The sequence below is a fragment of the Phyllostomus hastatus genome, unplaced genomic scaffold (genome assembly GCF_019186645.2).
Source record: "Phyllostomus hastatus isolate PE091 unplaced genomic scaffold, TTU_PhHast_1.1 phas_contig_1, whole genome shotgun sequence".
NCBI lineage: Eukaryota > Metazoa > Chordata > Mammalia > Chiroptera > Phyllostomidae > Phyllostomus > Phyllostomus hastatus.
This window is the reverse complement of record NW_025333498.1, coordinates 3,766,638-4,046,592: the sequence shown is the minus strand read 5'-3', so window position 1 is coordinate 4,046,592 and position 279,955 is coordinate 3,766,638. Positions and strand designations below refer to the sequence as shown.

General features: G+C 40.9%; 1 protein-coding gene across 5 annotated transcripts; it reads left to right on the top strand.

The window, feature by feature from the left end:
• Positions 1-87,449: 87,449 nt before the first annotated feature.
• On the top strand, positions 87,450-252,912 carry MYO1B (myosin IB). 5 transcript variants are annotated; one of them, XM_045859359.1, is made up of 32 exons: positions 87,450-88,038; positions 89,210-89,326; positions 118,246-118,389; positions 137,240-137,355; positions 165,367-165,461; positions 176,354-176,458; positions 180,353-180,399; positions 186,187-186,250; positions 196,968-197,066; positions 198,258-198,361; positions 199,664-199,811; positions 200,080-200,198; positions 206,195-206,281; positions 206,885-206,950; positions 216,153-216,257; positions 218,268-218,330; positions 221,709-221,909; positions 223,280-223,506; positions 226,000-226,200; positions 227,861-227,954; positions 228,824-228,973; positions 232,579-232,647; positions 234,308-234,394; positions 234,672-234,758; positions 236,511-236,597; positions 239,714-239,788; positions 241,241-241,375; positions 243,140-243,246; positions 245,797-245,929; positions 246,256-246,408; positions 247,838-247,965; positions 252,202-252,912. In XM_045859359.1, exons 3-32 carry the CDS (start codon positions 118,255-118,257, stop codon positions 252,323-252,325), a joined length of 3,411 nt encoding a protein of 1,136 aa, XP_045715315.1. In that variant the 5' UTR covers positions 87,450-88,038; positions 89,210-89,326; positions 118,246-118,254; the 3' UTR covers positions 252,326-252,912. The 5 variants fall into 5 exon arrangements, with proteins under 5 accessions (XP_045715315.1, XP_045715149.1, XP_045715401.1 ...); XM_045859193.1 differs by lacking the exon at positions 89,210-89,326; XM_045859277.1 differs by lacking the exons at positions 87,450-88,038; positions 89,210-89,326 and adding an exon at positions 105,011-105,100.
• The last annotated feature ends 27,043 nt before the right edge of the window (positions 252,913-279,955 follow it).

Below are 279,955 nucleotides of genomic sequence, written 5' to 3'. Positions count from 1 at the left end.
AGAGACTGAGGTCCAGGGAGGTGACCAGAGTTTCTCAATGAGTTGGCTGCTGAGCCTGGATAAGAGTCCAGGTGTTTCAACTTCCTCCTTAGTGGTCTTTCATTTCATCTCTTCAGAACTAGACTGTTAAACCCCTGACACACAGCAAGAGCTCTATAAATGTTCACAGAAATAAAGACAAAAATAAAGGAAGATGGACTGAAAGAGACAGACAGAATAACTCAGTCTGCTTCCACACCTGCCCAGAGCAATGCTATATGAAGGAAGGACTGCTTCATGACTGGCTCAACCTGACACCATGCCTCTGGATCCTCCTCCTCTGCCAGGTGACATAATTATCAGGTGCTTCAATATTCCACCCCTCTCCCCTGGGTAAAATAAGTTAATCGACCCCAAAGGCACACTCTGGTCAGATAGACTTGGTCCTGGTGGCTTGCACACTGGGCGTTTTCCAGGAGCTCAGGCTGCTATGTCCCCATGCGAAGAAAGTGCCTAATTCAGACCATTCCATTACCTATGGGAAAAAGTCTGGTTTTCTTCGGGGAAGCATTCACTGTCTATAGAAAAAAAAACAACAAATTCTTGGCACTCCAGGTTCTGTGCAATTTGGTCCCTAGCTACCCAGGAAACTTCTGTCCCCTACAGGAGCCCCTGATCCAATGCAGACCAGCCTTCTCTGCTTCCTAGATTATTAACCTCTCATATTTCAGTATTGGTGTTTCCTCCATCTGCAGTTTCCTCCTCTAACTTGTCTACTTGTTGAAACCATATGTTTCTCAGGGAAGATGACTCCCCCTCCCCCAGCAGCAACTCTACCCTGCTCTGAGTTTTCATCACACTTCCCATCCAAACTAGCACTGTTCAAAAAGAAATGAAATACACGCCACATGTGTTTAGGTGTTCTAGTCACCACATTGAACAAGGGAAAGGTGAAATTAATTGTAGTGCTATAAATAACTCAATACATACAGAATATTAACATTTCAGCATATAATCAATCTACATAATTATTGTGATACTTTCTCTCCTTATTTCATACTAAACCTCTGACGTCTGGTGCACATTTGGCACTTTCAGGACACCTCAGTTGGGACCACAGCCCCATGGGGCTAGTGGCTACCCTATTGGACAGCGCAATCCGGCCCACTCATTTAGCACTTTTCACTTCCTGCCTTATTGTTAGTCATGCTGGTTTTGCACGTCTTTGTCACCATTGTAGTCCATTGTTGAGTGTCTGCTATACAAAGCAGAGGGTTTGTTCCCTTTTTCCTTGTAAGAGCCTCACCTTGGGACTCCCCCAGCAGTTCTTGAATTGTTTGATCTCATGGCACCTTTATACTTTTAAGAATTTTTGACAGCCCTGAAGTTTTTTTTTGTATGTTACTATTCTGTATTGAATTTTTATTTACTGTATTAAAAATTAAATCTTAGGGAAAATTAAAATACTTTTTTATTTAAAATAACAATCATAAAACCATCATGTGTTAAAATAAACAATTTTTATGAAAAACAAGTATATTTTCTATCACACAGAAAATTTGTGATTTACATTTTTGAAAATCTCTTTAATGTCTGGCTTGTAAGCAGGCAGCTGGATTCTTACATCTGCTTCTGCCTTCGACCTGTTACAAAATACTGCTTTGGTTGAAGTATTTGAAGAAAATCTGGACTCACACAGATATGTAATTGGAAAAGGGAGGAGCTCCATGGCCTTTTTGGACACTGTGGAGATCCTTCTTAGATTCCACACCAAAAGTCAACACGTAGTAGTTTCTGAAGGGTTATTTGCACCGTGGGTTGTGAAGGCATGTCAGCAAACTACGTATACAGACAGCACTGGCACCAAATCCATTGTCATTTCTTGTGTTTTGAATGGAACTTTCACCCACACATGAATATCACACTTTGGTCAGGTTTTTTAAAGGCCAACACACATTATCACACACTATCAGAAAATCACATTAGTTCACAGCACCAGCAATCTCATTAGAAAAGTAGTTTAAGTATTGGGAAGCTGTTAAGCTCATAGTGAAGAAACAAGTTCTCCAAATTCTAATTTTTGCAAGTTCTAATTTTATTCTTGGAAACAGGTATTGCCAATTGTTTTCCTTGAAAAGAGAGTCTCACTTTGTTAATTTTCAGAAAAATGTCTTCCACATACCCAAATCTGAATAACCATAGTTTGTTTATATCCCACATGAAATTGCTAGATGATGCAAAGATCTAATGTAAAGAATGAGATCCGGGGAAATGCTCAATAAGAGCTGTTATAAATATAATAATAATAAGCAAATTGTGAGGAACTTTGAAGGTTCCTAGGTTAATCTTCCCTCTTTCTTCATTAGATAGAAGGAGTTTCAAATGGGGATGAAGAGAGGTCAGGTGACGTAGACAGGTTCATACCTGCAAATCACAGGCAGAGAGGATGCAAAGTCAGTTCTTCTGACTGTGCTTTTCCAAAAAGCAGCTAAAGCAGAGCTGCTGATTTTGGAGGCAGTGAGAGAGGAAGAGGGGGAAATCACTTTCCCTGCTGTTGGTTGTGAACTAGCTCTACCTTCTCCCAATTCTTCTACAAAGAATGTAAGTATTTGTTGGTTTTCATTTTTGTGATAGCACCTTACCTCTCTTATCCAAGCTTCCTCTCTTAAGTGTCCAGAGGAAGTTGGGAGAGTTGGAGCTGGATGCTGGATAGACAGAATGTGTACATACAGAAAGATAGACCGAATTCCGTGGTAGCATATGCTAATACCAAATGAGTGGTTCAGAAAGGCTTATTGGGGCAAGACAGTCTGGGGTGGGTTTTACCAGCTCATCCATGTGCAGATCCTCAAGCTCCATCAAAACAGGGACAATGTCCTGTACGAAGGGTTGGTTTAGTAATTTCTGTCCTATTAACTTTTCTGAAATCTAGTTCCCAATGACAGTGCTCCCTCTACTGCCACCTCAGAAGTATTACAACTTACAAATCAGCATTCTTCCTTACAATGGCACTTTTTAGCTCTAACTCCACGCCACAGAGGGTGCCTTGAACTTCACATACATTGTTTTACCTAATCCTCACAACACACCATAAGATTAAGTATCATTATTACCTCTAGTTTCCATACAACAACAATAGGCTTAATGAGGCCAGAAGATCTGGTCAATGTTAATCAGACATTAAGGAGCAGATCCCATATTCAAATTCAGGACTGTCTGACTCCAGAAACAATGCTTGAAACCATTCAGCTTTACTAAAAAAATCTTATCTGCTCATACAAGAAAAGCAATAGCCCTGGCTGGTGTGGCTCAGTGGATTGAGTGCTGGCCTGCTAACCACAGGGCTGTTGGTTTGATTCCCAGTCAGGGCACATGACTGGGTTGCAGACCAGGGCCCCAGTACGGGGTGCTCAACAGGCAACCACACATTGATGTTTCTCTCCCTCTCTCCTCCTTTCCCCTCTCTCTAAAAATAAATAAATAAAATATTTTTAAAAATTAAAAATAAAAAAGCAATAAATTGCTCAGTGAGCTATGGAAGAAGTTTAAGAATATAAATTTGAATTCCAAAATAGAGAGGCTAACCAATATAGTCTATTGGTTGGTTAGAGATGACTCATATAATGCCCTGATTCTCCAGCCTTCCCTTGGAGCATGAGGACAATTAGCCATGCACTTAAAAGTCCTCAGTATATCATGATGCCAACATGGGTTCCAAAACATTTAACAAAGTATGTGGTTCTATAGCATCTTGTTGTACTTTACATAAGGTGATTGTTTTTGCTGAGTCACAAATTAGAAAATAAGATTTGACAGCAGGCTAGGATATTTGAATTGCAGCCTCCCCACCCAAAAATTCTAGTTGCTTGGTCAGTTAGATAGCTCTTAACCACCCTATTCTATTTTAGGTATTTTTCATGTTGTTCCTACTCTCTGAACTGAATAAAGGGTTAGAATTATATACTATTTTTCTTTGTTCTTCAGTATTCAACTCAGTGTCTGGCATAGAGCAGGCATTCAACAAATGTTGACTGACCTAATTAGGTAGCTCAGTTGGTTAGAGCATCGTCCCAATACGCCAAAGTTGTGGGTTTGATCCCTGGTCAGGACACGTACAAGAAGCAACCAATGAATGCATAAATAAGTAGAACAACAAATCAATCTGTTTCACTCTCTTTCCCCCTTTCTCTGTCTAAAAAATTGGAGAAATTTTTAAAAATTAGAAAAAAAGAAATGTTTACTGAAAGATGGAGTAGCTGATAGAGAGCTTTGTCACCATAGTCTATCCTGGGAATGGCTCTTTCTGGTGACTTGCCCTGCCCAAGCCCTTCATTCCCACCAAGCTCGTCACTAGGTTTGGTAATTATAATAACACCTCACATTTATATGTTCATATATAATTTAATAAACTTAATTTTATTTTTTAATTTATAATTTATTTTTTTTAAATTTTAATCATTGTTCAAATACAGTTTTCTCCTTTTTACTCCCAATCCAGTCCCCCCCCACTTCCCTCCCATTACCACCCTCCCCTTAGTTTATGACCATGTGACCTTTAAGTTTGTTCCTGTGAACCCTTCCCACTGTCCCCTTAAATTCCCTCTACTCTCTTCTGTGGGCACTGTCAGCCTGGCCTCTATTTCAGTGTCTTTGGTTATATTTTGCTTGTTTCTTTGTTTTGTTATTTAGGTTCCTGTTAAAGGTGAGATCATATGGTATTTGTCTTTCACTGCCTGGCTTGTTTTGCTTAGCATAATGTTTTCCAGCTCCATCCACGCTATTGCAAAGGGTAGGAGCTCCTTCTTTCTTTCTGCTGCAGAGAATTCCATTGTGTAAATGTACCATAGTTTTTTGATCCATTTATTTACTGATGGGTATCTTGGTTGCTTCCAGCACCTAGCTATTGTAAATTGTGCTGCTATGAACATTGGGATGCATAGGTTCTTTTGAATTGGTGTTTTAGTATTCTTAGGATAGAGTCCCAACAGTGGAATTGCAGGGTCAAAAGGCAGATCCATTTTTAGTTTTCTGAGGAAGTTCCATACTGCTTTCCACAGTGGTTGTACCAGTCTGCAGTCCCACCAGCAGTGCACTAGGGATCCCTTTTCGCCACAACCTCTCCATCACTTGTTGTTTGTTGCTTTGTTTATGATGGCCATTCTGTCTGGTGTGAAGTGGTATCTCATTGTGGTTTTAATCTGCATCTCTCTGATAGCTAGTGATATTGAACATCATTTCATGTGTCTTTGGATTTTCTGTATGTCCTCCTTGGAGAAGTGTCTGTTCAAGTCCTTTGCCCATTTTTAAATTGGGTTACTTGTCTTCTTAGAGTGGAGTTGTGTAAGTTCTTTATATATTTTGGAGATTAAACCCTTGTCTGAGGTATCATTGGCAAATATGTTTTCCCATACAATTGGTTCTCTTTTAATTTTGATACTGTTTTCTTTAGCTGTGCAGAAGCTTTTAATTTTGATGAGGTCCCATTTGTTTATTCTTTCCTTTATGTCCCTTGCTTTAGGGGACATGTCAGTAAAAAAGTTTCTTTGTGAAATATCTGAGATTTTCCTACCTATGTTCTCCTCTAGGACTTCAATGGTGTCACGTTTTATATTTAAGTCTTTTATCCACCTTGAATTTTTTTTTGTATATGGTGTAAGGTGGTGCTCAAGTTTCATTTTTTTGCACGTGGCTGTCCAGTTCTCCCAACACCATTTGTTGAAGAGGCTATTTTTACTCCATTTTATGTTGCTGCCTCCTTTGTCAAATATTAATTGACCATAGAGACTTGGGCTTATTTCTGGGCTCTCTGTTCTGTTCCATTGGTCTATGTGCCTGTTTTTATGCCAGTACCAGGCTGTTTTGATTACAGTGGCCTTGTAGTACAGTTTAGTGTTGGGTTTTGTGATCCCTCCTACTTTACTCTTCTTTCTCAAAATTGCAGCAGCTATTCGGGGTCGTTTATAATTCCATATAAATTGTTGAAGTGTTTGTTCTATGTCTATGGAATATGCCATTGGTACTTTAATAGGAATTGCATTGAATGTGTAAATTGCTTTGGGTAGTATGGACATTTTGATGATATTAATTCTTCCAATCCATGAACACGGTATATGTTTCCATTTGTTTGTGTCTTCCTTGATTTCTTTCCTGAGTGTTATATAGTTTTCTGAATACAGGTCTTTTACCTCTTTGGTTAGGTTTATTCCTAGATATTTTATTTTTCTTTTTGCTATTTCAAATGGAATTTTTTCCTTGATCTCTGCTTCTGCTGTTTCATTGTTGGTGTACAGAAATGCCTTTGATTTCTGGATATTGACTTTGTAGCCTGCTGTTTTGCCAAATTAATTTATTAGGTCAAGCAGTTTTTTGGTAGAGTCTATAGGATTTTCTATGTATAGTATCATGTCATCTGCAAACAGGGACAGTTTTGTTTCCTCCTTTCTGATTTGGATGCCTTTTATTTCTTTTTCTTGTCTGATTGCTGTGGCTAAAACTTCCAGTACTATATTGAATAGAAGTGGTGAAAGTGGACAGCCTTGTCTTGTTCCTGATCTTAGTGGAAAAGATTTTAATTTTTGGCCATTGAGTATGATGTTGGCTGTAGGTCTCTCATATATGGCCTTTATTATGTTGAGGAATGCTCCCTCTATTCCCACTTTGCCGAGTGTTTTTATCATGAATGGGTGCTGTACCTTGTCAAATGCTTTTTTCTGCATCAAGTGATATAATCATGTGGTTTTTGTCTTTGCTTTTGTTTATGTGATGTATTACATTTACTGACTTGCGAATATTGAACCATCCTTGCATCCCTGGAATGAATCCCACTTGGTCATGGTGTATGATCTTTTTAATGTATTGTTGGATGCGGTTTGCCAGTATTTTGTTGAGGATTTTAGCATCAATGTTCATCAGTGATATTGGCCTGAAGTTTTCTTTCTTTGTTGTGTCTTTATCTGGTTTTGGAATTAGGATGATGTTGGCCTCATAAAAAGAGTTTGGGAGACTCCCATCTTTTTGGATTTTTTGGAAGTCTGTGAAGGATAGGGGTTAGCTCTTCCTTAAATGCTTTGTAGAATTCTCCTGTGAAACCATCTGGTCCAGGGCTTTTGTGTGTTGGGAGTTTTTTGATTACTGCTTCAATTTCTTTTGTTGTTATTGGTCTGTTCAGGCTTTCTGCTTCTTTTTCATTGAGTCTTGGAAGATTATATTTTTCTAGAAATTTGTCCATTTCACCTAGGTTTTCAAATTTCTTGGCATACAGTTCTTTGTAGTAATTTCTTACAATCCTTTGTATTTCTGTGGTATCTGCTCTAATCTCTCCTCTTTCATTTCTGATTGTGTTTATTTGGGTCTTCTCTCTTTTTTTCTTGATGAGTCTGCTTAAAGGCTTGTCAATTTTGTTTATCTTTTCAAAGAACCAGCTCTTGGATTCATTGATCCTTAGAATTGTGCTTTTAGTCTCTATGCCATTTAATTCTGCTCTGATCTTGGTTATTTCCTTCCTTCTGCTTGCTCTGGGCTGCCTTTGTTGTTGTTCCTCGAGTTCTTGTAGACATAGGGTTAGGTTGTTTGTTTGGAATGTTTCTAACTCTTTTAGGTGGGCCTGTATCGCTATGAACTTCCCTCTCAGGACTGCCTTGGCTGTGTCCCATATGTTTTGGGATGTTGCGAGTTCGTTTTCATTTGTTTCCAGAAATCTTTTGATTTCTTCCCTAATATCATTCTTGACCCATTCATTGTTTAATAGCATGCTATTTAATCTCCATGAATTTGAGTGCTTTTGGTTTTTTTCCTTGGGGTTGGTTTCTAGCTTCAGTCCCTTGTGGTCTGAGAAAATGCTTGGTATGATTTCAATTTTCTTGAAATTCTTGAGGCTTGTTTTGTCCTATCATGCGGTCTATCTTTGAGAATGTTCCGTGTACATTTGAAAAGAATGTATATTTAGCTTCTTTTGGATGGAGGGCTCTGTATATATCAGTAAAGTCCATTTCCTCAAGGGTATTGTTCAATGCCACAATATCTTTGTTGATATTTTGTTTAGAAGATCTGTCCATTTTTGATAGTGGGGTGTTAAAATCTCCCACAATAATTGTGTTGCTGTCCATATCTTTCTTGAAGTCCTCTAAGATTTTCTTTATGTATTTGGGTGCTCCTATGTTGGGTGCATATATTTTTACAATATTTATGTCTTCTTGATGGATTCTTCCCTTGAGTATTATGAAGTGACCTTCTGGGTCTCTCTTTATGGACCTTTTTTGGAAGTCTATTTTGTCTGATATGAGTATTGCTACCCCGGGCTTTTTTTTTCCCTGTCCATTTGCTTGGAAGATTTGTTTCCAGCCCTTCACTTTCAGCCTGTGTAGGTCTTTTATCCTGAGGTGGGTCTCTTGTAGACAGCAGACATGTGGGTCATTTTTTCTTATCCATTCAGCTATTCTGTGTCTTTTGATTGGAGCATTTAATCCATTTACGTTTAAGGTTATTATTGATAGGTACTTATTCATTTTATTTTATGTACGTGTGTTCCTCTCTCCCTCTCTCCCTCTCTCCCTCTCTCTCTCTCTCTCTCTCTCTCTCTCTCTCTCTCTCTCTCTCTCTCTCTCTCTTTTCCTTCCCTTCCTTAAAGCAGTCCCTTTACGATCTCTTGCAGAGCTGGTTTGGTTGAGGTGTATTCTTTTAGACTTCTTTTGCCTGGGAAGTTTCTTATTTGGCCTTCTATCTTGATCGAGAGCCTTGCTGGATATAGTAGCCTTGGTTGCAGACCTCTGGTTCTCATTACCTGGAGTATTTCTTGCCATTCTCTTCTGGCTTGAAGTGTTTCCATTGAGAAGTCAGCTGTTAGCCTTATTGGGGCTCCCTTGTATGTTACTTCCTTTTTCTCCCTTGCTGCCTTTAAGATTCTCTCTTTGTCTTGAAATTTTGCCATTTTAATTATGATGTGTCTTGAGGTGGGCCTCTTTGGGTTCCTCTTGATTGAGACTCTCTGTGTTTCCTGGATTTGTGTGACTTTTTCTCTCATCAAATTAGGGAAGTTCTCCTTCATTACTTGTTCAACTAGGTTTTCGATCCCTTGCTCTTCTTCTTCTCCTTCTGGTATCCTTATTATACTGATATTATTATGTTTCATATTGTCTTGCATTTCTCTTAATCCCTCTTCATTCTTTCTGAGCCTCTTTTCCTTTTCTTGCTCTTTCTGGATGTTGTTTTCTACTTTGTCTTCCAGCTCTCTAATCCGATCTTCTGCTTCATCGATCCTGCTTTTCATTCCTTCTACTGTGTTCTTCAGTTCAGAAATTGTATTCTTCATTTCCTCTTGACCTTTGTTGAGAGTTTCTGTTTCCTTTTTCATGTTTATATAGTTTGCAGTGAGATTGATGTAGTTTTCCTCTAATTTCTGAAAGCTCAATGTGAGTTCATTGAACTTCCTGGTAATCATTGTTTTGAACTCACTATCTGATAGTTGAGTTGCCTCTATTTCATTTAGCATTTTTCCTGAGGCTTCCTTGTTTCCCTTCAATTGGGGGTTGTTTCTTTGTTTTCTCATTGTTCGTGGGTTTCTTCCTTTTTCTTCTTGTTTGTTAATTTGATCTGTTCTGATTCCCTGTAATTATGGTGTGAACTTCTGTGGTAGAATATTTGTGAGATTCAGTGGTGCAATCTCCTTTGTGTATCCTGGTGTTCACAGCTTCCCCTACTCTTTTTTGTGATCAGTTGGAGGAATAAGGCAAAATGGTTTAAGACAGCAAGACAGTATACTATGATATTTACATTAGCAGCCAGTAGAGAAGAGATGGGTTATCCTTCGGCTCCTTATAGTGTTAACTGTGATCCTCCACCCCACTATCCATGTTTTAGAAAGGATGGAAAGAAGGTAAGACTCTTTTTGGGGATGAGAGGATTGTTAGTTGGATCTAGAAAGCTGTGAGGCTGTGGGAGGTCAGATTCTAAGGTAGGGTTGGATTAAAGATTAGTATATAAGAGTAGTGTGTAAAAGAATAGAGACAACCCCAACAATAGTATAGTTCAGAAAATTGCAAAGTGGGCTGAGATCAGGTAGGGGTATTGAGAAGTATTTACAATTGTATAGACTAGATCTTACTAACAGTAATAGTAAAGTGACAATCTTGTAGCAGAATCGATGAGGTCTAGATAACAAGAATAAAGAGTATAGAACCTTGAGAGGTGTATTAATGGAACACAGATGAAGGATAGTAACTTATCAACACCTTGTGACTGAGATACCAGGGGGAACCTATCAAATGACAATATAACCAGCCAAGCAAAGAAGATTATACAGAAAGAAAAAAGAATACCAAAATATTATTAAAATAAAAAAATGTTGGAAAAGTGAGAAAAAGATAATACAAATTTACAGTAACTTGCAAGATTAAAAAAAAAGGAAAGAAAAGCAGAAGATGTAGTGCAGGAGAGATCAATTTGGAGTGGAAAGAATAATATTAGGATGAATGGAAGAGAAACATAAGGGATTGCAAGATAAAAATAATAAGAATTGAAAAATAAAATGTCACATAAAACACAAGATAAAATCAATCAACTAACAACAGCCACAAAAACCAAACCAAACCAAACCAAACAAAAAAAAAAAAAAAGAAAAAGAAAACAAAACAAAACAAAAAAACCTCTTGTTGGTTTCTAACTGGTCAGACCGGTTTTTCTGATCTTGCTGGCTTCAGCTGGCTGAGGGACCTTTGAAATGCTTCTCTCTCTCCCAGCCAAATCTCAGCAAGTCTGTCAGCTACCCTGGGCACTCCTGAGCACACTGGCTCTCTGGATCTCACTTCCACGTTATTCCGGACTCTGGGGTCCTGCAGGGTTCCAGCCCTATGATCTCAAGAGGCACCCACGACGTTTTGGGATTCACTGCGCCCTCCCTGGGAATCATAAAAGGGTGTGCCCCTCCCCCAAACTTTTGAAATTCGGGGTCTAGGATCGCCCTAAGCGCCTCGCCACGCCCCTTCTGGGTTCACAGCGAGCGCGAGTCAGTCTTCCTGATGGTGCGCGAGCTGAGCCCTTTCCAGCTCTGTGTTCCCCGCGGAACCACACTCCGACCGGTGTTGGCGCCTTTCCCAGCTTCCCAGGTCAGGCTGGCTGGAAATTTCTGAGCCACTACTGTGTGAATGCACCAAGCACCATGTCCCTCCTGGGATCACGGCGCTCGATTCAGGCCTCCCTATGGGGCGAGAGCCGAGCGCGTTCCGGCTCTGTGCTCTCCACCGATCTGCACTTCCTCCAGGCTAGGGGTGCGGGCGCTCTTCCAGGCTGCCCCTGGTCCTGTTGGTAGAGGCCCTCACTTCTCCCAGGTCTCTGGGCAGGTGTTCATAGTCCCTGGGAGATTTTTTCCCAGTCCAACTGGCCAATCTGTTCCTTCTAGCAACACGTTCTCCCCTGGAGTTGCTCACCCCCCGTATTCGGGGGAGGGAGCAGCGACTCCCCTCTCCCGGGACCCCTGAGGCATACCCGGGAGCACCGGGCCTGGAGACTGCACACCCCTAGTCCCTGCGCTGATCCCTGGGCCCCTTTTGTCCTGAAGCAGTCTCCTTACTGTCTGGTTTTTCCGTGATTGCAATAATTTTTGATGTCCTGCTTTCAAAAGTGATTCAGTAACCTAGTCCACTTGCTCTGTTTCTCCACTGATCTGAGAGTTTCCCTCCTCTTCACAGAAGCCGAGAAAAATGCTGCCTAGAGTAAAGCCACCATCTTCCGTCCCTTATATAATTTAATTTTTAATATACATTGATATAATGATTTATGTGCATAAATATATCTTTTAATGTCTATCTTTTCTTGTTTTCTCTTTCAAATATTTTAGGGAGAGAATTCTTTGCTGGGAAAAAGGCATTGGTTAAGCTACTGGGGTTGGTAAGAGAAAGTGAAAAAAAAAGACAGCTAAAGGGCTCCATTAAAAAAAAAAGCTGGAAGAGTGGAGTAGAAGGAGGAAGGAAGGAGATACAAAAGGAGTTGAAGGGGAGGAGAGAATGGGACAAAGAGAGGTAAACAGCACACAAAATTTGCCCCCAAACAGGTGTCAGTGAAAAATTTCTAGTAGAGAGGTCTAATAAGTCATGTCTAATGATCTATATCAAGTTGGGTTTTGTTTGTGTGCTTGTTTGTTTGACTCTGTTGCATACCTCCTCCATCTTCCCAGACTTCATGAATGACCAATATGGTGTTTCTTGTAGTTTCTTGAAGAAAATGTAAAAAAGGAGTAGTAAGAGGCAGTATGGTTTATCTTTCCATTTGTCTACACCTTCTTTGATTTCTTTCATTTGTGTTTTGTACATAAATCCTACACATTTTTGTTAGTTTTATGCCAAATTACCTCTCTTTTGGTGCAATTATACCTGGCACTTTTAAATTTTGATTTCTAGTTGTTCATTAAAATTAACTTTTATGTATTGACATTGTATTTTGTGACCTTGCTAAACTCCCCTATTAGTTCTCTTATTTTTTTTGTAGATTCTTTGTGATATCTGCATATGCAGCCATATAATCTGAATAAAGACTTTATTGCTTCCTTTCCAGTCTGCATGCCTTTTATTTCTTTTTCTTGCCTTATTACACTAATTAGGACTTCCAGTGCAATGTTTAATGGGAGGAAAGATAGAGGATATTCTTTCCTTGCTCCTGACCTCAGAAGGAAGGTATTCAATCTCTTATCATTAAGTGTAATATTAGTTGTAAGGCTTTCATACATACCCTTTACTAGGTTAAGGAAGTTCACTTCTATTGCTAGTAAGTTATTTTTAGAATTTTAATCATAAATAAGTGTGTACTTTTGTTAAATATATGTATTTTTTGCATCTATTGATATGACCTTATGTTTTTCTTATTTATTCTGTTAATATGATTAATTACATTGATTTTCATTTGTTAAACTAGTCTTGCACTCCTGGAATAAACCCCACTTGGTTGTGATGTATATTCTTTGGCATGTATTGTTAGAATTAACTTGCTTTTCTTTTAAAGGGATTTTCAGTATCTATTTTCCTGAGAAGTGTTGGTCTGTAGCTTCCTTTTCTTGTAATGTCTGTGTTTGATTTTATTATTAGATTACTATTGGTCTCTGGATGGGTTGAAAAGTATTTCCTCTTCTTCAATTTTCTAAGACAGATTTCACAGCATTGATATTATTTCTTCCTTAAATGTTTGAAAGAATTTACTAATGAAGCTATCTCTGCCAGGTGTTTTCTTAGTGGGAAATTTTTAAACTACAAATTCAATTTATTTTTTATATATAAGGCTATTTTGGTTACCTATTTTCTCTTGAGTTAGCTTTGACAGTTTGTATCATTCAAAGAATTTATCCATTTCATCTAAGTTGTTGTATTTATAGGCATAAAGTTGTTCATAAGATTCCATTTTTATTGTTTTAATATCGGCAGAATCTAAAGTAATGTCACCTCTTTCAGTTACAATACTGATATTTTTTGTCTTATCTCCTTGTTCCAGGACAACCTGACTAGTTTATCAATTTCCAAGTATTCTCAAAGAACATGCTTTTGGTTTCACTGATTAATATTTTATGCTCTGAAGTTTATTTTGTCTTGTATTTATATAGCCACTTCAACTTTCTTTGGTTCATGTTCTCATGGTATATCATTTTCCTAATATTTTACTTTTAACTTATCTATTTATATCTGAAGTAGATTTTTTGTAGGTAGCATACTAATTAGGTCTTGCTTTTTTGTTCAATTTGACCATTTCTGTTTTCATCATGTATTACAAGCTTTATCCACTCTGGCTGTTGGGAATATGAACTATGCCTAGCCCTGTGTGAGTTCCATAAATTGTTCCATTTGCTCTTTTTTAACGTTCACCTTCTCCACCATCCCCCAACCCCTGAAACCAGTCTGGTGACTACCCAACTAACTTTGGGTAGTTCGCTTCACACACATGCACTCATCAATACTCAGCTGAAGAATCAAGGGGCATCCTCTGCAGTTCCTTTTCTGGTGCTCTGCTCTTTGAATTCCAGCCAACCTGGCCCCCACAAACTCTCCTCTGCCTCCTCATCATCAGGGAGACTGTTTGGCTCTGAGGTTCTTCTTTCTGTGCCGCTGCCTGGAAACCTTCTCCAGATCAGCTGCGACAATCATGAAGATCGTCTCATCTCTCCACATCTCTCAAGGACCATTGTCTTGCACTGCCTGTCCTCCAATGTCTGAAAACCATTGTTTCCTATATTTTTCTGGTTTTTAAAAAAAAGTTGTTTAAAGTAAGAGGGTAAATCCACCCCTGAAAGAGTTGCCGGATTTAGCAAATTAAAACAAGACTCTCAGTTAAATCTGAATGACGACCAACAATGAACACTTTTTTAGCATATGTATGACTCACTTATAGTGTAAGTATGTCTGAAATTCAAATTTAATGGGGCTTCTTGGATTTTACCTGGCAACCTTAATCCCTCTTAATCTATCATGTCCAAAACACAAGTCCTCAGAGACTCTTTCAGGTGTTAGAGCTGTGTAGTTGTTTCATTCAATTCAATATGAAACATTTGCTGAGCCCCTACCTTGTGCTCATCACAATGAAAATAATTTAGGGAAGAATCTCCTCAAGGAGATATCAAATTGGCAGCGAAAACAAGATAAGCATATGAATCTTGTAAATGCTCAGTTGAAATACAATGCTAAACCTGAATGCCACAGGAATTCAGAAGCATTAAATACCAAATGAGCTGCAGTAGTCAGAAAACATGGGAGACACGGTGAACAACAGCAACAAAGTGAAGGGCAAAAGAACTGCAGTCTGGTAATTGGAAGGACAATGAGCTCAACCTGCCTAAAGAAGGCAAGGCAGTGATGCAGGACTAAGATTGGCATCTGTCTAAACAGCAAGAAAAATTACCTGAACCATGGATGCTATAAGAGAGTCATTATAAACAAGGTCTATTGGTAACCAAGCCTCTGAGATAGTGGTTCAGTTTGTTCACTGCACAAAGGTGACTGGTTGGGACAAGGGACTGAGGACTGAAATCTGAACTGCTCTAATCCCCAGGATAGGTATCTCGGTGCAGGGCTGCATCCAGTCAAAGGAAGAGACACTTTTTTCTAATTCTAAGTATTTATGAGACATCTAAGTTTCTGGGTGGGAACATCAGTATCTTCCTTCTGGGTAGGCACAGGACAATGACTTCTGCTCCTCTGACTCAGGTTCTTCAACGTGAGCATCACTATGGGGAAGGTGGGTGGAGAGGTTCAGAGGTGCGTCATGCCTGAGCCAGGAGGCTTCCTTTACTACTGTGGAAAAAAAGAATGTAAAGGGACAGGATGAAATTTGATTTTATGGTTGGAGGAAGCAGAGATAGTGAGTGAGATGGAGCTGATAGGGTTTCAGATGAGCATTTTGATAGAATCATTCCAAAGCTCAGCTCAAGCACCCAGTGGTCTGCACATTAGCAGAAACTCATTTAGAAAAGACTAAATGATCCTAAATCCAGTGCTGTGAACTCAAAGGCCCTCATGGGGCAGGCGGGCTTGTAGGGAATCTTTCTTACAGGCATCCGAAATTTTTCAGGAGAAAATTTTTTTCAGGAGAGGCTGCATATCTGAATTTTTTAAAATTTTATTTTAATCATTGCTCAAGTACAGTTTTCTGTCCTTTACTCCCATTCCAACCCACCCACCCATCCCTCCCCACCTCCCCCCATTCCCTCCCCTCCCCAGTTTTTGTCCATGTGTCCTTTTTATTTGTTCCTGTAAACCCTTCCTATTCTCCCTTCAAATTCCCTCCCCTCTCCCCTCTGGTCACTGTCAGCCTGTCCTTTATTTCAGTGTCTTTGACTATATTTTGCTTGTTTCTTTGTTTTGTTGTTTAGGTTCCTGTTAAAGGTGAGATCATATGGTATTTATCTTTCACTGTCTGGCTTATTTTGCTTAGCATAATGCTTTCCAGCTCCATCCATGCTGCCACAAAGGGTAGGAGCTCCTTCTTTCTTTCTGCTGCAGAGAATTCCATTGTGTAAATGTACCATAGTTTTTTGACCCATTCATTTACTGATGGGCACCTAGGTTGCTTCCAGCCCTTGACTATTGTAAATTGTGCTGCTATGAACATCAGGGTGCATAGGTTCTTTTAGTTTGGTGCTTCAGGGTTCATAGGATATATAGTCCCAGCAGTGGAATTGCTGGGTCAAAAGGCAGATCCATTTTTAGTTTTCTGATGAAGTTCCATACTGTTTTCCATAGTGGTTGTACCAGTCTGCAGTCCCACCAACAGTGAATTTTTAAGAAAAAAATCTGAATTTCGAATGTTGGCATGATTCAAAGAATTTCACCACATATATAACCCATAAAACACAGTGTAAACTGATACTGTTCTAACCAAATAATAGACATATATAGGTGTGAAAGCTGCTAGTGTGCCCTCTCTATTCTAAAGCATTATTTCCCAGCCCTAATTATTCTGTACACTGTCTACATTATGTATGGGGGGGGGGTTCCCAGAAAAAGGAAAAAAGGAGGACAAAGGCAAATATTTCCCTATATAACAATATGGGTGAATGTAAGTATTTTGGAAGACATGAACTTAAACGGTTGCTTTCTTTCTTCTATTTATCAGTTTGGCCTTTGAAAAAGTGAAGCAACCAGATGTAGACTTAACTAATTGGAGCAATAGTTTCATATTTAGTTTTATTGCTAAAATTTCAGGCTAGGATCCCTCTCTGGAGGTGGTTATGACAAATCTTTACAGAAAAAGGCTCTAGCAGATCTTCAGCCCCTTGGAATTTCTTGGCACAAGAATAATAAATAAATAAAAATACCTCCCCCCAAATAATCACCTGCAATAAATACCTGATTTGTAAAAAAAACCTGTCAATAAAGTGTAGCATTCTTTTTTCCCCACATGTAGACATTACTAAGGGCTGTACAGCCAAAAACTAAACTGGGTGCTTCCATAGGACATGCATACATGTCTATAGCTCCAGTGGGTGTGAAAACGGTGGGCTAAATCTTAGTAAGGAAGAGTTGCTATTTTCTTTCTCTTAAGAATTGTTTCACTGCACAAATGTTTGGCTTCAGCCTCCATTGATCTTTCTATGTGAACTACCAAGTTCTCTCTTAATTTGATGCTATATTAGATAAATAGAGGAAAAGTCTAATACACAATTAAGAAAACAGTTTGTAATGGAAAAGTGCTATTTTAAGGACAGTCAGTCCCATTACACAAGTCTTTCAATGTTGGTAGGATTGTAAAGGTTTGCTTTTCCTTGGCCAGTTTTCAGGCTAGAACATTGAATAACCACCAGGGGGCACTATTCTCACAGGGAAATCAACTCACAGACTGTCTAAAATTGGAGGCCTCTGAGTTATCTGTAAAAGAGTTCCTTTCACATTTAAATGAGCTTTGTACTGTTCTCGAGGCTTTTGTCACCTGAGATTGTCTAATGGCCTTGCCTCTGAGACAGCACAGGGTAGACGGAATTAGTAAACTAGACCCACCAACTAGATCAACGGCTGTGGGAAGTATATTGGATAATAATACTTTATACAGTGTGGGTGGAGAGGTGCTGGCTAGGGGGTGGAAGGATTGAGCAAAAATGGGAAAAAAAAGAGAAAGAAGTCATGGACATAGGAAAAAAACAAAACAATACTTTCTACAGGATGAGTGTGAGGGAAAAGAGAATGTGGGGTAAAGAGCGTGAACAATGCTTAGGTCAAAGAATTGTGGTACTTATTCTTGGCTTGGCTTAACCTGAATACCTGAGAGGTGACATTGTCAGATTCATACCTAAGAGAGATCTGAGCCAGGAATTTGGCCAATTTAGATAAAATTTTTGTTTTAACTTTATTTATTTAAGGTTAGTTACACAAAGTGGTAATGCCAAGAGACCAGGATCTCTTGCTTCTTCATAACATTCACCAATCACCCCCTAGAACACGTATGAACTGAGTAAAGATGATAAAGTTGCTATACAAAGGCACTTTTAACACAAGCCCCCTGGCTGTCTCTTCCAAATAAGTTGCCACTCGTAAATCCTTTCTTAATGGAAGTTCTAGAGTCACTACTGCTTGTTGGGTGGTTGGTTGGTTTTTCCAGAGAACTTTCTCTAATCTAATTCACTTCTCGTAAGGAGAGAAGACCTCTGCATTCACTTTCTCAGTGCTACAAGAAGTAGAAAAATCCATAAGGAAATTACAAAGACAGAAGTCATCATTATCAAATGTTGCTATAATATAAAAGCTTAATTAATAAAAGTCACATTCATTCTCAAAAATAACTAAGATCTGTGGTAATGGACCAAGAATTTAAAATTCTCTTTTAGATGGCGTTCAGTCTACAGATTCTCTCAGGGTGGAGAAACTTGTCGTGTTTGACTGTATCAGAGGCAGCCAGTTAATCAGACATGACAGAATTGTATAGTGGTAACTTGTACTGTAAGTGTTTTGTCCTTTTGTCCACATTCTGCAGTACTGCCCCATTGTAAACAAGATGCCTGGCTTCACTGGGATATCCTCTGAAAATATTTAAACTAAAACAGAAGATGACATCAATGGGGAGAGCTGTACTGCCTGTGTCTGTATTTCTAACTTCCTATGCCATTCCCAGAGAAAGCGCTGGATGTTGCTTCATAATGATGACACTAGATTACATACAGTGGTTGGCAAAGGGAGAAAAAATGATTAGATCATCCAGTCAACTCATCTTTCCAGCAAAGGGCAGAATCCCCAGATAGGGAAGCTAACGCTTCATTCAAGGCAAAGTGCCAAGTAGTGAGAAGTACACTGACTTTGTTGTCTTCTCTAGCAATACTGACAGCACCCAAACTGTTTTAGTTGGCTGCACTTATGCCCTACTTAAGTCTTTAAACAGGAGCTTCCAACACAGTGCTGCTCTCTTCTTTGGAGATAACCAGTAGAGCAACTGCTCTCTGGTGGAAGGTAATTAACTCTTGTAAATGATGCCTGCGCAAAACTCAAGGTCAGGTTACCACAGAGAACACCTTGACGAGACAAGGCTGACACAGGGAACCCGTCTCCTGTCTGGAGAGCCTTGACCTTTGCTGTACACTGTATTGTGTAAACTCTGGCTCAGAAAAGGCCATTGTTTCTGGCTTACTCACCTGATTGAATTCATTCAACAGCACAGCTGAAATGCTTGGTTTCTCACCCCTGGGCTTTGGTCTTTATATTAACTGGAGAGTCTACCTTGTTTCTGGGTATATTTTCTTCTCAAGTTCAAATATAGGACTAATTCAAATTCTCACAGGAGATTTTATAATGCTTGGGGATGAGAGACTAGAACTCTCCAGACTGGCTGCCTGAATCTCACTCTACTTCAGGCTTTGCTGTGAAGAACACAGAAGTCTCAATCCAGGAACACTTTATTCCCCAGAGTGCCCTTGGACTCAGGGTGGGAGTCAGGATGGCTGACCACAGCAGTCAATCTGAGTCTCTGTTTTGGTGATTGAGAGGGTAAGCACATGTAGGCCTGGAGCTCTCGGTGGCTTCTTCCTTGTTCAAGGAGGATATTGAACAAAGCTGACACGTGTCCCTGAAGCCAGTCATAGCTGAAGCCTTGTACTCCTGAACTTCCAGTTAGCCAAGAAAATAAATTCCCTTTTTTCTTAAGCAATTTAGAGCTGAATTTCTATCAGAAGCAGCAGGTATATCCTGATGGATGGAGTATCAAAATAGTACCACACTACGGACCAAAAATAAGGACAGAGATCCCCAGAATGAGAACAAGAGACTGACAGTAGACTGTTTATAGAGAAGCTGCATTCAAACTCACAAGGATGATGCCTTACTACACAGAGAACTTGCTGAATTGGTTGAAGTTTTGTAGGGTTACATCTGTTATTCTTTAACATTTCATGAAGGATTGAGGAAGTGCCAGCACACTGGGAAAAGAGCTGACATAAAATGGTTATGTAATAAAAGGGAGCAAGGCTTAATTCTGAAAATTAAAGACCTGTAAGCTCAACTTTTATAGCAAAGGAAAAATTGCCACAGTGAAAAATGTGAATGGAACAAGATATTGACTCTACATGAACAACATTTTCCCACAGACCAATCTAAGATTTTAACTGACTGGAGAATGATGGGTAAATTGTGTCTGTGTGAGAGGTGCAACCAAGTGGTGCAAAGCCGAAGCAGTTATGCAAGACTGGGGTCTCCAGGTCCGAGTAAGAGACGGAGAGACCAGAGCTGGAGAGAGATCGAGCACCAGGGGGCTAAAAACCAAGGGAAGTAAGATGGTTGAAGATGCTATGCCATTTTCTGTCCCTTAAAAAATCAAATTTCCAAGCACGAGCCTATGAAGATTGTTCAGTTCCTTTGAGATGCTGTGTCCACCATTCAAAGAGCTGTCACTAGATGACTGCTTTGCACATTGTTATCTATTCACTCTGTATTCATTCACTCACTCACTCACCAAACACTTATTAAATACCTTGTTTGTGCAATGTACCTCACCAGGTAGTAAAAAGAAATGAACCATTGGCTAGGTGTGCCTCCAGTGAGAATAGCTGCATTGGGAAGCATTGTAGTTACGATCTAATTGGTACAGACTTTTCCATTTAAATTTTTTTCAAGGGAATGACAGTTAAGATGTAACTAAGTCCCTGATTTGTTTTTTCCATTACTTGAGGATTTGGAATTAGCTAGGACAAAATTTCAAAGAAGCATTAATGTCTTAAACAGCTCTTTTAATCACTGCTTGGCTCCTTTTGGACTATTTTTAATTTACAGTTTCAAGTTGTCTCTACAGCTTTGTCTGCAGATTCCTGATTACATAAAGTACTTTTTTATTTATTGCTTTATGTAGTTTCAACATACTGCTAACCTGTGCTATTTTTTATCTGTAGCTTTGTTTTTGTTAAGGTCAGAAGCAAAAGAAGGCAAAACATATGGAGAAAAGATTAAGTCTTTTCACTGTTCCCTTCTATTTTTACTTTACTTATAAATCAGTAAACTTGAAAGCATGTTTCTACAGCATTCCCATTTTCTGTGACTTTCCATTATTATATATGTTCTTTTACAAAATAACTCATTAAAAAAAGCCTCACCTAACGATCTCTGACAAGATTCTGTATCTTAAATGAACTCCTACTTTTCACTTATGAACTTAATGTAAAACACCCCATATGAATACAATTTCCTCGTGCTTACAGATAGGTGTCTACAAGATGAGTAAGAGGGTGGTTTATTTATTCACCCATTCAGTAAATTACTGAGTAGCAACACTGAACAATGAGCTGTAGTAAGTTAAAACCAGATGAGATATGTGTGCAAGACACATTCCTGCTGTCACATTTGGTCCCAATTGGCCTTGACTGGTGTGACTCAGTGGGTTGGGCATTGTCCCACAAACCGAAAGGCTGCCGATTGGATTCCCGGTCAGAGCGCATGCCTGAGGTATGGGCCAGGTCCCCAGTTGGGGTGTGTGAGAGGCATCTGCTCCATGATTCTCACACGTCAATGTTTCTCTCCTCTTTCTCCCTCCCTTCTCCTTTCTCTAAAATTAAGTACATAAAATCTTTTTTAAAAATTTGGTCCCAATTGCTGGAAGAGACAACAACTTATAGTATTGAACAAAAATACCACAACAAGGTGATTTGTAATCCATAGTAGGTAATTTAAATAAACTAAACCTGGATGGAAAAGATAAACCCTACAGGGTAGTTAGAACTTTTGATACATCCTAACTAACTGAGAGAAGACATTAGAGGTGATGAGGAAGGTGTGAGTAAAGGCTGAAGAGACAGGAAAACACAATGTGTTCGGGGAAGGTAAAGGGCAAATATTGGCAGGACCAGAAGGTCCACATTGACAAGGAGAAGTGGATAGAGCTGGTGAGGAGTCAGAGTGCGACGTGTTAAATGTCAGGCCCGTGAGTCTGGAATTTCTATGACCCAACTGGCCTCCCCTGACCTCACTCTCAGCTGCTCCAGCTCATCCTTAAAACTGTTGCTAAAGAGATCCTCCTGGAAGACAGAGTTAACATATAATTCTTCTGTCTCAGATTTCTCAGCGGATTTGAGAGAGGCATGGGTCTCTAAGCCCACTCCAGTAGGGACATGTATTCACAAGTGAGTACAAAGACAAAGGTCCTCTCTGGATGAGTTTGGCCTGGTGGAGTCTCCAATGGCCCAGCCTGGCCTTGTAGGTAGCTGGGTAAGAAAGACGTCTGTTTAGCCAAAGTAACAGATCTCCCAGCAACAGGCTGAGAAATCTCCTTGGGGAGAAATTGAATTCCTAGGATACTTAAACAATGGAACTGAATATTACAGCCTCACTGAATTCAAAGCAAGCTTCACATAATTGTGTCAAATTCACATTGTAAATGCATTTAATTTCAATAAAACCACACCAATTATATTAAATTTATGTTGCTAATTTAAATTTTATAGATTACATTTTCACTTAAATTTAATTTAATGAATTTGAGTTGTATATGTTGGAACATAAGGATGGATGTATTTCTAAGGAATTTTTTACCTAGTTTTATGTGTGTGCTTAAATAACATTAGGATGCAAATAATTTTTTTAAAAAACACTGAATTTTACACAATTATTTTACTGTAAAGGAGTTGTGTGCATTACCCAAGTAGGGGAAAGAACATTATTTTGTTTAGTCTTAAAATCATCCCTGCAAGATAGTCATTATCCCCATATTAAAGATGAGTGGACTGAGGGTCAGAGGTTTCAAGTAATTTATGCAAGGTCCAACAATAATCAAGTGGCAGAGTTGAGATTTTAATGCAGTTCTATTTGATGCCAGTTTCTCTGCACACAGAGATTCAAAAGTCATCCTCAGAGACATGAGAGTGGAATTTGTAAATTAGAGTTCTAAGACACAGAAGCAGAGAAGCACAGGGACCTACGCTTATCTGCGATATCTATGTCCGGGCTGCATCACTTCAAAAGGAGACTACAGATGATGTATGGTTTTACTAACGTAAAGAATTACATCTGGTGACTTTTCAAATCTCCTCTCACCCCTTTTAGTCTAGGATATCTTACCAGATTTCTGCTGCTCCCTAAACGCCTCCATTTCAAGAGCCAAGTAGAAACAATGAGGAGTTCTTTCACATTATTGAAGGAAATGTCTTTTAAAGTGACAAGTGCCTATTTCCCCCAAACACCAAAAGCAAACTTCAAATGCTATTCCCACTGCTGCTTTTTTCTGTCCCCCTGTCTTTCAAAAACAAATAACAGCAGCAACAAAAACCAACAAAATATGGCTCTAGTCTGCTTGAAGTCTATGCCAGATCTGTGCTTGGTTTCCCAGGCCAAATTGGGACATGCAGTTAGCTGGGCTGTAAGCCCTTCACAACGCTGAAGAACAATGGAACAGAGAGCTTCAAAATTAAAACCATACGTTTGGTAGGAAACAGCTCCAACTGGTGCTTGATTACTAACTAGGCATTCTGCTTCCAACATGATTTGAACAAACACAGGAAACCCCGCAGGCATGGATGGAGAGATGTTTGCCCTTGCAGGACCAAAAAGGAGCAGCATCCGATATTGTTAGGATCCCTGTGACTCTGGACGGCATCAGAAGCCAGGGCTCTGAGGAGGTTCTCATTGTCACGGCCTTACAGGGAGGCTTTTCTTTTCCAGGAATCCTCTCCAGAGGGAGAGGCCGTGTAGAATTCTCCTGAATATAATGAATGTCAGCGCATTCCCAGCTAGACCACACGTTCCGTTCTTATCGAATGAAACTGACCTCCCTGTTCCAGCACGTTCTTGTTCATCGCCATGATTAATCACAAGTTCACAGCGATGTAGATTATTAAATGAATTGCACAGTCCACTCCAGATTCCAGTATGTACCTGTGGAATCTCCTTACCCTTGTGGAGAGCTCATGTGCTACCTTACAAGAATGAAGATTTTTTTAAAAGGTTGGCTTACTATCAAATATGCATCCTACAAAATGCTCTGCCCAGACTAGCCTCTCTCTTTTTAGTTGGCAGAGATCTGCCCTTACCTACTCGTTTTCTGTTTAATACCAAGTGACTCAAGAAGGAGTCATGACCAAAATGAAAACTGTTAGCACATAACTCAAGATTTGAAAGTATTGTTTCAGCCAATAGAAGCGACCAGGATTTGTGAAATTCCTCAAATTGATGTTCAATAGGCCCCTGATTCATGCTTATCCACTAGAGATTTCTAAGTTAATTGCCTGAAGACATGCTAGGAGTTTCCTCTAGTGAGCAAAAATCTCGTTCTATTTGTCATCACTGTCTAAAGGAACGAAATATGAAAAATACAAGCTGGTCATAAATTGCTCTTTGTGTGTGCATTTCTGCATCAGAATGATTGTGTCAAGACTGATTGAACTCAGATTTCCTCCCCAAACTTTGATGAAGGTGTTAAGTGGTTCAGGTCATGGAGAATGAGTTGATTCACATTTCTATCTTTTTCTTTTTTAAGATTGAGTTTTTCTTACAGGGACATTTTCTTAGGATTCAAAGTAACAAGGGAGTTAATTGTTTCTGTGTGCATCTGGGCAGTCCCACTATCCACAGGGACAAAGGGCTGCTGGAACCCATCTGCTCTTTCTGCAGCTCAGAACTGTCAGTCCCAGAAGCCGCTGGTGAGGTTTCCATGGAGCTTTGGGAAAAATCTGTTTGGAGCCTCCAGAAGATCTATGGATACAAATGTGACCAAGGACCAGACACCACCTTGAGCAGAGTCAGGGTGCAGAATCCAGGAGCAGAGTCTAGGGGTGCAGAATCCTACACAGGGCTGGCCTGCCCATCCAGTATGCCTGGGCCCTCAAATTATTGCTCCTTCATTATCTGCAGTTCTCCCAATTCAGTTAATGAGTCCAGGGCCCTGGAAATTGAGAGATAAATAGAAAAGAGTCCTTCTCCTTGAGGACCTCAGGGTCTATAGGGAAGGCAGGAGCTTTGAAATAAGCTAACACTGTCTGAAGGAGGTGAAAAGGTATCACTGAGATGATTTTTGAGCTAGGTGTTGAAGGCTGAGTAGGAAATTGCCCAAAACAAAAGAGGAGGCTGACTAAAGGTAAGGGCCATACCTGCTGCGGCAGGAGTGTGAGATAGGGAGGAAGGTAGGTGTCACAATGAGGAGGGCAGGTTGCGCCAGATCAGCCCGGCCTGTCCTTTCATAAAACAAAGGATGAGGCGGCAAGAATGGCAGCAGTTTAATGGATAGACTGGAGCAGAAGATTTGAGAGGGAGAGGGGCTAGATGTGAGGTTTTTGCCATAGTCTCAGCAAGTATTGATGAAGGCCAAAACGAAGGACCTGATAGCAGGATTGGAGAAAAAAAGAGCCACATTTCAAAGGCACCCTTTTTTTTTTGAGGCGAAACTAACAAGATTAGATGTTTTTAGTTTGGGGGACTAAGCTGATGGACTAGTTCCAAAGGAGGTCTCTCTCTGCCTGTTTATGTCACTTAGTCTCTCTCTTTCTGTGCTCCATCTTTCTGTACACCTCTGTTTCCCTCCATGACACTATCTGTCCTCGTCTCTCGCTCTCATGTTGTCAGCTTCTCTGTACATATCAGCTTTGCTCTCTCTCTAATGACCAACTTCTTCACGATCCACATGTGCTCTGCTCCCTGGTAACTAGAGATCACATGCCCCTTTGACTTCCCACAGCCCTCCTTCAATCATGTGAGCTTCTGTCACTCTCCATTCCTCTGCCCATGACACAATGTGCTCAATGTTCTCCATTCAGACTTCCAATGGACTCTAATTAGACCAGCTCTTCTTTCTATGCTAGTTCAGAGATTCATTCAGACTGGCTCCTTATTAGAATCTGAGGGACTTTTAAAATATACCAATGCGTGGGCCCACCCGAGACCACTGAATCAGAATCTTTGAGGATGGAAAGCCCAGCATGTGCATGTGTTTTACAGTTCCAGTGGTGGCAAATGGGACTGAAACCACTGCCATATGACAAGTTATAGTTTATAATTTACAGCAAAGACTTTGGGTCAGGTGCTCCTAAGTATTCCAGTGTCCACTGGGGAGAAGGAAGATGAGGTGGGGAAGAGGATCACACTGTGCGGATACTGGCCATCCAGGAACTATGAGTAAAGAGAGGTCCTCTTAGAACCAGCGCCATGAAATGTGTTTGCTGCAATAGCCTTGTGAGGGGTTAATGTTACAGCATACATTGGCAGTGCCTCCTCATGGATTCCATAGTAGAATACAGAAGAGGGGTCTCTTATCTAGAAGGGGGGAGGCAGGCAGTTCCTGGGGAGATGACACCTCAACTGAACTTTGGGGGAACACAGGTAATTGGCAGGGTGAAGAGGAGAAACAGGACCACAGGCAGATTAGAAAATCTAAAACATACCCAGTGATTTGGGGGCAGGATGGAATTATAAGTTCACCCATTGAGCATCATCTGTCACCTGTTGCCCAACTCACAATAATACCTTTAAAAAACTCCTCATTTCTTTAATCTGGAAATGATTTAAACCTCCACCAGAACTTGAAGGGATGTTCAAGCCAGAATAGGGTGAACTGTGAAAGGATGGTGAGAGATTAGAATGGAGAGCTATGCAGAGGCTCGATTTGGAAGGTTGGTGGTCAATTTATTAGAATAGTAGCTACGATGTATTAAACAACTACATGCCAGGAACTTTATACACATTATTCATCTGATTCTGACAGATCCAAGAGGTCATTATACTCATGCTATACATACAGAAATAGACTTAAGTAGCTTTTTGTGACTTGTCACGGTCGCAAAGCTGGAAAATTGCACAGCTAGAATTTGAACATAACCATGCAACTTTCTTGGCCTTTAAATCTACAGTAAGGGAGGGGGAAGAATGGCATATTTAGAAATGAAAGAAAAAGGCACAAATATTTATGTGGTTGATGATATTGCATAGTGGGATCATTTGAGCATTCAAGTGGTTTAAATTATTCTTAATTATAAATGTATAGATAAATGTTATAAATATTTTGAATACTATATTTTTTGTTTTTTCAAACATTTTAACAATAAAAAAGAATATTTTCATTAAACAAAACCTAGTGTAAATGCTCAAAAGGTCAAGTACATGAATGGGAGCCTCTGGGAGGCAGGAGGTTGTTGAGGCATCAGCATCCTCTCATCTCTCAAACATCTGCCCAAAACTCAAGGGTTCTGTGGCTCTACACTATGGCCTCAAATCATTTTTAGGGTCCAGAAAGCAAACAAATGCCATACATGGGTGGCAGAGGTGTATCTTTGACACAGTGGAGTACTGTGGCTGTGCAGGAGGGCTCTGACCTCTTGGCAGACCAACTCCTTTGTTGTCAAGGGTGTTCCTATGACCTAGAGGAGGGCAGAAACAGTCACAGGCCTGGCCAATGCCCATAGCCAGGGCAACTCTCCCTAGAGAGGCCCTGACTTTGGTTCTCGGAGGACACAGACACAAACAGTGAAGTTAAACCTTATCGTGGGTGGGAGATTGTCATCACTGTTCTTGGTGAAGTCCTCGATTAACCACAGAAAATGATAATGTCACCCAGAGACGATGCCCCATTTTCTTGTTTTAGAATTCCTTCCTAGGGAGAGGCAGGAAGCATCATAAAATGATTCACACCTGCTCAAACATAAGTCATTTTATTGCCAGCACAAGCCAACCCTAAATCCTTGTTCTTCTCAAAAGGAAGGAAGGTTTTAGCACAGCACACTATGATTGCCTCCAGACAGGGGACCTTGGCCCTGAGGGGTCTGCCTTGGGCCAGCTGGTAGTGTGTGGGTTTTTTACTTCATGTAGGAAAGATTTCGCAACATGAGTTCAGGTGAATACGAGGGTACCTTTATTAAAGCTGGGGGGCAGGGAAACAAGGGAGGGCTTAGCATAGAAGAAGCAACAAGAGAGGTTAGGCTAGGGTGCCTTAGCTCACTGGGAAGTCAGAGAAAAGGGGGCTTTGGGGACAGGATCAGGGAATTAGCCTGGGACAAGCCACCAGCTACTTGTTGCCTCAGTTTAGGAGACACGTACCTGAGGGGAAAGGAGTGGAGGAAGACAGGAAAGGGAATGGTGTGGGCTGCTCCCCAGAGGGAGAGCACTCCAGCTGGGTCCTTTGTCTTGAGGCTTTCATCTCTTTCTTGTAGGTAGGAATCTTAGGGGAGGTCTCAGGGAAGCGTTTCAGCAGAATATTCATCAGTTTTCTGGGTGTGTCCTCTTAGGGTTGTGATCTTCACTGATTGGTCAGTGGCAGGGCAGGGGGTGGGTCTTCAGTCATTGCAGCTGGTTCTGGCTTCACCCACTTGGTTTTGCTGCTTTTCTGGGCCTGGAGCTGAAATAGAACTGAGGCCTAGATAGTACTCTAGGAGGTGACCTTCTGTGTCTGCCTGGAAATTGCTCTGCCATTGTGTTCAGCTATCTGTCTCAGTTTTTCTACTCCACTTGCCAAGGAATTTTTCTAGCTTCTTGCTATCCTCTTTCATGGTGACTGGTATCCTGATTTACTGGGACTGAAAAATCTCTAAGAAAATGGGATTTTTACTATTAAAACCAAGAAAGTCCCAGGAAAATCAAAAAGAAATATTTACCATACTACAACCAAACACACCACAAAACTTTAGGGTGTTAAATGACCAGCTACTGTTTTGGAGTTCACAGAGAAGAAATCCCCTTTTTCCTCACCTCTTAACAACCAAGTCAAAGCATTTGTGTTGCAAACTCAACAAGTTACACTCATTGCCTCAATGCAAAGAATCAATTGTATAAACCAATTAGATATGCTTGAATATTCACTTGCCACTTATGATGGTTCATTCTATGTGTCCACTTGGCTTAATGACGGTAGCCAGATATGTGGTCAGATATTATTCTAGATGTTTCTGTGAAGATATTTATTAGTTGAAGTTAACATTTATATCAGCGGACTTTGAGGAAAGTAGATTACCCTCCATAACATAAGCCTCATCCATTCAGTAGAAGCCCTGATTGGATAAAGACCATGTCTTCTGATGAAGAAGAACTCTGCCCATAGGCAGCCTTTGGACTCAATTTGCTACTTATTGCTGAGTCTCCAACCTGGTGGCCTACTCTCTCTCTCTCTCTCTCTCTCTCTCTCTCTCTCTCTCACACACACACACACACACACACACACCTATTGGTTCTGTTTTCCCAAAGAACCATAATATACTATTAATACACAATTTAAGTCATCTCTTCCAAAAATGAGTTTTTCAATTACCAGGAATGATAAAAATAAAAAGGTCTTACTAGAAACTAATAAACTGATAAAGTTGTTTGTTTGGACCTTCAAAAGTTTGGAGGGATTTTCCAGCATTGCCTTAGAATTTGGGCAATAACTACTTTTCACTCCATAAATATTTATTGAGTTCTCCTATAGCTGATCACACCCTTGTATATTTTGAATATAAAATCAATTTACCATATGAGCAGAAGCTGTGGGGGTGCTGGGTAGGGAGATCCTTTATAGATACCCAACTTGGGTCATTGAATCTTGACTTGTCACATAGACTGGATTCTTCTGGATTCTTTGGGTTCATTGTCTTTACTTTCTGAATCCCAAGTGCAGCCCTTTCCATGGCCCCCTGAACCTCAGTCCAGTGGCTCTCAGTGTAGAGATTTCAATGGTAAACAAAGTTTTTGTCTTCCTTTCCTTCCCTGCTTTAATTCAGATTTATACAATTGATATACATTTATACTTCTCTTGGAATCTCCCCACCTTGCTTTACTGGGTTCTTCTGAGAGATAAAGTTGGAGTATTCTTGCTTTTACCCTGAGCATTTTTGTAGGTATGGTGGGTATGTGCACACATACAAGAAAATATCTGAGTTTTTATTTAACACAAACATAATGTGCAAAGGTCTTCTCATTTTCTTTATTCCACATCCTGATTCTGAGGTAGCTGATCTAGTTGACATGAGGTCTCTCCTCTCCTCAATGACTCTAAATTTCTTGGAGAGAACTAGATGAGCAAGCTTTAGCTTTGTTTCACATCAAGAGCATTTTAGACTTTTAGCCAATTTTCTTTCTCAGAGCAGCATGCACAGTCTCTTCTTGCTGTTCCTAGAATCCATATTGGAATCAGAGTGGCTCCCAAGTCACTCCACCCTCTGCCTCCTCCCCTGATCTCAGTGCAGCCCTAGTTCTACCTTATAAGGGCTTACTGTATGGACTGGTCTCACAGAAAAACCTTGATTCTCCTCTTGGTGCTGGTAGGCATTGTGATAGAGTCTGAGGGTGGGAATCATGCTGGCAGCATGATAGCTGTCATTCCACAGGCAGCAAAACAAGAGGGGAGGAGAGGTCTGTCACGATGCCTCCCTGGGGCTGCTCAGATCTGATATCCTGACTTTATTATCGGTATGAGAATTAGTTCTTACTAATTGGTGTTTCCCAGAAGGAGAAGCACAAATTCGCTCCTTTGAGGTAATGGTCAGTTGTAATCTCTTATACATCTAAAGGTTAGCAAACCCAGCTAGAGCCCTTGCAGCTGCAGCTGATATTCATCATTTCCTTATCACAAAGTTTAGATTTTCATTACCTTTGACCAACACTTTGGTCTGGTTTGGTTGCTTGCCTAGTGTGGTGATACAGACTTTCATTCATGGGGGGTTTCAGCCCTTAGTTGCTTTTTTATTTTCAAGTAATTTTTTATGCAATTACCCTTTACTTTAAGAGATATTACTGAACACAGAAGAACTAAGAGAAGCCCCAGTAAATCCTCTGGTTCTAGAAAGACTCCTCTCTGTAGCAGAAGTCCTCCTCCCTAAGGCAATCATTATCAATCACGCCAGCCAACAAAGTAACTCCTGTTTTATGGCCTGCTGGCTCACTGGCACACAGTGCCCAAAGAGGCCAGGTGCTGGCTGTAGCTCCAAGTGCAGTGGCAGTCGTGGCAGAACGGTTCCCACTCGGAAGCTAGAACCTATAATCCAGCAGAGACTAAGGTTGTGGGGATGAGAATCTCCAAGTCTGCAGGTAAGTCACATGGAGATACAGTGAAACAGGGTCAGTCCTATGAGGTGTGTCCAGAAGGTATCCAGCCATGTAACATGAAAAATACAGACCCTTACTGAAAAAGATACAAGATAAAAGAAGCATTGTACATAGGACAAGGACAAGGACACCTCAGTCCCCTTCAGTGTAGGTACCTTGGGACTCACACAGTTCTCCCAGTTGCCATCTACTACTCTGTTGCATTTTCCTGTATCTCATTGATGGTCTGAACACTCTTCCCTTTCAAAGGTGATTTTAGTTTTGGGAAAAGGCAGAGGTTGGAGAGCACCAAATCTTAGCTGTAGGGGGGCTGAGTCTTTTGGGTGATTTGATGTTTCACCAAAAAATTCTACATGAGATGTGATACAAGAGCTGGCATGTTGTCGTGAAGAAGTTGCCAATCACCACTTGTCCATAGATACAGCTTTCTGAATCATCCAAATAGTTTTAAAGGAGGAATGTTCAAACTTACTGCCAAATTTGATGCAGATTCATTGCTGTACTCGTTCATTTTGAATGCTATGGACACACAGTACACATGCTCACTCAGTGGCATCTACCTCTCTATTGACTAGTACAGTAAAGTCGTTGTTTACACATGTGTATTCCAGTCCACTCTCCTTGTCTGTCAAGTTACATCAATATCATACAAATCATTCTGGTCATATTAACAGTGGCTGGACTTTTTCCATGCAGACCTCTTATATCATTAGATATATCTTATATCATTGTGTCTTTCTTTTCCCTTTCCTTCCTCCATCCCTCCCTCCCTCCCTTCCTTCCTTCCTTCCTTCCTCCCTCTCTCTCTCTCTCTCTATTACTTTCTCCCTCTCTCTCTCTCTCTCTCTTTCTTTCTTTTTTTCTTTCTCTATCCTTCTTTCCTTCCTTCCTTCTGTCTAATCAATCACACCGTAACAGACAGCACCCCAACCCCATAAAGTATTGTCCTTTTGCTGGCACCTTAGTTGAGACTTCTACAGGCCATTCCACTATTCTATCAAGCTAGTTATTTCTGAGTGATAAAATACATTTTAAAGCTAGTGACCTCTATAGCCATGGGCCTGTTGTTGCACTTCCTTTGCTCTAAAGTCCTTTGCTTTGAGGAACTGTCACATGCATGATGTTGGTAAATCAGACATTCTGCAGATCTTTAGATGGTGGTGGTGTTGGCAGAAGTACTACAGTCAGGAAAGGCAAACTCATCTTCTACAGCATCAATTTAGGTAAGTATGAGTCACTACCCTTTCTAAGGTAGAGAGAATCTGATATAATTGACCTGCCAGCAGCTGGCTGGCAGATCTTTTTAAGATTACGGCCTTTTCAAAGATTCAGCATCAGTCTCTGATCCTGGCAGGCAGGGAATTCAGTAGCAGCTGCATCTAAGCCAGCCTTAGAAGAGGGAGTCTATGTTTTTGGTCTATGCTTAGTTTCCATCCTTGCTACTACAGCTTCATGGGCCCATTGCCCAAGCACTGGGATGTCTCAGTAAGAAGCTGACTGACGTTCATTGTCTATTTGGTTGAGTTGTATGAAATTGTTGTTTCCTGGTGGGCATTACCATGTCATACAAGATCTGTACACACTGTGTAAACTCCCATTAGTCTATGTATATACATTGCTGCTAGACATCCTTGTCCTGTGCCTTTGTGTCTTGTTCCTTCTGAGGACTGACCATTGGATGCTGTTATTTTCCACAGCTCAGCAGTCGGCACATACCCTTCCCTCAGGCCACTTCTCCAACGTGAAGCGGATAACCAAGTGTGTTGCTCTTAACTCTGCCCAATGGGAGAATTTCTTAACCACTCCCTTCAGGGTCAGCTTTCATGAAGCAGAAGTTCATTTCTATTTAGCACCAACATGTTACACCAAAAGTTTCATGAACCAGGCCCAAGTCCTTGCTCCCTTTCTCTGTCTGTTGGCCATAGGGAATCCCCTGTGACTTCATAGGTATGGATTATGTGACAGGAACTGGTTCAACAGAAATAGGAGAACTGAGCTTAGGTCACCTGTCCATGTAGTTTACTCAGGTGTTCTAGATGGACTGCAGTTCAATCCAGAATGTGCCCCACTATTATATAATAGATTGTAGTCGTACCCACCTGACCTCATGACTTGGCAGATACAATAACAGCTCACGACAAGCCGCTGTATTTCACGGTCACTCGGTGTTCCATGATGAGGACTGAATTTTTATTTTTGACCAGTGTCATGTTATTTTTCAAATAGAGAGATGTTCTCTACCACAAAAGATAAGTCTTGGCTCCAGAACCGTAGGGGTCTGGGCTGTGATTTTCCTGAGAGTTTTCTAAGTGGTTCCACAAAGCATTCTTACCTGCAGGTCACTTTTAGAGTCATATGGGTAAGTAGCAGAACAGCTTTTACTGCAGCCAGGGCTTGGTATGCATCCCTTTCTTCCTCTGGGCGACATCTGAAACCGGCCTTTCTATATAAAGATAAAGCTACATAAAGTGAGAGAGCCAGAAGCCAACCTTCAATCTGGCTATCTATCCATCTCACTCCTGGGAAGGTCACGATCCATTACCCATCACCAGGGATCCCTGAGGATCAGAGCGGCCCTGGCCAGGTTGGTCTGGGATGTTACTTTACTTGATTGTCAGCCTACAGGCAATGGGGCAGATCTTGAGAACAACAAGTATCCTCTCACAGAGTTTCAGATAAAAATCACCGCATTGTCTCAGAGCAAGTAGAAGTTTTTCCCCTGGGTGTTTGGGGCAGGGAAGGACTGCTTGTGCTAGCTGGGCAGAGCAGGACAGGGACACTTGAACATTCACGATGATCAGGCTTGTCCACTCAGATGTCCCCATTCCATGTCTCAGGTTACTACCCTTTCTCTAGCAGGGCCCTCACTGGGACACAGGAGCACTTTGAGGCTGTGCATTTGTCTCCTTTGCAGGTTGGCCACCGTATAACATGCAATCCTGGATATGATTTTCTTCCTCCCCTGCCTTGCAGCTGCAGGAGACAAGAGGCTTTTGAAATCTGCCATAGAGGCCCTCTGGTTTTCATAATATGCTTTAAGTGGGCAATTAGCTTCTCTGAGTCTGTTATTCCTTTTGCAAAAACCTTCCCATGCCATCAAAAGCAACCACCCTGTAAACCCTTATAATTACCATTCTCCCTTTACTAATCAAGTACCACAGCAACCTGATATGCCAATACCTTGCCCTTGACCTGTACCACATGCCAATTAAGCCCAGGTGAATGTTTCAGCAACTGTGGCATCGTTGCATGCCAGGGATTACAGAAACCCAGTTTACCACTATAAACAGGGATAAAAAGTTCTGCCATGAAGATCTGCTTTCTAAGCATACAACCACTATCTAAACCTGGGTTCTTCAGAACTTGAGGCAACATTGTATGTGCTAATGCTTTGTTGTAGGGTGGAATTCCAGGCGGAAGAAAGTAAGTCGGGAGCGAATAGTAACAAACACAAAAAGGTGCAGGACCAGCCAGCCAGAGCCACACCGCAAACATTAGTTTTGAGAGGACAGACCGTATACAAATAACTGTCTTAGAACGGCCTGTGCAGGAGAAAGAATAAACAATTTATGTACATGGGGTTTCTTATTTCTTGTCTACCACTGGTCAAAGTTCACCCCATTGTGGCAACTTCCACCCAATATCCGAATTGCATTGACACCCCTCCAGGTAGCCACTGGAGCTTATGAAGGCCCAATCCAGGCAGCATGTGGCAGCAGGGGTCTGTTTTCCTTGGATAGTCATGTCTGTTGAAGCTTCTCTGCCTATGGGCACAACCCCAGCAGCAGCCGGGCCTTAAGGCTGTGTCAGTGGGAGTCCTATGCTAGGACCTTCCTACTTAGGGAAGAAGATTCACCGCCAAAGCCAGGCTTCAGAAAACAGGTGAGGACTGATTGGACCTGCCTGAGTGGCACATAAACCGGGCCTGGTATATTCATTTTCCCTTCAAGGAAATAGAGCTTGATGTTAGGTCCTTTTCTCAAAGGTATAGCAAGTTGGTGCTCTACCTCTCTTAAAGAGAACCTTTCCTCATTTCAGAATTTCATAGACTCAAGACTGGACAGGTCTGTGCAAATCATTTGAGTCAGCCTCCATAGTTTTCAGATGAGAAGCATGAGATTTAGAAAGCTTACGTGGCACTCCCAAGTCAGAGAGTAAATAAAGAAGCAAGACTGACCGCCTGCCGGCAATCCAGGCATCCTTCCACAGTGTCACACTGATAAGGCAGGTGGAAGGGCGGGTTAGTTGGCACTCTGTTTGTGCCTTTATCAAAGTCTTTTGAAGGTGTTAGCTTAGTGAGGTAATGTCTAGAAGCTGTTTTAAGAACACTGAAGGAAAGATGTTTTGTGATTTTGAAGAGTTATTGTTGGTTTTAGAACAAAAATTCTTTAAACAATACTAGCCTGCCTTGTTTGTGAATCAAAGTGAGTGTTATAAAAATCAGCATTTCCAAAGGTAAGATCTCATCTTTGGTCATGAAATAGAGCATGATACTGAGAAGAAAGTGCAATAAACAAAGGTGAGTGTGTCAGATGGATTTATTGGTTCCCTTTAATTCTAAATCAATTGTGGTAAGCAACTCTCAAGGGTTGGTACAGAGGTCTCCTTCCTATGTCCTTATGTTCACACTGAAGTGGAAACAGCAGTGCCTTCCCTTTTTAGCACAGCTCTCTCCCAGGGTTGTAGCTGTAAAAAGGGTCAATATGCACCTAGAGCAGAAACCCTGTCATTCCTTAAAAATCACCTCATTTCTAGCAAATGTTGTTGCTTTGCCCTTGGTGGAAACACTGTGTACAGCAAATGTCATTTTTTTGCCCTTGGTGGACACACTGTGTGCTACAGCACCTGGAGATTCTTGCCCTCCTGACATGTACCCTGACGGTATGAAGACCTGAACTCCACCTTCTGACTGCCTCAATTTCTGGAGCTATAGAAGCTGCCCTAGCATGCACCAATCTTCTTTCATTTTATGTTCCAAATAATATCCTTGGAAACTTCTTGTTTTTATTTCCTGACTGAAAAAAAATTAAAAAATAATTCCTGGTAAAGTCTGTTTTCTATCATGTCTTAAATTAGCCTGGAACCAATTTGTGTGAGTATCTGCCCCAGCTCTGTGGGACGAAACTGATGAGCTAGCTTCGAACTTCCACAAGAGCATGCCAACCGCTGTGCGCCCTGGCACCAGTTTCAGATGCTTTGCCAAGGGCAGAGTTTCACTTCTGATTCCATAGCAAATCAAACCCTGAATGAGAAGACACCTATAGACAGGAGGGAAAATAGCATCTCTTTAAACTGTCTGCTCTTCTCCTTATATCCCTTTACACAATGATATGCATCAGAAAAAATACAGATTAAACTCAGTAAAGTGCGAGAACAAGCACGGGTCATTTTCAGACAAGACTGTCACATCAGCAGGGCAAGCAAAGCATTTAAACTAGTGTTCTCACCGCAGAAAGGATGCTTGCTTCCCCGGGCCTGCCAGGTGCTACTCTAAATGCTAAAAACCTACTTAATTATGTCCAGTCTCTTGGACTGGACATAATAGTGCACTCACTTCTGGGCATGTTGAGTTTCCTAATTTACCCCTTTGAGATTAAGAAATGTTACTGCCCTTTTGTTCTCTATGAGACTAAGAAATATATAATCATGCATTTCTTTTGTTGTTTCCTGAATTATGCAAGGTGTTCTTTCCAGTGAATTCTACTTCGGAGCCTTTCTGAAAGGTCTATTACCTGCTGCCCAGGGAAATCCATTGCAGGCTTGTGCAAGTGGAGCTGAAAAATAAGACTTTACCCATGCAAAGATGCTGAGCGATGGCTACAGAATTGGACTCTCCCTCCAGGAGTGTGTTTTTTGGCTTTTCCTCCCCTTCCTTTTACATTGAGAGAGCTTGATGAACGCACATGCTTCTCAGACCTGAGAGGTGAGGTAAAGCCTGGGGAAATCCAGGAGGGGCAATAATGTACAAGTTTCAGATAAATATTGGAGGACTTTCTGCTGCTCCTTAAATATACATCTTTAGTAGAACAATTTGAGAAGCAGCACAAGTGATATTCCTGTGTGTGCCTCTGAGATTATAATCCATTGTCTTGAAGGGCACACTGAGGGTCTCAACTGCCTAGAGAAACACAGGTGCAGAATAATCACCAACACTGGGAGCAAGAGTGCTCATGCGCACCGTGCTCTAGGCCAGATGAACTACGTCTTCTACCTGAATGCACAGATGCGAAGCTGTAGGATAATGTCATGATGAGGATATTGATACCACTGTTATGATCTCTTCATCTTACTTATATGTACAGGAATTGTATTATTAATAAAGTACAAATTCTCTAAAGAGTAATATTTGAAGAAACAAAAGTTCAGACATTTCTGAAAGCATATGCAAGAGAGCATTATTATAACACTAAAATGGCAAAAACTAAAAATAAATTATGGCATATATCTTAAAAGCATACTATATTCAACTTACTGTTGAATGGAGAGTTAGAAGTAATCTTTATTTTATTTTCTTCATTTTATTTCTATATTTTATCTTATCTCCAATTCAATATTATCTCTATGATAAAATTTTTAATTGCTTTAAAAAATGTTTCTTTGGGTATGATGTGAACACAGCCTCAGGGTAAACATACAAATATCTGGAATGGTCAGAATTACTTTTAAAAAAGACAGGGTTAGTTTCCTGACATGTGTTAGTTCAGTTGCTACTCCATCAACAGGATATAGGCATACATACATATTTTTTAATTGAGATAATTATGGATTCACGTGCAGCCATTGTAAGAAACAAGGCAGAAATCCCTCGTACACTTCACCCAGTTTCCCCCAGTGCTAATGTTTTGCTAACTATAGAATAATGTCAAACCCAGGATACTGACTTCGAGACAATCTATGAATCTTAATCATATTTTCCCAGTGTCCTTGTGCTCATTTATGTGTGCAGGCACATGCACACACTTGCTGATCTGTGCGTGTGTATAAAGTTCCACACTACTTTATCACCCAGTGGTGGTCTGTGACACTACACAGTTGACACTACACAGTTCCAGCACCAAATAAAGGACCCTTATCACTGTATCCACCTCCCTTGTACCACCTCTCCATCTCTCATCTCTGCTGACTTCCAACCTGCTCTCCATTCCTAAAGTTTTGTCATTTAGAAATGTCATATGAATGAAATTAGAGACTATGTAACCTTTTGGGATCAGCTTTTTACACTCGGCACAAATCCCTGGAGATTCATTCAAGCAGTTGCTGCCCTTACAACAGTCTGTTCCTTTCTATAGTGAGTAGTATTTCATGGTTCATATGTGCCAGTTTTAACCATTCACCTGTTGAAGGACAGCTGGGTTGTGTCTCATTGTGGGCTATTACACACAAAGCTGCTGTGAACCTTTGTATGTAGGTTTTTGTGTGACCATATATTTCCATTTTCCTGGGATAAATATTCAAAGAGTGTAATCATATGGTAGTTGTATATTTAGTTTTATAAGAAACTTCCAAACTGTGTTCCAAAGTGACTGTGTCCTTTTATATTCCCAAGAACAATGGATGAATTATTCAGTTTCCCTACATTCTGTCCTGCATGTGGTATTGCCACTTTTTTATTGTAGTCATTCTGATTAAGAGTGTAATGAAATCTCACTGTGGTTTCAACACACACTTCCTTAATAGCCAAGGAGGGTGAACATCTCTTCCTGTGCTTATTTACTATCTGTATATCCTCTTTGGTGAAATGTCTATTAATGTCTTTTTGCCCCTTTTCTAATTAGATTGTTTCTATAACTCAAGTTTTGAGAATTCTTTACACAGTATAGATACTAGTTCTTCACCATATGTGTGATTTGTAAATATTTTCTTTCAATCTGGAGCTTGCTTCTCATCCTCTTCACATGGCCTCTCATAGAACAAAAGTTTTAAATTTTATGAGGTCTAATTTGTTGATTTTTTGCCTTTTAGGGATTGTGGTTTAGGTGCCAGGTCTAAGAATCCTTTACCTAGTCTTAGGTTACAAAGACTTTACATGTTTTTTCCTAAAAGTTTTATTGTTTTATGTTTTACTTTAAGACTATGATGCACTTTGAGTTAATTTCTGTGTGAAGTGTGAAGTTTAGGTCAAGACTCTTTCTTCTTTTCCTTCTTTCCTTCTTTCCTTCCTTCCTTCCTTCCTTCCTTCCTTCCTTCCTTCCTTCCTTCCTTCCTTCCTTCCTTCCTTCCTGTGTATCTGTATGTATGATGTCCAGTTGCTCCACCACTGTTTGTTGACAAGGTTACCCTATTTCCACTGAGTTGCTTTCACACCTTTGCCAAAAACCAGTGAGATATATTTGTGTGGGTCCGTTTCTGGCTGTTGTAGCATTTTTACCCAGCACCTGCTTCACGTGGAGAGATGGAGATGAGAGTGACTGCTTCACCTTGTGTGAAAGAAAAGGGGTCTCTGTGGGATTGTTAGTGTAACAGAACCGAATGGAGAACAAGTGGGTGAGCACAGAACCTGGTGCACAGAGGGAACTCTGCCTGGCAGTTACTGAAGTTTGTGGTAAATCTTCTGCCTCCCTATTGTCACTTTATTATCACTTGAAGACTGTTGATTACTCACAGTTTTCTGCTACAGATGATCAAAGACTAATTTTTAGGATACCTCTGTCCATTCTCAGTGTTTGCCACAGGCTACAATTACCACCTTCAAAGTAGTATTTTCTCCCATTAACCCCCTGCTGTCCATGTATTTGCAAGTGTCCAGACAGGTGGCTGAGTGGGGCGCCTCTCAGGGTTTTTTCATGCCGAGAGGGCACCAGGAATCTAGGGGACTCCGTGACTCATTTTCTAGAAACCTAGCCCTACTCACTTTACTTCAAGCAGGTGCCTCACTGTGTCTTCTCTGAATCAGTATGAATAAAGTGCCTATAATCTGGAATCTTCCCTAACTGTAGTTGCTTTTACCTTTGCTCTCTTTACCTTGTTCTCAAGAATTTTATTTCTTTTAATCAGAATAATCTATAGCTTGGATGGACACACACAACAAGCATTTAGAATTCCCTGGGGAATAGATCACCCCCTCCTCTCTCTCCTCCTCCTTTGTAAGACACTCTGTCCCAATGGGACCCTCTTGCTTCCCTGTTCGTGTATCTCATAACATACCTGGGGAAAGTCTTTCCCTCCCTCTCTCCTTTCATGTCTTCTTCTTCTTCATTAGATTTTAATTAGACTTTTCTGGTCTTTCTCTCAGTAGGGGTAATGAATTATAATTTTTGTAGTTTGAAATATTTATGCAGACTGAAGTACATATTTCCACCATTGGGTCTGTGAGGTGGCTGGTGTGGAGAAGCTGGAGGTGGACCAACGAGAAGTGGAGCATCTTATGTAATTGGTTCACGGCGCATATTTGGCTTTCTCTGGTGGGTCCTAAGTTGGAAGTGGGGACAAAATTATGAAAGCTGTCAGGTATGAATCACATCCTGACCATTTGGAGTTGACTGTTGCAGGGCTACAGTTCAGTTTCATGTACTGATTGCTAGAGATAAGGGTCTAGTTACCTGGACTGGTTACTACAGATAAGAGGTTGGCATTCTTGGCTGGTTGCTGTAGATTGTGGGTTAGGCTTCTCTTTTTATATATAGAGTCTGACCATTGTTCATTTGTATAGTCAGTCTCTCAAGAGTTTCAGCAACTTGCATGAACAGGTAACAAAATTAAGATTCAAACTCATGCCCTGGCTGGCGTAGCTTAGTGGATTGAGCGCGGGCTGTGAACCAAAGTGTCGCAGGTTCAATTCCCAGTCAGGGCACATGCCTGGGTTGCAGACCATGGCCCCCAGCAACCACACATTGATGTTTCTTTCTCTCTCTTTCTCCCTCCCTTCCCTCTCTAAAAATAAAATAAATAAAATCTTAAAAAAAGATTCAAACTCATGGCATAATGAAAGTATGAATTTTACCACCTTGACATGCTCTCTCTGTGGAAGAATCCCCAGGGAACGGGTGGCAGAGGTCACCAAGTTGACAGATACGGTTGCAAAACCTGCTGGTGGACACTGTGGGTTACTTACCAATCCAACCCCCATCCTTCTTCCTAAACAAACTGACTTTATTCAGGTAGTAAGTCCCTTTGTCATGAAGCAGGGTTGCCTCTGGGGAATTAATCTCTTCTCCAACTCCAGAAACCCTGATTTTTCTAAGCCAAATAGTGTGTGGCATCACGGTCACCTTCTTGCCCCCACCCAGTCATGAACATGGACTGAATTTGACGTAGAAAAAAACAGAAGGGGGTGGGTGGATCTCTCTTTCTAGGTGGGTGGTGACCAAGGAACACATATGCACCCTTGCCACTGGTTGTCATCGACCATAAGCACAACCACCCTTAGGTGAAATTGGTGCTGTGGGTCACAGAATGAAAAGGCAAAGAGAACCTGGATTCTTTATAACATCAACGAACCACTGACTCAACCAACCCATTCTGCAGCTACCCTGTTGACTTCTTTTTCACGAAATAATAAGTTTCTTCACTGGTTAAGCCAGCTGCAGCTGGGCGCTCTGACACACAGAGCCGAAAGCATCCTAGTAAACACAGCAGCCTAGCAACAAGTCTGTACCTTCATGCTCTCTCCCAAGTCCAGTAGTAAGACCTTCGGACATTCAGCAGAGCAAAGTGTTTAACAGTCACCACACTGGGTGCAGCATGCCTGCAGCTGGAGCCAGCTCCACCTCTTTTTAGTTTCTGACTTTGGGCAAGCTGCTTAGTTTCTCTATGCTTCACCCTTTGATCAGTAAACTGGAGATAATGATGATGCCTAACTCCTAGGATTGTGATAAGTATTAGAGCCAAAATATGTCAAGTGCTCAGAACAATGATGGAAATTATAAGAGTCATAAAAGTATTCATTACTGGTATTATTATTAAAAAGTTAGCGAATAGTTCCCTAACCTTTCTTTCTTCCAGAATTTAAAAAAAAGAGAAACCTTTCTTTTTATGGTTTAAAACTTTAAATCATTTCCATTACTGCAGCCAGTGAGTCTGGTCCAGCCTTCTCACCTCTGCCTCAAATGCACAGCCAGGTCCCAGCATCCCAGGAGCAACCGCACTTGAAGGAGCCGCTCGGCCTCGTTTCTTTCCTGCCTCAGGATTTGACAGGTGACATTTACCCCCGGCATTGAACAGACTCACTTTTGCTTTCACTCTGCCTCTTCTAATGCTTTTTTTCTTTCAGAAGATCCTAGTAACTGTCTTGTCAACACCTTTCCTTTAACAATTGTCGATGAGCCGCCACTTCCAGACAGTGTGTTCTAAGGGAGCTGACACTCGTCCATCCCTGATTCCGTCACTGCTCTCTCTCCCTTTCATTGGGGAAAAGAGAAACCTTTCCCCAGGTGTTTATTCCGTCCCAGGCACTGTGCTGATTGTTTTCACTATTTTATGAATAATATATTTTTGTTAAGACACACACAAATTGTGTGATTTTTTGAGAGTTTTGTATCAGTCAGAGTAACCTGGGTTGTAGATAAATAATAAATAAGCCCCCAACTTTGGATGTTATAATATTACAAAGGCTTGTCTTTCCCCTCTACCTATATGTCCTCCTCAAGTAAGTGAGTGCTTTATATCAAGAGTTAGCATATTTTTCCTTAAAGGGCCATTTGGTAAACATTTTAAGTTTCTTTTTTTTTAAGATTTTATTTATTTATTTTTAGAGATGGAAGGGAAGGAGAGAGAGAGAGAGAGAGAGAAACATCAATGTGCAGTTGCTGGGGGCCATGGCCTGCAACCCAGGCATGTGCCCTGCCTGGAAATCAAACCTGCGATGCTTTGGTTCGCCGCCTGCGCTCAATCTACTGAGCTACACCAGCCAGGGCACATTTTAAGTCTCCAAGCTACATAGTCTCAGTGCAACAAGTCTGAGACTTGAATGCAAACATGAGTAGACAAATGGGTATGGCTGCATTCCAATAAAACTTTATTTACAAAAATAATCAGTCTGCCCAGGGCCTGTAGTTTGCCGATCCCTGCTGTACTTTATCCTCACTTCAGGACTGGGGCTGGTATAGTCTCCATCATTTTAAATGCCACTTGTCACAGGGGCAGGAGGAACAAGGGTCATGGAGATCCAAGCACCAGCTCTTACATGCTTCACCTGGAAGTGATCCGTATCACCCGTACTCACATGTTATTGACTACGGAAAATCATACAGCTACATCTAAGTTCAACAGACAGCGGTGGGGAAGTGGTCCCCCTGGGGGCCTAGAGGAGGAGAATCAGAAACTCTGACAGCAGCAGTCATGTCTATCACATATTGCATCATTCTTTATTCGTCTCTTTTGGTGGCTGTATTTTGCTGAGTTTTACATTCCTGGTTGAGGAAATGAGTTATAAAGCTGTGGTTTAGTCTGTGTTCTTACAGACTTATTACTCAGCTTCTGTGTAAGCTGGGCCTCTTTTCCTTCTTTTCCTGATATTCTTGTCCAGCCTCTAGGCTTGTTGTTACTCAGCAACCAGAGCACTGAAGAGCCTGAGGGAAAGTGACATATAAAATGCAAATTTGTTCCCCCCAAATGAGGTTCCTGGACCTTGCACCACCACCTAGGAAAGTCCCTTCTGATGACCCATTGTCAGACTTGGGGTTACAGAAATTTGCCTATTATTGATTAGGATCTAATTTCCATAGTCTATTCAAAGTAACCATTCTGTGTTGGACAGCTCTGTGTATTAGGGGAGAGAGAGAGAGAGAGAGAGGGGGAATGGATGAATATTAGAGAATCAATTCGGTCAACTTCTTGAATATCTCATTACCATCTTCTTTCCTTTTATTTCTTCTTTACCTTTTCTTTCCCTTTCTTCTTAATGAATCTTGATGGTTTTGGAGATTCAAAGTTAGGTTGGAGGGAGTCAGAATTAGGGTAATTTTGAGGGGTTAAATTCCCCTTGCCTATGTGCTTAGTCATACCTTCCTCCAAATGTCTTTCTCATCCATTCATTCATTCATTCATTCATCTATCCATCCAGCTTCTAAAGGAGTATGCACTGTTTGCCAGGGCTTCTGCTTTGTGGATAACTGTGAAAAACAGCAACAGAGCTTTTGCCCTTATGGAGCTGAAAACTTTTGTAGAAAAGAGAAGCGATAATTGATAAGAGACCTGAGGAATCCTGGAAGTCAGGGATTGTAAGAGGGCCTGTGGTGGGAGCATCTACCTCCTGGAAAGCAAAGCCTTGGGGGAGGGGGGGCGGGGGGCAGGGGCAGAGTGCCTGTTACTCTGTGTGAATGAAGGCACTATTAAGGGATTTTATCAAATGTCCTTGTTCTTTAACCTTTGCTTCCATTGTTTATGCTACTGCTATCTTTAGTTCTGTTTGTAGAATCTACTTTCAAGCCAGCAAGTTCTCAGTAGATTTTCCATTTGTACTAGGTTTCTCATTCATCTGGGTTTGGCTTAAAGATCAAATTGCCTTTAGGCCTACTCCTGATCTTGCCAGAAAGAGCTGGCTCTTTCTCTACCCATTTGTATAAAGCATTGCTCAGGTGAGAATTTCACATGATTTGAATAGATCAACTAAAACTTTCCAGGAAATTAAAGAAGCAGGAAAGGCATAATTTCTTTCTTTATTTTGTCATTTCCAAGACTTGAGATTTTGTGTTTTTCTTTTGTTTTAATTTTTTATTTTGTAGGAAAATGTATATCTGGTTGAAATGCTCACTAAATGAAATGAATAGAATACTTAAAGTAAAATAAGCCAGTGGGTGAGGGACAAATACCATATGATCTCACCTTTAACTGGAACATAATCAACACAAGAAAAAAGCAAACAAAATATAACCAGAGACATTGAAATTAAGAACAATCTAACAATAGCCAGAGGGGAGAGGGAGGGAAAAGAGGGGAGAAGGATTTTCAGGAACTACTGTAAAGGACACAGGGATAAAACCAAGGGGGAGGGTGGAAGCAAGGGAGGGAGGTGGGTTTGGCTGGGGTGGTGGGGAGTGGGGAGAAAATGCAGACAACTGTAATTAAACTACAATAAAGTAATTTAAAAAAAAGAATACTTAAATGTAAAGGTATTTTAAGAAAATAATTCTTACATAAAATCAGCACAATATTCAAAACAATAGAACTTTAGCCCTGGCTGGTGTAGCTCAGTGGATTGAGTGTGGGCTGTGAACCAAAGTGTCGCAGGTTCGATTCCCAGTCAGGGCACATACCTGGGTTGCAGGCCATGACTCCCAGCAACCGCACATTGATGTTTCTCTCTCTCTCTTTCTCCCTCCCTTCCCTCTCTAAAAATAAATAAATAAAATCTTAAAAAAAAAGAATTTAGAAATAGTCCTTCTAAAAAAAAACAATAGAACTTTACACAGTGATAACTCATTTACTTTCAAACTAGAAAAATGTGTTATTCCATAATACAGAATGTTCAGGAAACTTGCTTCTTTTGCTTGATCTTTTGTGAACAAATTTTATTTTAATAAAAAAAACCCCTGCCCTGGCTGGTGTAGGTCAGTGGATTGAGTGCGGGCTGCGAACCAAAGCATCACAGGTTCGATTCCAGGCAGAGCACATGCCTAGGTTGCAGGCCACGGCCCCCAGCAACCACACACTGATGTCTCTCTCTCTCTCTCTTTCTCCCTCCCTTCCCTCTCTAAAAATAAATAAATAAAATCTTTAAAATTAAAAAAAAACCCTAAGGTATTTGAAATTAAAATATTTCTATGATATATTCTATCACTTAAACCAAACAATTTACTCTTTTCTTGATGGCCCCAAGCATAATTATTAACTCAGATGATTCTAGTTTTCCATAGGATATTGATGCCCTTGAGGCCTACCTAAGAGATCTAGAACAATTTTCCTTAATATGTATGACTATAATGCTATGCTTTAAAAGTTTTACATGGAAACTTATATGGGTTTGATTGGTCTATTGTTTTCTGGTTTCTTGGTGTCTCCTTCATTCTTAGGGGTGTCAGACTTCCCTTCTCCCAGGTATCATGTACCTGCTTCTGTAACCACAAAACTAACACTTTATTACTTTTGATTGATGTTGAGCATATTTGTTAGGATAAACTTGGATGCATATAACGTTTAGAACAAAACTCACAGTGGCCAGAACAAGAGACCGTATCACAGAACAGAAAGAGACTGTGCACCTGGCACTTGCAAAGCCAGACACTGAACACCAAGAATTGCATTTGGGTTAAACCTGGGTCTTCTGCCCCGGTGTCTCTGAGTGACTTAGTCCTCTGGGTAGCTCTCATGGCTGTGCATGCGCTCTTCTGATGAATTGTCCAGGGCGGATTTTAACTGTCCTGATTTAGCTGCTCCTACAAAGATGAACTTTATCGTGAAGCAAATGTAGAAATAGCTTTCAGCTCACTCCTGGACTGATCAGCAGTAATTATGTGGTGATACAGCTTCACTGATTGTTTACAAATGCCCTGCCAGGTGTTACATACTTTGAATAGTTCCCCTAATAAGGATTAGATACATCTTTCTAGTTATATAGCAGAGATGGTGAGGAGCCACGATGATGATGGTGATGATATGATGATGATGATGAATCTTGACCTAATCCACCCCCTCCTGTGGAGGAACTAGAGTTGAAATGGAGAGAAAGGAGAAAGGATGGGTGTCTTAGTCTGTTCAGGCTGACATAACAAAAATGCCATGGATTAGGTGAATTGAACAACAGACATTTGGTTTTTCATAACTCTGGAGGCTAGAAGTCCAAGGTCAAGGTTCAGGTCAATTTGTGTTTCTGGTGACTGCTTTCCTCCTGGCTTGCAGATAGCTAGCTGCCTTCTTGCTTGTCTTCACATGGCATTTACTCAGTCCGTGTGCTGGGGGAATCAGCTGGCAAGTTGTTTGGTGTCTCTCCTTATAAGGGTGCTAATCCCATCAGACCCTTATGACCTAAATTAATGTTAATTACTTCTTTATTCCAAACACAGTCATGCTTGGGGGTTTGGGTTTCAAAACATATGAATTTGGAGGAGACACAAACATTTGTTCACAACAATGGATTTGAGATATAACACCTAGAGTGAGCAATGGGTCTCTCAAGTTTCATTCTTGTTGCCTGGAAGATTTAATCAAACACCCGTGAGTTATTCTCTTCAATTATGTCCATGTGCATGACTCCCCACCTCCTAGCTTAAATCTTCAGCTTCAAAGGTACTTCCATGGGAGGATGGATGATACTAGAAGTCCTAGAAGGAGCTGGAGGAAATACATAAGTGGGGAGTTGGAGGGGTGACCTCCTCAATGTCCTAACTGACCTCCTGATTGTGTATGCCATGTTGTTATGACCACATTTCCAGAGCTAAAACCAGGGCAGACTTTGGATTCAGATAAAAATACTTAACAATTTATGCCCCAGCTGGTGTGGCTCAGTGGATTATGTGCTGGCCAGTGAATCAAAGAGTTGCTGGTTTGATTCCCAGTCTATGGCACATGCCTGGGTTGTGGGCTGGGTCCCTGGTGGGGGGCACGCGAGAGGCAACCACACGTTGATGTTTCTCTCCCTCTCTTTCTCACTCCCTTCCCCACTCTAAGAAATAAATAAACAAACTCTTAAATACTTAATGATTTAAATTTCTCCAGACAATATTCAGCATAGTATATGATTGCTACCTGGTGGGTGCAGGAGACGGCAGCGGAAATAGAGAACTCTGGAAAAATAAGAAATAAGGGAAAAAGAAGTCTGGCTGAGGAGCAAGATCTAACTTTTTAAAATTATTTTTTATTTTCAATTACAGTTTACATACACTACTACAGTAGTTTCAAGTATATAACCCAGTGATTAACACTACATAACTTAATATATGATCATCCCAATAAATCTTGCACCCACCTGACACCATGCATAGTTATTAGACTATTATTGATGATGCTGTACTTTACATCCTCACGACTATTTTGTAACAACCAATTGGTGCCTCTGAATACCTTCACCTTTTTCACCCATCCCAGTGACCCCCTTCCCATCTGGCAAGTGTCAAAATGTTCTCTGTATTCTGTTTCTGTTCTGCTTGTTGGTTTATTTTTTAGATTCAATTGTTGATAGATATATATTTGTTGCCATCTTATTCATATTTTTTATCATTTTCTTAAAGAAGATCCTTCAACATTTCAGGTAATACTGGTTGGTGGTATGAACTTGTTTAGCTTCTTCTTGTCTGGGAAGCTCTTTATCTGTCCTTTGATTCTAAGTGACAGCTTTGCTGGGTAGAGAAACCTTGGTTGTAAGTCTTTGTTTTTCATTACTTTGAATATTTCTTGCCAACCCCTTCTGGCCTGCAAGATCTAACTTCTATCCACTGCTCTGAGAAGGAGCTGAGGTTCACAGGTATACACTCAGGCCCTGCGTGCTTGCTAAAAGACCTCCGTTCTGTGCCTCCCTGGCCCTCAAGACTGCTATCAGTGTTCCCCCAGCTAGATTTCCCACGCCTCTCTCTGTGCGTGTGAATAGAAACTGTGGGAATTTCTGTTCTCCCCATCCCTCCCCTAGGGGGTCACCCAGATCCAGTGCCTGGAAGCTGGAGCAGCAGGTGTGGTCAGGAGAAGCAGTGGGCTGAACTTTGACCTCTGAGGCCTGTGTTATAAAGCTTTCCTGGTCCCTGTTTTCTGGAGAGAGACTGCTGATGTCTCTGCAACTCCAGGAATTGTGTGACCTTCTGTCAGGTCTGCTCTGTAGCATGACCCCAGAGGGTACAGTTCACACCAAGGTTTACATGAATGGTGTTCCAGGTTTGTGCAATGCAGAGGCTGCGAGGAGGCCATGCAGAGTGACCCTTCCCCTACCCAGTGATTCCCTAGTCCCGGGGAGTCTGTGACTGTCCCATCATCTCCAGCAATAGCAGGGATGGAAGCAGGGCTAAAAATCTCAAGGCCAAGATTTATTCATGTACTTGTGCAAAAAGTTTAACTTTTCTGTATCTGTAACCGGAAAAGACACCGACGTTTGGGCTGCCTGTCACTACCAAATCCAATAAGCAATGACAGTGATTGAATCTTTTATGGGCACTTTATTCAGATGGCCAGTGATCCGAGAAGATGGCGGGTTCATACCCTAAGAAACCATCTTCTCTTCTCTTTCCTGGCCAGATCTTTTATAAAGGGGTGGGGGAGGACAAACAAGGTGCAGTGAGGGCTTTGAGATTCAGAAGCTGCAACATTCCTGTCCTGGGCAGTTAGCTGATCCGAAGGGGGAGGGGTGGTTGTCTACTCTCCCCGGAACAAAGGTTCGGATATCCCCAGGAGGTCATCTGTTTTTCCCAGGAGCCAGGATGGGCCTTATCTGTAGTTTCTGAAACAAAAGCTTTAATATACACATTATTTGCTAGACTCATAACATTTTACCGTAAGCTAAAATTTTCCAAGTCTTGAGTCCTCTTGAGTCCCCTATCGTATCTTTCTTTGACCTAGTACATACTTTGGTATTGGAAGTAACCTGTGCTTTCATGGATTTCCAATCATCAGATTTCTTTTAGATTTGCCTTAGAAATGTAATTATTTATTCCAGGTAAATGCTGTTTCCACTGCCTTGAATGTCAAAATCTCTTCTGGGAAAAATGGGTTAAAAATTCTTCTATTTACCAAGCTGACTTGATCTAGCCTGCAGTGAACTCAACATATGCAAAATATTTAAATTAGGGCTGAAAAGTACAAAGTGTCCCTGAAGCTCTCAAACAGCAAAATGATTTTTCCTTAACTATTTAAAATCTAGCAGTGGGTGATGCATGCTAATATTCAAGCATGTTTAGACCAAAGGTACTCAAAATGTGCCTCCTGAAGGAGCATTTCCTAGGACCTTGTAAGAAATGCAATCTCTCCAGTTCTACTCCAGACCTACGACATCAGAAACTCTGAGAGTGGGGCCCAGCAATCTGTGCTTTAACAAAGTCTCCCAGCAGTTCTCATGGTTGCTCACTTTTGAGAAGCTGTGCTCTAGGTCCAGGGAAGTGATTCTCAGTCTCAGTTACATATAAGAACACCCTGGGGAGCTCTGAAAAACCTGATGCCCAGGCCACAGGCCAGACAGATCAGAATCTCTGGAAGGTGAGCTCAGGCAGAAGCTCCCCAGGTGATTACAATGTGTATCTAAGGTTAAGAAGCACTACTTTTAGGAGCAATAATTCTCGATTTTTCTCATATATAAAAATGACCTGGAGTATTTATTAAATATGTAGGTTCATCCCCAGAAATTCTGATTCAGTAGCTCCACAGTGAGACCTCCAAGAGTTTATATTTTTAGTCAATTGTCCAGGTGATGCTGTTGCAGAAGGACCATAGACCAGTCCACGAGGAACATGACAACAGAGCCCCAGATTGCTCAAAGAATCTTGAGGAAGGGCTGTGCTTCTGGGTGGGAGTTAAGAAGCCGTAGCTCTGGAGATTTAAAGTTGTAGGTGAAAGGAATTCAACTGAGGATCGCATGGGAGAGGGTGGGAAATAAACTGCAGAGAGGCGTGAGGCTGTTTCATGATGATGTCTGTCAGTCATTGCTGTTATTACCCTGGGGAGGAAATGAGCTCTCTTAGTGAGCAAAATAATGATCTCAGGAGACTGACCAAATAAACTCTTAAATGACAAAGTCCTAGCACATCCTAACAAAGTGAATCCATGAACCAGGAGCAGGGCAGCAGCTTGAAAATAACAGACTTTGGAGTCAAGCACACAACTGGATTTGAATCTGGATGTCACCACCTACTAGCTATGTGACCTCGGGCAAGTTACTTATCTCTCTGACTCTGTATTCTGAGCTGTCAAGTGAGGATACTGATAGCTTCCTCACCAGGTCATTATGAAGATTAACATGAAAGGCACTTGGCACCCAGTAGCCTCATAACAAAGGGTAGCTATTGTTATTCTGCTAACCATTTATCTCCTCAAGGTCTGTTTTCTAATTTATTGTACCAGAGGCCGATTCAGTAGTTTTGACATCCTGAGAAATTCTTTCAACTCCTCTGCATAGACTCCACAATTCACAAGCAGAGACATGAAAACCTGCGATTGTCTTTAAAACTAAATAAAGGCAACTAAAAATAGGTAATGTGGGGAACAGTTTTCATAATCCTTGTGCTTAAGTCCTCCAAAATATTCTCCTTGAGCCTGGTAAAAAGTTAACTTAGGAGAAAAAAATCTTAAATACTTTCTCAGATGTGTTTTAATTGTATGTTTAGAAAGAGCATACACACGTTTTTCACTGTGGTAACATCAAGGATCGATGCTGCTGAAGAAAATTTTAAGTGATTTATACCGTGTTTCTTTATTGAAGAAAGCTTTTTCTAAATTTCTTCTGATAAGCCTACAAACATAAAAGAGAATATGGTAGATGAAAACATGAAGAATTGGAATTGGGAAAGAATTCAAGCAGTCACCCAGTTTGTGTTTCGAGTTTTAGACAGAAGGGTCTAGCCTGCCACCTTCCTGGTGGCCTGAGGCAGCAAGGCTTCTTCTATCAACCTGAATTCCTCCTTTAGAAGGAAACTGCTGTATTGCTCCTGCCACAGGGTGAACCCAGGTCCTCTGGTGGGTTTGGGATGGAGAGTGGCTGGGATATCACTCCCATTGTAATTACCCCTCATGGACTTGAAGATGCCAGCTGAGTCATCCTCTCTCCTCTTTTTTTTTTTTTTTTCCAGGAAGAAATCCAGTTCCTTAAACCTTGTCCTGTAGGCTCTGTTTCCAGCCTTTAATCATCTCTTCCCTGTGTGCCCTGGCCGCGTTCCTGGCTTCTCTTCTCAGCTGTGGCTCTCAGGACTGGACCTGGTCCACGAGTGAGGGCCTGACCTTGCTGACAGCAATAGGAAAGCCCCTCTGTTTCTACACTCACCAATCAGCCAAGAGAGTAGTTAACGGTCATCCCTGAACACACCCCAGGCATTGTTCTAGAAGGTGTGGAAAACTCTGCTGCCCCAGGGGCCAGGCAGGAACTTAATGGGATGTGAGGGGATGACGTCCGAGGCCTGCAGCCAGGCCCCTGCCTGGGCTCTCGCTCTGAGACCCACTGTTACTCTGTCTTCTGAGAATTTGCACTCATTTTCTTTATTTAATTAATTTGTTATTAAATTGAGATATAACTGACATATAACATTATATTGGTTTTGGGTATACAACATAATGATTTAATATTTGTATACACTATAAAATTATCACCAAAATACCTGTAGGTGACATCCATTACCATACATAGTTACAGAAAAATTTTTTTCTTACTGACGAGAACTTTTAAGATTTATTCTCTTAGCAATTTTCATTATGCAGTACGGTACTGTTAACCGTAGTCACCATGCTGTGCATTACATCCCCATGACTCACCTATTTTATAACTGAACATCTGTACCTTTTTCAGCCATTTTGCCCAGAAAAAAACTATTATTTTTTCTGTTTTTATTTGAGTTCTGCTTTTATTTTTCTTATTTCCTTCCTTCTGCTTACTTTGGTATTAATTTACCTTTCTTTTTCTAGTTTCTTAAGATGGATGCTTGCATCATTGATTTAAGACTTTTTATCTTTTTAATATAACCATTTATACTATACATATATTTCCCTTTAAGCACTTCTTTCACTGCATCCCACAAGTTTTGATGTTATGTCAACATTTTAATTCAGTTCTAATATTTTCTGATTAATCTGTGTTTTTTCCTTTGATGAATAAATTATTTAGAAATATGTTGCTTACTTTCCAAATATTCTGCATTTTCCAAATACTGTTCTGTTAATGAGTACTAATTTCATGTTATTGTTGCTAAAGAACATGTTTTCTATGATTTTATTCACTTTAAAGTTGAAACTTTTAAAAAGTTGTGGCCCGGTATATGATCTTTCTTGGTGAATGTTCCATGCACTCTTAAAAAGAATGTGCATTTTACTGTTTTGGGATGTATTGTTCTGTGGCAGTTGGCTTGGTGATACAGTTCCGGTTCTTTATATTTTTACTTATTTTGTGTCTATTTATTAGTACTCTCAATTGCTGAGAATATGGCATTGAAAAATATATTGATTTGTCTATTTTTGTTTTTTTTTAACATTTTTTCTTGTAAGGGCTGTTACCGGACCCCATACCTTTCACTTTGGGGCTTAGGAATAATCCTAAGTATTTTTTTAAAAGATTTATTTATTTATTTTTAGAGAGGGAAGGGAGGGAGAAAGAGAGAGAGAGAGAAACATCGATGTGCAGTTACTGGGGGCCGTGGCCTGCAAGCTAGGCATGTGCCCTGGCTGGGAATCGAACCTGTGATACTTTGATTCGCAGCCACATTCAATCCATTGAGCTATGCCAGCCAGGGAGGTTTGTCAGTTTTTATACTGTATATTTGAAGGTCTGTTATTCATTTCATACACATTTAGGATTTTTATGTTCATTTAATGAATTAATTCTTTTATTATTAAATTTCCCTCCTTATCACTATAATATTTCTTTTTCTGAAATCAGTTTCATCTGATATTAATATTTCGACTACGTTTTTCTTTTGAGTAGTGTTTAAATGGTATATCTTCTGTCATCTTTTCATTTTTACCGGATCTATATGTTTGGATTTGAAATGTCTCAAAAAGACAACAAACAAATGTTGGACAGGGTGAGGGGGAAAACCCTCATACACTGTGGGTGGGACTGTGAATTGTTGCAGCCACTGTAGATAATGGTATAGAGGTTCCTCAAAAAATTAAAAATAGAACTACTATATGACCCAGGAATTTCACTTCTAGGCATTTATTCAAAGAAAATAATAATGCTAATTTGAAAACATATGAGTTCTGTCCAGAAAAAGTCCACACATGGTTAATATAATGAGAATAGAATGGTTTGCATGACATCCATGTAACCTGGCAGCGAAGGAGAATGGACTGGAATGCACATGTGTGAACAATGACGACTTCACTGTGCTAGTCAGTGGGGGTGGGTAGATGCTGTTAAGTGGGCATGTGCACTGTGTGGTCATCTCATTCAAAATGACTTGAGTAGAGCAACAAATCTGCATCAAAATTTTGCATTAAGCTTGAACATTCCTCTGCCTAAACTATTTGGCTGATTCAGAAGGATTTCAGGGACAATGCAATGAGTGCAGCACAAATAAAAGTGTGGCACAAATGTTTCAAGGATGGTCGAGAATCTGTTGAAAGTGGTCCATGTTCTGGAAGGCCTGCAATAAGCAGAACACCTGAGAATGTTGAATGTGTTCGAGCTGCAATCCACAAAGATGGGTGTCTGACAGTGCGAGAACTAGAAGCTGATCTGGAGACTCCAAAAACTACTGTGTCTGAGATTTTGACACTGGATCTTGGCATGAAATGTTCTATGGCTTCTGCTACTGGAGCAGAAGGAACATTGTGCTGTAGTTGCTAATGACTTGATTCAAACCGCTACCAATGAACGAGATTTCCTCAAGAAGGTCATAACTGGAAATGAATCATGGGTGCCTACTTTGAAGAGGACTGAGACATCACTGTCCTATGTATAACGTTTCTTGTATCTTCTTCAATAAATGTCTCTATTTTCACATTGCATGGCTGGATACTTTCTGGTCAGACCATGTATGCACCCTTATGTTTATTACAGCATTATTTACAATACCCAAGGTGTGGAAGGAACCTAAGTGTCCATCAGCAGGTGAATGGATAAAGATGTGGTATATATATCAGCTATTCCAAACATAGATTGCTGAAACCAAGGGATCATTTAAAAGAAATATCAAGTAAGAGCTTTTTAGAAATCTGCTTTCTGTGGTATCTCTAATACTGGAAATATAAAACTGTTTGTTTAGTTTATTGCTAAAAATAGTCTGTGTTTGACCCTCAGGGTGGGTGCTGGTGGTTCCCTATGGGAACAGGGGGAAAACAAACTCATATACTTTCCTCCTAGAAGGTCTGTGACTTTTAAAGATAAGTAAATAAAATATACTTTTGAGCGGCATTTAAGGCACAGTACTTTATGATCCTACTAAGCAGCTGAACCAATATTCAGATCTTGGTTTTTTAACTCCAAAACAAGTCCTTGCTTCTAGGCCATAATGTCTTAAATTTACTTTTTAAATTCACCACACCCAGACTTTCCCCAAATTTGTTTTTAAACAAAAATCTCCCCATCTTTTTGTAATTTGTCCATACAACATTGCTATTGTTTTCTCAGTAACTTTGTTCAAACCCAACAATTTGAGCAAGACTTGCAAATTGTAGTTAATTTAAGGCTGCCTTTAAGGGGAGACTTTTAACTTTAAAATAAGAAGCTGGATTAGCCAGTTTTATTGAGACTAGAGCAATTAACTTGTAATTTGCGGTTGGCTCAAAGAAGCCACTCCTTGGAAGGGGAGCCTGGGCGCTCCTGAAGTCCTCTTGCTGACCTGCATTAGGCAATTTGAGCAATGTGGAGTGGCTTGGAAGAAGCGTTCTCCAGCCAGGAGGCCACTAGGCTATACCAATTAGAGTTGGAAGGTGGTTTGACTTGCTGGATCAGAAAACAACCATATAGCAGGAGGTTTGTTTTATTTATTTATTTTTTAAAAGAGATCACATGTGAAAATATAGGTGGAATACAGTCATTGTCAGGTTAATTTGTCGTCTTTTGAGAGTCAGTACACCCTGCCAAGTCCCTAGACATTCAATGGAACAATTTCTTAAGTTTAAACCAGACTGTTTGCTCAACAAAGTGTTTTACAGACGAGGAAAGCCAGTTTTGGGGAGACAAAATATCTTGGATAAATTAGCTGTGTTTATTAGTGACACAGTTCAAACAGGTTCCATCGGTTTCTCATGCCTCTACTTGGCTGTGGCCTCTTAGACTATTTCATTAAACTAATGTTAATTTGGTGCCTATTATGTAGCAGTTCTGTACTTAGGCATCTTCTCCTGCTGGGTTGCTTCTTACTAGACTAGGCAGCTTGGGAAAATCTCAAATAGGTTACAAGGAGGTCTCCTGTGTTATTGTGAGGAGGCAATACTACTGTCTCCAAAAAACAGAACAGATTAGGGGAAAGAGGGACAACGTGTGTCCCTGTAAGTGGAGAACTTGAGGGGCGTGGCTCTTGTTCCAACCTCCCCAGAGGAAATTCTAACAAACTTGAGGCAGGAAGCCTGGAGCAGAGAGGGATGTGATGGTTTGGGGGTCTACTGTTCGATGCTAGATGAGGACCTGTGACTGGATCCAAACAGGATTTTGTGGCCACCTTTGTGGGTTGGCATACATTTCTTCTGCATCCCTGTCCCCCCACCATTAATTTTGTTTGACTATGTACTTCTATTCTGGAGTTTCTTTTAATCTGAATAAGAGAATTTTGTTTTATTTTCATTTTTTAAACTCTTGTTGATTGATGTTGGGAAAGGGAAGGATGAGGCAGGAAGCAGGTAGATAAGCTGACAAAAATGACAAAATGCAATTTTAATGTTTCTTTTTCTTTTTTTTTAAAGAATGGGGTAGGGAAAGTCATGAGCATGAGTGAGAGAGAGAGAAAGACAGAGACAGAAAGAATGAGGAAGAGAGAGAGCCAATTTTAATGTTTAAATCAAAAGAACAAAAAGCTGTTTATGGGCTGTCCCATTAGTTGGTACTAAAGAGTAACACAGATGTAGTAAAAATCTTACAACCCAGTACAGAGATTTTTGATATTAGAGAGTGGGGAAAGGAGGAAGGAAGAGAGGGAGAGAAACATTGATATGAGAGAGGAACATGAGATTGGTTGCCTCCTGTATGCACCCCCAACTAGGACCCATACGGTGACCCAGGCATGTGCCCTGATCAGGAATTGAACCAGAAACTTTTTGCTTTGCAGGATGATGCCCAACCAACTGAGCCACACTGGCCAGGGCTCAACCCAATATTTTATTCAAAGGGATCTTTTCAGAAAGTCAGGCGGTATTTAACTCAAAAAGACCACCCTGGTTTATGTAGCTCGTTCATATGACAACTGTTACAACCACGCTGTCTGGACCCAGGAGTCAGAAACACCACGCCAGTTTGAACCTCTCAATGCCCACGGCGTGAAGGAGTGAGTATGCATGCAGAGAGGGAAGAATATCTTATATTTGCAGAGTGCCTTTTTCCTCTTTGAAAGAATTTCACATCTATTAGAACATGAAACTGTGTTGTCTCTAAAACAATACAGTTGTCTTCTTTAGTAACTGTGTTGTTACTAAAATTCACTGTTAATTTTTTGTTTCTAATGATCATTTGGCTACCATTCTATAGACTGTGTTGTTGAAATAAGTTTTAACTAAGAATCTTAAGGTAGGAAAGGACACTTGGTGATCTTTTAATCAGGGACTTGGACTGTGAGATCTCTAGAGTTCTTCCTTAAATGCAAATATACCCTTTGGAAATGTTATGTTACTAGGTAACAGCTTAAAATGTCATCGTTCACATCTTAACACTGATTGGCAGTTACCTGGAAAGAGAGAGAGGGGTTTTAAGTGGTGAAGGAAGTTAGCAAGAAGAGACAAATGCCTCCCGGTGGGGAGGGAGCATTCCCTGGGGCCGAGACAAATCCCACCTGTCCAACATCTTTTCAAACCAGCCCTCCCCATGAACCTGCACTGGGGGCCTCCACGGTTTGCTGGCAGGGTCCCTGCATTCTCCAACAGAGTGTGCACCACATTCCGTTTATCTGCTGTGTCAGCCTACTAAATCTGTCTCTAGGTCCTAAGTGTTTTGGATGTAGGGATCTTTGTCTCTCAGCATTGTTTTCCAGATTTCACAGCCTATAGTAGACTCAGGAAATACAGAATGAATAAAAACTTTAATCCATTATTTTATGCCTGGTTGTAATTGTTAATCTTTTCTCTGATCCCATCCTTGTTTTCAAAAGAAAAGACTCCAGAGCATGCCAGATATTGAAATGTTTATCTCTGTCTTAATCTTCTAGAACATGAAAGTACCCAATTTCCCTGTGAGATAATAAAAGTAATAGATGCATAACACTTATTGAATGTGTATTGTGTGCTGGGTACTGGTCTATCACTTTATGCAGAAAATTTATTTTATTCTCACTACAACCCTCTGAGGTAAATGCTACTATTGTAGCATTTATTTCTTAAAAACAAAGAAACTGGAATTTAAGTCTATTTGCATATAAATTGTGCCTTTCTTATTATAAAAAAGGAAAAAAGTGCCAAATGATAATGACGAAAATGTTTTTTCTGTTTGTTTTTTTTATCAAACTTCAGTGTAGACTCAGTAAAAATAAATACAATAAAAAAGGCAAAAGAATTCATCCCTCAGTAGCCTAGCACAGTGCTTACAGATGTCTTTGTGTAACAATCTATTAACAAGTTCCTAAAATCCACGTGAGTGTGGAGTTCTGTTAAAGATAAATATTAAGGATCCAAGATAGCACAAAATCTATCCACCAGGTGGCGCTAGTGCCTCTAATTGAGGGGTGTGGGTGGGCACGTTTCTGACTGTGCTGTCAACAACCCCACCCTGGTAAAAAGATTCAAATACTGTACTGGCCCTAGGCCCACAGCTTTGCATCCAGGGCTAATTGGGGAGCCGGAGACACCCAACAGTGCACTCTGCCTATTTTGCTGTAAGAGGAGAAAAGTTCTCAGGCACATACTGTGTTGTAGTGGTGAGATGCAGGTCTGTTTCAAATTCAAATTCAAATGCAAGGTTCTTCAAATCCCAACCCTACTAGTTACTACTTGTAGGACTTTGTGCAAGTTACTTAACCTGTGTCCACGATCCTCATCTGTGAAATGGGGACAATCGTACCTATGTCATTCTGCATCACCTGTTGTAACAGTGCTCTGCTCAAAGAGGCCTGAATTAAGTGTTTAATAAAATGGAATTAATAACGTGAACTTGCAGTAGCTGGGAACTGAAATGCAATCAATATTTTACTTGACTCAGAATATACCATCTACATGATGAACTTGAGTGTTAGTTTTAAATCTCCAGGTGCTGCTGCTGTAAAGATGAGCAAGGCAGGCACTGCCCCCATCCTCAGCAAGCTTATAATCTAACAGGGAAGATAAACATTAAACAAGTAATGACAAAAGTAAACCATTACAAATTTTCGAAGTGCCAGGTCTCACAGGAATGTAAAACTGATAATTTAATGTAGTCTGGGAGTGAGGGAAGGCTTCAAAGAGGAAGGGACAGTAAGAGGTAATCAGGTAATTACCAAATTTTGCTGTGTAAAATGCACTCCCGTGTGTAATGCACACCCACGTTTTGGGCTCAGACTTTCAGGAAAAAAATCTTTCGTTTTAATTTTTTAAAAAGATTTTATTTATTTATTTTTAGACAGAGGGTCAGGAAGGGAGACAGAGAGGGAGAGAAACATCACTGTATGGTTGCCTCTGGTGTGCCCCCCACTGGGGACCCATCCTGACCCACAGCCCAGGCATGCGCACCAACCGGGGATGGAATCAGCAATCCCTCGGTTCGCAGGCCAGTGCCCAATCCACCGCGCCACACGAGCCAGAGCTTGTTTTAAATTTTTAATTCAATGTTTTATTTATTTATATTTAGGTACTTGTTTTTGTATGATAAAGGAATTTTAGCATTTATTTTTGAACATATTATAGTACAAGGAATTTTATGTAACAAATAATTACAAAACATAAGAACAGATACAAGGTATTTCAGGTACTACCCATGTATAATGTGAATCCTTATTTTTCCCTCAAAATTTGGGTAAAAAGTGTGCATCATACACTGCAAAATACAGGTAATAAAAAAGAGGGGGAACAAGACAAATACCATATGACTTCACTCATATGTGGAATCTAATGAACAAACTGAACTAACAAGCAAAAGACTCATAGATGGAGAGCAGGATGACAGCTCAGAGAGGGGTGGGTAAGGGGTGGAGGGACTGAGAGGAAAAAGGAAAAAGGACTCATGGACATGGACAACAATGTGGTGATTGAGTGGAAGAGGGGGTATAATGGGACTAAATGGTAATGGAAAGATACAATAAAAATAAATTAATTAATTATAAAAGGAAGGAAGGAAGGAAGGAAGGAAGAAAGGAAGGAAGGAAGGAAGGATTCCAGCAAATGAAATAGCACTTGTACAGGCCCCTAAGTGGGGAGGAGCCTGCTCAATTCAAAAACCTAAGAAAATTCCAGCGTAGCTGAAGGGAAGAGTGGGGCAGAGAGGCTAGAGGCTGGAGAAGCTGCCTGTTGGGCAACAGGAGGTATTAGAGGATTTTATACAGAAAGTGACATGATCACATGTGTATTTTTAAAAAGGTCTTTGTTACCACTGAAATAGAGAAGCTGGACTGAGGAGGTGAGGCTGGTTTGGCAGAGACTAGTATGGAGGCGGCGTTTGTGTTGTTTCAGCCAAATGAAGACGGCAGCCTGAAGCAGTGCGGCTGGAAGTGAGAGACTGGGAGACACTCTGAGGGCGTGCGTTTGCTGGTTGGATGAATGAGAGGGAAGACTCAAGGCTCTGGTTTATCCGGGAGGATTGACGTGATTGCTGTTTCTCAAGGAAGAGAACATTGGGGAAGAGGCAGTTTTGAAGGAAAGTTCATGTGTTTATTTCAGGATAGTTTGAGGCATGTAACAAATAGTCAAGAAAAACTGTTAAGAAAGTTTTTATATGAGTGAAGCTAAAAAAAACATTGTGGTTGTTCTTGTCCTTTTAGATGTTATCAGCATGCAGATGTAAATGGAAACGATGATGAGAACTCTGAAAGAGAAAGTGAAGCGTGAGAAGACAAGATGTCCTGGGAGAGCCCTCTGGGGAGCCTCACTATTTTCCAAACTGGTAGAGATTAGGAATCTATAATCAGTAATGAAAACAGAGAAGGAGCATCAGAGGTAAACCGGAAGGCCCACTTTCCCTCCCCCCAAAATAATTACGAAAGAGGGGTCAATGGCATTGTAAGCTACTGAGAAGTCAGGGAAGCTGAGAACCGACAATGTATTCTTTGGATTTAGGGACAAGGAGGTCACTGGTGACTTTAGTGGGATCAGTTTCTATGGCATGCTGAAGGCTGAAGCCAGATTGCAGGTAGTGAAAAGTTAAATGCAAGGTAAGAAAATGGTGATTATATACCTAAAAACATTTTCTAGAAGTTTGGGAAGGTTAAGTGCAGGGGAGGGCTTTTATAAAAAGGGGGAACACGAGCAAATTTAAATGCTGATACAACAAAGCCGGGGGGGCAAAGCGGGGGGAGAGAGAGAGAGAGGAGGATGTTGAAAATGTAGCAAGAGAAAGATTGCTAAGGAGGCAGCAAGAGGTAGGATCGAGAACACAGGAGGAAGAGCAACTTCCCCAAGAGAAGGACAAGGATGAGACAAAGTCAGGAATGTTAGTAGACTTGGCAGCAGGAAGCTGGTGTATTTTCTATGTGATGCTTGTGATAGTCTCTCAAGTACAGAACGTGTCATCTGCTGGTGATCAGAGTGGGAACAGAGGGAAAATTTGAAGTTGCCCAAGTGCAAACTGCATGTGATGAGGATTCCAGTAAGGTCAGTAATCATGGACTTATAGTGCCACAAACAAGAGAAGGCATGTGATTTCCATGAACCAGAGGTTCTGTGGAGATGGTGAGCCGTTGTATTCATTCATTCACAAGTTTTTTTCATGTGTTGGCTCTGTGCCAGACCTTCTGCCATGTACTGGGTTCTGCTGGGCAGATATCATACAAGAAAGACTGGGACAACCTGGATGGTGTAGCTCAGTGGACTGAGCACAGGCCTGTGAACCGAGGTGTTGCTGGTTTGATTCCCAGCCAGGTAACATGCCTGGGTTGTAGGCTAGGTCCCTAGTAGGGGGCACTCAGGGGCAACCACACATTGATGTTTCTCTCCCTGTCTTTCTCCTTCCCTTCCCCTCCGTCTGAAAAATAAATAAATAAATTCTTTAAAAAAAGAAAAAAGAAAGACTAGGACAAAGTAGTTTTGGACATTAATAAGACAGTGACTTAAATAAAGGGCCACCCAATCTTAGCTTATAGGAGAGAAAAGGCTTTGATCTTTTAGGTTCTAAGCCTGGGCCTGAGAAATAAATAGACAAAAGACAGATAAATGGGAGAAAAGCACACAAGTTTTATTTGCTGTTTTTATTTTCATGTGGCACAGGAGGCTTCATAGAAAAGAAATGAAGACCCAAGAAGCTGGTAGGCCTGAGCACTTATACACCATTTTAGCAATGAACAATAAAGTGTGGAGATGTGACAAAACAAAGGAAAAATGGTTTTGGGCCCGGGGCAGTGTTTTGTGGGGAAAGTGGCTGGGAAAGATGCGGGGGAACTAATGGATTATGAGGTATGTTAGTAGGTCTGTTTGTACAGATTCCTCTCCAGCAATAAGAATGTTCTCCTTTTCCTAGTACAGAGAAGACATCTTTCTTACAGGAACTTCCTGTCCTGGTTTTAGGTAGAAAGAGGGAGGTCAGAGAGCCCTTCTTGTATGTTCTGTTTATTAAGTTGCCTTCTGCTCAAAATAATCAATGTGCCGAAGCCCCATATTTTTGGGTGTCATGCTCTGATCCTCTGCAGCTAGATAGTGAGGAAAGTGAAGGAAAGAGAGAACTGATGAATATGCAGACTGTAGAGTGAGGAAGCCACGGCAGGTCTCAGTGAATGAAATAGTGGGTGACCTGGGAATTTGCCACAGCCGTGGAAGAAGAGGGCTTGTAGCCAGAGACGGAGATTTCTGAGTTACTGTTGTGCAATGTTGATGCAGCTCTAAGAACTGGTGGCTGAGGTAAAGGAGATATGATGTCACAGCAGCCAGAGAGATCTTTTTTAAATGCAAATTTGAACATGTCATACACATAAAAACTTTTGCTTGTTCGTAGGAAAAAGTTTTTTTGATTCTTAATATGAGCTGAAAGGACCTGCTAACTCCTTCCAGTTTCACCTCAGAGTGCCTCTTCCCAGCCACTCTGGTCTTCAGGGCCTTCAAAAATGCTATTTTCTTGACCTAAAATGCTTCCCCCTTGCCCATGCTTCATCGAGTTAACCCCTACTCAACCCTCAATATTCATGTATCAGCTTAATGTCGCTGCCTCAAGAAGAATCTCCTTTGCTCTCAGACTAGCTCCATGAACTTTTCCTTCACAGCAATTATTACAAGTTATCATATAGCTGTGGTATTTAAAAAAATTATTTTTGTGTCTGCTCCACAAATTGTAAGCCCCACAAGAGTAGCAACTATGCATGCTTTGCCTCTAGTTGTATCCTGGCAACCAGCACTGTACTTAGTACATATTAGGGGCTTAATAAATATTTGTTAAATGAGGGAATAAAAAGAAGAGGTTAAGTGGCTTGCCCAAAGTCATTGATTGGATTTTCTAAGAATAACAATGTTCATAGTTATAAAATATGTTCATTAAATTTTATACCTTTGTGACATTTCCACGTGTGTCACCATGGGTAAATGACACCAATACATGACTAATGGCAAAGAATACAAAAACTTAAAGAGACAGTGACACAGAGCAGGAGGTAACACACCATGGACATCTGTTGCCCAGAAATCTTCTCTGGAGTTTTTTCTACAGAATGAGGCTTGTGGCAGGGCAAGATGGTCACCTTTCCATACTGACAGGAGGTTTTACTGTATTTTGGTCTCCCCTTTTCCTATGTATTGTGGAAATTCCAGTTTCCTGTCTACTAGGAGCACGTAGCCTGTGCAAAACAACCCCGCACAGGCCTGTGTGCTGCCCACCAGACTGGGTGAAGAGGAAGTCGGTTTCACAGGAGCATCGCTCAGCAGGCCCCAGTCCTGTCTGCGACCTAGACTCACCCATCCCTTCCCTTACTGTCTTGAGCCTTCATTTAAACAATTGGTAGCAAGATACTTTGACCTATTACCTGAAGATTTTGTTCATGTATCTTCTGGGCACCCTATGGCCCTTCTGCCATTTTGCATCCAGAGCACAGGCCACCCACTGTGTTCAAATGTATAAAACCTACAAGGAACAAGGTATTCTTGGGTGAGGTTGATGGATTTCAGAGAAGACATGATAACACAGGAACAAGATTTTCTGGCCCAAGGAATTGTTTGATGAGTCAAGAGTGATAACACATTTTGCTGAGTGTCAAAGGTGAAACAAAGTACATATACTGTTAGTTTGTTCCTAGGGGGAAAAAAGACATCTCCCCGACATCCCTCTGTTGGATGGGAGACAACAGGAATTCTAGGTACCCCTAGTTGCAGGTAGAGCTTGAGGAAGCTTCAAGATGTCAGCATAGACATGGTGATGGAGTTTGTCTTAATTCATGGGCATAAGGCTGCCTCCCAGAGCACCCCAAGGCCAACTTGGTGTGGCTCTAAGGAGGGATTCCATTTTGCTCACAAAGACCAGAGAATTGCTGGAGGCCCTTGGATGGCCCCTGCCTGGTGACAGAGTGAGGCCTCGCAAAGAGCACTGGAGCCAGGATAGGCACCGGCTTCAGGGACCCATTGCATGGGAACAGGGTACGTCCAAGCAGCCACCTGTGGGGCCCAATCCCTGAAGGCCAGGTGAGAAGATAGATCTCAGTGGGCATCAGCCTGGGCACCTGCTGTTCCATCATTCTTCCTCCCACCATCTTGGCCTCCTCCAACTGACAGCTGATACCATGAATGAGGAGCAGGGTGGTCTTTGAGTTGTCTAGGTTTACCTTTCTGCTCCTTGGAAGAATCTGAAGCTGATATCAATTATAGATATTCACTATGTTCTAAATGTTAAACATGTACCTTTTTTATTGAGAAATAAAACTTACATTTCTCACACACTTGAGTTTGTGAACACAGAAGCTATTCTAGGCACATATTGCTAGTTTTCCTTTCCTGCATTGGTGTCTGGTCTCCACAGCCTGACCGCAAGACAGTGAAGACTGAAGAGTAGCCCCGTCTGCCCTCTTTCCTTTCTACTCTGTACATAACAGTCCCCTTTGTAGACAGAAATCCTAGGGGACAGGATATGCATAGTTGTTTCGTTACCACATTATTCACTAGAGGAGAGGATCAGTTCTAGAGTCTCTCAGCTCTGACTTCACTTGTAAGTTGTAGAGGTTCCCCCAAGCATTCATTTTTGCATCATAAGATAACATACGTTTGTCAAGCACCTACCTCATGCAAAGCCTCCTGTCTGCCCCTCCTGGAGCTGCGGTCCTCGTCCCTAAGGAGCTTGTTATGGGAGATGCAGATGAAATGTAGCTGAGTGGATTGAGTATGCATTGACTTTCAGACACTACCTAGGAGGTTTTGTTGCCTGTTATTAAATACACATATAATCTGGTGCTAAAAGTGACAAATATTTATTTGAGAAAACTTACAAAATTTATAAGTAAACAGACTGATTACACCCATAAACTTGGAGCCCCTAAACTTAGAAGTAGTCAGTGTTAACATTTTGGTATGTATTATTATTAATACATTATTAAAATGTATCATGATCGATTGGAGTTTTTTAAAGAAATCCTGATATACTAGGTGTGTGTGTGTGTGTGTGTGTGTGTGTGTGTGTGATTTTTGTTTTCTTCTTAAAAGGGGATGGTGGAATTGAGAGTTTCAGGAACCAAATATGTTCAGTGACAAATACAGTAATTTGAAATGCATTACTGATTAGAAAAAGTTGAAAACTGGGTTTTTGTTAGCTGGGTGGGGTGTAAAATAAAATGTCTACTCAAATCTAGTCCATGACATATCCATGAGAGTAGCTGTGTTGACTAAGTCAGAGGCCACTGTCTTCTCAGTGCCCTCTCCTGTTCTTCCTGGGCAGGGGCATCTGGCTAGCTCCTGTGTGCTTCCCGGTGCTTTCAGTGTCTGTATTTAATGATGTGCTCATTATTTTAATAAAGTAATATATGCTATTATTTCTACATTCTATTTTAAGGAGGTAGAATAGTATTGTGGTTAAGATCATAGGGTTTAGATTTAACCCACAGCCCAAGTTCAAATTCGACCTTATCATTTGTTGGCTATGTAACCTGGGATGAGCCATTTGTCCTCTCTCAACCTGTGTCCTCATTAGTGAATGGGAATAATCACAGTGACTTCACAGAATTATTGTGAGAGACAAGTAGGACAATATTTGCAATATGTTGACCCACCCCAAAACACAGTCAATAAATAATAGGTATAATTATTTTTATTACAGAACCTGCCATGTTGCTTTGCAATTCCTGGTTTCAGAATGCTCTCCCCTCCAGACTGTGAACGCCTGAACAGAAGAAGGCTTAGAGTCCTGACCTCTGTCATCCAACCTCTTTCCCTCTGAGCAGAGTAGCTCATAAACAGTGACCAGTCTCTCTGTATTTGCTGGAAGACTCATAGCTATGGAAAGTGCCAGATCAAATGACCCACCAGGAATTCTGCATCTCTACTTAGATTTTTAGAACAAATTCAAACTACAAATCATTAATGCATATAATCAATATTTAACAGGGTCATTTCTACTTTTAACAGAAGCTAACATTTAATGAGCAATTATTAAGTGGCAGATTTTGTCCCTGTGCTTTACATTGTATTTAAGACACTTTATGAGGTGGATGTTATATCCTCTTTAACAGAGGAGGAAACTGAGGCTCAGAGAGGGCGCTGTGAACGCTGTGATTCCTGAGGTTTTGTTAGGGCCCTTGGGGCTGAATCCTGTCTCTCCTTTCTTCCATGTCAGTGCCTTGGAGGTGAGGAAAAGGAGCAACCCTATCTTTTTCTTTCTCTTTAGTAAAACATTTTATTTATTTTGCAATCTCTTTTCTCTTCTGGAAAAACAAACAACAGAAATCCTTGCTTTGTTCATAATTTTACCCCTGCAGAGGTCCAGGGCAGGGTTCCTCCCCTGCAGAGCCTCCTCCAGCATGCAAATGAAGTTACAGCACCCCCACGGAGAGTCCCAGGCAGTGATTATTTTTTAAGAGGGCTTTGAAATAGACTTTTCATACATTAAAATAATAATAACCCTAATTCACATCTCATCCCTGTGTGTAAAAACAATTAAATCACCTGTGAAACCATAAAACTGGTGATGAACTAAAAAAGATTGAGAGGGGAAAACATTAAGAATTTTTTTAAAAAGCAGATTTCTCTCAAAGAGAATATTTTATCCCACACGATCCGTGCTGTTGTGTTAATGAAGCTTATCAATAATTTGTTCACGTTGCCTACATGAATGAAAGATGTTTTTAAAATAAGAGAAACCTTGGAATTCTTTTACTTTAAGGAAGCTGATTGGAATCTTTCCAGATTCCACATTTCTTCCTACTGACCAGAGGTCTTCTGACTTGGGAAAATATTTTTATTTTCCTCCCCCTTTTCTAAATGTCCTACAAAGACCTGCATTAGGATGGGAAACATTTTCTGAGTCCCAAAGGAGCCCTCCATGTGCTTCAAAGAGATAGCTGAGCCGAGCGCCCAGAGGAGCCCTTCAAGCCGAGGAGCAAGATGCCTCAGAAAAACTTTTTCAAACATTCTACACATATTTTCTTCATTCGTACTAACATTTACCATATGATAGATCAAATGTGATTCTGGAGAGCATTGTATTATTTTCCCTTCACATGCATCATAAAAGATGCAAAAAAAAAGTCATATTTAAAAGAACAACAGTGTGGTGCCTAGCGTATTTATTCTTAGTAAACTTTTTTAAAAAAACTTGATTCAGAGAGAGAGAGGAAGGGAGAGAGAAACATCAAGTTGTTCCACTCACTCATGCATTCATTGGCTGATTCTTGTGTGTGCCCTGACCAGTGATCGAACTGGGAACCTTGGCGTGTGGGGTGACACTAACCAACTGAGTTACCTGGGCAGGCATGTTTTTATTCTTTAAAATGTTTCTTTAGGTTTACTTCAAAATTAGACACAGAAATAGCAGAAGCCACTATATTAGATCAAGATCAACTGTTATACTTCTCGAACGAATTAAATAAAAGGGAAGAGGGGAAAAGGCCAGGTGTCTGAATAGGAATTTTACCTTATTTTTGCTAACATTTCCACAATAGTAATAATACCCTAAAACATATTAAGTAGAAAAACTAATTCTATCTAATGAAACTATTTTCTGATGTACTAATGAAAATTCACCTGTGAAATATGTAGTGAACTTTTAAACCAATTTAATTTTAAAGGTACTTGGTGCCTGCTTAGCAGAATTTTCTGTAGTGAAACAGACAGTCCTTTCTTGGAAAAAATAATTTGACAAATATTGCAATGTGGAACTTTGTCCTGGAATAAAGGATGGGATTGCTTCTGGACTCAACTCTTGAAGGGAGATAATATTCTGAATAAATGAAATAAGTAATATGTATTAAGAGTGGAGGGGTAATGCTTCACTCAAGTTATTTAGTAGGCATTCATTAAATGCTTGATCAATAAAGGATGAATAAATGTTGGAGAATGCTATTCGTTGTTTAGGGTCATAAAGGTTGTCATTTGGAACATCCCCAAAGCAGTGAATCTCCTTTCATCTCTTCGTCTTCCTTCCTTCATCATCTGTGGATACCAGCCATGTGTCAGGATCTGTCCATGGGGCTGGGAATACATCCATGAACAGCACAGATCCTGCTCTTATGGAGCTGGCATCTTAAAAGATGGAGAGCGAAACAAACAAAATCCCTGCAAACCAGTCGATAACCTCCGGTAGAACAAGGGTTTGTGCCTTTGGTCCTGTCTGCATTGAAGCTAGGCCATGCCTCCTGTGAAAAGCAGCCAAAAGGACCTCTCTTTGGCGCTCCTGTCCCTGCCCCCTCTGCTAGTGAGCTGACTGGCTCAAACCTCATCACCTGAAGCTCTTAACTAAGAAAACAGAAATCAGAAGAGGGCTGCTACACCGGGAAAAAATTTGTCAGGATATTAACCAAATCTCTCGTTTTCTCTTTAAAAATGCTCATTTAGGCATGTTAAGCTTTAGTTTCCTAGGCTGTGTCTGCCATCAGAATAATCAGACTATTTAACGTGAACAGGTGTCTTTGGGAACAATGAATAATACAATTGGTTCTATAGAACAGTGATTATCATATAATTCTCCTGTCTTTCCTCACTGTCCCTCCTCCCCACCCTTTACCACCACCCTCCTTCCTGTTTTGCCTTATGTAATTGAGTGAAAAGCAGGGTCTGGAGCCTACATTTTCACCACATCTAGCTAACATCATCTTCCAGTACCAGACCATTTCCACTTCATCTGTGGCTCTGTAAAAAGAGAGCTATGTTCTGCTAACTTTCTAAGTTAAAATAGTCATAATTTGCTTTTTATGTATGAGATTTTTGTTTTCCTGCCATGCAGAAGGAGGGAGCTTAGGTCTGCTTCCATCTATTGCCTATGATTGCTTGAGGCAAGGCCCTGAAAGTATCTACACATGGTGGAAGTTTCTAACCAAGAGATTGACTTCCAGCATCAAATTTTAACTATCTGGGCTGTTGAATTAGAATTCACACATGATACTTGGATATTATTGCTCAGCTGTTGTTGAATCTCTTCCCAGTGGGCCCATTGTTGTCACGTATGAACCATTGTTAGCTTTGCTGTGAACCCATGTGACTGGATCCTGAAGAACAAGGCATGGAATGGAGCCAGGCCAGAAGCACAGAAGGACTGCTCATCCCCTCGTTACTCCTCTGGGCAGAACCATGCAAAGTTGGATAACAGCTGGGAAGCCAGACAGCTAAGGGGAGTAAGCCCAGGTGGCCCAGTTCCATGCTGTGTGAATGGAAGAAATGCTGTCAGAGAACCTTGAAGTACAACTCCAGGCCCTGTGGAATAGTTGTGGCTGGACAGGGAACACCTAGAAACAAGAGAATTCTCATTCATAAGGGAGTGGCTCTTATGGAAGAAGGATGTTTGGTAATGTGTGGGTTAAAAATCAGAACAGAATGTCAAGTGTTACTTATAATCCAAAGCTCTGCTCCTAAATTAAAGGAAGACCCTCACACATTATCACGTGGAGTGAAGCCTTCTGACCCTCGCTGAAGAGCACTGTCACTGTGTCCCCCAGAATAAAATATCTATATATTCTGAAGAGACAACAAAATTAACCTGAAGTGTACACCAAATGTTGCTGAATGTATTCACGTGTTAATCAAAAACTCCTCTTATTTCTTGAGTTTTGGAGTTATATGGTATATTTGTCATCTATTGTTGTAAAAAAATTATCCCAGCTTAAAACAACAGACTTATCCCACAGAATTTCTGAGGGTCGGGAATCAAGGAGTGGTGGTGTATCTGCATGGTTCTCGCGAGGCTGCAGTTGAAATCTGGGCTGGGAGTACAGTCATCTGTGCTTCACCGAGTGCTTCCAGGACGGCTCACTCACACGGCTGCTGGCAGGAGGCCTCAATTCCTCACCACGCGGGCCTCTCTGAAAGCTGCTCAGATGTCCTCAAGTCGTGGCAGCAGTCTTCTCCCAGAGCAAGGACCCTAGAACAAGGCAGAAGCCACTATGCCTTTTGTTACTGATCATGAAGACATACGCCTTCACTTCTGCCCTATTCTATTCATTAGAAGTAAGCCATTATTAAGTCAAGTGGGGAGTGAAAAGGAGGGTCTACCTTTTGGAGGAAGAACTGCTGAGGAACGTTGAACTCCTACACCCAGTACCCCTCTAGGATGTTAGGAAATGTAGTATACTCAGGACCAGCTACAAGATTTGTGGAATCCAGTACAAAATTAAAAAGCAGAACCACTTGCTTAAGGATGAATAAGAATTTCAAGCCCTGGCTGATGTGACTCAGTGAATTGAGTGTGGCCGGGGAACCAAAGGGTCGCCTGTTTGATTGCCAGTCAGGGCACATGCCTGGGTTGCGGGACCGGTCTCCAGTAGAGGGTGTGCAAGAGGCAACCACACATTGATTTTCTCTTCCTTTCTTCCTCCCTTCCCCTCTGCAAAAATAAAATCTGTAAAAATATATAATAATTTTAAGTCAGTGACAGCAGCACATTAAACCAAGTGTGGGCCTCTCCCAGGTGCCCTGCCCTGTGCCGCTTCCCAGGCTGCACACCACGGCAGGCAGCCGGTCCTGAGTACGGCGGTTAAGAGCATGGCCTTTGAAGTCAGGAGTGTGAATCCTAGCCCACTGCTCAATGATTGTGTAACTCTTGGGAAAATTCACTAAACCTCGGTTTCCATTTCTCTAAAATGGATGATTAATTTACCTGCCATGTAGGGATTTTGTAAGTATTAAATGAAGTACAGTGCCTGGTTCATTGTAGGCACTTGAAAATTTATAGATACAATAACCACCATTTTTAAGGAGCTTTAAAGGTAAAGAGAAAGGAACCACTAAGCTGATAACTCAGACTGATTATTTATTTAGCTGATGATCACAAACTCCCTAAGATAGGAGCAGTATCTCATGCTCTCTGCAGTACCAGCATCTCTCTTACTTAGCATGGACCCATATTTTCATGAGTTTGAAAAATGTAGCCTGTAAGCCTCACCAAGAATGGCTAAGAAGCTATGCTCCAGAAATGGCATGTTTTCAGCATTCGAAAAGGTAGGACCAACGCTATTATTTTAAGAAAATCCATACAAGAAGATCAATGTTTCCCTAGCTCTGTTAATAGTAGGTATTTATCAGCACCTTAGAAATGGTTGCCATGAACTACTTTCTATTAATAACTCAGTTGATGAGACTAAGTATTAAACAGGAGTTTTCCCACAGCAATATTCTCTTTGAGTGGCTCGAAACACAGAAGCAAAAACTAAAACTCTTCCCGGATGAGGTCTTAATGCTGCTGGCAAAATGACTTTGTAAGACACTTTAGAGCTTCAGGCAGCTTTCTGCTTCCTTTCATATGCAACTGAGGGAGGGCCAGCAAGCAGACATTAATCAAATGGGATTTGTGCAAACTCCAACCCACAGCTCAGGTGTGCTGTGCACACCTGGTGTTCCTGCTACCCAGCGTTGGAGGTTCCATTCAACACCCAACAAGTGGCCTTCTTTAAAAACTGTCAACTGTTTCCACACGGAACTTCTTGGAACAGTATAACCAAAGTATACTGTTGTGCCAAGATAGCTTTGCTCATCTGACAAAAATCAAAAGTACCAGCCCATGAAGTGGAGTCCATAGAATCCAGGAATACAGCACTGAGCCTTTCATTGCTGCTGAGTGGTGCCTGAATGAATCTGATGCAGATTCCCAGGGTGCCTCTCTTGTGGATTCTAAAAAGACAGTCTCATCAAGGAGGTGCTGGTTATTTATCTGCATGAGCAGATAAACAGGAAACAGTAAGACAAATAGTGCAAATTGGATTCTTTTCACAAACACATTTACACTGCAAAATAAACAAGCCGGCATGAGTGTGAATAGCTGTTTTTCCCCTACTTAACTACAGGCAGAGCTGTGCTCTTTGCAACAGTCTTCCATTTCTCAAGGAACTTCTTTATTTATTCCCCAATCCAAAATTAGTTCCTTAATTTGAAACAGCCATAAACAAATATTACTAAAGAAATCCCCTGGGCTTTCCTCTCCCACACCCTCTCCCCACACACGCATTTTTTCTGCTGCTTTGTTTGCTCTCCGCTCCTCTTGCCTTTGTGCTCCACACAGGGACCTGCAGTAGTATGGCTTTCTGAAATCCATTCACAAGTCTCTTGAAAGATAGCTGAATTCCATTTTGACAGGAAAGAATTAAACTCACATTAATTTCAATCAAATTATGTATTAAATCTAAACAAACTTCAATGACATCAAAGTACGGGGTTTAGCACTGCTCTGGTTTTTAAGGTTGCTGGCAGCCCTGCAATTCTGTGGGCCTGTGCTGGCGGCCACTGTCCAGGGCGGGTAAATGGAGCCTCTGATCTGAGCAGCTGCTGCAGCAGATTTGCAGAGAGATCCCTCTGCTTCTCTTCTAATCTCTTCTCAACTTCCAATCTTGCCAATCCTTTTTCCTTTCCTACTTTTCTTCCTTTGACCTCCCTTCCCCTCTCCTTATCAACCAGGAAAGCCACATGCTGTGGCTTTCAGACTCATCTCAACACCATCTTCACAAAAAGGAATGTGCTGATCATTTGTCTGATTGCTTGGGCCTTTCCTCTGCTCTGCTCTTTGTCAGAGGGGACTGCATTTCCCAGCTGCCTTGTGGTCTGGCTTCCACATAGGCCGTGCTGATGGGAGGCATTGGCATCGGTGGAAGACTGGGGGGTGAGAGGGGGAGAGAGCCAGGGAGTTTCTCCTCCTCTCTTTCTGTTGAGTGGTTTCTCTGGCCATGGCTGCTTCTCTTTCATGGTTCCAGCTGCTTTCAGTTAGCCCCTTCCTTTGTGGTCTCAGCGTCTGCCAGGAATCCTCTCTGTGTGCTTCTGACTCCTCTCTGATCATCCCATCTTCCGCGCTCTGATGATACCACCGTCCCTCTCCAGCCCTGGGAGTAGGAGGGTAGGGGGCAGCAGGGAAGTTAATGACTTCCGATTGGTGTTCGTCTTTGGGTTACCCCCACCATTTGTACTTAACTCCTTGGTTCTGGTTCTTCCATCACACATATAACAAGTTCCTGTCTTAAGTTCCCTCTGTTTGAAACACCTACAGTGTCTGTTTGTTTGTTTGTTTGTTTTTGTTTTTGTTTTCTTACCTGAGCCCTGACTGAACTTGAGAGTTCAAGGTCATAAGAAGAACAAATGATGGGAGCTCTAGGGCCGGTGACCACGTGGAGGGGCTGGAACCGAGCCTGTGCCCCGGAAGGTGTGGGGCACCACAGCACTCTCTACCTGCCTGGTCCTGTGCATCTCTTCACCTGGCTGTTCCTGATGCATGTTTGCTTATAATACACTGGTAACTTGAAATCAATTTAGGACATCATAACCACCTCTGAACCTCTCAAATCTCAAGCCATATGAAGTCTTTATAAGCCAAATCCAGATGAGAACAAGCCTTCAGAGAACGGCATAGTCACAAGATGGAAGGCGCCTAGGTCTCTAGACCACCACACGGGGTAGCAGCCTACCGAACGATGACACCATCTTTAAACTGGCACATATATGAGAAAGAAACTGCTCAGTGCATTTGTGCCAATACATTTTTAGATGGCTATTTGTTACAACAGTTTATACAACTCTACTAGAGGAGAATGTGAGTTGTAGGTGAGGAGATAATGCTCAAGCAATAGTTTAAATATTGAAAGTTTAATTTACACAAATAATGCTCATATGATATATGTATTTGAATTGATTTTGGGGCTGATGAGGTTATCACATTTACATGCAATGGATTCATCTTTGTGCAGACTCAGTCAGCCATGTAAACATATTTAGACTAATATGTTAGTCGCCCTGCCAATGTTGAAAAAGAGGCACAAAACTCCTAGACACAAGGGGTTAATCATAATTTTGATGGAGGAAGACAGTAATGGTGAAAGGAACAATTAAAAAACAAACACAAAAGAACAGCAACAACAACAAGCCACCAGGGCAGCATCTCAGACCAACAGCTCTCCAGAGTGGAATGCAGTTATGCATGATCTTATTCTGTGCTTCCTTTTGGGTTTTTATGCACATGGTATGCCTTATAAAACTAACAGCTATGTGGATGAAGAAGGAGTTCTATGGAAAGTTCCCTCACAGGGCGATCTGATCATGAATTCCTAACTGGTCAGGTTGTGGTGGATAGTCACACCCCAATTATACAACTTGTTTTGTGAAAGGTTTACCTTTGCCTTAAGCAAGCCCCATCCATACTTTCTGTGAATCTAGGTTAATGCAACTTTGAAATGTTTTCTTTTAGACCCCTTCCTTCTAATGTGTGACCATCCTCTGGAGAGCACCTAAACTTGCTAACTAGCCTGTGACCCAATCCCTGCCTTGCTCTCTCTCCCTTACCTTCATGTCATCTTCCTTTCTTCCCTCCTTAATTCCAAATGCATAAAAGAAGCTGCAAACTGTCACTTCTTGGAAACATTTATCTCAGTCTGTTGGGATGTTGCTTCTAGGTGTGTTCTCTGTTTGGCCCAAACAAATTTTTATAACAATTCTTCACAGGTTTGGATGTTTCTTAAGTTGATAGCTAGCTATCAAAACACCCGATGTCAAAGGTAAGTTTGAGATAAAGACACTCATATATCTATTAGGTAGCAGGTAGGAATGAGTGGCTGCAGGAGAAAAAAAGCAGGACCCCCGTCATTACAATCTAACAAAGAACTTAAAACAGAAGGCTAGAAACAGAAAGGAGATATGTCTCACCCATTGGCCCGGCAGTCCTGAGCCTGGTCCAATGAGATTGCCAGGTGTTCTGAACATCAGAAGCAAAACTATGACAGCGCAGCAGGAGGGGAACCCTTGAACTTCTGTATGTCTTCTCTCCTCTAGTTGGGAAAGAAAACCTTTAAAACTATGTATTGACCCCAACGTCTAGAAAGGGAAGAGGAGGGGAAGCCTAACAGCTGACTAAAATACATACCTCCTGAGCCCCAACAGTTGGTGCACTCAGATTAGCCGAGTGCTCACTTGCGGCCAGGTGCTCAAGTGTATAGAACAAACTTGCTAACAAACTTTATTTCCTCTATACAGGGGACATTCAGACTAGCCAGATACCTGCTTGCAGCTTTGTGCTCAAGTATTTTTCATAAATAAGCTTGCTATCTCGTTTCCACTGTATGTGTTTGTCTCTTGTCTGAATTCTTCCCTTTGAGTAAGACAAGAAGTGAGGAGTCAGCCCCCTGACTCAGGTCTCCCTGGTAACAGAGAGCAAGCTGACAGCTATGGGGGTGGGAGTTAGGGAGTGGAGGTGGAAGAGGTTGTAAAAGGGATACATGGTAATAGAAAAATACAATAAAAATAAACTATTAAAAAAAGGCAAGTTTGGGGTGCACATGAGGGGTGCACTAAGGAAATAGGCGGAGCACTTTTCCTCTATGCACCCGGGGCATGTTGTTGCTTGCATTCTCCTAAACATGGAAAGGATTTTCTGCCCCTACCTCACTAACATGCACTTTACAGGAAAATGTTCTATGAGATTTGTGAGTGACTTTCTCATTCCCATCTGGGTGCACATGTCCCATCTGCTTTGTACCACTGCCTCAGGACTCCAGTCCTGTGGTTTCGATCAGCACTGTGTTAAATAATCTTGAATCTCACCTAACAGCAACACAGTCTCTTGTTAATGAATCTGGGAAATATTTGCTATGTAGCAATGCTTTGAAGCACTTTGTGAGTCAAAGTCATTTTGGGAAAATCCTCAGTGTCTTCTTCCCAGGGAAATATGCATATGTGCCATGATTGTGAGTGAGCATGTGCACTTCTGTATGTGCATTCTTGTGCATGCATGTGCACACACACATGGTCCCTTATCCCCTGGCTTCACCACATGGTCCTTGGTCACATATTATTCTTCCATCCATCGTATCCAGGACTCCTGGGTATTGTCTATGTATGTAACTATAGTTTATAAATTATTTATAAAAATAATTTATTTTCTTCCCATATACCCCATTTTAAATGATGAATTTAACTTCAAAATGCAACATCTGTCAGACACTCTTTGGAAAGATTCTTCCTTATTTTGGACTTATCCTAAAGCAGATAGTAGTCTTACTCTTATTAAAAGATTTCTCTACAGTGATATTAAATGTTTCTGTACATAAAACAGCAATTTCCTCCTGCTGTTTTGAGATATGTCTCTTTCTTATTGGCACCACATGAGATAAAGCTCTGTGGGACCGAGATTTATGGAGTGTTATCATCGAATGTATGTGCATGTTGCTTTCCTGTGGTGAAAGACCCATGACAAAAGACTTCCGTCTGGGGATTGATTTGAGGCCTAGAGTAACTTGTATCCTGTATTAAGTCACAGCAGATGCTGCCTATTCAGTACCTGCCACCCCTTGCGAGGTCCAGGGTGGATGATTTTTGCTCATTCCTTTGGCCTTTGCTATGGTTTGTCATGGGCAGGACTTCTATTCATAACTCTGAGAAGTGCTCAGCTGTGAAATAAGTACTGAAAAGATAAAATGCAATTGATCCTGAGCCATTGTGATCTTTCAACCCCTTATAAGCAAGAAATAAATATGTAAAGTGGTCCAGTAAATCTTTTTGAGTTTAAAGGTTCACTGATTAAAAATATTTATGGGTTGACTTGGGCAGGAAGATTAGTAAAAACATATGTACTGGCTCTGAAGTAGTGGTAGAAACCCGTGTGGAACATTAGTGATAAGCTGAGTGGGGTGAGTCTAGTGTATTTGTCTTTACAGAAATGGAAATTCTTTAGCATTAGGGTATGAGTGCCTCTACCAGGAGTATAGGAAATGTCAGTTCCAAGAGTGATTAAAAATTAAAAGATTGACTTCCTTTTAAACATTTGTTACTAATTGTTGTATTTGAGCTTATTAGATGAGGCTATCACACGAAAATTCTTGAGGCTTGCTGTAATTCTTGAGTGATAAGAGCTATCCAGACCTATGAAAGAAGATACTGAAAATGCTTTGTACCCACTCATTCATCCATTCATTCATTCAACAAGCATTATTGAGTGCCTACTAAAATCAAGCACCTATGTTAAACATAGGAATAAGAAATGAGTAAGACACGATTCTGCCCTCAAGGTTGTCTCAGTGTAGTGAAAGAGTCTGATAAACAGACAATTTGGTCATGGTTTGATACATTCTATGACAGAGAAGCAGAGAACTGAAGAAGTACACTTTTCTTGTTTGGGGGGATCAGGAGACCTCAGAGTTGCGATGCTTTCCAGAATGAGAAGGGATTGGACAGGGGAAAAGGTATCCTGGGCAGCAGAGACAGCAAACACAAAGGTAAAGGTAGAGTCTTAAAAGATCAGGAACTGAAATGACTTGGTGCCAAAGGTCTGGAAGGGGGTGTGGTGGGGGATGAGCTGGAGAGGGAGCATTGATCGCACCTGTGCCACCCCAGCAATGGAGTATCCTGAAGACAAAGGCTTTAGGATGAGAAGTCAAAGGCAATGAGTATGGAGAAAAGAGCATGAATGCTTGAGGCAGCTAGGAAGTAGAATAACAACAGACCTCCCAGGGAGATGGAATTCAGAAAGGGACAGGAAGAGGAGTCTAGAATGATGTTTACTTCTGATCTGGGCAACGGAGTCGGTGGTGGTGCCATTCACCATGATTGGGAATGAAAGACAAGCAATGGGGTTGAGATTGGATGGAGATGAAGATTTCTCTTTTCATCTTGTGTCTGAGGTACCTGTGAGTTTCTGTTCTGAATATATTGAGTCAGAGGTAGATGTTCAGTAGACTTTTGAAGATACAGAAGTTACGTTTAAAAGGTACAAATTTGGGAGTCATCAGTAGTTGAAGCCTTGTGTGTGGGTGAAATTAGAGAGAAGAAAGGGTTGATAACAGAACCTAAGGTAACTGACATTTAGGGGGGAAAGGCAAAGACAAAGGAATGATGAATAACATTGAGAAAAAGCAGAAAGAGCATTACGAGGAAAATAGGAGAGGGCAACAAACAGAAGCCAACAAAGAGTGTTCAAGAAGGCAATGGTAAGATTGCTGAAGACGTTGGCAAGGTCACCTTTAGTGCAGTCACAAGAGCAAAGGGTTGAGGTACGAAAGGGAGGTGACAAAGTAGACAGAAACCATCTACTAAGTTTTCCAAACCTTGGCTGGTGTGAGAGAGTTTTTAAAACCCAGGATCTCTTTTCAATAAAGATAAAAATGCAAACTTATTGCCTCAAAATTCAGATCAGATAGAGCCCCCTTTCCCAGAGGATCATAGCTCAATCTTCTGAGTATTTCCACCCACCAAGCAGACTTTTTTCTAACATTTTTTTACTTACAATTTTTTTTCTAGGAAGATATTTCTAGCAGAGTAAAAGCATCATCCGCTCCTCCTGGCATTGATGGCCTACCACCCACTGAGGTTATTGTACTAATGCAGACTTCACCTGGATACCTCAGCATAGTGGTGGGGGCTGCGGTTATGATCTTTAAATTCACAGGTCAACTTTACAAGCAAGGAATCATGGGTGAACTATTACTGACCAGAAACCAGGTAGAACTATGGTGTCTGCCATAGCAACTTGCTTCAGCAACAGCTAATAGGGAATTTGAAGATTCTGTATGTAAGCTCTCACATGTATATAGCAGGCCAGCAATTTCTGAGGGCTCTAACAGACACATACTCCTGGCCTCCATCTCTATAGCTCTACTTAAAAATCTTGACTTTATTCTCTCTTTTGCATTTAGGCAAGGCTACCACATTGGCCAGAGAATCTTAGATGCATTACCCCGGCAGACCATGTCTCCACAGCAGTAATTCTCCTCTGAGGTGGCCATCACAGCCAAACACCAGGCTGGCGGTGGAGGGACTTCCCCCAGCACTCCTACTCCCTGCATAAGCCTCCCATATATGGCCCACTATCTGTTGGCCCAAGATTTGTGAAATGAAAAGAAGTTCCTCTTCCACTGGAGTGTGCAATCCAGAAATCCAAGCACCTTGCATTCAAAGCTAATGCTCTCTGTGGATCCTTAGCACAAACCCTCACTCAGCAGGAGCTGGTTTTCAGATTTGCTAGTTTCTAACATATTCTGATGGAAAAGATCACCAAGTACTGAAATGTTCTGATGGAAAGGTATTAGAAAAAATGTGCAGGTAATATTTATTCTTTTTTACTAGAGCCAATTCAGAAAAACAACCAAAAATTTTTTATATGCTACATGTTTTGTCTATGATAAAAACAGCTTTATTATGTTTTCCTGATTATAAAAATAACATGTGTTTATTATTATAAAAACTTGAACATTGTTTGTATGAAAAAAGGTAAATATAACTTGACATCCTAAAGTCCATAGGAGGCCACAGTTTAAAAGACAACTAAGTTTCTTTAATGTTTGACATTGTTGACTAGAAAAATGCCAATGAGTGTCTTTTCATCAGTAAATTTTTCAATACTTGAAAGTTGATATTTAAATGTTTGAAATTGAGGAAAATGCAGGCAGCTTTCACATCTTTTACTCAGACTTAAAGTCCTGGATGGCACTGGAGCACCTGAACCCACGTTGCATTTCAGTGATCTAAACATGGTTGGGGCAGCATGGGGAAGGCTGGGTGGGTAGGGGGGTCTGGGGGAGCCTGGGAGCAGTAGCAGGGCCCTCATGGCCTGTGGGACTTGGAGGACATTATAAAGGAAGAGGGAATTATATGAATGGGAAGAAGGTGCCAAAGACCAGAAGCTAGACCCTACCTTCTGCAAAATCCCAGACCCCCGCTGGCATGCCCACCTCCCAGCATAGTGATGGGACCAGCACAGAACTGAGTAGACAGTAAACAGTTCTGATGTAGTTCAAATTTCATTTACTTCACTGGGGTCCCTGGAGTAGTAGTGCCTGATTACAGGCACTAAAATGGAAGGAGTCCCCAAGGCTGAGCCTCTTCTTTAGTCAATAATCTAGAGTAATTAAAGCACCAGTCAAAATCACCCAGTGGGACCAAATGCATTAGGCACAGAAGAGCTCATGTGCCAGGAAATAAAGATTCTTTTCCTTATGTCCAGGCTAACTCTGGATGGTGATAACTGCTTTAGGCTGATAAAAGTTCATAAAGGAACTGCAAAGTTATAAAACATGCTTTCCACTTAAAATTATTTATTTATTTATTTATTGGCTTGAGAGAGAGAGAGAGAGAGAAAGGGAGAGAGAGAGAGAGAGGGAGGAAGAGAAACATTGATTTGCTGCTCCACTTATCTGTGTGCTCATTGGTTCCTTTCTGGATATGCCCCAACTAGGGATCGAATCCCCAGTCTTGGTGTATCAAGATGATACTCTAACCAACTGAGCTTCCAGGCCAGGGCACATGCTTTCCATTTTGATGGAAGTGTGGACTTGTAGAAGCATCCAGGAGCCTGCAGGAACCCTCAGGAAGCAGATAGGAGTTTTGGAATGAATTCAGAAGAATAGAAATTTTTGAAGCAATTTCCAGACCCAATGCTCCTGAGGGGAAAACGTGAGTCCCCTGGGTTCATAGTCATCTCAGATCTAGACCCCAGATTGAGGGAGAATTTGTAAAGCACCCACATACTGGGAGAAAGGCTGGGGCAGGTGAGGTAGGGGCCTGGTGAGAGGACCCCAGAGAGTCTAAGACCTAAGTATCTGCTCCCTTCTCTTAGCATATTGACATGGATGGATTTCAGGAGAAATACCCACATTTTGTCATGTCTGAGGGGAAAGAAGAGTATGCATCTTTCTAACAGAAGTCACACGTGCTTTAGGAGTTGGGTTGCTCTTCGATGTCCTGGCTCATGTGGTCTTCTTATTCCTCTGCATGAGGTGAGTTGTGCCTTGGTGCTGCTCTCCCTGAAGTTTTTCTAGCTTTATGCAGAGTTGAAGTAAATCACCACTGTGAACCCATCAGCAGGGACTTGCTTTGTTCTATCTTGCTGTGAAAAGTCTTTAAAATTACTCCAAGATCCATCTGGAAATCATGACAGAGATTATATGGCAGTTCAATTTACCTAAAATAATAGCAATTTATGAAATCTGTTCATTGGTTCAGAAATACCTATACAGCACCTTGCACGTTCCTAGGCTCCAGGGACACAGCAGTGATCTGGAGAGACAAACATCCCACCCTCCTGGAGCTTCTCATCTTACACAGAAGATGTCAAGATTAAAAATCTGTCGAAACACTGAGCAAAACTGCTACTAAGCCTTGGTTGATATTTCCAACTTAAATTTTGGTTTATTTAGTCAGTAGTTTCTAAACGTAGATTTTATGTTATCTTGGTTATTAATACATTAAAATATTTTATAGGTCTTTTTTAGATTTTATTTATTTATTTTCAGAGAGAGAAGGGAGGGAGAAAGAGAGAGAGAGAAGCATCAATGCGCGGTTGCTGGGTGTCATGGCCTGCAACCCAGGCATGTACCCTGACTGGGAATCAAACCTGTGACACTTTGATTTGCAGCCCGAGCTGAATCCACTGAGCTACGCCAGTCAGGGCTCATTAAAATATTTTTACGTTCAATAATTGATCTTTCTCTACCAGTATTTTCATATGCTAACACCTATGATGGTTGTGTACACCAGGCTCAAAGAAATGAACATTAAGTTTTAGGGATTGAAGCGGAAACAGAATATTACTTCACACGTCTGCTAAATTACTCATCGTTTGGTGTAGACAGGTAGTATGTTTTTCCTTTGCCATATTTGCTTTTCTTTACAGTCCTTTGCTGGTCTCCTCAGCACGAGATGACAAGCTCCCCAGTTATCATTAGAAAAATGGAAACGCTGCTTCACAAAGATTGGAAAATGTCTAGTCATTTTTTAGATTGATTTATTATTTAGCAGCAAGGTTTTGCCATAATGGTACCAACCCGCTACAGCTTGAGAAGAAATAAAAAAAGACACCTGTTTTCCCAGTTGAAATGACAAAATGCTAAATTATAAAATGTCAGGGGGAAAATTTTAGGTAATTTAACTTTCTTTTCAATAGGTCTATTATTTATTTGAGGGATCAGAGTAGTGTTCTGAGCTGTAGACAAATGCACTTTGTGAAAAAAAATTGCACTTGAATTTCACTGCCCAATTTTAGTGTTCAATTATGTGGTTAAATTTTTATAAAGAAGAATTGTTTTTGATTTTCATGTAATCTAGTGCCAATAAAAAGCCCTATTAGCGAGCTCCTCTAACTCCTCTCTGTTTATCTTCAAAAGGTTTGGTGCATTTTCCTGCCTTGGAGAAATTCCATCAGTCTTCAACCCTCTACTATTTTTGTTTTTATTTACCTACAGTTTTAATAAAATTCATTTTATTTTTATTTAGGTATAATTGACATACATTATATTAGTTTTAGGTATACAATGTAATGATTTGATATTTGTTCATAATGCAAAATTATCACCACAATAAGTCTAGTAAATATCCATCATCATATATGGCTATGACATTTTTTATTTTTTCTTGTGATGAAAACTTTCAAGATCCACTCTCCTAGCTATTTCTAGCTATACATTTTTAAATACTTGGAGTAAAGACTGTGATTATGTTGCTGAGTCCAGGAGGTGAAAATGCTATTGAAATTTTTTAAAAAAGATTTTATTTATTTATTTTTAGAGAGGGAAGGGAGGGAGCTAGAGAGAGAGAGAGAAACATCAATGTGCGGTTGCTGGGGGTTATTTATGGCCTGCAATCCAGGCATGTACCCTGGCTGGGAATCGAACCTGGGACACTTTGGTTCCCAGTCCACGCTCAATCCACTGAGCTAAGCCAGCTAGGGAGAAATGTTTTTTATAATACCTAATTTGAATTTCAAATAATACTTTAAGCATTAATCATTTATTTCCAAAGCACTCTAAGTAGCTAAAAGAGATTTTCTTTTGCATGAAACTATTTAAGAGATACAAATTCAGTGCTTACTACATTTGGAGCATGATTCTAAACTAGGAGATATGTACTAAAGAAATAAGACAACACAGATGGTTCTCAGTAGCTGCACATTCTGCATCCTTGGATTCAATCAGCCATGGATTGAAAATATTCGGAAAAAAAGGATTATGTTGTCATCGATGTGTGCTCATAGTTAGGCCTAGGATGGCTGTGTCGGTACTAAACACGTACAGACTTTCTTTTCTTGTCATTGTTCCCTAAATAATACAGTACAACAACTATTTACATAGCATTTATATTGTCTTAGGTACTGTAAGTAATCAGAGATGATTTTAAGTACACAGGAGGATGTGTGTAGGTTATATGCTAGTATTATGCCATTTTATATAAGGAACTTGGGTATCTGAGGATTTTGGTATCTGAGGTGGGTCCTGGAACCAATCCCCCAGGGGACACCAAGGATGACAGTACCTGTTTTTGAAGCCAAAAGAAAGAAAAGAGCTCACAGATTAAATACATGCTTGTAGATGTGAGAGGAAATAGTAAATGCAGCCCTGAGGTAAGAGATTGGGCCTGAAGCTGACTGGCTAGATTCACATCCTAGCTTAAGTTAATACCTTGTGACTTTAGGCAAGTAACTTAACTTTTGTCTGCCTCAGTTTCATCATCCATAAAATGGGATAATATAGCAATAATATCCTATCTCTTGAAGCTATTGTGAGGGTTAAATAGGTTAACATACATGCAGAGCACATAGAATACTTTCTAGAACACAGTAAGCTGATATTCTAATTGTCATGGGCCTGTTGTTTTCAAACTAAATTACTCCTTAATTCTAGAGATCTACCATCTAGTTGGAGAGGCCAACATTTATAAGAGAATGACTAGAAAGATTTAATAAACTGGAGCAAATTAATAGGATACTGCAAGGATGTGGCATCAAGATGTTACCATAGTAACAAAAGCAGAATGCTATTTAAGAAGATGGTCAGGAATAGGTGAGAACTGAGTTTGGTCTCAAAGGATAAGTAAAATGGGTGAAAATTAAATGCTTGTGTAGGTACCCAAGAAGAGAAAAAAAGGCAAAAAACAAAAAGGCTTTCTAGAGCTAGAAGGCCCTTGACACATTCAAGATGATGTACAATAAGGACAAGAGAGCATGAAGCTTCTGGCTAAATTTCCAAAGCTAGTAGCAGACCTGGCCAGTGTGAAAATCTAAAATGAAGACTTCCAGCCACTATTTCACTTGCTACACCAAAGTGAGGCAGGAGCAGGTCATGTGGTCCTTCTCTTGGTCTTTTCCCCAATGTCAGATTATTTTTTTCAGAAGATTTTATTTATTTATTTTTAGGGAGAGAGTAAGGGAGGGAGAAAGAGAGGGAGAGAGACATTAATGTGAGAGGAAAACACTGATCAGCTGCCTCTCTTATGCGTCCTGACCAGGAATTGAACTGGCGACCTTTCACTCCAACCAACTGAGCCACACTGGTCAAGGCAATGTTGAATTCTTTTTAAAAATTTTTTTTAAAGGACCCAAGTAAAACAACTAAGAAAAACAGCACACCCCTACACATTTTTTATTAATATTTTTTATTTATTTATTTTTAGAGAGGAAAGGGAGGGAAGGAGGGATGGAGAGAGAGAGAGAAACATCAATGTGGGGTTGCTGGGGGTTATGGCTTGCAACCCAGGCATGTACCCTGGCTGGGAATCGAACCTGCGACACTTTGGTTCACAGCCCACGCTCAATCCACTGAGGTACACCAACCAGGGCCACCCCTACACATTTAATCCTCTTCATGGGACACACACGAATGTTCCATGTTTTCCTACAAGGGTGGCAGGATTTCCCTTGCTTTAACTGAAACCATAGCATGTTTTCATTGAGGTAAAACACACTTCTTACATTCTTTACTCCTGTATTTTGATAATTTATGTTTTTTGCCCTAAAATCTTTAATAGTCTTCCTGTTTCTTCATATATACTACTTTTTCCAAAGAGACCAAGGGGAAAGTAGAGATGCTTTTGTGTTGGTGGAGTTATTATCTAGTCTTGACAATTCTTAGAAACACTGTAATCTGTCTTATATTTAAAAGTTGTTGGTTGATTGACTTTAGAAAAGAATGGCCAGGAAGGCAAAAGTATTTAAAACCTCATGGTATGTCTTCAGAAGTTTGGATCTTGAGATTTATGACAAGTAGGTTAATGGTACTTTCAAAAGAGAAGCATAGGTTTGCTCTAGAACCATGCTTGGCTTTCTAACAGGTCTTGGCTCATTTTCTGTGTTTACTAGGATGAGTTTAACAGTGTCTAGTATTTTCTTTTCTGAACTTGTTGAAAAACAGGGAGAAATCCTTAGGTGCTTTCCACATTATGCTATGTCCTTCTAGAGGCAGAATTGTTCCAATATAACTAAGTTCCTTATGTCTTTCTTGGGGCAGAAGCTGCAAAAGCCTCCCAAAGAATAGCTCTATCAATAGTCCTACTCAGCACATAGTTGTCCCAAATCTACTTTTTACTAAAACTTGGCCTTCTTCCAAGATCAAAAGGTTACAGAATTCTCCTGCTCTTTCAAGCCATTTGTTTACATTTTGCATTTGTGAACCTGCCATTTGAATTTCTGCAATTTTATAAAGCTGGACTGTACAGCAGAGATCACAGGCTTCCTTATCGCCAAACCGCTATAATCAGTCAGTTGGAACCTAATATCAGATGGGCAAGATGGAGAAGTGAGTCTAACAGGTGTAAGCAGGTAGCAGTTCCATATGTAGTCTACTGGGAATGCTGGGATCTCCAGGGTGTTCATTAGGCTAGGTTATCAAGGTCTGAGGTAGTGGATTTGATTGTGCTAGAGACTGTGGAATCAGACCTGGGTTCAAATCCCAGCTCTGCCATAGTTCCCAGTGTCTATGGCTGTGTAATGACTCTCCTGGAGACAATTTCTCGTTGTTGTTATCTCTCTTGTTTCTGGGCACTGACTAGGCTCAACTAGTTTTTCTCTCTGGGTCTCTCATGCAGTCTGGTCAGTCAGTGACTGGGGTGGAGTCATCTCAAAGGCTAACTCACATGAATGGCAGTTCACCTCGCTGTAAGCTGGGTCCTCAGCTGGCACCAACAGCCAAAACACATACACATGTCCTTCTGTGTGGCTTGCACTTTCTTACAGTATGGCAGCCTGGTTCCCAGGGTGAGTGTCCCAAGAGAAAGCCAGGGAAAAGCTATAGCTCCTTTAACAACCTAGAATCAGAAGTTGTGTAGCATCACTTATGCTTCATTCTGTTCATTAGGATCAAGTCACTAAGTCCAGACCATGTTTAAGAGAAAGGCAATTAAACTCTACACCTCAATGGCAGAAGTGTTAAATAATTGGTGGACATGTTTTTTTTATCACCATAGCCACATTTTAGCTGGAAGACCTCTCCATTCTTGGCTTTCCTGATCTGTAAAATAAGAACTATTTATTCTGGGACAGCAACTTTCCTCCCAGGATTTTGTGAAGATTATAGAAGAAAAAGAAAAAAAAGCACCTGGTACTCAATGTGTCTTAGCTTAGACTATTACCCTGCCTTCTGCAGATCAAAATCAATGCGTGTTGGTGTCATCAATGATAGTATGGTTCCAAGCAAATACAGTATGGGGAATTGCCACCTTTCCAAATTCTAGTGGTGGCATTTGACAAATTCCAGTGCCTGTGGTTCTTCTGCCTGTGGGAACAGAGTTACTATATATGGTTTGAATTCTTTGGTTCACCTCATTTTAGTGACAGTTTCCAGATATAGGTCAGTCCACTTAAACCTGGCCCCATTTATGGCAATTTATTTCATTATAGGATAAAGTAGTTAGAACTATGAGTAATAATTACTGTGCCTACACTGCTTTTAACACCTTAGTCAAGTAATCCTAAACTCATGCAGTGACTAAGTTTGGACAAGCACCCCTCCCTCCTGGGGATGAGGAAACCAGGACCTGGGTCATGGGGCTTGTCCTAAATTCTACAATGAGGCAAGAGGCCGGCTGGAGTGAGGAGCTGGAGGGCCTCATTTGCTGGCCCCTTCACCATTACTACCCCATCAATCATCATTACCCAATGCCAGTTAATACACTGTGTTCAGATATATATGGTACTTGAAATTTCCTTTAACTTATCTTTTATTTTCTGTTAATAGAATTGGCCAATATCTACTTAGCATAATATGAGATTAAGTGGGTTAATAGATAGTAAAAACCGTGTAAGTAAAAGCACACTTTGCAACTCAATACTGTTTTTTCCTCTTTCGGTCAAATTAATATTTTATGATATTCTTGGGTATTCAAACTTTTTTATCCAGAAGCGGAGGAAAAATTGGGATCACTCCCACTGTTTCCTGGCGTTTGCCCCCCAGGCTAGCTTCTAGTTGTTACTCCCTGCCCCGGTGCCCCAGTTACTGTATTACAGTGAAACCGGGGGTAAAAAAGGTAGAAGGACAGTGCCTTCCATGCGGGCAGGGACGGACGCCTTTCCTCTTTCCCATTCCTGTCCCATCTAGACTTGCCCCGGAGTGCAGAAGCTCGCCCGTGTTCACCGGGGGGCGCTGTGCGGCCGACGTGGGAAAGCCGGAGGTGAGTCGGTTGGGAGGCGGTGGCTGCGGGTCCTGCTGGCGCGCAGAGGGGCGAATCCCAGACTGCAAGGTCGCCGCCCCCGCCCCTGGGCCGGCCCCTCAGCGGGCCGGGGAGAGGGGAGTGGCCGGGCGCCACCCGCTCCAGCCAAGCACTCCGCCGCCTCCGAGCACTCTGCAGCTCAGCACGCACCGGAGCTGTAGCCGAAGCGCGTAGAGGCTGTGACCGAGCGCGCGAAGGGCCGGCAGCTGCGGGACAGTGCCTGCCCAGCAGCCTCCGCAAAGCAGCGGCTGCGGGAGCTCCCCTGCCTCGTGGTGAGCCCACGTTCCGGAGCGTCCCCAGGGACAAACGACGAAGAGGCGGAGTGGAGCCCGGAGAGGTAGCGCGAGCTCTTTTCCTCTCTCCTTGGTCTTATCTGCTGAGTCCTTCTGCGGCTCTCGAGGGGCTGTAAAGCTTACGCCCGGTGCCTTTGTGCCTGGGGTGCCCCTGGCTCCGCCACTACCCGCGCGGGTCAGCGGGGTCTGCAGCACTTTTACGCCTGGTCGGGGAAGCGGTGCGGCGAGTACCCACGCACTGTGGAGGTCGCGCAGGGTGGTGGTGATTCCGCAGTTGCCACGGGGTCTGGTGGGAGAGAGAAGGCTTGTAAAATAAGTTCCTCTTATTTGCCCCATTCCCCTCGTACCTGTGGGCAAAATGTACTCCTGGTCCACCCTCGTCCCGTCCATCTCTCTGGCCCACAGCTGTTTCCGGGCCCCCTGGTTCTATGAAAGGGCACGGGGTGGCCTCCTCCGGGAAGGAAAGGGGAGGGAGAACAATGGGGAGTGGGGTTCAGGTGCGGCGTGCCCCGGCGGCGGCGTGGGAGAAGAGGCCCCCGGTTCGATGGGGCTTCCTGCGCGTGCAGCTGCGCTCCTCTCCTTTGTTCCACCGCGGCGGAGGGGGTTGCCCTGGGTCTGGTTTCCTGCCCAGGACGGGATTGATTCACGGTCCCCTGAAGGGAACGCGAGGGGGCGGGGCTGGAATGGAAACCAGATTAGAAACGGCAGTCCTGGAAGGTGCTGGGGCTGGAAAGAGGGTTGGGAAGGGGGTGATGCACTGGAGAGTTAATGACAAACACACAACATTTTGACCAAGGGTCATGTGGGTTTCTGGAGCTTATTTGTGATGCTTTGTTCAGGCTGCGGGTGAGCGTTTCTTGCTGCAACAAGTTGTGTGCTTCCCTGAGTTCTAGGCGCTCCCCCATGTTAGTTTGCTGAAATCAAACCTTCTTACCGTGGTAAATGACTTAAAAAAAAAAGCAAAATTGTGAATCAGGGTGTTTTAGTATATGTGTGTGCCTGTGGGCCTCTGTTTGCAGCTCTTGTATACTGGCTCGAACCGGTAGAAGGCAAATTTTATAGAACCAATTTTGACATGAAATCATTTTCTCCATTGTAATATAGTATAGTATAAAATTTTTCCAGGAATGTTTTGGGGGAAACCACCAGAAAATTAGACATTGCTAAATAAGTAAATCAGATTATGTAACACTGAATTGAAAAACCCTTTTCCAGTCTTTTCCCAGAAAACACACCACACCAGCGTTTGGGTTTTGAGTGGAGGAGCCAGGCTTTTGTGCTCTCCCCCAATGTGGGTCATCTGAAATAAGAAAGAGAACACTTCCTATTTTGGTGAGTGGTAGTTTTTTTAGGGGGAGGTAGAATTAAATGTAATATGTTGGGCATTGGTTAAATGACTCTTTCCTAGATTGGAATCAAGAAACCCAAGAGGATTAGCTGACCTGGGGAGGGAGCCAGTGGGGATTGAATGATGAGTGTCTTTTTGAATGGGGTATTCCAAGCAAAACTGTTTTGGGAGGAGGCTGACATTTCCAAGCATTCATGGTTTGTGCCTATGGGACACTGATGGAAGGATCCTAAAGTCAGACTGAAGGTTAGGATTACTGCAGATAATTTCAGAGACGTTCAGTGATAGTGGTCTGGCTGTAGGCGGGGCTGGGAAATGACTTAGTGCTACCTTTTTGACAAGACTGAGGGTCTACCTGTAAACCACTCCACTGGCCATTCATTTTAGGGTGAACCAAGTTTGAAAGCCTCTTAAGCTTAGAAGGCAAATTAGGAGCTTACTTTAGGGGGAAAAAATGTTTGCTTGCCCACTAAGTGGTAATGGAAAAGAGCTGTACAAGCTGTTGCTGAGGTTTTGTCTTTTTCGTGGGGGATGTGGTCATATTTTCAGGCTGAAAAGCAGTGGGACTTGTCCTCAGCAGCCATTATGATGTGAAGTTGGAGTGGGATGTTGTCCAACCAGCAAGCTGGCAGAAAACATTGTGCCACGGGCAGTGAACAGAGGGAGACTTCTTGGTTATTGTTGTCTAGCCATTTTGGACTTTTCATTATGTTGTGAACTGCTTTGTAAAGTATAGCATAATCAGATTCCTCCCGAATATTCACTGGAATATAACAAATAGCAAAGCAGAATGCTGTTGCTGTCACTGGAGACACGGTTGGGGGATCCTCTTTAATAGTTGGGCTCTGGCTGAAGGCTGGCTGATGGCTGTCCCAGTGTAGGCTGCATCCCCTTCAAGGGATGGGTTGTCCTGCAAAGCAGCTATGAGCTTCTGACATCAGTGGGGAAGGAGTGGGGTTGGTTTGAGAAGGATCCAGATAGGGGATCCATGTGTTTAGCATTTGTCCTCCTTTTGGGTGAGATTCTCCTCTTTTCCTTGTACTATTTTTAATAGCTGGACATTTGGATTTTAATTAAGTGGCCTAATAATAATTGTCACGACCATTCTACCATTTAGTAAGTGTTCACTATGTACAAAAGGTTGTACATCCATTACTCTGAAACCTCCCCGATTACAATTGAAGCCTAGGACGTTTAGTAATGTGGCTCTTACACCCTACTTATGTAGGTAGCTAATAAGTGGTGGAGGAGAGACACTAATTCCCATCTCTGATTCCAAGATCCATTCTTTTTTAAGTATACACTGTATGGTATGATATCTTTTAATTGTATAATTAAAAGATATTTTATATATATTTTATATATTTTAATTATACTAATCAAATAACGAGCATTTGATTAGTCCTTTGCAGGTTTCAAATCACTTTTGCATGTATTATCATAGTTGATTCTTCTAAAAACCACTGTGAGATAGATTTGGAAGGCCAGACTAGTGACATCACAACTCTTCAAACTGTATTGTTAAAAAGCTTTGTGCTGTGTTATGGCCTGTGTGAATAAGCTTTATGTGAATGAAACTTTATGTTAGAGAGTTAGGCTGCCAACATTTAAAAATAAGTTCATTTTTGGAAACATTTAAAAGTGGTGGAGTTGAGTAGATCTTATATAGTATTCAAGCATTTTATATTTATTGATATTATTTAGCCCTTTTTATCTTACAGCCTTTATTAGAACACCACATTTTGCTTCTTCTCTGCATCATTCCAATTTTAGTATATGTGCTGCTGAAGCGAGCACCACATTTTGCTTCTTTACTGAGATGTAATGCCAGTGTCCTTTTAGAAGAGAAATAAGAAGGGGAGGGATGTGATTATGAAGAGGAAATGAGACATCAGAATTGGAAACATACGCTGCAGCAGCAGGCTGTAGATTTTCCCAACACATGCTTTTGGTCCTGGCAGTCACCTTTTGCAGAAGACATTCTTCCTTAGGAAAGTGTCAGGGGTCTTTCTTTATAATATCCTCTGAGATCACCAAATTTCTGAGCTCTGTGGGAACACACATTCCACAGGATTTCTGTGCTCATCTTTTCCCTACAGGGGAAGTGAATGAGCTTAGGCATCAACGGAAGTGGTATCCGTCCTTGGGTAGGTTAAAGGGTGGTGCTGGACAGAGGCACCTGACCTTGACCCAAGAGTGACCATCAAGTACAGGATTATAACGTGTACTTGAGCAAACAGGAGCAAAATGGATTATAACCCATGGCATCATGATTGTTTATGGATTTCTCAGAATGTTGCTGGGTAAAGGGAAAAGCCAATATTGACTTTTTTGTCGCTAAGGTAAGTTCTACCTTTACTTGTTTAGTTATTTCAGGCTAGGACACCATTTGGGATCTTCAAGGATGTGGAGTAGGTATAGTAACTTTTGTCTCATCATACCAGGAAAGTCCCCTCAACTAGATATTTAGAGATGCAGATACAAGGTCTACTGAGTTAGAACTCAGGGAGTTCTAACAGGGAGCACCTCCCAGCTGGGAAGGATGAAGGATGCTCATCAGTATCACACTCTTACAACCTCTTGTAGTTTTCTTTTCAGTCATCAGTACTGTCTTCATTAAAAAACAAGGAAGGAGATTTTTTATGCCTTCAGGATAGAGCGGGATAGAGCGGGGCAGAACGGTGTGCCCGAAGTAGATGCTGGTGAAATGAAGAAAACAACCATGACAGCTGTGGTCACCATGGCCACGCCAACACACGCTGGCTACCAAGACAAAAGCTGAAAACAGACAAAAGCAGGAGGGCGGGAAGAAACTGAACACAATACCCACTCTTTCCCCATCCTTTGTTTCATTTTCTCCCCTCTGATGGTGTGGCAGGGGTCAGGTCTCTGAAGCTGCCTACCACTGAAGGCTGGATTGCTTAGGGTATCAGGGAGCATCATCCTGGTGTATACGCTGCCCCAGAGGAGAGTGGAGGATCCTTTTTTGGACCCTGAGGATGTGTAAGGTACCTTCCGTGGGAGAAGGTCTTGAATAACGTGGCCAGTCCTGTGGCGTATGGCAAGTCTTCCTGCTTGGTGTCCTCCTGCTGCCTCCCCTGCACACCTGTCAGTATCCCGTCCTCATCTCGTGTTCAGCAAGGCTGTTGATTCAACCCTGCTAAGGCTTTCATAGACTTCAGGCGTATTTGCATTGTGGGCAAGAAGTGCCAAGTCCCCAGAGAATGAATCATTCATATTTTATATGACATTTTATATGTTGATTAAGTATGGGGTGCTTGCAAAACTTGCCCACGGCTGGTAAAGATCGAGCCCAAAACTGGGTGCTTCCCAGAACGACACATGGCCTCATGGCACAGTGTCCTTTGAGGCTTTGGGCCACTTTTAAGGGGTTAGTTTTAAGGGGCCTCCCTCCCACCTGGCTAGCTTCCTTTGTCACCCGGGATTCAGGGTTCTTGTGGGTGTTCTTGGCAAGTTCAGAGATGGGTGAGTTGAGTGAATGCTGCTGAGTTCCTCCTTCTTTTTGGGGTCTTGTGCTTGGCTCCCCATCCTGCATCAGTCATTCCCCTTCCCTGAATGAGGGAGACTTGTGAAATGAACTTCAACTGCGAATGCAAAACTGAGAGCCAGTCCTGCTTGGTGATATTCCTTACCCTGTCCTGGTCACACCTTTCTCTGCAGGAATCAGATGGTCAGGTGGGAGATTTCAGGGGGGTTGTTTGCTCTTTGGTTTCCGCCCACCCTCCCCCAGCATAGTACACTGCGGGGCTTCCGATTGGCGCTGATGGAAGGGTCTGATGTGTGTGGATGAAATGGTACGAGAGGCATTGCAGAGCTGGGGCTTAGGGAATAGGGTTTTGTGTGAGGAGAAGAAAAGAGTTGGTATGGATTTATATTCTTAGAAATTGAGATCTAGAGAGAAGTGAAAATTGACATCCCTCTTTTGCTTATTAAATAAACGACAACTCTGAGCTTCTAAAGATACCGGGTGCCTGGCTTTCCTCGATAGCTGGGGGAGGCCACGAGATCAGGTCTCTGTGCCTTCCAGGACTTCCCAAAGAGTCCTGCGTCCACTCGAGATGCTTTGACATTGCATTCATTTTGCTGTGTTAAAATGAAAATGCAACTCAAAATTGTGCATTACACGTTTTTAAACTTGTTTAAAAAAAGAAAAGAATTCAGTATCCTGGAAGAGATTTTGGAGAACTGAATTGAAAGGGCAACGGAACAGATTGTTAATTATTGCCTTTGTAACAGTGTGTATGCTCATCATTTGCCTACTCGTTTTCACTGGTTTCAGGAAAGCGTGTTTCACACTCTTTAACCAAAAAGAAACCTCTCAAAAAAAAAAACCTTAATTGCAGAATTCCTGCTGGCCCTACTTACACTTTTCCAGTGCTCACCTTCCCTCTCCTCCCTCAGTGTTGCTTCCTGTCAAATTCCATATTATTAGACCCTAAAGCCCCACTCAAAATGTTCCCTTCGTGCTTGGCTCCTAGCTGATCACTTTTTTTCCCCTTGGAAGTGCTTCAAGAGTTTATTCATGTTAGAGTCCAGCCTAAATGCTTTTAGGAAAAGCTTAATTTTTATAAACATTGGTCTTATGCCAATTCACATGCTAGTTATTTTGCAGTCCCCTAGCAATCTGGTTAACGCGTAGAGCACAGTTTTGATCTGCCTCTGATGTGGTGAACCATCGAGGAAAAAGTTCTCACTTGCCGAAATCTTCAGGGTGTTGAGAGGCATTCATTAAAATATATGAACTGCCACACTGAGTCGGATTCAGGAATCTGCGTTTTGCAGAAGCAGAATACTAAGTATTCCCTGACATTGGGGGAGGGGGCTAGAGTTTTAGACTTGATAGCTTTATAGCTTTCAGGGAGGTCCCTTAAGCATCCATGACATAACCTCTTAAAAACCTCTCACCCAGATATTTAAATCCATATACTCCAATTCTTGAGTTGTTTATTTTGATCCTATGTTCTATTTATTTTACACCTTCTTTAAAGGTCAAACGTGATTATTCATTGGTGTTTTGATTTTTGCAGTGGTAGAGTGTTGAAGTTGAAAGGGCCTTCAAGGTCACTGCTATAACCCTTTCATTGTATCTGAGACCTGCTCAGGCTGGTAAAGCTAACTTGATCCCACCCAAGTCTTTTAACTTCTTGCTCGGTTTTCTTTCCAGGGGAATAATTCACTGTCTTCCCAAACCCGTCCAAATCCAAGTTTGGTGCCCATTACCTAAGAGTTGGTTCTGTTTTGTCTTCACTGTGCTGGTAGCATTTCTATCATTGGTCATCTCTTTGGATATTGGAAGCATCACCTACTTCTGTACTTTACAATACTGAATAATTTTTTTTTAAATTTATTTATTGTAGAGAGAGGAGAAGGGAGGGAGAAAGAGAGGGAGAGAAACATCGATGTAAGAAAGAAACATTGATTAGTTACCTGTTGTATGTGTTCTGACCTGGAATGGAGCCCACAGCCCAGGCACGTGCCCTGACCGGGAATTGAACTGAAGACCTTTTGGTTTACGGGATGACGCTCCAACCAACTGAGCGACACTGCCCAGAGCACTTTGCTATTTTTCATGACCTGTGCACGTATCCAGTCAGTCGTTGGGTTTGGTTGGTTGTTGCCTTTTATTTTCAGACCCTTAAGCATGTCTCTGGTCAGACCTTTAAAAGACCAGGTTACTAGAATGTGGCATTTCCTAAAGTAGGTTGTTCCATGAAAAGTTAGTAGGTTGGAAAAAACCCCATAGAGCTTGTGGATGTTATGTAAAAAAGGGTTCCTTGGCCAAGTAGGTGTTGTTAAGTAACATTTTAAAGTAAGTTTCTTTGCAGAAGGACTTCTCATGATCTTCATTTGTCACTGTGCACTTTGAGTCTCCAAGGAGGATATAGAGGATGCACACGTCCCAGCTTACGTGACCAGTGGACCACTGTTCTGAGGGATCATTATGTGGAGGACGCTGCTGAGCTACTTCATCTGTCCCATTTCTAGATACAAGACTCTCTGATTTTCTGTGGGACTCGGTACTTTATGCCAGTCTCACGCTGAGTTCACTCTCAAATATGTCTCAGTGTTCTCCTGGCTGTTTCCTTCACCTGGGAACCCCTGTCCCCCTGTCCCACCTGCACACCTTCCACAGCCCACCTTTGTTCCATGGTCTCCGTTTCCCCAGACTCCTGCTCTTCTGCACTTTTAGCACTTCCTGTTTTACAACCTAAAAAAAGAGAAAATATTTGAAACAGTCAAAATATTGAAAGTCACACTGTGCAACCATTATAATTAAATTATTGGGATTTACACAAAATGCTGTTTTCTGTATTTGTGTCTGTTGATGCATACATATCACATTCCTCTCTCCCTTCACACCGGTTCTTGCGTGTGGCTTGTTCTTTTAAAATTTTGCATTATTGGAATTACATTGACACCTTTATGTTGTCATTGCTTCCCATCCACAACCTAGTGTGCCCCTTTATGTTTCATGTCCTTCAGTGGCATTTTATAATTTTATGTGTAAAACTCTTTTACATCTTTTGTTGGATGTGTGCCAAGGTGCTTGATGGCTTTCGTGGTGATCATGAATGGAATTGTTTAACACATTTCTGATTGGTGAGGCTAGCATACAAGAATGGGATTGATTTTGCATTTGTTTCTAGGTGATTCTAGATTGATGAAGTTTACATGTAAACTTGTGCTTGTTATTGGAGCCTGATGTCGGTGGCTTTTCTAACAGAGCACGAACTAACAACCTGTCATGTACATGTCACGATTCACTGTACTTTTAAAATTACACACAGCGCTTTTAGATGTAAGGAGGGAAGGTGACATTTAGTTGTTTAATGCATCCATTTAATCACTGGTCAAATGGTCGGGTGCCTGGTGCCTGCCAGGTGCTGCCTGTCGTAGGCTCCGAGTCTCCGATGGTGACTAGAGCAGGTGTGCTTTCTGCTCTTATGGAGACTGAGGGCAGGGAAATGTTGCAGAAAGGAACACATTTGTGATGTAGTTGTGGACTGTGACAGATGCTGTGAAGGAAAGGACAGGAGGCTGTGAGAATGATAAAGGAGGCTTGAGGGTGGGGGCAAGGAGAGGGCCTGGGGGCACCAGCACCTGCGTCGCTGCCTGAAGGATGGGTTTGCTCTGGAAGAGGAGAATGGAAGAGCTTTCCTGACAGTGAAAAACGGGCTCAGCACCCCTGAGCTGGGGCTTGCTTTTAATGGTAGGTTGATAGAAATTTTAGTAATCAATAACTCAAGTCATTACTTCTTACTAAATCATCATGATAGTGGTATTTAATGCTGTTTAAATGATGATGACATGAAATATTTATTTTTGGTCAGTATGTGCCCCTTCCTGCTCAAGTGAAACTGCCGGAGTTCAGAGAGAGCAGCCGCTATGGTGTCGCTGCAGTGGGACAGTGGCCTGCCCCCCAGGCCCTGCTCTGTCCTCTTGAGTGCTGCCATTGCCCCAGGTACTGGTGGCTGCCAGACACAACAGTATCCCGCACACTGTACTTCTGGGCTGGGGCCTTGCCCCCGAGTCAGGAGAAGCCCTGAGCAGGGCTGCCTTTGGCTCAGCCTTCTCCCCTCTCCCTATGGCACCTTCTGCAGATGGCCAGTGAGGGCTCGAGTGTGAATGGGGAGGACTGGGGTGGGGTGGGTGCAAGGGTCCAGTCTGAGTTACACACACCTTGGTCCATGTAGAATTGCTGCTCCTTGGCTGAGGCTTTGCATCTGAGCTTGGCTCTCTGTTAAGTGGTGATGAGTCCTTGTCTCCATGGGAGGCAGTGTGATGTAGTGGTCATGGATTGGGCTCTGGAGAAAGTATTGGTTTTGAAACTTGGCTATTCTGCTTAGTGGCCCATGTTCTTGGGCATGGAACTTAATCTGTCTCTGCTTCCTGTTTCTTACCTGCAACATACAGGTAACAATAGAGCCTTCTTCTTTGGGTTACAATAGAGATTAAGTGTGTTAACACATGTAAGTGCCTAAAATAATGTCTGGCACAAAACAAGTGCTCAGCGTAGATGTTAGTTACTATTCAGTCTTTCCTGAAAATGGATTCTTGGGTTCCTTTTCCCCAGTGCCATATACTCAGATCTGTTCAAATCCAAGCAGTGCATATAATTTGTGACTTCATATGGGACTCCATTTACTCCTGAAAAATATATAGGAACAAGGATGGCAAAGGAATAAACCAAAGTGTTAACAGCAATGGTGTTAGTATCATAGATTAGGGTGACTTTTACACATTTTATGAAAAAAGGGCCAGGCTGGCCATTGCTTAAACGGCTCACTGAAGTGGGCAGGAGCGGGTGGGGCACCTGGGGTCTGGCTGCTCAAATCGCGTGCACAGGTGGAGTGCTTTCCCGTTTATGCTTGTTGTAGTGGAAATGCAACCGTGTTTCAAAGTCTTCAGCAGAAGTGTCCGGTATGTTAGAAGATGAGCATGTGGCTTCTCGTGAAACTCTTCTTTCTTGCATGTTTCTTTTTGTTTTATTTTAATTGTTCAAGTACAGTTTTCTGCCTTTTACTCCCATCACAGCTCAACCCCCCAGCTCTCCCCACCTACCTCCCGTTTCCACCCCCCCTTGTTTTTGTCCATGTGTCCTTTACCTTTGCATGTTTCTTTTACTGTCATTACTTTCCGGTTTTGTTTCTTTCTGCTCTCCTCGAGTGGGCCTCTGTTGATCTTTTACTTGGTCTCCTTGGGTCTCCAGTTACTCCCCTCTCCCTTGAGGTCCCCTCCTTTCAACACCCCATCTTTCTCCTTTACTTGCTATCCTGAAGAAATGACGCCTGCACTTCTGTATTCAAATTTAAAAATATTTTCTTATTTTTAATTGTAAGAGCAAATGTACCTTCTTACCCTCAAAAATCTAAATTAAGTTGCCTTTTTTTTAGTCACACGTGGAATGAATGGATGAAAGAATGAATGAACTTCCTCACTCAGTAGACTCTGGGGGCCTGTGACCTCCTAAAAGCAGCAGGAATCTGGTAGGGGGCCAAAAGGCTGAGGGAATGCTGAAGTTAAATTTTCCCTCTTAACCTATTTTGCTCAGGCTTGTCTGTGTTGGTATCATTTTGTTATGTGTAAGAATTTTAAATTTTTCCAAACTAGAAGAATAGAATTCTGGAAAATTACCAAAATATATTTTTACAAAGAAAACTTTGCCAAATCTGACACATTTCCTCAAAAGCCCATTGACTTTAATTACTTTTTAAAAAACTTTCCAACTTTCCTTTTATGTACCGCCTCTTGTCTGATTCTGAGCGAAGAAATGGACTTTCCAGCTAAGCTTGTTTCATCTGCAGGAACTCGTTCTTAAGCAGGGGCGTTCTGTAAGGATCTCAGATTAATACTGACACAGATTTCAAGGAAGGTATGACAGAGATCTTGCCTGTGTCAGCAGAAGAGCCATTTACTTGGGAAAATTACTGATGTCAGTGAAATTTCACAGTGGCATATAAAATCTAGTTGAAGGGATTTAAATAAGATGATGCCTTCCTGTGCCTTATTCATCCATTTATAATGTTCTTCATCTCCCACCACAAATGCCTAATTTGAACGTAACATAAACATTTATGAAAGTGCTTTGTCTGCTGGTACTGTTACAGTAGAATCTGGGTTTTTGGAGTGGGTAGAACTAGGATTTGGCATTTACCGTTCAGATGGACTCGTCATAGGAATGATTTGAATTAGAAACAATATGCACCCCACTCCTGAGTAAAGCAGCGGCTGTAGAGGGTCTCCCTATCCCACACTGCTTCATCGGGTTTCATCGCAGACCCGTGTAGGTGTGGGCGTGAGATCTTGTATTACGTTTGTGGCTTTTGCCTGTTTCATTTCACATACATCGATACGTGGAGGAGGAGACATTTGTTGGGTTTAGCTGAGGCATGCCAAGGGTAGAGCATGAGTGTTGAAGAAATAATGGTACACTTGTCAGCTCTTAATCAATCTTGTCAATCTTAATACTCGTCGTTTATTTCCAATTTAAAAAATGAACAGAAAGGCATAGGTAAAATGGTAAAGGGAACGTCATTTTACATCCTCTAGAGGTGACCCAGAAACGATCTCCTGTCCTCTAGGACGGCACAGTTGACAACGCCCCTCCTCCTTGGATGGAGAACATGCCCGTCCCTACCTGGTAGTCAGCGAGCCTGTTACACCTTTGATAGAGGGGCCACTTCTCCTCCTGTGGTTCCTGTTCTAGCTTTCCGCTTGTGTTCTTGCAGCCGCCTGTGCACGGTGGTCTTTTCCTCCTAGAACAGTTAATAACTGTGACTGATGCTGCCAGCCCAGTTCCCCGGCCATGCAGCTGTTACGTGTCCAGTTGGATTTCTTGAAAAAATTCATCAATGTTTAGGATCTCATGCTGGGGGCTGCACATATAGGATTTAGGGGGAGACTTTATTTTGTGGCAGTTTCCTTTAGATGTTGCAACAGGTGTATCATGGAGATGGAGTGACATTTGAAGGGAATTCTGTAGTAAACTTCCCATTTATCTTAGAAGCAACTAATTCAGAAAGTCCAAAATTACTAGAACTGTCTTTTGGATATTTTGTATTAGAGAATCATTTTGAGAACATTACAGAGAGTTTGGAAAATGGAGCCAGAAAAGACACCATTTGAGCTAACTACTCTAAAATGTCAGCTATGGTCATTTCTAAATATTCCTTTCGAAGTGTTTTATTTATATGGTTTAAATGATTGTAATCATAGAGTACCTATTTTTCTATAAATTTTATAGTTGTGTATTGTTCCATTGAGTACCGTAATTTCCTTAAACATCCCTTTATTGTTGGGCGTTTGGGTTGTTTCTGTCTCTTTGCTGTGGTTGTATATAATACCGTGGCGAACATTGTTTTACATACAGCCTTTTCCATATTTTGGATGATTCTCTTACAACAGATGTTGAGAACGAGGTGATTGTGCCAGAGATTGTGTGAATATTTTACGTACTCCTCTTTGATCAGGAGATGTACATTGTGACTGGATGGACAGGTCAGGGAAAGTTTCTGGCCTGCATGGTGTCAGCATGTCGGGAATGGTTGGTGGGCCAGGCCTGGAGTGGGTAGCATGTAGGGCTCCAGGCAGTGAGTGCGGTGCAGCAGATCTTTGAAGTGCAGGGTCTGGAGCAGAGGGTCAGGCCAGCGTCTGAGGTTCCAGTGATGGGGTCACCAGCATCTAGGTATGGTTTAAGTTGCTGTGGATGTTGTTAGAAATGCTTAGAGGGTAGAGTGAGGGTAGAGGAAGGTGGGCGATAGACTTCTGGGGAATGTTATTTTGTGCCCAGAAGAGGACAGAAAAATTACTCAGGAAAATAAGAAGTGATGGGGGTAGGAAGTGGACAGCCAGGAAGTAGCGGCCACTTGGAAGCCAGAGCAGGAGAGAGGCTCGAGGAGGGGGTTGCAGTAGGCCGCCAACGGGTGGTGACATTTTATTTGAGGCTGTTTCAGTGGCATGTGTCGAGCGAGCTGAAGGTTCCTGGGAAGGCTGGCAACTGCCCCGGCTGGTTCTGTCCGAAGCCTTAGCTGTGGAGGAAGAGGTAGAAGTAGGTAGTTGGTAGCAAGGGTTGTAGATGGTGCATGAGTTTGCGAGGGCTGCCGTAACAGAGTACATAGACCGGGTGGCTTTAAACAACAGAAGTTTATTTCTCACACTTCTGGAGGCCGCACGTCCAAGATCAGGGTGTCAGCAGGTTTGTTTTCTCCTGAGGCCTCTCTTCTTGGGTTGCAGGTGGCCACCTTGCTGTGTCCTTATATGGTCACATTGGGTGCGGGCCCACCTAATGATCTCCTTTTAACTTGGTCACCTCTTTAATGGTCCTGTCTTCAAATGCAGCCACATTCTGAGATACTGGGGATTAGGGTTTCAACATATGAACTTTGGAGGGACACAGAATTTGGGGGTCACAATTCAGCCCCTACCGCATGGAGTCTAAACCTGGTCACCCACTTGTTTTTCTCCTTGCTCGTGTTCCCTTATCCTCTACACTGTTGACCTTCTGCTCCTTCTTGTCACACACTTGCCCCTTGGCTTTGGTGACCTGTGCTCCTCAGGGCTCACCCCTCACCTCCTGGTTTCTTGGTGTCCAGGGTCTGCAGGTTTGGGGACTCGGCTGTCTTCTCTTCCTGGAATCGCTTGTTTGTCTTCCGCTCCCTCTCAACTTCACTCATCTCCTGTGGTGCAGTGTTCTTTCCTCAGGTGTAAGTGTGTGTCAGGTGAACTCGGTGGTGAATTTTATTTGATGAGAAGACTGATTTTGTAATGCTGTCCTCAGGATTGCTTATCTCGTAGCTTAAAACACACACACACACACACACACACACACACACACACACACTCCCCCCACAGCGGGAACAATCATTTAGGCCAGGGTTTAGTGAAACTTACATCTGAGTTTACCTTATTTCACAAGCTGCGTAATGGTTTTCTCTTGGGAGTTTAGTTTTGGTTCCTTTCTCTTCAGGAGCCTGCCTTGGTTAAAATAAGGCTGAGTGTTGCATAGGTATTCCAGTCGAGTCTTGGGGCAGAATTATTTTAGTGGGTGCAGTATTATTGCCTTTCTTCTTCAGATATTTTTGTTGTTGTTTGCTTTTTGAATTAAAACTATGTGGAGGTTAAGGTTATTCTATTTGATGCTGAGGAGGGAGTCTTTTCATGCATGGTATTGGTGAAGAGGTCAGAGCTGACTTGTGAGTATATGTTATTTAAACTAGGGTTGGTTGTTTTGGGGTCTGTGGTGTATATGAGTTTACATGGTGTTTCTTTCAATAGTTTGTTGAAATATATCAGTATGATTTCTACATAAAAGTTCATATTTTTGTTGAAGAGGTTATCTGATTTCTAAAAGTACATAAATTACGGATAGAGTTACTATTTGTCTACCTAAAATAGAAGCACCAAGATTTTACTGGGCAACCTTGAGAGGAACATTTTTGTCTGTCAACAGTTTTAAAGTATGTAATTTTAAAATACAAAACTCAAATTTAGTTTTTAATAGTAACTTGTATGTTTATTCTTTCTATCTTTAAGAGGCAGGTCATTGGAATGACATGTGACCTTGTACTCTTGACTGTGTCCGGTTGTGGGTTTGAAGTGTTATTTTTGTGCTTTTTTAAAAATGACTTAAGCACTTCTGACTGTAGATTTGGGGAAGAATAAATATGGTAGTTGGATTTAGTGCTGAAAACCAACCAGGTTTGTAACCTGGTAATATGATAGTACTATTAATTCATACAGTCGTCTAGGCTCACCAGTTTAGGAAACAGTACAAGCTTTTAGTGACCTCCGTACTTGCTGGATTAGTTGTTGTTCCCTTCCTGAGTAAAATATATCAGCTGGTGCCCGTGACACGCTAAATGCTCAGAGCTACCCTGTGACGAGCTGCTGAGTTTGTCTGTGCCCACCGGTGGAGACAGTGGCTCGCCCAGACTCGATTGCATTTATGCCGGACCTGCTTATAGCAGTCGTATGTGTTCTATTTAGTGTAACAATTTTAAATTGGTGTGCAAAAAATAGTTGTTTCTATGAAAATTCACTTGAATGGTTTGGAAACCACCTGGTAAGTTTTTTAAAGATGATAATAGCTGATTAGGGGAGCCTGATTTTGGAGATCCTGAAATAAAAGTATTTCCACTAAGATTGCCAGCCTTTCAGGGTAGGTAGGCTCAGTTATGGTCATGTAAAACCCGAGCATCTTGGTGGCTCGAAGCAATGATCCACAGTCACCCTGTGCTCATTGTAGGTCAGGTGGGGGCTTGGCTGCACGTTGCTTTCGACCTTGTGATGGAACAGCCTCCTCGGGGACAGTGCTGGTCCCTGTGGCGGAGGGAAGAGCTGCTGTGAAGCCTTGGTGGCCCTGTGCCTGAATTCAGTGTGGCAGGGCTGTAGAATCTTGCTGTAGAGGAGTAGTGAGCATTTGTCAAGAGTAACACAGGCTACCCCACATCGTTTCCCAGTTGCCTTCTTTAAAGAAATTGGACCTGGAGGATGCTGCCATGAGGGTGGTTGATAACAGAAAGACCACTGGGCACTACAGTCAGTGGACATGTACTTAGGGCCTTGGCACTACAGCACAAGAGTGGCAAGCAACCGACTTTATAGGGTTTAATTTAAAATAATATGTGTAGGACACTGGCCAGTGTGGCTCAGTTGGTTAGAGTGTTGTCTTGTAGACCAAAAGGTTGTGGGTTCGATTCCTGGTCAGGGCACATATCCAGCCAGGTTGCAGGTTCGATCTCTGGTTGGGGTGTGTATGAGAAGCCAGCCAATAGATGTTTCTCTTGCATTAGTGTTTATCTCTTTCTCTCCCCCTCTCTCCCTTCCTCGCTCTCTAAAAACAAAAGGTGCCCTGCAGTGAGGATATATGTGTAGGTATGTATCATTTTTTATGACTTCCAACTGTATCTGGCTTGTTGAAAAACCAACCAGCTAAACTGTCAATCCTTACACACTTTGATGAGAGAGCCTCTTTAGTTTTCTTAACCCTCCGATCTTTCTTATGTCCTCCATCAAATTAGGTTCTCACTTTTTATGATAGATTCATGTTTTTTCTCTTTTTTCATTTCTATTTGTCCTACCCTAGTTCTTATCCCTGAGCTACTCAATTTGTGGCCCAGCTGGATTCCCTGCTGCTGTCTTGTGTGGTGCTTTCTAGGCATTCAGACAAAGGTGCTCTTCAGGGCGAACACAGTCCCACAGCAGCCTGACTCGAGGCCAGGTGGCATTGCCCCTTGGCTGGCCCACTGGAGTGCAGTGCACAGAGCAGTCCCACTCCCCTCCTGGTCACCCTCTCAGCAGATTCAGACTGTCCCCTGATTGAACCTCCTTTACATTTTTTGGTTGTCTCTATCCTTGAATAAAAGAATTTTATGGTGAGCCCCCATTATTTATAATGCCTGTCTTCAGCTTTATTTTCCATCCGACGATCCATCACCAGTGATCCCCAGTCCCTGCGGCCGCACTGCCATCAGCGGTGACTGCAGGCAGACCTAGCAGATGGGCTGTGGAAGGCTCCCCACCTCTCCCGGCACTCACAGCTGTTAGCTCCTTGGCGGGCACCCTCCGTCTTGCCTCTGCTCACCTCTTCTCCCAACTGTAGGGCCGGCAGGGCCTGGCACCAGCCATCTCCTGCTTAGTCACTATCTTCTGCATATGTTTTGTCTTATTTCTTTAAAGTTCTTTTCTGCTTAACCACATTCTCCTCATTCTCAAAAAGTCAAGAACAAGTTCCACCTGTTTATTTGGCCATCGTTATCTCATTCTCCTGTATCATGATAATAGTTCTGCCTCTAACGATAAACCTCCCTCAGTCTCTCTATTCCTCTGAGGTGAATTACTGCCCTATGTGGGCATTGCTTTCTTAGTTATATTGCTCTTAAGCGTGTTTTTTTTTCTCCTAGGTAGAAAGCTAATGCCTGGGAGTCGGTAGATGAGTCTCTAATTGCTTCTTCCCCCTGCCCGTGTGTACCAGATGCCCAGGTTTGAGCGGCAGCAGGCTGGGCATAGCAGAGGCGTCTGCGTGGTTGATCAGGTCCCACAGTCTGGGTGGAAGCTGAGGCTGGCTTCCTGGCCACAGGATATTGACCTCCTTTCCCCTTCTTATCTGTGTGCAAAATATTTGTTGTACTTAGTGTGTTCTCCCTGTCACAACGAATGTTTGTCTCTCCCTTTCATATGAACTGAATGCTAACGTGCTGGTTAAATCAGTGGAAACAAACAGTGGAGAAGGAAAGTTGGTAAGCAGTTTTACTTTCTGAACTAGGGGGCCTTATAATTATGTCATTTAAAAACTCTCTATGGCTTTTGTATATCTCTCTATCTGCCTTCCTACCTTATCTCTTGAGAAACATGATAAAGGATGGATTGTAAATTTTTATGCCTTTTAATTTGACAATTTGCAATGTAATAATGTAATATGAAAACCGTTTTGTTTTTGATAAAGTACTTATAGAAGGGGATGAACTTTTCTTAATCAAGCATGACAAATAGTTCAATATTGACTATTTTATTTCTTATCAAACTTTTCTTGGAAAAATTTATTGTATGGTTCTATACATGGTCAAACCGATTAACTTTAAAAGTTGACTTTCGTATAGCTTTACAGGTTGTATGCTATATTCAAGGGAGAAAATGTATATATGGATGTGTGAGGCATTTGTATGTATCTTTATATAAATATGAAATATTGCCATATCCTATAGAACTTTTGGAAATTAGCAGAACTGTTATTTAAATTTAGGTAATATTTATAAATTCAAACTTAGTAGACACATTTTTGTGAACATTTTAATTTGTGACTTAAAAGGATTATTTAGTTATGGCATGTCTTATAGGTAACTTGCTGTATAGTATATCTTCATAAATACTGTAAAGAATATAGTTAGAATATATTTAGAGATACGTAAGAGAAGTATAACAGAGCATTTGATTTTAAATTCAGTAATGCTTCCAACATTAGAAAAACTGAACAGTAATTTCCCCAGAAAATGCTTCCAAATTCTGATACTGATTTTAATCAGCTTAGTTGAAATAACCCACTATGGTTAAGCCATTTTGTTCAAGAATTCTTTTTAAATGACAGCGTAGTTTTGCCTTTTCAATTTATATTATCACTCTCTTTTTTTTGAAACATCTTAGCTATTTTTGTTTGATCAGTTCTCAACTAACAAACATTCATGATATCCTGAAGTAAATGTACAAACATCTCTCTCTGATTACACAGGTGTTAGACCTCTGAATTTTTATTGTCTGAAGAACTTTTCTGAAACACAAGCACAGGCGTTATTGAAGACGTATTGTTAAGCAGTGCACATTTTTCTCTTCTATCATGTAGCTTACCTAATTTCAGACCCCCTTCTGCTTTCAGAACTAGGTGAAGTTTTTAAAATAGCCAATGCCATTTGCAGCTGACCACGTGGTTGTAAACACAGGGAACGCGTTCACATGTGCCTCAATGCCTGTAGTCACGATCATTCTGTTGATTCTGTGCTTTTCTGTCAGTGCTGTGTGTGATTACCCTGATTTAATACATTGCTTTTTTTCTTGGTGAGGTCAGAATAAAGAGAGCTGTTTTCCTTTACTTCTGAGTAAATGTGTCATTCAGAAAGATTCTCGTGGACTGGCATTGTTGGATTTTAACAGTTTTCTATAACCAGACCCAGGATGCATGCTTACCCCCAAATGCAGGAACTCAGTCTTTCCAGAGTTGAGCCTTTTTTGTCAATTCAGAAATGATGGAAGCTGGGACAGGATCTTAGAGGATGATGTAGTAGACCTCTTGGGGGAAACTGAGGCTCAGAATTGGCAGTGTGCCCAGGGTCCCACTGCGAGCTAGCTGCAGAGCTGAGCTTGCAACTTGGATCTTCTGGGACTTGTCCTGGAGCTGCTGTGCTAGTCATCCTTCCCTTTGTGGTCTGTTGCAGAACGCAGCAGCTGATGTCTCCCTCAGATGCAACTTGCTTCTTTAGCCCAGACAAGGGGGGTGCATTAAATTCCACACACTTCCCTCCATTGTCACTGAAAAGAGCCTGACCGATTCCTTTTTTAAAAGAAGGTAGTTCTGCTCTGGTGTATCCCAGGCTATCTTATGTGAGCGTCTTAGTCCAGCCAGTTGTCTTCCAAAACCAGTCTGGATGGGCCACCAAAACTGATGGGTACAAGAAGCCCTGTGTGAGAGCTGACTAGGTGCAAGCCACTGGACTCTGAATTACAGGGAGTACCTTGAGTGATGGGATGGTCTGATCAAGTATAAGCCCATCGATGTAAGCAGGGGAAGGGGGCAAGGGCCAGGAGGACTTTGGTGAGGATGTTAGCACGTGGCATGAGATGGGGACCCCCTGACTCATAGGCCTGTTCATTTGGAAGGAAGCTGGGTTTCCCCTGGTGGCTGGATTTGGTTTAATGATCACTGGTCGTATTTGGTGTCTGCACACCGGCCGGGAACAACCAGGGCTGTCAGGTGTGCCAGTTATATTTGAGCAGTTTTACATTCATTTAGGTGTTCCTGGGTCTTGGGTTTGCCAAGCTAAACACTTACGACTTCACGGAATTTTAAAAATCTGCCTTGAGGGAAGAAATTGAGGAGTCTATGGGTTATAATTAGCACATCTCATGTCCCAATTAACAGCTGAGTTTGTGGTTCTGGCTCTAACAGTGGTTTATAGTTTTTGGCTACCTTGTCCCACAGGAACTTACAGGCCTTCTCAGACATTAGCTCATTAATGCTGACATCCAGTGTGATTAGGATAGCATGACCGTGGGTTCCCCCGAAGCCAGGGCTGCTCGCTGTTCATTCTGGACCTTCTAGGATATTGGCTGGTGAGGGGTGCTGAGCTGGTCGGGGGTGGGGGGGTGGAGAAGGGCTGGGGGTGGTTTTCAGACCAAGTCTCGGGAGTGGGTGTCATTCCCTGAAGTCGCCCTGCCCTCTGACGGTTGTTGCTGCCTGGACTCTGCGGAGCTTCTCCGGGGTGCTGACCGTGGGGCAGTGCTGTTGGCTGCGTTTCCTCCTCAGGGCATTGAACCCCATGGAATGTCTGTCGCAAATGAGGCAACTTTCTGGGTTATTTACCTGGACACACTTGTCAGAAGAATGCACAGGGAGAGTCAGGGGGCTTTTCAGGATCAGAGGCAGAGGTGGCATTGGGAAGGGAAGGAACCAGTGCAAGCCTTCTGAGAGGGAGGGGCTTTGCTCTCTCCGTCAGCCTGTGTAATAATCTCATAATGGAATGGAGGTTGTCATCCCTGAGTTTTCAGGTCAAAATTCTCCTGGATTTGAGTTTGGGTCTGTGATCCAAAGCCTTTGCTGTCCCATGTTGGGGTTGATCAAAAGGGAATTCTCTCTGTAAAGCTCTTGCTACAAAACTTCTGTAGGAAATTACCCATTCCCAATGTAGAAATGAAACTTCTCTTTAAAAAACTGGGGGGTATTTTGAAAAGTTTGGTGACTTAGGAATTTGATTGAAGGGTGCATATAACATAATACGTATGTAAAACTATTCCCAGCCAGGTCAGGAAAGCTCCCTCCTTGCCCTGGCTCTTTGGGAAACCAGATGTGCAACACCTGGGTCCCTTTCTCTCTCCGTTAAAAGAAGGTTTTGCTTGGGATCCTCAGACAGTTTGCTCAGACACCAGAAAGGATAGTTTGTAGCTTATAATTCAAAACCATCAATGTTGTCATAGCAGCCAGTGTTATTTTTGACTCAACAATACCTCTTATTAGTCTAGATAGTGTATTTGTCATTTCCATAGTTGGAAAAAGCTTTTTTCACCTGTTACTTTAATGAATTGTAAAGGTCTAGATGCTATCTTTCAAACCTAGTAACTGGCCGGTGCCGCAATTGAGGGCGGCCCAGCTCCCGGTTGACGGTGTCGTTGATAAGGCCAGCCTTCCCACGCCCAGACAGAGCAGGCCTTGGCATTGACACCGGGGCTTCCTGGCCCCTCTCTGCCTGTGCAGAGGCACCCTCTGGGTAATAACTAGAATGCCGAGTTTACTGCCTTTGCTCGTCACAGGACTTTTGAAGGCTGGAGTCTGTCTCATGAGTTATGGGCTCCCATTTGCTTTCAGCTGTTGGTTTTTTACTCCCCATTTAAATCTATTCCATTTTGTCGTTGCCTGATAATTTCATGCCCTGTGTGTCATCCAGAGTTTGAACACAAGTCAGCAACTTACTGATGGAACTTGCCCAGGAGTGGGCTGATTATTTTCCCCCTAATCCAAGGGGGAAAATGGCTCCAAAAGCCATCCTACCAGTAGTCAATTACATACTGTTAACAAAAAGCTTTAGCAAAAGGGGGGAAACACTCAGTGTGTAGTAGCTTTAACTGTGGAATAAAGGATTGGAAAATCTGACAACTATACTGTGTGAAGTAAATGCCATGAATAAGTTTCTCTGAGGAACTGCATGGCAGGATCCATATAAACTCTGGGGAGCCCTTCAAGGCACCCCGTGTGGTTCTGTGTGGCCTGCTAGCTCCGACTCCTTTGAAAACATGCTGCTTGAGTAAATTGTTCTAGAGAATGCAGTTTTTATTCCACTTGCCCTTTAGTTGATAAATACTGAGAAAGTGTCTTGCCTCTTGGTTTCTGGCCTGAGTCTTTCCTGATCTTTTGTGTTCTTGGTGTGTCGTTTGAAGCTCTCTAATCATTCTTGGTCAGTTGTGATGTGGCGGGAAGGGTAGAGATGATGGAAACAGGAATGGCCCAAGTCTCTCTACTGCACATCCATTTATTTGTTCTGCACACCAGAGTCCTGTGTGCTGCCAGTCAATGGGACTTGCACATGGAGGACTCAAGCCTTCTCAGGGTGGCGGTGGGGGTGGGTGCAGGAGACAAGCAAACTGAGTTTCACAGGGGTGTTCTGGCTTGCTCCGAGCATGCTGCCTATGAGGAGTGTCTGTCTACTCACCGGTTCAAGTCAGGGGGTATTTGTTTCAAAGATAAGAAGCTCAGCTGAAGCTCTCAAGCGCCTACAACTGGAGCCCATCTCAGGACCTAACACTGTTTTTGGCTGTCCTGCAAAGTCTGTCGTCACAGCTTCTCTCTGCACATGTGTGTGTTTCATTCCTCTCCTCAGAATGGCTTCCTCTCCCCTGAGTGATATGCCCTGTCCCCTCCTGCTAGTGAATGTCCTTGTCCAGTGCTCACAGCCATCCGACAGTCCCTGTGCCCTCGTAAGCTGATATTGTTTGGGCCCGTAAACCCCCACAGCCTAGTTAGCTGTGTGCTGGTCGAAGCAGCCATTTGTGGCCTTGGCATGTTTGTGTGTCATGTGAGGTTCGCCAGGGAAAGATGGGGCTGAGAGGAAGGCTTGAGTCGGGTTGTACAGCCATGTGACTTCTGATAAGGAATTTTTAAAATTGTGGCAAAGTACGTATCACATAAAATTTATCATGCAATCTTTTTAAGTGTACACTTAAGTGGCATTAAGTACGTTCACATAATTGTGCAACCATCATCGGCATTCATCTCCTGGACTTTTTCATCTCGCCAAAGTGAGACTCTGTACCCATTAAATGACTTCCTGTTTCCTCCTCCTCTGGCCCCTGGTAACCACTGTTCTAGCTTCTGCCTGTATGGCCTGGTTTGTTCTAACACCTCATGTAAGTGGGGTTGTGCGGTATTTGTCCATGTTGCATTCATGTTTGTTTATCCATTCACCCATTGATGGATCCTTCAGTCGCTTCCACCTTTTGACTATTGCTTTGAATATGGATGTACAGATAGCTGTTTGAATCCCTGCTTTCATACCCTCGAGTAGAATTGCTGGGTCCTATGGAAATTCTTTATTTCATTTTTGTTTTGAGAATCTGCTAAGGCATTTGAATGTTGCCTTAAGACACTGGAGCATTATGGAAGGATTTAAAGCAGGGCTTACCTGATCAGATTGTGATTTAGAAAGGCCACTTGGGCAGTGTGGTTGGTTCATGGGCTGGGGAAGGAGGGCCGGCAGAGGCTGTGCTGGCCCGACAAGGCAGAGAGGCCGTTGTGAAGGCTCCTGCTTTCTGGGTTGGGTATGAAGGCTGAGTCCTGCAATCACATGGGGGAACAGAGGGGAAGGGATGGAAGTGGGGGTGAGGAAGGTCATGTAATCAATGAAAAAGGTTGGCTACGGGGGCGGGGGGAAAGAAGTAGGAGAAAGGGAGAGGCCAAGGATGAGACACTGGGTCAACCGTACTTTGTAGAGGTTTTTTTTTGTGTGTATTTTGGTATGGAATGGTGGAAGATACAAGTTTGAACCTGTTCCCAGATGTTAGACACTGCCACGTGGTAGAGATGATTGGTGGGCAGGCTGTTGGTGAAATGGGTTGCTGACATGGGGAAGGGGATGAAGTAAAGAATGGAAGGGCAGATGGCCATGCAGCTTGGCTGAGTTTGTAAGTGTGGGGATGTTGTTGTTGTTGCTGTACCTCTGCAGTGTCACAGTGCCGCTGGCTGTGGTTCACATTCCCACCTTACGGCAGAAATACCTGCATCAAAATTTATAAAAGCAGAAATGATGGCCAATTGGTTGCTTAATAAAAATCAGGTTTCATAAGGACTTTAATGAATCCAAAGGATTTTTTAGACTAAGCATTAATGTATTGAATTTAGCTTAATGTTTTTTGCTACATTTTTCTGATTGTTTTCTATAGTGAACATGTATTTCTTTCCATCATTAAAAAGATCACTTGAAATTTCAAAAGTTGCTTATTTTTGTTTCTTGACTGTCACAGTTCCAAGAGCTCCTGGGGGTTGGAATGGGGCTGGGGAAGTATCATGATTATTCACAATGTGTCCCTCACACTTAACACAATCCCAGAGACCAACAGGACTTATTGGAAGTGGTGGTTCAACTGAATTGAATGGAAATTTAATCTTACTGCTCTCCAAGATGAGGTTTTGTGTTGTTTTAAAAGATTTAGGAAGGAAATTCCAGTTTTTCTCAATCACTTAGCTCATTCTGTTAGGTACTAAGTTGCCTCCTATAGACTTGGCCCCTCTTTTGCCTTTGCTTTGTCATCGGGATTTTCTAAGATTTATTTTGTTCATGAAATCTTGCTACGTTGGCCCCGTTTGCTTACTTAAATGTGTTTCTCATGTTGTTCTTAAAAGCATTAGTGATCTCATCTTTGGGAGCCAAATAGCTCAATTCTGTTTCCTGTCCTCTGTTGACAATATTTTGTTTTTAGAGGAGCGGATCAAAGTGGCTTGGAGCTCCAGCCGTCCTCCCACCTCTGGTCGGCTGTGACTGCACAGACCACCCCTGGCAGCTGGGAGAACGTGCACTACTGAATGCCTCACTTGTCAGTCGTAAATTTGCATACTGGTTTTCCCTTGTGCTTCTCTGAGTGCCTACCTTGTGCAAAGAAGTTGTGCACTATGGCTTTGGGAAAATAAAGATGAATAAGGTACAACTCTTGACACCAAGGAGCCAATTCTGTAGAATAGGGTAGGGGCTATCATGCACACTGACCTGCATACAGGCAGGTTAGTGAGTGGAACTGCTATAGATAATAACATTTGTTGGTATGCTGAGGAGGCACCCTGAAGGTGCTATCTGACCTATAGTGTTAATGACCTTCCAATGGATGTGTAAGTATCCTCATTTACAATTATTAAAGCAATAGTTCCCTGCTTTCCTTAAGTTTTCCTGCAAGAGTGGCTTTCCTGACTTTGCTTTAAAAGTTCCTTCAAATTTAAAAGTATGGTCACAACTTGATATTGATCCTTATAGTCACTGCAACCTCAGGTCTGATTTGTGAATGTTCTTTCAAATTCTACAGTACAACTGATACAACTTAAAAATACATACCTGTTCTAGTATGTGGTACCCTGAGAACCTTGAACAATGTGGGAGACTACCAGAGGCTATATTTCAGCTTAGCCTCAGTGATTAATTTGGAATAGCTTTTCAGCATTGCTGTTTTCATATCAAACAGTGGAAAGGAATAACCTTGCACTTCATGTGGATGTGCTCCTGTGTCATTTAGCACCTGCTGTGTGGGACTGTTGGGTTGGGAAATGCTGGTTTTGACATTCCTGAATACAGATGACATTAACTGGTAGGTAGGTGACTTGTAATATAAGGTTGGGGACTGGAGTGGACTGCTTATATTTAAATGTTACGTTGCAGATGGCCATTTCAAGATGGTATAGGAGGATGTTTATGCTGCATTCTCATGGATTTCGAGGAATTTTTGAAGTGATGCTTTCAATATTTTAAGTGGTGTTTTTACACTTAAAACATGCAAGTGAACAAATTAGTGTATGTTGAAATATAGGTAGTAGATGGGGGAAAGAACAGTTGTGTGTGTGTGTGTGTGTGTGTGTGTGTGTGCATTTGATTGGGCAAGCAGGTGGGAAGGGCTGGGGCAGCCGTGGAGTCACCTGGCATCAGTTGGTGCGCAGGTGGTTGGCCAAATCAGCGCGGTAGATAAAGAGACCCTGCTTCCAGGCTCCTCTGTGGTTCTTTCCAAGGCTTCCCCAGTATTTTGTATTGCTTTCACCATGGGTGGAAGAAAGAGGTTAGGTTGTACATAATAATGAAGACCTAATGGTGGTATAGTACTATATGTTAGGCACTGTACTTCGTGTTTACACCAGTTAGAGATCTTGGTTGCTTGCAGTGCAGAAACGATGCAGAGACTCACAGAATTATAGAGAGTTTGAAAGACCAGCAAGGACACAAACTTGAAAGATAGGCAGGAACCAAGGAACGGCTGGAGGGCTAGGCTGCCGGATCCCTAGCAGAAACCATGCTGGTCTCCATGCTGCTGCTCTCGCTGCAGTGACTACTGAGTGTAATCTCCAGCCATCACCATTGGCTTTCGTATTCATCCAGGACTCCAGGTCCCAGGAGGATGTGACTGGCTGTGTACAAGCCATGTTGCTTGGGGTGAGAGCAGATCTGACTCCTCCCAACTCTAGTGGGAGTTGGGCACTACTTCTTACTAGATTACTTGTTACCCCAAGGTTACTGGGGACTCCCTGAAAGTGAGATTACGTGCAAATAGGAACAGGACTATATACTGGATAGTGTCCCCTTTAAAAAAAGAAAAGACAAAGGTCTACTGTGGCTCTCCCTTTGGCTGCCCAACATCCATTTACATAACACCTTTCTTACCATGCGTATGCTTATGAAAATACAATGCCCTGGCCAGCGTAATGCAATGCTCTCTGCATAGCTGGACACATAGCCACCCCTCTTCAGAGGTTCTGTCCTTTGAGATCTCCTTTGACCATTGTCTTCTGTGCCACATCTAAGGCGAGCACCAGGGAAGATGGGTTTGTCAGGGTCCGCACTGTTTTAGCAGGGTTTTTTTTTTCCTTTGTTATAAGTGGGAGTTCTTGGAGTTGATTGTGTTAGGGATCAAGCAATTATAAGTCATTCACTGTCAGCCAGACTTTTTTGGCAGTATAGATCCTTTAAAAATGTTGTTGGCTTTTAAGGTTTATTTGCTTCTATATACTAATAACCCAAACCGGAGATACTGCCAACTCCCAAGCTGTCGAACCTAGAAGTTGATCTGCGAGCTTTTCTCTGGGCACCTGGACCTGGCCTTGGGGCTCTGCAGGGCATTTTAGCTCTCGGTTAACAGACTCTTCCTGGGCACAGTTAAGAAGTGCTAGAAGCAACAGAGTGGGTGGTGCCTCCCTTGAGTTATGTCTTCGTGGACGGTGGCAGTGCTGTCCCTTTCTCAGGCCACAGACAGTTGGCGCTCCAGATAGGCCACACCTTCCCCCTCCAGGCAGAAGGACTTCTCCTTAGCAAGCCCATATGTTCTCTCTGGCTTTCAGACAGGCCAGTTTCACAGCCTGCTTGTCTTTTTCTTGTAATCGTTAAGAAATAGCCAACACACACTCTGGTATCTGGATTTGTCTCAAATTCTCTAAAATTGAAGGCACAAGGTCCAAGTCGTGAGACACAACAGGCCATGGTTTAATCAGCTGTTTTATTATTAAATATCAAAAGTGATCATCTTGCCAGGCTGTGGTAGTAGTAGGTCCTCCTGCCCTCTGCCCGGTGGCCTTGGCTCAGTCGGTCCGGGCTTGTTAGCATATTACTTATACCACTCCCCTTCATGGTACCAGCCTCTGTTATTAGGTAAGATGCTTTCTGTTACAAATAGCAAACAATCCAACTCAAACAGCTTCAACTATAAGGAGAATCAACTGGTTTCCTTGACTGAAAACTCGAGAATGGGCTTCCAGTGCAGTTTGATCCAGGGGTTGGTGAAGTCGTTAATTAGGGTCATTAGTACTCTAACATGAATCCTCTTCTCAGATGTTTTCCTGCCCTGCCCTCTTCCCCGTGTTGCTGTCTTCCTCGGACTGGCCCTCTCGTGGATACAGACATGGTCCCAGCAGGTCCGAGCATCATGCCTATAAATCATGCCATTGAGAGAGAGAGAGAGAGAGAGAGAGAGAGAGAGAGAGGGAGAGAGAGAGGACCTTTGTCCTAATAATCCAGGCCTCAGGCTCAGTCATGTGACCAGCCCTGAGCCGAGAACTGTGGCTGGGAGATGGAATGTGTCGCTTGTCTTAGTCTAGACCACGTGCTGCATTCCTGGAACAAGGGATAAAATTGGAACAGCCAGATTCCCCTGGGGGTCTTGGGAAGCAACGGTGTTCCCATCTATGTGTCAAACACAAGCATCTTCCGTGCTCTACAAGCGTTCCCATTTAACTTTCCCGTGTGAATGCTTCTGATAGTTTACGGAAATCTTGAGTTAGCAGATGATTCTGACATTTATTCTTAGGGTAAACATCACTCTTCCAGAGACAAAAAGTCAATTTCTTTTGGTGGAGTAAATATACCACTCGTGTCACTGAGATGTCAAAGTCAACCAAACCAAGGCTGCAGACAGAAGTCACAATGAGGAAGTGCAGTCGAGGTCCAGGGAGATAGGGAGGTCGTGTGCACCGCCTCTCAGCGTCCCGTTTTTACCCGCGAGAGTGAGGGCGGTGCCACCATCTCCTTCCCCAGGTGCTAAAGAGACAATGCAACAGACTCAACTGTACTGGAATGACCAAATGGATGTTGGTATCACCTCTTCAGTTGGTTGACTTGATTGTATTTTGGTTTGCAACGGAGTTGTGTTCTCAGAGTTTTCCACTTTCAGTAATGGTCTGTAACTTTTACTGATTGCCTGGACCTCAGCCTTTGTTTGGCCCTCTTCCCACTTTGGGATTATGAAGTTGGACCAGAAGTGTAAAAATTAGTTCCCATACAAACCTGCTTGGACCTGATATTTGCAAAGATGGTGAAGCAGGTGTAATGACAGAAGAAGATTGGCTGCCTAATTACTGGTACCTGCAGTGAACTGTAGTCTTAATGTGGCTGTTTCCATAAATAGACTTCAATGTACAGGAACTCACCCCAGGGCAAAGAGTTCCTAGTCAGCCTGTTTGCTTAATTTAAATTGCTGGTTTGAGGTGGTTATTTTTGAAACCCATCTCAGGTTGACACCCCCCTTAATCCCTAAGCCGCCTTCTCTCATCTGCCAAATTATATGTAATGAATCGCAGCTAGAGTGCTGTTGGCATTTCACGAGTCTGAGAACTTGAAATTTGATTTAAATGTTAATTTATTGCGACAAAGGTAGGGCACTCATGTTCCTATTCCTGTGCAAGTCTTTTTGAGGACTTGGCACGGGGCCAGGTCTCACCGGGCCTCCACTCGTCTGTGGAGAATGGCAGGGCACCTCCCCACTTTTGTTTTAAAGTAGAGTCTGGCCCAGCATGAAACCGTCCTTAGTGCTACTGTCTCCTTGGGTTTTAGCCATACCTGGGGCAGTTTATTCCAGGTGTAGTGGGCATGAAACTATAAAAAACTTGCATTAACAAAAGAGTTAACTCTTTTTTTCTTCATTTGAATATTAAATACTTCCTTACTGTGTTCTTTTTGTAAGTGAGAGAGCCTCTGCTTCTTCCTGGTTTCTTTTTTGGCTTTTCAGTGCACACTTAAAAATTTTTAAAATAGGGTCAGAAATAAAATATGTTTGTGAATTCATATAAATCATTACTAATTAGTAATAAAGAATGAATAATTCCCAGCCTTTCCTTGTCCTCCTAGCCCAACTAAATGTAGTTTCTGTTGCTTCTCAGAGGCCTACTAGAAGTTCTAGATCAGAGTAGGAGGGTGTTTATTTAAATTGCTAAGTTTTTTTTTAAGATTTTATTTATTTATTTTTAGGGAGGGAGAGAGAGAGGGAGAGGAAGAGAGAGAGAGAGAGAGAGAGAGAGAGAGAGAGAGAGACATCAATGTGCGGTTGCTGGGGGTTATGGCCTGCAACCCAGGAATGTACCCTAGCTGGGGATCGAACCTGGGACACTTTGGTTCCCAGCCCGCGCTCAATCCACCGAGCTACGCCAGCCAGGGCTAAATTGCTAAGTTTTAAGGAAGTAGATTAACCTTTATAAGATGTAATATGACTGGGTGACTCCATAATGGAAAGAATTAAAAATGTACTTTTCCCTCAGTATTGGGTACATGAGTACACATGAATATTCAATGCATGCTAATTTTATTTTGCTTTTTAGTTGTGTATCTGTTAGAATGAGAATTAAGAACATTGAGGTCATTCTTGGCAAGTTCCATTATATAGGCAATCTCTGGTTTACAAATGGACTGTGCCCTTTTCTTTGTAAGTCAGTGTTGACACCTGAATGAAATTTCCCCATAGGTGCAGTGTTATAAGTGGTGATTGAGTTCTTTAACACTAAATGTATTGCACTGTTAAGCAACCATAAGCAACGTTTCTTAATCTCTCTGAGTTTCTTACCTTTAAATGAGGATAATGATAACAATGCCTATCTCACAGAGTTATTGTGATGGTTAAATTAATTAATGCATATAAAGTTCTTTATACACTGTGGTATGTGGCAAGTACTCAGTAAATGTTAGCATCCATTACGTCCTGGGAAAATGCTTTCTGGACATCATCATGGAGCACTGGGGGATGTCATCTCCAGGGAAGTAGGTTCAGATAGGTGGAAGCTGACATTGGCATGCAGGTTTGGTGGAAAGGGATGTGTTGGGTTCTCTTGCTAGAGTTTTGCATTCCTGGTTGGGGAGAGGGGAGGGTCTAAAAAGGAAAACGGAGACCCTGGCTTCCTAGTGGCTCTTTCTGTGCCTGGACTTTGCCTGGGATGATGGACTAGGAGGGAGGGTCATTTGTGGCAGCAAGTTGGCAAATGGGGCTTCCAGTGGCGTGGCATGATTATAACTGTCTCAGAGGCTTCTGACGTAGGCTGTAGAGAGGGGAGGTGATGATATTTGTGAGACAGGTGACAGACAGACATTTGCAACTACCAGTGTTTCATTTCTCCAGTGGTGCTAAGAACACACCTAAAATAATTTGCTCATTTAAGTCGACCCTTTTCTTATCTTTTCTGTAGTTGGAGACTATGGCCAAAATGGAGGTGAAAACATCACTGCTGGACAATATGATTGGAGTGGGAGATATGGTTCTTTTAGAACCTCTCAATGAGGAGAGTTTCATCAACAACCTCAAGAAGCGCTTTGACCATAATGAAATATATGTGAGTATGCACTGACAGTCCTGTGGGGGGTTTAACTTTGTATTTTGTGGCAGAGAGCTGGCTTTTTTTCCCTTCAAACTCTTCTCTCTTTCTTTCCTTTTCCTTTTCTTTTTTGAATGTTTATCAGAGTCCAGAGGTATTCATTTATACTCTCAGAAAGAGTTTTGTTTGCTCCTTCGGCACATGAGTAATAGTGATTAGAATCAGGTGAGTCTGCTTCTCATACGCTGTTTGTAGAGTGCCAGTTGTGGGCAGAGTATTGCACTAGATGTTGGGGCCTTTCTAAGGCAAGCAGAAGGATACTTCCTCTCTGCCTTCTGGGGACCATATATTCAGGAGGAGTTTTAACATCTGTAGGGCATCTTCTTGGATACCTTCATAAGATTAACAGTCTAATCTTTGAGAAGCTGCTCATTAGAATGCGAGGCAGGGAACTGTCAAGAACATATGAACCTTCTTGACATTTGTAGTTAGTAGAGACAGGAGCAAATGACCAGAAACAGTATGTATTTGGTCCCTCGAGGTTTGGGAATAGTCATGTCCTGCTATGCAAACGTATAATGTCGTACACAAAAATGAAAATGTATAAACAGCCCTGGCTGGAGTAGCTCAGTGGATTGAGCACGGGCTGCGAACCAAAGTGTTGCAGGTTCGATTCCCAGTCAGGGTACAAAGTGTTGCAGGCATTGCCCCCCAGCAACCGCACATTGATGTTTCTCTCTCTGTCTATCTCCCTCCCTTCCCTCTCTAAAAATAAATAAATAAAATCTTAAAAAAAGAGAAAATGTATAAACATATACAATAATAGGAGAAACTTTACATTGTTGTAAAAATTCTTTATAAAGGATTTCACAGAATTACTTTAACTGTCAAGTTCCTTAAGTATATTTAAAATATGAGTAAAAAATGTACTTAAATTCGGTGTTTCCGGAGTTTGTATAAAGCACAGAAGTCTGCATTTGTTCAGGTAGACACGTACTGTTAACTGAACCAAGGACATGGGGCACTGGTTCCCTGAACCGGCAGCTGAGCAGGAAACGGGATGGATTGGGTGGAAGGACGTAGTTTTAATACATTCTACCGCGCTTCTGAGTTCTTCCCCTTTTTCCCTTGTGTCGGTGCCTGGAGAGGAATGGGATTATTGGGACATGCTTCACGTTTTCCTATTAATATGGGCACAAACAGTAGGAGGAAATATAAGTAAATGAATGTAGAGGTCATACCTGATAACAAGTGGGATCAGTTATAACTTTTGTGGAACTAAAATATATTTAAAAATTATATATGCAAAGCCATATATGCTAGGAGGGGGGAGGGTCATATTATTTTGTCACAGGTTGCTTTCCTTTCCAGATAGCCAGTCGTATTTCAAGGATAACCTTGGATAATTTCTTACTAAAAATCATCATCTGGGAATTGAACTTTTCACCTTTGTTGGTTTATATTGCTGGAGGTAGGGGGCCGCTGACAGTAACGGGAGATATGTGGCTGCTGCTTTGGGGACGTTAATTGGATGACGGACCCGAACCTCAGGTCAGAGATGTGATGTGGATTGCTGCCGAGCAGGGGAGAGGGATTGTTTGGTTTGGCGGGGAGGCCCGGTGTCACCTTCCCTTGGAATGGAGCAGTTTGGCTTTCAGGTGGGAAAACCTTATGGCTCTGCAATTCTGATTCAAAGTATGGTCTGATATCAAATAAAAGGCAGACTTTAAACATTGGTCTCTGAGATGGAGATAAGGGGGAATCAATTATATCGTAGCTAAAGTTGCTGATTGTTTTTCTTTTTGGCTCTAAGAAGCCTAATTCACTTCTAGGTGAATTGAAAATAGAATGGAGAGTAGAACATTACATGCTTTCAAATACCTGATTTGTTGTGCCCACTAAAAATGAAACAATCCCCCTTTTAACCAAATGCCAAGTGTTAACATTCATGAGTCTTTAGCAGACAAAATGTCTGATTTCAGCCCTGCGTGATTTTATTTTCTAACTAGTTTAGGAATACCCTTTCTGGTTATGAAACAAAAGCGGAAAATTGCTTTCTGTTTCCAGATCAATTAATGTTTTCCATGATACTTTAGGACTATCATTTCCGTGGGATGAGCACCTTCATTTTGTAACTTTAAGTACTTACCATATTGGACTACTGGCTTGGACATTCTTTAATTTTAAGCAGGCTTGTTAAGTCAAGCATGTATCACTTTTGAAATTAAAACAATACTTACAGTAAATTTGATTATCACACTTCGCCAACCTCACATGTCATGTATACCACCCTTGGGAAATCTGTTTTTGGCTCTTACTCTGGTAATAGTTTCTCTTTTGCTTTTGTTCATGGGTTGCTGTAAAATTGTTTAGCCTGATGCCAAAGACCACGTTAGTGTGATATGCAATAGTTTACTGTCTGGCACTTCACTTTGTTTTCTCAATTCTTTCTCAGAAAATGAAGGTGCGGTATTTTTTTTACAGTCTCTTTTATAGTCTCATAACTGTTTTATTCGATAAAAGTGGGTGACGCTCCATGATGACCCATGAGGCGAACGTGTTGAACAGCGGTGGTTTTAGAAACTACGGTTGATAGGGTGATCAGTGAGCAGAAGGGTCCTCAGCTCAGACTTCTGCACTGGCCCAAATCCATGGCCTTAGCAGCCCCCTGTGAACCAGCTCCCAGTCATGGGGTCTTTGTTCTTTCGTTCTGTCTTCTGTCACCCCACTTGCCCCATATCTAGAGATAAGAAATCATCCCTACTTTCATAGAGTTCTCACGAGAGATTGCTTTCCCTCTAGGTATGAATTATCATCCTCTGTGGAGGATTCATACAGATAACTGAATGTGGAAGCAGAATTCTTTGGAATCCTCTTAGATACTAAACCTGAAGCCCTGGGTTGGCCACTTGAGTCACATCCACTCTTCAAACTTCCAACTGTGGCCAGGAGACTAGAATGAACTGTTTTGTTTAAGGCAATGATGTCTAACTCCTAGGATTTGGAGAGGGTCAGGTTTCTTCCAAAGTAGATGGGCTGTGTGTAAGGGGGTGGAGACCCAACCAAATATATCTCTCAACATATTAGGAAGAGGAAAAGGGGAATGGATGCTGAGGAGGCCACGTATTGTAAGCCCCTCACAGGTTTGTTTGGTGGGGAATTTTGTGATGAAGTGGCTTTATTGATGTTGATACCACCCTGAAGGACATGCCCCCTGAGAAGCACTTACCGTTTGAGTTCTAGGCTCCAAATGCACCCAAAGGCCTGCTTCTCACCCTGATGGCAGAGAAGAGTAAGCCGGTGCCTAGGAACTCTGGGTACAGTTGAAACTCATTCACTCTAGGAAAATTTTGTTGAAACCTTTGCTTCCAAAGTATTTCAGAGTTTTATTCTATTCTCTAATGCCTATGGGTTTGTTTTAATCTAATCTACTCCTCCAGCCCTTTTTGGAGTAAGAAGTGCTTTTGGTGCTAACGGGTAGATTTGGTTGGTTTCTACCTGAATTGTCAGGGTGGGGATCATCTAGATAGAGAAGTCTGAATGTGCCCAGTTTTAGAATTTGTTAATTGTAGTTGTAAGAGGACTGCTTTGAAAATCTGGTCACCTTACTTTTTAGAAGTTAGTGCTGAATTAGGATCCCTACAAATGTGGCGTCAGGCACTTTTATGAAAGATACTCAATTGTGTGCTCCAGGAATACTCACTTCTTTGCAGAGGTAGGCTCACACACTTGTTTAAAAAGCCCGAGTTGGTTCCTAACCCAGGCGGAGTCTCTGAATCTGGGGCAATTCCGGCTGTTGACATGGTCTTTGCAGTAAGTAAGGGCTTTCAGTCGGAGATGGAGGAGGGTCAGGTGAGAATCGATAGAGGGAATGTTGACCTGTGGGGTAACGGGCAGGGTCAGGACTCTGTTTGCTTTTATCCCTCCCTCTTGGCAGCGAGCAGTTCAAGCTGGGACCAGCTGCAGGACGTGCCGTTCAGTCCAGCAGCCTCTGCGGTGGGAAATGCTGGTTGTGACATTCCCCAGGCCGCGCTGCTGTTCTGTCTTCCTTCTGTCCTTTGTTAGACCTTCTTCCGGCCTCCACCCCCAGCCCCGCCAGATGGAGCGATGGCAGGATTTCAAGGGGTCCTTGGGATGCAGGGGACCCAGCCAGGCATAGTGCTGTTTTTAGGGTGGCTGGTCAGGACTGCGGTTCTGTTCAGGAACAGGAGAGCTGTAATTTAGGCGAGAATAAGGCCCGTGGCAAATTTGGAAACAAAAGGACCAAGATGCCTGTTTCCTGACAAAGGAGTCATTTTGGTGCTGACCAGTAGATTCAGTTTGTTTTCTATCTGGGTGTTAGGTTGGGGATCATCCAGGTATAGAGATCTGAATCAGTCCAGTTTTAGGACCTTAAACTAATTATAGAGGTAAGAGTAACCGCTTTAAAAGTCTAATAAAAATTGCCTTAAATTTTAGAAGTTAGCGTTTGACTTAAGATCCCTATAAGGATGGGATTTGATGCATTTATGAAAGATATTCAAAATATGTACAATATATTTGGTTTAAAATATTGCAAGTAAATGAAAATAGTACTAGTTAATATTTATATATTTACTTGAAGTTTCAAAAACACTTTTTACATACAAACATGGAAATTCCTCCCTAATGGCTATAACATATATTCCTGGGAATTTGGTGTAAGTGGTGTCTTCGTTTTCTCTGGATGCATAACAAATTGCCCCAAACTTAGCAGCTTAAAATAATATACATGTGTTGTCTCACTGACCGTGTGGGGCAGGAGTGCGGGCGTGCCTGGGCCGGGTCTTCTGCTCCGGGACTTTCCAGGCTGTCCTGTAGGTGTGTCCACCAGGCCTGCAGTCTCTTTGGAGACGAGGGCCTGTTCCAAGCTCTCGGGGTTGTTGGCAGTGAGTGGGAGCCCCGTCGGCAGGGGCTGGAATACAGATGTCCAAATTAGTGCTACTCCTGCTACCCAGATGGCCTCCATATTTTTTCCTTTTAAATTTTTCTTTCACAAAGTCTTTATTTTTTTTTAAATTTCAAAAGTAGCAAATGCTTTCAGAAACAAATTCAGATAGTACAGGCATATAAAACATAAAAATGTAATTTTCTTACCTCACTACCCCAGTCCTGTTTCCAGAAATAAGAGTTGTTTCATAGAGTGGTGAGTAATTTTCCAGATTATGGAGATTTGGTTAGAAATTAAACTTTTTTCTTCTGGAGTTGGAAGTAGGAGGAAGTTCTCCTTTAAGTAGTTGGATGAGCCTTTACCCAGAGAACCCAGACCCAGTCAAGCTGGAAGGAAACAAGAACCGTCTTTCATGCTGTTTCCCATCCTCCTAGACCCAGTGGGGAGCGTAGGGGATCCCTGACCTGGTGAACGGGAACACCTAGCCTTGACTGTGTGTGAGTGGTGTGCCGGGAACAGACTGAGGCTGCCTGGCTCACTGAAAACACAGGGCATTACAGAAACATGGAGAACAACTTGTGTGTGTTTTTAAGAGTGTGTCTTTGGTGTTTGGAATGGAGTCATAGGATTAGCAGACTTAGATAAAGCTAGGGAAGGACAGCAGATCATGAGGCTGAAGAGAAATGTCCTGTCTGATTTCTGAATACACTCTTATCTCTTGGACAGTTTTATAATGCTTTACAAAGCAATAATTTTTGGTGATAACTTGCCAGTGTTAACACATCCAAGCTCTCTTGGTGATTGAAAAATTTCTTCCTTTTCGAACTTGCAAAGTGGACACCCATTTATCTGTTATTTACCAAGTGTAAAGTTATTTTATCCTGCACTTGTACTTGAAAATTTGCACTTGTACTTGAAATATTTATACAATGTTTGTAATATATCCATTATAATGTTCTGGATGAAGCCATATCCGAAGTTTGATTTGGAGGAAATTAAGGCCCAACGTCAGGTCTGCAGAAGTATTAATCTCCCGGTGGCGGTATGATGGGTACTAAGAAGCAAAGACCTTAGCTCCAGCCCTGGCTCTGCCACTTACGCTCTGTGAGTCCTGGGATAGGTGCCTTAACTCCTCCAACATTGTTTTCTTATTGAAAATGTTACAAAATTAAGTCCTTATTGGTACAATATATGCTTTTGTAAGCACTTTACATGTATTTGTTCATTGAATTTTTACTAGAGTCCTATGCATTGTAGGGTTTTGAACTACCTTCATTTTACATATGAGGAAACAGAAGCTCAGAAAGGCTAAATAACTTGTCCAATGTCACACAGCACATAGGTGATGGAGCTGGAATTCACACCTAGGAAGTATAGCCCCAGAGTTTATGCTCTTAATAATAGTCCTGCTGACTTTATATGGTTGCTATGAGCAGCAAACGAATGATACTACTAATATGGAAGCATTTGAGTCTACCAAGTGCTGCTCAAAATAATTGAGTGTGATATTGAAGAGTGCTTAGGTTTGGAATAAGGCAGTCTCGACAGCCCAGACAGATAATTGAACTGTTAATCAGTGTTCCTGCCATATGTGGAGTTAAGCATTCAACAATGCAGTGACATGAACCCGTGTGACATGGAACAAGTGTGTTCAGTTCTCAAGCCACAGACACTTACTCGTCAAAAGCAGTAAGTATTGTTAGGATGAGGTTTCCCTCCCTGGAAGGGAGAGGATCTTAGGAGATCTTCCCTGGATGGAGGTGACTGAGAGCTGCCTGTGGTTCTTTATGCACACGAGGTGGGGGGGGGGAGCAGTTTAGCACGAGGGACATGTGGCCAATTTTGCCTCTTCTCTACACATGTGTCTATTTCTGCTGTTAAGTCTGTAGTACAGATAATAGTAATGGTAATCCTAATTTCTAAGGAAAGTATTTTGTTCATCAAACTCTGTTTTGGTGGGGGTGGGGATGAGGTATACAGTGTGGCATATTGGCAAAGGCATGGGCCTAAGGTTGAATCTCGGGCACTCACAACCACCGTGACCATTGTAAATAACTGAGGGTCAGTTGTTTCAGTCATAAAATAGGTATCATGATGCTTAGCATCTTAGCCTGGTATGTGGCACTTAGTAGGAGTGAAGTACCTGGTAGGTTGATGACTGTTTGAAAAGCTTGGAAACTCAGAATGACTTATCTTCAAGATTTCAGACACAGATTTTCTTGTAATTAGAATTTCTCTCTCTCCTTCCCTCCCTCCCTCTCCCGCTCTCCCTCTCTCCCTCCCTTTCCCCAACTCTCTCTTTTCTTATCTCTCTCTCCTTTTGTTTTTCCCTACTCCTTCTTTGGTATTCATTGTACAGATTTCATTTTTGTTGCATTACCACTTTGAGTTAGTCACACAGCATCATCTTCGAGACTTCTAGCCAGTAATATAGCTTTAACACAGGACTACTCTGTACCTTAGCTAAGAGAGTTTTATTAGGTCCACAGAATGGTACATATTGTCTCACTACAGAGTTGATCTCAGCAAAGATATGGGAGTGTTGTGTTCCCTTGCTCTAAAATAAAGGCTGCCTGAGGTGCTATTTTCAGCCAGTATGTCAGCGTGGCATGGAACTCATATATAGTTCTTTAATTTGTAGTCTGCAGTGACTGATGGCACAGGAACAGAGGGTTATAATACAATGGTGGTTGAGGCCTGTCTCGAACCAGACTGACAGTGGCCATGGCTGACAAGCTGGCTGGCCTCCTTGGCAGCCACAGTTTGCATGCCCTGGTCCACGGGTGGGTTCCTGATCTGGGGCCAGTGATTTATGGTACAGTATTGATTAAAAGCAAACATAAACAAACAAACAAACAGGGTTTTGTGTTTGATTCCTTAAACTTTGAATTGAGAAATACTGAAAAAATAAAAATAAAAGATCAATGGAGCAGATGCTGGCAGTCTTGACAGTGGTGAGGCCATGCTGAGCCTTGTGCAAGCAGAAACTGTGACTTAGTCTCTGAAGTAGACCAGCAGTGGAAGAGAAAGTGAGAAAACCCCTTAGGTAGCAGGCTTGAAAGGAGAGGAAATACAGCAGGGGTTGAGCACATTGATACTGGAACTGGAAGGCAGGTCTTCACTAACTTGTGTTGCCTGGGTCTGTCACACTGTCTCACACCCACACTTTGGGTCCCAGCTCTTCCTGTAGCTCCATGATGGATTGCTGGGGGGGTTCCTGGGTGTGTTCATTGCTATAGTGAAACTTTCAGTATTTGATGTAACTTGAGAGTGTCTCTGTGCTGTGCAGCTGAGAGAGCCAGGCCAAATCACACTGTTGTAGTGTTGCAGGCTTTGGTGGGGTGCTACCTCCGCCACCATTCATTGTGAGACCCTGGGCAATTTTTAAAGCCTTCTCATGCCTTCAGTATCTTCCTCTGTAAAGATAGAGTATTATTCGTTATGTGTGTATGTTTGTATGTGTGTATATGTTTGTGTGTGTGTGTATTGCATAGGTACCACAAATATGTTCTTAGGCTGGAGATGTGAAGTGTACACACTGAATTACATTGTTCAGATATAAGACCCAAATAGGAGTCTAAATTGGTTATTGACACTGCATTTGTACATTTTTACTTAGGCAATTTTTCGCAATTTTGAACTGTGCTTAAAAGGCCAACCAAAGCATCTAGTTGACCAAACTGTGTCTTTAGAATCCAATTAGGACAAAAATCCTCTTTGAGGAAATTTGAGAAATCTTGCAGATGCCTAATTAAAAACACTTTGGCACATAGTGTCTTTATGTTTTGAACTCACATTTTTAGGATCTGAGACCCCAGAATAGGGTGAGTTCTTTCTCCTGAAGTGAATAGCATGTGTTGTCATTTCTGAGGGTTCCCCCAGCATGTCTTGTATAATGATTTCCTCAGTATTCTAGACTTTTTTAGTGTTTTAAAGTATTCTAGACTTTTAATAGTAGCTTTTTTAAGATGCACCCCATGTCCTCATCGGATAGCTCATCAATTCCCTGCACACAAAGACCATTTTGTAAGACCCTGCCATTGCAGGACTCCTCAATTAATTTAGCTGAGAGAGTAACATATTGTAGACTTTTGAATCCTGGTTTGGCTATTTATAGTGGGCAGCAGGTTCCAAGAGAGTACTACAGCAGGTCTTTATCATCACAACAAGTAATGCTTATGGCCTGCTGTAACACACAGACTCACCTACTCCTCAGAACTGGACGTGGGAGAAACCAGTATCATCCTCCTTGTCCAGATGAGGAAACGGGGGCTTGGAGAGGCTAACCAGTGTGCCCAAGCTTGTGCAAAACTGAAAAACTTTGCCAGATAGCTTGGAGCCAAGGTTTATACAATAGCTCAAACATCTGAAGCATTTTAATACTGTATGACATAGAATGTGACCTCAAAAACACTTAAGTCCAGATGACTTGGCTTTAAATTAGTCAGTTTCATCATCTAACCCCCTGGCCCCACACAGTGACTTTTATTTCAAAACTGCTTTCAGACTGAAGCTCAGACTGCTCACCCTAACATGCGAGGCTCTTTGCAATTTGAGCCCCTTCTTATTCTCTAGGCTGTTAATCACAGGAGGCCTTTCTCTAGGCCAGCCTTTCCCTTCCCTGTGTCTGAGAAGATGTGACTGGGTGGACCTTTATGCCCTAGCAGTGTTTGAATCCATGCTGTGGTAGCATGTGTCAGAATTTCCTTCCTTTCTAGGGCTGAGGAGTACTCCACTGTGGCTGCATACCACGTTTCATTTACCCATTCGGCCTTCTGTGGATTATTTCCTCCTGTTGGCCATTGTGAACAATGCTGCGGTGAACCCGGGTGTATAAATACCTGTTTTGAGTCTCTGATGATTTCTGCTTAAAAAAATACGTTTTGAAGGATGCAAATGTCTTATCAAAATCCTTTTTAAAAAAGGGAGTTGTCACCTAAAACGTAGAAGCTCACATGCATTTATTTTGGGGGATCCGAATCGTGCCATCTTCTTAGGCCCGTTCATCCTCCAGCTTTCCGCGCATCCCTGGACCCCTGAGGCTCGCAGTGACCTTCGTACTTGTAAACCCACTCTCTTAGACGGTAACATAGGAGGACTATTGACTCATTTAGGCAAGAATCTGTTAAGTCCTCTTGCATCTGTTTTTGAGGCTAGAGCAGTTAACTCCTAAATTTTACATATTATGATGTAAAAATCTCACCTCCTGAGCTCTATTATAAGCATCTCAGATGTACAGATTACAGGAGCATCTTACATTTCCTAAGGCGATGTTTTGCATGAAGAAGTCTCTTAGAAAATTTGTCTCTTGCTTGTTAAATGGTTATAACCTAAGTTCAGCCAAGGCAGTCAGTGCAGGTGTGCAGCCGTGGGAAGGGTTATCACTACCCGAGTCACCAGCGTCCTGGATTCGCACTGTCATGTCTTCACAGGCGAAAGTAGCATGGTTTGCAGAGTGGGACTTGGAGGACTTCCACACGTTCTTTAATGTTTCTTTGATGCCATTTATATTAAATTATTAGCATTAAGTAAGACGTTTGAATAAATCTTGCCTGTTGCATTGCCACTTTCCTGGTTTATTTCTCCGAAGTTAAAGGATGATTCTGAAACAGTGTCTTGGCATTTTTTCATGATGTAGGCACAGTTTTATGTGTTGGGATCAACAGTTTCAAAACATCTTTGCTGTTGAGATGAAAAATTTCCCCTGTAACTAGAAGATCTAATCCCACCCCCTGCCCCTTTTAATTTATGCCTGATAGGAAAGGGGTTTCAGCGTTCCTCGGAGTCAGATAGGAGGCTTCTGCCCAACACAGCAGCTCTCTGTTGCACAAAGCTGAGCACGTGCTGCTGTGAGGCATCGTACAACACAAGTGTCCAGTGATTAGCGCTCTTGGCCACTTCTGCCGAAGCTTCCCAGGCTTCCCAGACAGCGTGGATCGTGTGCTCTAATGAAAAGAGAACAGATTCTTGGCTCCTAGTCCTGATTCCACTTTTGTTAGGTAATGTGGTCAGAGCACTTAACTTATGTGCTCCATTGTTACGGACATTACGATGGAGAATTCATATCTATCTTGTGGGGATTTAGGAAGAGTTTAGTAAAAACAGTGCTGAAGTGTATCTTATATACCAGCATTTTAATAGGCTCAGGAATGAATTTTTAGGGAACTGAAGAGACTACAAACAAGTAAGTAAAATTCATTCTGAAGGAAACAAGGAAGCTGGTAGGTAGGCAGATGGGACACCTAGTTAGAGCCTCAGCAGGGCAGGGGCTGTAAAAAAGTTGCAGGAAGAATTTGATATATGAAAAGAAGTGTCAGAGTGGCCATCAGGGTGAAAGCAAATCATTGTAGGATTTCCTTACATTATTTTATGGCTTAGTTATAATCTTATTTTCAATATAATATGGGGTTTTGAAATGTAAAGCCACATGGTTTTAGTGGTTCTAAAGATTTTAATGCTGCCCTGGGAAGAACTGTGATATGAAAGATGTGGAACACTTCCAAGTTTTTGTGTGCATGTATACTAATGTTTCCTTTCTCTGGCATCATGGAGGAACAAATGCACATACATACTGTTTTATATAATTGTGGCTCATAAAATATTAAAATTATGCCTCACTATTTAACTTAAAAGAAGTTTCTTTGGTTAGATATCTTTCCAAAATGCATTGCATGTAGCCTACCCACCAAAACAGAATCCTTGCTCTCATTTTGGCCTTGATTGTTATGTCCTGCTCGGACTCAGTGCTAATAAAGTGCTCAGGGCCAGCTGAGCTGAGCTGAGCTGTTGGCTCTTAGTCTAAACGGCTCTTTACTTTTATACTTTTAGAATTATTTTGATCACTTCTTACTCCTTTTTTGTTTGCTTCTCTTTCTCTTTCCCTCTGCCTCTTATTCTTTTGCCATTTCTGGTCATTGCTTCTCCCCTCGGAGTGGGAGCTGTTAACCTCGTACATCAACTGTATGCAGACATTTATGTGTGTATTATATGTGTACTGTTCTGGAGAGAAGGTTCATAGCTTTCATTGCCATTTCAGAAAGGATCACAACTAAAAAAAGTTTAAGAAGCAGCAGTATATTTTAAACTGTGAGTTTCAGCCCGTTAATGGGTGATGAAAACCATTTAGTTGGTTAGGACCAGCAGTATAAAAATGTTTGTATGAATAGAATTGAACAAAGAATAACAGTGCATCTCATATGATAAGGGTATCTATGGTTTTGTGAAATCTTAGTTTCATATCTATATACAAGACTCCTCCCCCAATATGGGATTATCTTCTGGAGAGTGGGCCTCTTGTAGTACAGGCTCCCCCACTAGGTGAGTGTTCTAGGAACCCGTCTGTATCAGTGTACCAGCTGACTTTGTTGTGAGAGGCTGCGTTCAACTTAAGCGAGCTTTTCTGAGGACTCTTTCAACATGTTTGCCCATTTCATGATGGGTGACTTTTGAGTGCACCTGCCCACACTGCACTTGAGTGTTCAGCAGTTTTTGACCAAAACCAGAATGACCCCATGCCCCACTCTTCCTATTCACTTGATCTTGCCCCCAAGAGACTTTTTGTTTGTTTCGATGGGTGAAAAAAGTCCTGAAAGGGAAAATTTTTGGCTATGTGGAAGAGGTGAAACAAAAAACGGTAGAAGCACTAAAAGGCATCAACGTCGATGAGTTCAAAAACTGTTTTGAGCAGTGGGAAAAAAGGTCTTGGTAGGTGTACTGCATCAAATGGAGAGTACTTTGAAGGTGACTGGAGCTTAAACATGTAAGAATAAATGCACAATTTTTAATAAGTAAATTCCATTTTGGGGGGTCCTCCCTCATATGTATGTGTAGGGAAATAGATACTCAAGTAAACATAATTGGTCATAAAAAAGTTTTATTTCTTAACAAGTCATAGTCAGGCATTTGAAATCCACTGCTATAGAATGTCCCCAGTTTACGGATGCTGCTGTTTCTCTGTAGTGTGCTGAGATGCCATATGCCAGGTTTATTAGAAACGTGGCTAAAATGTAAGGAGTTGAGGCTTACAAGATCTTTTCTTTTCAAAATGTTTGTGGAATTCGTTACTCGGGAATATTTAAAGGGGAAGGGAGGATGGAAAGAAGATAGGCCAGCAGTGACACTAGCATTTGTGCTGCGTCTGACCGTGAAACCTGGCTCCTGGGAGTCCTGGAGGCGAAGGCCACAAGCTGTGGTTTCAGCTCGGATTACACGTTTTCTAGTCTGGGGAGACTTCACAAGATGTGGATGCCTAGTCGCTCCCCAGATCGTTGAAATAGAATCCCTGAGGCTGGGGTTGTGGAAGAACTTTCTTGCAGAATAAAATGCATGGTCTTTGGGTTATATATCTCAGGGGCCTTCCTCCTGGGTTCTGAGTTGTGGTCTGGAAAGCAGAGGTTGCTGGATGCACATTCCCCAAGAAAGACTTTGGTTCTCACTGTAATCACAATAGGAATACTCAAGTATTATTTGGTTAATCGAAAGGCATCTGTTCTGGAATGCTAGAGATATCCGAAATATGAAGACAGAGATTGTTTTGACTTAGGAATGTTTGTACATTCTTGTTTTAATGTTTACCCTTGAGAAGTAAAAGACAAACTTGCTCATTGACTGTGCCATTTTCTAAGGAAGGTAGAACTTTTCTTCTCCCTCCTCTCTTTTCCTTTCCTTTCCTTTCCTTTCCTTTCCTTTCCTTTCCTTTCCTTTCCTTTCCTTTCCTTTCCTTCCCTTCCCTTCCCTTCCCTTCCCTTCCCTTCCCTTTCCCTTCCTTCCTTCCCTTCCCTTTCCCTTCCTTCCCTTCCCTTCCCTTTCCCTTCCCTTCCCTTCCCCTTCCTCTTCCCTTCCCCTTCCTTTCCTTCCCCTTCCTTTCCTTCCCCTTCCTTTCCTTACCTTTCCTTCCCTTCCCTTTCCTTCCTTTCCTTCCCCTTCCCTTCCCTTCCCCTTCCCTTCCCCTTCCCTTTCTCCTTCCCTTCCCTTCCCCTTCCTTTCCTTCCCCTTTCTTTCCCTTCCCCTTCCCTTCCCCTTCCCTTTCTCCTTCCCTTCCCTTCCTTCCTTCCTCTTCCCTTCCCCTTCCTTTCCTTCCCCTTCCTTTCCTTCCCCTTCCCCTTCCTTCCCTTCCCCTTCCCTTCCCCTTCCTTCCCTTCCCTTCCCTTCCCTTCCCTTCCCTTCCCTTCCCTTCCCTTCCCTTCCCTTCCCTTCCCTTCCCTTCCCCTTCCCTTCCCTTCCCTTCCCCTCCCCTCCCTTCCCTTCCCCTTCCCCTCCCCTTTCCCTTCCCTTCCCTTTCCCCTTTCCCTTCCCTTCCCTTCCCTTCCCCTTCCCTTCCCTTCTCTTTCCCTTCCCTTCCCTTTCCTTCCTTTCCTTCCCCTTTCCTTCCCTTCCCCTTCCCTTCCCCTTCCCTTCCCTTTCCCTTCCCTTCCCCTTCCCCTTTCCCCTTCCCTTCCCTTCCCTTTCCCTTTCCCCTTCCCCTTCCCCTTCCCCTTCTCCTTTCCTTTCCTTTCCTTCCCTTTCCCTTCCTTTCCTTTCCTTTCCTTTCCTTTCCTTTCCTTTCCTTTCCTTTCCTTTCCTTTCCTTTCCTTTCCTTTCCTTTCCTTTCCTTTCCTTTCCTTTCCTTTCCTTTCCTTTCCTTTCCTTTCCTTCTTGTTCCCTTCCCTTCCCTTTCCCTTCCTTTCCTTTCCTTCCCTTTCCCTTCCTTTCCTTCTTGTTCCCTTCCCTTCCCTTTCCCTTCCTAAATGTCACAGGTCAGTGGGCCTTTAGGGAGCTTTTCTCTGTGCACACTGCCTGATGATGGGAGTGTGCACAGGCCTGGGGACGCAGAGGTGCTGAGGGTTGGGAGCATGGAGGTGCATGCTGAACTAGGAAGTGGCAGGGATGCTTAGGAGGTGGGTTGCAGGTTGGATAGGAGTAAATTGGTACACTGATTTAGCAAATACATACATACATAGGTACATCCATCCCCAAACAGGAAGTTTAATCTGTTATTGCAGTTACTTACATGGAGGGTGATGAGGGCCAGACCACACGTGTCTCTGTTGGAGAAGGTAGATAGGACCTAAAGGGTAAGTAGTTTTGGCCATTATGGGGTCCTTTTTTTGTGTGATCAGCTGAATGGAGCAACATCTGGATTCTAGTGGGAGTTTCTCTGTGAGTCGTTTGGGACATAGTGACCAGGTTCCAGAGTGAGCACAGCCACACTGGTGGCCTGGTGGGACCTTCTGTGGGCTGTCTTGGCACTGGCACCGTCTGCGCTCAGGAGTCACTGGCTGGTGCAGGATATGGTACAAATCAGCCTGTATTTCCAGTTGAGTAGTGAGCGGAACTCTTAGGGATAAGAGGTGGATCCTTTTTGCTGCTCCTGTTTGTAAAGGTTTACAATACTTTCCTTCCCTTTTTTTTCCCTCCTTGACACATTCAGAATAGGACACATAATGATTAGCTCTTTTATGCACATACTTGACTTTAAGAAGCTCTGAGTCGTATCTCCAACTTTTAAATTCCAAGAGCTGCCTAACGAGTTAGTTTACCATACTTTTGAAACACGGTATAATAAAAAATACCTACTTTAAATAATATACAGTTGCTTTCTAAAAAAATCGAGTATATCATTTGTAAGTCTAAATGTTAATTGATGTAAAAATGAACTGTCTGGTCACTGTTGTTTTGAACAGATTTAGTCTGGTACTGCAGTTACTTACCTGAATGTACCTGCCTAAAATTAGGATGGAATTCTATACTTCACCCAGCCAATTGGCTGCTATCAGGAATGCCTTTTGAGTCTCAGAGAAAGGAGGGCTGTGACTATGAGCATTTGAATTATCTTACTGGCAAATTTGGGAATATTTACATCTTTGACTAATGCACATGGAACCTTCAAGGAAAAGAAACCCATAAACAGCAAGGGCAGGTATCATAGTAACAAACAAACCTACCAAGAGTTCAAGATTAGAGCTTATGTATCTGGAACACACAGTGGAATGTAGAGAGAGCATAGTTTCCTGTACTGTTTGCTTATTTAGACTGATAACGATTGTCCTGCCTGCCCCTTTTCTGACTCCTTGAGTTGTGTTGCTGTATCAGTAATTGTGCTGTGTGCAAACCCCTCCCTCCAAAACTTAATGCCTTAAAACCACAACCATTTATTTGTGCCCAGTTCTTTGGGATAGCAACTGAGGCTGAGTTCAGCTTGGTGTGTCTTCTGCTGGTCTCAGCTGGGATCCCACATATGGCTTTAGGTGTCCACTGGCCTAACTGGGGCCCGGTGGTTTAGCATGGCCTCATTCTTACGTCTGACACTTGTCAGGGCACCTGGACTTTCTTCATGACCTCTCCATGACCTCTGCAACAGGTTAGCACAGGCTCATTCACACCATGGCTTTTAGCCACAGTGAGCGGGTCCTAATACACTAATGCTTTTCAAGCCTCTGCTTGTTTCTTATAGTGTCCCTTTGGTCAAATCAAATCGTATAGGCAAGTCCATGTGGAAAGGGTAGGGAAATAAACCTTATCTCTTGATAGAAAGAGTAGCAGAGTCACATTTCAAAGGGGTATGCACATAGGGTTGGGAGGATTTGTTCCAGCCATCTTTGCAAACAGGACAAGGAACCCGAGGGGAAAGCATATAGTGTAAGGATTTGTTCAGTGGCAACATATGGCATGCAGGTTTAATAAAATATTAGGCACTATTTTTAGTGTACTTGGTATTATATTTCAACAAGAGAATAATTGTACAGAAGTCAGTGGTTTGTCGGTCCGCTTTGTTAGTGATGGGCACACCCTGTGCAAACCAGTCATTTGGTTAACATTTCTGGTATGTCATTGAAAGGGTCAGGCCTGTGCTAGGTGATAGGGAAATAACTGGGGGAAAAGCACAGGTGATTCAGTAGTATAAAAGTCACAAGTAACAAAAGAGAAACAAAAGTCTCCCTGGCTAGTGTGGCTCAGTGGATTGAGTGCCGGCTTGCGAACCAAAGTGTCACTGGTTCAGTTCCCAGTTAGGGCACTTGCCTGGGTTGCTGGCCAGGTCCCCAGTAGGTAGGGGGTGTGTGAGAGACAACCACACATTGATTTTTCTCTTCCTCTCCTTCTTCTCCTTCCCTTCCCCTCTCTCTAAAAATAAATAAATAAAATATTTAAAAAGAGAAAGAGAAACAAAAGTGATATTGGGTTTGAGGTAACAGTTTGTTCTCTATGCAAAAATGCCACAGAGGCAGATTTTTATCAAGAATTTAGCCACTCTGAAGTTTGGTTTTAAGGAGCAATGTGATAATTGGGTTTTCTGCTAACAACAAATATATATTTTGATTATTGTATTCAAGAAATTACCTAAAAAAGGTAAATTCATGTACTTTTTCTACTAAGGAAGGCTCATCTTTTAATCAACAGATATTAAAGATATAACCAATCATTCTATTTTCATATCTGCCAATGTAACTAATGATAGTAAATTAGTTAGAAGCAATTTAGTTAATTATTCAGTCTCTTGCATCTCTCATCTAGCTGCCCAGTTGGGCTGGAGTGTGAAGAAATCTTTTTGAAAAGCCTTACGTAAATGGGATAAGTTAGGAAACTTAGAGTCATTTTTATTGGTGGGGGAGAAGGAGTCATTTTGGGGGGCCAGGTTAATTGGGTGCTAGTGATAGAATGTCAGAAATAAATGCAAAAAATTACATGGGAATTGAGGGTTTTGTTTTGTTTTATTTTGTTTTCCACAGCAGCACTCTATTCTATTCTTGATAAGATTATGTTCTTACAGAATAAAAGTGTGTATAAAAATGACCAGTTTTTATACACTGGTTTTGGAGAAAAGTCTTTTCTAATTAAAATAATTGTGACCCATGTTTTAAAAAGATCAGCAGAACATTTTCTGCTGTTCTATTTTCTTTTCTGTTTCGTTTTCTTGAACGGTATGACAATCTCCTTGAATTCCTTGGTGGCAATACTAGAAAAACTTGTTGCTCTAAAAATGCCTCCTGTTGCACAACACTGGAAAGGTGGGGAAGTCAGAAGTGACCTTTTCTTCTTTTGTTTTCACCTTTTTCTTTAAAAAATTTTATCACTTCTCTATTTTTGTTAGCACCCCTCCCCATTTTGGTCACGTTTAAACTACTAAGATGAATTACAGTTAAGTTACTTTTGCTTGTGGTGTTGTGCTAGTCTATGTACGAAATGATCTAAACCAAAACTATCTCACGGCCCAGAGTTTAAGACTGAAATGGAAAGGAAGACCAGTAGTGCTCTGGTTTGTGGCGTGAGAGGATTAGCGTTTGCTAGAACAATAGCACTGATGCCTTTGAAGGTATGGGTAAATTCTGCATTAAATTTAAATTCGACAGTAAGGGTACTCTCCTTCAGAAGAAAGTACATTAACATAGTGATATTACAGCACATTAGATATGTGAAATTGTCTGAAGGCCCAAGAGATAACTGTAGCTCTAGTGTTGAATTGTATGTGGCCTGAGTCCATTGTTGAAATTGACAGACAGGCTTGTGCGAGGACAGTGCCAAGGCCAAGGCCCTGTTTGATAGGAGTGGCTGTGGGTAGGGAGGAGGGGAAGCCTGGGTTACTGTGAACTGAAACAGGAGGATAAAGCTGAGGGAAGGAGATGGTGGTTCTCACTGGAGTCAGAGGATGCAGAGCTCTTGCTCATACTACACAGTGGTTGGTGACTTAATTTTTGGCAAGGATGACAGGGCTTTGGAGAGCTCTTAGCCAGGATCATAAATTAATCTAGAGAGTTTGAGAAATATTCTCACTGTATAAATCTGTGCTTTCCACTTATCAGGAAAATGAATAAACATTATGAACTGTCCATCTTCAGAGATGTAAAATATTCTTGAGGAATGCAAAATGCACGATCAAGTAGAAGTAGTATTTTTTTTAAAAGGATGAAACTGTGCAACACTAAGATTTAAGATGTTAAAATGCATACTGTGTATTAACTGGTATATTTACTCTTTCTTTTGTAGACGTACATTGGAAGTGTGGTAGTCTCCGTTAACCCATACCGGTCATTGCCCATTTATTCACCAGAGAAGGTGGAAGATTATAGGAATAGAAATTTTTATGAACTGAGCCCTCATATGTAAGTACAGTATTCAAGCATTGTTTTCCTTTTACTTCAAAGATGTGTAGTTAACAGATGTGCCCAGCTGTTTTCTCCACTTCCCAGGAAAATGCTTTAGTCCTTTATATTTAATTAGATGAAGGAATGCAGAAGTGAATTGTCATGCCTGGTTTAAATTTTAAAAAGGCAGAACGCTCCATTTGTGTCAGGCTCTGTAAGTTCTGAAATATTTGGGTTCAGTATATAAAATATTTTCTGTTGAAAATTCTGTGTAAGTAGCAGCTGCTGCTAATTAATTATTTTTGCAAATAAAACAGGAATGTGCATTGTTTATTATTATGAAGAGTCCAAGCAGCGAGTTCCTACTCCTGTTGGAATAGGAAAGATCCCAAGTGTTGGGTTGTGTAGTGGTGTTTTGAGCAAAAGGAATAAATAATACCTCCAGTTTATAATCTCCACAGACATTGTTCATCAGATGTGTACATTCGGCCAGTGATTTCACCTTCCCTGAACTTAGTCACTGGTTTGATTTTTTTTAAAGGTCACTTGTTAGTGTAAATAATCCCTGTAAATAATAACTTACAGTAATCACACAGTGCTAAGGTTGAGAAACCATGAACTAAAAAAGTGAAAAAAAAAACAAAACAAAAAACAAAACCCAAAAAAACCCTCCAGAGTTTTAGTTGTGTCCTAGCAGAAAGTAATTTTCTCTGTATCACTGAAGATGGGTTTTATTAATTTTGATGGAAAATAAAATCTAGTAATTAAAGAACATCTCTACCACTGTCCAGATGTTGATTTTAGTTTCTCTTCACAATGCAGTATACAGTGACAGTTGTGGGCCGCTGGGAACTCCAGATTTAAATAATTTATGAAGACGGTTTTTAAAAACTAAATACTATAAATTTTATCAGTCAAGTGGATTCTGATTATTCAGTTTACTTCTAGAAGTAGATTTTGCAAATGATTGTGTTTCATTTTGTCCCAACAAAAGTAAAATCTGAAGTTTGGTTTATAAAGTTACTCCTATAGTTAAGTCCCAGCAATGAAATACTTTATTTGATGCCTGGATATTTATTTTAAGTTCTAGGCCTTGAAGTTTCTCAAAGTCAGATGCTTGGATCACCTGTGTCAGAATCCCCCAGGAGCTTATGAAAAATCTAGTTTCCCAGGCATTACGTCTAACAAGCCAGGAATCTACATTTTCCACAAGCTTTCCAAGTGATTCTAATATACATGAAAATTTGAGAATGTGTTGTCTTAGATGTGTCTTTACAAATGTTTTTCTTCCCTTAACTGTGTACCACAGGTTGATCTTTTACAACAATGGTGATAATAATGGCTTGTATTTATTGAGCACTTACTATGTGCAAGCATAGCACTAAATACTTTATATGTGTTAGAGCTCCATTCTCAAAATAGTCCTGTGAGGTAGGTACTGTAACAAATGGGGAAGTTGTCCCAGAAGGTCTCATGGGTGGGGAGCTGGGGTGTGAAAATGGTCATCTGCCATGCCTCTCAGCTGGAACCTGCTCCCCCCATTTTCATGTTAGGGCCTTGTACTCTGCACTTCCATGCCACTACCTTGGGTTGCCTGTGTTCCTGTACCCCAGAACCTCCAAGACAACCTTAGGTATGCCTCAGTTTCCTTCCAGAGACTGCAATCCCATTCTTCCATATGCAGCTTAAATCTCCACTTTGGGGATACTTAGATATATAATGTAACAGATGTCTATTCTAGAACATGTAGGTTCTTGCCCTGAATATCCATTTTTATCCCCACCCTTGAGTGATTCCTGTAAGAAGCTGCCTGCCACCATGACCTTAGTTAACCCTCCCCCGCCCCAAAGAAAACAGTCACAGCCAGCAATAAAATAAATTCTCAGAGTGCTTAGGATAAAGACAGAAGCTTTTACTGTGGCCTGTAAAACACTGTGCATGGTTCAGGGGATAATTTTATCTAGTGAATCTGGATTTGCTAGATTCTCATCCCACCCTCCCTGCCCATCTCCCTTTGCCTTTTCAACCCTCACCGCACTCCTTCCTGCTGCATCATCTGAGCCTATTCTGTGCCTTCTGCCTGGAATGCTTTTCCCCTCCCTTTTTCCCCAGGCAAAGCCTTCCTTTCTTTGTATCTCAGATTGCATTAGACCTCCTCAGGGAAGACCTGTTTCTTACCCCCTTCCCACCAAGGTCTCATCTGTTGCTCTTGTCGCAGTTGAAATTTAGCATTTCTTTATGATATGGTTTGATTCATGTCAGCTTCGCCTGCCACGCCAGCTTTTGCTCACTGTAATATCCTTAGCATCTGAAAGTAACTAGGGATTCAAAATATATAGAACAGGACTTGGGCTGAGTCCCAGCTTTGCCATTTACAAGCTAGGTAATCTTGAGCAAATTACTTGAAGAACCTTCAGCTCAGAAATTAAGTAATTTGCTCTGTTCAATGGGAAAATAATTATAAACTCACAGGATTTTTGTGAGGGTTAAATACCTAGTAGATATTTAGGTGATATGATTACATGGTATATGGAAAGTGTTTGCCATGGCGTCTACCTTAGCCCTGTAGTGAAAGGATAGCTGTTGGTGTTCACCGTGATGATTATTACAGTTGTAATCATGAGATATGGGAGGCACATGTGCAACATTCTGACATGCTCATTCTCACCATTTTCTCCTCCAGGGTGGGACATTTTCCACATCCTTTAATGCATTTTCCTGCGTTATTCTTTGTGCATGCCTGTCTTTAACAGTTTCTGAAATAGGTTCCCTGCTAACATGCAGCCTGACGTTCTCGGGCAGGAGTTTTGCAGTCTAGTAGTATAAGATGACTTGAGGCATTGGATGCATTCGAACCATAACCGGTTTAAGAATTTGGTCCAGTTTAAATAAAAAAAGAACTTAAATGGCTGCTCAGATCATACGCAGGGTCCAGCACAAATAACGCCCCTTTTTTTATTACAAAACCTTTTCTCACAAAATCATAAGCATGTAATTCTATAACATAACAATGTCACCCTCAAGCACACTAAGTGACATTTTAGGTGAAATGTTCAAATTAAAACTATAAATTATTACACCCATATTATTACCCTACCACCTACACTCAAGCAGGTGTTACTTCTGCCGGATCCTGTTTGAAAATTGTGCCAATTAATATACCCCAGATTACATTTGGAATTTAATTTGACCTGCTGTTCACTGTTAATCTGCAAAAACATCCAGATATTTCGCTTGCAGTTCATGTGTTTCTGAAGGTGTCCAGATATTATTTTTCTTTAAATTTTAGACAATTGAAAAATATTTACATTCCACATAAACACATGAATTTGAGATGGTAGAAATGTATATAAATGAGTAAAAGGAAAATATAGTGGTTTTTCTAGACATACTCTTTTTCACAACTAGTTTAATGTTGCCACACCTCTTCTGCTCGCTTCTCCCCTGAAGCCCTGTCCCCTTTCTGTTCAGAGCCACACGTTGAGTGGGGTGTCATCGGAGGGAACCTCAGAGACATGAGGGTCCGCTGGCAGCATGTGTGACATTGTTAGCCTTTCTAATTGTGTAAGGAATGTCTTTCCAGTGTGATTGTTAAATTCTTTACACATAAGAAACTTTTTTTTATATATCCCAGGAGGACTTACTGCATTTCAGACAACTCAGTAACTGCGTTCATGAAGAGCCATCTGTAGGAAAGAATGGTGGGGAGGAGGGGAGGAGATAAGGGAAATGATTGCACTGTGTAATCTTGCTTCCCTCAGTTAGGATAACAACGTGACGGCACACCTTCGGGTATTTTAGTTACTGACTCCACTGGCCTTTTGTTGGATGATTGCCCTTTGACCTTGCAGTACTAGATAGAGTTTATCACCATTCGATGGATCTTCCTAAAATCGATCATGCTGCTTACCTTCTCAGAAGCCTTCACGGGCTTCCTATCACTACTGCAGTGAACTCGAAGTTAGTTGCTTGGCTTAGCAACTCAAGCTCGCCACAGTCCACCATGGCTCTCCTCTCCAGCCCCAAAGTCCACCACTAAGCTCCTTCATGGAACCTGCTCTGGACTCACAGCCTTTCATGTCTTTTCCACCTGTCCCACCACCTACCCATCTGTACTGTTAAAATCCTGCCAGTCTCCTGGGGTCTGTCTTAAAGACTTGATCAGCCCATGCCTAACCCACAGGTGACTTTTCCTGCCTCTGAGTTACCAGAACCACTCATGGGATTGTACGTACCATCTTTCCTACCGAATGGTGAAGTGTTTCTGTGTCATCCTCTTCGAAGAGGAGGAAGCTTCTACAGGTCAGAGACTTTGTCCTGCACATCTCAGTGGCTCTCTCAGTTCTTTTCTCTTGAGAGCTCAATAATGACAGAACAAAAGAGGTTTTAAATAATTTTTTATTACAATTTACTGCTATTATCTCTGACAAGGCAGTGAAATCAAAGTATTCTTGGTAAGATACAGAGTTTATTCCAAACTTTATGCAATGTAGTGAGAATTCTCTCTTTTTTGTAATAAAGTAACCTAAAATATTTTTATGGTGCTCTTTAACACTGAGTGTTCAGGTTCAATTAGTGCCTGTGGAGGGAACTTGCCACCAGAAGGAAGAGTGGTGGCCCCTGCCAACGATTCCTCCTGGTGGTCACGGACCAAGCGCGCAGTAAGACGTGTCTCTAGATGAGGATGTAATGTGGCGGCTTGTAGGCTGTACAAGTGCAATTTGAAGCAAGCAGTCTTTCCATTTTAGTAAATGAAAAACCCTGCAGCAAATTTTAAAAATGGAGAAAAACAGCTCAAGTCTTTAAAAAATTTCTGATTACTCTTACCTAAAAATGGGGAGGTAAGTAACAGAGCATTTGGATGGTGCTCATGTCAGGAGTCCAGGCCTCAGCCCTCTGTCTCTGGGGGACCTCTGACCCCTAATTTTGTGCCAGACTGATTTCGCAGGACCACATGCTGTTGGCCGTAGAATGGTGTTGCTAGAATGCTGTGTGTTTTTGGTCCCTGTTAGTCCTGTTCTCATTTTCCTGTGTTCAGGGTGAACCAGGGAAACGTCATGAGGAACATTTCTAGTTATACCTCGGAATGTGCAGCACGCACTGTGGTCGGGGGTCGGAGCTGAGGATAAGGGTCCTGGGCAGAAGACCCAGGTGCTGTCCCTTCTGTGTTATCAGAATTATTTATTTATTTATTTATTTTTAGAGAGGGGAGGGAGGGAGGGAGGGGGGACATCACTGTGCGGTCGCTGGGGGTCATGGCCTGCAACCCAGGCACGTGCCCTGACTGGGAATCGAACCTACGATGCTTTCGTTTGCAGCCCGCACTCAATCCACTGAGCTATGCCAGCCAAGGCAGAATTTTTAATTGAATAAAATTTCATTTAATTTGAGAGCTCTTAGAACAGCTAGATCCTGAATTCTGAGACAGGTTGCTTACAGAACTGGGTGTGAACGTGCTTTCCTAAGGAGTGCTTGGGGGTGGGACGGAGAGCTGATGTGTGGTGTCGCCATGTCACATCAGAGACTTTTATGTTTTCTGTTTCACTTTTGGAATAGCTGAGCCTTGAATTGACTTAGTATCTCCCTAAAAAACCACTTGCAGAAAAAGGGTTTTATGTTTTCCTGTCTTGCATTCGTTCTACTTACTGCTTTAGAAAATTTACTTACTTACTGAACAAATATTTATTGAGAGCTTACTTTATTCCAGGCTCTCTTTTCGGTACCGACTGGGTGCAGCAGTGAACAAAGCGGATACATTTCTAAGTCTTTGTGAGGGAGACGATTCTCAAACTTGACAGTACAGAAACCAGTATTGTTCAAATCATCCATCAGTTGGGGGGAAAGAGGTAGAGCAAAGAGAGGGAAGCTTTTGTGAAAGACAAGATGAATTTAAATGGTATTTTTAGAGAACATCTTTGAGCCATATTCTCTTAGGTGGGTTAAGTCCATAGCCGCTAGGTAGTAGCTTGGAAGTCTTAGCATTGGTTTAGGTCTAGCTGCACAAGTTAGTTTGTGCCGGAGGGGATTTTAGCTCTGCCTTACTCTCCAGATTAGGTACCTTAAATTAACATCTGAAACAGAATGGTGCCGTCTTGAAAAGAGTTAAAATTGCCCTTTTCCTTTTTGCATGACTCTTATGGATCTGCTTTCAGCCTTGGCGTATAGTTGTTTGATTCTGGACAGTCATGGATCAGGACACTTCTTGATTTAGAGAGACTGGTTTCACATTAGCGGTGTTGTGGCGGAGGTGGGGCAGTGGTGGTGGTGGCGGGACGGTGGCAGTGGTGAAGGACAGTTGTTCATCTGCAAGCTTCCTTAGGCTGGGCTCCTGGTGAGGAATATTCCTGGATCTGGTGTATACTCAGCCTTTGTAAAGCTCCATGAACTAAATTTACTGCCTTTGACTCTCAAACTTTTTATACTCAGTCTGTTGCTTTATTGGGGCTACTTTTAAAACAACTTCAGAAAATATATTCTTGGCAAAAAGAGACCTCAGTTTATTCTCTTTCAGATTATGAACCTTTTAAAATTAAAGTTCAAAGGTTGGTTCTATGCCACCATGATGTTTTTATCATGAAAATCGTCGTGACGTAAGACTACATTTATTCACGGAAAATGTTTCTATACGTCTGAGATGTTTTGCAGTCCTCATTTCTAGATCCCTAGTTAGAATTTATATCACTCCTCATGAATTGCACATCTCAGACGTGAAAGAAGTTTATTTTGAAAAGGCTGTTTATAAAGCCAAGCACACGTTCGTATCAGCATGTGTGATTATTTCAATGATATATAATCGTGAAGGGAAAAGTTTGATGCTCAGTAAAATAGGCTGCTTCCTGCCAGAAATATTACAGGTCTTTGGCAAGCTCTGAGAAATTCTACAACAGTCTGGAAGAGATCCATTTCGTCTAAAGGCGTGGCACTGAGTCCTCAGCCCCGAGAAGAATTAGTCTAACACTTCATCACTGACAAAGAGAACTACACTTGGAACCACTCGAGGAGCCCTGACCACAGAGGGCGTGCTCAGGGTGGATGGGGAGGGGTACCCCCTTTGTTGTTGAACTGAGACTTGTTGCCATGGTCTTTTTTCGGAGCTTGTGTGCAGTAGGACTGGGTAGGTAGGGCAGAGGGAGCCATGTAAAATTTGTCTGAATGGGGGCCAGCAAATACTGGTCCTTATTCAGTCTGGGGAAATCAGCAAAGCCAGAGATAATGAAAACAGTGTTCAGTAGAGTTCAGGGGCCCATGGTTAGGAGACTGGGGAACCAGGATTGGGTTGTCATGGGGCAGAGATCCATGCAAAGGGGAAAAGCCCCTCCCCACTGTATTATCAGCTTTTTCTTCTCCCTCTTTCATTCCCACTGATGTGTATGCTACCGTACTTCCGTGGATTCCCATCTCCATTATCACACCATTTGTTTGCCTTGATTATAGAACTCTGAAATTGCACATACCTCTTATCTCTAGTTTATCTCCTTTTCTTTAATGAACTCACCCTAGTCAGACTTTAATCTCCCTACCCCACTAAAACTGTTCTTTTCATGATCATCTGTAACAAATCCAATAGTGAATCTTGAATCCTCTTCTTCCTTTAATTATCAGTAGTAATATTTGACAATGTGACCAATTCCTTCCTGAAACCCATTTTTGTATTTGGCTTTCCGACCTCCATATCTCCCTGCTTCCCCCCAGCCTGCTGGCTGCTCCATCCGTAGCTTCCATGGGATGTACCTCTCTCTTTCTACCTCTGGAGCTGGGTGGGTCTGGGGGCCTGGTTCTGGGGCCTTTTCTTTTCTCCTCTGTAGGAGCTACCTACATCTGGCTTCAAAGTCTTCTGTGTGCTGCTGCTCCAAGATTTACGTCTCCAGCTGGACCCCTCCCTTGACCTCCGGGCATTTCAGCTACATTCAACAACTCTTCGGTATCTCCTTGGGTGTCCAAGCAGCATCTTAAACTTCAGTTTGCTTCAAACCAGACTGCTGGTCACCTCACTCCCTCTCCTCTTTCTCATCTTGGTCAGTGGCATAACCATCCATTGGCTTGCTCACACTGCAGCCTTTCTATTCCTTTTTTCTCACACTCTACATTCAATTCATGAATTGGAAGAGGAGAGAGAGGAAGGGCCACATAAACAGTTCAGTTAAATATAATAGCAGTAAGGTGGGAGTATAAAATATTGGTAGGTTCAGAGATTCTAAAGGTGTCACCAGTGTTGAGACTTGAAGAAGGAATCCTAGAAATGGGTGGCTCCTGAAGTGTAGTAACTAGCAACATGTAGAAAACAAGGCAAAAGCCAGTTTTGGCCATGGCACAGTGAACCATGGTGCTAGGAAGGTGGAAAGATGTTTGAGGGATATGTAGAACTTTTTAAAAAACTGAAACATTCAAATACCAGTTTACTTGAATCGTTGGGAGGATTGAAGGATGATGAAGGTTACTCTAAAGTAATAGGAGAATTTGGGATGAGGGCATTACTTAAAATTAGAAGCTTATGTGTCTGGAAAAATTGCCAATCTTGCATTTTTCAGGCCCCCAAATGGAAAACATTTTCAGCCTTGGTAAATATGTCTAAATGTGTGTGTGTCTATGCAAATGCAGTGTTTTAATGAATGAGTGGTGAATGACTGAATGTCGAAGTGACGTATGAGTGCAAACAGATGTTATGACAGAACCTCTAGTTGCCATTGGTGGTGTTTGTAATGTTACTCAGGTGGAGGAACATTTGATATGCAGTATACTGATTTTCAGCCATTATTGACTTTTGCAGAGGATGCTGCTTCTTTTGGATGTGAAGCCCTCTTCTTGGTGCTCGATGTCTCGATGCATGGGTGGTCAGCTGGAGGTCTGAAAGGAATACCCTCAATTATGTTAAGAATATCCTAAGTCTTATAGAAGGGTTAGCCTAAATTTAGCAATAGACAAATAAATTAGAATGTATATGTTTTCTAATAATCTTTTTTCTGTAGTTCACCTCAGTAGCCAACAGCTAGAAAGTGCCTGGTGGGAGGGAAGACTTGGCTGGTCCTCACCAGAGACCTTTGTCTTTTGGAAACAGGTGCGGCATGCTCTCAGGTTGCCCACGTAAGCCCTTAGATTGCCACTGGATGGGTCCATTTCCACTTTTAGGTTCTCTATTTTTATGAGGATGGGTCGGGTCACTAAGGGCTTATGGATCTTTCTTTAGGAATTGCTAGTTTTTAAGCCATTGCTTTGACACTCATATACCCTACCTCACATTCCATCCTACAGTGTTGCCTCTGCTTCTGTCTATGGTTATAATCGCTTTGGCCATTGCTAACAGCAGTGGCTTACGTGTCATTTGCTTATGTGAATAACATTATGGATAAAAACAAGGATATTCAAAATGGCAGAATCCTATCTGAGGTCAGAGAAATGTAGTAAAGAAAAATGTTGCTGAAGTATGAAGATATAAAGACACAAATTGCAAAATGAACACATGTAGCTATTTAAGGTTGCATGATATAGGTGAGTCATTGCTCTCTGGTCACTCACTTCCTGGAATGTGGGTGCCAGGAAGGAGGAAGTATGGAAATGTGTATGGATATTTGTTGGGCATTGTTCCTAAGATGAATAGAAATGGTGTATAATGCTTTGAACATTTGCTTCCTTTATATAATGTAACATCATTTTTGTTATGACAGTACCAACCATATCTATGATTGTGAATGCCATACTTTATCTTGTAGGTGTAGATAAGGTTGCATCTTAAAACATGAAAATCTTTGTCATTTTTTATATTTAGGGACTTCATCTTTTCTTTGTGGTTTGCACATATCTGGCATTTATTTTGAATAGAACATACAAAATCAAAATCAGGCCCTGGCTGGTGTGGCTCAGTAGATTCAATGCCAGTCTGCAAAGCAAAGGGTTGCCAGTTTGATTCCCAGTCAGGGCACATGCCTGGGTTGCAGGCCAGGCTCCCAGTGGGGAGCGTGCCACACACTGATGTTTTTCTCCCTCTTTACCTCCCTTCCCCTCTCTCTAAAAATTAAGAAGCTGGGAAATGCAGCCTTCCCATGTACCCAGGATAGAGACAAAGGAATGATTTACTGTATTTTGCTGTGTATCATGCGTACTTTTTTGCCCAAAATTTGAGGGAAAAATACGGATGTGCATTAGTGCACATTATACATTGGTAGTACTAATTCCCTACATTGGTAGTACTAATTCCCTATCTATTTAAATTATTTTATTTATGCTTATGTGTTAGAAGTGTAACTCTAGAAAGCAATAATGATATCCATATGCAAAATAATATCCTGGAACACAATCATCATTTTTGTTTCTAAATATAAATAATGAAAAATTGAATTAAAAAATTAAAATGAAAGATACTTTTTCTGAAAGTTCGGGCCAAAAAACGTGGGTGTGCAGTATACACAGGAGCGCGTTACACGTGGTGAAATATGGTCGTGTGCTGCATGGCATCTGCTTACTTTGTTTACTAGGATCACGTGTTCATTTCAGCAGGGTTGCTAGCTGTTGGCTAATTTAACTCACGGGTACCACGCAAAGCAAGCTTCTGCATGAATTTAAACATGAGTTCAGCAGTTTAATTTAGAAAGAAAATAATCTTCAAATATTTTTTCCTTATGTAATCCCAGTGTGTTTCCACATCTTCATTTTAATTTGGAAATGTGGAAATGCACATTAAAATTGTGGATTCATTTTTCATGTTTCTATTGTTATTCTTTTCCATTCACATTGCTGTTCCGCACAGAGACTAGTCACTTACTGGTTTATTATGAACAAAGCCTTTTAGAAGTGTCTTATTTGATTGCCATTGTTTATAGAAGTAGTTAATAATGTGAATGTTTGAAGATGTGTCTAAGTGATTTGATGGTTTCTGGCAATAGCTCTCTCAGTGATCCAATTCCCAAATTATTGATTTTCTTGGAACCAATATATTTATTAAGAGTTTTAGAAAATTAGATGCTGATCTCATCTAATTAATTCACATATTCATCTACTGGGAATTATGGCAAAATGGTTCCAGCCAGCTTTGAAATTTAAGCCAGTACAATGTTAATTTTTTTTAGATTCAGTTCTTTTCAGGGGTATGGTAAAGAAATGAAAATCAATTACCCCTACACTGGAGCATTTAAGTTGGGTTTGAGGACAACTTTAATTAAATTATTTTTTCAGATATGGGTGTAGTTAAAGATGGAAGGTGAAGAAATAATAAAATTTCAGAAATTATTACACAAGAATTTTAATATTCTTTCTGACCAATAAATTTTAATTTTAAGGCAGCAGTCAATTTTCATGGTGGGAAAAACAAAACTTGCTCCTTCAGCCCCAATAAATAATGTCACTTTGTATTTTCATTTTACGTAATATAGGTAGTAAATTCATTTTGAGATTTCCTTCCACATTTATACCAGTCATTCTGTTGTTAGGTTTGGTCATGATCAAGTACTTTGCAAAAATGCTTACAATATATCCTTCACATAATATTCTTGCATCCTGTCAATCTGGAAAAGTATACTTGTTTTTTGGTAAACAGTTTTACTGGATATAAAAGTTCCAGTGTATATATCTCTATGCATTTGTTAAAAGCTAATTATCTTCTTATATGTGTATGTGTGTGCATATATATAATATATACACACACACACCGGCTATATCTATGTCTATATCTTATTTTTCCTACAATACAGTATCTGTTTTTGGGAGTGATGCAGACACTGGCCCGCACTATCCGTGTCATTATGGATGAAATGAGACATTCACACGGACTACCGAGTCTGGTGGAGGAAAAGGGACAGCATGGCTTTTCTCTCAAGGGGAGCAAAAACCATGGCCTCCACCATGACAGGCCTTTATTGGGTTTCTCGGCACATTACAAGAAGGTCCTCATTAACTATGCACAGGTTCACTTTACGTGGTTACCTTTTACAGAAAACAAAGGAGCCAGTGCCACTAATCACATCACAGAAGAGGGATATTTGCAAATGAAAAGGCAAAAGTGGTGAACTGGTTACACTCCTCCTTGGAAGGTTTAGCATGGATTTTAGGAAGTTCTTTGCAGTAAATGTTTGCTACAAATCAGGGTGAGGGAGTTTTTAGCAAAAAGCAAGACTCAAAACGGCCTAGGCTCATTGTAGGCTTGATTCCTCGTGGGAGAACTTATCCGTGGGCGTGGGTCCTGTGCATCTCCGAGTGAGAGCTGGGCCCATGCCATGCAGCACGGTCTCCTACAGGGAGTAGACTAAATTTCCTACTTTCTTTGAATGGCACAAGAGGACCGAAATGGGCATTTTGCTCTTTGTGTCGCTGTTAATATTCATGGGTTGATGTACCCAAAGAAAGGTATGATTAAAAATCATTGTCAACCAACTCTTTGAAGGCATTAAATAGAGCATAAAAGTAGCATAAATAGTTAAAATAGGATTCTGTTTTATCATTAAGCCAGATGCACATTTGTATATTAGGGGTTTTGTACTCCCTCTCTTCTTGGAATGACCCCTTCCACGGTGTCTCTCCCTCTCTCTCTCCCCGCCCCCACTTCTCCCTCTCCCCATCTCTGTCTCTGTCTCTCTCTCTCTTTCTCTGTCTCCCCTGCTCCCCCATCCCCATGGCCCCCATGTCCTCTTCTTTACCTCCTTCAAGTTTTGCTCACCTGTTGTCTTCTTAGTCAGTTCTTCCATTGTTATTTTCTCTAATGGTTCAGGCTGCTCCCCTTTTCTGTCCTGTCCAGCACTTGCCATCCCTCTTGCCTGCTTCACTTCTTTCTCTCTTTCACCACCCTCCAGCATACTATACTTATTTTGTTTATTGCCTGCCTTCCCTTTCATCCTACCCATAGAATGTCAGGTCCATGTTCACTGTTGTGTTCCTAGTGCCTATACAGTGGCCGGCACAATACAGATAGTCAGTGGTATCAGTTAGAGTCAATAAACCTTTAATCACATGTTCAGAAACATCTGATGTTCTCCATTATGCTAAGTGAAATAAGCCAGTCAGAGGCAAATACCTGTATGATTTCACTCATATGTGGAATCTAGTGAACAAACTGAACTAACAAGGGAAATGAGGCCAGACTCATAGATGGAGAGCAGGATGACAGCTAGTTGGAGAAGGGGAGGAGGGGGATGGAGGGACTGAGTAAAAAGGAAAAAGGACTCATGGACATGGACAACAGTGTGGTGATTGCTGGGGTGAGAGGGGTATAAGGGTTCTAAATGGTAATAGAAAAAATATAATAAAGATTAAATTTAAATAAAAAGAATGTTTTAGAGAGAGAGAGAGCATGTGCAATGGCCATGTGGTGCAAAAGAAGCAGGGGATGTTCAAAGCTACACTTGACTTTGGAGACTACTGGAGGACAGAAGCAAAGAGGACAACGGGAAAGGCCGGAGAGTCAAGGGAGACTCAGTCTTGCAGAGCAAAGTTTTAGGCTTTGATCCTGAGGGCAGTGGGGAAGTGTCCAGTATTCTCCCTGCCCTCCCAAACCTAGGTGAGTGATCGCCTGCTCTTAGACATTTGTTTCCTGACAGATTTCTACCGTACAGTTGGGGCTGGGAAGCTCTGGACTTGGTACACATTCAATACATGTCCACTGTACAAGTGAATAAATGAGTGAGTAAAACACACACGGCCAGGTTGGGGCACTTTTGGTAACCTCCAAGAAATTCATCCTTGCACATGTCCTTGAACTTATTCCTGTTTGCTCTTGCCCGAGTCTTCTATAGTTAACATAAAGATCTTAGGAGAGAAAGAGAAAAAAAAAAAAGAGAGAGAGAGAGAGAAAAGAAAAACCCAAAAATCATGTTCTATGTCTTTTTATCAAAAAATGAAGCCAAATTGTAAAGACTTTGCTTGGTATCTTAGCTTGGTATTTAGTAACTTATGCAAAAAAGAACAAAAAAATTCAAACGGCATAATATAATTTTTAAAATGTAGGAAAGAACTTTATATGTTTGTAACAGGAAACAGTGAACTTATTCAAGTATGATATGTAAGTATATAGTGACAATGTTACAGCTAAATATTTACAGACTAATTTGTGCTGTCAGTAGAATTATGGATGGGTGTTTATACTGTGAATGTGAATGAAGAATTTGTAAATGGGAAGTGTTTAATTCTGAGGTTCCTTTCAACTCTGAAATTCTATAGGTATATATATATATATATATATATATATATATATATATATATATATATATATATATGATCCTCCTTTTTAAGAAATTTGTGGTATATTTTAGGAAAAAAAATTAGAAACTTTTTTTATTGTTATTGAATGACCAGTTTGCTTCAGTTGTCCTGAACAACTAGGTAGTAAGGTGGATGTGGGGCCATTTCATTCTTTAGGGTTTCTGAAGTCATAGTCTAAATTAGAGTATATTGAGGATCAGTTAGTATCTAGATTTAAAGTCTGGTTTTCTCTTTCTTTGCTTCATCAACAGTGTACCTGTGACAGGAACTCTTCTTACCAAGGTGGAGGTGTACCTGAGAGGCCTTGTCTTATTTCCTATACAGGAAAGAGAAGGCAAATGTTTTTCAGTTTTCTTTATAGAAATAAAGACATAAGTCCTAACTCTTTTTGAGTTAGTGGTCTCTAAGATTTGGGTTATTCCCACTGGAGACCTTAGTGAATGGAACAGGATGTTTTCATTAGCACATGCCTCTTTTTCAGTATCTCCACAAGAGATACTGAAGAGTCCTCTCTTAGAGGTGTACGAGAAGAGTCCTCTTAGAATTGACCTGAAAGGAGAATAACATTGGACCTTCACAGGAGAGGTGGGGCATCCTGAGGCTGGTGACAGGTTAGGGGATGAGGCATGGAATCGAGAGTGTGTAAATAAACACAGAATCCATGCCAACAGCCATGCATTCAGAGTTTCTGTTTTCATAATACGAGGCAGGGCAATAGCCTTTCAAAGTTCCTCAGTGTTGCTATAATTTTTAAATTGTATTCTTTTTATTCTGGAAAACCTTTATCTATCTGCTTGCACACTGAAAATTTCTCAGATTTGTGATCGTTTAGAATATTACAGTCTTAAGTGAATAAATGAAAAATTTCTGGGCAATTGCTTTCCTTAGATAGCTCTATCTACACATCTACCCACCCACCTATTATCTATCCATCTATTATCTCTCCCAGCACCTCCCCCTCCAAAAAAAAAGAGCAAAACAAAAAGAAGGGCTGTACATGTATGCCTGGATTTTAGTCACACCAGTTGTGTTATTTGGTCTTTTATAGTTCAAAAATGTGTGAGAAATATGAATGGGAGCTAATTATTACATTTCCTCACATCGAAAGTTGACTGACAGCATGTTACTGTTTTATAGCCAGTATTATAAAATAAGTGGTTTTTTAAATGTCAGAGCAAAGGAAACAGTATAAATGAGACCCAGGTGAGAGTTAACACCACAATGTCTTCTATATTTATTGAACTTGGATTTTTCATTTCCTTGTAGTGAAAACAAAAAGGGAAATATAATTGGTTTCAGCATTATTTTTGCATGTAACATCAAAGCACTTGAGTTGCTCACAAGAAGCAAAGTTTTCCTTGTCAGTTAGGTTTAAAAGGGGCTTCTCTTACGGGATTTATGATGTGAAGGATGTCGTCGTGAGCAGTACTTCCCAAAATACCCCTGCAGAAACTGGAGCAGTGAATTTCACGTAGCTTCTCCTTATGTCACCTCACCATGTGGACGCAGAGAACGTCACACCAAAGTGAAGTTTATGGAATCCAGCAAATCTAGTGGAGCTATAAGCCACCCTGGGCTGCTCAGTAAAACCACCATAAAATTCTATCATAATCTGTAGAGTATGGGGAGAGGGGAGTGAAACATCAACGCCTCAGGTTATTCCAATGTGCATCCAAGGCCAAGAACCACTGGGACAAGCACCTAGCTTGTTGATGGTTTGGCTGATTCAGGAGCACAAGGAGGCAGAGAGAGACTGCAGTGTGTGTTTCAGGGGATGCTCTGCAACAGTTTTGTGTGTTTCTTTGTTTTCTGTGTTCTCATCCTTGGGCTTTGAGTTAAAGGTGATTTGCAGATGAGCTGAGGCTGCATTCTCTGGAAAGAACCCAGAGTACACATCCTCTGGTTTCAGTAAAAGACAGAGTGTTAATTTTGAAATCCACTGAGTAATAGGTTGGCTGTCATCATTTTATGAAAATTGAGGAAGCGAACCTAGACTTGTTGGAGTAGATGGCTCCCTCCTGTCTATGGAGAAGTGGGCCATAAGTCGTGACAAATAGAAGATTCCCCAGACTGGAACTAGTGTATGATGGTGATTAGGCAACCATGCAGGGTGTGGGGGTGGTCCCAGTCCTTGAGCCTGGGGTCCCTGAGTTATTGCAGAAATTGGTATTTTCTCGATTTGTAGGTATTTGAAGTACTCATACTTGGAGACAGCAATTGTGTGTGTGTGTGTGTGTGTGTGTGTGTTTGCTTTGTTAAAAACCTTATACAATACGGTTAGGAACCATAGAATTTTTTTTAGGAATGGAAATTCCCTATTTGATCGATTGTTCATACAAATTGCAGAGAAGTTTTTCATCAATAAGTGTTCACAGTTCCAAAACCAAATGAGAAATGTGGCTTTGTCCCAAATTTTCTCCTCTGTCACTGAGGCTGCTATTGGCATATGAAAAGCTCCATCAAGGGTCATTTAGCTTCATTCTAGGACACGTCACTAAGTTGATTGGATTCAACAGCATGGCAGGTCTCCACGGCAAGGAAGACACACGGGAGAGGGACAGAAGATCAATCACTACAAGACTACAGTTTTCCCAGGCATCTTCCAACCAGGTTAAGTTGTAAGGACTTAATGTGTTATAAGGACAAAACTTCAAAACTTAAGTTTTTGAAGATGATTGGTTTGTTCAACAAGTTTCTGAGTGTTCCAACTCTGCAAGTTCTGTGATTTTCTGGAGAAAATCTGCTCTGATGAACATAAATTCTGGGACAGAGCCACTCTGCCTCCTTCCAGGGAGGAGGGCTTCCGCTGGAGGAACAGAGGGACTGCGTTGGATGACTCTTAAGAGGCAAGGTAGAAGGTGAGCCTTGAACTTGAGGGTCTGGAGAGCAGAGACAGCTCGTTTTCAACAGGACCCTTTCATCAGCCATCTCTGGAAATGACTGTAATTGCTTTTACCTCTTAGTTCAAGAACTACCAAGGTCCTAGAGTGTTAACTCCTGCAATGTAACCATCTGTTGGAGAAGAGTTTAGGCAATCATTTGCCTTTGTCTTCAAATAGAATCTGTGTGGACTAGCATTAGGGAGAATTGTGGAATACTTAGAAATAATCTAACAAAGAATTCCAGCTACAGAGTATAACATAGATTCCCATTCTTTTTAACTTTCTTCTTTGAGTAATTTAAGTTCATAGAGCTTTTTCTTTGTAAACATATGAATGCACTTACATATGCATATTTAAATAACATTTATTTTGATCTCTCCTTTATTTGGTTATTTATAAATAGCCAAATAAATGTCATAGACTTTGAAAATGTCATACATTATTTTTTGTCAATTTCTTGCATGAATAGGAGACAAGACTGTTAGGGTTCATTCCCCAAATTTATTCTGAGCATATACTGTATCAGGCACTGAGGTGATGAGTCTCAATTCCTGCTCTCAAGGGACAGAAACTGTAAGCAAAAAAAAAAGTCTTCAAAGTTAAAGCATGGGATTTTATAGGTATATAGGCAAGGGGCTTCCACAACAACAGGAGTCATCCAGGAGCGCTTTCCAAGAGAAGGTGTTTGGAGGGGACAATGGGCCAGAAGGCGGGTGGGCAGGGAGATGAGCCAGGAGGACTAGCTGGCTCCTGAGAGAAGGGCTTTGCTGGCTTTGTGATTTGTAGCACAAAGCTTTTAGTGATTGGATTCTGCATGTGTGGGTTGCCTGACTTTGACCTCTCTGTGTAACCAGAAACCAGTCTGGATTTACATAAAGGAAGTTAAGTTCAAGATTTTTGTTAAGATAGAAGCTTGTCTTGAGCTTGTATTCTGCAAAAGAACATAGACCAGCACTGTGCCTAGCTCTCAGGAACCCAGTACTGGTATGCAGGGTGCCCTGGGGCAAGGCCTGCTGGCTAGGGCCTCCCATCCTCCCCTGCTGATCCAGGAGGGCTTTTGGACTTTCTTCTTAGTTTCTCAAAGTTTGGTGAATAAGGGTCAAGTCTTTATCACCCTGCAGGCATGTGGTAATAAATGCTAACTGCCTGCTTGCTGATTTGAATGGTTCTCTCAAATATGTATGTGATCTGTGTATGAGACATTTTTAGCAAAGTCTCATCTTGTGGCCAATTTGCAGACGTTGACATGGCTTAAAAACTTGAAAGCAGATGTTTGAGCGCTCCGTATTTAGGTTCATTTTGGAGCTCTGCTTTCTGTGTGATGGTGTGCTGTATGAGTGGTTTCTGACTGCTTTGTTAGTGTCAGGGCACTTGGCGTATCAACATTAAATCCTTCTCTAGCAGTAGCAGGAGCTCACGGCACTGCTGTTTCATCATCCCCTACCTCACGTCCTGGGCCAGCCTCAGGGTAAGAGCAGCCAGGGAAGCCTGTCCAGGAAGGAGTGACCTGTTTGCATTTTAGAACGAGGAGCATTTCAGGCAAGTCAGCCTGCAGGCCCAGTGGCATATGGTATTTGTGGCTTACCCATTTTCATGTGGCCACTTTGAAGCTGCTTCTTAAAGGCAGACATTATAACATTTTTTAAAAGAACACATAAAAATAGTAACCAAACACTGTGCAGAAGGACCTACTGGCATCTTGGGCCTTCCTTATCTTACTGTTGATGCTCCTTCCCTAGGTTGGGGATCAGGGAGGGAATGGGAGTGGGGACCTTCTGGAATACATGCGGATGAGGAGTGGTCATCCTTTGACCACACCAGGTCTCTCCAAGGGGCTGTCAGTCACTCCAGGCCTGGAGCCTGCTTGTTCTCTTAGGGGGCTTCTGCTTGATGGTCTGATTCACAGTCTTTTGATCTCCCTTCAAACACTAAGTTTCCTTCTAAAATTAAGACTTACATATGGCTGTGTAGTAACAGAAATCAGGTGGTGTTTGTTTGGAATTCCAGAGGAAATGTTTCTGCACTTTGTCCTTGTCCTGAATTTGCAAACCTTATTTGAATAAGTACTTCTTCAACTAAGGAGTGTGGTGGGGAGGGTCCCCTGGGGCATGTTAGGGTCCCATCCTTGAGGTCCAGACTGCCCAGGGAATCCTCAGACACACTTCTAGCACTGCTCTGCTGCCTCAGCAAAATAACACATTGATTGCACTTCAATCAGAGTGTGCCCTAGAACCATAGTTCCGGAGGATAGGAATGATTCAAACTTGCTTTGAGTTTTAACAAGTTTGGGGAAAAAAACTTTAGTACAGAAGCACATAAAAGCAGTAAGTTAAATCTGGCTGCAACGAGGGCAGGATTAGGAATGGTAACTCCTAATCAGAGTCCTGGTAATGACAGATGCTAGGTTTTGACAGCGTTCTCTCAAGACGGCTGGGAAGGTGTCCACTGGGTTATGGACTGCTTCTTTCGGAGTTACTGGGGCTCAGGTCAGAAGTGAAGAACTTGTCTAAGGCAAAAACACTAGTGATGGAGAGGAGCGGAAGGGGTGGATTTAAAAGGTGTTTGGTGCCTGGAAGAAAAATAAGAAGCAAATTTTAATTAAAAAATATGTATCCCCAAAATACCAATATCCCTTTCATGCATTAGGGAAAAGTTTTTTGTTGTTGTTTTGTTGCTTTTTAGTTTTGGGGAAGCCCCATAGACCAAGTGAGTTGTCCTCAAATGACTAACTTACTGTCTAAACACACAGAATGTTTGTTGAATGAAAGAATGCTCTTAAAATTATTTCCAAAATATTTCCTCCCTGACAGCATTATGATATGAGTTTAGGTATTAACCAGAAAGTCTTAATTATAATTTCATCCATTCACTTTCTTCCCTCCACAATAATATGTACCACCCCAGACTTCCCATGGTGTATCCACAGTGGTCTGTGCGAACGCGAGCGTGTGTGTGTGTGTGTGTGTGTGTGTGTTACACATATATATCTGCATCTATTTATGATCTGGCATCTTATCAGTATCTGTTGATTTCATTGACTTTTGCATCCACTCTGTGAAGTGGTGGCAGATCTCACTCTCTAAAATGTGAATAGATTTGTGACCTTGATTCCATATGGCAAGCTTAGCCTTACAATCCTTAACTGGGTGCCTGCTTCCTTCAGACACCATACAGGGTGTTTTATAAACACCCGCTGCACAGCCCTGTAAGGCTGGAAGCACAGAGCAAAACTTGAAGAAGTCGGTAACATTTTACTGCTGCTCACTGCCTGTTCTCTGCATTTTTGAAAAAGGAACCAAAGCAGCATGTGACCTGGGGTTCCCATTCAGATGCCATCTCCATGCAGTACCTTCCGAGGTAACTGCCAGATTTCTCTGCACTTCTTGGGTGCCACACAAGGCCCCCAGTGCAGCATCTTCTGTTGTGGGTGAACAGCGCTGTGTGGCACCCCTCAGCTGCAGGGAAGCTGAGACCCACTGCATTGCGTCCTGTGTAGGTAGCAGGCACTTGGGGGCTGTCAAAGTCAGATGGTACAAAGTGGTTTACATTTGAATGTTGTGAACACATTCAGGGGTTCCCTTAACTGAACAGCTTATTTGGGATGTGGAAGTGAAGTAGCTTAGATCAGAGCGTGTGTTTTTAAAGTCAGACAAAGATAAAGACACCCAAAGTGGCATTCAAGGTGGCACATTTTTAGACTTTAAGAGGAAACAACATCTAACTGACAAATCAGTTAACATTTTGAGAACTTGAAATTATTTTTTTCTTTAATGAATAAAATAAGCCCTAAGGAAAATTATAAACGCCTTTGGAGTAACTCCTCTTGGGAATAGATGTTTCCAAGAACTTCACTGCATTTAATAAAAACTGATTATGAAATTAATTGAAATAAGCTATATTGACCCACAAATTTGGAAAGTATTGTGTTGCAAATTTGTTTTCATTGTATTTACTTTGAACAGAAAGGGCTATAACACTGTGTAACACTGTGTATTATTCTTACGAATTGGGTAATAAAAGATGATCATTGGTATTCTTTTGTTAAAAGAGATACTAAAAATACTTTATGGGCTTATTGAATTTGAATTAAGAGGCTGATTGTCCCTTTGTTCTTTTCCCCAAATCAGGTGTGTTTTGTTAATTTCTGGACAAGGGAAATAACATAATTTCCTTCTTGCTCTTTGTGACATCTCTGCCTCTGTCCTTGCACATGCCTTGAGGTTCATAATTTGCATCCTGGGGGGAAAGTCCCTTTTCCCTTTTCTGAATGTCTTTAGGAGATTGCTTGCTGATGTGTTAATTACCTTCTCATGCTCCCTTTATTGTGGAGTGGGTACAGGGTGGGGGGAAACTTCAGTGTCTTTCCTGTTAGATTTTAAGCTTCTAGGGGACAGATTCTCTTAATCACCACCCTTAAAACCCATGTACAATGTCTCTTATACTATCTCCTAGGGAACCCCAGCCCTTGTGGATATTCTCTTATAGTCTCCATGTACTGTTTCATTTCCATTGTTGGGGGATTATTTTAAGATAGTAGTACCATTCACACTTTATTAATTTGTGAGGTAAGATCTGTAGCAGCAAAGACGGAAGCAGTGGAATCTGCCTCTTTGCTTTTGACTGCTTGCCAAGCCCGAAGCAGGATGCTGCCCCTGTGACGGGCTTTCCCGCTGCGGCGACTTGTGCTCAGGGCTCCGTGGCAGAAGGAAGTTCTCGGCAGCACAGCAGAGCTGCCAAATTCCAGAGAGCAGCTTCCAGGCCCTGAAGGCAGATGTTTCCTCCTTACCACTTTCATATCTCCTCCTTGGCATAATTTAGTCTCTCTAAGTCTCTTATCTCTTCCTGATGCCTGTCTCCATACCTGGCTTTTGTAATCCACCTTTGGAAAAGAGCCACCCATTGGCCGAGTCCATCTTTCGATCAGTCTCCAGGAGGAGGGTGTGTGCCCTGTCTGGGGACTCTCAGCCGGCTGGCCTTGGACTGGGTAGCCTTGAGGACCGCCAATAGGGTTTTGATAATGATCAGCCCCTTGGGGTTGGAAGAATTTGGGTGTGCCCCAAAGCTTCTTCATCACAAATGGATTATAAATAAAATTTCTAAAATCTTGAAAGAAGATTACCCCTTAAGGGCTCTCAGCTGTTTGTGTTGGATTATAATTGGCAACTAGCTTGTGACTTTTTGAAATAAAGAGCGTTGTACATTCTAATTAATTACACAGGATTTCTGTTGTTCCTTGAAACACAACACATGTGAGCCATTTTATGTAAAACATTCAGATAATGGGATTGTTGCCTTCTTGGTGGTTACATGCATTTGACTGTCAAGATTAAAACATATGTTTGAGTGTCCCATTGAAATATAATGAGAGGCCTGGTGTACATTGGTTGGCACCGACTCACACAATGTGGTGTTTTAAAACCTGACTTTTGAGCTTTATTTGATGTTTTACTGTTGTCACTTCAGAGCAGATGTCACCTTAAAATGATCAATCTCTGATGAGATTATTTATTTCTGCTTCGTAGCCAATAGAAACAAACCTTTTCAATTATGTAGCCAAAGGAAATTAATGTAGATACTTATGTTTAGGATACAAGAATGTATATGAACTTAGAAAATTTAGTGTTGATAAAATAGTCTTAGAAGAATGACTGTAGCTCATTTTAAAGATACTGTGTCACGTGCACTCTGCTCTGAGTTATGTCCTGGCATGGCATCCTTCTTACACCGAGATGACACTGGGGACTGCCTTGACTTTAGATGTGTGGAGAGAAAAACAGAACACAGGTTTTTTGAGTGATTGATTCTGCTTGGCATGTCTTTTTCTGCCTTCAGCCTATCCATGTCTTTATATTCTCAGTGTGACTCCTGCAGGCAGTGTTTGAATGGGTTTTGCTCTCATGTCCATTCTGGCATCCTCTGCCTTTTAATTGGAGTCTTTTGTCTATTAACATTTAATGTAATTATTGATGTGGTTGCATTGAGGTCTACCATTTAATAATATGTTTTCCATTTGTCTCCTGTGTCTTTTCCTCTTTTCCTGTCTTCTTTTGCATTATTTTATTCTTTTGTTTGTTTTTAGAATTACATTTTAATTTTTCATTTTGTTATTTGGTAGCTCTGTATGTTATTATAGTGATTATTCTAGATATTATAATATCCATTCTTAACTTTTGGGGATCTGTGGAGAGTTAATATTGTACCACTTTATATAAAATAAAGAAACCTTGAAGCCCTTTAGGTCTGTTTGCCATCCATCTTAACTCAGTTCTGCTCTTTCCGTTTGGTTCCATATTTCTCCCTTTACACTTCATAGTGTGCATTTTGACTGTGGCCATTTATTTTGAAGAGAGGCTCACTTTTGTTTCTTACCTTTCCTTGTTCCGAGGCTTGGATGTTAGGGACGCTTACCAGTCAGTGTTGGGCTGTGGGGGGACAACTGTATTGTTGTGAATATGTGAATTCACCATGTTTGTATTGGCATACGGCATGAGTGCAGTGAACCTTTCCAACATAAAAAGTTATAGCTTTCTTTAATAAATAACTGTAAAGACTTATTTTTTTGAAATTTACCTTTAAGATATGATAGGGTGAATGTTTGGTGGAAGGGCATAAGACTAAATTATCAAGGTAATATTTTTCAAGTAGGTGAATGTTTTCTGAATTATGACTACGAGACAATGATAAATATACATACATCTACAGTAGTACTTTATAAGGAAAGCCAACATTGTGCCTGTCCTTAAAAACAAGCAAGCAAGCAAGCAAAGAAAGCCCCTTAAGGTGACCGTGCAAACGATACCACACACAATTCCTTTTCTCTTTTTCCTTCTCTTCTGCGTGGACTACGTCAGCCCATGACTGAGTTCAATGTAGAATTAGAAATGGGTGGAACACTTGGAGGCTAGGAATTTTTAAAAGCATATTTTTTTGTTGCTTAGTTTTAGAAACACCCAGTTTTTAGGGCTGAACCAGAGCGGGAATGGATATAGTGGAGATGTGTAGATCTCAATTGTGGATGAGAATTTTGAGACGGAGCTATTTTAAGACGTTTAAATTCTGTAGCAGAATTTCCTGTGTGATTTGAAAGTGGTGTTTTAGGAGTCAAGATTGAATGAAAAGGGATACCATTTTGAGAGCTTGTCTAAGAAGAAGAAAAATACATGAAATCAAAAGGCAGAGACAGTTATCTAAGTTCAGGAAAGTTTTCCAAGACAGAATTTGTTCTGTTAACCACTTTGGCTAATGGAGAAAACTGTCTGCAGGTCCTCGGAATAGAGTAGACTGCTTTAGCAAATGATTTCTCCTGTAACTCTTCAAGGGAGAGCCAGAGAGACTGAAAAATAAGGATATGCTTGGAAGACCATAAGCTGTAGGTGGTGGTGGTGATGTAGTTGACGTCAGAGCATCTTCTCTGCTTTGCAGTGCAAGTGAACTAAACTGAGAAAGAAAGCGGTGGGGTGAGGGCATAGAGTTTGGGGAGAGGAACCCCACCTTTGCCCTTGATGGCCACGAAAACAGAACCACTGTGGAGATTAACATTCTGAACAGAAATAAGATGGAGGAGGAACATAAATACCAGCCAGATAATTTTGAACACGCAACCCGGACAGAAAATAACAGATGAGCCCCAAACCAGACTTCTCGGACCTAAAAGCGATAGGTCCAGCTGTTTGGGAACTTGCTGTGGACACGGTGTTGGGAGAGTCTGGCTCTCCACGAGCAGCCTTTGAGCTGATCTGGAAATGAAGGGGAGACTTGCATTCGATGTCAGCCTGTCTCTATTCTTAGAGCTCAACTAGAGGACAGAAGAAGTGGATAAAACCATGCTCTTGATGTGGTCAGATAAAAAACATGCTTGCCCTTCACGTTATTGTCATTATATGATAACAAACCATTCATTTTTGTGCTTGGTAAATAGCAATGCTGACATGTTCACAAAATAATGCAAAGCATATGGGTCACAACTGTTTTTAAGTAAAAACTTCTCTAAAGACTTATTTAGGTCCCGTAATTATAGAGTGGGCTGGAAGACTGGCATGTGGTTTCGGTTTGTAGTGGTAACTGTTGGCCTTGGTGATGGGACGAGCTGATGCTGTCAGGCAGGAAGAGCAGGATCGGGGTGGGGCTAGGGTCCTTCCGGGCCCACCTTTGCTCATTTCTCTAAGCAGTGAAGTCAGGATCGGTGTCCACATGAATGCCGGTCGTCCAAGCCAGTTTCCCCCAGTGCTTAAGTGCTTCAACTGGTAAATTTTTATGGCAATGTGAAATCAGGGCTCTGTAGGACCCTGAAAGAATAGTGATCTTTGTTAGCATTTATTTCATATTGAAATATACTCTCCATTAGATGAATCTGGCTCAGTTTGGGGACAACAATGAAGTATTTCTGGACAGACAAGAGCAAATTAAGTGTTCACCTTCGATGTTTTGATTTGAAGTAAACCCACAGCAGGGTCACGGTGGTCTTCTGAAGCCTATGTTTGCACAAGGATACATGTGTGCACACATACAATCATACACGATTATTCATGTTAGAAGTAGTTTTGCATCCTTTGGGATCTAGTAATCGTGTAATATGTAACCTGGATTGTAGTCCCAGGAGCACGGGGAAGGGCTGAACTAACCAACACCTGAAGAGGTTGGCGAGTGTGTATGGTCGGGAAGTTCATGTGTATGTGCCCTAATGTGCTTTCCTGCCATTTCTGGCCAGTGATGACCGTGCTAGTGGCATCTCTGAACTATTGTCTGGAGGTGGAAGGAGTGGGAGGGGTGGGGAGGGAGAAGGCTAAGCAGCGCTTTCCTTCCCTGCATGAAGGTCAGGGAAGAAATAGATTTCCTGTTTACCATGCTCCATGGAGCTCACTGCAGTCATGACTGCAATGACTCTGGCAACACTTGGAGAGAATCCACTCGTTCATTTGTTCAGCATCTGGTATTGGTGATGTCTCACGGTCATAGGTCTGTGGATGGAAAGAACGCCTGTGCCCAGAGGAGCTTACACGCTGGGAGGCGGTTCGAGGTATGCATAACTACTTGCAATACAGAAAGATTCCAGACATTAATCAGGGCTTTATCCCTTTTGAAGTACTTTATACACTTTTATTTAATCATCTAAGCTAAAGCACGTGGCTCCATTTTCCAGTGTGCACATGAAGAAACCAAAGTTCAGCCAGGGTGAATGATGGGAGGTCACCAAGTTGGTAAGCTGCGATGCACACCATTACTGAGGGCGAGTTGTGACTGTTTGGCGGGGAGAACGTGGGCGTCTCAGGTCACCTCTCAGCCTCGGACCATTTTCCTTTAAGGAAACTGGCACTGACTTCACAGAGTGATTTAAGGATCAATCTGATTATAAATACAAGAACACCTTGCTCAGCTCCTGGCCCATGGAAGGTGCTCAGTAAGTTGTTGATATTGATGGCTCCACACACTTTCTGAAGGAAAGTCAGAGTCCTTGATTGAAAGATGCACTGTCGTCTGGTTGGCCAAACTTAAACTCTCCCTATGTCCCAGCCCTTCCCCTTCCTCCAGACGGGTCTCTCTCCTGTGCACCCAGTGGCCCTGTGATTTGCAGAGATGGTGCAGACCAGTGGGCGGGAGCAGGAGTCGGTTCTGGCTCCGCTGTGTCACAGGGCAGGGTTACCTCACTTTCTGCTTCAGCTTTATCATCTGTGGCTGCAATTAATGATCATTTATTTTTAGTAGTTGTCATGTCTAAAAATGATTAAACATGAAGTGTTTGGGGGCAGCGCTGGTACCCCTGAATACTGTGTCCTTGGGCCACTGCCCTGCCTACAGCCCGTTGATGTGGCTTCCAATCACCTCCAGTCTCTCTCTCAGAGTCTGCCCATTTCCCTCATTACCCTTCTGTCCCTTACAAAAGTTTGCCCTCTAGCAATTTAGGACTGCTCTGAATTTACCTTTGTTTTCACCTGAAAGCCCTTTGTCTTGCAAATGAACTCTTTAGGACTGTTTTTCCCCGACTTCTAGGATTCTTGAAGTCCCTGTCTGGTTCTGCAATATTTTGCACATAATCTTTATGATTGCCCTTATCTTACTAGTTGCCATTTTCTCTCAGTATCTCTCTTTCCTGCATTTGACTGAGAACTCAGGAAGGAAGGGATGAGTCCTAATTCTCTTTCCATTTCCAGCATGTTCCTGACGCAAGGTATACTCTCAGAAAGTACATGCTGATAAATTAAGTACAAGAGGAACTTTCCCTAATTAAATACATGATCATATTGTCAAAATTATTTTTCATTTAGGCTAGAGAGAGCAAAATTCATCTTATTATAGTAAAGTTTGAGGTGGGGAGGGTCAACATGAGACCTGGCCTGGCCTTACTTGGTAGACCTTACTTACTTAGTCATCACAGGGCACAGTGAGAAGCTTGAGCAGCTGGGATTGAACAAGAACCATGGCAAACCCGGAGTACCATTTGCCTCTGGTGGACCTTACAATTGCAATTTTGCAATTGTAATGGTGAAGGCAGTGGTTCTGTAGTTAGCTTCGTAATGGTGATATCACCTATTTGGTATATGACACCATTTTTCTAATGTTTAACACATTTTTTTCCTCATCATTTTGAAACTGCAATGGATTGTCCTGAAAAATCTCAATATTATCCAGTCATGGACACGTAATGTAACATTTTCCTCCTTGGTTCCCCGAATTGCCCAGGTTTTAATAAATTGAGCCATAAATACAGCATGTGTGTTAAATACAGCATAGCTTTATTTGGAGTACAATAAGTCCGTACCATTTTGGTTCATTGAGAATGTGTGGAAGAAAGGTAACATGGGCCACAGAGGATGGATGGCTTATTCACTTACCTTAAGAATGTGAAGGAAATAAATGACTCGGCTTTCTAAGCTAAAGTGCCTTAGTCGCCCTTTAAGGGGCCTGTAGTTGCATTTGATAAACACGTAATAGTGAGCTTGTTCTAAGGACTTTCCATTGTCCCCTGCAGCTTTGCCCTGTCAGATGAAGCATACCGATCCCTGCGAGATCAAGATAAAGACCAGTGTATTCTCATTACTGGGGAAAGTGGAGCAGGAAAAACAGGTAAGACCACCCCGGACAGCCTCACTTTCTCCCCTGGAAGGCAAAGGCTGCACAGAATGACCATAGCAAAGAGGGCAGGTGCGGCTCATCAGCTTGAAGCTGTGCGGGGCCATTGAGGGATCCTTTGTGGCAGGCTACTGAGGTCTCGGGCCACTTCCCTAGGGAATGCCAGCTTATCGGGGCCTTGGGAAGCTTCTCTCTGCTGAAAAGTGAGGGAAGGCACCAGGAAAATGGGGGATTTCACTCTGGAGAAATTTTTCTCTGAAGCCTGAAGAATTGAAATTTTTGTATATATTTTTAGATGGACTGGTAACCTCCCTCTAAAACAAACCCCTCAAATACAGGAATTATGCTTTTTCTCTTATGCTTGAGTGAGACCACAATTTTAATTTTAACACATGGTGCTCAGCTACCTGGAAAAGATAGAAAGAGCTGCTCTCTCTGAGCCCAAACTTAACAGGTTAAACCTGCTGTTGGCAGTGGGTGTTTGACAGAACCGATGAGTTCATGAAGGAGGAGGAGGATGGTGAGGGAGATGGTATTTTCGTAACTGTTTCTTCTATAAAATGCTCTTTTGTAAAATTAAAGTGTGGTTGACATACTACGGTATTTTAGTTTCAGGTGCACATCATAGTTATTCTACCTTGTATATATCCTGTGATGGGATCACCTCGGTATGTCTAGTCACCGCTGCCTGTCACTGTACAGAGTTATGATGTTATCGACCATATTCCCTGTGCTGTACATTACATCCCGAGACTTATTTACAAAGTATTCTTGTGTTATAGCTAAGGCTGTGATAATTGCTCATTGATGTTAGTTTGCCAAAGTGGGATTTAAACATTCCTACTTTCTTGGCTAGTTAGTTATCAGATTAACAACCTTGACTTCCTAATGATCCCCATGCACGTTTCAGTCAACTGATGAATCCGTTTTGTTCACAAGCCTTTAGTAAGATTTGTGCCTTTAAAGCCTTACTCTTTGCTTTGGAGTGCCTTTTCCTTCTACACCTATTCCTTCCTCCACCTCCACTTTCTTTAGGGATAATACCTCCTCTCTTCGATAAGCACGTCCAGCATCCTTCCGGGAGCCTGTGTAGACATAGTGCCCTGTCTCTGCAAGGTTGTGCAGGTTCTGGGCTCTGGATGGGCAGAATTGGAGGGGGAAGACTGGCATGTAAGAATCGAACGTGTAACAGAAAGCATAATCGAATATAGTTGGATTTTGGTTATAGACCATCTAGAATGGGGTCCCCCCAGGGACAGCCACACTCCCTCTTCTGTAGTGATGGAGGGCTTGCTGCTTTGTAAGGCAACCTGCTGAATTTGCCATCAGGTCATATTACTCTGGAACCATCCCAGTTTGATTTTTCTCTGAACCCTCCTATCCAGATCTCATGTACTCTAAATAAAGCTGGAAGAGTAAGACTCGTCCTTGTTTTTTTTCACCCCCTGTATCTCCCACATGAAATCCATGTTCTGATCTTCTCAGTCCTACCTAGAATATCTCACACCAAGTAGTTTCTTCCTTTTCATTGTGTCCACATGGAGACTCTAGTCAAAGCCACCAACCATTGTTTCCCTTGAGTTCTCTTTGTAGTGTATCTAACTGGTCTCTCCCTTTCCCCTCATGCTACCTACAAGCTCTTTTCAGAGACCAGAGTGACATGAACACTGGTTGATACCCTTGGTTTTATTGAGATATAATTGACATATAACCTTGATAACCTTGTATAATTTTAAGGTGTACGGTGTGATGATTTTATACACACACACACACACACACACACATAATGAAATGCCTGTTGCCACACTCATCACCTCACATAGTTACCTTCTTGTGTGTGTGTGTGAGAACCTTTAAGGTTTACCTTTTTAGTGTGTGTATATGTGGGAACTTTTAAAATTTACTCTTAGCAACTTGTAATCATAGTCTTAGAACAAGCCACACCGCGTGGGCTTGTTTCCCAAGGTTCTCCGAGGTCTAGCTCCTGTTTCTGTGCCTTCCCCTCATGCTCTCCCTTCCTTCAATAATTGCAGCTCATGCTACGTTTCATTAAAAGTTTTATTCTCTATTGTAGATTGCCAATAGTTCATTATTTAGAGTTTCCCATACCTTTTTAGATCATTTATCTGGATATGGGTTCTTACCTATATTTCCTCAGAAGTTTGTGGTATTTTTGGCTGTTCAGAACTCTTTTTTTTTTCCTCTTAATTAGGAATTTTAAGAAGACATTGGTGTCTTTGGGGAAAGTTTTTGCCCCTTTTCTCTCACGGACAAGTTCTTCCTTATGAAACAGTATTAATTCTTAGAAGCAGTACCACTTCTTGTTTGTTTCCAAGTCGGCCCACAGAAATGGAAACAAAGCGAGTTAAAAGCGATGTCCTTTGTCAGACAGCATTCGTATGGCTGGTGTGTCTCATGCCACCTACCCTACCCCGATCCTTTCGACTGTATCTATGAGCCTATATTTTTATTTATGCACGAGAGAAGAAGAGATGAAAATATTCATAAGCCTATTAATTTTTTTAGGTTTTTACTCATTCTTGGTCATGACTAAAAGATATACAAGGTGGGGCAAAAATAGATTTACAGTTGTTTGTGTGGAAAGTAATAACAATAATTAATGAATAATAATATAAGAACAAACCGTGTTTCATGTACTCACAACTATAAACCTACTTTTGCCTCGCCCTGTACTTTCTGAGGGTTTGATCATATCGGTTTGTTCCTAAGTGAGCTGTCAGATGGGGCTGTGGTCCCTGGTTTGATTCCTCTCCCCTAGTTCTTCATCCCTTTTGGAACATGTGCTCCAAGAAGACAGTACGTCCATTAACTTACTGTGTCCATGTGTGACCTCCTCCTGCCCAGAGAGTGAGAACCACACAGCTTGGCTTGCTCATGGGGTGTGGATCCATCTCCTGCTGCGCCCACGTGTCGTCTATTGAAGAACTGAGAGGAGGTTGCCGGTACTCTTTCAGAGGGTTGGCATTCATTCCTTTCTGAGGAAAGCAAAACCAAAACCACCTCATTCCTTGGTGGCAGTCTAGTGGCATGGAGTTCATTCTTTTCTGTAGTTTTTTCCCTCTCTTGATATTTTCCTACCTAATTACTTTTCCTGTTGATTTCATTGTCCCATTCACCACTTGAAATCCTTTCTAACCTGTTATTTTCCCTGGATTTAGTCCTTCCTGGATACTCTGCCCTCTGTCCTGAGCTGAACAGTAGATAGCTCCTTCTCAAGCCCTCCCCTTTTCCCTGGTAGCGCCATTCTCTTAGAGTGCTAACAGGGTCAGGTGCTGCCCCAGGCAGGCCGCTGCAGGGGGCGCCCTAGAGCAGCATTTCCCAAACCTGCCGCTGCCCAGCACCAGGTTCCCCCTGCCCCCGATCTGGTGCTGACCCATACCAGAAAAGTGAAATAAAAGAAGACAGAAAATTCAATCTCTAATTTTTTTGTTTTAGTTTCAACAGAGAAAATGTTACCAGATGACTACAAAAACTTGTAAAGGCCCGCTCCCGTGTGTAGAATAGTAACAGTACGTGGACTGGCTGACTTTGAGCGGCGGAGGTCCTTGGACCATGCATTGAATAGTGCTGCCTGAAGGTCGTTTGAAGTGGGGCTTAGTTTTGAGCTGCTTCAGCTGTAATTGTCCCTGAACCTCCTGGGGCCGGGAGGTGGACACTCCTTACAGCTGCTGTTTTTAAGTATTCACTCAGCTAGACTCTTTGTAGCTGCTGAGCCCTTCCTTTTCCGGTATAGTTTCCAACAGCATCTCCTACTTCTCTGCCCCCAGGGACGTTTAGTGTTTTGCTCACTCATTCCCATCTTTTTTACTTTTCTTTTTCAGTTTTAAAAGCAGCGATAGAAAAGTTGCTTCAAATTTTATTATGGCTTTAATTGTACTAGACTATAAATTTGAGCAAAGCATAGAATTTTTTTGTTGTTTAATACCTCTGTTACCTGGAGATTTCTTATGGGAGAATAAAATGATGGGAAATTGTATGGAGATGGCAGCGGAATTTGGAGAGGGAGGTCAATCTTATTTCTTTGGGGAAGAGGGAAGTTGGGCCATTTTCGAAATGTCAGATGTCCTTATTCACTAACATTGTGTTTTGAGTACCTGTAGTTATTAAAACTTTGGGTTAGTAAATAATCGAAAGAAGAGAACTAACATTTATTGAGGGCTCAGAATGTGCAATGTACTTTACGTACAGTATCTCTTTTCAATAAAAATCTTTACATGTTAGCTTAAATCACCATGTAGTATCAGTGGTCTTATTTTATAAGAAGTGATCATTGAACTATGTTGTAAGCCCCTTTTGGTAGATGATGATACTATTGGTCTTAAATATTGGAAGCACTCTTGGAGATACTGCAGGTTTACGTAATGTGAATACTCAGAGAGGTGTGAGCTTTTGAGCTCTTTGGGTCACTATTTATTTTGTAACTGGTGTGCTAAATAAAAAATTCATTATGCCTCATAATGGTGCCCAAATAGCTCTAGGCCATGAGCTCACAATTTACTGCTGTGATGCAAACAGTGTGTAGTAGAGACCCATGCAAGCACTGGTGGGAGCAGAGGGAACCATCATCCCTATGCTATTCCAAAGACATCAGAGTAAATCTTGGGGCCTGACAATATGATCCTGACATGAGAAAGCATTATAAATTATTTGGTTTCTAATTTTACAGTTACATCAGTTTCTAGGAACTCCTCAGCCATCTGCTCAAGAGCCATGAAGCCTGCCTTGCTCATTAAGCCCTTTAGTTCTGAACCCCCGGTGACCTTGTGCTGCTTCACATGTGTGGTAGTTCTCTGACTCTGCCGTGACAGAGATGTCACTGACTTCATGTAGCCTCAGCACCAGTGAGTGTTTTAGAACGCTGAACATGTCCATGCTGAGGCACGATAGCTAAGCAAACTTAAGGCCAAGACATAGTGAGCTTTTGTTCTGTTTTTTTTTTCCCCATGTGAGAAAGGCCTTTTTTGACCAGCATGGTCTATATGAATTATCAGAGATTTGGTGGGGGGGCATCTCTCAGAAGCAAAGCTACTTATATACATATGTGTATTTCGATAAAAATGTCATGACTTCTCTTGGAGTAGAGGCTGCATTTCTCATGGCAAGACCCATGCTTTTGACCCATGAGCATGACAGTGCGTGGCTGCCTGTCGGGCCAGTTTGAATGTGCTGTAGAGGGGCTCTTCTGCAACACTGCAGGCTCAGGACTGCACCAGAGGGTATTCTTCAATGTGGCCAGGTCCTAGTTTTGTCATACACAAACGTGGCCTCGATGATGTAGGCAGTCTCATTCTTTAGGTTGCTGGACCACCAGATCTGTGTAAGCTTAGTCCCTAGAAAAACTTGGGTATCTTTACCAAGGAAATAGAAAGGTATAGATGTAGATAAATATATGAATATGTGCATGTGTGTAAATGTGTAGTGGTCTCTATAGGCTGCCTGACCTGTATCATGTAGCTCTTACATGATCTATGTGTGACATATATAATATTACATGTATCTAGGAATGCATACATGGATACTTGTTACTTTTGGGGTAAATTTATTAACAGCTCTGTGATGAGAACTCAGAATAAGCCTTGCTTATCTTCATACCTGTTTTGTTTTTGACATAGTGATTGAATCCATGTGGAGCTTGCTCAGTTAACATACATGGGTTTTGATATCTTAGCAGTGAGGTTCCCATCCTGTTGTCCTCATGGTTACAAATGACTTTGATTGAAATGTTTATTTTCTATTTTTCACTCACCTACTACTGTTTCACAGTGGTTTCTTTGATAAAAATATTATACAATTACATGATTATGTAATAATTGCATAATAACATATTATTCATAGCCTAAATCAAAGTACCAGAAAAGACAGAGTAATATTAGTTATAATTCTTCCTTTAACAGGAATTTAAAATCCCCAGAATCATAAACTATCATTATAACCCCTTTCCATCATCTATAGAAATGAATTCTGATCTGGTAGTATTTTGTTAGAGGACATTTGTTAGTGCAGAATATCTGTGAAACCCTAGAGGGTCTACCATTTTCTAGTGAGAAGAGATTTTGAGTTCAAAGACTTCATATTTTGTTTGTCTGACTATAGCTGAGTTTTAGGATTTAAGTTATGTTTAAACATATGTACATAAATTTACATATGTAAATTATCCATGAGTTAGAGAAAATGATGAACTACGAATTGATTCTAAGCAAGGCTGTTACATTTTGCTACTCCCCCTCCCTTTACCTTGTATCCCCCATGACTTATTTTATAACTGGAAGTTTGCATTTTTTAATCCCTTCCCCCTTTTGCTAATTTTAATTTTTAAAAATATTTTATTTATTTATTTTTAGAGAGGGGAAGGGAGGGAAAAAGAGAGGGAAACATCAAAGTGTGGTTGCCTCTCTTGCGCCCCCTACTGGGGACCTGGCCCTCAATCCAGGTATGTGCCCTGACTGGGAATGGAACTGGTGACCCTTTGGTTCACAGGCCGACATTCAGTCCACTGAACCATATCAGCCAAGGTCCTTTTTGCCAATTTTAAATGCCAGTGTTATGTCTAAAATGGCGGTGCTTTTCAGATTTTTGAGTATACATGATGAGAGTACACTTTTTTGTCTCAGATAGAATCACTTTATACCTTTAAAGTATATGTGAAAGACACTGTCATTGAAAACATGATTACTGGTTAATGCAACCACAGTCTGCTCAAGAGTAATGCTTTGGACAATGCTTACAGTATTATGCTGTGATTGCCAGGGTCATGTGTAATTGGTCAATATAATGGTCAACATAATTCAAAAACTAGGCTTGAAAATATGGAAGATGATAACTATTGATTCTCCTCAGAAATATAATATTTTTATTCATATATTATTACATAAAGTTTTGATATGGATAAATATCTAAACATTGAAATAAAGGTTTGAATTTATTTGAACTTAGGTACAGAAGAACCAAAAGGAAATAAAGGGGAAAGCTTTATGAGATAACTGTCATTTCCTGTTTCCAGCATGGTGAGGTATCATGAAAACACTCCTCTAAACCATGTTGGGTCTTGAAACTTATTCTTACTGGTTTACTTATTTCTCTAAAGAAATGAGTATCTCATGAATTACTTAAGGAAAAAAATATGAGTTGTCTCTCTTAGACAATGAGACTTTGGAGAAAATTACTTTCAATCCTGACTTCCAAAAATAAATTATTACAATGAACCCAGTATTAGAATTCTTGAAGGTAGTTTAGAATCCAAACACAGAAACTTTTTAACAACTTAGATATAAGTATCCTTGACTATATTTAAAAATTATTTCTGAATTATTAAATTGTTTAAAGTTAATAAAAGTGATCCTTAATTTCAATTTATGTTAACCCATCTTTATCTCTCAGTAGACATGGTGAGTTTATACTTATGTACGATTTAACAGCCAGGTGATATAAGTCAAATTCAGATTACAAAAGATCTGCTCCTGGTGCCCTTTTTAAAAACAAAAACAAAAACAAAAACAAAACCCTGAATTGATCCTGAGAGAACTTGTTTCCATTTAATACTGCCCATTAAAACATAAAACATCTCTGAGAGGCCAGTTGAATTCCAGCAGCCACCTGAGTTCTGATTCTCGTTGACTCTCTACCCCCCACCCCATGGTATTTTGCCCCTGGGGTCCTTCCTGGCCCAGAAAAGGGTTCCAGAGAACTCAATGTGGTCATGTATCTGAAGTTTGAGATTTGAGACTATAGTGAGTTTATAATCCCTGAAATAAGCCAACAGCCTAACCTGGACTTTTACTACTTTTTGTTAATTTACATAAAAGAAAACTTACATTTTCATCTCTGTGTGTGTGTGTTTACCACTCTCTGGGACAGCTATTTTGCCTATAAATGCTTTCAGTCTTCTGACAGTATCATGGGTAGAAAGATAAGCCAAAAATTCCTGTCCAGAAAGAACATACATAATATATGTGAAGGTGTGGGTGGGGGTGGGGAGCAGAGATGCTGCCGAGAAAGTGGAATGAAGAGAAGAAAGTCTGCAGGTTGCTTCAGAAGCCAAACTGCAGAGTTGGAATGTGAGGTAATGGAGGGTTGGAGCCAGCTATCACAAAATGTTAGGGATTGGCTGGGAAGGCAGCCTCACCTGAACGTGAAAGCCAGAAAGCCTAGAAGAAAAAATCTGGAAGTAACCAGAGAGTTTCAGCTTGGACTGGTAGGTAGAGGAAATGTGGCATCAAGATTAAAAAAAAAAAACCCCTAGAAATTCTTTGTCATAACTGAGGCCAAGTCAGCCTGAACTGAGCAACAATAGTAAGTGCATATAATTTACCAGCTTTTAAATAAACCCTGAGAACAATGGAAAATGTAGTTCAGGACCTTTACACAATGGAGGTGTTACGGGACAATGACCTTTGGAGGAAGGGCATTGCAAAGATGACCAGACTGACATTTCTGGGTTATAGTCTTTTTCTTTTTTTTATGATCAGCAACAGTTTAATGAAGCCATAGCATTTACAAGATGCTCAAATGGGAACAATATAAAATCCGTCATAAAAATTAGTTAATGGCACAAGGTGGAATACATTTTAATACTAGTACAATGGCAATAGGTAGTCTTTAAAAGGAAACAGCAGAAATCAGCCATCAGATAATCTGTTTGGACCCATTGCATTACCCACAAAGCAAATTGGAGGAAGTCCTTGTTCTAGTCATTGAAGAAGTCGGTCTTCCTCCACAGTTCTCAGGGCCCCGTGATGTCGCTTACTTCCCCTGTTTGCTGGTACTCCAGAAGCGGTCACCTTAGGCCTTGAGAACTTTACGTGTCCTGCATAGATTCTTGATGCCCACTGGCTCCTGTTAGTAACTTTGAGTTTGCCCAGATGCCCCAAAGCAGCAATTTTCAACTGATATACCATAAGAATTTTTAAAACATGTAATACCTGACTATTTAGTCAGGGGTACTGACCTCTTTTCCCTTAGATTGTCAAATAAAAAAGTGACAACAGCCAACTCAACAATAGCCATCTGGTGTGAATGCCCTGTCTTGAATCATAAATATATAAGTCCTAAAATAGAGTTGCATGTTATTAGTCATGTCACATAGTAAGGTTGAGTCTGCTTGGTTAATCCCTGGTTCAAGAAATCCTTATATATACAAGTACAGACACCTGATTTCTTAAAAAGCCACTTTGGAGCAAAAAAGGTAGGTAATTACTATTATTATTTTGGTAACTCAATCAAATTATACCTATTTTTTGTCAGATTGGCAAAAAAATGTTTTTTGGCATGCCACAGAAGTTTTGTCATTAGTCTGTATGTGCCATGAGATAAAAAAGGTTGAAAATTGCTGCCCAACATGAGGGTTCGGGCAGTGTGCCCCAGGTGGCATCCCAACTGTTCATTTAGTATTTCTTTAACAATGGTAAATGGGGCTGGAAGCTGCCCGCAGGTCTTTGTGAGAGAAATGGCAGTGTTGAGATTTGCCCCCTTGTACTCAAGGATACGGGTACTGTCGCTCATACTTGGCCAAGACTCCTGCTCTCAGGCAGTGCCCTCAAAGACTTGAGAGAGCAAGATTTGGGTGACTGGTTTCCTTACCTTGACTGCCCAACTGAGGGCAGATTTTTTATCCAGCCGACATTTAGAATGGAGCGTTTCCAAGATCCTGATCGTGGAGCATTAGAATGGGAAGAGCCCAATGAGAAGCATATTCCCTGGCAAATCAGCATGGAAAATACAACATTCTAGGTCTTTTTCCAGAGTTCCATGATGCACACGGTCCTCCAAGAAGCTCTTTACCAAAGGAAACCTGTTTCACTTCAACTAATTTGCTGTGTGTCCCTCCCACCCCCCAATTTCATTGGACACTAGACCTCCTTTTCCCTGAGTACCTATTCACAGTCCTTGGAACTCAGCAGTAAAAGGATCAGGTTCTGGGAGACAGGTGCTGAGAGGGGACATGGGCTGATAAACATGGAAGGATGAAACCACCAAAAACAAATTTTGTCCACCTTTGAGCCAAGAATCCTTGGTATGCCCCAGGTGGCCTGCTTTGCTTTTACCAGCTCACCTTCCAGGGTTACTAGTGAAGCCTGTGTAAACACCAGAGCCCTGAAAGGGCTGTATTTCTTGTTACCAAATCCTTGCATTTGCTGCTTAGTTTCTAAATTGAGTTGAAAAGTAATAATTTAGTCTAACTGTGAGCAAACCAGTTCGATATCAAAAATATTTCTGAGCAGAACAGTTCTTTTGAAATTTGAAAATATATTTGGTAAAAATATGTTATCAAGTTATTTTTGGTCTGAGTCATCTTGTATGATACAGAAATTGTATGTAAAATGATTGCTGTAAGAAGATCGTTCCTCTGAGATTTTGTTGGTGATGTTACTCAGCAAACTTTTCGGCAACCCAGTGATAACCTTTAAGCACAATTTCTATTATATCTAAATTAATGATGTGTCATTGAATAGAAAGGACAAATATGTTTTATTTTTATTTTTTAAAAGATTTTGTTTATTTATATTTAGAGAGAGGGGAAGGGAGGGAGAAAGAGGGAGAGAAACACTGATGGGTGAGAGACACATCAATTGGCTGCCTCTCACATGCCCCCCCCCCCCCCCCGGGGACCTGGCCTATAACCCAGGCATGTGCCCTGACTGGGAATGGAACCAGCGACCTTTTGGTTTGCAGGCTGGCACTCAGTCCACTGAGGCACACCAGCCAGGGCAGAACAAATATTTTTAAAGATTTCCAAAACATTATTTACTCTTAGGTATAAAGGCATTTGAAAACATTGTTAGTGGATCTTATCCTTTTAATTTCCTCCCTTCAAATATGTATTTTTAAATTTTGCTTAAGTTATTAATTTGGCTTGTTTTCATCCACAGAGGCCAGCAAGCTTGTTATGTCCTATGTAGCAGCTGTTTGTGGAAAAGGAGCAGAAGTAAATCAAGTCAAAGAACAGCTTTTACAGTCCAACCCAGTTCTGGAAGGTAGGATTTTCTGTGTACGTTGGGCCGATGTAACTGAAACAGTGGATCCAGTTTTCAGAGCACTTCAGAGACCCGGTTGCTGGGACGTGGGCTGGGAGGGAGGAGGAAAGAAGATTCAGGCCCAGGCCTGCCGAGCAAAGGAGCTGCATCCTGTGAATTGTTGGCTTTAGTGCTTAAAGGAGGGAGCAGTTTACTCATGTAAAAGGAGCTTTTCCACTTAAATTATATTTTCCCTTTCAGTTATCATTTGAACCACTTTAGTTTTACTTCAAACTAAATCATTATCAACTGATGGTTGCATTTGTCTTCATGTCGAGGAAAACCTTGGTGGCAAAGAGCAGCGGGAACTGAGTGCTGTTTTATTATTCAGGATAACACATTTGGGTGTGTTATTTGGGTGCTTATTTCTGTTGTCAGGGAAACCAAGGCTACGCCAGAGAAACACCTAAGGGCCAGTGTTTTCAGGGCCACAGAAAGCTTAAACCTGACACAGAGCTCAGATTCTGTGGTTGGCTCTCTGTATCAGTCAGCCCGGGCTGCCATAACAAAAGACTATAGACTAGATGGTTGAAATAAGAGAAATGTATTTTCTCAAACTTCTGGAGCCTCAGAAGTCCAGGATCAAGGTGCTAGTCCGGTAGGTTTCCTTCTGTGGCCTGTTGGCTGCCAGCCTGCTGCTCTGTGCTCACGTGAGCTCCTCTTCTTTGTGCATCATGGTGGTGGTGGTGGTGGTGGTGGCCTGGCTGGCTCGTGGCCTCACCCAGCCCTAATTACCTCCCCGAGGCCCTATCTTCATCTGTCATCATATTGGGGTTAGGGCTTCAAAACATGATTTTTGAGGGGACGAGGGTGGGATATGCAAACATTTAGTTCATAAGGCCACCAGGAAACAAAGACTGAAGCGAGCCCCTTAATGCTATGGAGGTTAGCATAAATCATCCTTCACTTGGGAAACAGCAATTCAGAGTCCTTAATGTTGCTTTATAAGCTTGTCTTTATTGTCATTTAACATAGTTGTTGGGATACAGTAGGGTTTCTAGCCTCGGCATTATTGATATTTTGACTGGATAAGTCTTTGCTGTGGGGGCTGTGTGCGTTGTAGGTGGTTTGGCAGCATCCTTGGCTTCTAACCTGTCCCCCCCCCCCGCCCCCCCGCCCCCCACAGGTCCCTTGTTGTTACCATTGAAAATGCCTCCAGACATTGCCACATGGCCCTGTGGGTTTAAAACCACCCCGGATTAGAACCTCTGGTCTAGAAGAGTAGTATGGTCCCACCCTGTGTTCAAAGCTGTGGAAGGTCAAGAGTTAACATGGGTTAATGCAGAGCTGCTTTGGATTGGGGTGATACCCGCTAGTGTGAAGGGATGGAACTCTGTCCGTGGTCAGGCCTAGCCCTGTCCTTCCAGTTTATTACCAGGAGATCCCATGCACCTCTGTCCTCCAGGTAGAGGAATAAAAGTCACAAAAATACTTTAATTTGTGAAAAGCAAAGACTGAAACATCTATTAATTGTTATTGATCTTTCTTTCCCTCAGCACCTCAATGCATAAAAAAAGCTATTAAGCTATTATAGAAAGTGCTACATCTTCATCTTATTCTAGTATTTGACTTTTTGTTTACTGTCTTTTTAAGTCAGAGTGCTAGCTAAGTGTTGTATTTCTGCATGTGTTTATTTTAAGAATGCCGTGATCTAAAGGAGAAGCACTGTGGAATGCTATATAGTTCGCATCTGGGATCAGAATCTGGCCCTTTATTCGATGGTATTTGAAGCTAGGCCCCAGTGCAGGAAACAGAAGAAATGTCTACTGTGGGCCTGCATTATCTTTTATGGGAATGCTTTACTTTTAAACTGGAGCTGCTACTGTAAATGAACATTTAGAACAATGAACTTGAAAAAACAATTGAGGAATGCGTCTCAAGTTTTCTATAATGGAACACTTGTTTTTGAGTCTGTGGCTCACAATAAAAGTCTTTAGTATCTAGAGCTAGCAATGTGCAACTCAGATTTGTTTGATGAAAAGATGGTTTATGGCTTGCAAATGGTGCCCTGAATAAAGTTTTTTTGAAGCAATTCCTTCACTTGCCCTTGACCTTCAAGCCACAACAAACTGTCTTTTATGTATTGACATCTCGAGCTGGACTTTGGGGCTGTGCAAGTTAACACCCACCAGGAAGGGCTAGCCTGTGAAAACTCACAAAAAATGTCATGGTCTTAATGATACTAGGTCAACACTCACCATTCTCGAGATTGCATTTATTAAAGCCTTTTAGACTTTAATAAATGGACATGGGGAAAAAATATGAACTTCTTTAGCCAGCATCCTTTTTTAAGTATTTCGTGTGTGCAGGTTTCCTCATCAATATAGCATCTCAGTTTATTTTGTATTAAAGAGAGAATTTGGTGTCAGGGAACTACCAAACCATACCCATTCCAAGCTGTATCTCTGATGTAAGGAGCTTTCTCTATGTTGACTTTGTGAATTTTGTCTTAACTGAGGAGGAGCCAATTATTGTTTTTTAAATGAAAAAAAAAACATTTAAAAGGCCAGCTAATGTGAAGTTTAACACATCAATCAGGTTAAACATTTGGATACCGAATGTAGTACACAAAGTGAACTTCGACTTAAACACACACTTCTGTGCCTGGTCCAGTGATTGCTTTCAAAACTTGGACTAGCTTTTAGCCTTTAGTTATCATGTGAGCTCTTGCTACTCTAGTCATGTTTTCTTCATTTAATTTAATGAAGTTATGGAGGCTTCCAGGGATTTGATGCCTGGCCTCTTAATCTAAAGATTCGTTTTTGTTTACCACATCATTGCGTCTTCAGTCCTTGCTAGTTGCATTGTGGCCCATGGGTCCCAGTAAACAGCTTTAGGGGATTGGCAGAAATGCAGAATTTCATGCACATCTCTAGGCACACTGAACCAAAGTCTGCACCTGAGCAAGATCCTGAGACAATTGGCTTGCATATTCAAGTTTGAGATGGCTTGAGCTTTCAGGGCATCAAACAGGAATCCCCTGTTTCCATGACTTACATTTATTCTCCTTAATCCTTTGCCACCATGGCCCAGATCAGTTTGCCCCTATCTTGTGCACAAGCTTGCTGAAACAGTTCTTTTACCTTATGACCGTAGGAACTACCTGTGTTAAACAGAAACACTCTGCCTGGGTGGCAGCAACCTGTGGCTCTTATGTGCCCTCATTTAAAAGGGGTCCTGTGGGAGATCCAGGCTCTTCAGCAGTGGAGATTGGAGTTTGAATCATGGGCCAGTTTGGTGTTCTTTATGTTCTAGAGAGTTTCACTTAGGTCTGATGGACATAAACTACTGAAACCATGTAGCATGTTTAGCATATTGGAAATGATGTTAGTTTTCAAATCTGTTACTCTTTCTGTTATATATTTAATCACATTTAAATAACTTTACTTAAAATAATTTAAACAATTTAAAGATTCTCTGGTCTTAACTTCATCTGGAAACCTCATCAAGTTCCACAGAACTTTCAGTAATGTTAAGTAGTAGTTATCTCTGAAATAACCTTATTTACTGATGAGAATGGTGGATGAGCACAGAAGCCTTGCTCGCTAGCCCCTTAAGTGACTACTGTCAAACAGTTAAAAGGTCCTGAATCGAACAAGATTAAGTTTACAGTAATACTTGAAAAATATTCCATGAGTCATAGGAATGACTCTCTATGAACTTACAATAATAAGACACAGAAGCTTTAACATACTTTTGTTAAGTGTGTTTCTGTGGAAATTTTAGACAGAAATGTCATTGCTACAAGTTGTATTTTCTAGGATTTATAAATTTCAAGTATTATATTTGCTTTATTTTTCTGCATGAAATTATTTTCTGTCAACTTTAACCATGCATCGATTTCTTTCCTACTAGCTTTTGGAAATGCCAAGACTGTGAGGAATGACAACTCCTCTAGATTTGTAAGTATTTGTATAAGCATAAGTGCTAACACTAATATTTAGCTCATGTATGTTTAAACAACCAGTAGATGTTTAACATTTCTTAATACACACATTTTAAAAATAAGAACACCATTGCTATTGAGACTCTGAGAGTTTTACATGGGCTATTTTTTGCTTTCTGGAATTTTCCTTTTTTAATTCTTCTTGGAGTGACAAGGGTTTGTGTTTTTTTTTTCATTTTTTTCATCATCTGTCATAAAATTTCATGAGCAATTTAAATGAGGCTATTTAGAATAACTCCTTACTTATCTGAGTTTTGGTATTTGGAAATCATAATTAAGAAGCGGAAATTGAGTAGAAAGAAGAACAGCTGGGTGTCAAGTTTGTATACTCTACAAGCTTTGTCTTTTGTTGTAGTGCTACTAGAAGGGGAGGTATATTCTAAAACTTCAGAGAGATAAAATCATTAGGATTGGCAGCTAATGGGGCAGGGAGAGAGGACTGAATAGTAAAAACTGAAGCTAATTGTTGTTTTGAGTTTGCTTGAGTTGGAAAATGCTAGTTCCTCTAAGACAAACGCTTGCAGCCTCGTCTCCCATAACTCTCCGGCATCACTGTGCACATCTGCCCACAGGAATCTCCAGCTGTGCCCCTCCTAACTCTGGTTTGTGCAGAGACAGACACTGCCTGGAGGAGCAGGGTGTGATGGTAGTCTTTCGAAAACGGCTCCTTTTTTTCTATAGTTTAACCAATTTTGTAAATTTTATAATGAAAGGTCCTTTACTTTATAAGCTCTTTCCTCATACATTATTACTTGGGGCCATTTCTGGTGATTTTTTTATGCATCCCTACAGACCCTTTCTGCCCTTTTTCTTCAGTTCTTCTCTTAGCTCCTTTTGGCTTTTCCTCATTAGAGTTATCCAGTGCTTAAGGCAAGAGAATGGCCTCCAGTGGAGATAGTTTTGATAGCTTGGAAGTGGAAGGTTCCTAATTCCAAGGCTGTGAATTTTTTCCATTGGATTAGCCTGGTCAGTTGTTCTAACTGCTCCAGAGCCCTGCCTTTTTTTGTTGTGGTGACATGGCTAATCTCATTACATAAATAGAATTAGAAACAAAGTGTGTGCAGATAGAAGTAATTCTAGTAGATCAAGCTTCTTTATGGAGATTTTGTTTTTGCTGTTTGCAAATTATACACACAATTTATAAAAATATATTTGCAATAAAATTTAAAAAAAAGAAAAAAAAAAGAAATGTACCATGGACAAAGCCAAAGAGGGTTAGGATTGAGGGTGGGAGGTGGGGGGTAGGGTAGGGGAAAGTGGTGGTGGGAAAATGGAGACAACTGTATTTGAACATTAATAAAAAAGATATCAAAAAATATATTTGTAAATATATTTAGTCTCTAGACCATAAAAATCGAGAAAACCAGATGGCTTAGAGTCATTAATATTAGGTTGGCCAAAAAGTCTGTTTAGTTTTTTTTCTGTAAATATTTTTCACTTTCACCAATAACTTTATTGATTTGAATATTTTGAGTATGTCAGGTATCTCCTGCTATTGGCTTCTAGTGGGTAGAGGCCAGGGGTGCTGCTAAACCTCTTCCAATGCACAAGACAGCCCCACAGCAAAGAATTATTTGGCCAAAATGTCAACATTACCAAGAAACTTCACAAACCACTTTTGACATGTTTGATCAGTCACAGCACTTTCTCCATTTCTGCACAAATCTTTCACTTTCAGTTGCATTTTTACATTTTTTGAAGTAATAAAGCATAATACACCTAAAATGTTGGATTTTTCTTCCTTCTTCAGTATTAAAATGGCTGCACAAAAATTCACCAATTTGGTAAGTTTTTTTAAATGCATGCTGATATGACAGCTGTCACAATACAATCTAACAAAATTGTTTCAAATGAAGTTAAAGACAACTAAGCACTACTAGACCCATAATATAGAAAAAAACTAAATGAACTTTTTGGTCAGTCCATTACTTTGTGACATTTGAAATCTCTTGAAAGTCTTGGCAGGTGATTTGGTTTGTTAAGTAACTTCAGAGAAATCCTATTAATATCCTAACAGAGGTATTAGGATATGAAATTAATACTGAAGTACAGGTTAAATCATTTCATGCCTGTTTTTAGTAATTTCGCTGCTTTATGGTCTGTGACTTGACAGGTAATATACTCAAGTCCATGTTATCATTTTATAGGAGGACTCTGCTGTGTTTAAAGTTACTACTCTCTATAGAAGTGATTTATAACTTCCGGGAAATTGCATTTCTTTTGACAGTGTTTGACGGGTTCACCCAGAAGGGACGTCTTGATCTCTTCACGGAGATACATCATAGACCCTGTGATGAGTTAGGCATGCTCATTGCAGCTGACATTTTAGACAAATGTTAGGTTCCCATGGAGGTGCCTTACGGGGTCCCCATTTCCCCAGCACCTCTAGTTTTAGCTTCTATTTCCAACTGCTTTTGAAAAAAACAGAAAAAAAATTCAAGGCTTTGGAAATCATTGTTCTCAACCAAGGATTTTGGGGGAGGGGAGAGGAGTAGTTTGTTGAGCGTCTGCTGTGTGCAGAGAGCCAACCTAGTCTTTGGAAAGTACCTGCAGGGTTGGGAAAATTTCATCACCAAACCTCTCCTTCAGTAGGCATGAAAAGTGCACATGATTTATTCATTTGTTTAAAACCTCTGGTTTTTCAAAACATAGTTAAATCTCAATCTCCTTGTATCTCCTCTTGCAGCCTGCTGTCTTCCTCTACCAGTAGCTGGAGTGATCTTTGTGCATTTAAGTCCCTGCCCTGCTGAAAGCCCTGGGTGGCTCCCCTTGCTCTTGGAAGACAGCACAGGCTTTCCTGGGAGGCCCTGAAAGAGCTGGGTGGGCCTGCCCTGCCCTCACCTGCCCCCACTCATCCTCAGTACACAGGCCTTGTGACTGGCAGGCATGCCCAGCACATAGCACTTTCTGGCCTTAGGCTTTGCAGTTGCCCATGGTCTGTCCTCAGATCTTTGCATGGCTGGCATCTTGTATTATTCACCTCATATGTCACTTACATGATGTATTTTCTAGACTCTGACTTACCCTGTTTTTATTTTTCTCAGGCATTCATTAGTCTCTGGAATTATTTATGCGCTTCCCCTGTTTATGTGACCATTGACCTTAGAGAGTAGGAGCCTTGGGAGGAAATACCTCAGTCTTCTTGTTCAGTGTGGTGGCCTCAACCCCTAGAACAGTGCCTGGCGCCACACTCAGAAAACACTTCTTAATGAATGGATACCTATTTTTAAGAAACTTACAGACTAGTCAGAAAAAACAGATGTGTTTAAAAGTAGTTAAAAGACAACACATAGAGTAGTAAGTTCCCCAGGGAAGATAGAGATTAAGTTTTATGAAATTCAGAATAGAGAAACTGGAGGAGTCTGGGGTTGCAGACAGTCCTGTGGGGCCCCTAGATTTAAATGTGCCAGAGTCGACTGGGCAGCAGGCAGACCTGGCAGTACAGCTTGAGGAAGCTGAGGAGAGAATTAGTGTGGATCTGCACTTGACAGAGTTAGTGGCCACATCAGAGGTTCTGTAAGAATCTGTGCGCTGAAGGGCTGGAAAGATAGGCTAAGGTCTCAATTGGAGGAGGGCTTGGAGTATCTAGTTCAAGGTCTTGGACTCTTAATTTGCAGGCAATGGGAAGCCACTGGTTATTTCTAAGTAGAATAGTGACATGATCAGAACCAAGCTTTTGGCTGTAATCAGGATGTGGCTGGATGGGAAGATTGCCACACAAGTATCAACGGGATTCTCAGTGCTGTCCAAGAGTTTATTCCCGGTTGGCTTCCTTTTTCATTTTCTACAGTGTTTATTCTACACTCTTCAAACCTCCTAACCTTATTCTCGGCTGATGATATCATGCTTGCTTCACAGAAATCTTTATCATCATCATCTTCTTCCTCCTCCTCATCATCCAAGCCCTCAATCTTAGTGTCTCACCCATCCCTACCCCTACATACACACCCTCCTGCCCACTGGGAGGTTGTCAAGTCCTGTCTCCCACTAATCCTACTTGCTCCACCTGTGCTCCAGAACCTGTTGCCTCCTATGCCCAGGAATCACCTTCCATCAAAACCGTTCCCTCTCATATGGTCAGCCTCTCATCCTCTCACTGTCTTGGGAGACCACCCTTTCTCCCTCCCTTTGTAGCTGCCTTGCCTGTGTTGTCCCCTACCATCATAGAGAGTGTCACTATCCACTAAGCTGCCTGGACACATTCCTGGACTTTTTAATTCTTGTTCTCCTCCTCTTACCTTGACATACATCCAACCAGACCTGTCATTGTGACTCATTGTATACCTCTACTCCGTTTACTTTTCCCATTTGCTACTCCTGCTTAACGCCACCAATATTTCTCGCCTGATTCCTGCCATCTCCTATCAGCTACATCTGGTCTTGATTGCTACTAGTCCATTGCACTCTAGCCAGAGTGATCATGTAAAGAGGCAAGTCTGATCACTGAATGCTTGTCTAGGGACCTTTAATGACTTGACTTGGCCGTCAGGAGAACATTGCGATGTCATGATGTGCCTCAGCTTCCCTCACCATCCTCAAGATGCTAGTTCTTACACCTGCTCCTTCCTGCTCGGCCCCTCCTTGCCTGCCTGACTTGCTGCTCTCCCTTTGTCCCTTTCCTTTGTGCATAGCACCATGACCTGTAGGATGTGTCCCCATAAACAATAATGTCCTGTTTGTGTGTCTCAGTCCCCCTGTCTCCCCAGACTGTAGGAGTTTGAGGGCAGGAGCTGCTGTGCCTCTAGGAGGGTTTATAAACCTTTACCTAATGAATACTTAGTGAGGACTTTAAAAGGGCAGATGATCGATGATGATGAAGAAGGAAAAGGCAGGAGAGCATGCATGAGCTAATAAAATTCACAAATTGCATTGTTGACTGAGTGCCATGTGATCCCATTTCTTTTCCCTTACCATTATTTCGAAAACAAAAAAGGGTTGAAGTAATTCTTTGGGAGAATTATCTACAAACCATCTCTCTGACTATTACTAAGGTAGAACATGAAACAAAACCAAAGACTGCTTCTTAGATCAACATGCCCTTTTCCAACACAAAACAGCTGTCAGGACTATTCTGTTATACTTGTTACTCTTTAACTAGGCAAGTATAAACCAATTCTTTTAAAATTATAGTATGAAACTCCATGTGTGCTTCTCTGTGTTTAATATACCATCTATAAAGTGTAATATGAACCTGGTTATGTATTGCTGTGTAATCTGGATCAAAGCCTGAGAGAGTAATACTGAGCAGTCTTTGATTCCAAGCTGGTCGCACCACATAATCATGTATTTGATTTGAGTAGATATAAAAACAATACTTTGAGTGTTCTGCTGTCCAGTATGTTTGGAGTTTCTAGCCATGGCTTAAACATATTTTGCCTATAAAAATAAAATAATTTATCTTCCCAACTATAAGAATACTTATATGCCTCAGTTTTATTGTTGAATTGAATACACACACCCTTCAGAATTTGAAACTTATCTGAAATGGAAAACTTACATGATGGATGAGAAGAGCTGTTCTTGAATTAGCAACGGGATATGTTCGTTTTGAGCTAATGGGGTATTTAATATGAATTATTCAGGGAGGCACATTGTTGTGCGTCATGGTTATGTAAACGGTGTCTTTCTTAATTACATTTAAACAAATGTGTAAAGAGCTTATACTTATGCTATTCTCTAACAAGATATGCTGACTGGATATTTTGAGGGGATCCTGAAAACTTACTAAGTCTTTCTTTGGCAGGGCAAATACATGGATATTGAATTTGATTTTAAAGGCGATCCACTGGGAGGAGTGATTAGTAACTGTGAGTATCTTATTTGAATCTTTTTAAAGAAGTTCAGAATAGGAAAACATGAATTTATAATATTTTATTTTATTTGGTACAAAACTTAATTAATTTATTTTTTTAAATGAAATGAATTTTAATGTCTAAAACTCCATACAACTATGTAGGCACTGCTGTCAGTTTTTAATTATAAGTGAATGTAGTGTAAACATTTTGTATTTGTGTTTAGGAACTTTTTTTTTGCCCATGATTCATTCATTCCTTCCTTCCTTCCTTCCTTCCTTCCTTCCTTCCTTCCTTTCTTCCCATGTTATTGTTGTTCAAGTGCAGTTGTCTCCATTTTCCTTCCACCACTCCCCCCCACCTATCCCCAGATCCCACCCTTGATTCTCCCCACCTTGCCTTTGTCCATGTGTCCTTTATACATGTTCCTTGATGATCCTTCACCTTTTTTCCCCCATTATCCTCCTTTCATCTCCCCACTCCCCTCTGGTTACTGTCAGTTTGTTCTTAATTTCAATGTCTCTGCTTACATTTTGCTTGCCTATTTGTTTGTTGATTAGGTTCCACTTGTAGGTGAGACCATATGGTATTTGTCCCTCACTGCCTGGCCTATTTCACTTAGCATAATACTCTCCAGTTCCATCTACACTGTCGTGAAGGATAAGAGCTCCTTCTTTCTTTCTTCTGTGTAGAATTCCACTGTGTAAATGTACCATAGTTTTATGATCCACTCATTTACTGATGGGCACTTAGGTTGTTTCTAGCACTTGGTAATTGTAAATTATGCTGCTGTGGACATTGGGGTGCATAGGTTCTTTTGAACTGGTGTTTTCAGGATTCTTAAGGTATAACCCCAGCAGTGGAATTGCTGGGTCAAAAGGCAGTTCCATTTTCAGTTTTCTGATGAAATTCCATACTGTTTTCCACAGTGACTGGCATGATAGTGCACATAGAAAACCCTCCAGACTCCACCAAAAAACTACTTGATCTCATAAGAATTTAGCTAAACAGCGGGATACGAAGTCAACATTCAGAAATCGGAGGCATTTTTGTACACCAACAATGAAATATCAGAAACATATCAGGAAAAATAACCCTTTTGATATAGTAACAAGAAAGATAAAGTATCTAGAAATAAACTTACCCAAGGAGGTAAAAGAATTGTACTCAGAAAACTATACAACCCTGAAGAAAGAAATTAAGGGAGACACAAACAAATGGCAACATATACCATGTTCATGATTTGGAAGAATTAACATCACTAACATGTCCGTACTACCCAAAGCAATTTATAGATTCAACACACTCCAACACACTCCCTATTAAAATACCAATGACCTATTTCACAGATATAGAACAGACATTTCACAAGTTTATATGGAACCACAAATGACCCTGAATAGCCACAACAATTTTGAGAAAGAAAAACAAAGTAGAAGGGATCACACTACCTGATGTGAAACTATATTTTAAGTCCACAGTAATCAAAACAGCCTGGTACTGGCATGAGAACAGGCACATAGATCAATGGAACAGAACAGAGAGCCCAGAAATAAACCCAAGTCTCTCTGGACAATTAATATTTGACAAAGGGCACAGAAGCATAAAATGGAGTAAAAATAACCTCTTCAACAAATGGTGTTGGGAGATCTAGACAGCTACATGCAAAAATGTAATATAATATTTTAGATACTTGGGTCTTTAAGGGATGGGTATAAGAATATATTTTCTTGCCCTGGCTGGTGTAGCTCAGTGGATTGAGCGCAGACTGCGAACCAAAGCATCGTAGGTTCGATTCCCAGTCAGGGCACATGCCTGGGTTGCAGGCCCCCAGCAACCGCACATTGATGTTTCTCTATCTCTCTCTTTCTCCCTCCCTTCCCTTTCTAGAAATAAATAAATAAAATCTTTAAAAATATATATATTTTTTCTTGAAATACCTATATGTTTCAGGTTGTCATATAATTTCTAAATCTTTTTTAAAGAATACGTAATCTTTACCTTTGAAAAACTTTTAGGAGTCTGCTAAAAATAAGTATTAATCCAACTGTATTTTGTATACTATAGGCCTTTAAGCCAATCCAGTAATAGAAAAGATCCTCCAGTTGTTATTTTCTCCAACAAAATTATTTTATGATTTAAAACGTAATTTAAATAGCTGATTTTCATTTAATAAATTGTTTGGGTAGCATTTACCTAACATAATGAGTGGGCCTGTACTTCAGGTTTTATCATGAGACATTTTTGGCTTCCCATTTATGTGAGTCATTGAAATGTGACAGACCCATTAGGTAGAAATACAAATTCATTAGCCTCCTTTAGTTATGATCTGTGACTGTAGAAGTGAAACATTCTGCCAAAGGTGAAAAAACAAACAATGTCAGGTAAGGTTTGCTTAACAGCCCCAGGTCCAGAGTTGTGTAAAGTGGCCGTAATGGTCAGTATCTGTTGTAGACATGGCTGGCCGTGCCATCAGTGAGGAGTAGCTGCGGCTCATGTTGACTTTGTAGTTGGTAAGTTTGAAAAATTTAAGATGGTGACTCGGAGTTTGGGTACCTCCTGTTGGAGCCATGGCCTGTTGTCCTCCTGAACTCTGTTTTTTTTAGGGCCACACTGTTGAACCTCCCACGGTCCCTGTCTCCTCACCATCCTATGGTGCTATTGGAATTGCTAGAATGAACATACACTGGGGAAAATATGACCTATTGACTCAGGTATCCAAAGCAATGCTCATTAGATTTATTAGAGCTCTGGCATGCATTCCTTCTTCAAATGAACTTTTACGCCAAACCCCACACGTGAAACAGGTGAAACAAGATCTGATCTGGTTGAACCAGAGATGGGTTGTGGGAACCCCCTAGACCCTGAAGTGACCCCTGAAATCTTCCTGATGAGCTCTAGCACCAGAGGAATGTCACTTGAAAGTTAGTTTTTAAGTAATTTTGGCAAACTATGCAGCTGATTAAAAAAAATTAAATTACTATTCATAGGGCTCAAGTTTCTTCATGTTTGAATCAATGGGATTGAATGAAATGAATTTCATGGTTCTTCCCACTTCTTCCATTTTGTAGTTTTTAAATAGTTTAATTTTCCATTTTGGTTTGCCTGACTACATAATATGCATGTGCCATGAAATGGGATTATCCATATTTGCAAAAATGGACAGTTACGAATGAAACATCTTGAATAGTAAGTTGTAATGTGAAATGACATTGGCCAGGATAGTGCTACTTAGGTTAAATGGTTTTCTGTGCCAAGTAGGGAAGCAAAAGTACTTTTGCAGACCACACGTGGTGCCAAAGTCAAATGATTCTCACCCTGCTGGGCTCATAGGCGCGCTCGCTTCACAGTCTGGGTGCGGGGCTGTGGAGAGCTGTGCAGGGAGAGGGCGGCCCCAGTTTTACAGCCACCAGTGGAAGGCATGATTACATTTTATTCTGAAAGATGTTCATAAATTTTTAGCATTTACTTTGTACAGCACAAATTGACTCTAGTTATTAATTTAGTAACATGCCATTTTTTGAAATGAGGGTAAGTTTGCTGCTTTCACTAAAGAACTTCTGTCTAAACATTCTGAAATGATTGATTCGATATTACTTTTGAAGAGTCTAGGAAAATATTTAAGGATTACTTTATTATAAGTATTAGAAAATAATGTGGGTTTTCCATTCTAAAGTTTCAGTTCCAAACAGAAATGCCTTCCTGCCCTCTGATTCTTACAGTATCCATGGAGAATAAATATTAAACACTCGGTTCTTTTCCAGTTAAGGTTACTGTATTATCTTGAGTGGATTTCATTTGATGTTTGTTACTATTTGTTCCCCCAGTGAAATTATACTGAAATTTGTGGTAGTGGGAACATCCTGGTATTTTAGAGTGGCCTTTGCTTTGGTGAGAAGGCAACACGCTAGTGGAGAGAGCAGGAAATTTCACTCCGCACAGAGGACTGACTCAGAGGTGGTCACTGGCAGTTCTGTCTGCTGGCTTAAGGGAGGGGGTGTAAAGCAGTGGGGAAGTCCACTCTTGCTCTCTTCAAACGTAGCTCCTTCTAACCTTGAAAAGAAGTCAAGATTTGCCATTTTGTAGAAGTATATTTTCCCTCCTTTTCCAGCAGCTACCTAGTAAAGTACAGATTGTTGGCTATAATTATTACCCTGAAAAAGTCACAAGATCACTCAAACCAGTTGTGTAACCAGAAAGTAGAAAAGAAAGCCCAATAAGTTGGTCTTTTTCTAAAACAGGGGTGCGGTAAAACTTGCCTTGAGCTCACTTGGAAGCTAATAATATCTCCGAGGGTAGTATCATCACGAGAGAGATGTTTAAAAAATAGAAAATGGCAAACATTTGCTTTATTTGAGAAGATAAAATATGGAAAGCACATCCAGATGTTTGGTTGATGTGAGATAATGTTTTCCCTACTCTGTTATTGCTTGTTGGTCTCATAAAATTCATACATTTGTGTGTGGGTATTTTGGATCTAGTGTTATACACTAGGAACTCGTGGAAACCCGCTGTTTTTATTAATAGTCACAGGCACTTTTTTATAGCTGTGCCACTTGAGGGCAATTTAGACAGCAGAAAATGTGGTACAAGTCTCAAGGGCTTTTATCTGCTAAAAGTAGAATAGCACGGAGCACTGCATATGCTGTGAAAAGACTCATGATTTCAGGTGTGCTCGTACCTACACAAGCTGTAAGGACAGGGCATACGGCTGTCTTGTTGGCGGTGGTACACCAAGAGCCTAATGGAATACCTGGCACGCAGCAGATGCTCAGTAAATGCTGGAGATGAAGATGGACTTGGTTAAATATTGGCAGACCCACCTTTTTCTGAATCATTATTGCGGGCATATCTGTGAGCGTATTTATACAGCTGTTACTGGTTTTTCATGTGGTTTCCAACATCTAACCAAAAAGACCGCAAGTTACTTAATTCTCTGTGCCTGCATTTGTCATCTTTGAAATGGGATAATAATAATAGATCTCATAAGGTTGTGTTGGGGTATAAATTATTTGTTAACATCTAAAGCACTTGTAACAGTGCCTGGTACATAGTAAGCATTCAATAAATATTTGCTTTTTTATTATTGTTATATTCTTATTTTTTTTTTATTGTCTGTAGCCCCTAGCCAAATATATGCTTTATAAGAACAGAGACTTTTTTGTTTGGTTCATTGTTGAATGACAGCAACAAAAATAGTGTCTGGCACTTAATATATATTTTTTGAATCAATTAATGATCACAGAATGACATAGTATATACAATTAGTACAACTATGACACAGAAAAATTTATTGAGAAATAAGGCTTCTGCTTTATTGAGTAATTTGATCTGAATTAAAATATTTTATTTTTTTTTAAAAATAAACTTTTTAAAAAGTATTTTTTTAATTTTTACTTTTTATTCTATTATCGTTGTCCCAATGTAAACAAACAAACAAACAAAACACCTTTATTGAGGTATAATTGACATGCAACACTGTATTAGTTTCAGGTATACAGCATAATGATGCTTCAGTATTTGTGTGTGTTGCTAAACGATCACCACAATAAGTACTGGAGTGGAGGTGGAGGGAGGGGAAGATGGTAATGTCATGGATTGCGGCTGGTTTACGTCGCTCAGCGGCAGTGACCTGCGGGTAGATGGGGCTCTGCCTGAGAGCTGGGCTGCGAGGGAGCCCTGTGGTGAGCATGCACATCTGCGCCCTTTCACTGCGATACACGTGCACAGTGAACGATTTGCAGGAAGACACTTGCCCCCATCTCTTTTACTTGATAATCTGTCAATAGCGCAACTTCTTAATTGTCAATCTTGAGGGCTATGTTGCCTATTTCCAGAAAAGTATAAGAGTTCATTTTAGAATATCTATCCCAAAATGTGAGCAAGCATAAATTCCTGGAGAGAGTTCTCTGCTGAAACTACCACCAGTTATGCCCAGTAAACACACTGGTTATTTGACACTTTTTCTTTAGGGGTGGTTATCTAAGACGGCAGAGACAAAGGGAGATAAACTGTAGTTACCTAGGTGGTAGGCTCACGATCATTGCTAATGTATCATTTTGCCTTGATGAAGGGGCGTAAGAGGACTGGAGGAGCCTAAATGCCACTCAAACACTATATTCCATCGTGTCTGTCTTGGAGTAATTGCAGAGGAGCCCAGGGAGCTCTGGGGGTCGGTCAGTTCCTGTCACAGCGCTCATTGTCACTCTGGTCTTACTGGCAAAACAAAGACCAAGCCGATTCTTCCTTAAGCCTTTTTTTTTGCTAGGTGGATTTCTTTTTATTTATAATAAATATCAGCAATGTCAAGATACGTCAATTCTATTATTGTACCACAATAAGATGATTAAATCACTTTTCTATGGAGCATTTGCCTATTTGAAATTCTTCTTTTTCTCATGGTCATAATTAGGAATAAGAATAACTGTAGATTTTTAAGTCTATATCAAGTAATTTAAACTATAGAAAGATTAAGGGTAAGGTTTTAAAAAAATTGTTGACACTATTATAGATGTCCCCCATTTTACCTCCCTTTGCTTACCTCTACTCAGCCCCTGCCCCCCGCCACTTCCCTCTGGCCATCACCACACTAGTGTCTGTGTCCGTGGGTTCTGCATGTGATTCTTTGGCTGATCCCTCCCCTTTTTTTCATCCAGTGCCCCCCACCACCCTCCCTTCTGAGACCTGTCAGCCTGTTCGATGTATCCATGCCTCTGTTCCATTTTATGCTAGGTGGATTTCTAGCATAAATTGGAATCGTTAGATTCCACATACAAGTGAGATCTTTCTAAAGTCTTAATCAAGAACTTGGACCATTTCTTTTTTTCAAAAAGGAAGATTTTACTATAATAAAGAAACTCTGACCATACTATCTAATTCTTTACTGTTATATTCCACACTAATGTGTTTTCTTTTTTTTTTTCCTTCCAAACCCCTACTTGTCCTTGTATTCCTTTGCTTATTAAAAGACTCCCATTTCAGCAGGTGCAGACATGCACATTTGACTTTTTTCATATCTTGAATATGTTGTGGACTAGTTGGTACTTAGTCAAAACTAAGAAAACCCCTAAGATGGCCTGGCTCTGCGAATACATAGTCAGATGGCAGCAGCTTGGTGGGGTAGGTGGGGGAGTTCTAATCCCAGACATTTTCTGTCTCCACCCACTCATTTTCCCTCTTTAGAATGGCTTAATAGCTTTACCTCTTCCCTTAAAACTTAAATTTATTTCAAATTTAATTTAAACATATATCTTAAGAGGAAAATATGGCTGCATTGGAATACAACCCACTTATCTGCCGATTCTGCATCCATGAAACTAACCAACCAAGGATCGAAAACAGTATTTTCATTTCAAAGTTGGGCATTCGCTGATATATGAGACTGACTGCATGCTTTGTATCCCACTGGTATATTAGGGATGTGAGCCTCAGGATTTGGGTATCTGTGGGGTCCTGAAACCAATACCCCACAGAAACGGAGGGACAACTGCACATGAAGACCTTCATACTCCTTCCTCTGCTAGATGTTTGGTGTGTCTTGCTCTGTATGAGACTGAGCACAGGCCCCATCTGTGGTGGCAGAAGTATTTAAACAAAAGAGAAGGCTGTGCCAGTGTTTTGGTTGGACTTAATTTCTTTGTTTTTGGCTTAATTCCTTTATAGTGAATTGAATTTATGCTTTGTACTTTGAGTAATTATTTGACATGGCTTTATGTTCTTAGATTATGTTGGTACCTGTACATTAAAAAAAGAAAAATAGAGTAGGGAATGGTTTTAAGCATCAGTGAATTAGTTTTGGGCAGACATTTTCCTGATTGCTTTTCTACCTAGAAGCTTGTAAGTTTTGAGAAAAATCATGAAGATAGAGGGTCTGGAGTAGAATAAGCATTTTAGATGCTAAAACCTTCAACTGCTTTGATTGTATGATTGAATTGCTTAGATGAAATTACATTGTTTATGTAGAGTACACATTTTCACATATTTTCACATATTTATGGAGTTTTTATTCCTTTTGTTGGAGAATTATAAGGAGCATAATAAGCATAATACCTTAGCCACCTAAAGTGTCAAATTCTGGCTCTATCGCTTAGTAACAGTGGGACGTGAGCCTCATTTTCTCATCTGTAAGATAGGGGTTATAAAACCAACTTCAGAGGAGGTGTTCGGGGTCGAGTGTGATAACAAATGAAAAGCACCAAATGCACAGAGAAAGGTCAGTGAAAGTTCCCTTCCTGCTTCCTCTTTGCACCCTTCCTTTTAAGCACACATTGCAATGTGTTTCATATTTGAATATGATAATAATCACTGATCATATCAGTGTGAGTGGTTCAAGAAGTACATCGGCCAATATTCCTTTCCACACTCTGCACAAGGGCATATCATTCTTTAACTTGGTGGCTCTTATCTGCTGAATCTTAAAGCCATTGCCATTACTATACTATACTATGAGCATTTGTTCAAAAAGTGCCAAACATCAGGTTGGCCAGGGTGGTGGATGGCCAGTGTGGCCCCATCATGTGCTTCGAAGGTACTAGTTTGTGTCTTGAAGTGCCACAGTTGACTTGTTGGAATGTGATTGGATACGTGGCGTCAAGCGATTGTTTGTTATTATTATTAAGGTGTCACTGTTAGGTGGGCTAATCCTTCTGAGGCCTGGTAGGGTTCTTAGCATCCTGGGAAGAACCTGGGGTTTGTGGACTCTGACAGGTGAAGGCTACCTGGTCACTCTGCCCTCCCCTTGCCCCTCGAGCTCTCTCCTGAGGCCTTGGCATCCTACGTTGGAGAGAACTGCTGCGATTGGTTTGGGAGGCAGGAGCAGTAGCATGGGGAGTCTTGTAGGCCAAGAGAAAGAAGGTCTTCATGTTTGCGGCAGTCCTGGGCTCGTTTCCAAAGAGTTCCTGGCACATAGTGGGTGAGCAGTAAGTGAGTTGATTGAAGGAATTTGTGCATGAATGGGTGAAGTAAACTGTAGCATTTGTTTCTATTTTTCATGCAATCGAGTTACTTTCTTCTAGGCTTGAGGACTTTTCTATAAGGATTGGCTTCTCAATGAAGAATCTGCCCACGCCTGTGGGTGGGTTCTCTCTTGTAAAACTCTGTTTGTGCTCTTAGGACCCCGTGTGCTCTGGGCCACGTGATAAGTAAAATCAAACTGCACTTTTATCCTTACCTGCTTATTCCGTTGTCGGTCTGCATGTCAGGATTTACCTGCTAATTAATTGAAATAGCCAGTCCTTTCAGCAGATGAATATTACATAATCTTGCTTTTCCAAATTTTGTCTCACATGTGCTTTCAATTTCTGTTTTCTTTCTTTTTGCTAAATAGGAAGTGATCAGTATTTGGGGGCATTGGCAGTCATCCAGGGCAAATGAGAACTGGAGATGAAAATTAAAAAACTCCACAGCATCCTGTTCCTAATAATTCTTGTATCTACATACTTTATTTCTCTTTCAGTCCATTTAATTTTATGTTTCCTTGCAACCTGTCTCCATTCTTACAAATGACTGCATGTGTTTGGAGTCCCTAGAACTTCGAGTTCATCACATCTGCACTTGAACTCTGCCTAGGCTCCCATCAGATGCTGGTGTGGATTCCAGAAATGCAAACTGAGAAGTTCAGTGACCATTTCCGGAGAAACTGCACATCTCTTCTCCCTGATGTATTTTTTGGATAATGTTCAAATTTGAGTCTGACTGGAAATCCAATGTGTTTGTTCTCTAAAATCAGTCCTGAGTAATGGGATCACTAATTCAGAATTTTATAGCTAAATTCGGCCTTTGCCGGAGAATCCAGACTGGCTTTTATGTCACTGGTCAGTGAAAAGCAGGACTCCGGGCAGAAATATGCTCTGCTATTGCACGCTGCCATCTCCTAGGTGCCGACTGCCACCACGGCGCCTTTCTGGTCTGCTGGGCTTTCTTTCTTTGTTTTCTTTCTCTTATTCTTCTCTCTTTTTTCTGTTCCTACCTTTCCCTCCCCTTAACTCTCCTTACTTTCCCCTCTCTCCCTTTCTGGGTGAAAGTTTGAAAGCTTTCAAATTTATGGGATGAAAAATGATCAATGAGCGTATACTGTCAAATAACACTGAGTCCCATGAAATGAGAACCACTCTAATTCTCTAAGACTTCAAGATACCAAGACAATCTGCTTCACTTAGCCCAGGTATCAGGGCATGGGGAGAGAAGATGGGGCTGCATTTAGGGCACATGGCCTGGTTTCTGATTTCATTTAAACTCCTGTACCCCACATTTTTCGCCTGTTAAATAATACCTTCTGAGAGGGTGAGGAGGATTCAGTGAGCTAAGTCTATAAAGCACACAGTAAGTTCTCAAAAATATTAACTTATTATCATAATTACCAAGTGGATTTGTAAAGCTACCTTTCATTGCTTGATTTGGTTTGTAATGCTACATTTTGAAGAATTTAATGTCATCAGAAATTATATAAAGTTAAGAGACTATCAGTATGAAACTATATTGTATTTAATCAGGTTGTTGAATGTAGTGTTGAACTTATTTTGCTCACTGTCATTTAAAAAGACCTTGGTTTGTGTAATTTGGTGATTTTAGTTAGAGTCGAGCTTCTTCTTGAAGGTAGAGCTGAAAATGTGGCTTCTATTACTACTTCATTAATATAAACCAGAAAAAAAAAGTAAAAGGGGGAAAAGAGAGGCCCAGTGGATTTAAGAGCAAAACTAATACTGCACTATGATTTGATTCTTTTCCTCTTTAGATCTTTTAGAGAAATCTCGAGTTGTTAAGCAGCCAAGGGGTGAAAGAAACTTCCATGTGTTCTATCAGCTGCTCTCGGGTGCCTCTGAAGAGCTTCTCAGTAAGTCCCTGTCTCTGTGCATTAATTTTTAACTGTCACAGCATTCTTTTTAAAAGTGTCCCATATGCTTTTCCCCTTTCTTCTTAAAATTTCCCCTGACTCTGGCTGAAATGAAGAACACAGTATAATTGGTTTGATTATAACCCAGCATTTGTTTGATTCATGTCCCCATACTTCCCCAGACACTGCACCCTCTGTCTCATACAGTTTACTGAAAGAGCTATGTATTGGGTGAGGGGCTAAGTATAAAGTAAAAAAAAAAAGGAAGAATATAATTATTCCACTTGGGGAGAGGAAATTAACAGGGAGCAGTAAATGCGTTCAGTTATTTTAAAAAATTGTTCATTGAAGATTTAAAAATAGTGAGAAGACATTTGCAATTGGTACTGGAGTTAAAAATACCACCTTTGGATATTTTAGAGAATTAATATAAGTGCATAAATATAGAATCCAATAGCAACAGCCAAGTAGTGAAAAGCTTTAAACGAAAAGTCCAGACAAGAAGAGCTTTGGCAAGTTGACAACACCGGGGGAAAAATGCCCCTCACTGATAATCAACAAGGGACTTTGAAACAACTCTGAAGTATTCACTATCCATCCATTAGGGGAAATTATTAAAAAGGATAAAAGTGGCCAAGTTGTCAGGCACGGACTACTACCTAGAGCTTGTGGGTGTCACTTCTGAGGAAGGATGTCTCCCTTGGGACTAATTAGGAACCCAGAGTAAGCTGTAAAATGGTCAGAGCCCAACTGCTGAGACACGCCCCTCTGGGGACCATTTCCCCATGGAGTAATTGAAAAGAACCCCCAAAATGTTTTGTATGAAGACATTTGTCACTGCCCTATATTTGTTGCGATAAACTGGCAAGAACCCAAATGTGCAGTGTTGGCAGAATCACTAGGCAGACATCGTGTTATAATCAAATAGTACATTGAAGATATTCCGTAAGAATATGGAAAGGGTCCCACCCATTAAGGATAAATGTAAAAAAGCAGGGGTTGAAATATGAACTGCAGTGATAGAAATGATTTTTTTAAAATGCTATTATTGGTATTTGAACATCAGTTTTCATTCTGTTGATTTAATACACAGTGTGAAAGTCGTTTTATCTGAAGGGATAAAGAAATGAGATATTAAAGACGATTAGAGTTATTGAAGTAACTTACCAATTTGTGTGTGTGATTTAACAGATAAGCTTAAGCTCGAGCGGGATTTCAGCAGATATAACTACTTGAGTCTGGACTCTGCCAGAGTTAATGGAGTGGATGATGCAGCAAATTTCAGAACTGTTAGGGTAAGATGTAACCTTCTTACTACGTTTTAAAATGGGTAGCACTTTATTGTTCAATCAGAATTGGTAGCAAATATGAGTTTTCTTTAATATGTAACTCATGCTCCCTAAAGTTTTAGAATTATAGAAGAAGTTATTGTATTTTTATTAGTTTGATCTTTTTACTAGCTCCAAAATCATACCGTTTTGTGAAGGCCATGCTTTAATGAAGCATGCAATTTAACTGTTTATAAAAGGTAATTTTCTTATATTATTTTGGAGCTTGACTTTTAAAGTTGTACTGAAGTTCTGAATAGTTGATTTTCCAGTGTGAAAATTTGACTTAACATGTGCTACCATCATGTTAAGTCAAAACTGTTTTTGAGGCAGAAAGTTATGTTTTTATACAGTTTTTGAAAAATTGTGAATACACCAGAACAATTCACATTTAGAAAAATTATTTATTTTCTGTTGTGTGTTTTATGTTTATGTGGCACTTTGAGAATTACTCCTGTTAGGGCATGATATGGTAACTGATACTTCCCTATGAGACAGCTGAGGTGGTGGGGAGGAGGGGGAGGGGGAGGAGGTCAGATTGTAGATGAAACAAGGTTGGCATCAGTTCATCTTCGAGGGTGAGTGAAAAATGACTTGAGATTCTTTTCCTGCTGTCTCTACTTTTGCATATGTTTGAAATTCTGGGTTGCCTAGTCATAAATAGACAAATAAATTGAGCTTTTCTCAAAAAGAAAGCATTTCTTGGAGTATGTCATTTTTTAAAAATAGCATGAATAGCCTCATATGGGAGGTCTGTTGCTTCCTGGACACAGTTCTGAGACTTGGCTTCTAGACCAGCTCTGTAAGTACTTTGCCTGGCAAATCATTGGCACTCAAAAATTTGTGAGTGAATGATGTTCCTTGTTACCCCATAGTTCCTTGGATCAGGTTTGCAAACTTCACCTTTGCAAACCACAGTTTTTCTCATATGTAAACTACATGAGGAGGCTTTTTCGTAGAGGGTTATGAAAGCTTTTCATTTGGTTTTATTCCTAGCAGTAGAACCCCAGTACAAATACAGGTATCTTTTTATATGTACACACACAAACTGGGAGTGGGAACCCAAGGCTCAGCTCTCAGTTCTTCCTCTTTACACCCCTCCCCACCTTTGCCACAGCCCATGAAGGACCCAAGGGCTCCCAGAACCACAGCTTGAACAAGATAAAGCCCCACATGGGTGTTGGATCAGTTTATTCTGGGACACTTTGCCGATTTGTTGTTTCAACAATAATAAAGAACAACAAAGAAATCAGATATTTCTCCCCCCAGAATGCCATGCAGATTGTGGGTTTCATGGATCACGAGGCCGAGTCAGTCTTGGAGGTGGTAGCTGCGGTGTTGAAACTGGGGAACATCGAGTTCAAGCCGGAATCTCGAGTGAATGGTTTAGATGAAAGCAAAATCAAAGATAAAAATGGTAAGTCAGTGGAGAATCAGCTTTGTTTAGCACACTTTTTTGAGTTGCTGCCCAACTTTAATCTAGAAAGTAAAGCTTGCTTTCAGTTGGTTAAAAAAAGCTTTCTAGAAACAGTGAGCAGAAACAGTTATAGCTAAGTTTTAAGTCTTGATTTTATACATTTTATACTGTTTGGGTTAAATGTGTTTTAGAAAGAACACCCTAAGCCTTGAAAATGATCGTTAGCAGCACAAACGCAGTGACTTTTTGTGTCCATTCTCCCCACCAGAGTTAAAGGAAATCTGTGAGTTGACCGGCATTGATCAGTCTGTTCTAGAGCGAGCATTCAGTTTCCGGACAGTTGAGGCCAAGCAGGAGAAAGTTTCGACTACACTGAACGTGGCTCAGGTGGGTGAAACAGAGCATCCAGAAGTGAGTTTTAAAAGTTTTTGATAGTTTTATATAAGTGGAAACAAATTTTATCTTGCAGGCTGTTATCTTAACTGACAAACTATATCCCAGGCATCATTCTAGATACTGGGTGCACGAAAGGAAACTGAGTAAATAGAGATCCCTGCCCTCATGGAGCTTAAAATTTTGGCAGGAAGAGCCGGGTGATAGGCAATATACCCAGAACATAAGTTTGTATAGTGAACCAGCAGGTTGTGCGTGCAGCACACAAAGGGAACGAGCAGAGCAGAGTAAGGGAGAGCTGCAGTGCTGGGGCGGGGACGTTGGGGTGGAATGAGGTAGAGGTAGGAAGGGACTGGGGAGTTTTGAGCGTGAGTGGCATGATCTGCCTAGTAGTCTCAAGGGTCATTCTGTAAGAATGTAAGAGCAGGGTGTCTGAGTCAACTCGGGCTGCTGCAACAGTACATCACAGATCGGATGGCTGAAACAGAAAACATTTATTTTTCACAGTTCTGGAGGCTAGATGTTTTGAGATCAGGGTGCCAGCATGGTTGGGTTCCTGGTAAGGGCCGTCTTCCTGGTTTAGAGATGGCCACCTTCTTGCTGTATCTTTCTAATGTGGCAGAGAGAGAATGAATGAATGAGCTTGAGCTGGTGCGCACTGTGGTGTCTCATCCCCTTGAGGGCACCAGTGCTGTCACGGGAGCTTCACTCTTATGACCACATCTAAGACTAATTGCTTCCTGAGGGCCCTACCTCAAGTTACCATCACACTGGGGATTAGGGCTTTAATGTGTGGATTTGGGGGCGGGGACACACAAACATTAAATTCATAGTACTGAGGTGCTGTGAGGTGTTGTGTGCCAACCCAGAGATGAAGGTGGCTTGAGCCAGGTGTTAGCAGTATAGTGAGAAGTGGTTACATCTGGATATATTCTGAAGGCAGAGCCAGTAAAAGTGGCTGGTGACTTGCTATGTGGTATGAGATGACAACAAGAGTAAAGGATGACTCCCAACCCTTTTGGCCCAAGCAGCTAGAAAACGAATTGCCATTATCGATTTAGAGAAGACAGTGGGAGAAGCCAGCTCATCGTCAAGCGACCAAATTGGCTTTCCTGCTTACCTTATTGTGCCATAGTGAGGCCAATGAAGTCTTTCGAAGATGCAAATCTAAGTTTCTTACTGCTTCTCTCCTGTGGTTACAATTAAGTGGATGGATGAATGGATGCATATACATATACCTAGGCAGCTTCCGGAGCCCCTCTCAGTGTGAACTGTTCTGTGGCTTAGACGTTTCCCACCAGTCAGCGCTGATCTAGGTTAGAATTAAATGACTGATTGATGCTTTTCCCACTCAGGCCTGCTTTGTGGACTGTATTCTCCTCCTCCTCGTACGGAGCCTTAAGCATCCGTAAGACAGTAGAGTGGATTTAGTCTTTCTCTCTGCTGCTCTGAACTAGTCTTTTCTACTAAACAAGAATGCCTACATGTCTTTCATGTTCTTTCAATGTTTATTATTTTAGGTGAGCTGTTTGGCAATGGAAAATACTATATAAATTGCAAGTGTGTGTTTGATTTGTAACAACCTTTTTCTACTTTTTTACTATAACTGTTGTGTCTTTCCTAAATTATTGATTCTGCCATCATGTCTGTCCAACTCAACCTTACTAATTCAGAGTCAGTTGGTGAGTGACTTACTTAAGAAAAATGTGTTGAGAGCCTACTCAGCACAAGTTCCTGTATAGACCATAGGTGAGGAGATAAGGGATTTAGGAAGACTTCTAGGGAGACTTTGTGGAGATGGTGTGTGAGCCAGTCGTGAAGGATTGAGAGAGATGTATAGACAAGGAACAAAAGGACGTTCCAAAAGGAAAACAATGAGAAAAGCCAGGTTTCGGGTACATATCAGGAAATTGATCAAGCTTGGTTATAGTGTTAGGTGCTAGAAAAGAATTCAAAGCAAGATGGCTGGAAAGGTTAAGTTTGGAGTGAGAGAGTGGAGAATCTGTAGCAGTAGTTCTCAAACGTGAGCGTGCATCAGGAGGGTTGGTTAACACTGTTGGCGGACCGTGTCCCCAGAGTGCTTGATTCGGTAAGTGTGGGGTTAGACCATGTCCCCAGAGTGTTTGATTTGGTAAGTGTGGGGTTGGACCATGTCCCCAGAGTGTTTGATTCGGTAAATGTGGGGTAGGACAGAGTGCTGGATTCAGTAGGTCTGGGTAGGACAGAAGAATTTGCATTTCTAACAGGTTAGAGGTGATGCCACACTGCTGGCCCTGGGACCACATTTCAAGAGCTGTTGTATTGAGGATCATGCTGAGTTTAGACATTTTCAGTAGCCAGAGTGGGCGTTGTTATATAGAAATGTGATTTTTTTAAAAGCTTGTTATTTTAAAAAGCCCTTTAGGATTATTCATATATGAAATATATATGGATGTATTTTGATCTGTTTTTGTTGTGTGTTTTACTCTTGGTTTTGAATCATTCTTTATAGAAACAAGGCCCAGGTACCTCTTTATAAGCTTGAGTCACCTTGCGTCACTGTGTAAAACTTTTCCACATTCCTTTAACCTTTGGCATAAAAGAATTTGGCTTGAGATCCTTGATTATTCAGCTCCTTATTCAAGTTTTGTTTTTTTTTTCCTAACCTAGGTAGGGTTCAGAGTATTTGTTTTTACCGATCTTATTGCCTAGAAGGTTTTGATTCCAGTGAGAAGTGATTTGTTTTATTAACTTTTCCTCATAGCTTCAATGCTTGGGCTCTGTTATCATCTTTATTGCCTCATGCCTCATTTTCCCCAAGGCATTTAGATCTCTGCCCAGATAGGAAGATTAATACTGAAATAATGGAAACCGAAGACAAAGTTATCGTTCAGCTGCTGTCACATGCTCTCTCCTCGACTTCTAAGGCCCTCAGTAAGCTGACCCTACACAGCTTATCTCAGTGGATTCCCTGCTAGTTCTCTAAATGCCATACTTATTTTTACCTGGTGCCCTTGCTCCTGCTTGTCCCATACCCCACATGTCACTGCTCAATCCTGTGTATCTCCAAATGGTCCACCTCATCCAGGGAGTTCTCCTTGATCACAATGGCCCCATGGTTCTCCCTTTTCTCCATGCCTTTTTCTCTTGCATTGTGGCACTGCCCTTTGGTCATTTTGTTTGTGTTACTTTACTCTCCTCCACTTCCCTGGAAGCTCCTGGAGGATGGCCCTGTGTCCATGCATCTCTGTGTCTCCACCTTGCAGAAGTGATGTGAGTCACTTCTGCAGCAGGTTCCACCTGTGAGTTCCTCAGTGAGCTTCACACAGGTGCAGAAATGCAGTCTGTTCATACATGGTGAGAATCTGAGATGCAGATTCAACACACTCGGTGTGTTCCCTTGTTTCTACCCACCTTACTAGTGATTCTTAAATGAGACTAACAGTCCCACACTTACTTTGGAGGACATTAACACGAAGATTACATAGCATGAATCAGACTCAGGAAGTCCTGGGTAGCAAATTGGCAGCCACTGGGGCCAGGTACAGCTCAACAGGTGCATTTTATTTGACTAGAGGGTAGTTTTTTCTTTTATTTTTATTAATTAATTTATTTATTGTTTGCTTTTTGAATTTTGAAGTTGAGCACCTCTAACCTGGAATGCCTCCTCCAGCCCCTGCAGATCCCACTACTTCCTGTTTATTTCTGTCATGCAGTCCCTGCAGGCATTTGAGTTTGAGACTTCTGAAATAAGTATTTGCTTGAAGGAAGCAGAGAGGATTAATTAAAACAGGTCACAGAATAAGTTGTTGCTATTCAGTTGCATATCAAAGTGGCAGTTTGTTGGAAGCAGGTAGCATGCCACCTAAAAAAACCTGGACGATATTATAGTGAAAAAGGACCCGTTTACAAACACATAATATTATTTGATGTTTTAAGATAACAAAATTTAAAAGGAAAAAAGAGAAAGATTTAAAGAATTATATAGGCTCACTAGGTAGTTATGGAGGAAGAGGATACTTCAAAAATCGAACGAACTAAACAAGGAAAATAGGGGCAGACATAGATGGAGAGCAGGATGATAGCTGGTGGGTGAGGAGAGGAGGGGGTGGAGGGATGGAGCAAAAAGGAAAAAGGACTCATGAACATGGACAACAGTGTGGGGATTGCTGGGGGGAGGGGGTATAAAGGTACTAAATGGTAATGGAAAGAATACAATAAAGATTACATTTAAAAAGTGTAATATAAATACATCTATAGACTTATATGTGTCAGGCACTATTCTAGGTACTTAAAATTACTTCTTTAAGAAAATTTTACCCTTTGCAGCAGTATGGATGGACCTGGAGAACGTTATGCTAAGTGAAATAAGTCAGTCAGACAAAGACAAATACCATATGATTTCACTCATATGTGGTATATAATGAACAAACTGAACTAGCAAGCAAAATAGAGACAGACTCATAGATAGAGAGCAGGATGACAGCTAGTGGGTGGGAGGAAGAAGGTTGGTGGGAGGGACTGAGCAAAAAGGAAAAAGGATTCTTGGACATGACAACAGCTTGGTGAGTGCTGGGGTGATGCAGGGGTGGGTGGAGGCGGAAGAAAGGTATAGGGGGAATGAATGGTGATGGGGAAGAAAATAAACCAAACGTTTGAGACCAAAAAATATAAATGAATACCAATAATAAAAAGGAAAAAAAATTAAAAACTAGAAGGGGGCTTGGAGAAAGGGTGTGCATCTAAGCATAGGCTTTTTTCTCTGTTTTAACATTTCATATGCATTTTCTGCTGTGGAATTCCCCCTGCCCCCTGTCCACACACACAATTTTGTGCCATTGGGTTTATTTATTTATTTATTTATTTATTTATTTTTGCCAGATTCTAGGTAGATTTTCTTTTTTAAACTGAGAGTGGAGTAGCTCCCTGAGATTTAGGGAGGAAGGTTTGGGACTAGCAAGGAAATGTGAGATGAAGGGAATCTTTTCTCAGCTGCAATATGTTGCCAGGGATGTGAATGTATTATTAAAGTTGTTACATTTCAATTAGGAAGCAGTGTGGGAAAAGAATTTCCATGTAACCTTATAAATTGTGTTCTTCACAAAATAAAAATGTAATGGTTTCCTTTAACGGTAATACCCAACTTCCTACGAAATACCACGAAATGCTCACACTGGGCCAGTGTCCAGGCACAGTGGCGGAACCGCGGCTGTCCTATGGGCCCCCCAGGAGCACTGGCGTCATGCCGTGGGGACCTCACGTGGAAGGGCTGTTAGGTTCTCCTGGCCAAACCTGCCGTTCGCCAGTCTTTGGATTCTCAGTCAAGGTCATAAAGACATAATAAGACTGCTACCTCTTCTTTGTCAAGCAGCTCTGAGCAGCTTTCAAATAAATAAATAAGCAAGCAGGCAAATAAAAGGGTCTTACTTTTATTATACAATGTATTGTCCCACAACATATTATTATCCTGCTCATTATGAAAGACTTACAAAAATATTCAAAAGATTGAGTGAAGCCTTTTTAATGTTTTTCCTTCAAATTTCCTTTGTGTGGTGGTTTAAAAAAGTAGTTGTCATTGTATTAGCTATATATTTTTTCAGTGTCACAGAACATAACAAGCATGTTTCATTACCTAATATTCATCACGATTGTTCTATGACTGGAACTTTTCTTTCAGTGGTGTTTATTTAATTATTTTACTATTCCCCTTTCATTGGACTTCTAAATTGTCTCTGACTTTTCTCTGACCATATCACTCAGATGCATATTTTCTGTGGAGAAAGCTTCTTTTTTTTTTTTTTTTGGCAATATTTAGAATTAGTTTCCTGAGATGCAAGAAAGTGTAACTGGGTATAAACAATTTGCCTAATTCTCTTAATGGCTTGACTGCTCATCCAGAGTATAACAAAACCTGGCTCTGAAGAAATTTGAAATAAAAGAGCTTAAAATCCTGTTAAGCATTGTGGTGTTGTGCATATTGAGTTGTTCTTTCTTTCTTTCTTTTTTAATAGGCTTATTATGCCCGTGATGCTCTGGCTAAAAACCTCTACAGCAGGTTGTTTTCATGGTTGGTAAATCGAATCAATGAAAGCATTAAGGTAACTGGACCCCCAATAAATCAGTTTTAATAAATGGTATTTGGAGTATAAACATTAAGCTAGAAGATGTTTTAATTTTATAATCAGATTATTGGTTACCACTTATAAAGATTGTTCCTGGAAAAGAATTTGCCTTGTATAGGATTGAAATTTGTTGGGGGTTCTATTTTGTTTTGCAATGTAGTAAGAAATCTTTGCAATTATTCTGAGACTCAGCGTCCTGAGTCCTGGTGGCAGCTCATCTGCTGACTAGTTGTACACGCTGCCTGGAAGGTCACTTGAACTCTCAGCTACTATGGTTCTTCAGGAAAATGAGGGTATTGGGCCAGGTGATTCTGAAAGACTCTACGTGTTACAAGATTCCGTGATCCTTTTTTATCAATAAGCATTGCTGATGTCTTTTTTAAATAAGTCATCTATTATTAAAATTTCTGAAACATTCCATACCAATATCTTACCTCAGACATTTTTTAAAAACCTAAATTATAGCTATTCTAGTTATAAAACACAATTAACTTGTAATATATGTTTATGTTCTTTGGCATGCTTTCAGTGTTAGTTTTCATGCCTAAATTTTTAACCCATCCATTTGAAACTTTGCAGGCCCAGACAAAAGTGAGAAAGAAGGTCATGGGTGTTTTGGACATTTATGGCTTTGAAATTTTTGAGGTAAGCTTTTTCTATTTTTGTGTTATCTTCATTAATGTAGAACAGTTAGAAATTAAATATTCCATAGACACTATTTGATGTAATTAAAATAACTTTGAATCTACGAATTACCTCTGTGTGCATGTACCAAAATGTATGTGTGTTTGAATGGGTTTTGCGTGCTAAGAGCCAGCGTTTTGGAGACACTGCTGTTTAAACAGAACTTCTTGTATTAGTACTTGACTTTTGAAATTGCAAAATCAAAATTCTTACTAGGAGACTTTCAGTAAGGCATATGGGCGTTGTGCCTGTAGTCATTCATTTATTTGTAGATTGTTTGGAAAGTGAGGCGAGATGGTGCTGTGAAAAAAGCCAGGACCGGGGACAGCTGAGTACTGGCCACGACCCGGCGAGCCGGTCACTTCATCTTTTTGGGTGTCACACAGAGAGGGCCTGCCTTAGATGCTTTATTGGGTCTCATCAGCTGTGATCTTACAATGGGAATTCTGCCACAAAGGTTGAAACAATATCTGCTGAAGTTCGTTACGAATTTTTTAAGAAGACTCCATGCTTACTACAAAATAAATATTTAAACATATTATATTTGAATTTCCTGTTTACACTTTTGTTAAATTTGACTTTGAAAAGATATTTTAGGACGTTTTGAACACTTATTCTCCCTTTTAGGAGTGGTACTTTAGGCTGGCCCAGGAAAATGCCAAGAAGATCAGCTTCTCTGTTTTTAAGTCTCCCCCACAAACAATGATTTGTGAATTCCTGTAAATAACCAGGCCTGCCCAGAGTGACCACCCAAAGATTTTACATGTTCCAAATTATCAGGTTCACAGAATCACAGAAAAAACAATTAAACTATTTCCTGAACCTAAATCAGGTCTTTCTAGCAAATGCCTTTTTCTTATAACATTCATTTTTTGTGGTAGTGCATTCTCTCTACTTAACAGCTGGTAGTAAATAATTATTTAGGGCTGGCTCTATACAAGCACTGTGGTGAATGTTTGGTGTATGATTGTCTGATGTAATTTTCACAGCAGAATTGCTGTTGATTCCCATTTTAGAGATGAGGAAGTGAGCTTTTCTGAAGGTCAAGTAACTCCCCCAAGGTGACATGACTACCAAGTGGCAGACCCAAGACTTAAACCCCAGGCCTCCTAATAAAATAATCGAAGGTCTCCCACAGGTCTTTTCCATCACTTTTCTCCCCAAACTCACAGGCTCCTCAATTTCTGGAAATAAAGGGGGAAAATCCAGATGTAATAACTCTCTGGCCCCCACTGATTCTGCACCATTGTCATCACTGCAAGCGCCTGGCCAGCCCAGGTGCCTTCCCCAAGTCCATCTGTGTGCTAGTGGCCGAGGGTGGCACACTCGAGCTGTGCACTGGCTGCTGTCACCCATGCTGCATCCAGAACACTGCTCTTTAGCACAGCGTCTGTTCCTATTGGCACCCTTCAGCAAAGTCTGCAAAGGAACACTTCTGGTCCTTTGGTGAGAGAGAAGAATGGGAGGTTTGTGAGCCTGCAGAATTACTTGAATATACTCAGAAATCACTGTGCTGAAACACATTTCTTTCTAGAAAGATCTCAGGTTACTGTCACCAAGTGGGCAGTATGTCAAAGTCATTATTTGCAATTGGCAGGGAAAAGATTTCTCACCTGGTGCTCTGCTGATTTAAATTTCAATGGTTCCATGAATAGGGCAAAAGCAGAGCTCTCACTAGAAACTTAGAAGAAAGATATATTCAATGATCTTTCTAACACAGAAACCAATTTTGTTTTGTTTTCATTTTGCCAGAAATAAAAAAGATCAGACTTGTTGATCCTTAAGCGAATGGTCAGGTGCTTGATGTCATGTCATAATACATGAAATTTTTTTATAGTAAAACAGGATTGTGATGGGACATTGGCTTGGCTTCATCTTCCATTGTGGCTGAGCTCCGGTAAGCTGTGGGAAAAGAGACCCTTACAGCACTCAGGGAACTGAGTTATACCCCATGAGCAGCTCTGCCCATGGGTACGTGAGGGAGTCATTTCTCAAGCGTTTATTTAGTGCCGACTGGGAGCCAGCTTCCAGTGGTGAATAAGACAGAAGTGTTTGTGCCTGTGTAGGGCCTACTCTCTTAGCCCAAGGTGCTGGGTCTGTTGCCGGCCGAGGGCACAGTCCAATCAGGAAGCAGGGTTACTTTTTAAAAGTGTGTTTGCTTCAGACCTAATGAGACCAGGACCTGGATGTTCTGGGTGGAAACATCCTGTAACTTGGCACTGAGCAAAATATGCCCTTTAGCAATCTAAGAATATTTTTCACTTACAGTTAATTCAAGTTTCTGTCCAAGCCCATTTTCCTGAACACAGTTGACTTCGGCAAGTTATATCAGTATTTTTCTCACTGCGGTAACACTAGGGACTTTAGTTGATAAAAATGCCTGTTTCTAAATGGTCTTCCTCCTTTCTTCAGAGGAGTACTCAGTAGTTCTCAAACTTAGCTGCACGTTGGAAGCACCTGGGAGGTGGGGGAGGCGGCTTTTGAAAATTCAGGTGTCCAGGCTGCACCCCAGACCAGTCAACCGGACTCTTCGGGTGCAGGGCCCAGCAGCAGTGTCACACAGCTCCCAGCTGATTCCCCAGTGCAGAGTTGAGGCCAATCGCTCATGTAAACAGGAATCTCCAGAGTGAACTGTAAATTCCAGACCAATGTGCTGTTCTTGCTGTTTGACCTCTGCACGAAATGCCCTAGTACAATGTCCAGCCTCACCGACAATTCATCCTACCCAAACCTAATCTGTGTGTATATACCATTCCTAAAACCAACCAGGTTACATTTTTATTCTTTTTAAACAGGAATTTCAGTCAAGGCCAAATCCAACCAGTCACATGTTTATGGGAAATCTTATCATGACCATAAAATCACTAGAAGTTAATTTCTTTCTCTTAGCAAGTACATGTTTTGATTTTTTTACCAGTTCCTTGAGAGAATTAACATTTGTTTTTCATTATAATTAATCGTTCTCTTTATTTGCCTGTCTAAATCTTCTCAGATTAATCTTCCAAACATCTTGATTTTTAAAACTTGATTACTTATTTTATAAATAAATTTAGTTTGGGGGAAGTCAGAGTAAAGATTTAGTTGGGCATTTTTTAAGTGCCCTTTGATACAGAATTAGAAAGTTTTTTTTTCTTGTAATGTATTCGCATACATAATCCCGATGCCATCCTCCATTTTCCTGGATTCTCAGCAAAGTCAGAGCACATGAACATCAGGGAGCCCCAGGGTTCAACACTGGAAAGCCAGATAATTTAAGGAGCTTTAAAATACCACAAGCTAAAGTACGAGGGCTCAGAGTATGACTTAGGAAGGAGTGCTCAGAAGCCATTTCAATGCAAAAATGAAAATGTCTCTGATCTTTGTCTCCCAGAGTGGAATAAACTGGTAGAGAATAGAAAAAATTCTGCCTTTGTTCAGTGAAAATGGTCTGCAAGAATGAAAGGTTCTGCAGTTTAGGACACCCTGGGCATCACTTTAAAAGCTGGACTGTAAAGGCCCAGAAAAATTGTTTTTCTCATTCTGCCTCATGGCCCTACTGACTGTTCCCATGAACACGTTTTTCAGCTGAGCTGGTGGAAACCCTCCATTCACCTTGGTCCTTCTCTAAACAGAAGAGGGAAACTGATGCGTTAAACCATGGGATGATGACACATGATTTGACTGCAAACATTCCAGTGCCAGCAAATGAATAGCTCAGCCTTGCTGGCCTCATGTGATCTGAGGTCAGTTTGGGAAACAGATTAGTGAGATACTGACACCAAACATAAGGTGAAGTGAATTGAAATTCATAGAGGAGAACAGTCCAGCTATAAACCCTGGTAGAACATAAAAGTCCAGTTTTGTAAAGGAAGCAAATGCTAATCCAGATACTCCAATTCTTTCTGCACAATTAAGTGTGTAGAAAGAACATCCAAACTAAATGTTCTTTTAACTGAACCCATGTTTTTATAACTGAACTGGGGCCTTTGATCTGTGAAAACTATTTATAGCACCTCTATAAAATAGCAAATGCTATTCTTTAAAATGATGAAATTAAATTCAAAGCAGTGTTGAGTGAACTAAATTGATTCAGCTTTTTTCTAAGTACTTGTCTGATAGGTATTAAAATGGACAGGTAGTTTAATGGGGAAATTACTGTAGTGGCTGAATATTTCACTCTTCACACAGTTGAGCTGGTTTCACGCACACAAAGTGCTAGTCGTTTTGAAGCAGGCATTCCTTTTTCATTGGCTCTTAGGCCCTCACTGAAAGGGGCCCGTGTGCAGTAGGGATGTGAAAGGCTACCTGCAGTGACGGTTCCCAGGGAAACCACCTGAGAGTTGGGCAACAGTGTAACCTGGGAAGTTCATTTCATGATTATAGGGTTAATTTCCTAAACTGTTTTCAAAAGAAAATTGATTCTGGTTACAAACAACACCTTCTGTTCCAGTTTTCATTATTACTCTTGCTTTGACTTCTTAAATCAAAGCCTATTTAAAAATATTTAAGAAGAGCATTGTAATGCTGTTTTTCTTAAAATTGACTCTATTTGAATATGTATCAGGAAGAAAAATGCTATACTATATTTAAAGGGAAGTTTTCTACAGTGTTAGCCAGTCGTTCAATTTTGTAAATGCCTGAAAAGGACAGTATACATTAAATCTTTGCCAGAACCAACAGCACATTTTAAAGCAGTAATACAGCCCAGCTCCTCCAAAACAGTGATATTACACTCAAAGTTTTATCACTTACATATAAATGAACTTTTATATATTACACAAGAGACTTCATTGTTCGTGAAATAGAGAACCCCTGCCCAACTTGATATACCCAAAATTTGACCTCAGATGAGAGTGTTGAACTGTAAGAAATATCTATTAAACCTGTAATTAATAGTACTTTTTGCTTGAATAAGTCTTAGTCTTTGTGTTTGAACTGCTCTCCCATTTCCTACACATAACATTCACTTGCAAGATCCTTCCAGTCCCACCGTCCTAACAGCAGATGTGGCAGGGCTGTCTCCTTTATTTTACATTGTCCTTTCAGGGTTTACGTTTCTAAGGAGGACAAGATTTAAATTTCTGCCTCTTCACTATCAGATATCATGGCCTCTTCTGTTACTGAGGACATAGAAAGGTAGTAACAGGCTGATATTTTTGATCCATCTTTAAAAATTATTTCCAGTGGAAAGTTTATAACCGGTCCTTGTGAGTGTAAACTTAGTTATGCACTGTCCTGGGAGTGTGATTTTCTGTTTCTTTCATGTTGAAAGGGTGGACTCAAATTCTGGAATTCTTAAAAGAAGCCCTAGAGTTTAAAATGTTGTTGTACTATATATACTTCTGAAGATTACCACCTTCACCCGCTCTTGGTAAATCCAGTGTAAAACAGAGTGGGGCCCCTCGACCTCGCTGCTACCTGTGTTTCCCGGGGCTGTTTGGTGGGGGTGGGGTTCATCCTCAGCTTCTTTCAAAGGGCTTGTACAATGGAAAAGTCTGAATGTAGTTGTTTGAAGGTGTTCCCAATAGTTTTAGTTTTTTCGCTCAATCTTTAGGGATAAATGTGGGTTAGCAGTGGAGAAAAATTCCATGCACAGAGCATGGGTAGCTAACTACAGGGGGAGAGGAGTTGAGTCATCCATGGGAGTGAGCTCCTGCCCACTTCCTCCTTTGGAAGCTTTGATTCATGGGACTGACTGACCCGTGGGATGGAATGCCCACCCGGCACAGGGATTGAGGGCCACCCCCACAGTTCTTGAAAACACAAGAATGTTTCCAAATATCAAGTTGCTTTGGAGCCCTCCTGTTCATGCGACACAGTTTTACTACTTTTTTTAAAGGAATACCTGAGGATGTTTAATGCCAGTATACATGAAGAACTGCATTAGACCTGTACAAGTTTCAACTATGTAAACTGTTACCAGGCTGTTCCTTAATTCTCTGCCAATTATACATTTTTACAAGTTATTTTTAAGGATTTGTGAAGTCTCCTTGACCCCCCTCAAATTTGGACAATGTCAACAACTTAAACTTAGATCACAAGAAATTTGATTGCCTTCATTTTCAGCAATAATGATTGCCCTGGCGCTTCACAGCGTGTTTTGGAGGCGGTGAGGTATGTGTGCAACAAATGCGGAGATATTTCTATGGGAAAGCACCATACGCTGGTTTCTGCCTTGATGATTGTGCCGTTCTCCTCTTGTTTTTATTCTTTAAGCAAGAGGATAAGGTCAGAGAGTCAAGTTTTTGTTCTTTGGCCATCTCCAGAACACCCTCCTCACCGCCCTGTGTGTGTTTGAGGGGGAGACATTCACGTGTGGTACAGGGGCTGGTCGCAGTGGTGGGCAAGCGGGGGTGCTTTGGATCTTGCCGAACCTCTTCACTCTTTGTGTGACTTGCCAGCTGCCTCTGTCCCTGACTCTTTGGGTGGATGTGTCACACACATTTTATTTTCTCTGGTTAATTTCTATAGAATTAGAAGCTTTAGATTCTGAAGTCTTAGGACTTCAAGCAAGTCACATGGTGTCATTATTTTAATCAAATCATTTTTATCCCAAAGAGGTCTCACCCAGCAGAACCACAATTCAGACACCGTATGTAGGTATTATGGTCTTGTCTTTTGAATTGATTGGACATGTGTCTTGATTCAAAGTGTTATACCAATCAGAAATGTGGCCTAAATGATAAAACCTTTCATTCGCACCTGTGAATAACGATCAAGAAGTGTTTACTCTTAGCAGTTTATTACAAATTAAGAACTGACTGCATTTTGTGTAATCTGTCCCTTTTTGCACCAGAATGCAGTAAGTATGAACTGTTTGCAGTGATGGTCTGTTGCATGCTCCTGTGTTACTAGCTTTCCCAGCTGTGTGAATTTTGCAGTAAATGGCCATTGATTAACTGTGTGGATGCAAAACATAGAGTTCATACAGGGATTTTTTAAAATTTAGCTTAGCTCTAACTTGCTCTTTAAGTCGTGTTGTAATTGTGAAGCTTTGCTGCTGGTTTCTAATCTGCTTGTGCGTATTTCATGGTCCTGTCCCTGCAGTGTACTTTATTTAAGCTGTTCATAGCCACATAATGTGTCTACAACACTTAGCTGTCCTCCCCTTCCTTCTTCTCAGTAGTTGCCATTTGAAGATTTAGCATATTTTTAAAAAATAGCTCCATGAGCACAGACTTATTAATTTACTGGTAAGGATTTATTCCATGAATTTGTTTTCTTAAAAAAATCTGTTCTTATAAATCATTAATATTTTAATTTTATTTATAACGTTTTTTGTTTGTGGAGGCAGTATTAATAAGGGTATATTTTACCAAGTCAGGAAAACCAGACTTTTGTATATGAAATGTCCTTATACTGATTATAATAGTAATCATAATCATAATCATAAGACACCTCTACCAGATTGACTTTAGCTTCTAATCCAAATTGTTAATCTCCGAGGATTAGAGCTCATGATTTTTAAAGTTTTTATGTGAAACCGAGTACTGAGGAATGCCTTTGTGCCTAATACTATATTTGTTGAAAGTATTGAACATTAATACTATGTGACCTTTAGTAAGAACCTTCAGGATTTAAAAAGGAAAGCAACTTCATCCTTGACTACACTTAACACTCAAAGATTAGTAAGTGAGCCCTGGCAGGGTGTTTCAGTTGGTTGGAGCATTGTCCTGCACACCAAAATGTTGTGGGTTCGATCCCCAGTCGGGGGTGCATATGGGAGACAACTGATCAATATTTCTCCCACGTTAATGTGTAAATGTCTCTCTCTATCCCCTCCCCCTTTCTCTTTCTCTAAAATCAATGAACATATCCTCGGGTGAGGGTTAAAAAAATAGGTCAGTGGCAGTATATGTGTGTCATTTATGGTTTAGGGTAGAAATTTCCCTCTGAATAACTGGTTCATCACTGATGATTAAAAGTCCTTAGCTGACTTCCAGGAAAGAATGTGGTCAGATGCCACTTTTTAAGTATCATTTTCAAACTCGTCCTAGGTAGGACCAAAGTCGATTTGGAAAGATCAAGTTTCAAAAAACTCGATGACATCTTTGCTTTTATTGTTTATGGAGAGATTTGAAAGTCAGTAGTTCTGTGCATTCACAGGGTGGGGTGAGCTTCAGTTCTGCTGTGACATGCAGGCCCTCATAGTTCATTCCTTAGTCCAGGGCTGGACTAAGAGAGCAGTCAGGCTTAGCAGTGGTGGGGTCATACCATCCTTTGCTCCCAATGCCACCATCTCTCTCTCTGCGAAAAGGAGGGATAAAGTTGGAAATAACTAGTTTTATTACCAGATCTGCCTCTTCGTGGACCATGTGGTTCTTGGTGAAGTGTGTTCATTCAACAGACGTGCATTTTCTGCCCTCAGTATGTACAATAGTACAGTAAGCCCTGTGGATTGTTCAGAAATTATTTAGGCATGGACCCTCCCTCAGACTTCATAGGAGATGACTCTAATATAAAGGAGAAACTACTTTATTTATTACTCATGAGAGTCATGAGTAATAAGTATGTGAGCCTTCTGAGAAGAGATTGTTTCTAACTGGGGAGATGATTTGATGTGCTGATTCCTGCAAGTCTCTATTCTGTAGGCATGTCCTTCATTCCTGGGCTCATCAACTACACGTTGAGTACTTACAGGGTGCGAGGTACTGGGCATACATTGGTGAGCAAGAGGCGTATAGTCAACCTTTGCCCTTAGAAATGTGCAGTCTCCTGAGACAGATAAATATGAAACTAATCAATTCAAGATGGGGGATAAGAGATCAGGTCAGGAAGACTTTGAGCTTCAAAGAGACACTTGGGTGAACCTGGGTGATAGAGATTCTAAGTGTTTTTTTTTTCTTCTGAACCTTCAGGGGAAAATGTATTTATTTTTATTTTTTTTTTACCATGTGTGGGGTGCTTCTTTGTCAATTAAAAATCTTCATCCTTCAAAGATTGCACACCTTGTGCATACTCCATTCGTTCACTTCCCTCGTGAGCCATTCCTCGAGTGCCTGGACGTGCAAGCCTCTGTCGCAGGAGCCGTGTGCTGGGCTCCAGTTGAGTTTGAGGGAGCGTGTGTGCCGTCTCTCCCAGGTTGAGATGTCAGATGTCACTGTTATGGGGACATCTTCATACAGGGATGTTATGGGGAAGCTACGGGGGAGCTAATGGCGTGGTCCATTTTTTTCCCATATAGGACAACAGCTTTGAGCAATTCATTATTAATTACTGTAATGAAAAGCTGCAGCAAATCTTCATTGAACTTACCCTTAAAGAAGAGCAGGAGGAGTATATACGGGAGGTAATGTTGATGTATAGTTTTAAAAATGTTCCTTTTGTACTCAAAATATAAATTCTGGATTCCAAGGACTGTATAAATGTGACTCTAAAATCAGATTTATCTAAGTTTTGCTACATTGTGTCTTTTGAACCTTTGTTTGGTATGACATCTAAGCTATCTAGAATTTTCTTTGCTGCTGTGCCCAGAAACATGTGTGACACATAGTAGGCACTGAATAAATGTCAGCTCAGCAACTGGAGTCGTACTGGATTTTAATGCAGTGATTTGAAATGGTACTGTGTTACGCACAGTCTGAAGTGAGTGGACAAACAACTGTTGGAACATCCATTTGGGGGCATATGACACAGTAATAAAACAGAACAAACAATTGATACACATGAATGAATTGCATGCATTATGTTAGGTGAAAGAAGCCAGACTCAAAAGGCTACCTATCGTATGATTCCATTGATAGTTGTTGTAGAAAAGGCAAAGCTATAGAGGCCAGGCACTAACGGCAGAGGCCGGTGGTTGCCAGGGCTAGGGGGCATGAGACAGTGTGACTGCAGAGGGATGGAATAAGAAAATTTGGGGACCGATTGTGTGCTAGTTACATGGTACTATGTGTTTGCCAAAACTTCAATAATTGTATACCAAAACAATTACCATTGCTGTTCAGTGTTGAAAAGTATTGATTTTCTAAAAATTTATTAAAAAATAGGTAACATTTGTTGAGTGCTTACTATATGCCAGGTAGTTACTAGTGCTACCTATGCACTGCCTCACTTAATGTAATTTAAAAATAAGAAGTCCCTTTACAAAGTCCTTTTATCCTTAATTGTAAAACACACACTTGGTTTTCAGCCTTTCATTGTTTTTAAATAGTCAGTCTTTATCTAAGTGTAAAATTATTTCAAAAATAAGAGGCAATTATTATATTTTTATTTCCTTTTCTCTTATTTGCTGTAATATTTTAGTAATGATATTATGTATTTTTTCATTTTTATAGTGTCATCTTAAGTTATTAAAGACACTAAATCCTTCTTTTTTTTGGTTTCTCAATATAGATTTTTCTAATGTGATTGTAATCCCCAGTGACTTAGTAAAATAACCCATTTACTTGAAAGCTAACTCATAAATATTTTATTTTTCTTTTAGAATGGTCATAATGCTTTAGAAACTTGTATACTTGTCTGACACCTTTTGGTAACATAAACATCCTAAAGGCCAGATTAATTCTCTTCCTGTCTTCTCATCATAAAGAGAATGTCCAAACTTTGATCTATAACTTAAAACAGTTTGTACAGATTGTCTGAAACACTTCTAAGACTATATAGGAAGATCCCCAGCTTGCTGTATGAATTAATGTTTTTCCCCTTAGAAGAAAAATAAATGTTTACACTTTGGGGCAGAATGTAAGCAAATACAGAATGATTACATTGGGCCTCAGATTTGGCTTTGTAGTGAGCATCACAACCAGAACATAGGGTCTTGTGTCTTTCCTTAGGTTGAAAATATTTTGGTTTAGCACGGAACTGTTTTTGCACGTGAAATAGCTAACTGCCCTACAACATTTTAGACTGACTCTAAAATTAATTTTTTTCCTTGTGATTACAAATTAAAACCAGAAAAATCTAGGCCTTAGATTCTTGGGATCAAGTTCTGACTTATGTCCTCATAAACATTGTAAACATACACAAAGTAATATTGACCCAAGGGCCTGTGGAGTACATGTTTGGCTCAGGGCCAGGGAAGTGCATGGGAAATCGCCACAGATGGGAGAGTGGAATGAGAGGCCGTCTCAGAACAGGTCAAGGGTGTTCATTTCAATCAGGTCATGTCCGTGGTGGACTCTGCCCTTAGAAAGTTTGGGGGCCTGGAAGATGACATATTTGCAGCACTGACTTTATAAAGGAAATGTTCAGAAAGGAAGTGAAATACAGTAAGATGGACAAAGGTGATTTGATTTGATGTCTGGCAGCGTTGTGGTGTTATTATATGGAATCTGATTTTGTTCTGTTTTGTTTTCAGGACATAGAATGGACTCACATTGACTACTTCAATAATGCCATTATCTGTGACCTAATAGAAAATGTGAGTATTAGGTACAGTTTTCTGAAGAATTTCTCAGTAATATAATTCCCTATTTGCAAATGCTCTCCCTGCTTTCTGTGGTAAGCTTTATTTAGTATTTTCACTATTTTAACACTTTTCTTCAGGGAACTACAGTTCTGGAGACATTGCTGTAGCCCTGAGGCATGATACACAGTTCTTGAACACACCTGTAGGCAGCTGGACATTTTGGTGCTTGGCCTGGATCCTCTGTGCCGGGTGTCAAACTCATTTCCCTGGGGGATGTATCAGCCTCGCCCATTTAAAGGGCCGAGTGTAATTTCAGCTCCTTAACAGGTAAGGAGTAGTTACATTTATACAGCACTAAAATTATTTCAGCCCTTTGAAGGCAACTTGGAGGCTGATTTGGCCCCCAGTGAAAATGAGTTTGACACCTCTGTTGTGCTCGTCCCATTGCCATATCACAGAGCCCATTCATGATGTCCACGTACCGTGATGATGCCACACGCTGTGCCCTGAGACTCGCCAGCCTTTCTTGTGTGTCCGGAGCCCAGGTCCAGTCCATGGCTCCTGGGTACATGTGAACACTGGTCAGGGGAGGCTCGGAGCAACCATAAAGGTTTTTGCCAAATCAAAATATCTATTTCCTTTCGAAAACTCTAGCAACTTCTTAACCTACTGTTCCATGGTTATTACCGAAAAGATAATTTTCAATGAGGATGTGGAGAAAAGGGAACCCCTGTGCACTGTTGCTGAGAATGTAAATGGTGCAGCTGCTATGGAAAACACTATGGAGTTTCCTCAAAAAAGCAGAAGTAAAACAATCATACAATTCCACAGTGCCACTTCTGGGTTTATAGCCAAAGGAAATGTAATCAGGATCTTGAAGAGATATCTGCATTCCATGTTCACTGCAGCATTATTTATAATGGCCAAGATCTGGAAACAGTCTAAGTCTTCATTTACAGATGAGAAGTTAAAGAAGATGTGATATAAATATATGGATATTATTCAGCCATGAGAAAAAGAGGAAATCATGCCATTTACAACCACATGGCCAGACCTTGAGGACATTGTGCTAAGTGAGATAAGCCAGAGAGAGAAAGAGAGAAATACTGGGTGATGTCATTAATACTTGGAATCTAAAAAGCCAAACTCATACAAACAGAGTACAGTGGTGGCTGCCAGGGCCGAGGGAGGAAATAGGGAATGTGGGTCAAAGGGCATAAACTTCCAGTTATAAAAGGGTTAAGTTCCAGGATGTAATGTACAGCATGTTGACCATAGTTAACAATACTGTTATCAAATCGATAAGTCATACACCTTAAACTTAATGTTATATGTCAATTATAGGTCAAACTGGAAAAAAAATTTATTAATTTTTTTTTAAAAAACATGCTCTTAAAGGATAAAGAGACCAGCTCAGGAGCTGAGTTAAGTAGGACACCGAGAGCAGTCCAGGTGCAGAGCCAGCGCGGCTCAGAGCACGTTCAGGGGATGTTGTGTGTGTGACTTCGCAGGTGGCCGCGGGCTGTGGGGCTTCTCGGGTGACTCAGATATGTGTGTATGAATGGGAAAGGGCTTGACGTGTGAAAAGTTCCTGGATAATTTTTAGTAAGCTTTCTGACTCTAAGATTTTTGTTTTTGCATTACAGTCTGTGGTTTACTGTAAATGAATTGATTGCAGAAAACCGATGTTTGTGAAAACCTAGAAACTGTTGTTTTAGGCTTAGGATTACTAACAATCCCAGCCTTGCTAACAAAGTAATTGAAACAATCCATAACATTTATTGTCCTACAGCCTTCTCGGTGAGTAGTAGGTGAGTGCTGGGTTTCGGGAGTGTGACTGTGGGCTCTAAGTGTCCAGCAATCACTTCTACTCATCTTTAACAAGTCCTTTTAGAAATTATGTAAGTCACCAGTATTTCTTCTCTCAGTAATTTGTGAAAGATGTATCATTGATTAAATTGAACATTAAAAACAACATTCTAAAACATCACTAGTTTCCAGTTGAAGAGTAAGCATTGTTTAGAAAATCTGAGCAATGTGGGAATGTGAATACTAACATCCTTCTAAACAATTCAGAACTCTAGTCTAAAATCCAGAAAACCTGTAGACTTTTCTGAACGTTTTTTCTGGTAACATTGTGACCAAGGTAATTTGCTGTGGGAAGTTTAACTTTTGGAAGTCATGACCAGCACGTTTTTCCCTCGTGAATATAACATCACTTAATTATTTCTGTGTAAGAAGGGCAGAGAAGAACAGTGGTAGTACACTTAATTTAACTAGATTTTCTCAGCCAAAATTCCCCTTGCACTTGTGATGGAAGAAACTCCTATGAGTTCACGTAGGAGCCTGGGTACGAACCGGAACTGTTTCCTTCCTGTATCACCTAACAATAATGTTTATGCTGATGCTGTTATGAACACACTTGATTCCTGAAAGTCTACACCTCCCTGGGGTTTTGTATGGATTGAATAAATGCTGGTCAGAGGATGTTATGGCCTTGTGAGGAGGAGGGGAGACCAGCGGGGACTTCCCCTGTCGGAAGTGGGTGGGATCAGTGCTCAGTGGAGTGGATTGTCCTCCTGGAGTGTATACATACGGACATATGGAAGGAACAGCTGACTTTATGTAGCAACATAGAAGAGTCCTGATTTTTGATTCAGTTTAATGGAGCTGACTACTCTTGGGATAAATGTGATCACAGGGTCTGATGCACAACAAATGCTCACTCATGTTTAACATCCATTTTGAAATTCTATATGGAGGCAGAATTTTATTCTAAACCAATATTCTTGAAACGCAGCTTGATTGCATCAATTATTAAAAGCAGCATCAGAACTCACATTTTTTTCCTAGAATGTAAACTTTGTTTTGAACACAGGGACCATTTGGAAACATCTGACACCAATTACCTTCTTGAACTATGAATCAAATAATGGCCTTAGAGGACCATGCTTTCTGATTTATGACCACATGTTATAGAGACTATATTGTCACATTAGTTTCATCTTTGTTTTTGAGCCTTTGAGGTCTAAATTGCCTTTTTCTAACAATATGAATTTCAGTCATTAGCCAGTGACAGTGGCTAAGGTGACTCCTAAAACCTGTTCTGTGGGGGGAGCAGTGTGGGGACGGGGTGAGGCTGATACAGTGTCTCTCTCTCACATACACACACACACACACACACACGCATGCATGCATGCACCTGGGACACTTGGGAAGAGGGCAGACTTCTGTGACATTTGTTACTTGTTTTGTTTCTTTGCTTTTTGTTATAAGTGAATGGAATTTTCTTGCGGCTAAGTTGATTGTGTTGGATGGTATAATCAGGACTAATTGTTAACACAATACAGTGAGGAAGGAAGGAAACCTTTTTTATTTCCTTTCTCCCAGAACACAAATGGAATCCTGGCCATGCTGGACGAGGAGTGCTTGAGGCCTGGCACAGTCACCGATGAGACCTTCTTAGAAAAGCTGAACCAAGTCTGCGCCACCCACCAGCACTTTGAGAGCAGGATGAGCAAGTGCTCCCGCTTTCTCAATGACACGTCCCTGCCTCACAGCTGCTTCAGAATTCAGCATTATGCTGGCAAGGTATGGGGTCGCTGCGAGCTCCCACCCAGTAGGCCTGCACTTACTCCCTTTTGGAGACTGCCTCAGAGTTGACATTCTGACCATTGCCAACTTGTGAGGGTAAAATGAGCAGCTAAAATGGTAGAAATCAAGGGAGTATAGTCAGTGACATTGTAGTAGCCACGTATGGCGTCAGATGGATGCTAGACTTAGTGGGAGATCGCTTCCTAAGTTATATGCATAGATGTCTAACCACTATGCCGTACACCTGAAATTAATATAATATTGAATGTCAACTGTCATTGAAAAATTTAAAAAAATTTCAAATAGTAAAATCAGTAAATGTTCAATAGAAATAGAATCTGTACCATGTTGAGCAATATCTTATTAAAGCTCATAGCTGAAAGGAAAGCCAGTGAACGTAATCAGTTTGAATGTATTTTAAAAATTGATTTTATTATTTTCAAGCTCTAAACTATCCTATAAAAAAATCTATGAACACTAATAAAGAGGATTTGCCAGTAAAAATTAAGACTTAAAAATAAGTCTCTACAGAGTTATAATAAGGTTTTAAAAGCACAAACCATTTAGCAAAAAAAAAAAAAAATTCAGATTTAGATTTTGAAATAACACTGGGATAAATACTTTAAAAAATACTTATTCATTTGCTTAATATTTGGGGGAATTAATTTTATGTTTTATATATAAATATAATGTTAAAAGCAGTTTTGACAATACATTAATTTTTAGAATTCTAAAAGATTGTTGATTGCAGTTAAAGCCTCCTTTGTTATAAATAAGCTTGCAAACTTTAAAGGTTACAAAATTCTTGTGTATTTATATTTGGTAAAAATAAAGTATATGGTCTCTGACTTATCTGTAATTTCAAAATATTGAAACTTGTTACTTTATTTTCTTCATTAGCCTATGTTGTTAAAAGATATTTTCTGGTCAATTTTGCTGCTGGCTTGGGATGTCTGTGAAAATTTAGTGCCATCTCTACTTTGTTTCTTATCATCCACTTCTAAACACACTAGAATTGGCACATGTGAACTGAAAAATAAAAGTAAAACCTTGAAAATTTGCTCAAACACCAGAAAAAGAAAAAAGAAAGAAAGAAAGAAAATCCTTTGAAAATGTTATGATAACATTTTTGGAGTTTATTCTTGCAGATCTTGAATGGTTATAGAATTTATTTTGAACTCTTCTGTGATTTGGACAGATGGAATTTAAACTTGGAGGCTAATTCGGTATTAGAGTGTGACTAAGGTGTTGGGGATTTGGTGGAAAAGAGGAGACTGCAATATAGGTGGCCTTGGAATACTTTTCACAGTTGTTTGATGTTCTGTCACTCAGTGTGTCAGTTGGTGAGTCTCAGTTGTTGCTCATAGGTGCTGTACCAGGTGGAAGGGTTTGTCGACAAAAACAATGACCTCCTCTACCGAGACCTGTCCCAAGCCATGTGGAAGGCCGGCCACACCCTCATCAAGTCTTTGTTCCCTGAAGGGAACCCTGCCAAGATCAACCTGAAGAGGCCTCCTACAGCGGGCTCACAGTTCAAGGCCTCCGTGGCCACGCTGATGAAAAACCTGCAGACCAAGAATCCCAACTACATTAGGTATTTCTGGCACAAAAATTTCCTGGCAGTTCAAATGTGAAGGCACTTGCAAGGAAGGCCATTTTCCTGTTTGCTTAAATCTGAATGTAGCCCAAACAGAGAGTAACTATAGTACTTACGGATCAAAAAATACAGTGCCCCTTCCTCCTCCCAAAGAACGAATTTTAAAAGCGGGGGGAGTGTGGCGGGGCATAGGAATAGATACTTAATGAAATTGGGTTGTTGTCAGGGGGTTCTCAAGTTTCTGTGTTTTTTATAAATAAGTTATTTAAATATATTAAATAAAATATTTTTTATTTTTAATAAGTTAGAAACAAAACATAAACACTTTTTGGTTAGGGTTTTACATAAAACTTTTGTTGGACTCATTTCAGTTTTTTTTCTAATACTAACTTACGGCATTAAAACAAGTGGGGCTTTAGTGTAACTCTGGTGCTAGGAAGTGCGTGCTGCGTTTTTTCCTGTGACAGTGACAGGCCCAGAGGAAGTACTGATTTTTAAAACAACCTGAATTTTTCTCAGAGCAATAGAAATAGCTCTTAAAAAACATCTAGTCTCTTTTCTCTGCTTCTGGGGCCTCTCAGATCTCAGTTCAGTACAGACCAACTGAGAGTAGAGTATTTGGTGAACTCGGTAACAGAAGGTGTGTGCCTGCTGGGTCAGATTTCACACAGCGCACGGACACCCGTATGTCCCTTCTACAGTTGTCCTCGAAAAGTCGGCCATGAGGAGACCACCGTGGAGAACATTTTTGTGTTTGGCTTGGTTACCTAATATATTAGTAACATGTAAATAAGCAAAATCCCTTGGTTTGATTATGTTCAGGTTACAACATATTAGTTAGGTAAAAATTGTAGCTTCAAAAAAAGATAACCAGGAAACTTATGCTCAGTTTCTTTTCTGATTTTCTCAATCGAGTCAATGTCACTTTAAAAAATTTTTTTAAATGCTATTTTATTTAAGTATGATTTACATGAAGTGATATGCACAGATCCTAGGTTAATGACTCAGTTATTTCTTCACCATTGTATACAGGTTGGTAACCACCACCCAGGTCAAGACAATATTTTGTGACCCCAGAAAGTTCCTTCATTCCCCTTTTCTTTTAGTGGTTTTAATGTATCTCTAAAATATCCTAATAAACTCCAGGGTTGTAAATATATTATATTTTTTCCTAGCATCTTTATAGTTTCAGATTTCATACTGAGCTCTATATCTTTGCATATTGATATCCTGTTGCTGTGGTACTTTGTATTGAAAAGTAAAAAATCTCTTAATTTTTTCATTCAGTTGTTGTAAGGAATTTATTGAAAATCAACTGAATGTACGTGCAGGAGTCGAGATTCAGACTCACTCATCTGTTCCGTTGATCTGTTTGTCTAGCCTTAAGACAAAGAGTACGAATTATTTTTATAAATGTAAAAGGAAAAACATGAAAAACACCAGGCAAGATTTAATTGTCCACGTGCTATATATGTGTGTGGAGTTTATTTTATATAACCATAAATGTCTATCAATATACCAATTAGAATACAGAGATTGCTACAACAAGATCCGAGACTGACATTTATTTCTTACATAACTTCTATGTAGAAGGACTCTAGAGCTTACAGATCAGCTGCTTCTGTCTATGACTGTGAACTTCCCAGGAGGTTTCCTCATCCACGTGGTCCGAGGTGGCTCTTCTCCATGTTTCCATTCCCAGCCAGCATTTAGCAGAAGGACAAGGGGAGAACAAGTCCTTCCTATTAAGGGCATACCCAAAAGTGGCACACATTATTTCCACTCTGATCCTAGTGGCCAGATTTTTGGTCACATGGCCACACCCACTTAAAAAAGGAGGCTGGGAAATGTAGTTTTCCCTTGGGTAGCAAAGTACCCCATTGAAAAGGAAGGAAATGTAGGGGTATAGAGACAACCATGTTTTTAATCTTTTCATTGAGGTATAGATATGCATAAAATACTGGTAAAGTACATGAATTTTAATTGTACAACTTGTTGAATTTTTACATATGTGTATACCTGTATAACCCACCCAGACCAAGGAATAAAACAGTTCCATTATCCCAGAAGGTTCCCCTCTGCCCCTTCCCCATCAGTCTCCAATCTTATCCTACCTCAAAGGTAACAGCAGCACTGATTTCAGGTCATGGAGTAATTTTGTTTGAACTTCATATAGTTTTGCTTGAACTTCATAGAAATGGAATCATAAAATATGCACTCTTTTATGTCAGATTTCTTTCACTCAACAAAGGATGCTCATCCATGTTACTGTATTAGGGTTTATTTTTTATTGCTGTGTCTGTAGTATCTTAATTTTTAGGTTTTGGTAAAATGATTTGAAATAATTTCAAAAGAAATGACTAGGTTTCCCAAGAAAAATAAATAATTATCTCACCATGAAATAATTAGGTATGATACTTAGCAAAACACGGACATATGGTTATCGGTAAGAGATAGAGTTTAGAACCTGAAATCTTTGTGACCATTCAGGTGTATCAAACCGAATGATAAAAAAGCAGCCCACATCTTCAACGAGGCCCTCGTCTGCCATCAGATCAGGTACCTGGGCCTGCTGGAGAACGTCCGTGTGAGGAGGGCCGGCTACGCCTTCCGGCAGGCCTATGAGCCTTGCCTGGAAAGATACAAAATGCTTTGTAAACAAACATGGCCCCATTGGAAAGGACCAGCAAGGTAAGAAATTCATGGATCGTATTTAATCATGCAGTTTTAAAGCATACAAATAACATGTTTTTGTCACATGCTCTTAGACAAAACAGTTCTGTGAAAAGTTGGATGTTTTGCACCCTCTTCCACCAGGACATCATTTTGTGCTAATTTGTAATTAATTATAGAAGTCTCAGTTTTCTTCAAGGTCAAAATGGAGCTCATCAAATTCACATTTGAAACTTTTGTATGCAATAGTTTTTAAAATATGCTATGGTAAGACAGCAGGGCTTTATAATTGTTAAGTGTGCTTGTGTAGAATCATAAAAGGGAACCGTTAGAGGGGCGTGTTGATCACTGCTCTTAGCTCTTTGCCTTTCTCTCAGCTTCCCACTCCCCGCTCTTGGGGGAATTAACCCCAGACAGAGTCGTGGGTGGTGCTGAGGGTCCCATTTTCTACCCATTGAGAAGCCGATACAGGAGCAGATATGGTCCAGAGTGTCAGTGTTATTGCTGGCAAAGCTGGATAGGAGAATATGGTAGAACCTGGGGTCACATGGCCTTCAGCTCACCTGCCCTGAATTGCACTCCCCCACCAAGTCCCAGACAGAGCGCTGCACCTTTGCAGGCCCATTCCATGGGGCAGCCACTGCAGCTCTCCTCATGCAGAACCTGTGTGTGGTGAGGCAGCGGGGAGGGGAGGTGGTCGCTGGCAAGGAGAGACCAGGCCTTGCCTACGTAGTGACCTTTCTTCTGCTTTTACCAGTCAGAGAATTTGCCCCTTTTCTGCATGCTGTAGACACTCTTCCGACTTCTCCAGGGAGGCCAGTGAGCCACTTTTACAGGCCCAGGCAGGACCTTGGGGATTGTCATTTCTCTATACTAGTGTTGCCTTTATAGTCTCACTGGACCTGGCCTTTCCCAGGAACATCAACAGTGTTAGACACTCACCCTGTATTACAAGAAGATAAACTCCAGGCATAGGGCATGGTCTCTGCTGTATAATTTAACACCCAAGTAATGTGGGATCTTGGTACTGTTTCAGTTCTCACTAGTAATTTCTAGGATATTTTGGTCAATGTGTATCCTAATACACAAAACAGGTATTTGATTCCTGCATGACACTTGGTCCCCAGGTTGGTGGGGTGAAGCTGAGTTTCAAAGACTGATGTTGAAACCAGGGTCCAGGACACAGAGGTCAGAGCCGGCTCCAGGCCATTGGGGTCGCACTTAGCACTCTCTCTCGGGCTTTGTTCACACACTGATAGGCAGAAGCGGTGCTTAAAATGTCTTTAAGAATTAACTGAGTAAGTTCAGAATAGATCTGAGTTTCTCACACACACCCCTGGCCCGTGTTGGTCCATCCTTAATGGTTACATTTGATACAAGTATTGCCTCTGCTAATGAAACCAAGAAATTGGCTTTGATACCACATTTTCTTAGGAGATAGAGTTCTGAACCCAAATTTGCTTTTTTTTTTTTTTTTTTTTTAGCATTTACTGGATTTGGTCTGGATTTTGTGGAACTCCGTCTTAATTATTTGATAGAAGAATGCTTACTGAAAGAGCAATTATACTTGGAAATGAAACCAATTTTTTGTACCACTAAGAATCTGATGTCATGATTTAAGATAAGATAAACTGATTTTGTAACTCAGAAAACTCATTGTTCTTACTGGTTTTTATAGGGCTGGTGTGGAAGTTCTGTTTAATGAATTAGAGATTCCGATGGAAGAGTATTCCTTTGGTAGATCAAAGATATTCATCCGAAACCCAAGAACAGTACGTAATCAAAACCTTTACGCTCTCAACTTACGTTATGATCACATAAGCAAGTTACTGAAGGCTGTTTAACTTTAGAACCTTACCCAAAATGCGTCCAGGAATGCTGCAATCTTGTATTCATCTGCAGATGTCGAAGAGAATGGGCAAGTGAGGGGTCATGGAAGAATGTATGTGTTTTTGATGAAATGTCAGACTCTTTGATCCACTAGGTTGTACAAAAAAGAAATCATAAAGAAACTTTATAAATAAACAACAAAAATATCTCTAATTCATAGGAATTGGCAGTAAACTCAGTCTGTATTTGTAATATCTGAATGATAGAATAATTTAAGGACAGACAGCCCTATTGTTTAGAAGTATGTGAAGAAACTCAAATTCAAATTTTTTGAAGTTAAAAAGAACACTTAAGGTTCTGTTTAGTAGAATTCCAAGGGAGTTTTTTTTTTACAAATGAATAGACTAGAATGAAATATAATTGGTATGGCAGTTGATTGGTAATTTGGAAATTTAAAGAAAATTTGGGAAGTGTTTAAATTGTTTCAGAGAAACTTTGCCAGCTTCTCTTTTTTCATTAACAATAGCATCCTCGTCAGTGGTGTGAAGATAAACGTAAGCTGAGTTCAGCCCTTGTCCCATTTGTCAAAATGCTGAATCACCAGACTGTAAACTGTGAATTTTGTGTGAATTCATCCAAATAGTTTCATATGGGCTATTTTCCATGTTTTAGATAATAAGGACAATTGTTCATATTTTTTCTCAATGTGGCTGACTCCAGCATCACACATGACATCTTACCTCCTGAGATATTCTATGTCATGAGTGTTTGGTGGATTTTTGATAAACCCATCTATATTTTTTTGTTTTAGTTATTCAAATTAGAAGACCTGAGGAAGCAAAGGCTGGAGGACCTGGCCACTCTCATTCAGAAGATCTACCGGGGGTGGAAGTGCCGCACACACTTCCTGCTGATGAGAAAAAGCCAAATCGTGATTGCTGCCTGGTACAGGAGATACGCCGTAAGTCCCCTGGCACTGCTAATAGCAGTGCTCGTGAATATTTGTTACGCACTTACTGTGTATGTCATCTTTACATACTTCATTCTTCCAACAACTGGGTGAAATGAGTGCTCTTATGGATCCTTTTTAAAGATGAGAAGACTAAGGCATGAGCCCGCAGTTACATAGCAACTAAGTGGCAGAGGTAGGGTTTGAATGCAGTTCGTGTTCAGAGCTCAAGTTCAGTATATCACACTGCCTTCCACCGATGCAGGTGCAGCGAGAAGTCAACATCTTAAATTTGGTCATTGGACAAAAAGAGGCCAGGTCCCCTATCCCTTTGACAATGTGGTGGGGGTCAGTTTTTCAAAATAATGCCTTGTTCTCCATTTATTGTAGCAGCACTGAAAATGGCTTTAATTCCAGAAAGCTAAGGCCACATTTTAGTAGAATTTGGGGTTTGTTTAAAAGGTTGGATTTCCTTTAGTCTTCAGATACTTGGCCCTATTAACTGTGGAAAAAGATTGAATAATAAAGTAAGTCTACATAATTGATTTGGAATTTCCTTTCTCATTTGATTATATTAGTAGATGCTTTGTTGGAGTTATACCACAGGTGTGAGGGCATCCCCAAGGGCTGTCTCTAGGCTAGCTTGAACTTGGGTTGCATCCTCACAAAAGGAATTTTTCCAAATGCTTTCCCACTCTGCTTTCTCACTAAAGGATAAGTTGGGAAATGAATTAAATTTGCAGTCAAATCTCCTTTAGGGTTATCCTTCCTCTTTTTCAGCCATAGAAAGGTTTGGTATAAGGTAGTGTATAATCAGGACATAATTTACGTTGACCTGTGTTCATGTAATACATTTTAGTGTATTATTTCCCAGTTTCAGAAATTAATGAGCTTCTTAAATGATGAAACAAAAGAAAATTTGCTTGAGCTTTTAGAAGTGTGTCTTTAAAATTGCTTCCTCTAGTTAAAAGAGTATAACCAACAATACAAGGGTTAAGGTATGAACCTATCTGGCCATGTTAATGATAGATTCATTCATATGTATTCTGCAAAGGCACAGAGGACTGTTGTCACCACACCTTGCTGCATGTGGCAGTGGCATCTGGCTCTCCTGCAGGTTCATGATGCTCTGTTTTCACTCTCCCTAACAAAGGGAAACCAATAAGTAACCAGACTTCAAGGAACTCTTTTTATCATTTCTTATTTTGAGATTATTAAGAACACCCAGTTTGGAAGTATACTGAATTCATCTATCTTGAATTCTATAAACACTTTGAGACACTTACTCTGCAGGCTCTGGTCATAGCAAGGTGAACAAGACAACCTGATTTCTGACCTGCCAGAGTTTATATTTAGTGAGGGACAGATGCATTTAAGCAAACAAATAATGTCAGTGATTACAAATTGTGGTAAGAGTGCTAAGAAGGAAGTAGGAAACTAAGATAAAGAATAATAGGTATCCAGGATATAACTTTAGGTAGGATGGGTCAAGGATGACCTGCTGAGAGGGACCATTTCATCTGAAGGATGAGAAGAAACAGCCAAAGCAAAGAACCAAGAATAGCAAGTGCTATTTGCATATAGAGCTTTTGTATTTTGAGGGGGGCAGGAGGTCACCATATGTGTCATTAATTCATGATGGTGAAAGTTACAAGCAATATTAATTTGTAGGATGAAAAATAATAACTCAATTTTTAGAGAAAGTACTAATTTTGCTCTAGTGCTGTATTGGTTTCAGAATTTGAACTAAGTGCCTCAACCAGTTAACTACCATGTTTTCTAAGCCAGTGAGTGACTTCATATTTCCCCTCAGATAGATAACTCAAAGATATCTTAAAAGCCCATTTTCAGTTACTGATTCTTTTAAAATCCATAGTTGGTGATATTTCATAGTTCCCTTGAAGTTCCATGATGTTTTAAAGTGAGATTAAGTTATTTTCAAGCCATTTAGGAATTAAAAAAAAATGGGAGTACCAAACAGACATCAGAAATGACAGTGAAGTGTTACAGGTATAATTTGTCCCTACAGCCATGGAATATTACTCAGTGGGGAGTCTTAGAGATTTTCCAGCTCTCATTTGACAGATGAGGAGACCGAGGTCCAGAGAAGGTAGTTAGTGACTTGTTCTGGGTTCTCTTTGCCCTTCTCTCTGGCATCATCGTCTTCTGTTCTCCTGTGTTGATAGTGTCACCCCACGATCTCTGCTGTTCCAAAATGTAGCTTAGAGTCTCTTCCCCCTCAGAGAAAGGGAGCTGAGCTGTCTAGCATTTCCAAAGTGAAGGAGTCACAACGTGACTTTAGTGTGTTGAAAAGCTGTGAAATTCCATGGCACGTGCCCATGTTCCCCTGAATATTCTACACTGTACAGTAAGAACTCACTTTTCTTGAGATGGGTTCCAGCGGCTTCCACTCTTCTGAGGCATCAGCCCTGGAAGTTAGAAAGGCCTCTGGGCATTGAGTTTGCTGAAACAGTGCTTGGCCTCGAGCCTTCTGCTTGGAGCCTTCCTGGGCCTTTAGCCTTCCCCAGCTAGAAGTAACCCCCAGGCATCTGAGCCTGGCTCTGTCTCTCCCAGGACACTGCATTTCACACTGCTGCCTTGTGTCCACTGCGAGTTCTTGAGCGCAGGAGTGGGGTCAGATTCATGTTTATATCCTCCTGGTTCTATTAAAGGACTTTGTACAGAGTAGAAGCTCAATCAATAAAGTTGAGTCGATTGATAGACATTTACTTAAATTTGCTAGCTGATTTCCCAGCTTGAGGCAGAGTGAAAGCAGAAAACCTAAAAGGAACCAGGGATGTTTGCAGAAACAGATACAGAAACTCAGTGTGTTCATTCAGTGTGTGTTGACGGAGCATCGGCTGTGTATTGGACCTGTTATGGTATAACAGTGTAATAGAAAAAAAAGAGGTTAATGATGGTGGGTCCTGAGCCATTTAGAAATGATTTAATTACACTTAGCATCCTTAAAGCATACTGTGGATTAACCACACAGGCACACCTCAGGGATATTGCAGGGTTGGTTCCAAACTGCCACAGTGAAGCCAGTATTGCAATAAAGTGAGCTGGTTTACCAGTGCGTGTGAAGTTTTGCTTACACTACACTATAGTCTGTTAATTATGCAATGGCATTATGTCTAAAAAAATGTACATACCTTGATTAGGAAATACTTCATTGCTAAAACATGCTGCCCATCATCTGAGCCTTCAGCTAGTCCCAATCTTTTTGCTGGTGGAGGGTCTTGCCTCCATGTTGATGAAAATACAGTATCTGTGAAGAGCATTTAAAGAAAGTGCAATGAAACGAGGTGTGAATGTGATGATTTTGAATTGTCTGATATTTTGGTGTCTTTACATTCTGCTTTCTGGGAGGAAAAGGGGTGATCAGCAGTAATTGCACTAAGTAAGCAAAATACTCTTTCCCAATCTTTGCCGTATATAGGGTGGGCAAAAGTAGATTTACAGTTGCAACACAAATAGTACAATAATTAATCATTGATGATACAAGAACAGACCGTGCTTCTGTACTCACAACTGTAAACCTACTTTTGCCCACCCCTGTATGTGTTTCGGATAAGTAAATGGAATTGCTAATGTTTTCCCCTTTCACCCTACAGCAACAAAAGAGGTATCAGCAGATAAAGAGTTCTGCTTTGGTGATTCAGTCTTACATCCGGGGGTGGAAGGTGAGTTTACAAGACTCCACAGCCTTATTTATTTGGGGTTTTCAGGTTCTTCACAAAAGACGATGTCTTTAGATTCCCCCTGCAGTGGGGAGCTCCTTGTCTCCTGCCTACTCTGTAAACAGTCTCAGGTGGAAAGAATAAATATTGTGGACCATGTCTTGGCTGCTTCCTTCTAACTGACTTTTCAAGAGCTTTGTTCTCCGAGCAGGAAGTCCTTGAAGTAATTCTGTACATGATTTCAATATCCTCCTGCCCAGTGTGTGAGGGAAGCTGTAGTCCGGACGACTGTCTCACACTGTTGCCCCCATACCTGTGAGCTGTGCCCGCCCTCAGCTCTCCCGGCCCAGCGCCTCTGCGCCCTTCCCGGTAATCATCTTTCAGGCTGCACCGTCAGGTCAGCAGATCCTGGGCCCTGCCATTCTAGTGGAGCGTCACAGTGGGCTGCCTGCAGGTCCTTTCTGCCAAGGCTTGGTTTGGAGGTCAGCAAAATAGAGCCCACAGACCAGATTTAGTCTACCTTTTGTTTTCACATAGCCTGAAGGCTAACACTGACTGGTTTTTATATTTTTTAAGCATTTTTAAGTGAGGCATATAAAAATTATATGAATACAGATTTCAATAAATGTGTGCATATATGAATACAGAGTTCATACACGTAAAGTTTTATTGCTGCACAACCACACTCATTTATTTTGCATCTTGTGGGTGGCCACTTTCGTGTGGCGGCAGCAGAGTTGATTAGTTGTGACAGAGAACACGTGATCTGCAAAGCCAAAAATTCTTATCATCTGGCCTTTGGCAGAAAAAGTTTACTGACCCCTGTTCTGGGTCAAAGACCATGGAAGGCCTGTTGTGACCACTGTCCTGTTGGGAGCTCTTGTGGAGTGGGCTGAATCCAGAGCCGCTCTGTTTAGAGGGAAGAGCCCTGGGCCAGGAGTTCAGTGCGATCAGGTGACCTTTGTGTAGGGCCGTGGGTAGGCCGGGGGCTTGGTAGTCATCCCCCAGCAAATGCCAAAATAGAAATCCGAGCATGTGGAATAAGTGCAATTGCTGCCTGCAGAGACTTCTTTGACCTAGTTACTGAGTCCTGGGTCGGGGTCCCCAGTCCAGTGACTTCGGAGGCAGGTCTCAGAGCTCACCTCCAAACCGGGCGTTCTGGCCTCCCCAGAATCACTGTCCAGCTGTGACTGAAAAGAAGCCACTGGTTGTGGACCCACGAGAATTGTATTTTATCAAATTTTCAAACATCTCTTGAATTAAAAATACAGCTACAGTTATATCCTCAGACAGCAATAATAAAAGTGATCAAACAGATTTTGGGGGATTGTTGGAGATCCTCCAGCCTCATTCTGAGAACTGCTCCTTCTATCCCATGTGCAGCAGCTTGTATTGCTGCAGTCGGATTTTTCTCCGTCAGATACTAGGCCACGGAGGCTGCTGTCCCACCATGGGTGGGGGCTACACTGCCGGGCTTGTCTCCCCGTTGCACCTTCACACAATCCGTTTGGGGCTAATAAGTAACTTCTCTTTTCCCTTCTTTAAGATATGATTTTTCACTTGAGAATGGGTATCACGACTGTCTGTTCAGGTATTTTTTTTTCAAATCACTACAGATTCCACTTTTTTGGTTAACTTTGTATTTTTCTGGGTGATACCTTAGGCCCGAAAAATCCTGCGGGAGCTGAAGCACCAAAAGCGCTGTGAGGAAGCAGCCACCACCATTGCCGCGTATTGGCACGGGACCCAGGTAGGCCAGAGATGGCACCCAGGAAGGCAGGGGGTTGCAAGTAACATGGGAAATGAGAGACCCTCTCTTGGGGGCAGAAAATGTTTCACTGGCTTACGCTACTGAGCACGCCTTTGCCTCTCGCTCTCTCCAACATGTTGGTGTGGGCGGTGGCACACGCTTTCGTGTTTACTGTTTGATGGTGAGCGGTGTCTTTCTTCTTCTTTCTCCATTGAAAGTTAGCAGTAACCTCCCCTGCCTTAAACTTCTCCGTAACTCCTTTTCAAATGCATCACAGGCGCGAAGGGAACTGAGCCGGCTGAAGGAGGAGGCTAGGAATAAACATGCTATCGCAGTTATTTGGGCTTACTGGCTTGGATCTAAGGTACTTGATACGCACATCTCATCACTCCTTCCTGGAATCTGCAGTAACCCCTCTGTAGTGCTAGCATACGAGGAAATGAATGACTGCACTTAACAGTGGCTCGCAGGGTGCATGTCCTAACAGCTGGATTTAATAAACCTGGAGATGTCAGTGGCGTTAGTGCACGGTAGGAAGCTTCAGCACGAACAGGCAAAAAAGACTAATTGCTTGCTAATGAGGTACTAGTATAGTTACTGTCTTTTTAAAAAATTCTCAAAGAGCATGCATGTTTTAGTTTTTCCTTTTTTCCTTTTTCCCTCTGCCCTGACGTGTACCGGATGGACGTTTTCTAGAGCAGTTTGGGGTGGGGAGCATGTCGGGAATGTGCAGATTTGGGCCTCCCTGGGTCTTCCGCAACTGTTGATGACAGACATGGTTTGAATGCATGCCTTAAAAAAATATTAATCCGTAAATGAAACTGTTTTTTAGGCTCAGTGTGGCAGCTATTGATTATGATAAGCAAAATATTAGATGTGAAAAGAATTGTCATCTGTGATTTAACAGAAAACTATGTTCATGCAAAGCTAGCTCTAAATGCCACTGAAGAATCCCAGGAATTTCAGTGTCAGCTGTTTGCTTGCTGGAACAAAGGCCTCCTGAAATGCTCTCACTAATCCCCAGGCAGAGTCGTGGGCTCTGTGAACATTTCACATACCCCAGGGGACCGAGAGTTTCAAATGTTTTTTTCCATCGAAAACCAAAGGTCATCCCAGCTAAAAATGTGTATTCCAGTTATAAACACTTATCAACCCAGTCCCTGGTTTTTGAGTCTACCTTGTCAGCATTATAAGCCCATCCTGTGAGAAAAATGAGAAAAGATAACATTTGTCCACATAAAGATCTTAATGTGCCAAAACCTCACCAGAGTTGTTCGTTTGTCTTTTCCCTTGAAAATGGGTGAGGAAGAAACGAGGCCCTTTAGCAGACAGGGGGACAGTGTCCCAGCAGAGGCACGGGGACACTTAGACAGTTAACCCTAGGATTTATGCACTGGTGAGCTCATTTCCAGTCTGTGCTACAAAGTAATGGAAAAATCAATGCCTGATTATTCCTGTCTTCTACAGTAGCATGCCTCTGATGAATCTTTCCCTAAGATTAATTTTGAAAGCTACAAGTTGTTTCATTTTTTTTATCTCACTTCAGTATATTTCCCCATTTGGGGCCTTTGCTAATATTAGATTTTGATACATGTTATTTCCAATTTTCTGACTGGAAAGAATTTTGAGTTTTGTGTTTTTGTTTGAACTTCAGAGAAGTAACCTTTATTCCTCCCAGTTTTTGAAATGTTGTTCACAAGGGATGTCTTTTTGTACATCCAAGTGAATGAACTCAGGGATTCCTCTTTAGTCCCCCCTGTGCTGGCAGCAAAGGGAAGTCTGCTGGAATTATTAGGAGCCACTCATGGTTCCAAGGCTTTGATGAGGGAGGGAGGACGGGGTGGGTAAAGGCAAAGAATGGAAGTAAGGGGCGGAGGAGCACTCACACAGATTATTACCCTTCTCTGGAACAGTCTCAGCACACTAAAAATATCCGAGGGACTACACCACCAGCCTGCCACTGATTCTTTGGGTTTAAATGATTGTGCAATGCTCCTCTATTATTCTGAAATCCTGATTCATGAATTGGCTCGTCTGTGTGGTGGGGTGTCTTTTTCTGGTCATTGTGCTATCTGCATTGGGCTGTCTCTTTGATTCACCATCTAAAACATTCTAGGCTCGAAGGGAATTGAAACGCTTGAAGGAGGAGGCTAGGCGTAAGCATGCAGTTGCTGTCATTTGGGCTTACTGGCTTGGACTGAAGGTACTTCTTCCATCCCTCCTTTCTGTCCAGGGTGAACTCCGTGAAGCCTAGCACTTACTAACCCTGAGGAAATGATTGGTTTCGCTTGCTGATGGTCTGCACAGTCTTTGACAATGGCATCTTGCCTAATTTTGTTTCTTTTTGAAAACCAACTGGTACACTAATATTTTCTGATTTTATTGTGCATATTTCTTTAAATAATAGGTTTAAAGTAATAGCAATATAGCATATTTTATTAAAGACACTTCATTACTCAAGTTCTGTTTTATGTTATCATTAGGAGGACGAAGTGTTTTTCTAATTCATGAGACAGAATGACAGTAGTTGAGCTAACAGCTGACCCACCATCTGCAGGGACCAGCCGGGACAGCAGGCTTCTGTTTCCCTGTATCCACCAGCTCTGCTCTCCCGATGGCGTGGGAGCAGAGCCTTCTTTAAAGTGACCATCATTCTAATTGCTCAGCTTAGAAACCAAAGAATTTTGCTTAAATGTGAACAGATTTTGATGAATAAGACCAGCAGGGGATCATTCAGGTGATAGAGACCTGTACGTTCACCTGGCTTCTCATGTATTTCAACATGGTATTTGCGACTTTAGGTAAGGATGCACATAAGTTAATAGCACTGAGCTCTGGTAAACCTTGAGAAAACCTTTAGACATACAGTTTTGTCTCCCTAATATTCAACAACTCATCACTGCAGGGAGCCATCCATACTGTCTTTTGTGGATAATTAGGTCTCTTTTTAACCTTATTCCTCTTAGTTAGTTTTAATTTAATATTATAGCAATTCATATTTTTCTATATACTTGAATATTATCCAGAAATCATTGACCTTGGATATAAGCAGCATTAGCAGTAATGATAAACTCTGCTTTGCATAAGCTGCATTCTTTCCATGAGTTTAGCATGTAAACTTTTAATAAATTAACCTTCTTGATTGTATTGAATATCTATGCAGCAATTTTTAAAGTAAATAAGTAACTTAAATATGAATTTAAGATGTGCTATTTCAAGAATTCTGAACAAATTCTATAGCTACTTCTTAAAAAACAAACTAAGGACTTTTTTCTCCCATTTTATTCACACGTTCTAATTTGCATTCTAATTTTCATAAAGAAAGGAACAAACAACATTAGTCAGGATTTTTACTGTCTGTTGATTTCTACCAGCAGCATTATATTTCTTTTCAGTTTTCTGGATTTAACTAACTGCATATGATTTCAAAAAGACTTTCGTTTTAGGAGTATGTGCCAGCAACCTAGAAACCAAACTCAGTTGGTAGGTGAATGCTGTTTTAGCTGAAGTTAACTGGGCTAACTGGACATAACTTTTTTTTTCAGTTTCCAACAGAAGTATTTTAATGTTACCATGATTATGCAGTTACATTTCTTTGAGGTCCCAGAATATAATAATTTTATACTTTTCATTGTGAAGAATTATGTTCGTAATGAGCCACAGTCTTGCCCTTTTGAATGACCCGATTCTTGTGAAATTTATTAGGAAGTTCAGTAGACCCTTTTTGGACCCCGGGACTCACGAGTGGAGCCTGTTCTGTATGTCGGTGTGGTGTCACAAGGCTCTTCCTGTGTGCAGCTTCTATTTCAGGAGGAAGGGCCTGTCCTGTGAACATGGAAAAGCAGGTTGCTGTGAGCTCAGTTACAGTGACGTCTAGTGTATTTCTAAGGATATGTTTTCATGAAACAAATAACTTTAAACATATAACTTTAAATTCTCTGCTTTTCTGTGCTGTGATAATAGCAAGAACCAATTAATAGGTGCCAGTTTTCTTGTCCTTGTCCCTTCTAAGCTTGTAAGTTTGAAATTTGAAATGCTTATGATCTATCAACTCCATAGCTAAAGGAGAAGTGATAATCAGTAACATAGAATACAAATAAAAGGAAGGACTGCCTGTATGGTGTATGGGAGAATGCTTAACCCTCAATAATATGCCAGTGTAGAGAATGGATCCAGTGCTGAAATGCCCAGGGGGACCAGGCTGGTCATGTGGGTGAGAGAAGTAGCAGATGGGAGGTGGATTAGAACAATGGGGCCTCATGCAGTTTGGAGCTTGCATTTCTCTTCTGAAGGCAGCCGTAGCTACTCTGGTCTCCTTTGTCCTTGATATATGGGGATTGGGCTCACTGTTGCTAGATCTTAAAAAATTTTAGGGGAAACTTGCAATCTGAATTCTTGTGTGAAGTTCTTAATTTAAAATATGCATATGAAACATTTTTCTACAAACTGCATTTGGTTAGTAGGTTGCTGGTTTACCACCCCTAGTATAGGAATATTTTAAACATATGCAGTTAAACCCAGAAAACTGAAGACAAAAGAAAAAGGTACTTAATGTCTGAATTATTCAAGTAGGATAATATTTTGCTAAATTCTAACTCTCATTTATAGCTGGATGATAATAAATATTTTAAGTATTTTCCCCTCAATTTCAAAATTTAACTATCATTCATGCATTCAGTATTCTGCTAAGTTATTTTGTTAGACATCCATATACAATGTGAATACAACCGTGTAGCAGGGAAGAAGTAGGTAAAATAAAGCTATAATATGATGTCAAGTGCAGTGACAGTGTGCAGTAGCAAGACTGGTAGGAGTAGGGGTGAGAGAAAAATCAATGCACTTGTCTGGAAGACAATGGTAGTTCAGATCTTCTAATTAAATCTTATTTTAGTAGCATTCAATCCTCGTTGTGCGGTGATGAAGTCCCATCTTCACAGGCAAGGCTTTGGAAACTGTGATGTAGCCCTTCAGGCCTTTTAAGTGAAAATTGCCTTAGGTCCTTTTTTTTGAAGTGTACTTTGAACTGACAAATTTGCAGCTATGCCTGTACAGTGTTTCTCAGCAAATCATTGGGTTTCTGAAAAACTAGTTGAAAGGATGTAAAATATCAAAATGTTCTGGAATTATCACCTTGCATCTCTTAAGGTCTTATTCTTTGACTTACAATCTGCAGTCTCAGTATGGTTCAGTTGTTTTCTACATCCAGGAAGGCACTTAGGGATGTCCATGTCCCCACATTTTCATTTTTAATGGAGGTGTGTCGTCTGTGTGTTCATCGGCGGCCTCACGCTAACCCCTGTGTTCTGCTTCTTCTTAAAGGTCCGTAGGGAGTACAGGAAATTCTTCAGAGCCAATGCTGGAAAGAAAATTTATGAGTTTACAATTCAGAGAATTGTAAGTTTACATTTTATATGTGTCTTGTTAGCATTATTGGATTAATTAGTAACAGCACCAACGCAACAATGTGTGACTTATTTGACAACAATCAAACCACAACTGTGACACTGAGAGGTTGTGACTTTTTTTATCATTCCTCTTCAAATTCAGACAGAATTGTATCAGAAAGAGTTATTTGTGGCCCATGAATAATTAATAAAATGTTCTTTTTTAAATAAAATGCTTTATTGAACAGAGAGAACATAGTTTGGGGGACTGTGAGGCAACTCTTGTCTGTCTTTTCTTAATAAGGGCACTAACCCCATCATGGGAGCCCCACTCTTATGACCTCATCTAACCTGAATTACCACCCAAGGCCCCATCTCCTAATGCAATCCCATTGGGGTTAGCATTTCAGCATGGGAGTTTGGGGGGTACTAAGGTCTTGCCCCATTAATCTGCCATGAGCTGCCTCAGGGCGAGGCTGGCAAAGGAGTGAGTGGGTAGAGGGGAGAAAGAGAGCCAGGCTGTGCCGGTCTGCCAGAATGGATTCTAAAATCCCTGCTGCCACCTTTCAGAGAAGTGTATGTAGTGCTGACTGGTGCACACTCTGAAGGCAGCTTGCTCTGCCTCTTAGATCTGTGACTTGAGCGAGCCCCTTAACTCCTGCAAGCTTCATTTCATTGTCTGTGAAATGGGGATAATAGCACAAAGCTCGTGAAGTTGTTGTAAGGATTAAAATGGAATAATGATATAAAGCTCTCACAGTTAAGTACTTAATGTACTTCGGAGGCAGTGCTGGCTGATGGGACTTTCTAGAATGATGAAAATGTTTTATGTCTTTGTGGTGCAGTAGAATAGCCACTAACCACATAGGTCTCTTGAGCACTTGAAATGCATGTGACTGATGAGCTGGATTTTTTATTTTACTTAATTTTAATTACTCAATGTTTAAATATAAATAGCCACACATGACTAGTACAGCTCTCTAGCATTAGCTGGTGTTAGTATTCATATTAATATTAGTATTAAAGCCCTGGCTGATACAGCTCAGTGGATTGAGTGTTGGCCTGCAAACCAAAGGGTCGCCAGTTCAATTCCCAGTCAGGGCACATGCCTGGGTTGTGGGCCAGGTCCCCAGCCCAGGGCATGCAAGATGCAACCACACATTGATGTCTCTCTCCCTTTCCTTCTCTCTCCTTTCCCCTCTGTCTAAAAATAAATAAATAAAATCTTTTAAAAATGTTAGTATTAGTGTTCATATTTTTCTTTTGTCTTAGCCATTTGGTAGAGTTCAGATTTCCACAACCGGTATAAGGGGTGGAATAGAGACTTTCCAGAGGACTTACAAAGTCTTACAGACTTACTAAATCCCTCTAAACACTGCTTTGTTTGCTTCTGGTTTATGGAAAATTATGACTTCTGATATCTTACTCATCTGGTGTTTTCTGTCAATCTAACCCATTGCAGGTGCAAAAATACTTTTTAGAAATGAAAACTAAGATGCCATCCTTATCACCAATAGACAAGAATTGGCCCTCAAGACCTTACCTATTTTTGGATTCTACTCATAAAGAGCTGAAAAGGATTTTCCACTTGTGGAGGGTAAAAAAATGTCTTGCTACATTTTTTGGAGACTTATCATGTATTCTGAATGTTTGAGAAGTGCTTTATAGAAGTGAGGTTTTATCACATTTTGCCTCTAGCCTGGAGGAGAATGACTCGAGGACGCAGGTACTTTGAGTCACAGACCATACTTGGCTTTCCGTGGGAAAGCCCAGGGCAGCCGGGTGTCCCTGCTTTCCTCTGGTTCGTGGTCGGGGAGGGGTGCGTGTGGCTGCCTTGTTTTTGCCTTTCAGATACCACTTGCCTGCAAGTAGTTCAGATTTTTTTTTCATCCTATCTGAAGGAATGATACTATAGGAGATAGAAATAATAAAATTGGAACAGTTTCACATGATATAGTTAAATCCTGTAAATTATCAACATATGAACTTATTGACCACAGACATACCTGTGAACAAATGTTTTGATGGACTAGAACTTCCAAGTCCCCTCAAATACATAAAGAGCTTAAAATTTTTCCTTCTATCTGAATTAAAGGGAAGCTGAAAATCTATTTGATGTCGCCTTGTATTTTGGCTCACCTACTTGTACCTGAGAGCATAACATGTAATTTAGGTGTTGCCTAGTGTGGTGTCCATGGGGCACTTGGGTAGATGTTGACTTTATTTCAGTAACTTAGTTGACAAATGAAATCCCAAATTAAATACATACAGGTATCAGATATGTAAGATCATTCGATCGAAGGCCTGTATTGTGTAAAAGAATGATTGGTGGATACATCTTTTGGGAAACTTCCCTATGCAGTGATGTGGGTTGTTTCTTACCAGAACGGCCTAGGAACAGAGTGACCTCATCACTGATTCCTGTAACGGTCAGTACCAGCACAGCATGTGGAACTGGATTCGAAGTTCTGGTCCCTACCTTAGTGAGTCAGTTTGGAGAGATACACCAGCATGTCAATGTGCGGTGGTTTGAGTCTGGCATAGAAAGCCTTTCAGAAATAATGATAGGACCGCTCATGTTGGGGTCCAGCTCTGCCTCTACTCTCCCCAGCTCCGACTCTCACGCTTCTCTCCCTTGGACGGGGGTGGAGATGGAGAGGGGTGTGTGGGCAGCAATGCCAGACTTCCTTTATACAGTTACGCCGCTGGTTCTCAACCACACCTGTAACTGAATTCTGAGAATTCATCCAAAAATCCTAGCCCTGCTCCTCCCACCATCCCTCTCTCCTTTTCGTGAAATCTCAGAATTCAGGTTAAGAGGAGATTTCTCAGGGCTCGTGTCCACTTTGGAAAGTTGTAGTGGGGGATTTGAAACAGTGTTTTTCAAACTACAGGTCATAGCATCTTTGTGGGTTATGAAATCAATTTAGTAGACTACTACCTACATTTTTAAGTGAAATAGAAAAAATAGGGTACACATGTAGAAAGGATGAGTATTGTTTTTGTGCAGCTTCTGTGTTGGTGGACTGCATGTGTGTGTAAATGTGGCAGGTGTGTGCACTGGTTTGGCTCTCTGATGCTGTCCCGCTGTGAATGTATACGGTGTGACAGCCTCAGGCCCGAGGGGTGGCTGCGGCTGACCTCCTGGTGATGGGGAGCGGTGCCCCCAGCAAGGCCCATGCTGGCAGGGCCCTGAAAGCAATAAAACCAACAAAGAGCAAACACTCTTGGCCTTTTAAATGAATATTTCATACACATTTACTCTTGCTGTTATTAAATTGGCTATTATATATAAGAATGAGTGATGATTTATTTATATAAGTGATGTCTTACTTTTTCTTCTTTTTTCCCTATTTCCCAGTGTAAAAAATACAGGGACCAATTCACAGACCAGAAGAAACTTATTTATGAAGAGAAACTAGAAGCCAGTGAACTCTTCAAAGACAAGAAGGCTTTATATCCATCTAGGTATTCTGGCTTTGCTTTATTCATAAAAGTCATTCTTTTCAAGTAGAGTTTGATTTCAGTAATACATGAGAGATTTTTAATATTATGAATTATTTTATGAGCAGCTGGATCTAAATACCATAAACACTTTGGAGCAGTGGTTTCCATTTGTTGGCTTATTCCATTGGCATTAGCTCAGACACTTCACTAAATAATTAGAAGTCACTTAAAAAAGGATTTTATTCATGTATTTTTAGAGAAAGTGGAAGAGGGGGAGAAGGATAGGGAAAGAAACATCAATGTGTGAGAGAAACATTGATTGGTTGCCTCTTGTACATTCCCCCACCAGGACCAAACCCACAACCCAGGCACGGCCCCAGACTGGGAACAGAGCAGGGGACCTTTCAGAGCAGGAGGCCTTGCGCTTTGCAGAACACCCAACTGACTTAAGATAAATTTACACTGTAAATTCCTGTTAGTTTTCCATAGTTTTCTGAGACTGGCCCAGTTGGCCAGTTGGCCATATATTGTAATCACCATTCCAGTCTTCCTACTTTATTTAATAAGCTGGGTCAGAATCTCATTTTTAAGATAAATTCAGAGTGAGCCAGCATATCAGTTTTCCAGTACTTCTTGAGCCCTGGTCTGTGGAGGCCTTTGGTCTGCTAACTCACTGGGCGTGCTGTTGGTGGCCTGTGCAGCAATTCAGCTCCGTTATTGTAGGCACCAAATCCTCAGTAGGAGAGGCAATACCCATTACAAGTTTGCCAGGTCGAGTCCCTGGTAAAGGCTGTCCAAATATTCTTACATCACCCAAGTTCATCATTTCCCCGACAGATTCTTATCCCTTTTTCATCTGGGATTTATAAAAAAAGTAGATTGTACAATTTCAGGCCAAATCCATAACAACTTTTAGTTTCTTCCAAAGAATGGCCTAGTAATAAAAATGCATTATATGCTAAGTATATTCACCTTATTACGTATGGTATGTTTATATTCTGTCTTCAACACACATTTGAAACCCCTTATGCTCCTTTTAAAGGATTGGAAGAACATAAGCTGCCAGATTCATTGGGTTTAAATATTTTAAAAGACACAGCTTCTTTGGTCAGCTGACTTGGATGCTTGGGGTGGTATTTCAGACATAGTGTCTAAATCCGAAGTCGCCCAAAGTGCCTGCTATGCACAGCTTGTTCACACAGGATATTTGTCTGTGTGCTTTCTCTGGAAACTAGTTTTATTTAACTTTTTCTTTATATATTTTTAACATGTAAAGTAACCTTCTTAACTAACATTCCCAGTGGATGACTCTTCAGACACTGGAGAGAGAAAAATGCATTTTTGAAGAAATCAATTCAAAGGCTCTTAGCACTTTCTATTATTAAAAACACATTTGAATATGAACAACAACAAAAAATGTTAGCACCAAGCCAAGTGTTTGGGGGCGGGGCATTTATCAGTTTGCAGGGCCAGTGGCAGGCTCATCCTACAGCTGCCCCTTGGGCAGAATAATTTACCCTCCCACCACCTTGAGAGGCCCAGCCCCTGGGTGTCAGGGGCCTTTCTGTCCTGGGAGCTGGGAAGCTCTGACCACCTACATGGATTTTTCTTACTCCATCCTCCACCCACAACACTAGCATTTAAAGTTGTATTTGCAAGTTGCAAATTGCTAGAACTTCACAGCTCAAAAGAAAGCTGCAGGGTTTTTTGTTTTGTTTTGGTACTTGTGTGTGTGTGTGTGTGTGTGTGTGTGTGTGTGTGTGTGTGTGTGTGTGTCTTTGAAGAAGCTGCCTGAGAGTGCCCCACCCCCAAACTCTACCCCAGATCTTTAGGGAAATTGCTGTCTTAGTGCTGTGCTCATGATTATGCCTCCTGTAAGAAGTAGTTTGAAAGAAAACTGCTCTGATTCTAAATATTTACTAGGCCACATCTGTCCATTTAGAGGTATATTTTGGGAGGACTGGCCCGATTTTTCTTTCATGGATTGCCTGTTGAGAGCTGGAATTCCACGATAATACTGTGCTATATAGTTTTCTTCTAAAGTGGTTGCCTTCTCCAGAAGGCTTATTGATTTTCTCACTCTCTGCAAGAAAATGGAATTTTTCCTTGGATCAGGTGATTGTAATGATTTGTGCTCTTTTGTTCCATTGCTACATATTGTTTAAGGCATTAATAAGTTCTTTGTGGGCAGCTATTAACTTTGTATTAACAGATTGGAAGGAATTGCCTCTTCCTTCATGTGATACCCCAAACTTGGGTCCTGGCTGTCATTCATGGATGTGATTTCTGTTTTGATTGTGCCATGTGATATGATTTTTACCAAAGCCCTGCTTATCAAATGCTATGATATATCAAAAATATGTTTGAAATAGGTTTAAGCTTCTGTTTTCAACTTATATTTAGGACAGATGCAAGTATAATGTATAAAATACATAAAATAAATTTACTTTTTATGAAACTGTCAGACACTGTTTGAAATCAGCTGACTTATCTTTTTCCAATAGTACATTTATCTGAAACTTTTTGTAACATGGGGGTTTTGTTTTTTGTTTTTGTTTTTTTTTGTTTTAGTGTTGGCCAGCCATTCCAAGGGGCATACCTGGAAATCAATAAAAACCCCAAGTATAAGAAACTCAAAGATGCCATTGAAGAAAAGATTATCATTGCTGAAGTTGTGAACAAAATTAACCGTGCAAATGGGAAGGTAAAACTGCTAGCCCTGAGACTTGTAAGAAGTGTTTAACTTTAATTTTCTGATTACTAAAACTTGTATTTCACATTCCCAGCGGAATTACTATGAAGGGAGTTATTTCTCCCTACCTTTAAGGTTAGGAAGAATTTTACTTGTTTTCTGAAATGTTTGTGAATTAGAATACATCACCTAAGTTCAATGTGTTCTCAGTTTACGTAGGTGTGCATATTGGAAGAAAATATGCACTTCTGAAGATAACTAATGCTTTCAGTTCATGGATGATAGAGGGTAATTTTGATCATTGGTTTTTCATCGGTTTTGTTTTGTTTTTGTTTTAGAGTACATCCCGGATTTTTCTCCTAACAAATAATAATCTCCTTCTTGCTGACCAAAAGTCTGGGCAGATCAAGTCAGAGGTTCCCCTGGTGGATGTGACCAAAGTCTCCATGAGCTCCCAGAACGATGGCTTCTTCGCCATCCACCTCAAAGAGGTAAAGATTCTACTGTTGACTTGACTGAAAGGTTTCTGCATCTGTCCAGTCTCTCAGCCACTGATTTAAAATTTTCCAAAACTGAATAATCCTATTACTTGAAGATTATGTGTTCTTCTTACTGATTTGAAAACTTTGGCTGTATTCCCACCTGTGTAAAGTCTCAGGCTTGGTTTTTCAATACTTGAGTAAGATTAATCACTTACTGACTTGTTCACTTGAGTTACAATTTCACTGAATAGCTCTTGTTTGCACCCACTGTGATGTGCATTATTTTGAGAATAAATGTATGGGAATATGAAGATGTTTTAAACTATGCTTTCTCCTGTGGTTTCATCTATATACCAATTTAGTAAATGTCTGGGTAACCTTTAATTTTAGGGTTTCTAAGTACAGAATGCAGCTACAGTGAACTGCCTAATAATTTGGACCTAAAGATTTTTTTTATGTTCTGTGCTTTACACTTACCCAGGACCTCCTGCCTTGAATCTCTGGAGTTGGTCTCACTAACTTTACAGTGACCTTGGCTAAGCTGTTTAACTTTCATGTGCCTACCTTATTTTCCTCCTCTTTAAAGTGGGGGGAATAGTAGTACCTATTTCACAGTGTTATTATAAGGATTAAATGTAAAGTGCTTCACATAGTGTTTGTCACCTAGTAAACAGTTACTGAATAGACAGGTCAGCAAATAGTAATCACATTTAGGGACTTGTGTCTAGTGATTGCTACACCTCTACCCAGCTGATTAAAAACTTAAGAAAATCCCATAAGCTTAGTTCAACCTATTTTCCCAACTGTGAATCTTAACCTAAGGGGAGCATATCAAATCATAAGACAGTGATTCTGAACCTTGATCACACATTAAAATAGTGCTGATGCTCAGGCCACATCCCCAGTTCAACCACGTCAGTTTGTTGCAATGGGACATGAGCATCCTGTTTTTCAGAAGCTCTCTAGACAGTCCCTTGTGCAGCTGAGGTGGGGAGCCACTGCCTCGGATATTTATTGGAATTGTTCTTGTTCTTGTGTTTTTAACCAAATCACTGAGGAGTTTTTTAGGTTAGGGCAGCTCTTTCAGAATGAGTCTCAGGTTAGGGCAGTGCTTGTCCAACCTGAATATCTAAACAGATCACCCTGGGATCTTGCTGGGAGTTCGTCTTCAGTGGGCCTGCGGCAGGGCCTGCGGGCTTGCGGTGCTTCTGGTTCGTTGAACACCATTGGGCAGCAGGGGCTTAGGTAGCCTTACTGAAGTGCTCTGAGCAAGCCGGAAGAAATAAGTCTTTTGTAATTACTGTTTATTCGGAAGAGTGAACTCCAGTAGTGGATGTTTTAAAGAGACCATAAATACTTTTTCAGCCAAGCCTGTAAAACGTGTACCTCCTAAGCTGCCTTTGCTTGTGATAGTCTGACTCTTGGCTTGTCCTCGCAGGGCTCTGAAGCAGCCAGTAAAGGAGACTTTCTCTTCAGCAGTGACCACCTGATTGAAATGGCCACCAAGCTCTATCGGACGACTCTCAGCCAAACCAAACAGAAGCTCAATATTGAAATTTCTGATGAGTATGTTCATGAATTACTTGAATATGCTTTTTTTGCTTTTAGCTTAGTTGCTTTAGTTAAGCCATCTGATCTCCTTAGTTTATACAACCACAGCTTATTAAGTACCAAGTATGTGTCTGTCCTTTGTTCTAGATGATGGATGGGCAGTGAACAACCAAGGTTCTGCCTTCATGTACCTGACATCCTAGTGGAGGGGAAAAAGAAGCACAAATAAAATAATAAATAGGTGACATGACTTTAGTTAGTGGCAAGTGCTTATGGAGAGGAGGAAATAGGCTAAAGATCAGAGGGTGTTGTTTTTAGTGTGGAGGTCAGGAAGGCCTCTTTTTAGTGACATTGGTGTTGAGACTGGAATCCAGGGAGCAAAACAGGCAACATTCTGGGGACATGCCGTCTGGTATAAGGAGGCAGCAGATGCAAAGACCCTGAGACAGGAGTCAATTTTGTGACAACATCAAATGGTTGGAAAAGACCCTGGAGAGAGGCAGGAGCTTGGCCGCATGGAGCTTGGTAGCTGAGGTGGGGAGCTGAGATTTTACTGAGGATGGTGGAAAGCCACAATAGGTTTTGAGCAAGGGTGTGCCACGATCTGACTTACTCTTTTCAAAGATCACTTTGGCTGCAGTGTGGAAAGTCGCTATAGGGAGGCAAGAGCGGAAGCAGAGAAACTCGTTGGTTTTCTGAGCAGTCTATGGTAAGGATGATGTGGCTTAGGCGAGGGAGTGAGTGGGAGCTTGTGAGAAGTAGTCAGGTTCCAAATGTGGTTCGAAGGAAAACACGAGGCCTTATGAACAGATTGGGTGTGAGGTTTGGGGACTGAACCCAAAGGGTGATACTATTTACCGCAATAGTTGACACTGAGAAAAGAGGGTTTGCGGGGGTGACCAGGTAGGGTTGTATTTGAGATGCATTTATTGTCACATGTTGATAACTGGTACTATAGAATAAGCATTCCCTGTTGACAAGGGTTTAGTAGTGCTAAGACTGCATACATTTGAAATTTGCATTGTTTCCTTTACATTACAGCTCTGATTATAGGGACATTATTTGCAAGCATCCCCCCATTTATTCAGTCTGTGAATATGAGATCATTTGAATGAATTCAAGTTACCATGTTGTTTGATACTTCGTTACTTTTCAGCAAATTGTTTACTAGTTGCTTATGTACTTTTTTGCATTTATAGTAAAAATTTGCACAACTAGATTGTTCAGGAAATGATTTTATTTTCCAACCAAGATTTTGCCAGCCTATTCTATTTTAACTCTTTTGAAAAGTCTTTCTAAATTCACACGCATTCCTACCCCTTGAAGTCAAATGTACTCTCCTTGATGTGTCAGGATTTACAGAACTTTAGTTCATTGTCTGTTCTCATGTTACACCAAGAATGGTGTTTAGATTGGGTGGGAGATTGGCCTTATGTGTACTCTGCATTGGAAATTGCGGTTTGGACTAAATAACTTTTGTTATTGAGTCCTTTCTCATAAAACAAAAAATATTAGGGAAAAAAGATAATAGCTAATTGGGTTCTAGTTAATTATAGTTTTAACCTGATAGAGCCTGTTAGAGCTCTAAACTCCCTTTAGTTGAAATTTTTCATAACTTGGGATGCTGGGCTCCTGTTTTGGTAGGACTGCCAAATCCCACTATCGTGGAAGATTATGTGTGTTTCAGGTGCAGAAGTTTCTCTGTATAGGGATGAAGCAGCCTTGTAGGTGGTCGGCTGGATAATAAGGCAGTATTTACAGAGAAAATCATACCAGCAACCAGGCCACAAAGGATTGCCACCTTTAAGCATTTCCCAAACTGGTGTTCTAAGAACACTGCCTTTGCAAGATGTTAATAATGAAGAAAGTGTTCTCTGGTGCAAATCTACAATCTGTCTCGACTATAGCCCTTCTCAGGGCCTCTGGAGCCTTGCTGCACACTATGACTCCCCTGAGGGGCTCCAGGGAAGCGCGTGTTCCTCAAAGGGAGCAGCCACAGAAGCCCTCCAGTGGCTCTCCCAGCTCGTGTTTGCTGCACCTGCAGAACAGTGATGGGAAAGTTTGCCTCTGGGCTTCAGGGACCCTGCCGTGTCCCAGAGATGGTGTGATGTTCTGGATGTGTAAGCGTGATTTGCACTGTGTGGCCATGTGAAGAAAACAACATTCAGTAGCATTTACAAACCAGCCCAAAACACTGTTCCTTCTCTGATTGATAAATTATTGGCTGGTCTCATACAAATAAAACAGCTGATGCAACCTGGTACAGCAGCTGTGGCCCCTTTCCCAGGCAGCGCGGACACCTCGTGGCAAAGTTCCCATGTAGCCTCTGTTTCATAACCCATGAGCACTCTTAAGCAGGGATTATATAATTGTTTTGAAAAGCACCTTAAATTTAAACAAAATTTTATAAAGTCATGGGCAGGGGTGTCCATGATGTATAGTTTCCAGCCCTAAATGTCGTTGGTCCATTTTATTGCCAGCGCAATGAACAGCCTGTGGTTCAGTGCCCAAACCTTCCTCAGTGGAGCCTTTTCAGAATCAGAAGTCGGTCTTCCAACAAACCCAGTGTCCCTAGTTGTTATGGATAAACAGGGGCAGAGTCAAAGTCCTCTTTATTCCTTTGAAGGGTTTTAAAATGCACGCTTGGAGAGAACATTGAATTCATCATCTCAACTGCTGTCATTCCCAGTTCTTAAACTTCCAGACTGTTCAAACTGTAAATGGTTGCATTTTTTGGACATTGAATAAGAGGTGTAGTATTTCACATTATTTCTAGCATGAAACATGAACATGGAATATGAACGTGGAGATAGTTACATGCTAAAATTATTGGGGAAAGAGCTCCCTATACATTAGTTATACTGCAAGTGGTCTTTTAACTTTAAAATGTAAAAGTATTTGATTTTTTTAAATGTGTGTATTTGCATTAAGCATGAGAGAGTTTTTTTTTCTGTGACACACATAGATAAAAGTGTACGTGCCAGATCTCAGAGAGGCGAATTGGGAACTAGAGCTCTTTTCAGTGTTTTCAAGTCAGAAAAAAACCCCAGCCCATTTGAAAGCTAAGAAATACTATCGCTTTAAAACGACTGATGAATCAGAAACTCATGTGTCGCATTTTACGTCAGTAGGCATTTGCCAAATGTGGGCTACTTAGACCTTGAAACTGAGACTAATGTGTGCAGAGAAGGGCTATTTCCATCTTTGCTGTTGTCATGCATGCCAGCGAGCATGTGATGCCACGTGGTTGTTGGAGTAACTCATGTAGTTATATTCCACTAAACCAGAAAAGTGTTCCCTGAGAAGCATACTGTAAACGTGGTGACATTACCCTGATTCCGAGGGTGGGGAGAAAAGAGCAGTGGTTTGGCTGTGGGACCCATGAGGTTCTGGTCCAGCATGTCGCTCTCAAATATCCCTGGAGACACCGTTTCCAGGGCAGGGACCTCGTGTTACACATCTGGTGTTCCTCACAGCACCCAGCCCAGGGGCAGCCGGTGGTGTGTTTGTGTAGGAAAGTGTGGACAGGCGCTTGACCCTTGACGACGTGTGAGAGGGAAGGTGTGGCCTGCACACTGCTTCCCACGGTTGCCACATGCGCCACCGGTGGGACAGGAAGCGGCTTCCCGTGCCCACTGATGGACTGTTCAAAATTGTATGATTTACATGTGTTTTAAATGGGTATTAGAAATGTAAGTGGCACATCAAACTCGTGATTTTATCATTGTCATTCTGTAGTACACCACTGCTTTCAAGCATGTATTTATTTAGGCTAGAAATAATGGTTAGCATAATGTATAGATATGGCCAAAATTGTGTAGGACATATATGAAGAACCAAAGTTTAGAAACCACAGTCTGTAGGCCCTCCAGACTGTTTCTTTTTCTGAGAATCTTTTATTTTATTTTCTCATTTTGTTGGTGATTTAATAGAACCCCTTCCCCAGTTTATATTTTTGCTCTGCAGAAATGGAGAAAAATGGAAAAATAGCATGTTGGTCTTCCATTTGAAACATGGAAACAAGTATTCTTAACCCTTCTGACCTTACAGGAATGTGAGGAGTTAATGAACTTCAGATTCCTGAAGACTAAATGATGACTGCTGGAAGTTGAATACCTGATGACGTGATACGTGCATAGAAGGGCCAGTGCGAAGGGCGAATACTCTGTCCGCTAAGAAACAGAAGCTAAATGTTGCGTAAGCATCAGCTGTTTTGTGTATACTTTCATTTGTCTTGCTTTTCTCTCCTAGGTTCCTGGTGCAGTTCAGACAGGACAAAGTATGTGTGAAGTTTATTCAGGGCAGCCAGAAAAATGGGAGTGTCCCAACGTGCAAACGAAAAAACAACCGTCTCCTGGAAGTCGCTGTTCCTTAACCAGTGCCTCGCTCCTCTCTGCTTTCATGGACTTGTTTCTTTGTAATAGTGCAATTTGGTTTTGTTTTGTTCTGTTTGGGGTTCATTGTATGTTTGGGAATTGTCAAAGGCTAATACCATTAGAGTCCCTTGGCAAAATAAAAATATTTGACTAATCAATTTTTATTATTGGAATAGTTTTAACCCTCGAAGTGCACATTCTGTGCACAGTCCTGGGAGAGGATTGTAGACACTAACAGTGTCCATGCCATGTCATTACGTGTTCTTTGTTTAGTCATCATGTTAGTACTGTGTACCCTAAATCAACATACTACTCACAAGTCATTAATACATCTAAGCATAGGAAACAATCTTAAAAGATAGTGCATTCACTCATCCAGTATTTATTGAATGCCTGCTCTGTGCTAGGCACTGTGCTAGATGGTATGAAAAGTTATTAGGATTTGTTTTGTAATTGTTTTTAAGGCCATTGTGTTCTGGCTGATTTGTGCTGGCTTTGCTAGGGCTAGGAGAGTTTGAGGATGTTGAGACCAAAACAGTTACTGTTAGGATGGACAGTGTGGTTACAGATCCTGCCGTGTGGCCTTGCCAATGTGGACTTCAGGATGGGCTGGTCCTCGGAAGGAGAAACACCTGACTGGGTAAAATGCCTCCACGTGCCCATTTGAAGAGAGAAAGTTGACATTTGAACAGGACTTTTGACTTGTTTAGATCTCTTGTGATTCCTTAGAAAACAGAGTCATTCTTATTTTAGAAAAAATGACAGAAACAGTCCAGTAAGATTATATTTTCTGTTTCTGATAAACATCATATATGATCCTGCATATGCTAATATACGCAGTGTTGTTTTCACACCAATTTGAGTAAAGATTTTAAACAGCTCATGCATTGGAGAGCTGAAGGCCTTTCAGATTGGGGCAAACATTCTATATGATGTGCAATAAACATCCAAGACATTTTCTGAAAGTTTTATTTATAATATACATTTTGTATGAGAGATGATTGGTACAGGCTACATATTTTAATCAAGGATCAAAATTGTGTTAAATTTCAGGAACTTTTTTTTCAAATTTACCATAAGGATTAGTTTTGGAAGCTACATTTTAAACTTTGAAATCAAACTGTTTCGTATTTGGGAGGATAATGTATATACAATGGTGTGATAAACAATAAAACTGTTCTACTTTGGTGCCATGCCCTGCATCACAGCTGTATCTTTGTGTTTAGAGGTGCTTTCCTATGTGTGTGTCAATGTACTGTCACACAGAAAGGCTTTCGATCCAACATTTTATGTTCTCTGTGTCATTGAATTTCACTTATCTTTTATAAACCAGAAATGTTTATTGAAAGTATTTTCTGGGGATTTTCTTTTCATTTTTGTACTTAAAAATATTGCTTCCATAAAGTAATTCTCAGAGGCCTTTGTGTTCTTTGGTCCCAAGAAAGGAGACAATTACTTCCCCTCAGTCTTCTCCAACGCGTACCTCAAGTGGGAGATCGATGATTCCTGAAATTGGTGAGGAGACATTTGGACCTGAGAGATGTTTTATATTTCATTTTATTTTTATTGAGTTTCTTGGGGTGACATTGGTTAATAAAATTATATAGGAGTCTGGTGGGCAATTCAAAATACGTTGCCTGTGTATGGTATTGTGCATTTACCACCCAAGTCAAGCCTCCTTCCATCACCATTTATCCCCCACTTTACCCTCCTCTACTCTCCCCACCCCCTTTCCCTCTGGTAATCACCATGCTGTTGTCTGTGTTGATGAGGTTTTTTGATTGTTTGTTTGTTTGTTTGCTTAATCCCTTCACCTTTCTCACCTTTCCCCTCTGATACCTGTCAGTCTGTTCTCTGTATCTGTGGGTCTGTTTTGTTTGTTAATTTATTTTGTATATTAGATGCCACATTTTTGTAAAGAGTGGTTTTACAAATATTTAATATATTCACATTGTTCAAAGAACAAATAAGTATAAAAAGATATAAGCTCTTCATGTCATCAGTCACCCATTTGGTCAGTTCTCATGTCCCCCCATAAGTTAACTTTTGTTTTCAGTTGCTTTTGCATTACTTTTAGCATACAAGAGGAAATAAAAATATGGATTGTTACCTCTTCTATTTAGCAAACCAAAGCTAATATATTACAGGCATTGTTCTTTGCCTTTTTCAGTCTTCATTCTTTCTACAGGGGCATAGTGCCCTGTCGTATGCATGCACTATCATGTATTTATCCAGTCCGCAGTGATCATCACTGGGTTGCTTCCTGAAGGGAAGTGTAAGTCCAGGATAGAGAGGACCAATGGTTCAGGGGTCTACTTGTTAAATTTCCCAAATACTTTATTTGCAGATGGTGCATTATGATGATTAGCAATAATAGAAGTTATAATCATGTGTATCTTTATAAAGTAGTTTTAAAAGAGAATGCTTTTGCATATACATACATTACTGAAGTGTTTAATAATGTCTGGTCATGAAATTCATTGTAGGTGGGTTATGACTAGACTTGGTGGAAAAGGCTTTCTGAACTTTAGCAAGAAAACTTCCCTATATGTCAGGGTGAAATCTGCCTCCTTAGAGCTCCCTAAACTAAGCTGGCCAGTGGGGGAGAGCGCCCTTAATGCAGTTGGAGTGAGAATTCCTAGTGCTTTCAATATGTGTAGTGATGCCTCCTTTCTTTTCCAGAGGGAACATCCTAGCAATTGAGGAACATGTAATTGCTGAGAGCAATTATTTAGAGATTTTCAGCTCAGAAATGAAATATTAAACCTTGGTTTTCAATCTTGAGGTTAGAGTTGACTGCCCTTCAGAGGAGTGTCAATCACTTTTCTGTTGGAAGCCCTTTACGCTCACCACTGGGGAAAGCAGTGGTAACTTGACCTCCCTGAAAATGAGGAGAGGCCCCACACCCCAGGTTACCCCTGTAAGAACAATATTTCCCAAAATGTCACCAAGGCAATCTAGATCAAAATTGCAAAGAAAACTTGTATTAACAAAACAAAAAATGCAGATTCCTAGGCTGTACTTCATCCCAACAGAATCAGAGTCGCTGGAATACAGTGTGAAAGTAGGCACTTCAAAGAAAATCTCCAGGTGATGGGCACATTACAGTTTAAAAGCTGTCCCCCCAAAATGCTAGAACTTCTCTGCAGATACACACAGCCATCTGTCTGAACGAGTCTTCTAGAAAGTGATTCTGATGCGTACCCAAGTGTGACAACCACTGGCCGAGTGCCTCGGGCTGCACATGGCATTGTTGGCTGCACCTGCCAGTGCTCCCTGCCCAGCCACACTGCCTGGCTGGAGGTCACCGACAAACTGTAGCACCGCTCCGCTGTAGCAGGCAAGCAATCAGTACTTCTTAATCTTTGAGTTCCTGTCACTGCCCTGCAATGGAGAATTAAAGTATTGGTAGCTCTTCAGTTATACACACTTAAACTCTTGATTTTGACTTCATCTATTACTACAGGGCAAAAAAGGAACATGGGAAAGTTACTCTCTTAATAGACTGGTTACTGTTTTGTGTTTCACCCTTTTGGAATAATAACTTGGACCCAATACTTAGACCTTCAGCTCAAGTTTCAATACCTTTGCTGACACCCCAAGAGTTGCAGGGTGTGTCTGTAATGGCAAAGCACCAGGCCAAGAATTGTGAAAATCATAGGCACAATCCTCAACATTGAGGATGTGGCTGAAATCTAAAAGAATAAATGGCTTTCTTATTTTGCTGCCATTGGAATCAATAGGCTGAGTGAGAACTCCTAAGTTCATGTAATTGAGTATAATTATGATAAGTAGAGAGTGGTTTAAAATTCTTTCAGGCTGATAATGAACAACAGTGTTTTGGTCTTTTTATATGCTATTTTTCGTAGTTAAGGCAGTTAGGTTCTAAGATACTCAAATAACAAGCACTCTAAATTGGTGCATGTTGCCAGGGAAGGAGTTAGTAAATGTCTTCATGTGTCTACTACGTTTTTTCCAAAAGTCACTGTAGTAATAAACGCCTTTGTTTTTAAGCCGGGCATTTTTTCTGGTATACTGCAGTGCTCACACGTGGGTGAAGCAGGGTGGAAGGGAAGAGAGCGGGCAGCCATGTCGCTCGTCCTGGTGAGAAAACAGCTGTGAGTTTTCTCTGTCCCCTAGAAGACTGTGTGCTGACGAGTTAATATGTTATCATTGGAGGGGTTCTTTCTTTGGACCGTTTGGAAGATTTCACTGGGCGCCCTCTCATTCCCAGCTTCTGGTTAGCCAGTGGTTGGGAAGCCGAGGCCTGGACAAGCTGGCACTTGCTTTCTGGTCTCATCTGCTTCTACTCCAATAGCCACTTCATAGAAAATTAATTGGTTTTGAGTTGGTTTCCTCCAAATTGTGGAATTGTTTGCCTCACTCTCTTTGGTTTGGAGATCATTTTCAAAATCTGGAGTTCATTATAGTATATAGCATAAGCCACAGCCTCTTCCTTGTTAATTTTTTTTTATTGCTGGCAAGATAGCCAGGTCCCCTCTGCTCAGTTTCATAAAATTCAACAAAAGTCAACTTTGTAACTAGGGAAAATAATCTGAGCTTCTCAGGGTTTAAGGAGGAAACTGGGAAGAGAATTTAATACCATATTTACCCAAAGGCCTTACGGTACTTCGAAAGAAACAGCCCAACCAGCCATTTTATCATTTTACTTATTTTTAAATGTTTGTGATCCAGTTTTGAGATACAGTTGCCATGTAACATTGTATTAGGTTTAGGTGAACAACAGTGATTTGGTATGTGTGTTTTATGAAATGATTATGACAATAAGTAGTTAATACCCATCACCTCACATACTTTCAGTTTTTTATTGTGATGAGAACTTCTAGGATTACTTTAGATCATTTCTTATTTTATGCTCAACTTTCCTTTTTTTCCTTCTCATTTTTTCTGTAGTCCAGTTTACCAATTCTTCCCTATGGTTAGTACTTTTTGTTTCCTCTTGAAGAAGTTGTTTACCCCAGGTTATGGAGGTATTTACCCATGATTTCATTTAGGAGCTTTATTTTAGCTCTTTTGTCTACTGGAATTGATATTTTTTGGAATGTTGTAAAGTAAGGAGTCAAAATTAATTTCTTCCATAAGGATATCCATGGACCCAGTACCCTTTATCGGAAAGGCCGCCGTGCCCTGCACACTGTTTCTAGATTCTCCTCTGTTAAATTATTGATCTGTGTGATTACTAAACTGTTCGTGATTACAGCCTTTTAGCATGTTGGCATAGTTATTTAGAAGAAAGATTTATAACTTTCAGAGCTTCTACACTCTTGTGATAGGAGGGGGAAAGCATTAAAACTAATAAATGCACATTTTCGGTACTGGGAATAGTGATAGTTCATCAGAGTTCTAAAAATATGAACATAAAATCAGCCCTTTCCTTTAGCCATGGGGACATGGGCACAGGAGTTCTGATGGGATCATATGGGGGAAAATATTAAATGTTTCCTTGACATAAATTAACAACTTCTAATTTCATGTGATATTTTGGTTTTCCATTGACTCAGTGGGTTCTGTATTACTAATTACCCCCATTTTAAGTTTTCCCTTAAGTCTTCATACAATGGCTACCTTATATGAGTGCATTTGAATATTTTGTTTTTAGGTAAAACTGTTTCCCTCTCAGATTTGGTTTCTTTGGTGGTGAGAAAACTGATGACTCTCCTAATTCTTTAACAGTCTTTAACAATATTTTTACAATCCTTTACAACTGGTCATCTTGTGCAATGATAAGAGTTAGTGGATGAGGCCAGATGGTTCTAGAAATGGAGTCCACATCTTTGGCTTCTCTGGTACTCCCACACTTTCTTGTTAATTAAAAAAATATATTATTTCTAAATCATTTCCGAGTAATCACCCAAAACATTCTCTTGTGTGCAGTTCTGAGCTAGTTAAATCCAGAATTGCCTTTTCTAAAATTATCACTGCAAACTCAGCTTTCCTGAAGTTGAGATTTTAATTTAAGAGGAACAGTACCAAGAAGGCATTTAATTGCAAATTTTCGGTAGCATTAAATGCAAACACGTTTTTTTTTTCCATGAGAGGAGCAAAGTGTAGGCAAAGGAAAACATTTAACATTTATTTTTTATGCTACAATAATAATTGCCTGGAAAAGTACACATCTTCAAGTCAAGTAGGAAATAAGTTTGCATCAGTGTGAGCTCACACAGCACGGAGAGGGGTAGAGTTGTTGAGACATCACATAGCAGAAAAGAAAGTTTTTCCTACACTTAGAAACCTGAAAGTGGTCCTTCAGCTACAAACTTACCTTTTCCTTTTTTCAGTAATGATGTGTCTGGTGATACTGCCATCCTATTGGTCCTTAAATCCTGACTCGTAAATGGGGAGAGTCTCATATTTAAGCAGAGTAATCATCAAGACTCCTTTTCCTTGTTATAACCCCTAAAAATGACCTGAACATGAATTTCCTAAAGTTTGAAAAGAGCTTTTAAAATAGAAGCTCATAGAAGTTAGGACTATCTATTAGGTAGGACTCAGTACTATTTATTCAATTGAAACTACCTAATACTTTCTGATAAGAGAAAATCAGTAAGTTTCTATTCAGATGATACCAACACAACATTTTTTTATCCTCACATGAAGACATTTTTTTAAATTGCTTTGTAGAGAAAGGAAGGAAGAGAGAGAAACATTGGTGTGAGACAAGCCTCAACTGCTTGCCTCCCATACATGCTCGGACGGGGGGTTGCAGGTGCTGGGAACTGGGACCAACCCTACAACCTAGGTATATGCCCTGATGACTGCAAATGTACCCACACCCTTTCAGTTATGGGATGACGCTCCAACCAACTGAGCCACACCAGCCAGGGCCAAGCCAGCAATTTTGAGAATCAAGTTCAAAAAAGGTTTGCAAGTTTAATCAGCATTATTTTGAGTGTTTGGGTAATTGTAAACAAAAATGAAAAGGGAGATGTTCATGGGTATCTCAGTGTTTACTTTCGTTGGAAAACACCTTCACTTTACAGTAGCCTTGAATGAAAACAGGGCAACAGTTTTTGTGTCTGGGAATTGTTGTGGACAGACTTGGCCCGAGGTAAGATAGAGATCCAGGAAACGGCAATAGTTGGATTATAGTCTTTCCGATCATTCTGGAGGCTGTTTCATAACAGCTGTCTTTACTTCCTTGCACAAGTTGGACTTGAATCTGAAAAATAAATGGGGTCTGGTAACATTAAATGAAAAGTACTTAGAGATTGTTGCTGAAAAATTATAAAAGGGGAAGGAAATCCACCCACCAATTTGTTCTTTCTGCTAGGAAAAAAAAAAAAAGCCTTGCAGATGAAGAGGCCTCATGTGGTGTCTTGAACTGCCCCAAACCATACCAGACACATGACGTTCGTTTGAAAGACTTTACTTCACAAATGTGGCTTGAGATGTATAGAAACAGACATACCATTCCTATCCCTGTCTAAAAATGCCATGTCTGATGGGTACATGTGGCCAATCGAGACGATGGGTACAGGTCTGCTAACCTCATCCTTACTGCTCAGAAGCCATTAGTCACATGGCTGCCACTTACCCTTCAGACAGACCCATCTTGAATACTGCACCTTTGGGACAGCCATTTCAGGATTTCAGTATATTTTCTGTTGAGACAGTGCACAATGTGAACTGCTTTATATTGAGGGTAGAAGTCAAATCCTTCCAATTTTGCCATTGAGTCCTATTATGATGTGGTCAAGTCATGTATTTTGCAACTTTCCAATAATTGCATCAGCATTTGTTCTTTTCCCAGAACTAGTAAAATGCCTTTACACCAATATCAGACCCCAATTTTGCTCTTAGACTTTATCTCAACTAGTCTTGCCAAATCTGTATAATTAGACAAAAATGCCAGTCCGTATCTTGGGAGAAAGCCCACACTGTCGTTCACATGAAGCCACATTGAGAGTGCCTCAAACATCGCCACCGTGATTTGGAATGTGGATGCTGAAGATAAAAAGTGTTAATGAAGGAAAAACATCTTTCTACTCTTGCCTAAAAATAAGGCAATTTTCTCTTTATACAATGAGATTTCAGGAATATCAGTGAAATAATAGTTTGTCTCTGTCATCTAGTTGGGTGGGTCAACATTTTCTAGTATGAAGACACTTGCTACCTTTTTTGTGAACAACTGGGTGATGGTGGTTATGCTTGTAGCATCTTTTGATTGGGCAATTACATAATTTTTATAAGTTCATGACTTGAATAAATTTGCATTTAATCATAGCACAACTCAACACATTTGCAAAATGAAATCTTACATGTTCGTAATCACTGATATAGTCAGTAAGGCTTGGTGTATGTGGACTGACTAATGGACCTTTTGCAAAACGTCCAAAGTTTGGGAATTGCCAATCTGTATCCTCTCATTTCTTCTCTTCATAGATAAGAAAAATCAGGGCTCGGAGAGTTTCAGTGATTGGTCCAAGGTTTCATGGTCTGTGGCAGGGCTAGAATGCAATCCATGTTCTGATGTTCCTCTCCTCACCACAGGCTCCCTCAGGAGGATTAGGAAAAAATGTCCAAATTTGAACTTTCATTTATGAATTTACAGTGGTAGATATTAATGGGAGATGCCACGATACAAAAAAACTGAAGAGGGGACCTCAATATAAAAGTTAAAATTGGCAGTGCCCAGCACTTAGTAATTGTTCAGTAAATAGAGCAGTTAGAAACAAACACAACTTCTTTCTCCTATTTAACCCTCTTCTCTTCCTGAGCATTCCAGTTTCCTTAAACGTGAAGGTTTCACTGTCCTTGTTCACTTGAGTTATACAATTGAGTGTTCAAGCCTGCTTTTCCCGAATATATTTACAATAATTCAATTCCCACCTCCGTCCATTCTCCCCACCACCCATAACTAAATAATAACTTCACGGGACTTAAGCATACCTGTGAACCATCCCTCTGGCAGTAAATGGGCAGAAGCAGATGGAGTATTCTTATTTTCCAGACAAAATTTCAGAAAGAAACTTTCTCTCTTGCAGTTCCAAGGAAAGTAACATTGATATGAACAATTAAGTAAGTTTTCCCTTGATCTTCTGCCATTCTTTCTGGTATCATAGGAGCAATCTCTAAGCTACTTAAGATGTAGATTCCAAAACCAAACTATATCTTTAATATCATTAGTATAAAGCATCCTGAAGCTAGCACACAGATTTTGGAAACAAATTGCAGCCCATGTCCCTGACGTATCACGTGCCTCCCACTGAACTCAATTTCTGTGGAAGAGCTGATAGAGGTGCCTGAAGAAGGGTGCTTTGTGTCAGGTGGAGCTGGGCGCTAATTCAGATAGTTCTTTCCTGGACTCGAACTTCAGACAAGTCGAGGTTTACTCTTGGTTTCCCTTAAAGGGAAGAGGAGAGAACAGATACCCTCAGCTGCTTGAAAAAGACATGACACCCAGGTATTTTATCTCTTAGGAAAAATTGTTTTAAACTTATTTGATAGTGACCATGTATAAAGTAATAGTATTTACCCATATCTTGCATTATAATGCACACCTTTTTGCCCAAATTTTTTAGGGAACATAAGGATGCACATTATACATGGGTGTAATGATTACATACCACTCGTATAATAATCCTGTGTATAGTGGGCACAAAAACGTGGGTGTGCATTTACATGGTAAAATAAGGTAAGTCTGTATGAGACTGGGCACTTCAGGGGGATTTTATTGTTTGTTTGTTTTTTTAAAGAACAATTGTGGCTGCTTGCAACACACCATTCATTTAAAAGGAAGGATCAGGAAAGCAGATCGAGTTTCATGAGGCTGAAGCAAACCAATGCCTGCAACCTCTGATAAACTAGTAATAATGGGTATTTGTACCGATTTGCACTGCTTAGCCTTGGGGGTCCTAACATCCTTTATCTTTTAGGAAGAGCCTTTGAGAGCAGATTGGAGGTTCCTTTTAGAGTCAGCTTCAGTAGATCTTAATCCTGGTTTATAAACACACACAGTCCAGGGCTTCTGCGGCACACACCGGCTCATGTTTGTTTTCTAAGGACAGACCCTCACTAACACTCATTTTACCCTGTTCCTCTTCTTGCTTGTCTCAACTTCCTAACTCCTGCGTCTCTCAGTCTCCTCAGGACAAGAGCAAAGCAAGAGCCCTAATTATTGGCATTGGAGTTTGGCCCTGAAGCAATCCTGGGATATCTGAGGATTGCTCACAATTTTCCCATAAGAAATTAGTAAGTCAAAATTAGTAATTTTGAGAAGTGGATAATAAATGGTTGAAGATTAAAGTGTACAGAGCAAAATGTGTTCATAGATGAACATTTGAGTGGAAAGTTCCTGCATGGGATGTCAGCCCTAACTTCACCCTGGCTCTCTTCTGAAGCAACTCTGAAGAAGTCCATGCTCTTCCACACGACAGCAGCACCATGCCCTCATTTAAAAAGTGGAGGTTCGACACCCTGTGTTTCTTCACCTGCGCGGTACGAGCCCGGCCCTAGGTACCCTGCATGTAAGGAGGATGGCAGCGCTCTGAACCTGCAGCCCCAGAGCCACGCCCCTCGCTCTTCAGAGGGACAGTCTGGCCTTCTCCACTTTGGGAGGAGCTGGCCTGTTTGAAGCCGCTTCTAGTGAGAGGCAAATCAGAAACACAAGCTATTGGAACGATTTTCAAATGATGACAAACGAAATTTACAAGAATGGTAAAGTTTTCAGAACATGCCTAAGACTTATGTTGGTATTATCCCAAGGGGGATGGATTTTGTCTCTAAGTATGTTCTGTATAGCACATGTCTTCTTTGAAAAAGAAGTAAGCTATCACTTGCTCTGTTGCCCCCATCTTATTTTCTAGACGCTCCAATTAAATAATTGTTACAGAAGGAAATTAGAATTATGTGGTCAGATATGTCTTCTACAAACACAAACAGCTACAGCTTTGAAAATATTTTTTCAACTACCCAAGTAGGGATTAAGAGAACAGTGGTTTCAGCATCTTAAATGTGTCCTTCAGCACTTGGTGTGAGTGACAGCCAATAGAGTAGAGACAGCCTGGCAGCCTGCTGCCTGAGCTCCAAATGGCTCTTGAACCTACACAGCTGGTGCTTTGGACCATAAAGGGAAGTAATTGCATCTGCAGAGTTTAATTTATGCTTCATTTAAGATTTGTAGGCAATAGCTTACTACTGTTTCCCTTTAAATCCATGGGGCTCAGATGCTAAAGCAGCTAACTATATATACTCCTACGCCTTCTATTTCTGACACTTATTCAATATGAGAAGCCTTATTTGCATTTAAATTTTAGATATGAGGCTTTTGATTGTTCATAAGATTTTCATGTGCTTGTGACTGACAAATGGATATTTAAAACAATCAAATGTATTACATTTGAAACCATATGATTAAGTCTCGTGGCTAAATTGGTCTCCAAAATAAAAAGGGTCCAAAATCCTCAGCTCTCAAGATGGTGTGTGTGTGTGCACATGCATGTGCACATGGGAGTGCATTAAAAAAAGAAGGAAAAAAGCTCGCTATGTGATTGTTTCTTTGAACTTTAACCTCATCTTGCAAACAGACAGATCTCCTCATCTGTGATACATCTAATCAGGAAGTACTGCAGATATTTTTGAAACTATTTTGCAACATAATGCTATATCTTTCTGTCTTCCTTAAAAACAACATGCCCTATCCCTCAAAGATCATAACACTTGGGTTAAAGTTTTTAAAAAGCAAACCAACAAAATAAAAGTCCATGGTGTTGGCTTGGACTGTATCCACCATACTCGACTGAGCCCCTAGAGGTCACTGTAAAGTTTTCCCTGCTATAAGAAAAATGTAGCTTCCTTGCATGCTGGTCAGGGGATGGTCCATTGCTCTCTGCAGGGTGCTGTGGTGTGCGGGCCTGTGCCTAGGCCATTCTGATAGACTGTTGGGGAAGAAGGGTGAGAGACAGGAGAACAGATGGCGACACCATGGAGACAGGGACATGGCCAAGCTGTCTGAACAGAGCGGCAGGTAAGACATGGCTACAGGGCTAAGAAGAGGGTTTGGGCTGGTGATGATAAATGGGAGGGAATACTTCTGTGATGGTATAGGCAATTCAAGTTGGATGCCTTACCATACTCTTTAATTAATAAAGGGTGTTCTATTAATCCTTAAATTTCTCCTTCCAATTAGTTTTCTAGAACTCAGTTACAAAAATGATTTTATTAAATCAAAAATTATTTGTTTAAATTATAAAATTAACATTTCAGAAAACTCACCATGGGAACTTTCCAAGAGTGGAAACATCCTGTGTATTTGAATGAACTTGCGTTCTGCCTTCCCCATCCCCCAGCATTCTCTTCCCACTGACCCACTCCGGACAGAAAAGTTCTGTGCTCCGGGAGGACATGTCCCCACACTTCCTGTCTCCCCACCCCCACCCATGGGTGTGTGTACGATTGTGGTCAGCCCTTCGTCTCTGTGTCCTCTCATCTCTGGGAAGTTCATTCTCTTTTACTTGCACATAATCTTGTAATCGTCTTCCTTCTTGCCCCTTAGCTTTTCAGTTTTCTCAGGAGAATTATATTTCTTCTTCATTATGGCATTTTTGATTCAAAAATGTGTGCTAATCATGGCAAAGTAATTCTTTCCGTTAGAGCACTTAGCTAACTTTAATGTACCACATTCGTTAGTGAGATTCTTTTTTGAGTTTTTTTCTTCCCTACACAAGAATAAGTCATGAAGGTCAAGATTTTGTTTTTTCTTACTTCCTTCTTTTTTTTAATATTCCCAGTTTCTATGTAGTGGCAGGCACATGGCAGACATTCAATAAATATTTGTTGAATTATTGAATGGATGAGCAAAATGTTTATTGAACACCTACTATAGTCAGGTACTGTTCTAAGTGCTGACAATATAATGACAAATGAAATTGACAAGTCTCTGGACTCTTGGAGCTTACATTCTAATTGATAAATGCATCAAAAAGTAGCTCTCATAAAAAATCAGTATGATCTAACTGGAAAATCCTTGAAAATAAACAATATTCTGTCTCCTTGTTGTTTTCTAATTGTTATATGTCCTTAAGTGCCATTTTTAAGTGGAAATACTTTTATTTTGTCTCATTATTTTTCACTGTGAATAATTAATATTATATGGTATTACTGTTAACTTTGTTCATTATGAAGAAGCTTTGGATGTGTTCATAGGAACCCAACTATCAGCAAAATTTTTATGGGAAAATTTTATGTGTCTAATATTGAACTTAATTAACTCTTGAAATGAAACTTATTGGCATGGTTAAAGGGGATTTCAGCATGGGCAAAACCCCATGAAATGTTGAAAGAAGCATTGCAGAGTGTTAATAACCTGGCTTCTAAAAAAATTGACAAAGGTATTTTATCTACTCATTGCCCTAACAATATCATTAGTAAGAGGAAGAACTTGATGGTGGCCCGGCAATGTGGGTGTTAGTGCCGTGCTTCCTTCCCAGGTTACAGACGCTCCATCACTCAGACTTCCCTTTCGACCGAACAAAAACAGCTGCCACCTCTGTTGATGTGGAGGACCATTTACTGTCTAGAAATGGCAGTGAATGTTTTCAGCAAGTTACAGTGAACGCTCACTGGGTATTAAATTAAAAGGCATATTGTGAGAACTTCCTCCCAATGAAAATCCTATTTGGATTTTGCAGAATTTATTTTTTCTTTATTTTCCTGCATTATTGCTTCCCTTTCTTTTATTCATTCTTCCATCAAATACAGAGAAGAATGTTATGAAGACTATGCACAACATGAAAAGTGTGCAATGCTCCTCATAAAAACCTGTAAATAAAAATTGTGTCCTGCCCTGGCTGGCGTAGCTCAGTGGATTGAGCTCAGGCTGCGAACCAAAGTGTCACAGGTTTGATTCCCAGTCAAGGTACATTCCTGGGTTGCAGGCCATGACCCCCAGCAACTGCACATTGATGTTTCTCTCTCTCTTTCTCCCTATCTTCCCTCTTTAAAAATAAATAAAATTAAATCTTTAAAAAAATTTTTTTAATTGTGTCCTATATACAAAATACATGCGAGTCTTGTTATCATTGCTGAGAACACCTAAGTGTGTGTTTTCTCATGTGAATCATGGTGTAGTGAGAGGTGTGGTGTATCTACCTATTGACTGTGGGTGAGTCAAAGTGTCAGACAAGTATTTACTTATAAATACGTGCTATTCTGAAGACACTATCTCTTATATCAACTAGAGTCTTCTACATGTGCTCCTCACTTCAAAAAAAACTGGTATGAGGGCCTATATTTGGAAAACATAATTTAGGGATAACTTTGCTTAAATATATCTTCCCTTTAGGGAAGAATTTATCATGGGGCTTATTTTGATAACCAACAATATCAATGGATTTTTAATGCTGAGTTTCTAGTTTTTCCGAAAGACTGACACTGCTTACAGGGGAGGAAAGACTTTCCTTTGTGTAATTCTCATGTCCCTCTAAATCACCCTCTTTTGGCATCTTTCATCGCTTTAGCGCCCTTGACTGAGTGAGCACATTCTCTTTCCTTTTTCCAGTCATGAGCCATCCTTCATTACATGAAGGTGGAATCAACACAGCAGCCCTGCACCTCTTACAAATTTGTATCTCCTGTTTGAAGCTTTCTGCTCAGGGCAGGTATTAAGATCTCTTCAGTTAGGAGGTGCTGTCTGAATTTTTTCTAGACCAAAGCTTTCATCTCCACCCATTAAGGAAAATGCACTGTAAATCATTGTGTCAGTGATATTCCTGGAATGCAGCACATACCTCCATCAGACAGGGCCTGCGGCCTTACGTGAAGGGAAATGTGAGTCTAGGACTCAGACTTGCTTGAGGCTGGCCCCTTGAAGATAGTTTTCACCCTATCTCATTTCCAGTGTGGGAAGTGGGACAAAGGATTTTAAGAGTGTTAAGTATCAAGTCAGCCCGGCCCTTGCCTGGCGTGGACCGGGACTGGAGCAGGCCAGATGTTCCAAGTTACATGTGCAGGAGTGTTTGTGGTTGATTCTGTTTGAAATTGATTGTTGATAGTCTCATGGGACAGCCTGTGACAAATAGTATAACAAAAATGTTAAAAATAGCATATTTATTCCTTGGAAAATCTGAGTTCCCACAATTTAGTGAGCTGGGAAAATTGCTAAACATTTTGGACACAACGTGCTGCTGGTTCTCTCTCTGTTCTTATAATCTTTTCATTGTACATAAGATTTTTAAAGCCCTGGCTGGTGTAGCTCAGTGGATTGAGCGCGGGCTGCGAACCAAAGTGTCGCAGGTTCGATTCCCAGTCAGGGTACATTCCTGGGCTGCAGGCCATGACCCCCAGCAACCACACATTGATGTTTCTCTCTCTCTTTCTCCCTCCTTTCCCTCTCTAAAAAATAAATAAATAAAATCTTTAAAAATTTTTTTCACTATAATTTTTGTTTTTCTGAATTCAGAATAATGCTTCAGCTGGCCCTTTTAAAAAATATATAAGGCAAAATAAAATTTGAATAAAAAATTTTAAACCCAAAGAGCCCTGGCTGGTGTGGTTCAGTTGGTTGGAATGTCATCCCATACACCAAAAGATTGTGGGTTCAATTTCTAATTCAGGCACATACTGAGGTTCCAGGTTCAGTTCCCCATTGGGGTGTGTATGGGAGGGAACCCAATCGATGTTTCTGTCTCACATCAATATTTCTCTCTCTTTCACCCTTCCTCTCTCTAAAATCAATAAACATTTTTAAAAATTAAAAAAATAAAATTCAAATAAAATGTGCATACAATATTGGTAAAATAGTTACAAAAATGGCAGTGAATTCTATAGAAAATTCTTTCTAGGTATATACCAGCCCTGCCCAATGGAAATACAATGTGAGCTGCAAATGCAATTCACGTAAGTTAAAATTTTCTAGTTACCACATTAAAAAGTAAAAAGAATCCAGTGAAATTAATTTTATTACTATATTTAATATATTTTATTTGACCACCTACATCCAAAATGTTATTTCAACATGAAATCAAAGTAAAATATTGAGATACTTTACATTTTTTTCTTCAATTAAAGGTTCAAAATTCAATGTGCATTTTATAGCATACCTCAATCCAAACTACTCACATTTCAAATGCTCAGTTGCCACTGTAGCTAGTGGTCACTATATTAGACATTATAGGTCTATACCATAACAAACATTTGGAAAAAGTGAGAAAAAAATAATCTTCTGCCTAAAAGCATATAAATATTTATCAGTGTTTCCTAGGGCTTTTGATATATAAAGGAATGGTATGATTTTCAGAGTTATAGATCTTGGTTGATAATGTAGGAGATGTAAAATAAGTAAATAGAGCAAGGAAACACCTTGTGTGGTTGTGATTTAGGTCAACTAGGGTCAAAAAATGTTTGGCATATCTAAGTTCATAGATTTCAAATAGCACTATGTCTCAGGAATACTTTTGGCTGCAAGTAACACAAACCTGAATTATAGTGACTCTGATAATTTTATGTGTCAACTTGGCTAGGTCACAATACCTGTATTTGCTCAGATATTATTCTAGATGTTTCTGTGAGGGTGTTTTTGGAAGAGATTAACAAGTAAATTGGTGGACAATCAGCTCTTTTCTGGATCTTCAGCCTGCTAGCCCCTTGCCCCCACAGCAGATTTTGGACTTCCCAGCTTCTGTAATCATTTAAACCTGTTCTTAAAAATAAATCTCTATGTATTCACCCTATTGTCTCTGTTTCTATGTACAGTAAGTAAAACCTGAAAGGGTTTACTTTGTCACAGAAGGTATCTGGAGGCAGGTAGGTGCAGAGTTTGGTTTACCAGCCCATTGATGTCGTGGCACTGTCTCTGATTTTCTTGGCCTTTCCCTCATGCTTACTGCCACATGGTTGCAATGTGGATGCTGCATCTCCAGTCACCACATCTGCATTCAAGATAGGTAAAAAAACTGGGATGATGTTAAGAAAACAAAAAACTTTCAATCTCCCCTGTAATATTCTACTTATATCACATTGTATCACAAAACCTATGTATGTGCCAATCCAATGGAAATATGTGAGCCATAAATGTAGTTCACTTAAGTAATTTAAAATCACAAAGGCAGCAGGAAAATCAAGTGCTTTGCTTTTCCAGCATCCATAGTGGAAAGTAGCAAAGAGGAAGAGATTAAAAATTACTAACAGATTAACAAATCCATGATGTCAAACACTAAGTAGAAGTTGGTACAACCCTTTTTGGAAGGGAGTGTATAATTATAAATATTATAAGTCATAACAATTTCAAATATTCCATAAGCAATAAGATTAAGATAGTCCGTTCATCATAACCTATAATTTTGTTTTATGCACTTGCTATTTTGGCTGTCTAGGCAGGACCCACCATAGGAGGTAAAGGCATTGGTTACTTTTCTCTCCCTGGGAGCTATATTATGGTCATGGGACCTGCATAGTCACTCAGACACTCATGGAATTTTGAGTCATTGAGGAGTGATGCAAGGCTCAGGGTCCATTAGAGATGATTTGAATCCAGTCCTGCAGGCGGTCTGAAGTCCAAGGTGAAGGGGCAAAGCTCAGAGGTGGCTGTGTGTAAAGAGGCTGCTATTAGTACTGACCTGATAGGTTTCTTGGGAAGATTGGGTGAGATGATGCTTGGCAGAGCACCAGGTGCATAGTGAGCCCTCCATGCACATTTCCTCTATGTACTATGTGATATCACAGATCTGTCCTCCTTGTACCTGAGCTGTAGCACCTCCCTTCTCTTAAAACAACCATCTCTCCCTATTCTCACTGCCCCCACTGGATAGAGGGGGGTTGCCTTCCCTGCTCCCAGCCTCCACACTTCAGGCCATCTCAGAGCACGTTTTCTTATTTGCAAACCTGATTATCTGGCTCCTGCCCTTCTTTTTTGTTTGTTTTAATAACTCTTATCACCATCACCTACTGAATAAAGTCCAAATCCCACAGTCTGACAGCTGTGCAATTCCAGAATGCTCACATGAGAGAGTCTTGGGCACAGCAATCTGATGAAGGGGGTTGAAATATTGATTCTTTTACATAGATTGCATTTTACACATCAATAAAATTAGCAAAGTTTTTAAAAAGCCAACTTCAAGGGGATCCCAATGACCGTATATGGGACAGTTTGAACAACAGAATGAATAGAATTAGAATACATGAGTCTGTCCTCATATAAATAAATAATTAAATGAAAAATAAGTGGAGGAAAGGGGAAAGCCCTTTGTTAAAGTAGAAGTAATAAGTGTAGAAGTAAATGTTGGCAAAAACTACAGCAATAACTGCTTTAGACAAAAATCATCAATGGATGCCAAAATTAGTAGGTGAAATGTGATGAGAAACACTGTATTTGCACATTACATGGCACATTTTATTTACAAAGGAAAAAACTTATTAAATTTATAGTGGAGAATTCTGGCAGAACCGCCTTACCAAAGTGACCAGAAGTTAACATTACCAGTAATGGAACAAATTGTGCCTTCTGATGTGATGCGAAGAAAGTAACACCTACTGTTTCTGGGATATCCTTGTCAAAAATACTTAGCCTACATTAGTGGTTATCAACTGGAACAGATATCTTCTCACACTCAAGGGACCTTTGAAAATGTCTGGAGGATTTCTGGACAAGATGGAGGCATAGGTAGATATGCTTTGCTTCCTCATATAACCAAAAGAAAGACAACAACAAATTTAAAGCAAAAAACAACCAGAACTGCCAGAAGATTGAACTGTATGGAAGTCTGACAACCAAGGAGTTAAAGAAGAAATATTCATCCAGACTGATAAGGGAGTGGAGATGGGCAGGTAGCCGGGTGGAGAGGATAAGAGACAAGGCAGTGGCTGGCAAGCCAGGTGTGCCTACATTCATGTGTGGATAAACTGGGAGGAACAACTGGGGAACGAGACAGACCACACAACCCAGGGTTCCAGCACAGGAAGCTAAAGCCTCAAAACCTTGAGCTGTAAAGACCTGTAGAGGTTGCAGCAGTGGGAGAGACTCCCAACCTCACAGGAGAGTTCATTGGAGAGACCCATACAGTCCTAGAATTTACACAAATTTACCTTCCTGGGAATTAGCAACAGAAGGGCCTAATTTGCATGTGGGTAGAGGGGGAAGTGACTCAAAGCCAGCCGAGAGCTGAGCAAGCAGAATTGTTCCCTCTCAGACCACTTCTCCATATATAGCACCACAACACAGCAATTTGGGTTGCCCTGCCCTGGTAAATATCTAAGGTTCCACCCCTTACAACTTAACAGGTATATTGAGATGTAGAAATATGGCCCAAAAGAAAGAACAGATCAAAGCTCTAGAAAAAGAACTAAGTGATGAAGAGATAGCAAACCCTACCAGATGCACGGTTCAAAACACCAGTAATCAGCATGTTCACAAAAATAATTGAGTACAGAGGCAAAAAAGAGGAAAGAGTGAAGGCTATGCAAAGTGAAATAAAGCAAAATATACAGGGAACCAACAGTGAAGAGAAGGGAACTGGGACTCAACAATTTGGGAGAGAAGGATGAAATAAACATTCAGTTGGAATAGAATGAAGAAATAATTTTTAAAAATGAGAGGCTTAGGAACTTCTGGGACAACTTTAAAATGTTGCAATATTGGAATCATAGGGGTGACAGAAAGAAAAGCAGAAGAGCAAGAAATGGAAAAATTATTTGAAAAAATAATGAAGGAAAACTTTCCCAGTCTGGTGAAGGAAATAAACTTCCAGAAAGTCCAAGAAACTCAGAGAGTTCCAAAGAAATTGAACCCAAGGAGGAACACACCAAGGCACATCATAATTACATTACCCAAGATTAAAGACAAGGAGAGACTCTTAAAAGCAGCAAGCGAAAAGGACATAGTTACCTACAAAGGAGTTCCCATAAGATTATCAGCTGATTTCTCAAAAGAAGCCTTATAGGCAAGAAGGGGCTAGAAAAAAGTATTCAGAGTCATGAAAGGCAAGAACCTACATCCAAGATTATCCAACAAAGGTATCATTTAGAATGGAAGGGCAGATAAAGTGCTTCCCAGATAAGGTCAAGTTAAAGGGGTTCATCATCACTAAGCTCTTATTATATGAAATGTTAAAAGGACTTATCTAAGAAAAAGAAGATGGTCAAAAATATGAACAGTAAAATAACAACAAACTCACAACTATCAACAACTAAACCTAAAAACAACAAAAACAAACTAAGCAAACAGCTAGAACAGGAACAGAATCACAGAAATAGAGATCACACAGAAGGTTATCAGAGGGTGGGGGAGGAGGCAGAATAGGGGAAAAGGTACAGGGAATAAGAAGCATAATTGGTAGGCACAAAATAGACAGGTGGAGGTTAAGTCTAGTATAGGAAATGGAGAAGCCAAAGAACTTATATGTATAACCCATGGGCATGAAATAAGGGGGGGGGGGGATGCTGGTGGGATGGGGGTGCAGGATGAGGGGGAATAAAGGGGAGGAAAAATGGGACAATTGTAATAACATAGTCAATAAAATATACTTAAAAAATGAAAATGTCTGGAGAAATTTTTGATGGTCAAGACAGGAAAAAATGCTACTGGCATTGATTCTTCCCATGGGTCACAGCTAAAGCTGCTGTTAAACATGAAAGAAAGAATTATCTGGCCCGAAGTGTTAATAGCATCAAATCTGAGAAACCTTAACCTAAATTTAATTGTGAGGAAACATCAGATAAACTGAAATAGGGGTACTACCTATAAAATAATTGCCCAATATTCTTCCCAAAAATGAAAGATAAGGAAAGATGGAGGACCTGGCCAAAGTTACAGGCACTAAAGAAACAAACATCTAAATGCATCATGCGATGCTGGGCTGACTTCTGCATGAGAAAAAGGACATTAGTGGAGGGAGTTAAGAAATTTAAATGTCTGTAGAGTAGATAATAGAGTTATATCAGTGTAAATTTTCTGATTTTGGTTATTGTACAATGGATATAGGTGAATAGTAGACAGGAATTCTTCATACTATTTTTACAACTTTTTCTTGTCAGTCTGAACTCACTTAGAAATGAAAAATTAACACATTGATAATATGGGAAACTTCTTGAATTTTTTTTAAAGATTTAAACTGAAAAATGAAAAAGAACTTGTGGACATGGGCAACAATGTGGCTGGTGATTGTGGAGGCTGGGGTGCAGAGGATATAAGGGGGATAAATGATCATTGGGAAAAAATACAATAAAAAAATGAGTACACCATCTACCCTGAGAATAGTAATTCATAATGACCAACACTGACATATTTTAGTAAAATCACTCAAACTTAAAGATAAAGAACAAAAAGTCTGTTATTTATAGAGAAAATAAAATTAGATTCTTATAGTTTTTGATGCTATGATCTATACAGAAAAATAGAGAGTGACAAATTTAAGACCCTCAAGGAAACATGTGCAAATCAAAAATATTTTTTCCAGCATAACTTTCAAGTAGAGTGGGCATACAGGTAAAATTCAAGGAATATTAATCCCGTGAGCTCTTCCTGTGCAATCTTCTAGAAAATGAACTTCAGATATTGCCTGATTTAAGGACTGTTGATGAGCATTAAGTACAGGGGTCCCCTAGAATTAAGATGACTAACTTAATGCTAAAAAGTAATGCTTACAGTGATATCCTCTGTTAGTGTAGGTATCAAACAACTGTTTAAAAATAAAGGAGAAAATACTTTCAGTATTCATACTGGTATTAATCTTATACTTGCAGTCCTGGATTGTTATGTGTATAACATGAGATAAAACAAATGAGTAATTATGGGATATTCAATTCTGTCATCTCCTTTGTCCCTGAGAACAATTCTATTATCTCCTTTCTCCTTGGTTCCTTGAGAATCAGGATTCTTGTTATGGAAGAAAGAAGATACTAAAATAGCAGAGAAGAAATTAAATAAAAACTCTGTGATTTCAAAACTGAATTGGAACAATCAGTATGAACCCATAAGATACTTGATCTTATTTAATCCCCAGATATACCCACTAAAAAGACCTAGAAACAATACATTACACAATAGCAATCAGCATCTCTGGCACCTATATTGTGGTCTTGCAATACCATTTTCACTACGAGGGACCAGGTCTCTCTGGAGAAATTACTGATTCCAAGTGTAAGGCAAGAAATTACCAAGATGACCCCAGGACATCTTGTCACACCAGATGGCAAGGAAGCTATCAGAGACTACTGGGGTCGTGTCAAAAGGACTCTGGAATTGACTTGACGAAGCTCCCACTGGCCAAAAATGAAAAATTTTGAGTTAACCAAGTCCACTGCAGTGGATAGAAATTTATCAAATATGCTTAAATCTATGATTTTATAAATATGGAAAGTAATTATTGATTTTGGAGGATGACAGGAAAACAAATTTTATCTTGGAAATGGGCAAATAGAGTTCAAGAACCAAGTATTTATCTTCCCTTTCCTATATGCACTGTATCATTGTATAAACAAATAGTGGATGAGGGAAATTGTCCCTTTATGGAAGTATTCTAGCTAATATGTGAAAAAAATGGAACTGGAATATCACCATTTTGCAACTTGTTAAGTATCAACAATTTCTAAAATCACAAAAAGATCAACAACCAGATATTATGTGCCTCCATCTTATTCAGAAACAACACCTAAACATTTGTCAAGAGAATGGAACCAGATTCTGACCCTGTCTCTGGATTCAGCTTCCACTTTGCTGTGAAATAAACTTTCAAAATACAGTCATACCTCAGTACTCATCCGCTTCATAACTCCTCAGACCCTATGCTCATCACATTCTGTAGAGAAAAACACTAGGTACTTGCTCAGAATTCATCATACTTGCTGCAACTTGTATGAATCATGATGCCATCCCACAAGAGACAAAGCTTCATCATGTGGCACTCGTCAGTTTCCACACTCATCACAACTTTCTGCACAAATTAATGACAAGGACTGAGATACCGCACTGTAAACAGAGGAATAAGTGAGGATACTGGTTATTTATGGGGAGTGGAGGGCTCGTGACTATGTTGGGGCACATTGGAGGGATCTAGGGTGACTGCAGAAGTTCTGTTTCATGGTGTTAGAGGTGCTGGCTTTATAGTAATCCAGGAAGCGATACATTTGATTTGTGCTATTCTGTGCCATTGTTTTATATCAAATAAAATTAAAAAGGAAATGAAGAAAAAGAAAGGAGACAAAAGGACCAGAAGATTGAGTGAATTTTTCCACAACTGTTTGTTTGCAAAGGCCATGCTTCACAAAGGTCATGGGTTTATTTGACATAGAAAACTTACTTCTACAGGACTTTGGGTTAAGTTTTCTCCAATTTATTTTAACCTTTCATGAGCAGTAGATTTATTTTTAAAAAATGAGTAAACAAAACAGTGATAAGCTTTGTCCTTTGCTCTTCCAGAAGTGGTGAGAAAATGGAGTTATGTGTTTTCTCTTGCAAAAACACTGCTTAATATTACCTAAAACATCTTCATAATTTATCAGGACAATAAATTTCTATGAATCAGCTAGGCAGTGTGGCAAGATAAACAACTCTGGGTTGTTTATTTATGCTACCTACTAATTTGTATTACCTAGGTGGAATCTTTTAGACATGTTGGTGCTTGACCTAGAGACCCATAGAGACAGTGCATTGTACTGAAAATATTCAATAATGCTTGTTTTAGAAAATTTAAGTGAATAAATTAGAAGAACATATTAAACGGCACCATGAGTATACGAATAGCTAAATCCAGACTGTGGACTTATGTGTTGTTTATAGATCTAGGGCAGGAGAGCAGGAGTGTTCCAGAATGCCGCCTTCTATGTTAATTCCTTACATCATCTCATGGCTTTAAATAAAGTGATGACTACCAAATTCAAATTCAGGAAGCACCTCAGACTTATTAAGTCCCAGATCAAAGTCTTGATTTCCACCTCCACAAACTATCTCTACCCACAATTTTCCCATCTTAATAAATGGCCACTTCGGAGGAAGGAGTTCCAATTTGCCATGGTCCCAAATCTTGGAGTCATCCTTGACACTTCTGTTTGTCACACCCCACAGCCAAACCATCAGCGAATCCTTTCAACTCTACTTCCAAATATATTCAGAAATCTGACTCTTTCTTATGACATGACAAGCACTGTGGTCCAAGCTGCCAGCTTTTCCTTTTATTTCAATATAATTTCAAGCACATAGTAAGTTGCCAAAATAGTATAAAGAACCCTCGTATACATATTACCCAGATTCACCCATGTTTCACATTTTTCTTTAATTTCTTTATCATTCACTTATCTCTCTTTTCTTCCCTCTCTGAAACACACACACACATTTTATTCTGAACCTTGATCACTCGATTAAAGTTGTATTTACCTGTGTTAACTACCTATCAGTGTTAAGTTACAATTAATGTTAATAAATAATTTCTCCCTTTATAGTTAATAAATAATTTGTGGGGAGATGTTTTTAAAATGGTATATAAAGATGCTGTTCTTCATCAGATTCTCAACCACTGATTTTAGTTTTTATTGATGATTTTCAAATTTCATTATTCTTTCTACTTGTTTTGGTTGCTATTTTTCTTTATAGATATTTCCCATCTACTCATTATTTGTGTGTTATGTATTTGTATTAGTATGAACTCATGGGCACATCTTATTCAATGTACAATATTCTAATACTTGTATTATATAGTTTGATGCAAAATCAGATTATCCTTCTCATGTATTTTATATCTACATATTATAAATCCCACAATACAGTAATATAATATTATAGTCTTTGCTTGAAAAAGTGAGCAATCTTTAAATTAAATTAAGAGAGAAAAAGCCTTTTATGTTTACCTACATATTACCATTTCAATGAGTTTTATTCCTTCCTGTAAATTTGTGCTTCCATTTGGTTTTTTCTCTTCATTTTGAAAAAAGAGTCTTCTTTTGTCATTTTAGTAGTGTAGGTGTGTTCTATACTCTCTGTCTTCTCTTGGAACTCCAAGTACATAGACATCATACCAGTTGCTGTTGTCCCAGAGATCACTTAAACTCTATTCCTTTTTTTAAAAAATTTTTCTTTCTATTCTCTGGAGTAGATAATTCTTAGTCATCTTTCTTGAAAGAAACAGGTTCTTTATTCTCCTAGCAAACAATTCACTTGGCTGAACTTAAACTCCACACTCTGCCTCCCCTTCTGTAGTTAAAACCTCTGATCAGTTCTTGTGATCTTCTTCTTACTGTTTTCCACTGGGCATTTTTACCCTGTGTGTGCCATTCAGGGGTCATCTAAGGAGCTGAATGCAATTTATATGCAAGTTGTGGGGCTCCTCACTCTGTGGAATCTTTTTTTTCTGAGATTTCTCTGCTCAGTTTCCCACTGCTCTTGCAGTCTTTAAATTTTGACTTCTGACTTTTCAAACCAGTAAGGCTATACTCTCTGAGTGAGTTAGCTGCCCCGTGTTATGTGGACTGGAGCCTGGGGTCCAATGAAAACCCACAGTCTCAGCTGGCCTGATTCCTTACTTTCAAGGGTTGACTCCTCTCCCGTTTCTGCCTGCTTTTGATCACTTGACAGTCTCTTACACATTTTAAAAGAACATTTTGTCTAGAGTTTATAATTATCACCTGTGAGCATTTTCATGCGATACGCATTACTCTGTCATTTCTGGAACTGCACCTGCCACCATTCTCACCCAGAGGATATCAGTGGCCACCTAACTGGTCTCCTGCTCCAACTCTTCCCTTTCAGGCTGTGTTCTACCCGGCAGACCAAAGTATCTTTTTAATACTTGAGCCATATCTTTCATTTTTCTGACCAGAATCCTCTTTTTCTCATGTCATTTATAATGAAAACCAAATTCTTTACAATGACCTACAAGGCCCTCGACCATCCAGCCCCCCTGCTGTCTCTATCACTGTATCCCACGTTCTGCTACAGGCACGCTTCCTTCCTTGCTGTGCTGATATACAGTGGATATGCTCCTGTGTCAGGGCCTTAGTCCTGGTTATTCCCCCACCTAAACAGGTTTCCTTCAGGCACCCACCTTATTTCAAGTCTGGCTCAAATGTCGCCTTCTCCTCGAGGCCTTCCCTGACCACTCTGTTTAAAATGCATGCCCTCCTTCTCTCCTCGCCACCACCACTAGCATTTCTTATCTCCCTTCCTTGCTGCTGTTTCCTTCACAATACCACCATCTGAAATATTATAATTTTACCATTTCATTTATTGCCTACTTCCACTAAAAAAAACACAAGCTCCATCAAGGCAAGACTGTCTCTCTTGTTCACTGCTTGTTTTCCCAGTGCCATAACAGTGCCTGGCAGTTAGAAGATGCTCATTAACATTTGTTCAAAAAAAAAAACTGAATACATTCAGATCATCCCTCTTTGTCGGGCAAGTCTATACTGAAAATCACAGATGCAAACTCAACAATGGAGTTTGACTTTGCCTAACTAGGGATCATGCAATAAGATAGGTCTACCAAACTCGTACTCTAAGAAAAACTGATGTTCTTTCTGTCTCAGATATGGAGATCAGTAACCATAAGCTTCCTCTACCTAAAGACATGTCCAATTCTAAATTTGTGTGGTAGTTTAAACATAGTATGATACAGAGCACATAGGCTTTGGCATTGAACAAAGTGCTCTCTGAACTTCATTACCTGTATGGCTTTGGGTTATTTAAGTCCTCTGAGTCTCAATCTCTTCATTTGGGAAGAAGGACACTGACCATTATCCAGGTTTTTTACTTAAGATTAGGTAAAGTTGGAGTGACAGAAAAATCCCAACTACTAAATAACAGATAACATAGAGGTTTATCTCTCGTGTATACGTCTGGAGGTTGGTCCAGAGCTGGCATGACTCTCCATGTCATTAGGGACCCAGGCTCTTTCCATCGTGTGGTTCTGTTCATAGGGGCTTTCATTACCAGGTTCCCCTGAAGCTCTAAGATAGTTGCTTCTGTTCCGGCTACTGTGTCTGCTCCCCCACCAGCAACAAGGAGAAAAGAAGCAGAGTCTCAAAGTCTACCTTGAAACATTCATCCCACTAACCAGGACTTAGATAAATAGCCACATAGAAGATGACTGAAAATGTAGTGCTTATTTTGGAGAGCTATCAACACAGTTGAAAATGTCATTACCATGGAAGAAGGAAAGAATGAATATTAGGTGGCAAATGGTAGCCTTCCTTTCTAGTTTATTATAAAGATTAAATGACTCTAAGATTCACAATATCTAAAAAGCATTCTTCTTCTCTTTTCTGCATTAAATCACGTTTCAGCCTTGCCCTTTCAAGAAAAGTAGCATTCTTTAATTCTTTTTATCTGGTTCTTATTTCTAACGCACTTCTGCTGTACTTTCTTAACCCATCCCCGTCTTCCCCGCAGAGATGAAATCTAATCACATAGAAGGAAAAGGGGCTGTGTCAGGTGATGCTGAGCCATTGACGTCCATCCCTGGAGAAGCCTGTCATCACTATAAAGGTTCCCATAACAACAAAACCACCTTGACTGCTGGTGTTCAAAATCTTGATTGCCAAAATTTCAAAATTTCAGAATTCCTTGGGATAACGTGTAATAAGGCAGAGGTATAGTATTTTATTTGTGTTTGTTCTGACACCTTTTAGCCCTTTTCCCAGCATTGCGTGCAAAGTGAGGTTCTAGCATGTCTCTTGTAGCCTCTAAATTG

Bases quoted from the DNA above. Each gene is read 5' to 3' on its own strand.
- MYO1B (XM_045859193.1), top strand. From the start codon at position 118,255: ATGGCCAAAATGGAGGTGAAAACATCACTGCTGGACAATATGATTGGA. The intron at 234,759-236,510 runs GTACTTGATACG...AAAACATTCTAG, and splicing joins CTTACTGGCTTGGATCTAAG to GCTCGAAGGGAATTGAAACG. The intron at 246,409-247,837 runs GTAAAGATTCTA...TTGTCCTCGCAG, and splicing joins TCGCCATCCACCTCAAAGAG to GGCTCTGAAGCAGCCAGTAA.